This window comes from Podarcis erhardii, assembly GCF_964252035.2.
Source record: "Podarcis erhardii genome assembly, chromosome: 10".
Taxonomy (NCBI): Eukaryota; Metazoa; Chordata; class Lepidosauria; order Squamata; family Lacertidae; genus Podarcis; species Podarcis erhardii.
Window position 1 is genome coordinate 7325290 of NC_138500.1, and position 288358 is coordinate 7613647.

General features: G+C 45.3%; 1 protein-coding gene across 1 annotated transcript; it reads left to right on the forward strand.

Moving 5' to 3' along the window:
* Positions 1-18535: 18535 nt before the first annotated feature.
* CHCHD3 (coiled-coil-helix-coiled-coil-helix domain containing 3) lies at positions 18536-240969 on the forward strand. The gene is made up of 8 exons (XM_081880211.1): positions 18536-18693; positions 27229-27331; positions 59174-59255; positions 92884-93028; positions 146089-146172; positions 191523-191593; positions 229047-229182; positions 240283-240969. The coding sequence occupies exons 1-8, from the start codon at positions 18610-18612 to the stop codon at positions 240304-240306; spliced, it is 729 nt and encodes a 242-aa protein (XP_081736337.1). The 5' UTR covers positions 18536-18609; the 3' UTR covers positions 240307-240969.
* Positions 240970-288358: the final 47389 nt, after the last annotated feature.

Here is a 288358-nt window from a genome sequence, read left to right on the forward strand (position 1 = left end):
ATCTGACTTTTAGAAGACACCTGAAAGCAGCCCTGTTCAGGGAAGTTTTTAATGTATTTTTAATCTTTGTTGGAAGCTGCCCAGAGTGGCTGGGGAAATCTAGCCAGGTGGGCAGAGTACAACTAGTAAAATAATAATAATAATAAATAATAATAATACTAATAATAACACCAGTCCTGAAAGACCTACATCACCATCATTATTTATTGAACTTATATACCACCCTATACCCGGAGCTCTCAGGGCAGTTCACAGAACAAAATCAGAACATAAAACCAAAAAATTATAATCAAAATAAAAACAACCCAATAACACCCTCCCCCACCCAAACCCCCACATTTTAAAAGGGCATAGGATTTCAATCAAATCAACCAAAGGCCTGGTTAAAAAGGAACATTTTTGCCTGGTGCCTAAAGGTGTTTAATGAAGGCACCAGGCAAACTTCCCAGGGGAGGGCATTCCATAATTGGGGAGCCACTGCAGAGCCATATTGGCTCCCAGTACGTTTCCGAGCACAATTCAAAGTGCTTAAAACCCTTAAGTGGCCTCGGCCCTGTAGACCTGAAGGAATTGTAGAGTTGGGAGGGTCCATGCAGGTCATCTAGCCTGACCTCCTGCAACGTGGGAATCTTTTCCAACCCATGTAGGGCTCGAACCGCAAGCCCTGAGATTAAGAGTCTCATGCTCTACCGACTGAGCTATCTCTCATGGTAGGGGAGGCTGAGAGGCAATGACTGGCCCAAGGCCACCCAGTGAGCTTCATGGCTGAGTGGGCATTCGAACCCTGGTCTCTCCCAGGCCCAACTCTCTAACTGCTGCACTACACTGGCTCTCTGTGGGGGCGCTGCCTGTTAGGATTTCTTTCCCGTGTTGCAGTCATGGGATTGTTTATATCACATGACGCTGTATGTTTTCATTCCACATTGTGGGAAGTGATGGAGACAGGATGTTTTTATTACAGTGGTACTTCAGGTTACATACGCTTCAGGTTACAGACTCTGCTAACCCAGAAATAGTACCTCGGGTTAAGAACTTTGCTTCAGGTTGAGAACAGAAATCGTGCTCCGGCGGAGCGGTGGCAGCGGGAGGCCCCATTAGCTAAAGTGGTGCTTCAGGTTAAGAACAGTTTCAGGTTAAGAAAGGACCTCCGGAACAAATTAAGTACTTAACCCGAGGTACCACTGTACTGTGTTTCCAGGATGTAGGATTGAGTCTGAACGCTGACTGCCTATACTCTGCTGGTCCTGAAGAGTGCTGATGCCTCTCAGGTATCAGTCGCTGTGATGTTCGGGCTGGAGAAAGATTTTGAATCTCCTGACCAACCAGGAGGGAGAGAACATGCCAGTCGGGCATGTGTCTCTGCTGGACTCCTACTCGTGTGTAGGACCTCCTGACACCGCCTTGGGGCTTCCACCACTTGAGGTGGGATCCTCTCCCCACCTAATGGCTGGACCAGCCCATGTCCTCTTGATTCAGACCTTGGTAGCTGACAGGTCCTGACGGGTATCCGTTTGCAAGGAATAATCCCTGAAAGGCTTTTAGGCTGCAGGAAACCCAGAAAAAAAAGGAGTCTTTAAAATTGAGCAGGGTTCAGAAGAGTTAAAAATTAAATATTGCATACTTAGAAGGGCTGACAAACTCATGGTGCCATAAGAGTCAAGGGGAGACAATAGAGACGGAACAAAAATGACAAGATGGTGGCTTCTTAATATACAGTGGTACCTCGGGTTAAGTACTTACGGTAATTCGTTCCAGAGGTCCGTACTTCTGTTCTTAACCTGAAGCACCACTTTAGCTAATGGAGCCTCCCGCTGCCACTGCACCGCTGCCACGCAAATTCTGTTCTCATCCTGAAGCAAAGTTCTTAACCTGAAGCAGTATTTCTGGGTTAGCGGAGTCTGTAACCTGAAGCGTATGTAATCCGAGGTACCACTGTACATGGTAATTACAGAGCATTTGTCCCGAAAGCGAAACTGGTAAGATATGAAAAGCCCAGCATCATAAAGCTTAATGCAACATTTTTAATTTGAACATATACAGTAAGTGTTTGCTCCTTTTCCTGACGTATCATTCTTTAAATGTTTAATAGCGTGAATTTATCACTTTAATATGGAATTGTTGGGGCTCGTGGGTGGGGAGGGTGAGGTGATTTGCACAAGGCATGCGCGAGAAAACGGGAGACAGAAACAGTGAGGTGTTGGCAGACGTTTGACGGGGTTTCTGTAGAGACATAGCCTGAGCTGCAAGGACAATTGGATTAGCAGGGAAACCCACCTGTCAGGTAAAAGCTGTTAAAGGGCACAAGGACCCGAATTCATCCTATGCCATGTGCCAAGACCTTATTTTTTAAGTGTGTAGGGAAGGCCAGGCATAGCAACCACCTCTCAGGTGCATGGAGACACTGACAAGAAAGAAGGGAGGTTGTGAAAATTGCTCAAGGATGACTCTGTGATGCATGGTATTCCTTCAGATGAGATACGTCTGTGGCGCTGCACAAAGCTTCGGATTGGTTGTGAGTTCGCACAAATGTTTTGTGCCTCAAAAATAAAAAGAGCAAACTGAAGCTGCCTTGAATTTGGCTTAGCTGCTTAAAGATGAAAATAGGAATTGCATCACAGAAGTGAGCCGTAAATACCAGAAGGGACGAAGGTACACCCACCGTGCTGTAAATCTTGCATTCTCAGTAGGTACAGTGGTACCTCGGGTTACAGACGCTTCAGGTTACAGACTCCGCTAACCCAGAAATAGTACCTCGGGTTAAGAACTTAGCTTCAGGATGAGAACAGAAATCGTGCGGCGGTGGCAGCGGGAGGCCCCATTAGCTAAAGTGGTACCTCAGGTTAAGAACAGTTTCAGGTTAAGAACGGACCTCCAGAAAGAGGTACCTCTGTATGTTTTTGTAAGTCTGTGTAAGTCACTGTACAGTAAGTCCACAGAGCTGTATTGCTGATAGGCAGATACTGAGACCATAGACGTACAATTGGCAGAGAGGGCTCTGCGTGATGTCATTTCCCCTCCTCTCCTGAAAGGAAGCAGCCTATAGCACTTCCTGTTCTTCTTGCTCCAGCTTCAGGCACATTCCTGAAGCTTGTGTAATACTGTATATATAAGTATTTTGCCTGCATGGTTTTTACTGCTGCCTTTGCTGCGAACCAATTCACGATCATAAAGTAAGCAAATATTATTTCTGAACCTACTTCCCAAGTTGTTGCCCGATTCTTCGTTAAGTGAGCTGAGCTGGACTCCGTAGCTGGACTTGCTCAAAACAAAGGTTTTGCTTTTAATTTTGCTGCCAAGGATGGGATGTTGAAACTTCTGGAGAGATATATTGCAATTAATATATCCTCTTCCACCACTTAAAACCCATCCCACACTTTCCCCCCCTCTTTTGGGGTGTGTGTGTGCCAGACACTACTGAATGGTGTCAGTGTGGGCAGGGGTGTCATCCTCAAGGCAATGGCAGCCATTTTTGAATGGAAAGGAAATTTCAGCACCAGGCCTGCCGCCTGTGCTGATCCCGGGGGGAAGGTTACCGTAGGCGTAGTCAAAGTCCGGTCCTGGGTCACTAGCCTGGAATCAGCCCACAAGGAGCGGGGCGAGGTCCGAAACAGGAAGCCGGGCGGGGACAGGAGCACTGAAGAGTCAGGTCTGGGTCCGGGCATGAACAGGAACTCAACAACGACGTTGCTCCCACAACCTGGGACCGGGCTGACTGGCCTTTATCTTCTCTGAGGCCAGGGGCGGTCCCGGCCCCTAGGAGACCCGCCTCTCTTGGCCTTAAGGCGAGCACTCCTCCTGGGAGAAACCAGTTCCCTTCGCCTCTCTGCCCTGAGTCTCTGCAGTTCAGGAGAGGCTAAAGGGTTACTGGGCCCAGGGGGAGACTCACCTGCAGGCACTGAGTCCTCAACCACCTCTGGAGCCAGAGTGGATTCACCTGGTGCCTGCTCCTGAGGATCCGGCATAGGTGCAGGTGCTTCAGAATCCAGGCCCTGCCCCAATTCAGCTGGCCCTGGAGGCGGGGACTCCTGTGCAGGCTGGGATTCCTCTGGTTCAGCCTCTGAATCGGAATCCCAGGCCATCACACCGCCATTCACAGTGGTGGCGCAGAGAAGCCAAAGGATTTGGAGTGTGTGGGCTTCTCTGTTGTCTCACCCCAGTCCTGCTCCCTTTAGTCAATATACTGGCACACTGAGAGTGCTATGTTGGCGTTTTGCTCATGCTGCCATCGTAGCTGGTGTTGCCCCAAAGGAGCGGCACCGCTGCAGATTCCTAAAGCCTCCTTAGCCAGAATAAGTCCCATATAGGATTACTCCCACAGTTAAATAAATAATTGCATGCTGGAGAGGGAAGCAAAAATGCATGACTGTGTGTGTGTGTGTGTGTGTGTGTGTGTGTGTGTGTGTAATTTAAAAAAGAAACTTCTGTTCCCCTCCTTCCCCTTATGGGCACATGGAATTAAACACATGCCTGTCACTTAGATTTTAGCAGTGAGCAGCACAGAATAGCTGCTAGCCCTGGAGAACAATCATCTCTCGTGATAAAGACCCTGCAAATTATAATTTGGCTGCCAAAGTCATAATCAGGTGTTGGCTTAATTAAAACCCCTTGAAGTGATGTGTAGGAAAAGAGAGGGGGGGGAGGGCAGAAACACAAACATTTCTTTTTTAAAATAAAAATAAAAAGCACCTCCCATCTGCGATTACCTCCAACTCTCCACCGAGCGTTCCATGTGGAATACAAATCAGTTTGCCACAGTGACGCATGTTTGCTGCTTTCTCGCTGTCGGAAAACGCTGATCCAAAGGCGGCGGTTGCTGCTAAGAATCTGTGCGTAAGTCGAAGTCCTGGAGTTTGTGCCCCTGTTATATCTCTATGGGCCCCTTAGCTATTGTATCGATTGATTGATGTGGCATCAACCCCCCCGCCCAGCAGCTGAAAAGCTAGGTGGAACTCACTCTCCTTGCACTTACCAGCCTGGCTGGCATGCAAAGATAATGTGCTTGGAGGTGGCAGGTCTTGACAGCACCCTCTGATACCTCTCCATGCTCTTGCTTCCACGGGAGGAGACTGGACAGCTAAAACTGGGCTGTAATACCCCATAACTGATTTTCAAAGCGATATCCTACACCTGCAAGCTCTGCCTTCTACTACTTCTGCTATGAATGCAGAAGGTCTCCGGTTCAATCCCCAGCATCTCAGGTACGGCTTGGAGAACATCTGTCAGGAGTGCGTGCAGGAGCCAGGCCCTGTAACCAGTAGGACTTTGCAGGACTAGGGCCTTCCTAAGTTTGTTCTGAAGAGGCAAGGCGCGGCCACACAGGTGAGGCCGCTTGGTAACTCACTGCACCTGGTGGCAAGAGCCGGGAAGGGATATAAGGTCAGCATTTCCCTTCAGCTCTTTGGCACAGCAAAATGTTTCTTGCATTGCTGTGTTTGGCTCCTTGACCCCTTGCTTCTTGATCCTCGGACCCTTGACTTTGTGACCCCTTGCTTCCTGATCCTCGGACCCTTGACTTCATGACTGCTTGCTTCTTGATCCTCGGACCCCTGACTTCCTGACTCCTTGCTTCTGGATCCTCGGACCCTTGACTTCCTGACTCCTTGCTTCCTGATCCTCGGACTTCTAGCTTCTGGACTCTCATTCCTGCTCCCACCCCGCCATTTTCCCCACGGTCCTGACATCCTCAGCCGGGAGTTTGATCACCCGTGACAACATCCTGTCTGAAATCCTGAAGAGCAGCTGTCAGTTAGTGTAGACAATACTGAGCTACATGGATCAATGGTCTGACTCCATACAAGACAGCCTTCTGTGTTCCTAGGATCACACCACCTGGGAATTCTTTGCTGTCAAGGAGTTGCTCCATATTGTGGCCCTGGGGTCTTGCTTCCTGCTCGTTTATTACTCAGGAAGTGCTTTATAGAGTTTGGAAACCGTGTCGTTCAAAACCACCGACTCCTTGTCTCTTAGTTCTGGTGTGCTCAAAATATAGCTACGAAAGAAGCAGTTGATCCAGATACGTCCCCATTGCAGAGACTGTCATAAGCAAGTGTGGCACCAACATGGCAGTTTCTCTCTCCTGTTGGGAACAAGGGCTCCAGGCACCGGCCGTTGCGTTTCATTATTAGGGATTATTAATAGCAATATATCTAATCGTGGCACGCTAAAGAAGACAGTTGGTAATTGCAATTCCACTGGCTAAAATTATGAGCGTTTCAGCACACCATCTGCTGATGGCTACCTCAAAAGTATTAAAATAGAAGCAGAATTTACATAACGTCTGGCTGCGGAGTCTCTGCAGACCTGCGTGATGGAGGAGATCTCTCTGGGCATCCGTTACACAAAGGAGGATAAAATAATGGCATCTTACGGCACCTGTGAGCCTCCCCAATGTAGGCTCTTCCTGGTCATGAAATACTAGAATCCGCGTTGCTTCTAGCTGAGTCAACGTGAATCCATGAGCTTTAGCAGATGGGAACATTCCTCCCTGGACAGTTTGCAGGCTGAAGATGGTCAGGGCCACTTGAATAGGTGGACAATGGTGAAAATCAGGCAGGTAGGTGGAAGCAGGTAGGGAGGTAGTCTTCCCATAACTTGGGCCCATGGGAAAAGGCAAGTGGCCAGGTAAAAATCAGGGGCATGTTCCATTTGACTTAGTGTTCTGGGTCCAATGATTCCTCCTTTTGCTCAGTTGTCTTAGCAGCTATGTCCAGAAACTGATTTCTGCCTTCACTGTACTGTAGCAGTGGCTCCATGTTGCATAACAGAACACAGGAAGTTGAGTCAAATGCTGGGGTCCAACTAGCGGAGGCTAGATCTACACAGCTATAAAAAAAACACTCTAGAAACGCTCTGCAAAAAAAAAAAAAACCTGTTGTAAAGTTCACAATTGAAATATCATGGAGTTGCGATTTCAGCTCTGCAGCGCCACCTGGTGTCACAGTGTCATAACGCTTTTGTAACGCTGTATTCTGACTAATGTAGCTGAGTCCTTCGTGTTGCCTGCACTAACCAGCAGTGGCATTAGGGGATTCCTAATCCTGCCTGGGACCTTCTGCATGCAAAGGACCTTGGAAGCTCAGCAGAACAGCCTTAGTTTGCCATCACCAGTGGTGTAGCGTGGGTTGTCAGCACCTGGGGCAAGGCAAGTAATTTGCGCCCCCTAACCCGTGGATTTGCACCCCCTAACCCTAACCCCCAGATGTTGCGCCCGGTGCGGCCGGCCCCCCCTGCACCCCCCACGCTACGCCACTGGCCATCACTGTCGCGCTGCAACCTCTAAAGCTTTCCTCCTATTTTCCATTTTGCCTGCAAGCCGCATACAGTCGCTTCATTGTCCATTTGCTTGCTGTTTGTTTGTTTTTTCTGCTGGCAAGAGTGTGGAAGAAAAAGAGGTGCCATCTGCTCGCATTTTGCATGATCTGCTGTCACTGTCACGCAAGCTTCATATTCTGAAATCACATTAACCTGTTGTTTATTTACCAAAGTGCCGGATCAAAGAGACTTAACAATGCTTCTGCAGAAAAGAGATAGCGATCGCCATGCTAGCCCCTTACCGAGTAAATAACCTGTGCTAGTCACATGCAATTAATCAATTTGCTGTTTCGCAGGGGAATTGGCAAACCCTGAACTTCCCGTAGGCAAGGAGCAAGGAGCCAACCGGCTGGTTTCTGTTCACGCAAGCAGTTAACCGAACTCCTTGCTTTCCCTGGCAGTGGAAGCCGATGAAACTGCTGGAATTACACCTGGAGCAGCAGAGACTCCGTCAGCACAAACGTGAGAAGCCCAGTGGGTCAAAAAAGAGCCGTGCAGAGAAGTTTGCTCCTGGAATTGAGCAGAACTGTGCAGTGAACATAATATCCCATAATAGCTGCATGTCAGCATCTGGTCTGCTATTCTTCAGCACAAATCTACTGGCATAATTCAAGACTCTGGAATGAACCGATAATGTTCTTAAACAGCTCGGCTTACCTTTGAAACCTCCTCCCCTATGTTGGGGAACCGTTTTTGTTTTTTGTTTTGTTTTGGCAGCTCATGGAGACTTTATTCACTGGGAAACAGGATTGCCTTCAGAAGGCTCGGGGGTTGGATAACTCCATACCCTCCAACATTTCTCTGATGAGAATAGGGCGTCCTAAGGAAAAGCTAGACAGCATCTTAAAAAGCAGAGACATCACCTTGCCGACAAAGGTCCGTATAGTTAAAGCTATGGTTTTCCCAGTAGTGATGTATGGAAGTGAGAGCTGGACCATAATGAAGGCTGGTCTCCGAAGAATTGATGCTTTTGAATTCTGGTGCTCGAGGAGACCCTTGAGAGTCCCATGGACTGCAAGAAGATCAAACCTCTCCATTCTTAAGGAAATCAGCCCTGAGTGCTCACTGGAAGGACAGATCCTGAAGCTGAGGCTCCAAGACTTTGGCCACCTCCTGAGAAGAGAAGACTCCCTGGAAAAGACCCTCATGTTGGGAAAGATGGAGAGCACAAGGAGAAGGGGACGACAGAGGATGAGATGGTTGGACAGTGTTCTCGAAGAGACCAGCATGAGTTTGACCAAACTGCGGGAGGCAGTGGAAGACAGGAGTGCCTGGCGTGCTCTGCTCCAGGGGGTCACAAAGAGTCGGACACGACTAAACGACTAAACAACAACAAAGGAAAAGCAGGACATTCCGGGATCAAATGAGAAACTGGGACAGCTTCTCTAAATCAGGGGTGTCCCAGAAAAATAGGGACACTGAAAAACTCGCAGTAACACTCCTCTCTCTCTCTCTCCCCCCCCCCCCGCATTTGTGCAATAGGCTGTTGTGCGATATACTGTACACACCCATCTCTAAACTCCACCCAGGGAAGCAGCAGTTATCATGTGATTCCAGGGATGTCTATGAGGCAGAGCTATGGAGGAGTCTGGCGGGCGGCGGTGGAGGTTTGAGAGCTAGAGAGAGAGGCCTTGAAATATGCTCATGCTCTTTATTCAGCTCATAGCAGTGAGGAGGAATGGAAGTTCCCCCAGAATGTCTGCTTTATATACATTATTTACACAATGGGCCCCACGTGATTGGCTAGTTCCGGGATTTCCTGTAGGCAAATCAGTTTGCGGATTCACTTCCACCTGAAGCTGGATTGGGTGGCTCCTGCGGACCAATCCGACTGCTGCATTCTGAATCCTATTGTTCTAGGACCAATCAGACTGCTGCCTTTTGGATCCTATTCAACTCAGTACATAACAGGCCTGGAGGACTGTATTTGGCCCCCAGCAACGAGATTCCCCACCCCATCGCAAGACTTTGCAGAGTAAGTCTTGTGCACTGTTGCATTCAAGTGCAAGGGGAGACATGTAGCTTAAAAAAATAAAAATGGCCAAAGCAGTAGGCTGTCTCCCATGCCACCACCCCTCTTTAGGCCGGCATCGCCCTATCATTTTGTGAATTATTCCCCCTCTGTTTTGTGGGGTTTTCTTTTTCAAACGCCTCTCCCCTTTCCCTCTCCAGAAATCACATCTCAATTTCTGTGTGTGTGAGAGAGAGAGAACAAATTACCATTCCCAGCCCATTACGCAGAGGCAAGATATCACGCTACTTGGACCAGGGAGGGAGCGTTGTGCTGAAATCTGTTTTTTAATCACTGAGAAAGGCCCTTCTCTCTCTCTCTCTCTCTCTCTCACACACTCTCAGACAAGACTGAACGGCCTGATCAAAAGCATCTTTTTGGGGAGAGCATCCTTGCAGCTCCAGCTGGGGTGGAGAGACTAATCACGGCTGGTGCTGCCAGCCCTTGATGCTCTCTGCAGGAGGCCCTCAAATGTGTCTGAGATGATTCTACAGCTTGGTCATGTCCCCCCCCCCCCCCCCGATGAATAACTCTACGGGGAGCAGCAGGCCTGTTGAAGGTCATGAAACATTTCTGCTGACATTGATGTTAAATGCTAAATTCCCTCTTGCTTTGTACTCTGAAGTGGCAGGGCAGACTGGCCGCTCTCCTTTGCCAGGCATCTATTTACTAAACTGGCTGTGGTGCAGGGAGGGGCCTCGTCCACAGCTGGGCTGCCCCAGTCTCCAGTCTCCGCTGGGGAGATGAGTCCGGGGCGGTTTCTGGTCGCAAGCCGCCTCTGAGTTTCTGCTTGGCAATACTGGATCCTGCACTTAACTTCCCCAGAATTTGACTATTTATGAAAGTCAGCATTTCAAAAGCAGCAACAAGCTTTTAACTCTAAAAAACGCATAATTCAGAGCCAGGACAATGGTGTAGTAGTGCCTGGGTGAGCTAATGTGTTCTTTTCCAGATGTTGTTGGACTACAAAGCCCATCATCCTTGACCACTGGAGGGCACCATGCTACCTAACCCTGGACCACATTGTAATCTAATATCCATATACATGCCTAGCGGGGGCAGTGGGAAATTTCAAATAATTGTAGATATTCAAAATTCCAAGTTCAGGTTTTAGCTTCCGCATTGAATTTCAGCCTAAGCCTTTGAAATTTGAGTTCTTTGGATTCATCGCCTTTCCTTGCATCTTTTGATTTGTGGAAGGCATCAAATATTTGTAAAGTTTCGTATGTCAACTGTCAGATACAAAATAGCACTGCATGCCAGCTATCAAGTACTGTACGGCCGAATTCTAAATACCATTGCATGCCAACAGCCACATGCGGAATACCATTGCATGCCAAATATCAACAATTGTGAAATTCAAAATACCGCTGTATGCCAGCTATTAAATACTGTTGATAGAAAATACTGTTACGTGCCAATGATCAAATACTGTTTAAGTCTAACAATTTGCGGAGGAATAGCTTTTTTTTGCAGCAAAAACAACAGAATCCTGTAGCACCTCAAAGACTACAGAATTTATTATTGCATAAGTTTTCAATCAACACTTCACATACCTGACAAAATGGGCTATAGTCCAAGAAACCTCGTGCTACTGTACATTTCTTGGTGTTTAAGGGTGGTGGACTCGTAATCTGGTGAACTGGGTTCGCTTCCCTGCTCCTCCAAATGCAGCTGCTGGGTGACCTTGGGCCAGTCACACTTCTCTGAAGTCTCTCAGCCTCACTCACCTCACAGAGTGTTTGTTCGTGGGGGAGGAAGGGAAAGGAGAATATTAGCCGCTTTGAGACTCCTTCGGGTAGTGATAAAGCTGGGTATCAAATCCAAACTCCTCTTCTTCTTCTTCTAAGGTGCCACAATACTACGCCACTGAAAACCCAGCATAGTCTAGTATTTAAGGGTCAGACTACAACTGGGAAGACTTGAATTCAAATTCTCACTCAGCTATGAAGCAAACTGAGTCTTCTTCTTTCTTCTTTGGCGACCACTCATAGCCGAATAAGATTATCTTCCATAAACACAGTCTTAACAATGAGTCTGTAAGTGACTGTGGAGGCCAATTCTGGATCCAGACGTCCTTCCACAGTGGGGACACCTAGCTGTCAAGTGTCCCTTATTTGAAGGGACAGTCCCTTATTCCAGGGCCATGTCCCGCTGCTGTCCCTTATTGATGGATGTCCCTTAAATGTCCCTTAAATGATGTCCCTTAAATTTCAAAGGAAGCAGCTCCTCTCCCTCCCTCCCTGCCGGCCAGGGAGGAGGGAAGCTCCAACTGTGTTGCTTGGCTGTGTTACTCACCCAATAAGAAGTCTAAGAACGACTGGGAGGTGGAGCTTGCATGCCTTGTGTGTGGCTAGTTAATGCAAGTTGGGGGGGGTTTTTTTTGAATGTTGGACGCCATTTTGTTGCACGTGCTGCTGCAAACTTTTCCGTGCAAAGCCAGGCCGGAGAGCCATCTTAAGTTGAGGCTGCATAGGCCTTGTGGTGCATGTGATTCAGATTCTATTCAGTTGAACCTCTGGTTACAAAGTTGGTTGGACAGTGTGCTCGAAGCCACCAGCATGAGTTTGACCAGACTGCAGGAAGACAGGAAGACTGGAGTGCCTGGAACAGGTGAGGCTGCAGGTCCCTTATTTTGGCTGCTGGTCCCTTATTTTCAAGGCTGCTGGTCCCTTATTTTCAAATCTGTAAGCTGGTAGCTATGGGGTCATAGGTTTCCAGGCGGGAGTTGATCACGGTGTGGATTTGCCAAGCATGCCTTCCTCTTAGCATGTTTCTCCCTTGCGTCCTGAGTTCAAGTGTCTTCAAAGTCCATGACACCTTTGGTAATGGCTGCTCTCCAACTGGAGCGCTCGCAGGCCAGTGTTTCCCAGTTGTCAGTGTTTATACTACATTTTTTTTATTTGCCTTGAGAGAGTCTTCAAACCTCTTTTGTTGACCACCAGCATTGTGCTTTCCATTTTTTAATTCAGAATAGAGAAGTTGCTTTGGAAGACGATAATCAGGCATCTGCACAACATGACCAGTCCAACAAAGTTGATGTTGAAGAATCATCTCTTTGACATTGGTGATCTTTGCTTCTTCCAGTACACTGGCATGAGTTTGCCTGTCTACCCAAGTGATGTGTAAAAATTTTCAGAGACACCGTTGATGGAATCTTTTGAGGAGTTGGAGATGGCGTTTATAAGTGGCCCATGTTTCACAAGCATACAGTAAGGTTGGTAGTACAATAGCTTTGTAAACAAGCATTTTGGTTTCCCTGCGAATGTCCCAGTCCTCAAACAAGGGTGGTCTAGGGCAAACGGGTCCAGTGAATTCCCCCTGACTCAAAAGTTCCACAGGCCTTCGCTTTTGATTGCCAAACCACAGAACCAATCGGAACACACAGATATCTGCAGACAACCATTTAATTGTTAGAATTCAGGCTCGGTCAGAGGTATGTGCCTATCTCTCCAGGCACCGGCTGAATTCCTTTGACCTCCCTCCGGCGACTCCCGGCAGGAAAAACACACGAGGTCCGTTCCGGCGATTTTCCTCAGGCTGTGAGGAAAACACACCAACTGCTTCTCCTCCTCCCTGCTCTCCAGCATATCCCCAGGGAGGGGAATCAGACTCAGACAGAAATGTATCTACATTGCTTTTATTCCTGTCTTTAGCAGTCATACAGTAAAAGATGTCTGCTCTCTTCAACAAACAGAGAGAAACTCCAAACTCCACCCATGTACATCCTGTACAGGTCATATGACACACACTGAGCTCACATCCGGTGCTCAATACGGAGAATGGACTGCCCCTTTGTTTCCATGGCAACAGTCACATACTTCCTGTCTGGCTTTGCAGCCACAAGCAGCTGACTGAGCTGCTAGAGCCTTTGCTTGCTGCAGCATTGCTGCTTTAGAATAACATTAATTACAGTGTATATTACAGCAGAATTGCCTATTAGGCCGCCTGGGCTTTTTCATAATAGGGTCTGGGTGCTTCCTCATTAGAGCAATAAGCAAGGAAGTCAGACAGGCTATGCTCTGATGTTTGGGCAGTGCCCCTGCCACTTCTAGTCTGTCTTTCTCCGCTCAGCCTGGACTGGAAAACTTCCAAGTCGAAATGGGATTGAGGAAAGTAGGTCTTGGGGCTACCGCTGGAGATGGTGGAAGCTGTCCTGAAATTATGGAATGAAAGGTTAAAATTTACAGCGTGTACCGCATTGGAGGAAAATGTAATGAAAATGGTCTATAGATGGTACATAACGCCAGTAAAATTGGCTAAAATGTATAAAACAGATAACAAGTGTTGGAAATGTAAAGAAAAAGAAGGAACTTTCTATCATATGTGGTGGGAATGTAAAAAGGTGAAAGGCTTCTGGGAAATGATATATAATGAATTGAAAAAGATGTTGAGATATACATTTGTTAAAAAACCAGAGGCCTTCCTATTAGGATTGGTAGGTAATGAAATTAATAGAAAAGACTGTAAACTTTTCCAATACGCAGTAACAGCAGCAAGAATACTTCTGGCGCAAAGATGGAATCAGGAAGAAATTCCAACAGTGGAAGAATGGAGAATGAAACTGACTGAATATGCAGAATTGGATAAACTGACTGGGAAGATTCGTTATCAGAAAGACCAAAAGTTTATTGAGGACTGGGGGAGATTTACAGAGTATCTGAAAGGCATATGTGATGTTGGTTTTGAAGAGTCTCTGTGAAAAATTAAGAAATATTGTAAAAAAGAAGTAAGTGAAAGGTAGAGGAATGGCTAAAGGCAATAGTAACTTTAGAAATGCGTTAACAATAGAAACTTTAATGAAAGATTGGCAGAGAAATTGAGGGAAGTCAAAAATTGATGACTGTGTGATAAAGTATGAGTAGATTGTACAAAAATGTTTGAAAAATGAATAAAAATTATTTTTTTTAAAAAAGGAAGCTGTCCTGTGCAGTGGGATTTCTAGTCGATTTCTTCAATACCCACAGCATTGTGATGAATCAGGAAACTTAACTTGGTCATGGCAGCAGCCGCTGGGGAACCCACAAAAGGGTGCAATTAATTATTATTGTTTTGAATCTTATTGTGATGTTATATTCCTCAGTGGGTTGTGCAAATCACTATTCTTAGGTTACCAGATTTTTTTCAATGAATCCGGGGACACTTTAAATAAATAAATAAATAAATAAATACTACATGTTTGGGACATTGATGCTGCAGCGATGGCGGCGGCAGAGGGGCAGCCGCCACCTTGACCTCAACCGCCATGTTTCCCCTTCCTCCGAGGCTTCTATCTCCTTTCTCCATGAGCCTCGGCAGCCCCTGAGTTGTGGGTTCATCGGTGGTGGTGGTGGGGAAGCAGTGTGTAGGGGGTCAGGCATGGAAGGAGGGCTGAGAGCGGCGGCTGTGGCGAGGCTCGGGCAGTGCGATGCCTCCCTTCCCATCGGAGCAGCCCCAATCCCATTCCTACTTGCGTGCAAGCAGGAGGGGGCAGGGATCCCTCAGCTGGGAAGGAAGGCTTCCCCGTTGCCTAACTGAGAGGTCCCTGCCCCCTCCTGCTTGCACGCAAGCTCTGATAGGCAGTGTGAAGCCTCCCTTCATAGCTGAGAGATCTCCGCCCCGCTCCTGCTTGCACGCAAGTAGGAGTTGGGAGGCTGCTCTGATACGCAGCATGAAGCCTCCCTTCACAGCTTAGTTGCTGGGGTCAGGGAAGGTGGAGGCAGCCCGGAAGCTGCATCTTAGACCCCCTGCGCCAGCATCATATGGGGACTTCCGAGCAGCTCCTGAAGCCAGCCAGAGCCAACTGCTCCGGGCTGCTGAGAGACTGCTGCTGCTGCGTTTCCCGGGGACATTAGATGAAATCCAGGGACATTCCGGGGATGGAATTTGTCTGGGGACTTATTCGCAAATCTGGGGACTGTCCTGGGGAAACGGGGACATCTGGTAACCCTACACTATTCTGAATAATGCTTTTTGTAGGGCAAGGGCACCAGGGATGAGTTTATGGAGCCAGGTGGCCAGTGGCCCAAAAACAGTTTGGGAGCTACTCTGCTAATGGGACAATTGTGTTGGATGGTGCTCAGTGTGTTAGAATACTGTTTCAAGCCAACACTGCCACGTTCTAGAGGGGTAGCCATTTTAGGTGGTTGCAACAAAACACCAGAGAGTGCAGTAGCACCTTCATGAATAATAATGATAATAAAATGATGGCATGAAGATTTTGTGGACCATACGACATTTATTAGCGCAAGAAGAGCCTGTGTTCTCAGCTTCTAAACACAATTGGATACTAAAACGTCACTGCACACGACACGAGGTATTAAATACTTTTGGAAGTTCCACTCCATCGTCGTGGCAAGTGTACGTGTTTGTGTGTGTTCATATTCTTCCGGTGATTTTCTAGATTGCCAAGGAGCCCCCCAAAGTAATAAAGGATTGTGTTTTTACATTGTTGTAGCCTGCCCTGGGACTTTCCGGTGAATGGCAGGTAAGAACTCTAATAAAGGTCCAATTAGCCAAGGCCACTCAGCATTTAAACTGGCACCTGGAGAGAAATAACTTTCTACAATAGGTTCCTGATATTGTTTGGTGGGATGAGGCTTTGCGATCTCGAGGCACGGGATTATAATTGAAAAGCAAACTTGAGCTTACCTGAGGAAAACATCAAAATATAGGCACAGAGGAAGTTGCCTTATAGCAGGTGAGTCTAATTGTCCCATTTCACCCAGGAGTACCTGCCTTCAGAGGTAGACCCACCTCAGGGTCTCAGAAAAATGAGTCTTTCCCTTTAGCTGCTGCTTGGGTTTTTTATTTTAACTGGAGATTGAACCCTAAAAAAACCCAAACCAAAAAACCAACACTTTCCTAATGAGGTGAGCTGGAATTTCTCCAGAAACTGGTTGGTTGTTTAGATGGCTTTTGGTGTGTGTCTTTGCTCTTTGGCTATGACTTTTCTCTTCAAGAGGCTTAATTTGAACGTCAATTACGCTCCCCGCCTCCCGCAAGCCTTGGTGTTTTCAATACATAAACCAACTGCTCTTTTGACGAACTGTTTCCACATAGCCTTTAAATCCCAACGAGGTGCATCGCGGGGGGAATGGCCTCGTACTCAATCAAAAGTTGGTTTCTGTTTGTGGCAAATGAGGGAGACACAATGCCACAATCCACTGCTAATAGGTTTCCCCCCTCGAGCTCCTGTTGAACCTTATCTTCTCCACCTGGTGCCTCGGTGCTTAACATCATGGCATGCCTGCTTTTCTGCTTCGTGCATCAATTTTCCTCGGATGCCAAGAAGAGACTCCCTTGCGTTTATGCTGACGGCAGGGCTCTCTGTAATACTGGGGCTACGTGTGTGCAGGCTGGGTGGGAATTGTTTTGCAATTCAGTCGTGCCAAGGCTTCCTTCCTTCCTTCCTTCCTTCCTTCCTTCCTTCCTTGCAATGCGTGGTTGTTCGATGTGCTATCACTTCACACCCACACTTCCATTTTTTGCCCTTGTCAATATGCCGTCAGCCTTGTTCCTGCACAGAACAGGGAAGGCAGTTTACCTGCTGGGGTGGTAGCTTAGTGTAATGTGCTTTTGGCTGCCCAACCTTATCAGGATGCACCCAGATGCATCTGGCATGAGCTGAAGCTGCTAAGTTTCCGAGCACAATTCAAAGTGTTGGTGCTGACCTTTAAAGCCCCAACAGTGAATCCTGTTAAGTTCAGCTTATATAGGATTGCTATTTCAGAGCTTGTCAGTGTGGCCTAGTGGTTGGATTGCTGGACTGGGACCTAAGAGACTAGGGTTCAAATCCCCACTCCGCCACTAAGTGAACTAGGTGACCTTGGGTTTAGTCACTCTCTCTCTCTGCCTAACCTACCTCACAAGGTTGTTGGGAGGGTGGCATGAAGAGGAGGAGGGGCCATGTGGGCATCCTGAGATCCCTGGAGGAAGGATGGGATGTAAATGTAGTACAGTGGTACCTCAGGTTAAGTACTTAATTCATTCCAGAGGTCCGTTCTTAACCTGAAACTGTTCTTAACCTGAAGCACCACTTCAGCTAATGGGGCCTCCTGTTGCCCCCGCGCTGCCGGAGCATGATTTTTGTTCTCATCCTGAAGCAAAGTTCTTAACCCGAGGCACTATTTCTGGGTTAGTGGAGTATGTAACCTGAAGCATATGTAACCTGAAGCGTATGTAACCCGAGGTACCACTGTAATAAATAAAATTTGGACCGATATCTAAATAACAAGGCTCTGATCTCACATATTTTGGCAGGGGCCCTAATCACAATGGCAATTTGGGAAGACTTCTGATCTCAATTACCTGGACTTAGCAATTTGAGCTTTTGGCTCAGGGGAGCCAGGTATTATTATTATTATTATTATTATTATTATTATTATTATTATTATTATTTATATGCTGCCTCCTTCCCTGACATGTGCCTTACAGCTAAAATAGAAACAACTAAAAACCTAGGGAGGGGGGTGGGGTGGGGGAGAGTAATCCTTAAAAAACCAAAACCCAATTAATAAGGTACCACGAGTATTAGGATTAAGTACAGTCCAAGGGTATATTTTTTATATAAATTATTTTTTTTCGGGGGGGGGGGAATTGCGTGATTGTTTTGATTTAGATTGCAGAACCCATTGAAATTATAGACCACACATCCTTTCCCTCATTATATTCTTTACTATTGTATTGTATTATTATATACACAAAATTTTCACTAGTAAACTGCATTAGCTGTGCCATGCTTCCTTGTTGACAGTTTACTGACAGCTTCAAACCGTTTCCTATTTAATTCCTTCTCCCCCCGCAACCTGCTTTGCCGCTATCAAAATTCAGTTAAGAAAGTAGAATAAAAGAGCAAATAAAAGCAGCAGCTACATCTGAAGGCTTGAACTACACAGCCCACAATCCATTGCGGCTCCCGCGCGTGATTTGCGGCCTGACTCTCAGGCAGACTCCCTTTTACCCAGCCTGCCTTGCGAACAGGCCCCTTTGCCCCTGGGCATCCTGGGAAATGAAGTCTTCCCCCCCTTCTCAGCTCCCACAAGTTCTGTCAGGAACCCACGAGTCGGAAAAAACTTTCCACCCGGCCTGGTCAACACGCCGGGGCGGGCTGTTGCCCTGGGCAACCAGCTCCTGAGCCAACGGGAGCCCGGCGCGCTGTGGGCGGTGGGCGGGCCTGGAGGGGCGGCGGTCCAATCGCGCGTCGGTGGGCGTGGCGCGGGTCTCCTCGGGCACCTTGTCCCGTCTTCTGCTTCTCTGCGGCCTAGTCGGCGCTCGAGTGCGCGCCCCTCGCCGGCAGCCGGGTCGTGATGGGCGGCGGAGGCAGCGCCCCGCGGAGGGTCACCTTCGAGGCGGACGAGAATGACAACATCACGGTGGTGAAGGGCGTCCGGGTGAGAGAGAGAGAGGGAGGGAGGGAGGGAGGGAGGGAAGAGGACAGGCCGACCTTGCAGGGCTGTCGTGCTGCTGCCTTGACCTCCTCAGCTGCTGCTGCTGCTCATTTCCTACGTCTCTTAATTTTTTTGTGAATTTTTTTATTAGTTTTCAATTGCAATAATCCAATAATAGCCTCCTTATAACAATGCCATATTGCAATACAGTTACAGATAGGTAGCCGTGTTGGTCTGCCATGGTCAAAACAAAATAAAAAAATTCCTTCCAGTAGCACCTTAAAGACCAACTGAGTTAGTTCTAGGTATGAGCTTTCGTGTGCATGCACACTTCTTCAGATACACTGACTTCTGTTTCAGTGTATCTGAAGAAGTGTGCATGCACACGAAAGCTCATACCTAGAACTAACTCAGTTGGTCTTTAAGGTGCTACTGGAAGGAATTTTTTTATTTTATATTGCAATACAATTAGCAATACCCATCATTCAGTTGCAGGTAGCCTGGCCTGTTTGCAGTCTGCAGAATTTGGGCCATTCCTCTTTATCCTGGTGAACAAGCTGCTCCCCAATTGATCTTTGTATGAAAGGTAAAGGGGACCCCTGACCGTTAGGTCCAGTCGTGGCCGACTCTGGGGTTGCTACGCTCATCTCGCTTTACTGGCCGAGGGAGCCGGCATACAGCTTCCGGGTCAAGTGGCCAGCAGGACTAAGCCGCTTCTGGTGAACCAGAGCAGCGCACGGAAACGCCGTTTACCTTCCCACCTATTTATCTACTTGCGCTTTGACGTGCTTTCGAACTGCTAGGTTGGCAGGAGCAGGGACCGAGCAACGGGAGCTCACCCCATGGCTGGGATTCAAACCGCCAACCCTCTGATCAGCAAGTCCTAGGCTCTGTGGTTTAACCCACAGCGCCACCCGCATCCCGTCCTTCATTCAGTAAAGGTACCCCTGCGTGCTCATCTCGCTCTACAGGCCATGAGCCGGCGCCGTCCAAGGACACTTCCAGGTCACGTGGCCAGCGTGATGAAGCTGCAGCTGGCGAGCCTGCACCAGCGCAGCACACGGAAACGCCGTTTACCTTCCCGCTCTAAAGCGGGAACTTATTTATCTACAACCTATTTATCTAAAGCGGTACCTATTTATCTACTTGCACTTAAGGGTGCTTTCGAACTGCTAGGTGGGCAGGAGCTGGGACCGAACGACGGGAGCTCACCCCGCCGCGGGGATTCGAACCGCCGACCATACGATCGGCAAGTCCTAGGCACTGAGGTTTTACCCACAGCGCCACCCGCGTCCCTTCCATCATTCAGTATCCATCATCAAATTATATAATTTAGGTCCTGTCCCCCCGCCCCTGCATGCTAGAATTGATGGTGTGGTATTTTTGTTTATTTCCATGTTCCAATATATATATATATTTTTAAAATAATCTTTATTTCATATTGAAAAAATCGCAGCGAAAACAAACGTTAAACATTACACCCACATCTTCGAAAAAGTATTACAAAAAGAGCAAAAATATAAAAAGAAAACAAAATTCATAAAAAGACAAACAGAAAAAAATGATCATGTACACAAAGTTATTCAAAGGATACAAACAGTAGTTGGATTTTTCTATACTCCCAAGTTCCAAAATCTTACTAATTTCAGTTACATTCTAGTCAAGGTAACAAATCCCTTATACAACAACTGCAGTATTAACGACTTCCATTCGTATTGGCACATTAAATGATTTATAAAACTACAAGTGAGACACTCAAATTATATCCTTGTTCTTCCTGTGTGTGGCCGTTATTCTGTCCATGGTGTTTCTTCCTGTCCTTGTAAAATGTTATGTCTTATCTGTTCCCGGCTGCTGCTGTTCTCCATCATGCCTTGGGCGGAGCTAATATCCCATTGATGTTTCAAAAATTCTCCATTGCTCCGCCCTGTGCTTTGTGCGTCTCTTATCTTTTGGTCTTGCAAGGGTCTCTGGGGAAAGCATTCAAATCTGGCATTGTAGTTTCCCATCTGGCCCTGTACTTTCTCACGAGTTTTATTTAGTTATTGTAAGCCACCTCGAGCATGGTTTATGGCTATGGAAAGGTGGCGTGCAAATGAGACAGGATCCATCTGTTGCAGAGGCATGGTTACAGCTAATGACTCGTCTAGGGCTCCTGTTCTTCCACTGCTGAACAGCTCTTGCCACCCAAAGGTTCTTCCTAATGTTGAGTTGGAATCTCCTTTCTTGTCATCTTTCCGAGCACAATTCAAAGTGTTGGTGCTGACCTTTAAAGCCCCAAAAGGCCTCAGTCCAGTATATCTGAAGGAGCGTCTCCACCCCCATCGTTCTACCCGGACACTTAGGTCTAGCTCTGAGGGCCTTCTGACGGTTCCCTCACTGCAAGAAGCCAAGTTACAGGGAACCAGGCAGAGGGCCTTCTCGGTAGTGGCGCCCTCCCTGTGGAACGCCCTCCCAACAGATGTCAAAGAGAACAACAACTACCAGACTTTTAGAAGACAAGTGAAGGCAGCCCTGTTTAGGGAAGCCTTTAATGTTTGATGCATTACTGTATTTTAATATTTTGTTGGAAGCCGCCCAGAGTGGCTGGGGAAGCCCAACCAGATGGGCGGGTTATAAATAAGAAATTATTATTATTATTATTATTATCATCTGAATCCACTGGTCTGGGTCCTCGCTTCCATAGCAGCAGAAAACAAGCTTGCTCCATCTTCCATGTGGCAGCCCCTGAGATATTTGAAGATAACTATCATCTCTTCGTCTCCTCTTTTCCAGGCTCAGCATACCCAACTCCCTCAATTGTTCCTCATAAGACTGCGTTTCCAGACCCTTCATTATATTGCTCCTTCTCCTCTGCACAGGTCCCAGCTTGTCAGTATCCTTAAACTGTGGCACCCAGAACTGTACACAATACTTCAAGTGTGGTCTGACCAAGGCAGAATAGAGCAGTGCTATTACTTCCCTTGGTGAGGAAGAAGAGTGGCTGCAAACATCTCAGTCTGCTGGATGTGGGGTCCCTGTCCTTTGCAGTTTACACAACTGCTGTGGCTGGGAGGGCCACAGCAAGCTGCCCTATTGTTGTTATTATTATTAGGAATATATTTTATGAGGAAAGGTTGCAACATTTGAGGCTAATAATAATAATAATAATAATTTATTATTTATACCCCGCCCATCTGGCTGAGTTTCCCCAGCCACTCTGGGTGGCTTCCAATCAAGTGTTAAAAACAATACAGCATTAAATAGTAAAAACTTCCCTAAACAGGGCTGCCTTCAGATGTCTTAAATATAAGATAGCTTCTTATTTCCTTCACATCTGAAGGGAGGGTGTTCCACAGGGCGGGCACTACTACTGAGAAGGCCCTCTGTCTGGTTCCCTGTAACCTCACTTCTCGCAGGGAGGGAACCGCCAGAACGCCCTCGGCACTGGATCTCAGTGTCCGGGCTGAACGATGGGGGTGGAGACGCTCCTTCAGGGATACTGGACCAAGGCTGTTTAGGGCTTTAAAGGTCAGAACCAACACTTTGAATTGTGCTCGGAAACATACTGGGAGCCAATGCAGATCTCTTAGGACCGGTGTCATGTGGTCCCAGCGGCCATTCCCAATGACCAGTCTAACTACCACATTCTGGATTAATTGCAGTTTCCGGGTCACCTTCAAAGATAGCCCCATGTAGAGCGCATGGCAGTAGTCCAAGCAAGAGATAAGGACAAAAGGGTGGAGAGAAGGGCGTGGCAGAGGTGGCATCATGGAACGGAATGGAAAATGAAACCGCCAATATCCTGATAATGCCATAACACAAATCTGTGGCGCAACTGCATTTTGGGGTACTGTGCACGGTTCTGGTCTCTCCCACAACACCACACTGGCTCTTGGATGACTTTGAAAGAGGGTTGGACAGATTCACAGAGGATGAAAAAGCTTTCAGTGGCTACGTGCCGGGATGGATATTATCTGCCTCTATTGTTGGAGGCTGTATGCCTCTTCATGTGTGGCTCACGGGCTGGCTGTTCCTCACCTCTGCACTATGCCAATGAGAGGCCCAGGCGACAGTAGAAAGAAGCAATTCCTGCCGCTTCTAGCGCACTTCTTTACTTAAATTCTCTTTTTATTGGTGACACAGTGGTCTGAATTGGGCTAGCTGCATTGCTCAGAGACTGCAACCACAGTGCTGGAGAGTGAAAACCTTCAGTGAGTAATCTGAGGAAATGGTATCCTGCCACTCCCTCTGTTCACTCATTTGCCCTCTCTAGGCAGCCAGAATGGGACCAGCACCAACTGCTACAGTTTTAAGAGAGAAATCACAGATGTGAGCAAGTGGGTGGCACCTGCAGTGACTGCCTCTGCTTGCTCTCTCTTTTTGGATAGTGCAGAAGGAAACCACGGCCGCTGCCTGTAGATAGCACTCCCAATTGCTTCACCACCCATAGAGCTAGGTCACAGGTGAGTGAGTCGAGGTCCGAGCTTCTCCTTGCAGGAGGTGATAAGATTAATCTCCTGAAAAGTTTTGCATGCTGTTTTCTGCTGTTACAGTTCAAGCTGCTTTTCAAGGCACAAGAACAGGCCAGGCCAAATATTTTCCTCTGGACGTGGACCTTTTGCCTGAACCTTTATTTTAAGTTGAGCTCGTGCAGTCCAGGTGCATAGTGCTCATTGGTAAATCTTGCCGTTATGCACATGGATAATTTCAGTTTATGATGCCCAAGGAAACATTCACTTAGGCATGTGTACCTTGTTAGGTTCTTGCCTGCTCAGAGAGACTGGCCAGTTGTTCTAGGCTATGGTAAAATACTCTCAGAGTGGGCAGTTCTGCCCTACTGCCTTGAAGAAGCTATTTGTAAAACTGCTGCTTAAAAAAATAAAATAAAGCTAGATTCCTAGACTTGACCACCTGGTCTCCCATATTCAGGTGATCCAGTGGGTAGTGGTAGCAACTTAACTGCTTTAACCTCTGCATGGTAGTGATTTCCTTGTCCAATCTCAAATCTGGGAAGAAAATGTCTTGGTTACTCTAGTGGGAGACCTGTGAGCATAAGACCTGCTGTATCAGGCCATTGGCCAGTCTTGTCCAGCATCCTTTCCCCACTATGGCCAACTAGGTGTCTATGGGAAGCACGAAAGCAGCACCTGAGTGCAACATTTTACCTGCTTGTGACTCCCAGCAACAGATGTTCAGAGGCATGTTGCCTCTGACAGTTGAGGCAGAACAGATTCCATCATGACTAATAGCCATTGATACCTCCCATGCCAGGAGATTATTAAGATGGGCACCTTGCCTCTGCCTATTTTGCTTTCTACACCACTGACCCTGGTATCCATCAGAATAGCCTGGCAGGGTTGGATAGATGATATCACATTTCAGTATTTCTGCTCCTTTGCGTCAAATCTGCAGGGGGTTTCCGTCCTGCTCCTCTGACTTGCTGCTTTCTCTTCTTCTCCTTTAACCTTCTTGGTTTTTCTGTTTTAACCTTGCCCTTTCTGCTCTTTTCCAGGGTACACAACTCTCTCATTACTTAAATATTTTTAAAAGCATGTTCTATCATTGTCACGGCAGGGGAAAATTTTGACTGGCTTGCAGCGGGGAAATTTGTGGGCGTGAGATGAACTGAACAGGTGTCTGGCTGTTCTGGTGTGATCCTCTTCAATACAGTGCTGCTTATGATTCAGTCTGTGATGAAACACAGGTCTTAGTGAGGTCTCGCTGAGAAACATAGCATGAAGAAAACTTAAAGGTGTCTAGCTTGTGTTAATGTTACTGCAAGGAATGACGGAACCCATCTTCTAGTCTTGAACTGCATAAACTTTCAACAAAGGCTGTGATTCTGTACATACGTACCTAAGTGTAACGCCCACTCAGTGCAGTGGGAGAACTTCTGAGTAAACATGCATAGGATTGCAAGGTAAGCCTGCAGTCAGGCACATTGTGCCCTGGAGCTAGTTTATTTTCTAATTAAGCACAAGGGTTTGTGCAAGACTACACAGTTGCTTGATAGTAAGCTATACTGAACGCACCAGGTCTTCTCTTAGTGAGCTTGCAACAGACCAGGCTACATATGGTTTGAGGACGGCAGTTTTCAAAGCTAGGAAGTACAGTTATACCTTGGTTGTCGGAACGCCTTGATACTTGTACGTTTTGGCTCCCAAACAATCGAAACTCGGAAGTGAGTGTTTTGGTTTTCAAACTTTTTTTGGAAGCCAAACGTCAGGCAGGGCTTCTGTGGCTTCCGATTGGCTGCAGGAGCTTCCTGCAGCCAATCAGAAACTGTGCTTTGGTTTCCGAACGTTTTGAAAGTCGACTGGACTTTCAGAACGGATTCCGCTTGACTTCCAAGTTACGACTGTAATAGCTAAAGGTTCTTATGATAGAGCAGAATCCTTGTCAGTAGGGTAATTTTTACTCAGTTCCAAATGACTCCTTCCTGGCACCTAGCCAGAGTTTGAATTTGAGTTGTAAAGCACCATAGGTGATGGTTTGAGGAGGGTGCGATTTTGTGTGTGTGTGTGTGTGTGTGTGTGTGTGTGTGTGTGTGTTTTGTCCATTTGTCTCCTCCTGGCTGCTGGAGCAGTTTTAATCTACAGTGGTACCTCGGGTTAAGTACTTAATTCGTTCCAGAGGTCCGTTCTTAACATGAAACTGTTCTTAACCTGAAGCACCACTTTAGCTAATGGGGCCTCCTGCTGCCGCCGCACCGCTGGAGCACGATTTTTGTTCTTACCCTGAAGCAAAGTTCTTAACCTGAGGTAATATTTCTGGTTTGTTGTGAGGCCCCTTAGAGAACAATCTCGTGGAAGCATGGGATACAGATATTTTCAATAAACACAGACAATAATGAACCCTGGTATTAGAGCTTCTAATGCCCACCTTCCAGTGTTTGTTTCCTTACCTTGTCATGTCCCTGTACTCATATTTTCCTTTTGTCTCAACGACTCCTATCCTTTCCTCAAAGAAACCTAGTGAAGGGCCTCTCTGTGCCATGGAACCTGGGGGGTCATCGTTTCTGAAGCTTATGTAAAAGCTCTTACCAACAGCACTTCAAAAGAAAAATGAAAGGCGAATGATGAAACAGGGAAATATTGGGGTGGCACCCGAGGAAGAGTTTGTTCCTTCTGTCTCTTTGATTTCCTCACACTTCTCCTGGCCCCTGCTTTCCGTTAGTCTCTGCCAACTATTCTTTTATTCCTCCTCCTCCCTTTGTTCGTTCACCTGTAAACAGGCACGCTTGTGTCCCTGTGACACTAACGCAGCTTGAAGTCCTGTTTCCTCAGGAAACTGTAGAGTTGATACTGGATAGCACCCGGATACCCATTGCTGCAGCAGCGTGTTAATTTACCAAGTAGACAAGGAAGCCTTGCCTGGGGGATTGTGTGCATTAATGTTTGCCTTTGGGAATTTAACATTTACACATACATTTACTTTATTTATTTATTTACCTTTTGTTTGTGAAAATATTTGTATACCGCTATTCTACTTTTTTTTTTTTAATGCCAGAGTGGTTTGCAACAATAGAACATAAAACCATATATATATAAAAAAACATATAAAAAGTTAAAATCAGATGACGGTTATGGAAAGATGTATTCTTAATGGCCTGCATAGGCAAGCTAATATATCCTGTTAGTCCATGAAACTGATATTTCTGCAGCACAATGGAACTCTTTGCCTTAGTTTGGCACATGCATCCCAGTTCTAACCACACTTGTATAGCAGCCCCAATGATTTATAATGTATTTACTTATGCTGAAGTTTTTCTAGGATTGCAGCCTCTAGGTAGTAGCTGCAAAAGCATGCTGTAGTCAGAGGAGACCAGGGTTCAAATACCTACTCAGCCATGAAGCTCCCTGCGTGACCTTGGGCCAGTGATCTCGCACTCAGCCTAACCTACAACACAGAGTTGTTGTGATGATAAAATGGTGAGGAGGAGAAGAATCATGTATACAACCTTGAGCTTCCTTGGAAGAAAAGGTGGTATATAAATGTAATTGATGATGTTGATGAAGATGATGTATTTTTTGCATAGTGAAGATTCAAGGCAGAGGGCCTTCTCAGTAGTGGCACCTGCCCTGTGGAACACTCTCCCACCAGATGTCAAAGAGAAGAACAACTACCAGACTTTTAGAAGACATCTGAAGGCAGCCCTGTTTAGGGAAGCTTTTAATGTTTAATAGATTATTGTATTTTAATATTCTGTTGGAAGCCGCCCAGAGTGGCTGGGGAAACCCAGCCAGATGGGCGGGTTATAAATAATAAATAATAAATTATTATTATTATTATTAAGGGTGTTTTTAACTCAGATAGGCTGGGGCAAATGTATTTCTAGGACTGCCAAAGTGTTCTTGTTAGTTGCTTTAAAAAAGTGTTTATCAGATTTTGATACCTAAAAGAATGTGTTTTCTGCTGCTCAGAGCTAATACAAAATGGGGGGTGAGAAAGTACATTATACCTGGAGCTAGAACCAAAGACAGTGTGGGAAATACATATTTTGATAAGCCAACTTATGATGTTTTTGTGTGTTTCTTTGCTCCAATGTCGTCTCAGCTGTCTGAAAATGTCATAGAGCGTATGAAGGACCCTTCTTCAGCAAGTGGGAGGTCTCAGAAATCGGGCTCTGGTGGTCATGGCTTGATTGGAGGCACTTCAGGTATGTGCACACTTCTGGCTATAAGAGATAAGAATCAAAATGTAGCTCTGAAATTATTTTAGTAAACCCTGAAGTCTTTTTGCAGAGCTGGTTCCAATCATTCATTTGCCTTCTTTCGACTTTTTGCAAGAGCGGGATGGATTTTTTTTACGGTGCTTTTGTTTTTAAACACCCTACTGAGTTTCTCCCTTGTTGCTTTCCTTTTCAGTTGCACGCAAAGACGGTTTGCTCTCTGCTGTACTTTCACCTTAAGACATACTTTGGAGATCTGACTTTGCAACTTATGCATTAGTAGATGATATGTCTGCTTTAACTCTGGGAGCCGTGAGGTTCCTTAAAAGATACTCAGCAGAATGTGCACCTGGAAGTTAAGTTGCATGCGCATAGTTTGATCTGTGGGACTACCATGGAAGCAGACTTCCTGTGCCCTCAGTAGATGAAGATTTTCCCGTTAGAAATTGCCTAGATTTTCATAGTGCTAATTAGCTGACTCCCATAATATACCACCGTCTTCCTCATTTCCAGAGCTGTATTGAAACTTTTAAAAACGAGTTTCATCCCCACATCAGAAAAGAGGACAAATGTATGTTTGGAATCATAGAATTGTAGAGTTAGAAAGGAACATGAGGGTCTTCTAGACCAGAGATGTCCAACAGGTCGCTCGCGATCTACTGGTCGATCCCTGTGTGGTTTTGGTCCCTCCCAAAGCTAAGCAACTTATGCTTCCCGAACCCCCTAAAAACGGGCATTTCCCCCTCCCTAAAAAAGCTCAACAGCTTTGTCCTGAAGCCCAATAAAACGGGGCTTTCCCTCTCCCTAAAAAAAGTTGAAGAACTTTTACCTGAACCCCAATAAAACAGGGGTAGATCACTGCTAGCTTTTAATTCTGTGAGTAGATCGCAGTCTCTTGGAAGTTGGCCACCCCTGATCTAGTCCAACCCCCTTGCAATGCAGGAATCTTATGCCCAGTGTGGGGCTCAAACCCACGACCTTGAGATTAAGAGTGTCCTGCTCTACCGACTGAGCTATATCCACAAATGGTACTTAGGAAGGGCCAGTGATGCTGGCAGAATTGGGTTAGGGGTAACTGGTGGGTACATCTGTCTCTCACCCTGAAGTTTGATGCAAGCTAGTCTCATCTTGTAGTACAGAGAACAGCTGTATCCCATTTTTAAGAGATGTTCATAGGCGTCCTTAAACAAGGCCGTTGCAAGTTATCAAAATATTTGAAGGCCCCCTCCTCCCATACTCTAGAGTATTTCTATCCTACGATTGTGCTTGCCAATGTAAGATGCATCTATTGATCTCAAGTTGGGCAGAAATTAAGTTACAACCATAATAAAGAAATCTCTAGCCTGCTTCTTGCAAACATCGTCTTTCAGTTATTTGAGTAACTTTAAACATACTGAAATATTTAACAAGCACAAAATCTTTAAAGTACATCTGTCATTCTTTCCTAGGGCTGTGTGATGACAAGTAATTCGATCAGTCTAGTTTGAGTGCGTTTCTTGAATGCATGTGCTAAAAGCAGCGCTTAGTCATAATAGACAAATTTAATGGCTTAATTTGTTTTTTTTAACACTACTGGATTCCTGAAAAGTCAGTGTATTATTTAAGGAGGAAGGCACAAAAAGGTTATGAAAAAGGAAAAGCGTTAAGGTCGCTGTCTTTACAATGTGGTATCAGTTTTCAGTTACAGATAGGTAGCCGTGTTGGTCTGCCATGGTCAAAACAAAATAAAAAAATTCCTTCCAGTAGCACCTTAAAGAGCAACTGAGTTAGTTCTAGGTATGAGCTTTCGTGTGCATGCACACTTCTTCAGATACACTGAAACAGAAGTCACCGGACCTTTCTATATAGTGAGAAGGTGGGGAGGGGTATTACTCAGAAGGGTGGTGGGAATGGGTGATTGGCAGATAGCTGCGATGAGCCTGTTGACGACTCTTAACGACTGCAATAGGTCTAACAGGAAAAAGCAAGGGGTGAGAAGGTGAAAAATGGCTTTGTCATGTATAATGAGATAAGAATCCAATGTCTTTGTTCAAACCAGGCCTCTCCATAGTTTTAAGTTTGGTGATAAGTTGCAATTCAGCAGCTTCTCTTTCCAGTCTATTTCTGAAATTCCTTTGTAATAGAATAGCTACTTTGAGATCTTGTATAGAATGTCCTGGGAGATTGAAGTGTTCTCCTACTGGTTTTTCTGTCTTGTGGTTCCTGATGTTGGATTTATGTCCGTTTATTCTTTGGCGTAAGGTCTGGCCTGTTTGTCCAATATAGAGAGCTGAAGGACACTGTTGGCATTTTATGGCATACACAATGTTAGACGATGAGCAATTAAATAGTCCCGAGATGGTATGTGTGATGTTGTTGGGGCCAGTAATGGTGTTGTCCGGGTGTATGTGGCAGCAAAGTTGGCATCTGGGTTTATTGCAGGCTCTGGTGCCAGTGTCCGTGTTAAGTCTGGTTATAGTATTATTGTGGGTTAGGAGTTGTTTAAGATTGGGGGGCTGTCTGGAGGCAATGAAAGGTCTTCCTCCCAGAGCTTGAGAAAGAGAACTGTCATTGTCCAGGAGAGGTTGTAGATCTCTGATGATGCGTTGTACTGTTTTCAGTGTCTGCTTTCTCTGTTGTGGCTTTTCATTGAAGCATCAGCTGTTGCCATTTCCCTTTCTCCGTTGTGAAGAGCTTTCCGTTTGTGGCTCTTAAAGAGACCGGCAATTTTGAACATTTAGCTGGGTGGCACGCTTTCTATATGGGAAGTTAGGTTAGGCTGAGAGCTGTGACTGGCCCATTGGCATCCAGCAAGCTTCATGGGCGAGCCTGGATTTGAACACAGGTCTGGTTCCCCAGAAAGCTGTACGCCGGCTCCCTTGGCCAGTAAAGCGAGATGAGCGCCGCAACCCCAGAGTCGGCCACGACTGGACCTAATGGCCTTTACCTTTAACTATGGAGTCACGAAATTAAAAGACGCCTGCTTCTTGGGAGAAAAGTGATGACAAACCTAGACAGCATCTTAAAAAGCAGAGACATCATCTTGCCGACAAAGGTCCGTATAGTTCAAGCTATGGTTTTCCCAGTAGTGATGTATGGAAGTAAGAGCTGGACCATAAAAAAGGCTGATCGCTGAAGAATTGATGCTTTTGAATAAAGCGAGATGAGCGGCGCAACCCCAGAGTCGGTCACGACTGGACCAAATGGTCAGGGGTACCTTTACCTTTACCTTTACCTCCATGGATTGTACCACTACAGCACATTGACTGTCTCAATTGCACACATGCAAGTTCTCTTGGTAGGTGAGTTTTGCCTGCTCCCGAAATCTTGCAGCTGGCTGGACATAGGGTGTGAAAGTATAGTTGCCACCTACAATGAATGACTGGCTTTTGACATTTGGAGCTATTTGATCTTCATAGCGTGTATTTATAGCACACTGCATTCTAGATTGTGTGAGTGTATCTCAGGGTGGCTAATCCTGCCTGTGACTGTAGGGTAGACTGCATAGCTTTCGGTCTATCATAGTGCTGTGATCTTCTGTTCCTCATTGTTGGTCCTCCAATGCCACCTGTGACATTTCACACAATGTGCCGCAGGCTGGTGTGATTTCGAGAATAAGCCTCTCCATTCTCAAGGGGTACTTCTGTGATTTTTGCATATGAAGGTTTTTGGGTGGGGGCAAAGTGGGGAGGAGAAGTAAAAGGAATTTTGTAAGTACTTTTTAGTGAAATGTTCAGGAACTAATCGCAATAATGATAAATGTATATTAAGAAAGATAACAGCTGTTATTTCAGCCAGCTTGAAGTAAAAGGGGTGCCACACTTCAGTTGCATGTCACATTCTAATTACCTTGAGATTATTTTTTGAGATGAAGTTGCTATGTAATGATTCTGAGTAATAATTCACAGAGCCTAACTTGATGGCCAAGAAGGGCAGAACACATAAATGTATGAACATGTTGAATATCTGCTGCTGCTGCACAGTAATGTGGACTCATTTTGATATGAAAGCCATATTAGTTCTTGTGGTCCTTGAATGAGCAGATGAGGCGAAGGGACACGGATACCATCAAGAGAGATAAGTTTAATTTCGCCCGCAGCCACTTAGGTTTGCATATAATGGACTTGGCTCTGATAAATTGTGCAAAAGTTCTCCTTGTGATTGTGCATACAAATTGAGCAATACTGCACTCAGATGGCTTAATGGTGCCTCACTGGTGAGAAGGGAGATCACACATGAGCTTAGGCAGGTAGGTAACTGTTACTGGGAGAGGTCACAGCTTCTGCAAAGCTCACCTTTACTGGAAAAGAATATTTAACAAAGTACGAAGGCTGGAGAAGTCACAGTAGGTTTTTCAGCTGAAGGTAAAAGGAAGAACAGACTTGATTATTAAAAGGAAGAACAGACTTGATTATTAAAATCAGTGCATAGCAAAGTTTCCTTTTTTTTGTTCTCTCTGTGATGAGGACAAGTGCAGTGTGTGCATTTATTCATATATGTATGATTTATATATATGTACCATTTAATACCAAATCCTTCAAGTTGGCATGCCATAACTTGAATAAGAGAGTCCTTTCCCTCTCACTGTGAGACTGAGGGGTCAAAGGTTGTAGTTCATTGTTTTGCATTTGTGCCTGTTGCCCAAACCTCATAATGCATATGCTGTCCTCTTGATGCACCATCTTTCCCTTGGAGACATTGCCTGGTGAGCCGTCTCCTTCATACTCTCCAGCAGGCCGTGCCCCAGAGCTCTCCACAGGCTTGAAAGGGGCAACTCCTGGGCCTTGCACCTTGTCAGATCCTGAGGCATCTGGGAGGGCTTCTTCAGGCAGGCTCTGCTACATAATCTTGTCCTCCCTGTCTCCCCTTCCATGGCCTCATCCTCCCCATCTCCCCTTCTGAGTCCTCATCCTTACATGCCCCCTTGCTGCTGACCTGAATCCGAGGACTCAGAGAGAACCATGTCATTGGCAGAGTTTAGCAGGGCTGGCAGTGAAGGGCAGGGCTGTGCTGGCATTTAGGTGCTTTGTGCAACCGGAGCTTTGATCCTAGCCAAAGCCATGATTGCAGCTTTGCTATGGAAAGCTCACTTCTGTTTTCACGTCCCTTGGCTTTTGGTGTGATGGAATAAAGCACAGTTGATTCCAGTTGGATGAGGTCTTTGCGAGTTTGCTTTCCTGGGCTGTATTCCTGCATTACCCAACAAACCAGCCAGAGAAGAGGAACGGTGATCTGCTCTGGAACAGAAAATACTCTACGGAGCTCTACGTGATAAAACAGAAGATGGAAACAGATGAAGTTACAAAGGCAAATCTCAAAACTGTTTTGGTCACGTCAAGTCAAATAACTTTAAAATTGCACAAAGTGGTATCAAGACATCAAGTGTGACAAAAATGAGGAGACACAAAGTCAGCTGCCCTTATTGTATTAGAACTTCATCAATGTCCCTTTGATTTTCTGTGCTTTGACTTTCACTGCCTCCATATGAAAGGTCTTACGCTCCAGAGCTTGCTTCATGCTCCATGCTCCATGTGGCAACCCTTTAGAACAGTGGTTTTCAACTAGTGTGCCGTGGCACCCTGGGGTGCCTTGAATGAAGGTCAGGGGTGCCGTGAAACACACTAGACCCATTTCCTCGTCTAAAGCAGGTCCATCAATCAGATTTCAATTCCCCACTTCCTGTATTACAGAAACGTTTCTTCCATTTGACCTCTGTGTCTCACCCAAACCATTCGTGCCTCTAAACTCCTAGGTCAGTGGTTTTCAGCCAGTGTGCCGTGGCACCCTGGGGTGCCTTGAATGATGGTCAGGAGTGCTGCGGGCGACACTGGCCTCTCTCTCTTTCCTTCCCTCCCTCCTCTGATGCCCTTTCACGTCTCTGCCTCCCAAAGGCTTGCGTGCCTGTTTGTTGCAGCAGCCCTGGCTACAAGCTCTGCAGGCGAATGGTGCCTCTGGGGCCGGCCAGGGGGTGTTTGTTGCCAGGAGCTGAGGCGGCCTCGGAGTAAGCAAGCAAGTAGGCGAGGGAGCCCAGCCAGCCAGTCCACCAGCCCTTTCTGTTGGGAATGGACAGACTAGTGGGAGGCTGGGTAGGTAGGCAATGCGCTGGCGTTTCTTGTGCTTGCTGTGTGCAATGTCTGCCTGGTAACTGAGTGCCCGGCGCCAAAGGGGAGCCTTTCCGCCATGCAGGCCTGGAAGTGTCCGCTGCTGCCACTTCTTCCTCCCAAGGTGAGTAACATGGTGCCCTCACGTTCACCTTCAGCCCATTTCCATTGGGCTGCTAAGGCTGGGGTCATCCTCTTCATTGGGACACCTCTGTTTGGGGTGAGGGGTGCAGCTCAGAGGGAGGGGAGAGGAGAGGAGGCTGAGGGAACACTCTGCAAGGAACGGGGTTTGAAAAAGGGTGAGGGGCTGCCAGTTCTGCAGGCAAGGGGTGACCTACCAGGGCTCCTGAGCGCCACAGGGGTGCCGCAGAAAGAATATAGTTGGTTAAGGGAGCCGTGGACTCCAGAAGGTTGAAAGCCTCTGCTTCAGATAATTGAAGATGGCCAGTCTGAGGCATGTCTTCTATTGGAGGACCTAGGGTCACTGATACTGGAAATTGGTCCCTTTCTGTTCGTTCTAACACTTCAGAAGTGTCCACAAAAGTGGAGAAACTCATCTGGTTGATAGCACTTCCACTGTATTTGTGCAAATAAGTATACTGACCCTTGGAAATGTCTACGGGACTCTTCTGAAGGATTTATTAATTATGTCGGAATACAATATCCAACAACTTCAGAGCCTGCACATTATATTTATTTTCCAAAGAATAATGAGAGGTTAGGAAGACACCTTCCAAACCTAAGCCTAAAGGTAGCAAGAAACCCCCTGCTGCTGTTCCAATTTGGGCATTAAAATCCCCACAGAGAAGTATAAATGCTATGGGGAATTTATAACTGATCTGCAGTAGGGATGTTAAATCTGACCAAATCTTGGTTGTCAGTGGCAGACTAATAGTAGCGGGAAGGTAGATGTTTATACAGAAAAGAAAGATTTCTAATTCAGTTTTGATTTGTACTGGCAAAATGTAATTATTTTGAGTTCCAAAATCTGCTATCCAAACTTCTCCAGCCAAATCAAGTGATATAAAGGAAGTCAAGCCCCCTCTTCCTCAGCCCTGTATAAATTTATTAACAGCTGGCTGCTAGCTAAAAGATTTATAACATTGTAAGGTGTGCGTGTGTGTGTGTTAAATTCATGAGACCAAGTCTCTTGCAAACTTATTATATCAAATTGCTGGAGCATACGGATAAAATCCTTATCTGCCTTTTTATTATCCCAGTCCGCCAGGTTCCAGGGAAAAAATGTTAATACCTTTCTGGATGTTTTCTAGTCAGTTATGATATCCTAAAGGGGAGAGGTAAAAGTATTCTAATTTGCTTTACTATAATTACCCCTAGGCTGGGGCTTATTTTGAGCATTTGTTAATGGATAATCCCTTTGATTTCTGGAAAATAGATTGTTAGCAGCATACCTGGTCATATTTTTCTTGAAATTCTAAAGTGGTTTCTGACATGGCGTGGGGGTCTGCTGTTTAAAAACAGAACAAAACAAAACAAAAAATCTGTTTGGGCAGAATGAAGCTCTTGAGTGTGCTCCAAACAGATTTTAAGATCTTTGGCTTATGTGAGTAGCACAAACTTGGGACATCATGTAATTATAAGCTGGCAACAGCTTAAATCAGGGATGTCCAACTCCCAATAGACTGCGATCTATTTACAGTATTAAAAAAACTGGCAGTGATCTATGCATTGTCGTAAAAAGACTGGCAGTGATCTATCCAAAGTTGTGGAGCTTCAGCTTTTTTTTAGTAAAGTTTTAGTAAACTTGTTGAGCTTTTTTTAGTTTGGGTTGTTGTTTTTTGCTTTTTTGTAAGGAGATCGCTGAGGGGCCAGAGATCTACCAGGAACTCCCCACTATCTACCAGTAGATCATGATCTACCTGTTGGACATGCCTGGCTTAAAGCTATGTGTATGCCCTCCGTCACAGACTTTTTGCCTTCGTTTGGTGATTTGGAAGTCTACTAGTTTAAACAGAAAATATATATGCAGTAAGGCTAGGCTCTGACTTTGGAATTTCTTCGTGAAGCTAAATGTACATTTCCTTTCTTCCCTTGTGTGCACTTTTATTATTGCGTCCCCTTAGCTGGGTAATCCAAGCAGTAGGGTTAAAATTCTTGACCTTTGGAACGATAAATCTCCTTAATACCCTTTACAGCCCTGCTTAATCTAAGAGAAGAATGATAGGGGCTGATTTAACATTGTTCTGTTTCGTTCTGTTTCTGAATTGCATCTTTTTAGATATTTCTGCCCTTTATGGGGTGGGTATTTTTTTTTTTTTTAAGGATTTCCCCACTTTCTGACCCACCCTTTTACTTCAGTCTTTTGTGGATATGTAGGAAGGCAATACTAAAAGAACAGTCCAATAAAACTGGTAAATATTTGTTCCTCCAGAATGACCTTATACCATCTTTGTCCTGGTGTGTACTTTCGAAAGTGGCCTGGCTTTGGCTCCAGCCTCCAGGGAAATTGTATCACATGAAGAGAGCATCCTTTGCTTGACTTTGAGGTTGCTGTAGAACATCACGGAAGACATTATTCTCTCAAGTACCATGGTGCCCAAGACATTTTAACTCATTAGGACTTTTCAGGGTTCTGAATTGTGCTTGGAAACGTAGCCAATGCGAGCCAATGTAGGTATTTCAGGACTGGTGTTATATGGTCTCTGCGGCTGCTCCCAGTCACCAGTCTAGCTGTCGCATTCTGGATTAGTTGTAGTTTCTGGGTCACCTTCAAAGGTAGCCCCACGTAGAGCGCATTGCAGTAGTCCAAGCGGGAGATAACCAGAGCATGGTTTTAAAAGGTAAAGAGTCCTTATACTATCTTTGTCCTAGCCACTAGCCACCAACCCTAGTGTGTACTTATTATTTTAAATGGTTGCCCCACCCCAGAGTTTGTTCCACTGAGTTGAGGCTCTTCAGCCCTCGCAGGAGAGCAATGTCCCTCTGGCCTTCCAGGAGTCTCTTATGCTGAGCAGGGTGAGTTTGGGCCTCACCCCCTAGGCTAGGTGGAAAAGGCCTTTGCAGGACTCACAGCAGGCCATCTTGATGCTTTTGGCAGACCCTGAGTGCCCACACTCCATTGTAACTGTGTGTGTGTCTGTGTTGTGTGTCCTTGTGTGTCCATGCTGAGAACTGCATTGTTGTAATACTTCTGGTTATGCCAGAACTTGTAGCTATTACGCTCAGCTTCCCTCTCACCCCTTTCCCCACTCCAAGTCTGCCTGCATCTCGGGAAAATGTGAAGTCAAGCTGGAGATCAGCGTAGATATATAAAAAGGAGCAATTTGAAGCACGAGATCCATTTAAGTGCGGTGGTGCTGTGCCGCCAGCCAATACGAAACTGGAGTTTAACAAACTTTGAAGGATCTATAGAATGAGCCAAGTGAGGATGAATATGATAGATGTTTAATTTAGGGTACCTTGGCAATGGTGAAACTCAATTTACTCTCTTGAAAAGATCTGCTGAACGCGTCTGACCGATCAGATAGGGCTTAGCTCACCTCCCTGTGATAGCTTCTAAAGAAACTGCAGCAGTTTGATTGAGCAGTGGCTTGCCCCAATGTCCTTGACTCAAGTTCTTTGTTCTCCTCCTCCCCAGTTTCACAGAGGGCTGCTGTTGGTTAGTTGCGGGCTCTTTCAGAGGCCCGACATTCTTTTAGAGGAAAGGTTTCAGGGTCAACGTAAATGTATTGGAAGGTGAAATAGCTCCCCAGTAGGGTGCTTCTTTTAAAAACGGAAAGGGGGGGGGGAAGGAGAAGCAATGAACATTATTTTTCCAGTATAATTGTTAATCTCCAGCTCAACTGTGCACACGTGTTACTGGACAGTGCAAGACAAAAGCCTCTGCAGGGCAAACTCATAGTGAAAAAAACCAATTTTTTATTTGCTTTGGTATATCATAGGCTCTTCTGTTGGTCACACTTAAGGCATATCGCCACCCATATACCCATTGTGTCCGGTAGGCTAAAGCTGCAAATTGACGTTGCTCCTGGATCACTGGTGTGGCGAGATCGCTGCATCAGGAAACAGTCCTTGTAGGTGGCATGGAAGTAAAAAAGTAAAGGGACCCCTGACCATTAGGTCCAGTCGCAGACAACTCTGGGGTTGAGGTGCTCATCTCGCTTTATTGGCTGATGGAGCTGGCGTACAGCTTCCGGGTCATGTGGCCAGCGGGACTAAGCCGCTTCTGACGAATCAGAGCAGCGCATGGAAACGCCGTTTACCTTCCTGCCGGAGCGGTACCTATTTATCTACTTGCACTTTGACGTGACCCGCGGAGGTCGTTTGACTGGCCCACGAGTCACCCCTGGACCGAGCTTTCTGCTCACGTGCTGTGCTAAACCAGTGCGGTGCGGGCACTCGCTTCCGTGGCACTAGAAATTATGGCTGCGCTTGCACAGACGCTGAAAATCGCATCTGCGCAGACTCAAATGCCGAAAATCATGGGCTCATGGGTGCAATCCAGGCCATGGAAGGATCTCTGTAGGACTGATCTAGCCCAGGCAAGGTAAACCTTGCTGACCCCTGGCTTATAGCATGTCTCTTACTCTTTTGAAAATGGCAGCCTTGGAGGTGAGGCACATGATGGAAGGGAAAGCCCTCTTTCCATAAGTGCCCACCTCTCAGATGTCTTGGTAGTACTGTATGTAATTTCAGTGTGGGGATACCCAAGGTTTGTATCCCTGCTCAGTGGCCAGGAGTAAGTTGCTAACCTCTGGCACTCCATACATCACAGAACTGTTAACTTTATAACAATACATTTAAGGTCACATTACAATCTAATTTGAGTTCTTGGAATAGGGTGAGAAGTGGAAATAGGCAATTGACTGCAAAAAAGTACAGTACTCTAATTAACATTCTATACAGACGCTGGAAGAGCTTTGCCAAAAGCAAATGTTTTGGTAAAGTTTGTTTTTAAATTAGGCAATACAGGAACAATGAGCTAGTTTGCACATGATGTTAAACCAAATGGTGGTTTAGCATGTATGAAGAATTCCTGGAGAGGAGATTATGGCCGCTGTGCTCCTTCCCTAGTGGTGCTGCCACTGTGAGCTAAGCTGTGGTTTGGTTTAGTGCATTGTCTGAACCACGACTTTTGGTTTGTCTCACTCCAGACAAACCATGAGCTGTAGACCCAGGATCTATCCTCATCATTTGTTTGGAGCAAGACAAACCACCAGCCCAGATTCAGATGACAAGCTAAGCTGAACGATGGCTTGGCTCTCAGCCATGCAGGAAATAAGGTAGTAGGAGCAAAGTGTCCACAATCACCTTTCTGGGAGGCTACATGTTCACGGTAAACCGTAGCTTGGATTTGTGTACTATGTGAAGTAGTTCAGTGTTATATGGGAGGATGTGCTGGTTCTATCAACACCGCTAGTGGACTTTGTGTATGTGTATAATAATATTTTTAAGTCTAGCTAATAGAAGCTCTGATCAGGGTTATGGCTTTGCAGATAGTGTTGGCCGTTTTAGTATGCAGGCTAGTAGAATTTGTTCACTTAGAAGTGCCATTTTTGTTTCAATAGATGCTATAAAACAGGTAATTCTGGTACAGCATATTATGAGCTTCTTTGGTCTCAGGTGGATTATTCAAAATTAAATTTCACGCTCTTTGACCCAAGCCTAGAAGTGCTCTTTTTTTGGTTTCTACTAAATGCAGAGACACACTTTATAATGTGCCCACCCCCTCCGTAATTGCACAATTTACAGATAAAGCAAAAATATTAGGATCACAGCAGCTGGCATGTTTTGCCAAGTTGATACCGATGGGTTCTCTGGGCTGAAGAAACATACTCTTTGGTGTGTGTGCCCCTCCCCCTCTGGATTTTCTACTAAAAGCAAATCTACCTGCTGGAGCAATAAGAAGTGAAATGTAATATAAAGGCTTGATGGCATCTGGTTAATGTTTCTACTGCTGAATGCAATATTCAAGGTGCATTGTTTTGCACATTAAAGCTGCAGAAGAACAGTTCAGGCGGATGAAATATTTAGAGTTTTAGACCAAACTATTCTTTTCCAGAAAAATGAACATTTCAGAAGTATTTGCAGCTGGAGATAGACCAGAACCAGAAGTTGATATGTGTTCCTTATTATTGCTCATCTGCCTGGGAAGCTGCTGGATTTCATCTGGTTGTGTAGAGATCCCAATGCCTATGGGGGAAGCAGGTCAGCCAAGTTTAGTAGAAGTGGCCGAACTTTCAGAGGACCACCAGGAAGCACAGTGTTTTGATAATGAGTAGAGTTGACGCAGCACACAGAAGACTGAGCTTCATTGTGGGACACTTGGCTTTTAATTTCACCTGTCTTATATCAGGTAGGTCACTAACACTCAATGCCACTTTTGTATTCTACTACAAGCACAATGGGGGGGGTAGCAATCCAATAGCAATCGCTTTGAAGTCTCTCTCCCCCCCCCCCCAAATCAGGCTAATGGGTTGAGGTTGAATCCTGACAAGACAGAAGTACTGTTTTTGGGAGACAGGGGTTGGGCGGGTGTGGGGGACTCCCTGGTCCTGAATGAGGTAACTGTGCCCCTGAAGGACCAGGTGCACAGCCTGGGAGTCATTTTAGACTCACAGCTGTCCATGGAGGTGCAGGTCAGTTCTGTGTCCAGGGCAGCTGTTTACCAGCTCCATCTGGTACGCATGCTGAGACCCTATCTGCCTGTGGACTGTCTTGCCAGAGTGGTGCATGCTCTGGTTATCTCCCACTTGGACTACTGCAATGCACTCTACGTGGGGCTACCTTTAAAAGTGACCTGGAAACTACAACTAATCCAGAATGCCGCAGCTAGACTGGTGACTGGGAGCGGCTGCTGAGACCACATAGCAGCGGCCTTGAAAGACCTCCATTGGCTCTCAGTATGTTTTGGAGCACAATTCAGAGTGTTGGTGCTGACCTTTAAAGCCCTAAACGGCCTCAGCCCAGTAAACCTGAAGGAGTGTCTCCACCCCCCTAGCTCAGCCGAGACACTGAGGTCTAGCTCTGAGGGCCTTCTGGCGGTTCCCTCACTGCGAGAAGACAAGTTACAGGGAACCAGGCAGAGGGCCTTCTCGGTGGTGGCGCCCGCCCTGTGGAAAGCCCGCCCATCACATGTCAAAGTAATAAACAACTATATGACATTTAGAAGACATCTGAAGGCAGCCCTGTTTAGTGAAGTTTTTAATGACTGATTTTTAATGTATTTTTAACTTTCTGTTGGAAGCTGCCCAGAGTGGCTGGGGAAACCCAGCCAGATGGGCGGGGTACAAATAATAAATTATTATTATTCTTTTATTACTACTACTACTATATATAAATTTTATGAAGAAAACACCATTCTCCCTAGTAGTGGTCTAAGGTGGTAAGCGCTTGCAGGGCCATTGCTAAAACAAGATCATTGTGAAACAAGAGGGGAAATGTCAGCATGCTCAGATTAACAGCCCACCTGTTTAATAATAATATAATTTTATTATTTATACCCCACTCATCTGGCTGGGAGCTCTGTGTACACAGACACCCAAGGTGAAAGGAGCAGTGAGGGACCCACCATTCATCTTGGGGTCATCATGAGGCCTCTCAACTATTGCAGGAAATGCTTGCTTTCAGCTCTGAGCTCTCTGCTGCTCAGAAAATCTTTAATGTAATATTAAAAACAATTTAGAGCCATGGACCTGCTGTCTGCTTTATAATCTTCCACCTGCACCTGTGCGCTACTGAAAAGTCTTTTTCTTGTTGTTTAGTCATTTAGTCGTGTCCGACTCTTCATGACCCGCTGGACCAGAGCACGCCAGGCACTCCTGTCTTCCACTGCCTCCTGCAGCTTGGTCAAACTCATGTTTATAGCTTCGAGAACACTGTCCACCATCTCATCCTCTGTCGTCCCCTTCTCCTTGCGCCCTCCATCTTTCCCAACATCAGGGTCTTTTCCAGGGAGTCTTCTCTTCTCATGAGGTGGCCAAAGTATTGGAGCCTCAGCTTCAGGATCTGTCCTTCCAATGAGCACTCAGGGCTGATTTCCTTCAGAACGGATAGGTTTGATCTACTGAAGCTTTATGTTGGCTGTCAAATCAAACAGGCTAAGGGTCTGTTGTGGTGTTTCCTCTTAATCCACAAGTTTCCACAAGTGCTTCATCCAATAAAAGCGAACCGTCTTCTTGAAGCAAAAGCTCATTTTTGCCTGTGGACGAACAATAGGCACATGCTGCTACCGTACTTCCTTTGTTTTATTTATCATTCTGAGATTCCTGCATTGCAGGGGTTTGGACTTAGATGGCCTAATGGGGCCCTTACAACTCAACAATTCTGTGATTCTCCCTCACCTCCGAATGGTGTGCATGGGTTCAGCTCTTTAAAAAAAAGAAAGAAAAGTATCCCTTCTTACTAAAAGCTTCCTGAAATTTGAAAACGTGCAGCCAAGTTAAAAAAAAAAAAGCACGGTAGATCTTGAAAGCATTAATCAGTTTAATTGCTGTGGTTAATGGATTAATTAAAAACAGATTTAAAATGTGATTTTGCAATTTGGTTGTAACCTGAGCAGCTGCCTATTAAAAGGGCTTGATGTCTGGCGGTGAGTTATTTCTTGTGGCTACCTGCCACTCAAGATGGAGACAGTCTCCAAAAATTGGAGCTTTGAATGACTCCAGAGCCCCAACCACCACTGCCTATTGCTCTGAGAGCAGAGATAATCTAGGAGGTATTTGCTTTTATTCTTATCTATATATGTAAAAACCAGTTCCCAACTTTCTGTCACACTTACCAGTCTGTCACACTTTAGTGTGACCATGGAACAGTTTTTGTAATATACGTCTTAACTCTTTGTAAGCTAACCTGAGGATCTCTCTTTCTGGGCTATAAGGCAGCATATTAATTTTCAGAATAATATATAAAGATTCTCCTTCCTATGTTGACTGACAGATCGCTCATGCCTTCTTGACTTATGTGTGAGGGATATCCTGGAGGACAGAATTCCCTCTTGCTATTTATGGAAGTGGAATTTACAATTTTTACAGTGTGTTAGCAAGATGATGGTGGAAAAATGCTGCGGCTGTCTTTTAACAAGACCCTTAATCAGCATCTCCTGAATATTAATGTTTTTCCCCCACACCTTGCATTAGTACTTGGATGTTTTACCTGCTATGGCAGCATCTTGTTTCTTGAGGCTACTCTACACTTGTCAAATGGTGTCCTGAGAACTACTTTTGTAACATAGCAGTTTCTAGATTTGGACAGTGTGTATGTAAATGTGGATTCTCTGTTCCCAAAATAGAATTCCTGGCATCAAAATGAAGGGTGGCTTTACTTAAACTTACTACCTCAGAAGGTTTAAGTAAAAACAGGGCTGTAAAATGAGGCAGCGTGCCTTGTTCCATCAGAGGTGGCTTGGGGACCCGGCCTGGTGTTGCAACCTGATGTTATGGTCCTGGACCAGGAATCCTCAGATGTAGGTTAAGGTCAAGGTCAAGGACCCCTGGGTAGTTAAGTCCTGTCAAAGGTGACTATGGGGTTGTGACGCTTCTCTCGTTTTCAGGCCGAGGGAACCGGTGTTTGTCCACAGACAGATTTCCAGGTCATGTGGCCAGCATGACTAAACTGCTTTTGGCGCAACAGAACACCGTGATGGAAACCGGACCACACGGAAATGCTGTTTACCTTCCTGCCACAGCAGTACCTATTTATCTACTTGTACTGGCGTGCTTTCAAACTGCTAGGTTGGCAGGAGCAGGGACAGGGCAATGGGAGCTCAAGAGGCTCAGTAGTTTAGACCACAGCACCACCCATGTCCCTCAGATGAAGACTCCTTCAACAGCAGTTCCCAGGAGGAGTTAGAGCTGCTCCCCAGTCCCTCCAGTGTGAATCCATTCTTACCAGAGCCCCCTCACATCTCTTGGACTGAGGAGACACCGTTGCCACCCTAAATGACTAGTCCACAGACTCCTTTGAGGATCAGGAGAGCTCTGATGGGCTTTCCCAAAGCAGTTCCCACAGCTTGAAACCCCATTGCTAATGGCTGCGAAAAAAATGGACTGTGCTTTAACTGGCCTGATGCAGCTTTGCTGGGCCAGGGCTTCTATCTCAACTACCCAGCTTCTCAACTGCTTGAAGACACCATGGAGAGCTGGACACTTGTAAGGCATGATACGTCTATGTGGATTTTTGGTAAGGGCTTAAATAGGATTCAGATCAAGCTGCCGATATTTTCTTTGTGGGAGCGTAGGAATGAGCATCTGATGTAAAACAGTTCTCTTCTTCCAGAATGAAACACCTGCTGAGCTCATTTGAAACATTATGTAAGAAAAGTAATAGTGGTGTCTCCACCCCCGTCGTTCAGCCCAGACACTGAAGTCCAACTCCAAGGGCCTTCTGGCAGTTCCCTCACTGCAAGAAGCCACTGCAAGAGACCACATAGCAGCGGCCTTGAAAGACCTCCATTGGCTCTCAGTATGTTTTCGAGCACAATTCAGAGTGTTGGTGCTGACCTTTAAAGCCCTAAACGGCCTCGGTCCAGTAAACCTGAAGGAGCGTCTCCACCCCCCTAGCTCAGCCGAGACACTGAGGGTCTAGCTCTGAGGGCCTTCTGGCGGTTCCCTCACTGTGAGAAGACAAGTTACAGGGAACCAGGCAGAGGGCCTTCTCGGTGGTGGCGCCCGCCCTGTGGAACGCCCTCCCACCAGATATCAAGGAGATAAACGACTACCTGACTTTTGGAAGACATCGGAAGGTAGCCCTTTTTAGGGAAGTTGTTAATGTTTGGTGTTTCATTATGCTTTTATATCCTTCAGAAGCCGCCTAGAATGGCTGGGCAAAATAATATTTTTTTAAATCTTCAGAATGTTTACAACAACATGCATATCAAAATAAACTGAAGAAGAAGAAGAAGAAGAAGAAGAAAAAACCACCACCACACCACGGTATAAACTAGATGCATCTTTGCATAATGGCATTTAAAAATACAGTAGAAGAAGGCAGTGTAGACATGGCTCCTTATTATTGTTAGTGGTTGGGAGAAGAGCTGGAGGGATTTAGATGCAAAAGACAGGGAGAGGCTGCAGAGGGGCCTGCTGTTGATCTGTTAGATGAGGGATGTTTTACCTTGGTCAGGCCAGTGTAAAGAGAAGTGCAAATCTTGCTCCTGGTTTGCCTTGTGCCCTGAGATGCAACACTTAAAACTAGTTTACTCTTGGAGCGCTTCTGGCAATACATGCAAATGTTTGGCTCCAAATCCCTTTGGCGTTCTTAGAAACCTGTTCTCTAGGAGGCTTTTCAGTGCTGTGGTCTCCCTTGAAAACTTCACAAGCCTTAGATGTCAAACTGAGAAGATAGCTGAAACTTATGAAACCCTGTGATTTCCTCCCCTCTCCCTTGATGAAGATAACACTGAGCTTTTGAGGTGAAGCATCTTGTGAAAGATGTTTATGAAAAGGGCGGCAAAGCCTTTAGAAAAAATTAAGCTGCATTTTTGCAGATGGGAAGCTAGATTATATTTCAATAGAATAGCTTGACAGCTTGAAAGGAAATTAAGATGCCAAAATTAAGTTCAGGTTATATTAAATCTGTCAGACAGTTGTAATTAACTTCTCTTCTTGTACTTGGGTATTGTAGATAAACTGGTGCATACATGGGGTTGTGTTAGTCCACTGCCTGCAACTATATGTAGATACAGTAGGCTGATTTCATTATTTATAGCTCATTAAGCCTTTTACATTTTTAAGTGATTACACATGAAATTATCTTTTCATTTAGAATGACAAATAGGAAATCCTTTGTGTGTGTGTTTTACATTCTAGTCTGCTTTTAACATCCCGTCCACTCAAAAATGGTTGCTTATCAGTATCTGTCGAGCTCTTAAGAATGTGTGGCTACTCCTCTCCTTTTGTTATACCCTGGCTTTTAGTTGTTCTTCAGAACCCAATTAATGACTTGTTCAATTAATAAACCCACCTCAGTATTGATTTTAGTGTTGGTCTTTATTGAGTAATACATAGTCTATGCACAGGAAGGGAGATATATTCCTGTCTTAGTATGGGGCTCCCAGTATAACTCCAAAAGACCAAGTCCGCTGGTTTGGCCCTGTTCCCCGCCCCCTAAAATTCAACTAAGTGGCATGCAAAAATAAAATAGGGTCGTGCCAGAATGTCTGATAGATGGAAGAATGAACAGGAAGAGGAAAATAAGAAAATTCAGTTACATTAAAGTTGTGTAATTACCCGATGGGATGACCAGCAATTGGAATTGGCTACTCACTTTCAGGCCGTTTGGTCCCAATCTGGTTGATGGAGAAGTGCCTTTCTTGCATTTCAGAGAGTTGGAAAAGATGACTCGTTGGGTTCCTTCCAACCCTATAATTCTGTGATTCAGTGTCTTCAAGTTTCATGTGATTACTGCCAAGTGGAAATAGTTTTCAAAGGAGTCAGCTTTGGGTTCTAAGGGACTGATGGCTGGTGCCAACGACTCAGCTTCTAATGAGTTGGGTGAAATTTGATAGTTGAACGGTGGAACTTCCTCTGACAGGAGGCAGTGATGGCCACCAACTTGAATGGCATCAGGAGGATGGATAAATTAATGGTGGAAAAGGCTATGAATGGCTGTTAGTCGTGATGGCTAAGTTCTTTCTCCACAGAGACAGTATACCTCTTAATACCAGTTGCTTGCGAGTTTCCCGCAGGAATCTGGTTGGCCACTATGACAACAAGATGCTGGACTAGATGGCCCATTGACCTGATCCAGCAGGCTTTCCTTACGCTTTGTTGTTTAGTCGTGTCCGACTCTTCATGACCCCCTGGACCAGAGCACGCCAGGCACTCCTGTCTTCCACTGCCTCCTGCAGTTTTGTCAAACTCATGTTAGTAGCTTCGAGAACACTCTCCCACCATCTCGTCCTCTGTCGTCTCCTTTTCCGTGTGCCCTCCATCTTTCCCAACATCAGGGTCTTTTCCAGGGAGTCTTCTCTTCTCATGAGGTAGCCAAAGCCTTGGAGCCTCAGCTTCAGGATCTGTCCTTCCAGTGAGCACTCAGGGCTGATTTCCTTCAGAATGGATAGGTTTGATCTTTTTGCAGTCCAAGGGACTCTCAAGAGTCTCCTCCAGCACCATAATTCAAAAGCATCCATTCTTTGGCGATCAGCCTTCTTTATGGTCCAGCTCTCACTTCTATACATCACTACTGGAACTATACGGACCTTTGTTGGCAAGGTGATGCCTCTGCTTTTTAAGATGCTGTCTAGGTTTGTCACTGCTTTTCTCCCAAGAAGCAGGCGTCTTTTAATTTCGTGATTGGTGTCACCATCTGCAGTGATCATGGATCCCAAGAAAGTAAAATCTGCCTCCATTTCCCCCCCTTCTATTTGCCAGGAGGTAATGTGACCAGTGGCCATGATCTTAGTTCCTTATGCTTTATACTAGGCTAAATCTGTTGTCTACCATTGTGGCCACACCTAATAAGACAGTGGTATGAAGGTTGGGAGTTCTCAACTCCAGATCTGTGATCACTTCTTTCCACTAAACCTAGGTATGGAATGGGGAGAGGAAGGCTATGCTAGGAGACGCTGAAGTCTATCCCTGGTTTCCACTCCCTGGTGTCCATGTGGGAAGCTTGCATACTCTGCACTGCATACTTGCAAAATGGGATAAGTTCCTTACAGAGTAATTCAAATCTGTGCATGGTCTCCTCCCCTCCCCCCCAGCACTGATTTCTGGTTTGATTACAACAAAGCTGATTTCTGACCTGGGAGCCCCTGGGTCAGAAGTGCTGCAGTAATATGCAGCCTGTCTTTGTTAATGGTCAGTAGCCTCTTGCAAAGCAACTCCTGGAGGACACTTGCCTTATTAAACTTCCACCCAGCATTCATTAGAAGCACATCCAGACTGGAGTTTTCACTGTCTCCAAATCCTTCAAATCAGGTTGACTATAGGCTTCATGGACAACAGAAATGTTCTTTAAGCTAAGACGGGAGCAGTTTTAGTCATCCCTGACCACGTTGCCTGGAGCTGAGGAGAACTGTAGTCCAACAATATCTGGATGGAGACAGCTTCCACATCCCTGTTTTATTATTATTATTTATTGAATTTATATACTGCTTTATACCCAGAGGTCTCAGGGCGGTTCACAGCTTTAACCTGCTGTTGCCTTCCCATTTCCAAGGGATATTTTATTATTCCTATTCCTATTCTATCCCGCCTTTTCTCCAGTCTGGGACTCCCTGTTCATTAGAGTTATTATGACCTCTCCTGGATAGCTCAGTTGGTTAGAGTGTGGTGCTGTTATCACTGAGGTTGTAGGTTTGATCCCCATACAGGACAGCTTGGGGCTTGGTCTCCAACGTGGAGGGCCCTAACCCAGAGGATCTGAGCAACTGAAAGGAAGTTGGAGCAACCACGAGGGTGTGAGGAAACAGGCAGCAATCTGGTAGGTAGACTGTAGGGAGGGCAATGGAGCACCCTGATCTGTTTCATTCAGTGCTTGCCCTTGGGGAAACTTGTGGGCCCTACTTTCTCAACAGCAGCAATATCTTTTTCTGCCTGGTACCTTTGCATTGGGGACGCGGGTGGCGCTGTGGGTTAAACCACAGAGCCTAGGACTTGTCAATCAGAAGGTTGGTGGTTCGAATCCCCGTGACGGGGTGAGCTTCCGTTGCTCGGTCCCTGCTCCTGCCAACCTAGCAGTTCGAAAGCACGTCAAAGTGCAAGTAGATAAATAGGTACTGCTCCAGCGGGAAGGTAAACGGCATTTCTGTGCACTGCTCTGGTTCGCCAGAAGCGGCTTAGTCATGACCCGGAAGCTGTACGCCAGCTCCCTCGGCCAGTAAAGCGAGATGAGCGCCACAACCCCAGAGTCGGTCACAACTGGACCTAATGGTCAGGGGTCCCTTTACCTTTGCATTACGGAACTGAAATTATTTCACTGGATTGCAAATCTGGGGACTTTTAACACCATATTTGAACTTGAAAAATGTGCTAACCAAAAAACCTCCCAATTTACCTTAACTAGTAGTCAGTGCATAAAGGAGTTTACACCTGGCGTATTGAATTCTTAGGGCATGCTGTACTTATGCACTTATGCAAAGAATCAAGGCTGCAGTCCTAAACTCACTTCCTAGAAATTAAACCCCACCAAACTCAGCGGGGCTTGCTTTTTGCTCAAGCATGCCTTAGCTTAACTGTTGCCTGTTTGGGAATCAATACTTCAAGATACACTTTTTACAACAGAATAGCATTTCGTGAATTGCTGAAAATAAATATTAAGGAGTCCTGGCTCAGTTCTCCCCCCTTCCATTCATTTTTAGGTATGATTTCAGTGAGGTTGAAAGGAAATAAAATGGGTCACCCAATAAATTCCTTCTGTTGTTAGGCTGAATAGCTTCTTAAGGAATTTGTGAATTGCTCTGGTCAGAGCAGGGGGGCGGGGGGAAATAGCACAGTGCTGTGTTTATGTTATCTTACTGAAAGCAGCATTGTAAATCCTTCACATCACCACCCGTTGCATCGTTATTTAATATGAAAGTTTTAAAATTCCAATACTCCAGCCTATTGTTGTGTTAAAAGCCTTACAAACAGCTATACTAATGCACTTCCAGCTTTGTGTTTACGCAGGAGGGAATCGCTTGTACTATAATGGATTTAAGGGAATGAAAGTCACAGCAATTGGTGGTAAGGGAACATTTGCCTCCTTATTTGCAAAAGTTTTCCGAAAAGAGAAGGGCATTCTGACAGTAAATTGACATATGGTCAAGTAGCTATTGAAAAGAGATTTCGTGCCTCATGGGGGGAAGTGAATATATTACGAGGGCTCATCTTAAGGCATTTAGAAGTTTCTATAAAGACATTGTCCAATGTTAACAGCGCTATCAAGTTTCATGCTTTGAGACTACAGCTAGAAGGACATGGAGCGCCGTATATACACTAATCTATATTTTCATAAATTGGTCACTAACTGCAATGAGCAGGCATCCCTTATATATTCTATATGTACCATGCTCTTCAGCAGTGTTTCCCAACCTTGGGTCTCCAGCTGCTGTTGGACTACAATTCCCATCATCCCTGACCATTGGTCTTGCTAGCAAGGGATGATGGGAGTTGTAGTCCAAAAACAGCTGGAGACCCAAGGTTGGGAAACACTGCTCTACAGAGTAGCAAGACCCAATCCTGCCTCTAGGAGCATACAGTCTAAAATTCAGAGGAGGCAATGGGGAGATGGGAGGGAAAAAAAGGTGTCAGTGTGCGATGCGGGTGTTCAGAGGCACCAGAGGAATTTCTCATGTTGGCAACTCCAGATGTACTTGCTCTTAGCTTTATAAGGGGACAAGGGGATCAAAGGGTTGTGTGAAAGTCTCCATGGAAATGGTGATAGCTTGAAAAGCCCACACATGCATGCAAGGCATACATGGGTCCCGAGGGCCAGCTGGAGAGGCCTGGAGCTGCCACATTTGGCCCTGCGCCTGAGGTTCCCCACCTCCGCCATAACAGCCTTGTTGAAAAAGCACGAAGTAGCCTTTACTAAGTGAATTGCATTGCCTCCTTGATAATAACTGGACATTTAAAAAATGGTGGCCATCGTTCCCTTGGAGTGGTTGTGCTTGTCCTCTCCTTTTCCTGCCCAACCACCGCAGTCTGGGTCTGTTGTCAGTGGGCACAGCTAGAAGCAATGAAACTGAGTGACTATCCTTAATAGCAGCCCATAAGTAGCATTGGACATATCAAGGAACATCTGCCTCTGCATTTTCCAGTTACAGTGAGATTGCCAGGAGATTCCTCCCTCTCAGCTGCACATCATTATTTTAGTTCTCTCTCTCTCCCCACCCCCTTTTTTGAATCAAGATGCTCCTGTGTGATTCTGAGGGTAGGTTTTGCCTTTGTTTCCTTTGAAAAAGAATCCAGGAACAGCGTTTTTGACAACCGTCCTCTAGTGAGCTGACCTGTTGCTCAGAAATGCAGAAATCTAGAAAGCGTGTAACAAGGTCACTCTCAGAAGTGACTCAGGCATGCCTTCCCCACGGGCTGTTGCATTTCCTCCCCTGAAATTCTTACCTTGGTATACAAACTGTTAGGTTTCCTGAATGCCTCTGCGGGATTCCTTTTTTCTTAGAACAAGGAAAGGCTGTTTGATTCCTAAAACAGAGGCTTATTTCCAGTTGTGGCGACAGAGGCAGGCTTGTTAATCTTGCAGTGTCTGGGCGGGATGATTTTAAATATCATGCCTTTATTATTTGGTGACTCACGTATGTCTCCTTAAAAATTTAGGGGTTATTATTTTTCAGGACAGGCTGTATAGTGAGGAAGTCATTCTGCTCTTCTTGGCTAAACTGCAGAGTGCTTCGCATGCTGCAGTCCAGTTGTGCATAATGGACAGATTTCTAAAACCTTGCATTGTTGAATTGAGAACGATGAACGATTCTGGGTGGGAGTGGCATGGGATATGCAGCTACCAATTTTATTGAAGTGTGGCTTATGCAGAAGAGAATCATCTTAAGTTTAGGGCCACTTCACATTTTATAGTTTTTGGGTCAGGGCTGGGGAACCTGTGGCCTTCCAGATGTGGTTGGACTCCAACTGCCAGCAGCCCCAGGCAGCATAGCCAATGGATAGGGATGATGAGAGTTGTAGTCCAGCAACATCTGGGGGGTATGTAGGCTCCCCATCCTTCTTTAGGTGAACACTGAAAGAAAGTTACAGATAGGTAGCCGTGTTGGTCTGTCATGGTCAAAACAAAATAAAAAAATTCCTTCCAGTAGCACCTTAAAGACCAACTGAGTTAGTTCTAGGTATCTGAAGAAGTGTGCATGCACACGAAAGCTCATACCTAGAACTAACTCAGTTGGTCTTTAAGGTGCTACTGGAAGGAATTTTTTTATTTTGTTTTGACTGAAAGAAAGGAAAATGTCTGCCCTGAAGAGTGAAACACAAAAGACCCATTTCCTCGTCTAAAGCAGGTCCATCAGCCAGATTTCAATTCCCCACTTCCTGTATTACAGAAACGTTTCTTCCATTTGACCTCTGTTTCTCACCCAAACCATTCGCACCTCTAAACTCCTTGGTCAGTGGTTTTCAACCAGTGTGCCGTGGCACCCTGGGGTGCCTTGAATGATGGTCAGGAGTGCTGCGGGCGACACTGGCCTCTGTCCCTCTTTCCTTCCTTCCCTCCTCTGATGCCCTCTTGCATCTCTGCCTCCCAAAGGCTTGTGCACCTGTTTGTTGCAGCAGCCCTGGCTACAAGCTCAGGGGGCGAATGGTGCCTCTGGGGCTGGCCAGTGGGTGCTGGGCGCCAGGAGCTGAGGCGGCCTTGGAGTAAGCAAGCAAGCAGGTGAGGGAGCCCAGCCAGCCAGTCCACCAGCCCTTGCTGTTGGGAATGGACAGACTAGTGGGAGGTCGGGTAGGCAGGCATTGTGCTGGCGTTTCTTGTGCTTGCTGTGTGCAATGCCTGCCTGGGAGCTGAGTGCCCAGCGCCAAAGGGGAGCCTTTCCGCCATGCAGGCCTGGCAGTGTCCGCTGCTGCCACTGCTGCCTCCCAAGGTGAGTAAGATGGTGGCCTCATATTCACCTTCAGCCCATTTCCCTTGGGCTGCTAAGGCTCGGGTCATCCTCTTCATTGGTCCCTGTGGGTCAGGGTGAGGAGGCACCTCTTTTTGAAGAAGAGAAGAAGAAGAGTTTGGATTTGATATCCCGCTTTATCACTACCCTAAGGAGTCTCAAAGTGGCTAACATTCTCCTTTCCCTTCTTCCCCCACAACAAACACTCTGTGAGGTGAGTGGGGCTGAGAGACTTCAAAGAAAGGTGACTGGCCCAAGGTCACCCAGCAGCTGCATGTGGAGGAGCCGAGACACGAACCCGGTACACCAGATTACGAGTCCACAGCTCTTAACCACTACACCACACTAGCTCTGAGACCAGGAACAGTGGTGGCTACTGCCCGGTGGACTTCTAAGGAGAGGGGACAGGAGAGGAGGCTGAGGAAACACTCCACAATGGAGAGTGTTTCAAAAAGGGGTGGCAGAACTGAACTACTGAGCCCCACACGGTTAACGCAGAAAGATTGTACATAGTTGGTCAAGGGAGCCATGGACTCCAAAAGGTTGAAAACCTCTGTCCTAGGTTGTAGATCTGTCTGTGTGTGGTTCTGAGTGCTTCGCAGGTTGCTGGTGGCCCATTCTGTTTGGGTTCCAAGTTGGATAGGGTTAGGTAAAGTGGGTTGAATTATTGTTGCTGTAGCGAGCTGGTTTTAGACTAAGATTTTAGACACTTAAACAAGTGGCTCTAAAGTTCATGTTTGATCCAACGAAAGAAGAATGACAGCCGAAAATAATGGACTATGCAAAATTGCATAGGATTCAATCAATCAATTTCCTTTATTCGACCGATAGTCAGAGATAAAACACAATACAGAATTATAAACTAAAACATCATAGGGGTACATAAATAAGGTAGGGCCACAGTACTAAACCTCTCACAGATAACCCACATGGATAGGATTCAAAAACTGTGGGACCAGAAATTTACAGAAGATTGGAAGAAGTATGTGAATTATTTGAAGAGCAACTGTAAGCAACAAATTACGCTAGTAGGAATACAAAAAGTTTAGTAAGGAGGAATACATGAAGTGCTACAAGGTAGACAAAGAATAGAGATATTGGTTATGAGTTTTAAATGTAACAGGGAAAATAAGAAATGTGTACTAAGTGATTAGATTGGAAAATTTTCAAGACAGGACTGATGGAAGTCAAAAAATTGAATAAGATGTAAAAATATGTTTAATTATTGTTGAGAGTCTACCACTCTTAACCACTACACCACACTGGCTCCGAGATCAGGACCAGTGTTAAAAAAACTAATAAAAATTATATAAAAAATAAAGTTCATGTTTGAATTTTCCACATGCAAAAGAGCCACCACGGCTAGAGCATGCATTTAATTTTAAAACGGCTTTCCTCTCTTCCCCTAGACATTCCAAAGGGACACATTTGGAACTAAAAAGCCTTTTTCGTGTCCCTTGTGAAAGTGCCCTTTGATGATGAGCATTGCAAAGACCTTTTGCATCCTCCAGGCTCTGGTTTCCAGCTCTACTCTTGCTTCCCTGTCAGCTGCCTGTCTTGTCACGGCCAGCTTCCCTTCCCTTCTAGGTGTGTTTATGGAACTTAGCTATGGCCTGTGCTGGAGACCTTGTTAGGAAGCCCAATAATGAAGGGAAGATGACTTGCGTATTGTATAAACAGGAGGTGGAGGAAAGGTCAACTGCAAGGGAGCAGTAAAATATAATAAAATCTTTGCTTTGTGGTGTCAGTGTTTCAGGTCATCAAGCTGTAAGTCTGTCCTTTTCTCATTATTTATGACTATTAGCATGTTAAGTGTTTCCTTTCTGTCTCCCCCACTCACTGCATTGCCTCCAGTGCAGATGTTTGTCATTTCAGGTAGCAAGTCTGCAATGGGAGAGATATAAAACAAACTACGTTGATCTTTTTGAATTAAAGTTGGTCATTTGACCAGTCAAACAAAGGTTGATCAACTGACTAATAGTAATCGCCGCCCCCGCTGCTTTTATTTATTAGTGGGTCCATATCACGTTTAGTGGGACCAAAATGCCACGTTAATCAACTCATATGAAAGACATTCAGAACCATTGCAATCAATTATTATTTATAAGAGAGAATATTATGCAAATACAAATGTATGTCAGTGATATTCAGGTGATAGAATTGCTTTTGAGGGTTTGTTGTTCTTGTTGTTCCATGGGGATAGACCAAACAGCTGCAAATCCTGTTTAGAATGAACTAAAACACAAAAGTTGAAAAGATTGTCAGTGGCTGATTTCACTGAATGGAATTCTGATTATAATGCAGGGCAGCACATATTTTTGAATGGACGTGTGGAAGCAAATGTAGTTGATCTCCTGCAGGACTGGGGGGAAATGGAGTTTGCCCTCAGGTGATACCACGGGTTAATTTCTAAAGACTGCTTAGATCAAGCCAGCCTTTTCCACTGTTACAGCAGATGAATCTTGAGAGATCTCCAGAGCACTGTCTACTCCTATTATATTGGATGGGTTTCAGTTAGTAAGGCTTGAGGATGTGGACAAGGTGCTTGGATCGGTCAAGGACCTATGCTCTGGACCAGGGGTCAGCAAACTTTTTCAGCAGGGGGCCGGTTCACTGTCCCTCAGACCTTTAGGGGGGTCCGGACTATATTTTGAAAAAATAACAATGAATGAATTCCTATGCCCCACAAATCACCCAGAGATGCATATTAAATAAAAGCACACATTCTACTCATGTAAAAACATGCTGATTCCCGGACCATCCGCAGGTCGGATTGAGAAGGCGATTGGGCTGGATCCGGCCCCCGGGCCTTAGTTTGTCTACCCATGCTCTGGACCTTTGCTCCTCTTGGCTGATAAAAAATAACAGTGAGGGGACAGCTGGCTGGACCAGGGAGGTGATTAATGCCTTCTTGAGAGGGGGTGGTCCCTGCCAGCCTGCTCGAAGGAAGCAGTGATCCTGATACTGCCCAATCCGAATACCCATTATGATTCTTGACGTATTGCCAGGTCAAAAATTATGAAATCTATTAAAAAATAAATAAATAAGTTGTCCAGTAGCACCTTAGAGACCAACTAAGTTTGTTCTGGGTATAAGTGTTCATGTGCATGCACTGGACAATTTTTAAATTTATTTCAACTGTGTCAGACCAACATAGCTACCTACCTGAATATGAAATCACCATATGGACTTCAAACTTCACACCTATCCAAACCAACACTGAGTAGATCAGGGGTTGGCAAACTGAGGCCCATGGGCCACAAGTGGCCTATGGGGGTCGTTTAACCGGCCCATGGACCCCCGCCGCCCACTTGGACAGCTCCCTTGCGCCGCGCAGAGCGGGTACCGCCTTCCGCGACGCTGGCTGGCTTCCCATTGGCTGCAGGAAGATCCTGCAGCCAATGGGAAGCTGTGCACGCCTCCTCTGTTCCGGAAGGAGCGCCAGAAATAGCGTTTGCGCATGTGTGTGTGCACACACTGCGGCCCACCGCGACGTCTGCAGGACCGTGAACCGGCCCAAGCCACAAAAACTTTGCCAACCCCTGCTGTTGACGCTGCCAACAGAGGGACTCAGGAGATGTGTCAGTTTCTTCAGCGATATACTGTACCACTAAAAAGTGAAACGGACATCGCAGTCTGCTCCTCGTACTGCTCCCGGGCGATATATCAATATATCGTCCAGGCCTAGTATCTAGTTCAGGCATAGGCAAACTCCGGCCCTCCAGATGTTTCGGACTACAGTACCCATCATCCCTAGCTAATAGGACCAGTGGTCAGGGATGATGGGAATTGTAGTCCGAAACATCTATGCCTATGCCTGATCTAGTTGTAATTATTTTAAGAAGGTGCTTGTGTCTTCCCTAGCTTTGTGTCTGCCTTCTTTATGGAATCATTTTTCTCCATTGCTCTTTGCCTTTCAGTCTGGATTTGCATATGTCTCGCTTGTGACAATGCCCTGCCTCTCACCTTGAGACTACTGGTTTGCTTTAATAGCTGCTTGTGGGGGAATTTTTCTTAAAGTTGCCTTAAAAGACCAAACAAAATAATGTCAGCAGGTGTTCTTTCATCCCCTCTTTTGTTCACATGCTTGAAGAATTATTATGCACTAGATGTGACAAACTGTTCAGGTGTGTTGTAACTCTAGTATTTTAATGAACTTTCTCATCCAAATTACTTGGGACTGCAGTAAAGCTCTCTAGTCTGTGATAGATCAGAATCAAGTCCATTTTATACTTGAATTAAATGAGCAAATTAGCTGGCTATGTTAACCATATACATTCACTTCATTTCAGAAGGTCTTACAATAGTGTACAGTGGTGCCTCGCAAGACGAAATTAATTTGTTCTGCGAGCTGTTTCGTCTTGCGATTTTTTCGTCTTGTGGAGCGCGGATTCCCTGGGTATTAACGGTTGTAAGAAAAAGGAAACAAACTCGCAAGATGTTTTCGCCTTGCAAAGCAAGCCCATAGGGAAAATCGTCTTGCGAAGCAACTCAAAAAACGAAAAACCCTTTCGTCTTGCGCGTTTTTCGTCCTACGAGGCATTCGTTTTGCGAGGTACCACTGTACTTCCACAGAGAAATTGCCTTACGTGTACTTGTTGGTTCAGTCAGCTATTGGGGGTTTGAGTGCTGCGCTGGTTGTTGGGAAGTGTGGGGATCTGAAGCAGAACAACATGGGCAGAACGATGGGGGTGGAGGCGCTCTTTCAGGTATACAGTGCTGAGGCCATTTACGGCTTTAAAGGTCAGACCAACACTTTGAATTGTGCTCAGAAATGTGGTACAACTCCCATCAACCCCAGCCAGCATGTCAGATAGTTGGGCATGGTGGGAATTTTAGTTTGACAACAACTGGGAGCCCAAGGTTGGGAAATTATGTTCAAATGAATCTACTCACGTTTTAATGAACATACAAGGGAGGAATTGGATCATGTGTCTTCTGTCAAAAGGGAAGTCCATGTTGAGTTCTCTCTTCTCCTGCAATGTGTGGCATCATGTAACCTGTATTGTGGCAGCATCATTGTGTGCTTACCTCATGCCGCTTCATATTCTTGATGGAGGCTGGGAAATACTAAGTGTGATGAAACACAGGTAAATGGTGGGGAGGGAACACGATACAGAGATACCCATTTTGAATGCAGGCATGTGTCCCACATAGATGTGGTACTGCCTTTAGCTACTGCATATTTGTCTCCCCCCCCCCCATTCATAGAGCAGAGGTTCATTTGAACAAACAACCCATGTCAAGGTGGGTGTATTTCTTCAACTGGACACTCGTTTTGTGGCTCAAGTGCCCTTGGTGCTATCTAAAAGGCAAGCAACTCTGCTGTTCCTTGACACATAACTCTCAAATGCATCTCATGAGTGTCTGGTATAACCTCAGAATTTGCCCGGAGAAAAACTAGGTTCCCTGCCAACGTGTGTTCTCTAGGTGACCTTAACCTGACCAGACTTGGAGTAATTATACTGTGCTGTATTCTCCAGTGGTTTATTTGCACGCAATTTATTCGCCTCAAGTAAATAGGAATTGTCTGCCTACGTGTTTTAACACAGCAATTTGAGTCAAATTATTTGGTTTTTTTGAAAGCACTTGGGCAGATAAATAAAATTGCAGGAGTTATTTCTCAAACAGTGACCTCCTTCCAGGATTAGGTTTTACTCAGCTTGCTTCAATTTCTCATTTGGGAACCATCTTGCTTACAAGGGTTAATAGAATTTCTATTTAATGATCTACAGCTCCACTTTTATTCCCTGTTAGGATCAAGCTGATCAATGCATAACCTAATTGATTGTTAAGGTCAAAAGTGCCATGTCTTTATTGGCTGATACCCGAATCTTATTTATTGTTCCTCAGAAGTTGGTCCTACGCTCCATTAGCCTTTTTTATCCATTCTTACATGCAGGAGCAATAAAAAATTGTGATACATAGCTTGGTGGACACCTTAATTGTTATGCATTGTATGTCTGTTGTCGGGTGCCAAACCAGACACTTGAAGTATCTTTCCAGAGTTGAGATGACTCTAATGATCAATTGTGGCATAAAATGTTTTGCTGCCTTTGTAGTGCAGCTGTGAATGAGATCTGCTTGCAGGGGGTTTGAGATGGGCAGAGAAGAGATAAAACCAGACAAAGGGCACAATCCTCTGGGCGTGTTGGCTGTGCAAATCCCAATAGGACAGTTGTGTTTGAACAGAAGAAGATCCTTGTGGACTGCAGCCTAAATTATAAGCGGGTTAGTGGGGTTTTTTGGAATCTGCGTGCGGTTTGTGCCATTTATGTTCCCCCCAGTCTTTTAAAGCCATGTGATTTTGGCAAAGCTCTCTGATGAGTGACTTAAAAACAGACAGTGGTAGGTGCATTTCAGAAGCAGCATAAGTAAAAGTTGTTTTCTTAGTGGGAAGCTTGGAAGACACGTTTTCAACCTTTTCCGATTTCCGAAACAACCGAAATGACTCCAGTTGGTTGAGCATTGAGAGGGGTTGTCCAGCTTGGGCAAAGTAATGCCTTCTAGATGTTGTTGGGCTGCAAGCCTCATTATACCTAAAGGTTGTCCATGCTAGCTGGGGCTGATGGGAGCTGGAGGACAACATTGGGAGGGCAGCTCATCAGACAACGCTGTCCAACGTTCATCAAAGAAATGAAGAAGGTCATCTCTAGGCATTGTCTTTTGTCAGAGGCCCTGTTATGAGAAGCAGTTTGCAATAGCTCAGGAGTGGGGAACCTTTCTCAGCCTGAGGGTCCTCATTCCCTTCTGGGCAACCTTCTGGGGGCCACATAGACACATAGAAGTATAGAGTTGGAGGAGACCCCAAGGACCATCTGGTCCAACTCCCTGCAATGCAGGAATCGTAGCTACAGTACGAGACACACTAGAGATGCTCACAACATGCCAGAGTCAACGGTGGGCAGAGCAATGAATGTAAATTTTTACTTATATATGGTAGGCTAGTTTCTACACCCCATCCCATGTCCCTTTCTAGCCTCCATCCACCCAGGTGAGCTGTATGACCTGAGGAAGCTCCTGAGGCCCAGATAGGACTGGAGAGTCACGTTTGGCCCCCAGACTTGGGCTCGCCATCCCTGCAATAGCTGCTTTGGTGATTATGTTGGTATGAGTTGAAAATGTGATGGCAAAACCGAACAAACCCTCCTGGCTATTCTTTTATCGGGTCGTTCTGAATGTGTTGCATTCTGGCATCCCCTGTATCCCATCCATCTCACTTAATCCTTTCCCACTTCTTAATTCCAGTGAACGAGGAAGACCTGAAGAAAAGAATAGCTGAAGAATTGGCATTAGAACAAGCCAGGAGAGATGCTGAAGCCCATAAAAGGTTTGTTTTGTCAGGAATAGATCTTCAGTCCTCGCTGTTTGTGTTTTAAAGGCATGCTTCTTGCAATGTTGTGGTAAGTGGGGAAATCAGAGGTCTCTGGATGAATTAGGATGTTTTTTAAAGCAAGGTGTGACCAGACTTCTATTTGTTTGGCGTGTGTAATGGTGGTAAACAGAAAAATAAATTAGTAGAGAGTTGTTTTTCTCTGTGGCTTGCATTCTGTCTAAATCTCTCTGACCTCACATACTTGAAGTGCTATGCTATTATGCTCTTTTTTTTTTAAGGGGGGGGGAGGGTTTAAAGTTCTGCCTTTATGTTTTTGTATTTCCCACCCTCTCTGGAGCCTTAGTAAACTGTTTGCCTAGCAATGGGATTGCTCAGGAAAAAGCATGGAGGCTTGTGTTGCTGAACTCATCAGATTGATCAAGAGGTAAATTCTAACAGCAGGGGAACAGGTAGAACTGCTTTGAAGAAGAGTACGTACATTAGGCTTTGAAATACGTAAAGAGATGCTGTGTGTTTCTTTGTGTGTTGGGATGGAGATTGGGGAAAGGGAACTGCTGTTGCTTTTGCTATTGGACATGCTATGGGCATACTATAGTGTATCTTGGGTGAAAAACAGCAATATTTACTCTTCTACAAATTTGGGAGGTTTTTTTGCATTTGAAAGGCTGAAGTTGGGCTTTAGTCATAAATGTTTAGTAGGTCTTGAAGGCACAGGTCAGAAGAGTGCAGTGCTTTCAATTATACATTAATAAAATGAAATCCAAGCAGCTACGTTTAAAAATTAATCAGTGCCCGCGACAGGGTGAGCTCCCGTTGTTCAGTCCCTGCTCCTGCCAACCTAGCAGTTCGAAAGCACGTCAAAGTGCAAGTAGATAAATAGGTACCACTCCAGTGGGAAGGTAAACGGTGTTTCCATGCGCTGCTCTGGTTCGCCAGAAGCGGCTTTATCATGCTGGCCACATGATCCGGAAGCTGTCTGCAGACAAATGCTGGCTCCCTCAGCCACTAAAGCAAGATGAGCGCTGCAACCTCAGAGTCGTCTGCGACTGGACTTAACAGTCAGGGGTCCCTTTACCTTTACCTTTATGCTCAGTTTTTGCTTCTAGTAAGCTCAGTGTAGCTTTTTTTGGGGGGTGGTGGTGGTCCCAGTGTTCTCCCACCCAGGCACTGGTCTGGATCACCTTGCTTAGCTGGCTGAGCGGAACTCTCCCCAGCCTCCCCCCCTTTTGGAATTGGTCATCAAGGCAGGAGTGGAACCATTCGGCTCCCAACTGGAACAGCAAATATGCCATGGCTGATTGTTGTGAAAACTGCTGAATAGTATAGGGAGACCTACGGAGTTTGATCCCCCCCTCTCCCTTCCTGGCAAAGACCATTCCAATATTTTTTTAATGCATTTGATAGTTTTTAACCTTTCTGTAAGCCACTTAGAACACTTTGTTGTTGAATGGCCTGTAAATAAATAAATAAAAAGAATAAAACCAAAGCAGTTTCTGCGCCAAAGCCAGGCTTCAAAACCTATCAAAGTGGATTTAGAAATCCAGTTTCATTGAAGAGTGCTTGGAGTTGGCTAGCAACTGCTCACTCAAGGGCCTTGCCCAGGAGGGGATTGATAGGCCCATCACCCAGAGTCAAGACTGATTACTTCGGTCTTACTATTGCCTCCTTAAAGGTTGGTGGAAACCACCCTTCGCTCTGAGACAATGGTATTTATTCTGCCCTAGATCCTTCCAGATGCATTCTCTGTTCTAGATCTAATAAGCCTAGAGAGGCAGGAGTCAGGCCTTAGAACTGAGCATGTTGTTTGACTTAGGAAGGCAAACAAAAGTAAAAACTATGTCACGTTAATTTATGAACCATGTAAATATATAAAAAGTTTTCCCAATAGCCCAAAGTACCTGGACTGAAATTTGTCAAGGGAGGAGGGAATCAATGAAGTGTGTGGGGTGGTTTAGCTGGGCGTATGCCCCTTTGGGCTGTTTGGCACTTACTTTTGAGTAATATATTGGATTACACTGTAAATTATCTTAATGTTGTAAATAATTGGATGCTAGTGTGTAAATGGTTCTGAAAAAAACCCCAAAACCCAGCTGAAATATGCCTCTTTGAATTGAGTAGTAAAGCAAATCAATGTGTTATGGTGAAATCACTGCTCTTTGAAATATTGTGGCTTGTCTTAATTGATTTTTGATTTTTACAAGGAAATGTATTTAGTGTTTATGTGTTAGTGTTAATGTAATTAATGCTAGCATTTTAAATGGATCGATTTATTATGTGCTTTGATTCCCCTTCTCCCGGTTCCAGTAACATCAAGAGGTCTCTGCTTGTGGTGGTTCTGTTGCCCACCTCTCAGTGTTGCATTCTTCCCTTCCTATGGCATTATGAGAGAGGGGAATTTCCTTAGCATCGCTCAAACAGTCAGGGGCAGGTGTCCTTATACCAGTGAGCTAGTACTTGTTGAGATTTGTTACTAAGATGTTTCAGCATTAGGCACATTCAGTGTATTGGGCAAATGGAAGGTGCTGTCCTCATCTAGCCTGCTTGCCAGCCATGCACTACATCGGACAGGACAGGTACTCTCTTTCAGCTGACGCAACTCAAGAGTAGGTAACAGGTTTCAGACAACTGGCACCAAGGGCAGGTTCTAGAGAAACAGCCTCAGATGCTAGTTTTGTAGGACACTGTTGAACTCTCAGGAAAGGTACATGTTGACCCAGAGCTTCACGAAGTCCAGAGCTTCACCAAGTCCTTATATACCCACAGCAGTACCTAAGGATGACAAGACTTCTGTCCTGGAAGGACTCTAGGGAGAGAATTTGGCTTGAAGCCTGATCTCATGGTGCTATTGAATGAATTTGGATTATGTCCTCTGCCACCTCCAGTTGGGATCATATAGAAAAATAAGATGGGTGCCTCCTCTGCGAGAAGCCCAGAGAGTGGCAACACGAGAACGGGGCCTTCTCTGCAGTGGCTCCCCATTTGTGGAATGCTCTGCCCAGGCAGTTTCGGCTGGTGCCTTCATTATACACCTTTAGGCACCGGGCGAATACATTCCTCTTTAACCAGGCCTTGGCTGACTGACACCCAACACCTTTTAAAACGTGTTGTGGAAGTGCAGATTATTGGTTTGTTTTTGTTCTTATTTTTATTATGTGTTTTGTGGGTTTTATATTGTAATTTTATGTTATGATCTATGGGTATAGGGTGGTATAGAGGTTTAATAAATAACAAGAGCAGCAGCAGCAACAGCAACAGCAACACCATTTTTAGGACCTATTTTTTGTAATTGTAAGTTGTTTTAATGTTGTAACCCGCCCTGGGACCTTTGGGAGAAGGGCTAGCTTTCCGCATTCTTGTGTAACTCAACCACCTCAGGGAGCCCTGATTTCCTGGGCAGACAGTCCTTACTGGGCACCAGTGTGAGAAGTAACTTAAAAAGAGGGTGGGTGCCGACTCCTGGAGTCTGAATCTAAAGAGGCAGTTCAGCAGTAGGATGAGGAGTAAATAAAATAGCTGGAAGAGGCAAGTCAAGCCGCATTGCAATGAGGAAGCATTGGCTGCTAATACAGTGGTGCCTCCAGTTGCAGACGGGATCCATTTCGGAGGTCTAGTCGGATCCCAATGTTTCCACAACCTGAGGACTGCTTCTGCGCATGGTGAAGCCCAGTAAAATACTTCTGGGTTCGCCACACGTGCATCCCGAAGTTTACGTAACCAGAGGGTTACGTAAACGGAGGTACGACTGTACTACATAAGGATCTCTATTATCATAGTCTGAAGGAGTCTTGTTGGACTCTTAGCCAGACTGGTTTCTGCCTAATCTGTTGGGGCTTGGGATATGCAGAAGTTGTGTCGAATGACCACACTAAGTGTTAGAACATGGGATTTGCATACACAAGGTCTGATGTCCAGTGTTTGGCATCGCAGCCTAAAAAGTCGCTTGGCAGAAGAGCTGACAGGGAGCTTAACTTGCAACAATGGTGTTTGCTGCCCATCATCATTTATACTACTGCGCTAGATGGGCCAGAGATCTTATAACATAAGGTAAGTTCATATGCTTAGCTCTGCAGAAATTTGGGGAAACTGGAGCCATTGCAAGCTTTCATGGTTAAATAAACTTGATTCAGAAAGTAGGTTCTGGAAGCAATTAGAGTGTGGTCCTGTATGAAGACAGAAAAATGAAATGTGGGTGTTGTGGACAGTTGGTTGTCTACGTTATGTACAACATAAAATTTAACCTGGGGTTTTCTTTTTGTCACATTTTTAAGGCTCTGTGTGCAGCCAGCTCCCTTGGTCACAACAGAATATTCAGTCATTTCCCTGCTCTTTAGAATTTTTTTTATTTGTAAGATATTTGCATTCCAGCAATGGTTTCTGTGGGTGGTATTCATATAATTTAGATGTGTAATGTAATGATCGCTCTGCTGTCTTTTCCCCCTACTCTTACTTCTTCTAAGAAACCCCATCTGTTCATGAAACGTGCATAGTTGTTTTCTTGAAGAAACAAAAAAACCTTTTGAACAAATCATTTTTAATGTCTCTCCCCCCCACCCACTACCATAGAAAAACTGCATCCGTGTAATGGTAGAATTCTGTTCACATACGCACAGGGCAGAACTGCAGATGATGCCCAATATAGGAATAGGAACATAGGAAGCTGCCTTGTACCAAGTCAGAGTATTCATTGGTCCATCTACCTTACTGATGGACAGTGGCTCTGCCGGACTTAATGCAGGAACCTTTCCCAGCTACACCTGAAGATGTCATGGATTGAACCTGAGATCTTCCGCATGCAAAACAATGATAAGGGAATGGGAAATGCACATAGTGTAACTTTTAGTCTATGTCCACCTTCTTGACAGTCCCTGACACCCAGAGATGTGCTGCTGATTTCACCCATTTTCCCTTTATAACCCCATATTTACCATACCCCACCATAACGGAATGAAATACTTGCTCTCCCTTCTATCCATCCTTGATTTGCCTTGGGGTTTTTTTTTTGCAAAGCTTGTTCACTGACCTGCTGCAAGTCAGTGACACACAGAAGGTAGCCATCATTGACTGCGAGCTGAAAATGCTCAACAGTGACATTGCTGCTCTACAGGAGACGAAACTTGCTTCGAATGGCAGCCTTTGAGAAAAGAATGACACCTTTTTCTTGTAAGGAGAGCACCCAGAAGAACCACGTATTCATTACATAGGTTTCTCAGTGAAGAACTCTCTTTTGTCTGTGATAGAAATGCCAACCGAGGGCTCAGAAAGCTTACTTCTGAAGAAGCTGGACAGAGTCTCATCAGCTCTTTTGCCAAAGCCTGCATGGAGTTCAGCCCCACCATCAACCTGACGAAGACAAACATCTTGGGCCAGGATGTCACCAGCACTTCACGCATCAGCATTGCTGACCACATCCTTGAGGTGGTGGACGATTTTGTCTACTTGGGCTTCACCATAAGCAGTATCCTCTTCACTGACGTGGAGCTGGACCAGGATATTGTCAGGGCAGCTATGGGAATGACTCGCCTCTCCAAAGGTGTATGGGAGAATGTGATGCTAACAACCAATGCCAAGATGAAGGTCCACCAGGGTTGCATGTTGAACATGCTGCTTTGTGGTAGTGAGACGTGGGTATGTTACACCTGCCAGGAGCAATGCTTTCCACGTGCCCTGTGTCAGGAAGATGTTCAGTATCACACACATGGCAGGACAGAGTCCCAAACAAAGATGTGCTCTTCCAAGCTCACACTCCCAGCATATTCCCACTTCTGTCTCAGTGATGTGTACACTGGCTTGCTCATGTCCAAAGAATGGAAGAAGACAGAATCTCCAAGGACGTGGTTTATGGGGAGCTGGCTTCATACACCAGGCCTGTTGGCAGACCAACTCTGAGTTACAAAGATCCCTGCAAACATGACACGAAGGCTGGCAGCAGTTACCTCCGCTGTGTTCTGGTGAAGCCCAGGTAGACAAAATCGTGGTCACCCCCTTGCAGACCATTGCAGTGCCTGGAGACAATTACTCAAGTCGAGGTTGTGTATCCACAACAACTTTGCAGGCCTCGGGGGTAACCCGAATAATGCGGTCCAGGTCCGGTCCCGAATCCAAGGCTTCCGCGAGGAGTCAGTCCGACAGGGCCAAGGCAGGAACCAGGCAGGAAGCCAGGCAAGGTCAGGCACAGGATCACAGGCAGGTTCTGGCAAACAGCAACATTGCTCCCACAACCTGGGGCGGGGTCCAGCAGCCTTTTATCTCTGACGGGGCAACGGCCGGTTCTGATCCCCCGGTGACTCACCTCCCTGTCTCGTCCGAAGGCAAGCACTCCTCCTGCGAGTACTCAGGTCTCTCCTTCTCTCAGACCTGAGTCTCTGCAGCTCGGGAGACATTGGTGGGTTACTAGACCCCGAGGCTGCCTCAGCCTCTCCTGACCCAACTGGTAGTGGAACAGCTGTAAGTGATGGCCCAGCTGAAGGCAACGAGGTAATCCCTGCATCTGGAGCCAAGGCAGGCTCAGGCCCCTGACTCGCCCCAGCTGGTGTTTGTTGCAGGGGAACCTGTGCAGACTGGGGCTCTTCAGGATCAGGCCAGACTTGGTTCAGATGCCCCCTGAGGCAAAGGATCCGGTGCGGACTGAGTCTCCTCTGGCTCCGAGTCCGAGCCCGAGTCCCAGGTCATCACACCAGTGACCAGAGGAGGAATGTCGGCTGGGAGGAGCACAGAAAGAAGAAAAGCCATCCTATACCTGCATCAGCACAACCAGATGCCTTCATCTGCCACAGCTCTAACAAAACATGTCTCTCCCGTATCGTTCTCTACAGCTACAGTAGGTGCTGTAACTTTCCAGCAGTTTGACTTAACCCTCGAAGGCTCACTTCTCTACTGTCTCTTTCTGACAACAGTCATTTTGCAAACCACTGTGCAGAATTCTGCGGCTGCTGCTCCTACTATAAGAATGCTATTTTAATGGAGCTTTTTGTAATGTTGTTCTTCCCGCACACAGAGAAGATAAAAATTATATATGTTGCTGCATATATAATTTTTGTTAGATGCTTCTTTTGCTGAACATGTGCACTGTTGTGTGTGGGCAGTAGCTCCTTAGCTGTTAAAGTGGGACCTGCGCTTGTGCTGAAAGCTGTAAAGATCGCCAAGTTCTAATTGGTTTACTCTCTGCTCCCTTAAGCTTTCTTTGGTGTTTTTGTGGTGGGTCCATTATGAAACCCCACTTCTCTAGGCGGAGAATATTTATCTTCCGAGTGCCATGATGGGCTGATAGAATTGCATAGAAAGAATTGCAGCTGGGTCGAAACACTCATGTGTCCCTGTGGTCTTGTGTTCAAAATGTCTATTTCTTTCCCTGATTGAAAGAATACTCTGTGGGGTTATATACCATGGCTGCTGTCCTAAGACAATATGGCAGGCTTCTAATGGGACACATGCGAATTGCAGGCGCTCTGCTGCTGTGATTAACTCCTCCATTGGCTCCCTCAGTCCATATGTCAAGCTCTCTGACAGGGAGAAAAATGCCACTCATTCTGACCCCCTAGCCTTTGACATTAGAGTTCCACCTTCTACCTGGTGGCGCAAATAGGAGCCTTGCTCGTCTAATTCCTTTTATCAGAGATGTGCAGTCACAGTGTGCTCATGTCAGAAATCTCATGCATCAAAAACACTCTTTTGTGTGAGGTTCACCCGGGCACTTTACATTAGCAGATGTAAAAAGCTAGCAAGCTCTTAAGGCTATAAAATGGAGCTGCGCTGTGGATTTTTTATGTCTAATGTTGGCAGTTTAATTTTGGACTGTTCTACTTTGTCACTGTTAGCTCTTCTTTGCCAAAGTACTTAAGGTGACATTCAGAATCCACCGCGAGTTGATGACTTCATGTCTTTAAAATGAGCTTCATATCTTTTTTTACACAGAGTGACATGTATTGCATAGCTGTATTTTCATTCCTTTTTATACATTTTTTATTTGCCTTCTCCTAATAAAATCCTCATCAAATGTAGATGCTTTCAAGATGCGTTAAAGCCATAATTCTTCATGCTGAGATTTGCTAGGGAAAAACAAAATGAAAGCAGGCTAAATATCTCTTGTTTCCCCCTGCTCTTATTTCTGTGCTGTGTGCTTTTCCGAGAGCAAAATAAAATGAGCCATCGAAATATGTGGAATGGCTTTCAGTATGTGCTTAAAATGTCTAAGAGCTGTTGGAGGCGTTAGGTTTAGTTTCAGGGTGCGGGCACCTCTCAGTACCCAACCCAATACGGTTGGGATGTTGGTGAACTGACCACTGTCAAATTGTGTAAGAATCAACTTATCTTTTAAAATTTCATCCTGGAGTCACCTGACAGCTTTAGCAAGAGTAGCCCCCCCCCCCCCAGCCCTGCTGGAGTCAGGGCCACATAGCTCCCATTTGGGAGCAACACCTTTGCTTGCAATTTTCTCTCCAGACAACTTAAGGCATCTTCCCTTCCAGCTGAGCCTTTGGGTCTAGCTTTCTGTAATCGCAGGTATCTCAGAAAAGGAACACAAGGAGTGATTTTCAGGTGGACACATGGCACACTGAAGTGAAACCCATCCCAAAAGGAGGCAGGAGGAGTCTCCAATCTGTTATGGGGCTTAGTTATACTTCTGAGAGGGACTGGACAAGGGTCACTCCTAAAAGACGCTTCCTTCACATTTGGAAACTTATGATAAGGAGAGTGCAAAATGTGTGCTTGCTGATGTGTGGGTCCTGGAAGAGGGCAGAACAGAGGTGGAATGGGGGGGGGACGTAATGGTGTGGGGTGGGCTTGTATGCGTGTAGGGGCTGGGAATGGGACCCCCGCACAAAATGGTTGCTGCCCGTACTGGATTGTGGTTCCAGATAGGTGTAGGTGTGTGCATTTGGTTGTGGGTGGTTTTGGGGCCATTTATTCATATTTTATTTGCTGTTAATAGCCTGTGGACTCCTGGCTGTGTGTGACTCAAAAGCTAGCATAAGTCTGACAGACGATATGCAGAATGCTGTATTTGGAGTTTTTGGCAGGTAAACAATATTTGATTGTGTAACCAACGTTTACTTCAGCTGAAGATACTGTTCGCTAAAGAGAGTTGTTCTTGTAGAAAAAGATGCAAACAGAAATTTTCAATAGGTCATGTGCTGGTTAAAGGTATATTTGAGGAAAAACAGTGTGAAACTGGGCTATTCCCTGAAGCTAGGATTTCAGCTACTTAGAGTTGAGGACTTGTTTGCTACATCCTTGAGTTAATACAAAAAGACGCTGGTCAACATGTCTTGTGTGTTTCTTGCTCAGGGGCATGTTAATCAATCGAGAATATTTCCTAGCTTGATTTTTTCCTGCAAGATCTCACATGTAACTTTAGTATATCACCTAAAAGCTGATGTGTGATTTTGTGAGATCATGAGACCCTGGATGCCTGTAACTTAGAAATCGATAGTAGTTGCTCATCTGTATACTCCGTGATGAAGTCCTCAGAATAAACCAACCAAGTCACACCTGAACTCTCTCTATGCGTGTGTGCTTGCCACCTTCCCAACAGTAGGTAGTGTCTAGATAGGGGCAAATTAATGTTTCTTTAGGGTTGAAATACCTTCCATTTCAATTCCTGTCTTTGTGAGCCTGCTGGTTTATGTCCCCTTGATTCAGATGAGCACTGTATATCTAGAACATTCATTGACTGACTCATCTGTTAAATCATGCGTTCTTGCTCATGGCTGTGACGAGGTGACCATCTGAACTTGCTGTTGACGTGCCAGTGAAGAACGTTCCTGTAGTTGGAAGCATTTTTCTTGGTGGCATGCAGGTGGCGTGCGCTGTGCCAGATGGGTGCCATGGCTCATGAACTTTGGAGATGAGAAATCTGCTTGTGGTCAACGCGATGCACCTGCTCTGTCAACTCCTGTGGAGAAGCCTGCTGAGAAATCTGCACAACTCAGTGGAGCAGCGTGTGCCTTGCCTTAGGGACACGGTGACAAATTGCAGCAAGTTGCCAGAGATAGCTGAATAACAATCCACAATATATATTAAAAAATCTCTGCGTAGTGAAGCTAGGGCTCCTTGCCAAGAAAGTAACTTATCCAGAACATTATTTCATATCGCCCCCCACCCCGGCACTTTGTTACCATAGTCCCCTGCTGTGTCCTTGGCCAAATCTCCCTTTTGCTAATGCTCTCCTGCCTATGAGCTAATTTCTCCTTATTTTTTTGGCAGTGCTGGGTTATCATAAATCTTATGGATGAATGCATGGAGCTGTGAACTACAGTGGCTATATGAAACTTAAAGGTTCAGAGGCAGCATGATGCTAGTTATGAGTTGCTAGGGAGCAAAAGCAGGGCTTGGCTATATGTGCCGCTTCTGGGCTTCCAGGAGACACGTTCTTGGCCACGGTGGGAGACAGGATGCTGGAGTAGAAGGAACCTTGGTGTGATCCAGCAGGGGTCTTGCTATGTTCTTGACACTTCTGCCAGCAAGCCAGCGATGAGTGGTGACTTGAGACCTTGGAGACAGTGTGCAACTGCTCTGACTTGGAACTTGGAAACGTCTGAGGGATCGATCAGCAGATGTGGAGTTGGCAGTCCGCGATTGTTGTTGCATCCAACCTCATCACTCCCTCTGTTTGGAGAATGTGAAAAACTGCTGTGCTAATTTAGATTTGTGTGTGTTCTGTAGATCATGGAATCATAGAGTTGGAAGGGGCCTTGAGGACCATCTAGTCCAAACCCTTTTAGTGCAGGGATGAATATGCAGATGTCCCATATGGGGACCGAACCTTCAACCTTGGCGTTACCAGCACCACGTTCTAACCAGCTGAGCTATCCAGGCTAAAGTACCTTCACTTTCTTCTTTTAATTCTACCAACTTCTGTATAGGGTGATTATGACAGCACTTTCATCACTGAGAAGCATAATCCCCACCCCCACCCCAGTGCTTGACTTGGGTGCTTTGCAAGATGGAGATCCAATTACCTCTGTGAATTTACAGTCTAAATGACAGGCAGAGAGGATTGGGATGCCCTGGGAAATCAAAAGTGGGAGGATAACTTAGCGGTTTTATTATAGTGATTATGCTATTGATGAACTCACTACTAAGGTTTGTGTTGTCATCCTCAATGGAATATTGGATTTCCACTGCTGAAATATGTACTGAAGATGCTTGAACAAGGAGGATGTGTGGTGGTAGTGAAGATGAAAATCCATGAAGCAATTTTTCCCTAGTATTTAATTATTTTTTTTGCACTTTTACACAGCCTGCACTTAGTTTCGATCATGGTTAGATGGACATAAGGCGATACTGGATAAATACTCCCTTCCATGCTTATGACATGTACCTCTGGGACAAGTTGGTATTTAGGCCCAGCCTGTCTCACAAAGTGGTTGTAAGGATAAAGTGTGCAAGAACACACAGATACTGTTGTGAGCTTGGAGGAGAGGTGGGGTGTATACTGGAGATTCATGGACAGAGGTGCACAAGCATAACTGAATCGTACCACATAACCCTTAACTTTAATCAGATGGCCCCTTCTTCCCTTCCTGCTCTCTGTCCACTTTGGAGAATTTTCAGAATGGCTGGGATAGCCTATTCCATCCATTCAAATCTTTTACGTTGGCACCCTGAACTTTGGTTGTACAGTGATACCTCTGGTTGTGAACTGGATCTGTTCCGGAGGCCCATTCACAACCTGAAAAGAACGCAACTTGTGTCTTTGCATGCACAGGTTGTGATTCGCCGCTTCTGCGCATGTGCACTCATCATTTCGTGCATCTGCGCATGCGCGAGCGGCAAAACCCGGAAGTAACCCTGTTAGTAACCCGGCAAAACCCGGAAGTAACCCGGAAGTACTTCTGCGTCACAACCTGAAAATGCGCAGCCTGAAGCAAACATAACATGAGGTATGAATGTATGTGCTTTGAATGTCCTGTTCCTTAACTGAGGAACAGCACCAACGTCCTGTCTCTCCATTTCCCTTTATTTCTTATTCCAAAATGCACATATTCAGTATGACTCTTAGTGTGGAATAGGTACCCGACAGCACCCTTTTACATTGTGTGCTGTTGGTATTAAATGTCGAGTTGATGTTTGAAACTGTCTGCATCTTGTGGCTCCCAATAAATGATAATAAAATGAGTGATAATTAAATAAAATAATAGAATAAAATAAATGATAATTAAAACTTTCTTACTCCTTCTTCCCTATCTCCTCTCCCCTATTCTGCCCTGGCATTGACTAATAAACAGTGTTTTGCTTAACATTTCTCTTTTGCTTATAATCTGTTTTGCTCACACTTACCAAGGAAGTTCTCGCCTTTTTATTAAACTGCGGGGGAAGGAAGTCACAGTGATGTTTCATGTTATTGCCCAACTATATTCCCCATGTAGAATGCTTGACATGGTGAATAGTGAGCCCTGCCATGCTTGGTTCGTGTCTTCAGATATGGCTGCCCGCATGTTCTTGTCTTGGCACCTGGTTGTAAAGGAGGCTTGGTTGTTACAGTGGTACCTCAGGTTAAGTACTTAATTCGTTCTGGAGGTCCAGAACCTGAAACTGTTCTAAAGCACCACTTTAGCTAAAGGGGCCTCCCGCTGCTGCTGTGCCGCCACCACGTGGTTTCTGTTCTCATTCTGAAGCAAAGTTCTTAACCCAAGGTACTATTTCTGGGTTAGTGGAGTCTGTAACCTGAAGCGTATGTAACCCGAGGTACCACTCTACTCCCTCCCTGCCCCCTGGATCCTGGACTTTGAGATCCTTTAAGACAGCCTTTGCCAACCTGCTGCCCTCCAGATGTTCTGACTTTGGCCATTGGGAGTTGTAGCTCCAAAGGCCAGGTGGGCACCCGGTTGCCAATGGCTGCTATAGGGAAAAGCCACACTCTAGGGTAGTCTGTCCCACAGTCTAATTTCCATGCATTTTCTGGCAGGGCATCCAGTTGTGCGATTTCCTACCCCCGCAAGCCATTGTTTTCTGCCAAACAGATGGCAACAACTTAGCAAGAGCGAACATTCTCATTTTTAGCCTTCCATTTGGAAGCGGTGGCTTCTCGAAATGTGGCTTTGAAGCTTCCAGCAAATGTATTTCCCCTCCCTTCTTCTGTGCAGTGCTCCAAATAGCTCTTCAGACGGTCCCAAATAATGAGTGTGTTCTGCAAGGGGCAGCTGGACTCCATATGGTGTGGCATTTTTATCTGTCATTTGCTAGATAACATACTGCAACCTTTGCCCGCCATATTTCTAAATCTTCACATCCATTTGTTGAGGAAAATTCCTGTAAACACTAAATCAACTTTAAAAATGTGTACGTGGCAGTGCCTGGATGTAGCACTCAGTGGAAGAGTGTTAGAAAGAAATAATTAATTTCTCTTGCTCTGTGTATGTGTGTGTGTGTGTGTGTGTGTGTGTGTGTGTAGAAGAAGTATCATGGTAAATTAATAGAGATTCCATCCTGTGTGAACCTCTCCCCCTGTACCCAGTCTTGTTTTGGTTGTTCCTCAACAGTACATCATAGATATAGCAAACTGTGTCATATCATCCCCGTCGTCATTATTGACTTACGTAGCACCTAATATTTTTCTAAAAACTAAACAGGTAGTAAAAAAATAACACAACTTGTACCAGGATACTGATGAGCTGAATGAATGAATCTTTGCGCCAGCCATCGGCCATAGCAATAAAATAACAATATAATACAGAAAGAATAGAAATACAGTGGTACCTCAGGTTACAGACGCTTCAGGTTACAGACTCCACTAACCCAGAAATAGTATTTTGGGTTAAGAACTTTGCTTCAGAATGAGAACAGAAATCATGCGGTGGCAGCACGGCGGCAGTGGGAGGCCCCATTAGCTAAAGTGGTGTCTCAGTTTAAGAACAGTTTCAGGTTAAGAACGGACCTCCAGAACGAATTAAGTTATTAAACTGTGTTATTTACCACTGTAAAAAGTCAATTATATAAAATACATTTTAGGGTTTTGAATCAATAGTCAAATAGTGGATCTTATTTTGATTGCCCCAGCTAAAAACCTTTCAACCTTTGCTGTCACCTGCTTATCTTGATCTGCCAAGAGAAAGGAGTGGTTAGGCTTCCCGAATGGACAATAAAAGCAGGGTGATAAGCTGACCAGCTGATGGACATGGTGCATGCAAGAGGAGGGAAGAGGAAAGCAAGTCTAGGAGTAGCTGCTCCTTCAGTGACTGATAGATGGCACTAGGCTGTTCGCTCCCTTGCCATGATGTCCTTGCCATGACATTATGGGGCTCAAGGTTTTCAGTGGCTACTAGACAATGGTAGATATGGAGTATGAGACTCTTGATCTCATGGTTGTGAGTTCGAGCCCCACATTGGGCAAAAAGATTCCTGCATCCAAGGGGGTTGCTCTAGATCAGTGTTTCCCAGCTGTTTTTGGACTACAACTCCCATCATCCCTAGCTAGCAAGACCAGTGGTCAGAGATGATGGGAACTGTAGTCCAAAAAAAGCTGGAGACCCAAGGTTGGGAAACACTGCTCTAGATGATCCTCGTGGTCCCTTCCAAGTCTACAATTCTATGATTCTGCTTTCAGAAACAGTATGCTTCTGAATACCAGTTGCTGGGAATCACAATCCACTCATGGGTTTCTCAGTGAGGCATCTAGTTGGCCTTTGTGAGAAGAGGATGCTGGAGAAGAGTCACATCCACTCCATATGTTTAAAACACAAGGCTTCCCCAAGGGATCCTGAGAAATGCAGATTGTTAAGGGTGCTGGGTGCTAGAATTCCTGCTCCATGACTGCAGTCATGGGATTTTTGTCTATCACATCACGGTGTATATTTTGACTCTACAGAGTGGGAAGTGACGAAGACAGGATGTTTGTGTTACTGTGTTCCATGAAATGGGACTATTGTCCTTTGTTCTTTTTTCTCTTTGCTGTCTGATGCTAGAGAGAGAGGGAGTCATGTTGCAGTGCTCTGTGTGTGTTTATATGTAAATAAAGTAGATTAGCCAAAATGCTGAGTTGCTGAGGTCTGTCACGCAAGGTGCGCAAACTCTGCGGATCCCTAAGTATACCGGTGTCGGTTGGCATTGCTGTGGTGTTCGGGCAGAAGAAAGCTGTGATGTTCGGGCATCGCTGTGATGTTCGGGCAGAAGAAAGCTTATGAAGCTCCCGAACGATCGACCAGGAGGGAGAGAACATGCCAGTCGGGCATGTGTCTCTGCCAGGGTCCTACTCGAGTGCAGGCTGAACTCCTGACACTGGGAACTGTAGCTCTGTGAGGGCTAAATTGCAGTTCCCATGATGGGCTTTTGGCCTAACCTAACGGGGCTCTTCTTCCATTTCTTGGGACGCAGGGAGCTCAGCCTCCCAGTGACCCAGGGTCTTCTAGCTTGCGGCCGTTGCCAGAATGTGCCTGTCTTCAGCTTTTCGGTCTCTGAGCAACCTTGCTGCGAGATGCTGTCTTGCTTTCTTCATCTTCAGAATGAACAAAAAGAGAGCGAAAGGAAGAGGAGCATTAGAAAGAACCCATCGGGAAACTGCCCCAGAAAATGTGGTATTAAAATCGATGATAGGCCTTGACCTTTTATGATACTGTACATTTTAAAGCTTTCTATTGATTTTTCTTTTAATAGCATGTTTATTTTAGAGGACTGGCAAAGATCTGAGGAAATATGAAAACATTTTTTTCTTCTGTACCTTGCTTTGAACAAAACACTTGATAAATTATTTTGTGTGTGTGCCTTGCGTTTGCTCAGCGTGGTGAGTGGTAATGTAACGGGTTTCAGAACTGTTTTGATATTTGCTATATGTCATGATGAAATCTAGGCACACTGTGCAGTCTTTCAGATTTTGATGGCTGTTCTGTCTCTCAAAACGAGTTCAATATTGATGCAGAAGAATATTTATAATACCTTTTGCTGAGTGGTTTTTTTGACAGTTGTGCATTTTTTATTTCATTTCTGACAATGTGGGTGGGGCCCAATGCAGGACCCATCCCATCCCAGTACTCTATTGATCATTTCTGGCCTCTATTCAAAGTGTTAGGTTTTTACCTGTAATGGGGTTTGGGGTTGCTTGTGCGTAAGGGACAAACTGCTCCAAGCTGAGTAGTTTGGTTAAAACTTTCCCCTGGTTGGACAGTCAGTACTCCGTGACTGTCTCAATCACTGGCAGAATCCGTCAGTGGGCGTTTCCTGAATTTCCTCCAACATAAGAGTTCTTTGACACCAACTCGCCTCCTAGCTTCCCTGCGCGGAAGCTTTCTGCGCAGAGTGGGCGTCCCAAGGGGAGGTCCTGTGCTCTCCCCGCTGGTCTCGCTGGAACCGTCCCTGAGCCTTCCCTCCGAAGTTCCCTCCGCCCCCCTTTCCTCTCTGGTGTCACGTCTATTTCCTTCCCCATCAGAAGCTCTCCCTCTCTCCTTGCTGGTTCCCTCTCCTTGCTGGTTCCCTCTCCAGCGTCATCGGGGAGCCTTACCACCCCCCTTGGCTCCGATGGCAGTTCCCTGACATTACCTATAAAACATTATAGAGCTCAGGACTCCCAATATCTCAAGGACTGTTTAGCGTTATATGAATGAACCTGTGAATTGCACACGACCCTCCTTTCCTTGCTGTAAGTATGGGATTGGAAACTTTTTGCTTCAGTTTTTAATTAGCCACAGTTAGGCATGATGCCAAATTCCAAACTGTGGTTAATCTTTATTATATTTTGTTGAAACAGGCCAGTTTCATAAGCCACAATTTGAATCTGGCTTGTTTCAATAAACCATAGTTCAGACTAACCACAGTTTAGTTAAAGTGGAAGCAAAATTTTCTCACCTCTTTCTTGTGACTACACTAGAGGGGAGCAGAGTGTGCATTGGCCGAGGGTCACGCAGGCTTATTCACAAAATGCCACCATAACTAGCTTAGTGTTATATCCAGACAAGGCTAATATGAGCTCATTTCATATTTCCCAGTCTGCAAACTATGGTTTGTTGAATTGTCCAAGCTGAGCTAATAATGGGGAGGAATTCAGTGGTAAATAGGTAAACTCCTGTGCTCTGCCAGCTCTCTCCTGGATCTAAATTCTTCCCAGGAGCTTCTTATTCGGACTCATTTTAAAAACATGGACACGTCTGGAGAAGATAAGTGCTAAAGTCACATGAGAAAATAGAATTCAAAGCATGGGGATGGGAATTAGAGAGATAGTTCTCATAAAACCCCAATTTCTAGGTGAGTTTCACCCCTCTTCAGCCTTAAAATGTGGTATTTCAACAGACAGATTGTATATAGAGGTTCAGCTTGATAAATGTTGTGTTTTACCGGAGAAATGAGACATTGGAAGCTACTTTGCTATGTTTGGTGATGGCGCATTAGGTAAATACTGTACCACTGTAGATTACTGGCTGGAGAAGTAATTTTCTCCTCATCATCTTCACCAGTGGGAATTCAGAAGGAATGTTTGCTTCTAGATGGGAGATTTTTCATTTTGTAAAATAGCAAATGGAATAAGCATCGAAGAGCCATTCAGATTATTGTTTCGTGTTAATCTGTCATTTACCGTATTTTTTGTCCCATAGGACGCTCCGTCCCATAGGACGCACCGAGTTTTTTTGGGGGGAAATAAAGGAATTTTTTTTTCCCTTTATTTCCCCCCCATAAGCAGGACGGGGAAACCGAACCAGGTCGAGGAACGGCGCTGCGCCTCCCTGCTGTCCCCCGAGCTTGTGGGGCTGGCCGATGTCTGCCTCAGGCGGCAGGCTGCTATCCGCAGCGTGGGGAGCCCTGCGGGGAACTCCTGCAGGGCTCCCCACGCTGCGGATGTCTGCCTGGCGCACGGGGCGCTTTGCTTCAGGACTAATGGGCATCTAGAGTGCTGGGAAGTTGCTTGGCAGGACCTGCCGAAATGCTGGGGAGCTGCTCAGCAGACCTTCTGTGGCCCTGCTCAGTTCTCATTGATTTTTGTTAAGGCGTGGAGATACTGTACATTACATGATTGACTTTCTTACTATTTAACTTGTGTTCTACTCTTCCCCCAAAAGGAGCCTGTCTTTGGAATCATTCCCTCTGACCTTTCAATTGATGTGTAGTAGTAGATTATAGAATCAAAGAATTGTAGGATTTGAAGGGATCCCAAAAGTCAACTAGTCCAGCCCTCTGCAATGCAGGAATCTCAACTAAATCATACATGACAGATGGCCACCCAACCTGCTCAAAAACCTTTAGTGAAGGAGAGTCCACCACCTTCTGAGATGGTCTGTTCTACTATTGAACAGCTCTTACTGTTGGACATTTCTTCCTGATGTTTATCTGGAATCTCCTTTCTTGTAACTTGAAGCCATTGGTTTGAGTCCTCCCCTGCAGAGCAGGAGAAAACTACCGTAGCTTGCTCCATTTTCCATGGGGCATCCCTTGAAATATTTGAAGATGGCTATCCTATCTGCTGGATATGCTGGATATGGAATATCTGGATATGGAACAACTGATTGGTTCAAAATTGGGAAAGGAGTACGACAAGGCTGTATATTGTCTCCCTGCTTATTTAACTTATATGCAGAATTCATCATGCGAAAGGCTGGGCTGGATGAATCCCAAGCCGGAATTAAGATCGCCGGAAGAAATATCAACAACCTCAGATATGCAGATGATACAACCTTGATGGCAGAAAGTGAAGAGGAATTAAAGAACCTTTTAATGAGGATGAAAGAGGAGAGCGCAAAATATGGTCTGAAGCTCAACATCAAAAAAACAAAGATCATGGCCACTGGTCCCATCACCTCCTGGCAAATAGAAGGGGAAGAAATGGAAGCAGTGAGAGATTTTACTTTCTTGGGCTCCATGATCACTGCAGATGGTAACAGCAGTCACGAAATTAAAAGACGCTTGCTCCTTGGGAGAAAGGCAATGGCAAACCTAGACAGCATCTTAAAAAGCAGAGACATCACCTTGCCAACAAAGGTCCGTATAGTTAAAGCTATGGTTTTCCCAGTAGTGATGTATGGAAGTGAGAGCTGGACCATAAAGAAGGCTGATCGCCGAAGAATTGATGCTTTTGGATTCTGGTGCTGGAGGAGACTCTTGAGAGTCCCATGGACTGCAAGAAGATCAAACGCATCCATTCTTAAGGAAATCAGCCCTGAGTGGTCACTGGAAGGACAGATCGTGAAGCTGAGGCTCCAATACTTTGGCCACCTCATGAGAAGAGAAGACTCCCTGGAAAAGACCCTGATGTTGGGAAAGATGGAGGGCACAAGGAGAAGGGGACGACAGAGGACGAAATGGTTGGACAGTGTTCTCGAAGCCACAAACATGAGTCTGACCAAACTGCGGGAGGCAGTGGAAGACAGGAGTGCCTGGCGTGCTCTGGTCCATGGGGTCACGAAGAGTCGGACACGACTAAACGACTAAACAACAACAACAATCCTATCTGCTCTCAGTCTCCTCTTTTCCAGGATTGTTGCCTCCAGTAACCCTACCCCTCACATTTTGCACCTTCCTTATTTCCCAGTTCAAGCTCTGGGTTGAAGGCTTCCTTAGAGTTGGTAGCCCTTTCCTCGGGTCCCTGACAACTGCAGTGATTTCCAGCTTCCATCTCTTTCTGCAGCACTCAGGCTCATTAAATATTGAGGTCGGCATTCAGGAACATTATTCGTTCATCAATATTGCATTGTGACCTAAACTGCATTGTTCAAAACATTTTAGGATGTTACACAAGTCTGTCAAACGACATTAACAAACCTGCTCACGTTGAAAGTAAGCACAAAGTGACAAATGGCCTTGCACCGTAAATGTGTCCCGCGCTGTGCGTCTGGCTTGGTACAAATGCTCTCAGGCTGGAGCTGTTGCGCACACACACACACACACACACAGCCGTGTTCTGTGACAAGACCTTTTGAAAGTTGAAGGCAACCAGATGGGATGGGTATTTTGATTCACCAAAACATCTGCTGTACATCATCGCTAAACATAAAGGGACCCTGGTATTCAGACAACAGCAAAGAGATTCACACCTTGTTACATAAGGCACAGTAAAGTGCTAATCACTTTCTTGACCCCTGGAGACCACAAGATAGCAAGAGCTGCAATTGTGCAGGTGCACGTTGACCCGTTTAAAATTGCAACTCTCGTGGGATGTGTCCTCCCACCAGTAGGGTTCTTTACTTCCCTGTGATAATTCCGTGGGCGTTTAATGTGGTGAACCTATTGAAATACTAACCAGGTTTGAGTAGAGACTAAAAAGGTAAAGGTAAAGGTACCCCTGACCGTTAGATCCAGTCGCGGACGACTCTGGGGTTGCGGCGCTCATCTCACTTTACTGGCCGAGGGAGCCAGCTTCCGGGTCATGTGGCCAGCATGACTAAGCCGCTTCTGGCGAACCAGAGCAGCGCACGGAAATGCCGTTTACCTTCCTGCCGGAGCGGTACCTATTTATCTACTTGCACTTTGACATGCTTTTGAACTGCTAGGTGGGCAGGAGCTGGGACTGAACAACGGGAGCTCACCCCATCGCGGGGATTCGAACCACTGACCTTCTGATCGGCAAGCCGTAGGCTCTGTGGTTTAGACCACAGCACCACCCACGTAGAGACTAGGTAGCTATTTATAGCTATTTCAGGATGCGTTGGTAGTGTGTCTTAATCTGCAGGAGTCTCCCCAACAGTAAGTGTTCTCTTTCAGGTTGCAAGGGCTCTTGGGAATCGTGGGGCATCAGGAGCACATTAAGATGAAGCTGGACTCTCCTTCGTTGGAGGTTTCTAGGCAGAGGTTGGCTGGCCACCTGCCACAGATGCAACAGTTGAGATTTCTGTATTGCAGGGGGTTGGACCAGATGTTCCTTGTTCCTTAGGGTCCCTTCCAACTTTATAATCCTATGAGTCTATGACAAGCATAGGGGCACCTGTGTAGGCATTGGGAACCTATGTAGGCAGTACATTCAGATACACATACCTTTACTGGCAAGTGTTTCTGACTGTCTCCGAGTTACTCTTTTGGTCTTTTTTTAGCAATTAGACATAGAAGCACGACCGACTTTATTAGCCTTCCAGTACCTTTGGCTGTGCTATTGAGTATTGGAAAACCAATATGTCCGGGTAAGTGGCGTAGTTGGCGGAGTGAATCCTCTCTTGCTAAGTTAAATTATTCATTTTGTCAAGCTAACGTTCATACTGTGTGGGATGACTTTTAGCATGGTATCTTAGACTAATTACAGCATCATTATTGTCAGTTCAATATGGAAGTGGGGCCTAGGAAACAATGTGCTTCAGAAAATATTATGAATCCTGCCTGGAAGAATATATATATATATGGCTCCCCCCCCCCCACCTCCACAAAAAATCTTAAGTAGAAGTACAAGATCATATCCCCAATACATTATTTAATATCAATTACAGTGGTGCCCCGCAAGACGAACGCCTCGCAGGACGGAAAACCCGCTAGACGAAAGGGTTTTCCGTTTTGGAGGTGCTTCGCAAAACGAATTTCCTATGGGCTTGCTTCGCAAGACGAAAATGTCTTGCGAGTTTCTGCGGTTTTTTCCCCCCTTTCCCCCCTTTTTCTAAGCCGCTAAGCCGCTAAGCCGCTAAAAGCCGCTAATAGCGCTAATCCGCTAAGCCATCAATAGGCTTGCTTCGCAAGATGAAAAAACCGTTAGACGAAGAGACTCGCGGAACGGATTAATTTCGTCTTGCGAGGCACCACTGTATTACTGTAAGCAGCTTAAGACTTAAAGCAGTAGTCTCCAGCCCTTTTAAACTTTGGATCCACCATTAACACAAATGTGCATTTGGACACCCATTTTTTCACATCTCAAGGAAGTCAGATCAGTGATGCTAACACAGCAGTTTTACCCCCTAGAGCAGGGGTCTGCAACCCGCGGCTCCGGAGCCGCATGTGGCTCTTTTACACCTTTGCTGCGGCTCCGGGGCGGATACTAGCGAGGGGAGGAGGCGCATTGTGCGCCCCGACACTCCCCACTGTGGCGGGCGCTGTACTGGCTGTGACGTCGCATGGGGGCGGTGCATGCGTTAGTCACGCACCGTCCCGACGTCACCTTCCCGCCCGCTGTCAGATCGGAGGGCAGCGGCGTGCATGCTTTAAATGTCGCAATGGTTTTGCAGCTCCCAGTTGTTTTTTCTTCAGAAACGGGTCCAAGTGGCTCTTTTTGTCTTAAAGGTTGCAGACCCCTGCCCTAGAGCATGGGTAGGCAAACTAAGGAATCAGTGTGTTTTTACATGAGTAGAATGTGCCTTTTTATTTAAAATGCATCTCTGGGTTATTTGTGGGGCATAGGAATTTGTTCATTATTTTTTTTTTTCAAAATATAGTCCAGCCCCCCCCCCCAAGGTCTGAGGGACAGTGGACTGGCCCCCTGCTAAAAAAGTTTGCTGACCCTTGCCCTAGAGGCACACTCCACTGTCTCTCGAGACAGACAGATGCCAACCACATTTGCATGGCGGTAGTGCTGTACCCACTTTAGATTAGGCTGTGACCCGGTAGAGGGGCCCTGATACGCCAGCTGAAGATTGATGATTTAGAACAGTGGTTCCCAACTTTTTTAAGGACCCCTTTTAATTTCAAAAATGCTTACAGATGAGAAAGGAGAGAGAGAGAGAATGAGCATGGCAGGGGGAGACAGAGAAGGGAGGAATGTGTGGATGGAGAGGTGTGAACAATACCATTTTTCAAGGAAGAATGAAAGGGGGGGGGCAAAGAAGAAACTGGGGCTGCTAGCAGAGAGCCACCCATAGCTGTCAACTTTCAGATTTGAAAATAAGGGATCAGCAGCCTCGAAAATAAGGGATCCGCAGCCTCACCTGTCCGGGGAAAGACTACGGGATATATAACAATCTGGGATAGCAGTGGGAAGCAGTGGGAAACAGTGCTGGAATAAGGGAATTTCCCGCAAAAAAAAGGGAAGGTTGGCAGCTGTGGAGCCACCATCCCCTCCCCTACCCCATACTGTGCAGCCATCCCCTCCACTGCCAAACAGGCAATGAATCGGGGACTGTACGATGGCAGTCCAAGCCTGCGCCATATCAAAGCCTCAGTCGCTGAACACCTTCCCCAAGAGAGGCCTGCCTAACCACTTACAGTGGTACCTCGAGTTACAAATGCCTCAGGTTACAAACACTTCAGGTTACAAACTCTGCTAACCTGGAAGCGTTACCTCGAGTTGAGAACTTTGCCGCAGGATGAGAATGGAAATCGTGTACCGGTGGCGGCGCAGCAGCAGCAAGAAGCCCCATTAACAAAAGCATGCCTCTGGTTAAGAACAGTTTCAGGTTAAGAACGGACCTCCGGAACGAATTAAGTTTGTAACTAGAGGTACCACTGTATTTGCTTGCTGCTCGGTGAGCAGTGAAGTTGTGGTTTTAAAACAGATGCTTAAACTGTGGTTATCAAAGTCACGCATTACTGATTTAGTTATGCTCTTTGCCGTTGCTTGTTTGGTTGGTATTTTGTATCTTCATTATGTTTGTAGCTTATTGGCCAAAGTACATGTTTTGTCCTGGATTGTTGTTGTTTTTTTAAAGTGAGTATTTCAATAAGTTAGGAAACCAATATTTTGGTATTCGGGTGGCGCTGTGGTCTAAACCACAGAGCCTAGGGCTTGCCGATCAGAAGGTCGGCGGTTTGAATCCCCACAACAGGGTGAGCTGCCGTTGTTCGGTACCAGCTCCTGCCAACCTAGCAGTTCGAAAGCACGTCAAAGTGCAGGTAGATAAATAGGTACCGCTCCGGCGGGAAGGTAAACGGCGTTTCCGTGCGCTGCTCTGGTTCGCCAGAAGCGGCTTAGTCATGCTGGCCACATGACCCGGAAGTTGTACGCCGGCTCCCTCGGCCAATAAAGCGAGATGAGCGCCACAACCCCAGAGTCGTCCGCAACTGGCCCTAATGGTCAGGGCTACCTTTACCTTTAAGCATAGCTGAGTAAAAAAAGTAGGGTGTAAAGCAGCCCCTCTGACTCTTCTCCTTTCTCATAGCTTTCTTAGAAAAGACCCACAACAGTTACTATGCAATATGCAGTAAGTCTATACAAATGCGTACAGGTATCCCTCCTACATAGCAGTGTCCGATTTTGCCCATTGATTCCAGCTTCATTACAGTGGTGCCCTGCAAGACGAACTCCTCGCAAGACGGAAAACCCGCTAGACGAAAGGATTTTCCGTTTTGGAGGCACTTCGCAAAATGAATTTCCCTATGGGCTTGCTTCGCAAGACGAAAATGTCTTGCGAGTTCCTGCGGGGTTTTTTCCCTCCCCCCCCTTTTCCTAAGCCCTAAGCCGCTTATCAGCTGATCCGCTAAAAGCCGCTAAACCGCTAATAGCGCTAATCCGCTAAAAGCCACTAAACCGCTAATAGTGCTAATCCGCTAAGCTGTCAATGGGCTTGCTTCACAAGACGAAAAAACTGCTATACGAAGAGCCTCACGGAACGGATTAATTTCGTCTTGCGAGGCACCACTGTATTTATTTGCTCAAGAGCAAAGCTGACCGGCTTCCTTTCCTATATGTTCAAAGGCCTCAATGTTTCAACACCATCCTTGAAGAAGCCACTCTTTTCGCTGGTGCAAAGAACCTTGTGCGCCAGGTTTTTGTTGCCCTCCCACAAGAACATGCTCAGATTGATTGCAGGACAGAGCACAGCCTTTTCCCACGTAAATCTGGGGCAGATGCCAAAGGTCAAGGTGATGTGCTTTTATAATCAGCTGATTGCTCTGGGATTCTCATTCTCTTGTCCCACACTGGAAGTTTATTTATTGGTACCGTGTCCATGACCCTCTGCATGATTGTTTGGTATGGGAGAAACATTTTGTTGAAATCCAGGCGTGGCTCTATATCTAGCCAAGTTCCCCCCTGAGTTCCTCCATGAATGTCATGATGACAACAAATGCAAGATAATAAGAGCCGTGGTGGTTCCGATAGAGGCTCATGTGCTCCAGCATCCTGTATCCCATTGTTGCCAAACTTCCCTTCCAATCTGTAGAACAGCTAGAATGGCAAGGAAAATAATCAAGGGGCCAAGTGGCTAATTTTTTTTAAAGGGGGGGGGGGGTTTGCTTTTGATTGTAGAAAAAGGTGAGTAAGGGAGAGGGGATGTGACAGAGCAGTATGACATTATGCATGTGGGGAGAAAGTAGATAAGAGCAGGATCCCATCCCTCGAATACAAGAACCAAAGGGCATCCAAGGAAGCTGAATGTTCAGTATAGACCAGAAAATAAACGACTTATTCACACAATACATACTGTATTTTTCACCCCATACGACGCACCTGACCATAAGACGCCCCTAGTTTTTAGAGGAGGAAAACAAGAAAAAAAATATTCTGAACGGAACAGTGGATGTATGATTTTTGTGGTTCATGCTGTGGCCACAGACATGTGATTTGACGGTGAGTTTGGGGTGACCCAATGCAAAAATCCTGAGAATCCATGTGGATCCGTGCTTTGTAACCACGTTTTTGTGCCGTTGCGGCCCCACGAAACAGTGGGTGCATGATTTTTTTGGTGCAGGCTGTAGCCATGGACATGCTATGTGATCTGATAGTGATTTGGGGGTTAATTTGGGGTGACGCAATGTAAAAATCCTGAGGATCCATGGACTTTTACCTCCCCCCTCCCAGGCAGCCTCCTTTATTGCTAGTGTCCCTTATCTCCCTCCCGATCCCACCGATCAGCTGCTTCCTTTCAACACTCCCTTCCCTCTTGTTTGCCTTAGTGTCTTTTCCTTAGCTGGAGCAGTTTTTTGCTCCTCCTTTTCTTTTAATTTATCTCCTCATTTATTAGTTTTCCTGTCTCATCTCCTTGCAAGTTTGCTGTCTTTACCTCCCCACTCCCAGGCAGCCTCCTTTATTGCTAGCGTCCCTTATCTCGCTTCCGATAGCTTGCCATCAGCGGCTTTGTTTCAACACCCACTTCCCTCTTTCCAAAAAAAAAAAAAAAAAAAAAAAAAGCATGATCTGCTTTTTGCCCCTGGGCAATTCGGTTCCAGGGACCACGCATTCGCGCCATAAGACACACAGACATTTCCCCTTACTGTTTAGGAGGAAAAAAGTGTGTCTTATAGAGCGAAAAATATGGTAGTTAAACTGTGGGACTGGCTTCTACAAGATGCAGTTATCTGCTGTCCAGGGTTTCCCAAACGTGGGTCTCCAGCTGTTTTGGACTACAATTCCCATTATCCCCCTGTCCACTGGTCCTGCTAGCTAGAATAGCTCAGTTGGTAGAACATGAGACTCTTAATCTTAGGGTCGTAGGTTCGAGCCCTGTGTTGGGCAAAAATATTCCTGCATTGCAGGGGGTTGAACTAGATAGCCCTTGTAGTCCATTCCAGCACTATGATTCTGTGATATTATATTGTAGCATAAGACTTTTGATTGTTGAATGCGGTATTCTATGTTTATGATGGCTAGGTCCCATTAATTTATTAAATCAGGTTGTCTGTGTTGAACAAGCTGGATCAGTATATATGTTGCAAATTTCCAAGCGTGATACCTTCCTGGTACATTTGTTGGTGCATGGCCACCAATAAAATATGTCATTTCCCATCTTTCGTAATTTCCCTTTGATTTGGTGTTTCATATTGAACTGCAGGAGCTGCTCGACTCGATTGCAGTGCAGAGAAAATCATTTTGATACTTTTTTTGTGTATTTGAATAGTTCTTGAAGTCATTAAACTCAAATGATAGGGCATGGTGTGCATCTGTGTGCTTGCATATAAATTTTAGGTCTCAGGTTTTCTTTTAACATTAAGGTAGTTAGTGCTGTTCATTGTTGGAGATTTAGCTGGTGTGTGTTTTCTTTCAGTTCTGGTGCATACTGAATGCCAATCAAATGTGCTGGGAGAGAAAACTACAATAAGTTGATGCACGCAAGTGTTTGAGATCTTAGGACAGCGCTGACTTGTGTTTGTTTCATTAAGCTCCTTCAAGCCAGGCAATTACATAATGCAAATAAGTCAGGTTGCATTCAAAACGGCCCTGCTTTGCACTGAAACGGTGGTGAATCTAAAATGAGTTTGGGATATTTGTCCATAAACTTTGGTCAATAATACTTGGCTGGCTTCGTTGCAGTGGTGATGTGTGATGTCAGAAAAGGCACAAAAAGTCAAAGTTCACTTGAAATAGTTTTTGTTCTGAGAAAACTCCAAGAGAAAAAAGGCTTCCTTATTATGAAGAGCCTGTCATGAGGTCCGGAATGAGTCTTATTTACTAAGATGGCTTTCTCATATCCTTGTCCCCATTTTAACATTGAAAAGCCTGGGCTTTTAACTTCCTATATTGTATGAAGTTGAAAGGCCCATGTCCCCATTTCTTGTCTCCTTTCATTTCATCTGGATAATTGTGCCTTTTATGCCTGTTTATATAATGGTCCTTTGCAGGCATAATGTCCAACCATGAGCTGCTTGACTTCAGTGTGATTAAGTGCTTCATCAGAATACCTCAACATGGCTGTCAACTGGGATTGTGTTAGCACCCAACTATTTTGGAATCCCCTACGTCAGGATAGGGATGTGGGCGGTGCTGTGGGTTAAACCACAGAGCCTAGGACTTGCCAATCAAAAGGTTGGCGGTTCGAATCCCCGCGATGGGGTGAGCTCCCGTTGCTCGGTCCCTGCTCCTGCCAACCTAGCAGTTCGAAAGCATGTCAAAGTGAAAGTAGATAAATAGGTACTGCTCCGGTGGAAAGGTAAACGGCGTTTCCGTGCGCTGCTCTGGTTCGCCAGAAGCGGGTAGTCATGCTGGCCACGTGACCCGGAAACTGTACGCCAGCTCCTCGGCCAGTAAAGTGAGATGAGCGCCACAACCCCAGTCGGCATGACTGGACCTAATTTTCAGGGGTCCCTTTACCTTTACCTTACTTCAGGATATTTATTTGGCGCTTTACTGCTGACATTTTGTTCTTGACTAAATATCATTTTCCTGGTAGGTGTCTGGCCTGTCAGATCTTTGTAATGCTTTAGTTCTGACTTTTACCTGCTCCTTCATTATTAGAAGGTGGCAAGGTGGGAGTCGGGAGCAAGTCAACAATAACTCACAAGGTGTCAGTGAAGTTAACGCTTTATTCAAAAAAAATAAAACAGCTCAGGCTCAGTGATCTTGTCCCAGTGCAGTTCTGAGGACTGATTGTCCCCACCTTCCTATCATTCTCTAAGGCTTCTCCCTCGGCTCCTACCCCAGCAACCTGAGGCTCTTTCATCCTCTCTCTCTTTGTTCTTCTTTGTATTCTGGGAGAGCAAGAGAAGGGGAGCTGGCCACAACAGGAAAGGGAGACTTCCTGGCTTCTTCAGCAGCCTGCCTCCACTCTGCCTCTTGGCCCCCTTCCTCACCAGCCTCCGCTTCTGCCTCTGATTCTGGACTGCTCTCTGCCACAGAATCTTCCTGCTCGCTAAGCCCTGTTGCCTCTTCAGTTTCCAACACCATCTTCTTCTAGTCTGTCCCCTCTTCTCTATCTGACCATGCATCGTCGTCCCACCACCAATCCCCTGGCTCTGTGCCTCCTTCCCCTGGGGGTTCCCTTGGGGGGTTTCCCAGCTGGTGCTTCCCACCACTCTTCTGCATCCAGCCAGTCCATGACAGCAGGCTTATCTCATCTACTGCTTTGCATTTTTATTTTTATTTATTTTATTGATACTTGTTTTTGTATTGGTTTGAATTAGATCTGCATGGCTCGTATTGAGGGAGAAAGGCATGGCTTTAATGAATATGGTTTGCATGAGCTGTGGTTAAGCGTTACATGTGATCAAGTGAAATCATGGTCAAGGTGTCTTCCACCTATTCAGCTTAGGTCTCCATGTATCTTCTTCTTCCTTGGTGTTCACTCATAGCCGAGTAAGATTGTCTTCCACAAACACGGTTTTAACAATGAGTCCGTAAGTGACTGTGGAGGCCAATTCTGGATCCACACGTCCTTCCACAGTGGGGACATTGGTTTCTGGGCGGGAGCTGATCACGGTGTGGATTTGCCAAGCGTGCCTTCCTCTTAGCACGTTTCTCCCTTGCGTCCTGAGTTTGAGTGTCTTCAAAGTCTATGACAGCCTTTGGTAAAGGCTGTTCTTCAATTGGAGCGCTCTTAGGCCAGTGTTTCCCAGTTGTCGGTGTTTATACTACATTTTTTTAGATTTGCCTTGAGAGTCTTTAAACCTCTTTTGTTGACCCACCAGCACTACGCTTTCCATTTTTAAGTTTGGAACAGAGTATTTGCTTTGGAACTTTACCTTTATCTCTCCATGTCAGTGGACAGGGTTTAGCTGAGGAGGTTAAATAAGGGGTTCACCTTGTGTTGGATCCAGACCAGCCGTTCCACAAACAGAAGGACTCCTTTTTGTTTCTGGAAGTGAGTTGGACCCAGTGGGAGGTTTCTTGCCCATGAACTGGATGCTTCTGCGGTGGGAAGGAAAGGCAGTTTTTGCTGATTCTCCATCCGTCCTGCAGCCCATAATTCTACCTCCCATACTATTCTGGAGGGTTCACCAACCTTCCAGTACAGATTGGAGGGGTGTGGTTTTTTTGGGGGGGGGGATTTTAAGGTGATGGGGAATTGGCAGAAATTGTTTTCTGTCTTCCATCCATGGGAGTATTCAGTTGGAAGAGTTTCACTTTGCTCCACTCTGGATACGATCCCGTGTATTTTGGCTCTTAAACAGAGTTAGTTCTAATGATGGTTAAATGGTATTATGAAGCGAGGAATGAGAACAATGACATTGCAAGAATGCAGCACAAGAAATTGCTTGGCTCCCCCCAAAAGAGGCTGAGATGTTTGCCTTCATCTAGGCTGTTCCAGGTGATATTTCTTGGTTTCTTTTCATGCCTTGTGGGAACATTTGCAATTGAAAAAGCAAACTTGGTGTTCCCTAACTGTAGCCCCTCCCCCCGCCCAAATAATAATGCCATGAGACCCTTGTGGGAAAATAGTAATTGAAGTTTATGCTGAAAAGGAGGTGTGTGTGTGTGTGTTTTTTAAAAAAGTGGTATATCTTAATGAATGCTTCAGAGTTCTTTACACGAAAACAGCTAAGTACCTGACAACTGGCCCTAATTCTGAGAATTTCAGCACTAAATGGTTAAGCGTGGAAAAGTTTCAGGAGGATGAGAGAGACTGAGGGTGTTCTCTGTGAACCCCAAACAGGAGCTACGAGATTTCAGTTTTCTAACAGGCATTCTGCCATAAGAGACCTGCGGGTGACTACAGATGGTTACTGCACCCTCTCCTTGTAGACAACCAAGCCTATCATAACACCCTGCAAATATTATGGCACTTTGGAGTTCTCCTGTGTGTGTCAAAATTTCCATCAGTTTAGCCCTTTGTTGTAGAACTTACCCTGAATGATGATCACAAATTAGTTACTGCACCAAATTTAACACTCATAAAGCAGTGAAGAAAAGCTGTTTCTTTTAAACTCCTCTGTTTGGGATTACATTCGGCTTCCCTAAACTCAGATTTGTGTGTGTTGATTTGGCCTTCCTGTTTTCCGCATCATTGATTGTGCGGTAGATTCGATTTGGTTGGAATAATTTGGAGGATCTTGGGAAATCACTTGATGGAATTTGGTCCGTGTCTGCATAATCTAGCTTTCTGCTCGAGTAATTGAAGACGTTGCTTAATAAACTTGATAAAAACTCCCATTTGGTTCACATTCCAGAGGGTTGTATCTGGAGCACAAAGGCAATTCAAATCGTTATTGTCTGCTTTCACCACCCCCAACCTCTAACCATTTCCTTGGGGAAGAATATAAAGCCTTGTAATGTTGTGTGTGTGTGTGTGTGTGTACCTTTCACAAAGTGACCCTAGACATGATGATTTGTTCTCAGAAGCTCCCTTGGTAATGCACAAAAGTGGCAAGAACTGCGAAACCTCATCTCTGCTGCAATTTCCAAAGCCCGTTTGAAGAGCCGTATTTGATATTCTGTCACCAGCGGCAAACTTTCAGATGTTGACTTTGTGCTCAGCATGAGAACACACATGAAGCAGGTGTATTTTATTAGCTACATTATTTAATACATATTTTAGTCTCCATATAAAAATGTGCAGCGTTAGAACGGCAGGTACTTCGTTAATGATTTCATTAGCTTTGGCGGCTTTAGAGGTTGCCCGCTCGGAACGTCAAATTCCCCACGACAGACAGACAGACAGACTTGGATGAAGTTTTCTTCTTGCATCACGCAGTCCAAAGAACACTGCCAACATGGTCAAGATCCCAGATCGTAATGCAAAATACAGGCTTAAAATCCTCATCGGTCTCTAGGGTGGTGTCACAAGGCGGTGTCACTCGCAGAAGAGCTTGAGTCTTTTGAGCCCAGGGAGAACTTGAGCAGGAAAAGAAGAAACATTTTAGCCCATCCTGGAAGCAATGGAACCTTCCAGCATAGTTTTATTAATATAACTACACCATAATGGTATCAAATGCCATTGGTGTTGTAATTTAAATTGTCTCATAACCGAGTTGATACTGATTTTAGTGGTTTTTTTAACCCACAAATTATTCCAGCCCACCTCCACAATCTCTATCCCTAGATCAGATTCCTACTTCTGTTTTCACAGAGTTGCACCCTCCAATTGTTAACTTATAAATTATTTGATATAGTATAGAGAAAAAGTTTTTTTAAAAAATATATCCATTTGTATGTGAAATCAAATTTCTGAAGGATCTTAAAGGTCTTGTGGCATGCGCTTTAACTTCAGAATTTGATGTGAAATATATTTGACGGAGATAAAGCCAATTTGCACCCCCCATTCCACCCCCCCATTATTTGTTCAGCTGATATAGGTGAACCAACACAGGTGTTGAAGGCAGCACCGCCAGCCATGAGCTGCTACTGGGCTGGGGTCCTCCAAAATTTATGTTTCCGACAGGCTCTTGGTATGTTGCTAGTGACCTCCTGCTTGTAATTCAGGGATCATAGAATCATAGAATCATAGAGTTGGAAGAGACCACAAGGGCCATTGAGTCCAACCCCCTGCCAAGCAGGAAACACCATCAGAGCACTCCTGACATATGGTTGTCAAGCCTCTGCTTAAAGACCTCCAAAGAAGGAGACTCCACCACACTCCTTGGCAGCAAATTCCACTGTCGAACAGCTCTTACTGTCAGGAAGTTCTTCCTAATGTTTAGGTGGAATCTTTTTTCTTGTAGTTTGGAACCATTGCTCCGTGTCCGCTTCTCTGGAGCAGCAGAAAACAACCTTTCTCCCTCCTCTATGTGACATCCTTTTATATATTTGAACATGGCTATCATATCACCCCTTAGGCTAAACATGCCCAGCTCCCTTAGCCGTTCCTCATAAGGCATCGTTTCCAGGCCTTTGACCATTTTGGTTGCCCTCCTCTGGATCCGTTGACCCAAGCTGTTGGGTCATCTTAGTTTTTCTTCCACTCCAGTTCTCATAATCTCTTACCTGTTCTGCTTCTCTAGTCTACAGAATGGCTCTTGGGGTGGATACCTTCACCCATGTGCAGTTCTCCCTCTCTGGGCAAGCTCCTGATAGTGAACAGTTAACAACTCTGCGTGGGGCTGCCCTTGAAACTGACCCAGAAACTCCAGCGGATGCAGAATGCCACGGCGAGGCTCCTTACACGGTCCTCGCCATGGGATCACATTCACCCAGTGCTATACCAGCTGCCCTGGCCCCCGGTGGAGTACAGGATCAGGTTTAAGGTGCTGATTTTAACCTTTAAAGCCCTATACGGCTTAGGACCCTCGTACCTACGGGACCGCCTCTCCTGGTATGTCCCACGGAGGACCTTACTATCTTTAGACAAAAACATCTTGGAGGTCCTGGGACACATGGAGGTTAGTCTGGCCTCAACCAGAGCCAGTGCTTTTTCGGCCGTGGCCCGGATCTGGTGGAACGCTCTGTCACAAGAGACTAGGGCCCTGCGGGACTTGACATCTTTCCGCAGGGCTTGCAAGACAGAGCTGTTCCACCAGGCCTTTGGCCAAGGCATAGTCTGACCCTCTCCTTTGGTAATCCTCACAGAACTCTAGCCCAATGGTTGCCATTAATTTGATTTGAACTGATTTTATAATGAATTGATTTTAGAATGCTCTATTTTTTATTGTTGTTAGCCGCTCTGAGCCCAGCTCTGGCTGGGAAGGGCGGGATATAAATAAAAATATATTATTGTTGTTGTTGTTATTATTATTATTATTAAGTCGTTTTAGTGGCAACAAACAGGTGGTGAAGGATAAACAACTTTACTTTAAACAAGAATGGCTTGGAATAAGGATAACTCTCTGCCCGGGTTATACTCCATGTTCAGATGAAGAGATATTAATATTGTATTTAATCTTTCTGGGAAATGGGATCTTTACAGTCATAATGATTTTATATCTGGGTGTAGCACTGATAAGTTGAAACCGTGTTGGTTGCAATACTTCAAGCTTTATGCATGTTGTAAAATTTGGCATTCACGTTTATATGCTCCTTGTGCTTTTTAAAAATCAGTAATTATGTCTCGCTGCCAGAGCTACTGGATACCTTGTGGTATTATCAATGGGCACAAACTGTGGGAAATGCTTCCTTGTGCCTCACTGCATTGCTTCTGTTGACGTGAAATGATAGTAGAAACGGGATATCTGTGGAACAGGTCCAAGAAATGTGCGTCGTATTGCTTTGACCCAACCAGGTGTTAAGTTTTGAGTACACAATTCAGTTCCGTGCCTTTCTTTCTTTACTCTCTTGTAGACTGAAGCAGAATCAAATGCATGTACGAGATGAAATCAGCAAAGTTCTTGAGCGAGAGCGGGCTGCCTCAAACGAGCACTTGTCCAGAGCCATCCTTAGAGAGAGAGCAGCCACCGAAGATGAGCGCCTCAAGGCACAGCTCTTGGTAAGTGTAGAGTCGTCATCTTCCCCCCAATTATCAAGCAGTGAGAAGGCGCTGCAGAAGAACCAGTTCAAGGCAGGCTGGAATCCATCTAGGTGCTGAGTGATAGGTAGTGACAGGGAAACAGTATTTTGGTATATGATGATGAGATAATTGGAGAGGTTGTCATACTGAGTGCTCTCATGAAGATGCTAAGTCACAAATCTGGCATTCGGTGCTTCCTCTTTGCATCCGTGCAGCTGATGTGGTTGGTAAGATTCTCCATGGAACTATTTTCTAAAAGGACTAAAAAAAAATAAAAATGTTGAAAGGCTTGTTCCACTGAACAAATGGAATCGTTTCAGATTAAATGTGCTTTTCAAGATCTTTGCTTCAGCTTTCATGGCTTTGATCCGATGATAAATAATGTAAGGAAGTTCATGAAAGGATCTATTTCTATCCTTTCCTCACCTCTGCACCCCACGCCACCATGTTCTGGTGGGTTCCCCTGATGCAGAGCATAGGTAGTAGGCAAACTAAGGCTCGGGGGCTGGATCTGGCCCAATCGCCTTCTAAATCTGGCCCGCAGACCGTCCGGGAATCAATGTTTCTTTACATGAGTAGAATGTGTGCTTTTATTTAAAATGCATCTCTGGGTTATTTGTGGGGCATAGGAATTCGTTCATCCCCCCCTCCCAATATAGTCCAACCACCCTCCAAGGTCTGAGGGACAGTGGACCAACCCCCTGCTGAAAAAGTTTGCTGACCCCTGTTCTAGAGAGGGTTTCGGGGAGCTGAGGTTGGCTTCAGGAAAGTGAAGGGGACCACAAACTTCCCACCTGTGACCTTCCTTAAATTCACCTCAGGTTCTATGCCACTGTGTGGCTAAAAGATGCCCCAGTGGTCTCCTTGTGCAAGAAGCCCTGGCTTGTTTTCCTCACCCCAAACCAAACTTTAAAAATATACCTTCCCCCCTTGTGTTGCTCTTATGCTGAAGATTTTTCAATGTCAGAATATAATTCGTCAAGGGGCAAAATATATATGCACGCAAGGCTCTTTACTTTGGCCTTCAAGTTCTTTTCTGTATTAAAAACCAACAATAATAATCTTCCATGGACCTGAGCTTATGAAATAGAAGGCAAACTTTCAGCGTTTAAAAGCTGCTCCTAAGGAGGCATTGGAAATTGGATGAAGCGCTGCAAGTAAATTGAGTTGCTTGAAGCAGACCTATCATGGCAATGAGGTGTTCACAGGAGCGTCATTTTGCTTCAGAAGACTCCACAGGTCATTTTAGTGACCAGCCTTTTAAGTATACAACAATTCTGCATCCAGAACTCCACATGAAGTGTTCTGTGTTGCAAAAACTGCTTGGGAACCAGCTGAATTCATTCATCGTGGAATAATTTTCAATGTGGTGACAACGCCACAAATATCTTATTGACATTCCATCAGTGGAGCCGTACCGAGTGTCAAGGTGAGCTGTGGAGAACACGGAGTTAAATAAATAAATAAATCTATAGATTTATTTATGGTGCCCAAAGGCAGTTATATTTCCCTCTCCTTATAACGACCTGGCATTTGCTGCTAACATATTTGCCTTACTGCTTGGACTGAAATGAGCTGTCATTTAAAACCTTGCAATTTGGAAAGCAGGTCTGTTTGGGTTGCCAGCGACATTAAAGTCTCATTTCCTATTGAAGAGCCAAAGAAATGTAGTTCTGTGCACTTGGAGCTGACAATTGTTTGGAAGAATGAGCCATAGTGCTGAAACATTTGTGTACTGTCTTTTGCATTTTATCCTGGGCTCAAGCTTCTGATTCATTGTCTCTGTTAATTAAAACAAAGCAGTCCTTTCATCTTGACAACTACAAACTCAGCATAATAAAGAGCCGTATTTATCCATGTTTGATAACCTCAAGGACCAGCTATTGTAATGTACTGTATGTGGAGCTACAGTGGTGCCTCGCAAGACGAAATTAATCAGTTCCGCGAGTCTCTTCGTCTAGCGGATTTTTCCGTCTTGCGAAGCAAGCCCATTGACGGCTTAGCGGATTAGCGCTATTAGCAGCTTAGCGGCTTTTAGCGGCTTTTAGTGGCTTAGCGGATCAGCTGATAAGCGGCTTAGCGGCTTAGAAAAAGGGGGGGGGGGAGGAAAAAAACCCCCGCAGGAACTCGCAAGACATTTTCGTCTTGCGAAGCAAGCCCATAGGGAAATTCGTTTTGCGAAGCGCCTCCAAAACGGAAAACCCTTTCGTCTAGCGGGTTTTCCGTCTTGCGAGGCGTTCGTCTTGCGGGGCACCACTGTATATTTTTGAAGAGTGCCCAGGAATTGCAGTTAGTTGAAATCGCAACCGGTTTCTGTGCCAAAACAGGCAGGGACCTCCCCTTTTCCCGGGGAGGCATTAATCATCTCCCTGGCTCAGCCAGCTGTACCCTCGCTCCTGGCTTTTAGCAGCCTAGAGAAGTGAGTGTCCAGAGTGTGTGGTCATCCTTACCACTTCAAGAACATTAGAAGAAACCTCAGGACAGTAATAGCAGTTTTCAGGGCCGTCTTAAGCACATCCAGTGCCATGGTGCAAAGATCCCTCTTCCCCCCCTTTCCCAGAGTTGTCGACCTTTTTCAGGGAGGATGACGCTGCCGGCGACATGCCCAGCTTTGTGGGGCTGGAGGAGACAGGCAGCGGCTGGAGGGCAGCTCCTCCAGCGGGGAAGAGGCGGAGGCTGGACGCAGCAGATCCCGGCTCAGTTGGCTGCTTCGTGCCATGGTGGCCACGGCAGGTGGAGGCTCCGGGCGTGGTGCTGCTTTGGCGTGGCATGGTGGAGGCGGGCGAAGGTGGCGAGCTGATGCCTCCGCCTCTTTCCTGGTGCCCTCCAGAACTTGGCGCCCTGTGCCACTAGCCTCTATGGGTAAGAAGCCCCTGGCAGTGTGACAGTGAAACTAATGACCTAGAAGGGTGGTGGTAGGGATTTAAGGAAGGGCTGGGCAAGCATTTATGGGGGCTGCTCTAGCTCTGAGCATGTCCACTGAGCAAGGACATAGATGTTATAAAAGCTGCCCCCCTCCCCATTTTTCTATAGTTTTGCCATGAATGCAGTTTCATTCAAAAGCTGAGAGCGCTGACATCAACAGCCAGTTTCTCTTCACCTTTTCACTCTGCTTGATAAGTTCCCCCAATGCATATGATATTGGGTAAGCCAGATAATCCCCCCCCCAATGTTGCTTGGATCCATCTCCTTCAGACTACACAGATTGGGTTTTCACTAACAGCCCCATTTGTCTCCATTGTTTTTTCCCCCACTTGCTCACCTTTGACTGCAGGAAGGTTTCTGATTTTCTTCTGAAGCAGATTACACTTGACCTTTCTTGCTGCCGGCCAAATAATCCTTCCTCTCCTAACTACGTTTTCAGGATGGCTTGGCTAGAAAATACTGCAGGGCAGAATTTGCTAAACGAGGTAAAGCGCTTTGCCGTAAGAAAACACTAGTTTGTTTACCAGCCTGCAGTATTTTATTACATACCTCATTTAGCCCATTCATCATTTTAATAGAAAAACAAGTTCTTTTATATGATTCTGAAATTATTCGAGGGAAGCTACATAGCCTAAAACTGAATGCAATTAGTTATTCTAGGTCCATCCAAGCAGAAAAACCAAAATGGCAAGACTAGAAAGTTCAATAATGACTATTTGCTGTGTGGTGAAAATGTTCAAAAGATGAGTGTTTATACTTAAAAATTAGGGCCGGCCCCAGAACAGAATTTAAACCCAATGGCCCCATGTTTTTGCTGTTCTGATTTATTTATTTTTAAAAAGATAAACGTGTGACTAATGCTTGAGGTACTAATGTACAGATATGACTGGCCTGCACATATATAAATGAAATAGTAAAACTGCTCCTGGCCTCTACCACTTCAGCCCGCAGGTGGGGACTCACCTACGTAAATAGCTTCTCCATGCAAAACACACACAAAGCAAAGCAAGTCTAGCTACTCGCCATGATGGTTGGGCTGTACCTCTACAGTTTGAGGCAGCAGTGTTTCTGAATACCTGTGGCTGGGAAACACAGGAGGGGAGAATTTTGCTCTTGTGCTCATGTTCTGCCCCTTGGTGTTACTGTCATAACCTGTTGGTGTTTCGCAACTTTCTGACCAGTTGCAGGACCTTAGCCAGACCTAGCAGAGTAAACGCAGAGTTGACGAAAGCAATTGGCAACTTGGCTGCAGACAGGATGGACGAAGCAGGAACCAGTAACTTGTAGTTATAGGTGTTTATTATATACAGTGGACTATTTACAGGAACAGAACAGAACATGGATCTTTGACTAGCTCTCTCTTACACAACTCTCAACTCCTACACTCAACACTGAACCACTCACTAACACATTCCAGTTAGTAGGCCATAAATCATCATTCCCGTGAGAGAGCTTGACCAATCATGGAGCTGTCTCCATGCCTCTGTATCACCAGGCAGACTTACTCCTTCATATTGCCTTGGCTGTTGGCCAAGCCCTAATTGACTCTGTGTGTGAAGCTGCACGTATTCAGATTCCCAATAGGTGTGTCAGAGGCATCTGGTTGGCCACTGTGAGAGCAGGATGCTGGCATAATTGGGCCACTGGGCTGATCCAGCAGGCCCTTCTTGCGTTGCTAAATTATTACACATAGAAAACGAGCTTGTTAGAAGAAGAAGAAGAAGCAGCAGCAGCAGCAGCAGCAGCAGCAGCAGCAGCAGCAGCGTTTGGATTTGATACCCACTTTATCACTACCCGAAGGAGTCTCAAAGCAGCTAACAATCTCCTTTCCCTTCCTCCCCCACAACAAACACTCTGTGAGCTGAGTGAGGCTGAGAGACTTCAAAGAAGTGTGCCTACCCCAAGGTCACCCAGCAGCTGCATGTGGAGGAGCAGGGAAGCGAACCCGGTTCACCAGATTACGAGTCCACCGCTCTTAACCACTACACCACACTGGAGAACCATTCTAGCTCGACATTCTCGCTGATGTGCTAGTTTTCAATGTGAACTTCTGTTTTGGTGCCAGAAGTGTTCAGGCATCCATCTTAAAGTCTGAACTGGCAGAGGTCAATACTAGTTTTAATAGCTGCTGAAATAGTTTGCTTTAGAATATAATCGAGAGGCATCAAGCAAGTTGGCTACTGATTGCGGAAGACCTTTTGTTCATTTTTCATAGGCAGGAGCACCGCCTATCGCATACCACAATTTCTTCATTCAGCACATCGTCTGTTTCCTATAATGCAGTTACTGGGCAGCTTTGCTTTGAACCTTGAGTAAAAGGAAAACAATTTATTTGCCTGCTGCAGTACTGTCCAGGGCCTCGAGCAAACGTCTGCAAAATCCACAAAATTCAGAATTAATTCCTCCTGATAGTTAAACAGCGCAGCTAACTGAAATGCCCTGTAAGTGATGCAGCATTTTCTATTGTTGCATGGCGTAACCCCAGGATGACGTGTGCCCTGTGAGCTCCTGTAATAAAATTATTGTTCAACCACTAAATGCTAAATCCTGCATAGATTGCTGAATGCACTTTTGTTTTGATGCCTGTCGCAGACAGTCCAATGAAGAAATAAGTGGGGATTTCCCCCATTTGGATTGCGTGCAGCCAAGCTGTGAATTGGCTGAGAAAATAGCAAGAAGGCTGTGAGAAATAAATTCATTCATTAGTTAGGCTCACGTGAGCCTAGAGAACCAACTCATTGCAGAGGTTGCCTGATTCATTGTTTTTGGCCTGAGTAAGAACATACAAAGAGCACTGCTGGATTGGACCAGAGGCCCTTCTAGGGCAACATGCTTCTTTTCCACAGAAATCTCTTAGGAAGCACAAAGCAGGACATAAGCTCAGTTGTCTCCTGCCATCTCTTTGCTGTAATTCTGCCACATCTTCGCATCAAGTGTGCCTGGATCATTCAGTCATTTCCAGTGTGGAGAAGAATCACCCTTCGGGGAGGTTGCCCATTGAATCACCGGGCACTGGGCTGTCCTCTTTTCAGCGAGGCGGCATGGCAATAAAAGGGGTTGACTCTGCTGAGGATGTGTGATTATTTAGCCTTTCACTCTCTAAAAGTAAACCTCTGTGAGTTTGTGTGAAGTATTTTAGCTTTCAGAAACTTGAATTCTATCCCAACATGTTTCCTAAAGTTTAATGGTGTACGCACAGAAAGTTAATGAAAAATAGTTTTAAGAGTAGAGGCTCCATTCCTGCTAACATTTTGCAGAGGAAAACAGGGGCCTGCTTGTATCATTTCAATGGTAGGAAAGACTCATGACCTCAGGCTCCCTCCTTTCTGCTACTAATTGTTGCTGAGGTCTCTGTCTGCAGGGTTAGTTTACTCTGCAATAGCCTGTTTCTGCCAGCTTAAAAGCCAGAAGTGAAATGATAATCTGCAGTGCCTAGTATCTTAATATTTATGTGCATCCTCTCCCCTCTTTGAGATCTAAACTGGAGAGACCCTGGAGAGAACGCTCCCAAGGCATGGTCCATCATTCAGCCAACTTTCTGATGCTAAAGAGATTTGGGTCTGATCCAGTGCCTGAATTGGAAGTGCCTGCATGAAGGGCATGACTGGCCAGTCATTGGGGACAGAGGAAGAAACAGACGGTTGCTGGTCTGTTCTTCTCTAAGTGTTAGGAGACTGAAACCAGACTGATGTTTGAAAACTCAAATGTTTAATATAATATAATAGGTTCCCCTCACCCTTTCCTGTTGTTCGTTATACAGTTGTACCTAGGAAGTCAAATGGAATCTGTTCCAGAAGTCCATTTGACTTCCAAAACATTCAGAAACCAAAGCTCGGCTTCTGATTGGCTGCAGGAAGCTCCTGCAATCGGAAGCCCCATCAGATGTTCAGATTCCAAAGAACATTTGCAAACCGGAACACTCACTTCCGGGCTTGTGGCGTTCGGGAACCAAAACGTCTGAGTACCAAGGCATTCGACAACCAAGGTACAACTGTAATTGATAAGAATTGAGTTCATATTTTCTAGTCCTTTCCCTATATTTCCCTTGTAGCAGTTCCTGCATGAACTCATTGCCTTCATAATTGAACGAGATGCACATGCCACCTGATGAAAAGAGCTCCGCCATCTTTTGTCATGTCCAGGAAAGGGAGAAGCATGTTGACCTCACATTCACACAACTTTGCATTCTCTCAAGGGATCTTGCTTCCCCAAGATACAAAGCTGAGGACGTGCTTCCTAAACAGCATTTGATATGCTGTATATGTGTCTCTTACTTTCCCTTCCCCAAAACTTTGATAACTTCTGGGCCTTTGGCATGTATCTCTCCCCTTCCTCCACAAGCTGAGTTGGCAGAGCAAAAGCTGAATCTAAAAGATGCCAGAGTTTGACCTTCTATATGCTATGATGCAAGTGTGTGCCACAGAATACAGCCAAGTCCCCGATGGCACTTTGGCTGCATTTAAAGATTTCTGACGATGTAGCTTGACAAGTCTGTCCTAATACATTTTTGCTTATTTAAGCATAAATATTTTTTAACCTGGAGCTGAAGAATTTGCTTGTTAGTTTATTCTATTGTTTGGTTTTTTCGTATTGCCAAAAAAGAAAAAAAGATAAAAGTGGGATGGGGAAGAGAGAGAGATTACATTCTGTTAAAGCATAATTGTAAAGGGACTTTCCTTGTCTAGCATGTTCAGATTCCAAAGAACATTTGCAAACCGGAACACTCACTTCCGGGCTTGTGGCGTTCGGGAACCAAAACGTCTGAGTACCAAGGCATTCGACAACCAAGGTACAACTGTAATTGATAAGAATTGAGTTCATATTTTCTAGTCCTTTCCCTATATTTCCCTTGTAGCAGTTCCTGCATGAACTCATTGCCTTCATAATTGAACGAGATGCACATGCCACCTGATGAAAAGAGCTCCGCCATCTTTTGTCATGTCCAGGAAAGGGAGAAGCATGTTGACCTCACATTCACACAACTTTGCATTCTCTCAAGGGATCTTGCTTCCCCAAGATACAAAGCTGAGGACGTGCTTCCTAAACAGCATTTGATATGCTGTATATGTGTCTCTTACTTTCCCTTCCCCAAAACTTTGATAACTTCTGGGCCTTTGGCATGTATCTCTCCCCTTCCTCCACAAGCTGAGTTGGCAGAGCAAAAGCTGAATCTAAAAGATGCCAGAGTTTGACCTTCTATATGCTATGATGCAAGTGTGTGCCACAGAATACAGCCAAGTCCCCGATGGCACTTTGGCTGCATTTAAAGATTTCTGACGATGTAGCTTGACAAGTCTGTCCTAATACATTTTTGCTTATTTAAGCATAAATATTTTTTAACCTGGAGCTGAAGAATTTGCTTGTTAGTTTATTCTATTGTTTGGTTTTTTCGTATTGCCAAAAAAGAAAAAAAGATAAAAGTGGGATGGGGAAGAGAGAGAGATTACATTCTGTTAAAGCAGAATTGTAAAGGGACTTTCCTTGTCTAGCATATTCTCTTTGATTGGTAGCAAAACTAGAGGGAAATTGCCTGTATTATTAAAGGGTGGGGGGAATAGCCAGGTTTTCTAGACATTTGTACAATATAAAAGTTATGTGCAGCTATATAAGTGCCTGCAATCATGGTAGATTTCTGTAATTTATGTAATGTGCCTTTTGAAGAATGAATTGCAGTATACTCTATATATCTGCATGCAGGAGCTAAAATCCCTGACAAAAAGTACCAATTTCCAGGGGGAAGAGAGACAGGGGGGAGATAAAATAAACTTCCAGCCCAATCCTTACTGTGTTTACTTGGAAGCAAGTTCTGTTTATTTTTAATGGGATTTGATTTTTAGTGAGTATGCTTATAACTAAGTATGCTTGGTTAAAAAGGTAGATTCCGACTAATAGTTTATTTGGTTCAATGTTTCTGGTTATACCACTAAAACACAGTAGAACAGACTCCCTAGGAAGCTGATGGACTCTCCTTCATTGGAAGTTCTTTGTAGGCTTCGAGAACAGATGAGGAGGAAGGGGTAAGAGAAGGGAAGCAAGGACAAAGGGATAACTTGAGTGGCTTCCTTTAGTGGGATTCATGTTGTTGTTTAGTCGTGTCCGACTCTTCATGACCCCATGGACCAGAGCACACCAGGCACTCCTGTCTTCCACTGCCTCCCACAGTTTGGTCAAACTCATGTTAGTAGCTTCGCGAACACTGTCCAACATCTCGTCCTCTGTCGTCCCCTTCTCCTTGTGCCCTCCATCTTTCCCAACATCAGGGTCTTTTCCAGGGAGTCTTCTCTTCTCATGAGGTGACTCCTTCATGGATCACTGCCTTGTTGTGGCGAAGGGGCTTGAAAAACTCAGAGAAGCTATGAGCTATGCCACGCAGGGCCACCCAAGACGGACAGGTCATAGTGGAGAGTTTTGACTAAATGTGATCCACCTGGAGCAGGAACCGGCAAGCCACTCCAGTATCCCTGCCAAGAAAACTCCATATAAAAGTGGTATTCATAGAATCATAGAATTGTAGTGTTGGAAGGGACCATGAGGCTTGTCCTGATTACAATGCAAGAATCTCAACTAAAGCATCCGTGACAGATAGCCATCCAACCTCTGGTTAAAAACCTCCAATGAAGGAGAGTCCACTGTCCAACATCTCCCACCATCACAGAGTTCTTCCTGATGTTTGGTTGGAATCTTCTTTCTTGTAACTTGAATCCCTTGGTTTGGTTTCCAGCCTCCAGAGCAGGAAAATAACAAGTTTGCTCCATCTTCCATGTGACATCCCTTTACATAGTTGAAGGTGGCCAGCCTGAGGGAGGGAGACCTTGTAGCTGCATATAGTTTAAATCAGTAAAATGCTGATAGTAGCAATCTGTTGGATTGCTGGACTCTTCAGTGTCTGTTTTCCAGCTTAAAAAGGTCTGTAGTACCCACTGAGGGTTAGCCTAGGTAGAACTGGGAATTGGTGTCTGGTATAAGCGGTATGATCACAGCACTGGATCCTGCCCAGTTTTCTCTTGTGTGATTGATAGTGTCCGGCTTTTGAATGAATGGTATTATCAGTTATTCCAAAAACCAAAGACCAAAGTGGTTTGCCGAGTAAAGCATCCAGCCTGCTTTCTTCCCCAATATTGGTGGTCATTTATGTGGTGTGGTCTTGGAAGCACTCTCTGTTTTGGTTCCTTAGCTGTGCAATGAGAATAGCAATGCGTTACGTCAAGAGTTGTATTGTAGACAGAGGATTCATAGCAAGCAGTCTGCACCATTTAAATGCTGTGCAAATGGTTCATAGGAATAGTTTTCACTTGGTGCAGTCAAGATTGGGAAAGTAGCTTCAATGAGCAAATAAGCATTTCTGCTAATTTTGTTTTTGGCTTGATAGAAATTTGCTTTTTATATCCCCCTTCTTCCCCTCTCCTTCTCCAGCCATCCACAGCAAAGGTTAGCAACCTTTTCCTCTCTGCTAACATAGAAGATGCAGCATCTAATTAAGTTCCCCGCTTTGGAAATCCAGCGGCCTGCTAAGATGGTGTGCTGCCCCCCTGCCCTGTTTCACAGGGCCGTGTGATTCCAGTCACGATTTTAAAAACAATATTTCAGTCCTTCTCATTTTCCTAATTATCATGCAGATAAACAGTAGGGATCATGACATTAGGATAAGTAAGTGGATTATGAATTTGCCTTGGAGAAACTCTCTTGCTGCTTGCCTCCCCCCCCTTGGGCGGCACAGTAGTAATAAATGAGGAAGTTCAGAGTACTTTATGATAGATAGTTAATGGTGCTGTGACTGAGCCAACAGCCCTGTTTCTATAGCATCTGTCACAATTCATAGTCATTAGCATACCTTTAATGGTTTCTTTTCGTAATAATTTCTGCCAGGGCATTTAGAATACATCAGGAAGAAGAGAATTCTGAATGCAAGAAAATGTTCTTGTCCGTGTGTGTGTGTATATATTGCAGTGAGAGAACATTTCTTCTGCACAGTCACATGGCATTTGAATGCACTTCGGGCTACTAGTTTATGCTCAACACTTCTTGAAAGTTCCTCCCCTTCCCCACAAACACCCAGAGCCAGCATTTCCCCTCCAGCAAGCCGCTGACAGCCCTGGTCTCAGCCTCATCCAGTGTCTGTACTGCTTATATTAGTATGTCGAGCATAGTGCTACTTGAAGCATCTCAACCAAGGGGACAGGAATATATAGAACGCAGCAGCAGCCAAGACATTTTGCATTACGTGAGCGAAAGCCAAAAGGCCGCCAGCCAGCTTTGCAAAATGAAGTCAAGGTAGTACACATCACAGGGAGAGCCAAGCACTATTGCTTTTTCAGCCCAAGAGAGGAACTACATGAGCAGAATATGAATTGGGGTTTAGCACTTGCAATGGGAGCTGGGGTCATAGAAATGGTTTTGAAGAGGAACGTCGTTCTGGTTAAGCATGAGGACCCAGGGCTGTGGAAGGGGAAGCTCGGGTTGACCTTGATCACGGGTAGCCAATGTAGTGTCTGCAGAGATGTTAGCCCTCACCTGCATGACTGATAGTCAGGGATGGTGCGAATCTCGAAATACGTCCTGAAACACTGTATAGACTCTAGCTTCAACTATGGAAATTTGGCTGAACTGTCCAGAAGGAATAAAAGTAATGTTAGGATGGAGTTCTCTCGAGATTTGCTCTCTAGCATTAAAGCATATGAAGAAGATCTGCAGAAGAGACTTGGAAAAGAGTTAAGAGCCTCGGACATAAGATCTCCAGGTTGATGGACTATATGGAATTGACGGAAAGACTGGCAGAATCCGAAACCAGGGAGAGGAGTTGATGGAAGAAGATTGGAAAATTTAAAGTTTATATATAGAAATATCGCAAAATAAATGAGTGATAGAAAAATGGTGGATTGATATTTTATGGATTTAGCAGAAATGTTATAAGGAGTTAAGCACACATAAGTATTTTAGTTTTAATGTTAAAATAAGGTTAAAAAAAATTGGTGAAAGGAGGGAAAGTAAAGTTACATTATATTGAGATAAATCATAGAACAAAAACTGGAAAAGATGGAAAGGATTTGCTGAAATAGTTAATCGAATTAGAATACAAAGAAGGGAGGTGTGAGGAGGTCAAGGAAACAAGCAAATGAAAGATAAGTTGGGAAGATTAGTTGTGTTTTTTGTTTTTGTTTTGTTTTTTCCTTATTGTGATGTGTTGTTTTGTTTTTGTTTAACCCTTTGCTTTTTGTAACCCTTAAAATTTTTAATATATATATTTTTTTTAAAAAAAAAAGATAGTCAGGGATGGTGCAAGTTGTCATCTGGCAAACATCCGCAGGGAGACCTCTGGCCTAGAACAGTGCACCTGCATTTTGTGCACAAGATGCATTTTTAAAAATCCCCTAATATGTCAAGTTCCTCGAAGCTGGGACCCATCCATTTTTGCCTCCAAAACTCTTTTGTTCAGGCTCCGTGTACATGGGTAATAAATAGCCCCCAATACTACCTTATCTGAAGGGACGCGGGTGGTGCTGTGGGTTAAACCACAGAGCCTAGGACTTGCCGGTCAGAAGGTCGGCGGTTCGAATCCCCGTGACGGGGTGAGCTCCCATTGCTCAGTCCCTGCTCCTGCCAACCCAGCAGTTCGAAAGCATGTCAAAGTGCAAGTAGATAAATAGGTACCGCTCCGGCGGGAAGGTAAACGGCGTTTCCGTGCTCTGCTCTGGTTTGCCAGAAGCGGCTTAGTCATGCTGGCCACATGACCTGGAAGCTGTATGTTGGCTCCCTCAGCCAATAAAGTGCCAGAGTCGGCCACGACTGGACCTAATGGTAAGGGGTCTCTTTACCTTTACCTATTACCTTATCTGAAGTTTGTAACTTTAAGAACTTTACGAATATGTGCTTGAGCTTGCTTTCCCCTCCTTCCTCTGAGAGCTTTTTTGGCTAAAGGGTGCGGTATAAATGGCAATCAATAAGTCTACAAATAAATAAATACTGCACCATTCCTCGTTTATTCCTCCAGGAATGCAAATAGTCACTGCACTGTTGCTTTCTATCTCAAGCGTGGTCATTTTACCATTAACCCAAAAAGTTTAATCATAGTATGCCTAATTGCATATTTGCATTCACAGTGATAAGCAAGCGTATATGGCCTGTTGATTATATATAGTGCTCTTTTTCCTGAAATTATCTTTACTTAGTCCAGTTCCTCTTCCTCCTTCCTCCCCCCCTTTCAAAAATGTTCCCCATTTTTCATGGCTTACCAGAAGATGGACACAATGCATGGCCAGAATACTGTATGTGGCTGCTCCTTCCTTGTGGCTGCTGTTTGCTTCATTACCTTAAGCAGTGCATCACCTTTGCTGCAGTGAATTATATCAGCAAGCACACTCCAGCCATCGCAAAATGATAGCTTTTGCTGTTGCTGCCATTCTCCGCTGGTGTGCTGCTCTGCTGATGGAAGCTCCCCAAATTTTAGAAGGTTTTGTCAAAAGTTATGCATTTGCTGAAAGACTCCATAAAGCAGCTATGAGAGATCTCTGCAGGGTACCAGTGTGGTACCTTAGAAAACAGCAGTTACAGCCTACTGCAAGCAATTTTCTCTTAACTTGCAGTTGATATAGAACAATTTAGAAAATTGATGCATCTGTCATAATTCTAAATGGGTAAGGTACACTGCCAAGTTTGGAACTAACACACAGAAAACCCACAACTTTTGCTAATAGTGAGGAAAAGAAAATCCATTTTATGCTCCATTAAACTGTTACACATCATAAATAATTTATGCTCAGCCCTGTTCTATTCTGCAACGTAGATGATAAACTAGTCATTTTCGGAGCATTTTAATGAACGTAATAGTTTTCTTTATTCTCACTTTCTTAAAACGGAGCTGTGCAATTCTTGAATTCCCATGGTCATTGTATAATTGTAACAGGATTAAATGATCAGAAAGTGGATTTTAATATGTAGAAAGCAGCTGGCTGACTCTATGCAGGGTGTGTGTGTGTGTGTGTGTGTGTGTGTGTGTGTGTTAGGTGCCTTTGTAAATAATGTGATGGTAACTTTTTGGGGGATTTTCACAGGGAGAAAGCAGCTATTACTCAATGAGCATTGGGCAACTGAACTATTGAATAGGGATGAATGTGCATGATTACAAGTGACCCTACACATGATGGCTTTCTAGTGAGTGCTAACTTCTTTGACATGGTACTAGTGTAAGGCACACTGGCCACTCTCCAGGAAAGAGAAATATATTGAAAACATCCCACCCACTTCTTAAAGACCACAGGTAGTTAAAGGCCAAAGGCCTGATTGAAGGGGAACATTTTTGCCTGGCACTTAAAGATGTATAATGAAGGAGCCAGGCAAACCTCCCCGGGGAGAGCATTCCACAAACGGAGAGCCACTGTAGAAAAGGCCCCGTTCTTGTGTTGCCACCCTCTGAACCTCTTATGGAGGAGGCACACGAAGAAGGGCCTCACATGATGGTATCAGGGTCCAGGTAGGTTCCCAGAGGACAGGATCACACTTCAAAACGACCTTGACAGATTAGAGAACTGGGCCAAAACAAACAGGATAAATTTTAACAGGGAGAAATGTAAAGTATTGCACTTGGGCAAAAAAAAATGAGAGGCACAAATACAAGATGGGTGACACCTGGCTTGAGAGCAGTACATGTGAAAAGGATCTAGGAGTCTTGGTTGACCACAAACTTGACATGAGCCAACAGTGTGACGCGGCAGCTAAAAAAGCCAATGCAATTCTGGGCTGCATCAATAGGAGTATAGCATCTAGATCAAGGGAAGTAATAGTGCCACTGTATTCTGCTCTGGTCAGACCTCACCTGGAGTACTGTGTCCAGTTCTGGGCACCACAGTTCAAGAAGGACACTGACAAACTGGAACATGTCCAGAGGAGGGCAACCAAAATGGTCAAAGGCCTGGAAACGATGCCTTATGAGGAACGGCTAAGGGAGCTGGGCATGTTTAGCCTGGAGAAGAGGAGGTTAAGGGGTGATATGATAGCCATGTTCAAATATATAAAAGGATGTCACATAGAGGAGGGAGAAAGGTTGTTTTCTGCTGCTCCAGAGAAGCGGACACGGAGCAATGGTTCCAAACTACAAGAAAGAAGATTCCACCTAAACATTAGGAAGAACTTCCTGACAGTAAGAGCTGTTCAACAGTGGAATTTGCTGCCAAGGAGTGTGGTGGAGTCTCCTTCTTTGGAGGTCTTTAAGCAGAGGCTTGACAACCATATGTCAGGAGTGCTCTGATGGTGTTTCCTGCTTGGCAGGGGGTTGGACTCGATAGCCCTTGTGGTCTCTTCCAACTCTATGATTCTATGATTCTATATGGAAAGTGGTGATCCTTGAGATATTGCAGTCCTGAGCCATTTCAGGCTTCATAAGTCCAAACCAACATGAATTGGTAGCCAGTGCAGGCGGACCAGGATTGGTGTGATAGGCTCAAACCATCTTGCTCCTTTGAGTAACCTGGCCACCGAATTTTGCACTAGCTGAGGTTTCTGAACCGTCTTCAGAGGCAGCCCTGTGTAGAACATGTTGCAGTAATCTAACCTAGAGGTTAGCAGAGCATAGACAACCGTAGTTCGGCTATCCCTGTCTAGATAAGGACAGGACATATTGAGGGAATGGTGGCAGTGGGAAAGGTTTATTACGCTGAGGTGCTCTGAGGTATTGTATCAGGGAGTTTCATAGACCATGAAATGAAAATAAAGAAGCATAAACGCCTAAACTTGTTTGTATTAATGGTTAAGCCAAGGGATGTGTTTTGCTTTTGGTGGTGTTAGAGGGAACAGTTTCCCCTCACGGGGTGGTCGATTACTCATATTCTGTTCATAAAACAGATAGACATAAGCCTTGACCTAAGACAGTGAGGTAATTATATGGTGGTTGGAAAAGCATATAATGGTTGAATCATCTTTTAAACAGTAAAACGAGTGCCTGTTGGTCATAAAGATAAATAGAAGAATTCTGGCGCTTCCTCCTCATTCTAAATTATGCTGTAGGAAGGTGTTGAAGTGATTTGGAAGTCTAATTAAATACCTGATACTGCTCTTCCTACAACTGTTAGCATTTTTATGAAAAGCAAACAATGTGTTTGTAAGCGTTGAAATAATGGGATATGGCTAACGGGTAGCTGACTACACCAGATCTGTGACTGGGAGATAAGGGATATAGTTGCCAGCAAATTCTTATGTGTCAGTTCCATTAATGCTATTATGCTTGTGCATATATCAAGGAGCGAATATACTTCGAGTTAATTTCTTTGAGCATTGGAAGAGTGCTCCCCCCCCCTTGCCACAATATTCCCTTTCACGTTCGTGAAAAGAGTCTAAGTGTTCTGCTGTGACTATCAAAGAGAATTTTTCATTAACGGGCACCTTGGCCCGTCATTCCTCTCTTCTGTGATTGTCGGGGACATTGGGCAACTGAACCAAAGTAATCATAGAATCATAGAATCCTAGAGTTGGAAGAGACCACAAGGGCCATTGAGTCCAACCCCCTGCCAAGCAGGAAACACCATCAGAGCACTCCTGACATATGGTTGTCAAGCCTCTGCTTAAAGACCTCCAAAGAAGGAGACTCCACCACACTCCTTGGCAGCAAATTCCACTGTCGAACAGCTCTTACTGTCAGGAAGTTCTTCCTAATGTTTAGGTGGGTCTGGGAAGCCAGAGCAGATGGACTGCTTGATATTTCCTTGTGAGAAAAAGCTGTGTGTAGGTCTTGCTGCATGCAGACATTGAGGGAATCCTGTGTGACTTCCTGCAGAACAGATTTCTCCATGGTTATGGTGCAAAGAGGCACAAAGGTAATGCAATGCAGGCAGGCAGCATAAGTTCTCAGGCGAGCTTTCTGTACCTTAATTCCTATCTGTAGAGGAATTCATCCATTCATTTGTTTTACAGTGGTACCTCGGGTTAAGTACTTAATTCGTTCTGGAGGTCCGTTCTTAACCTGAAACTGTTCTTAACCTGAAGCACCACTTTAGCTAATGGGGCCTCCTGCTGCCGCTGTGCTGCCAGAGCACAATTTCTGTTCTCACCCTGAAGCAAAGTTCTTAATCAGAGGTACTATTTCTGGGTTAGCGGAGTCTGTAACCTGAAGGGTATGTAACCCGAGGTACCACTGTATTTGTATGCCGGTTTTTCTCACACAGGCAAAAAAATCACGCTCAAAGCAGCTCACAAACAAAGAAAACAGGAATACATTTAGAACAAACACTACAGACATAGTTTCATAATACAGTGGCACCTTGGTTCTCAAACTTAATCCGTTCCGGAAGTCCGTACCAAAACCAAAGCGTTCCAAAACCAAGACGCGCTTTCCCATAGAAAGTAATGCAAAATGGATTAATCCGTTCCAGACTTTTAAAAACAACCTCTGAAACAGCAATCTAACATGAATTTTACTATGTAACGAGACCATTGATCCATAAAATGAAAGCAATAAACAATGTACTCCAGTCACACAGTTGATCAATCCATCAGTAGCTGAACTGGGTTCCACACAGTCACAAAAACAAAACAAAAAGAGCCACAAAAATGCAAAATAAATAGCAAAAACAGACAGACCTCAGCGTAACACTCAAATTGGAAGTGTGGCACTCAAATCGGAAGCATAACACTCAAAATGAAGCACGTTCGACTTCTGAAAAAAGTTCGCAAACCGGAACACTTACTTCCAGGTTTGCAGTGTTTGGGTTCCAAGTTGTTTGAGTACCAAGGCGTTTGAGAACCAAGGTACCACTGTATAGCAAAACAACAGCACTGTAACACTTTCGTAATAACATAATGTAACAGTAGCAAATATAACATACAAAAATCCCCACATTTCAATATTATAAATAGAACAAGATTACTTAAACAAACATGCAGCATCAAATAGCCAAAAATGACAAGGGAGCTTCACAGTTTCACCTTAGTCCTAGGAACCCTCCCAGTGATGTTGCTCAGGGTCCCTCTTCTGCAGCCACTTGCATGGCTTCTGAGAGCAAAGTGTGGGGTAGCTGCAAACTGCCCCCCAAATGATATGTGTGTGAGTGTGTGTGTGAGAGAGAGAGAGAAGGAGAGAGAGAGAGATTGAGCTCCAGTGGTTCAAGAAGCCTGGAATGTTCTCTTACAAGAAGTGTTTTGTTGTTGTTTAGTCGTTTAGTCGTGTCCGACTCTTCGTGACCCCATGGACCAGAGCATGCCAGGCCCTCCTGTCTTCCACTGCCTCCCACAGTTTCGTCAAACTCATGCTGGTAGCTTCAAGAACACTGTCCCACCATCTCGTCCTCTGTCGTCCCCTTCTCCTTGTGCCCTCCATCTTTCCCAACATCAGGGTCTTTTCCAGGGAGTCTTCTCTTCTCATGAGGTGGCCAAAGTATTGGAGCCTCAGCTTCAGGATCTGTCCTTCCAGTGAGCACTCAGGGCTAATTTCCTTCAGAATGGATGCGTTTGATCTTCTTGCAGTCCATGAGACTCTCAAGAGTCTCCTCCAGGACCATAATTCAAAAGCATCAATTCTTCGGCAATCAGCCTTCTTTATGGTCCAGCTCTCCCTTCCATAAGATGTGTTTACAGAGGCATTTGACTACCACTTTGAAGGTGCCCTTTAGTCAGGCAGCTCTCATCCCAGGATATAGAGGGGGCGGCGGGTTATTGGGTTGTTGCATTTATTTTAATTATGTATCTTGTGGTTTTGTATTTTGATTTTATTCTGTGAACTGCCCTGAAACCTCCAGGTATAGGGCAGTGTATAAATTCGATATATAAATAAATAAAGTAAAATACTAACATGGAAACGTAGGAATGTATATTGATGTAAGTTTCCCTTAAATCAGTGCAGGCATCCCCAAACTCAGTCCTCCAGATGTTTTGGACTACAATTCCCATCATCCCTGACCACTGGTCCTGTTAGCTAGGGATGATGGGAGTTGTATTCCCAAAACATCTGGAGGGCCGAGTGTGGCGATCACACAGGGTCCCCGGACGTTTCACCATCTATTGATCCCTGTGCCACCACTTTATTTCTCGCTGCCACCACCCAGGCCCTACCTGGTACAATACTGAGTCCAATCAGGGTTAAATTGGAACATAAACTTCTGTTTATTTATTGCAGTTTAACAAGCGTGTGGTTTCATAAACGGTATCGGTCAATTACAATCATGGGGTGCCTATCCAGACCTATAACTTCCGCTACCTGCTCTCACTCACTAAACCACCTCTCAGATGTTTACTTGTCTTCCTAGCTCCTAACTGTTCCTGACTCAGCTTATTTCTCTACGCTAACTCAACCTACCCACAAACTCTATCCCAATTCACTCCCACTCCAACCAACCACCCAACTCCCAATGAACTCCTCCCTTCGCCCCTCCCAGAGCTGGTTTTATACTCCCTCTGACTCCACCCCCTGGGTTCTGATTGGGTAACCTGTTTAACTATTTCACCTCCAGCACTCTCGTATGTTAACGCCACACCGAATCTGGGGATGCCTGAATCCGTGAGACTCACTGCCTATTAAGTGTGCACAGGATTGAAGCCTTAGATGGCGAATGGAGGGATTGGTCATCTCGAGTGGATTTTAGTTGCTGTTCCTCTGCAAACCTCTCTAGGAAGAGCCCGAAGTGGCTCATTTTTCTGAATAAGCCTTCTTCCTGCTCTGCAACAACACCGAGCATAGAGAACCACACACTTGCCTGATTTGTAGGCATCATTTCTGCTGCGTAAGAATTTGAAGCCCGGTGCAGAGAAGACTTGAGAGGCGATGTGATAGCCCTCTTTAAATATCTAAAGGGCTGTCAAGTGGCAGAGGGAGCAAGCTTGTTCCCTGCTGCTCCAGAGGGCAAGACCTGAACCAATGGGGTCAAATGGCAAAGGAGATGCCGATTAAACATTAGGAAGAACTTTCTGATGGTAAGAGCTGTTTTACAGTGGAACTGACTACCTCCGAACCTTCGTGGGAGGTTTTGGAGCAGAGATGGGATAACCACCTGCCAGGGATTCTTTAGTTGTGATTCCAGCATTGCAGGGGGTTGGGCTAGATGACATTTGGGTCCCTTCCAACTCCACAATTCTATGATTCTACACTATGGTTAAGGTTATGGCAAAAGAGGAATACCCTGAGTAGGAGTGGAACACCTCAGGCAGTGGTATGAGGAGCCAGCATTCATAGCATCTAATAATAATAATAATAATAATAATAATTATAATAATAATAATATATTTATTTATACCCCACCCATCTGGCTGAGTTTCCCCAGCCACTCTGGGCGGCTCCTAATCAAGTGTTAAAACAATACAGCATTAAATATTAAAAACTTCCCTAAACAGGGTTGCCTTCAGATTTCTTTTAAAATAAGATAGTTGCTTATTTCCATCACATCTGAAGGGAGGGCGTTCCACAGGGCGGGTGCCACTACCGAGAAGGCCCTCTGCCTGGTTCCCTGTAACCTCACTTCTCGCGGCGAGGGAACCACCAGAAGGCCCTCGGAGCTGGACCTCAGTGTCCCGGCTGAACGATGGGGGTGGAGACGCTCCTACAGGTATACTGGACCGAGGCCGTTTAGGGCTTTCAGGTTCAGCACCAATACTTTGAATTGTGCTCGGAAACGTACTGGGAGCCAATGCAGGTCTCTCAGGACCAGTGTTATATGGTCCCGGTGGCCGCTCCCAGTCACCAGTCTAGCTGCCACATTCTGCATTAGTGCCTGGAGCCACGAAACAATCTATGCACAGTGTTTGAAAATTTAGCATGCTGTTCTTTATAGTAACTGTCCTAGAATTAAAAAAAACTCCAGTATACCTTTTAATTAAGGACAAAGTATTATGTACTCAACCTGTTGCTCTTTCCCACCTGGGTATTAGAAGCTGTTTTTTTAGGACTAGAAGAAGATGTGATTCAAAGGCTTTGTCTGCCAGTGAAGTACTTTTGACAATAAAATATCCTCTGACAAATGGGGATCATTTTTGTTATGTGGTGCTTTGCAGAACCAGTAACTGCTGTATTAAATCTTAATCAATAACAATGCTTTGTTAATTGCTGGAGCGGGTTTATATATTGGGTAAATTGCTGTTTGTAAATGTTGGATTACATTAACCAAAGCAGCTAATTACCAGCAACAGAATAAACATAAGGTTTGCTAAAAGCTCCCATCCATAGCTAGAAGCAGTTGCTTGCTGCTTGATATTACAGTCGGCGCTGAAAATAAGGTAATGACATTATACATACATCTATAATGCAGGCCAATTTCTTCCAAAACGCATGTAAGTATTATTACTTTACTGGGAGTCTGTGCCATATGATTTATTTAATGCATTCCAGTCCCCATAATGTTAAGATATAATTGAGCCAGGGGGGTAGGGAGAAGAGGGAACAGCACAGAGTCTGCGGCACACGAATCATGACCTAAAGTGCTTGTAATTTTAAAGACACTTAGGGAACCGTGAAATGTATATAATGCAGGTTGAGGAGTAGGGAAAGTTAAAAGAGCTTTGAAAGATTTAATGAAGTAAATAAAATATTTAAAAGGTAAAGGGGATGATCCAGTCAGTGTTAATTATCATAGAATTCCCATTGATGTCAATGGGAGGGTTGAGTGTTATCCCAGACCTCACCTGGAGTACTGTGTCCAGTTCTGGGCACCACAGTTCAAGAAGGACACTGACAAACTGGAACATGTCCAGAGGAGGGCAACCAAAATGGTCAAAGGCCTGGAAACGATGCCTTATGAGGAACGGCTAAGGGAGCTGGGCATGTTTAGCCTGGAGAAGAGGAGGTTAAGGGGTGATATGATAGCCATGTTCAAATATATAAAAGGATGTCACATAGAGGAGGGAGAAAGGTTGTTTTCTGCTGCTCCAGAGAAGCGAACACGGAGCAATGGATCCAAACTACAAGAAAGAAGATTCCACCTAAACATTAGGGAGAACTTCCTGACAGTAAGAGCTGTTCAACAGTGGAATTTGCTGCCAAGGAGTGTGGTGGAGTCTCCTTCTTTGGAGGTCTTTAAGCAGAGGCTTGACAACCATATGTCAGGGGTGCTCTGATGGTGTTTCCTGCTTGGCAGGGGGTTGGACTCGATGGCCCTTGTGGTCTCTTCCAACTCTATGATTCTATGATTCTATGACTTCTCTTTACTTTGGGACCAATAGGCATTCACAGTTCTCAACTTTGGCTGGAGCACGTTCAATATAAGTGAAGGTTTGCAGAGCTTTATAGCAGGTTTTATTATTTGTTCATTTAAAACACCTCCCCAGGTTCCATGTCTAAAAATTGTCCCAGAGCAGGTCGCATTTAAAAAATAGGGAACACCATAAAACAACAAAAGAAGTAAAAACACAGCACAACAAGCATTCAGGTCCGATAAATAACAAAACGTGGCAAGCTGCTCTGCTTCTCTAAAGTCCTAGATAAATAGATATATGCCTGCAGCTGGTGCTGGAAATTCCGTAAGAGTCAGCACCAGCCATATTTGGAAAGAGAAGACGAAGAGTAGTTTGGATTTGATATCCCGCTTTATTGCTACCCTAAGGAGTCTCAAGGGACGCGGGTGGCGCTGTGGGTAAAATCTCAGTGCCTAGGACTTGCTGATCGTAAGGTCGGCGGTTCAAATCCCCGCGGCGGGGTGAGCTCCCATCGTTCGGTCCCAGCTCGTGCCCACCTAGCAGTTCGAAAGCACCCCTAAGTGCAAGTAGATAAATAGGTACCGCTTTATAGCGGGAAGGTAAACGGCGTTTCCGTGTGCAGCGCTGGTGCTGGCTCGCCAGCTGCAGCTTCGTCACGCTGGCCACGTGACCCGGAAGTGTCTTCGGACGGCGCCGGCTCCCGGCCTCTTGAGCGAGATGAGCGCACAACCCTAGAGTTGGTCATGACTGGCCCGTACGGGCAGGGGTACCTTTACCTTTAAGGAATCTCAAAGCGGCTAACATTCTCCTTTCCCTTCTTTCCCCAAAACAAACACTCTGTGAGGTGACAGATAGGTAGCCGTGTTGGTCTGCCATAGTCAAAACAAAATAAAAAAATTCCTTCCAGTAGCACCTTAAAGACCAACTAAGTTAGTTAGTTCTTGGTATGAGCTTTCATGTGCATGGTATCTGAAGAAGTGTGCATGCACACGAAAGCTCATACCAAGAACTAACTTAGTTGGTCTTTAAGGTGCTACTGGAAGGAATTTTTTTTTTTTTTGTCTGTGAGGTGAGTGAGGCTGAGAGACTTCAGAGAAGTGTGACTAGCCCAAGGTCACCTAGCAGCTGCATGTGGAGGAGCGGAGACGCGAACCCGGTTCCCCAGATTACGAGTCCACCACTCTTAACCACTACACCATGCTGGCTCTCACGAATAACTTATAGGCAGGCCTGTTGTGAATCTGGATCCTAAGTGGTTTAGAGATTTGTATGTGAATGGAAGCCTCTTGAACTTGGCTCAGCAGCGTATATGCAGCCAGTACGCTTCCTCCAACAGGTGTAAAGTGCCCTCAGTAGGCTGTCCCTCATAATGGCCTAGACCAGTGTTTCCCAAGCTTGGGATTCCAGCTGTTTTTGGACTACAACTCCCATCATCCCTAGCTAGCAGGACCAGGGGTCAGGGATGATGGGAACTGTAGTCCAAAAACAGCTGGAGAGCCAAGTACGGGGAACACTGGCCTAGAATTGTGTGCGGACTGCAGTTTCTAGACCAACTTTGAAGGCAGTAGTCCGACCTTCAGGTTCCTGGTAGGTGGATCGCTGTGGCCAGGCTACCTCTTCCAGGCGTGGCTATACCACCGAAACTGGCAGAAGGTACTCGTCATGGATGCTACTTGTGCCTCCAGCCTCAGTGCTGAATCGAGGAGCACCTTCAAACTGTATGGCCGTGCCTTCAAAGGGAATACAGCCTCGCTCAGAACAGGCAGCTTGTTGGAATCTGAGAGTTGAATTTGGTCTTCCCAGCTGCTTAGAGCAATCCCAGTCCCAAGTGCTATTGGATGGATGATACAGTCAGCAGGTTCTGAGAGGAAATCCTTAAAAATGGGACTTAGAAAGCTGGCTATTACTGGCTCAAAAGCACTGAAACGACAGGATTCCCCTTGGTTTAATTATTTGGTTAAATAATTGCTGGTGATTGAGTGAAAGGCATGTGGCTTTCAAACAAAGGAGCCCTTCAACTATGGTCAAAATAGCAAACCTTTTTTTGACAATACCCGCCAAATTTTGTGGCCAATTCAACTGGTCAACTCTCTTCTTTCAAGGCTGGGATTTCATTTTCCCTTGGTCTCATTTTTCTTTGCCCATATGAAAAAACTTTGATTCAGCTTGAAAGCAGCCTGTTTGAACGATACCTGTTGAGATTTTCTGCTGCCCCCATTTCTTCTGCATCTCTGTGCTGCCCCACACGCTGCCCCAGCTTCCTTATTGTCAAGGTGCTTTTCTTCTCTCAGCTGACCTGGGGTGCCACAACTCCCCCCGTGCTGAGCACCCAATAAGTGCTCTAATTGGCAACAGTACAAACGAGCAGCAGCAGGTTCTCTCTTCAGTTTCCTAATTGGAATCAAAGGCTGTTTTGAAAGTGTTGTCTGCATCTGATGGATGGAAGCTCTTTGCAGATAAACAGAGGCTGCATTTGACCTGCAGGTTTATATAGACACCTACGACAAGCCCACAGAATATAGCAAAATGAGCCGATTCAGTTATTAAGCCGATAATATTTGTAACTGTATGTGAATGTTCCTTCTGTTCCTCGTGTTTTTCTAAAACCCAGGCAGTGTTTTCATTCTGTGATGCCATGAAAAGCTGCCTTAACACCTACTGCAAAGTCGGAGTCATATTGCAGAAATAAGCAGAACCCTTTTTTTAAAAAAAAATCTGTTTGAGTCACTCTCTTTAAGTATGCCTTTCCAAGAGCTGAAAATATGGATATACAGTCTGGTTTTACGCTATGTGGGGGGAGAGAAAATAACTCACCATGTGAATCTGTTCTAATTCATTTGTTAGGGATGGGTTGGAGGGAAAAGGATTAGCTTTGGAAAAAGGAACACGACAGGGATGCCCTATCTCTCCATTGTTATTTATTTCGGTCCTGGAGGTGCTTTTGAACATGATTAGAAGGGACCAGATGATCCAAGGAATTAAGGTCGGAGCCAAACAATATAAACTTAAGGCATTTGCAGATTACTTGGTGTTGACATTACAGGAGCCAGAATCTAGTACGAAAAGGATGTTAGAATTGGTTCAAGAATTTGGTCATGTGGCAGGTTTTTAACTGAACAAACAAAAAACTAAGGTTTTAGAGAAAAATTTGACAATAATGGAAAAAGAAAGGTTTCAGAAGGAGACAGATTTAACTGTGGTTAAGAAAGTGAAATACCTAGGGATTAACATGACGGCTAAAAATTTGAATTTGTTTAAAGATAATTATGAGAAATGTTGGATAGAAGTTAAGAAAGATCTAGAAATTTGGTCAAAATTGAAGCTTTCCTTGTTAGGCCGGATCGCTGCTGTAAAGATGAATGTATTGCCAAAGATGTTGTTTTTGTTCCAAACTTTACAGATTGTGGACAAGATGGATTGTTTCAGGAAGTGGCAAAGAGATATTTCTAAATTTGTCTGGCAGGGCAAAAAGCCCAGAATAAAATTCAAAATATTGACTGATGCTAAAAAAAGAGGGGGGTTTGCCCTGCCAGACATGAAGTTGTACTATGAATCAGCAGCATTCTGCTGGTTGAAAGACTGGCTACTTCTTGAGAACACTGATATCTTGGATTTGGAAGGGTTTAATAATGCTTTTGGGTGGCATGCATATTTGTGGTACGACAAGGTAAAAGCTAATCGAGCATTCAAAAACCATATTGTCAGGAAAGCTGTGTTTAATGTCTGGATAAGATATAAAGACTTACTGGAAAATAAGACCCCAAGGTGGTTATCACCTATGGAGGCTAAGGCTTTGAAAAAACTCAATATGGAGGCCAAATGGCCAAAATATTGGGAGATACTAGAACAAGACTGAGACACATTGAAATTGCAGAGTTTTGAGAAACTAAAAGATAAAGTGCGAGATTGGTTACACTATTATCAAATTAGAGAGGCCTTTAACGTGGATAAAAAAATAGGCTTCCAGGTGGAAAAATCGAAATTAGAAACAGAATTGTTAGAACCTAAAACTAAGATACTTTCGAGAATGTACAACTTGCTGTTGAAATGGAATACTCAGGATGAAACAGTTAAATCAGCTATGATTAAATGGGCACAGGACATTGGTCATAACATTATGTTTGCAGACTGGGAAAAGTTGTGGACCACCGACATGAAGTTTACGGCATGTAATGCCTTAAGAGAAAATATTATGAAAATGATCTATAGGTGGTACATGACCCCAGTCAAGCTTGCAAAAATTTATCACCTGCCTGATAACAAGTGTTGGAAATGTAAGGAAACTGAAGGAACATTCTTTCACCTTTGGTGGACATGCCCAAAGGTTAAGGGTTTCTGGGAAATGATTTATAATGAACTAAAAAAGGTATTTAAATATACCTTTCCTAAGAAACCAGAGGCCTTCCTTCTGGGCATTGTCGGCCAAATGGTGCCAAAGAAAGATAGAACACTTTTAATGTATGTAACAACCGCAGCAAGAATACTTATCGCAAAGTATTGGAAGACACAAGATTTGCCCACTCTGGAAGAATGGCAGATGCAAGTGATAGACTATATGGAATTGGCAGAAATGACTGGCAGAATTCGAGACCTGGGAGAAGAGTCGGTGGAAGAGGACTGGAAGAAGTTCAAAGAATATCTCCAAAAACATTGCAAAATGTTTGAATGTTAAAATGATGTTGGATATAAAGATAATATGGCATCAGTGACATAGTAAAAAGAAATATGTAAAAATGTTTTAAGAAAAAAAAGGGTAAGACCAGAGTAATATTATGTCGAAACTAAACAAAGGATATAAGGGATTAAGTTACAAAGAATATGCAAGATTGTATTTAAAAAGAAAGGGGAAATAGAAGACATAATAGGTTGGAATGTATAATATTGATTAAGATTTGAAAAAGGGTAAGGAGCTGCTAAATTTGATTGAGTAAAGGGGAACGCAGGAAAGGGAGATGTGAGGAAGTCAGGAAAGAGGGTTATAAAGATAAGAATTAAAAAACTAATTTTTCTTTAATCTTTGTTCGTTTTTACTTTTTCTGTTATATGTTTTTATGCTGTGTCTGTTATGTTGTTTTTTACTGTACCTTTTTTGTTGTTTTGTTTGATTGTAATATTAGTTTTACTACATAAAACCAAAATAAATATTTATATATATATAAAAAAGGATTAGCTTTGGAGCTATGTAACTAAGCCACAGGGACATGGGTGGCGCTATGGTCTAAACCACTGAGCCTAGAGCTTGCCGATCGGAAGGTTGGCGGTTCAAATCCCCACGACGGGGTGAGCTCCCATTGCTCGGTCCCATGCCCCTGCCAACCTAGCAGTTCGAAAGCACGTCAGAGTGCAAGTAGATAAATAGGTACCACTCCGGCGGGAAAGTAAACGACGTTTCCGTGCGCTGCTCTGGTTTTGCCAGAAGTGGCTTAGTCATGCTGGCCACATGACCCGGAAAAACTGTCTGTGGACAAACGTCGGCTCCCTCGGCCAGTAAAGCGAGATGAGCGCCGCAACCCCAGAGTCGATTGCGACTGAACCTAACTGTCAGGGGTCCTTTACCTTTACCTTTAACTAAGCCACACCTTTGACTCAACTTCCTTATATTGAGCACCAGTTCCTTATATCCCACCAGTTCCTCAAGGTTGGCTTCTACTATGACTGGCATCTTCAGCAGAGCAGAAATGCTTTCTCCGTCTTGCCCCATGCAATCCTTTTCAATGGTCTTGCAGGGGGCTGGACCTGATGCAGTCCACACGCAAAGCAGGGATTTTGACACTGAACCATGAACACCTCCTGCCCTTGGATGGGAAGTTTTTGATGTTGAGCCTTTAAGGAATGTGCTTATGTGATTGGCGAGATATTTCATATTTTTCTTAGATGCCATAGCTTTCTTATAGGCATTGAGTACATCATGAGAGATTGTTCAAGGCAAAATGAGTGTGTGTATATAATTGCGATATAAATATCCATTCTAATACAATATTAATACATTTCTTAACAGAATAAAGATTTCACTGTCTTTTAAACTGTTTCTTCTGAAGCAGGATCACCTCAGGACCCTCAAATCAAAAAAAATATTTCTTGGTTACTGATCCTGGGGTTATATGGGGGGTTGGGAAGTGCTATCAACTATCTCATTCTGCTCTAGGCGGGCAGTTCCCTGGTCTTCCACACAGCAGACAATCCTATCATAATCTTCCATAATTTTATTATTTGTACCCTGTCCCATCTGACTGGGTTTCCCCAGCCACTCTGGGCAGCTTCCAGCACATATAAAAGCATAATAAAACATCAAACATTAAAAACTTCATGATACATGGCTTCCTTCAGATGTCTTCTAAAAGTTGTGTAGTTCCTGACATCTGAAGGGAGGGTGTTCCACAGGGAGGGCGCCACTACTGAAAAGGCCCTCTGCCTGGTTCCCTGTAACCTCACTTCTCGCAGTGAGGAAACTGCCAGCAGGCCCTCGGAGCTGGACCTCAGTGTCTGGGCTGAAGCAATGATTGGGAGGGGAGATAGATTGACACTCTAGTTACTGTTTATGGATCAGCATAGGAGAAGGCTTAAAGCTTCGGTTGAACTGTGCCACATCAGATTGGATGGGAGACCATTCAGACATGCCAAAAACCTTCCTAGGGTTGAACCCTTCTTCCTGATGTGCTACTCTTCTATTTGCAAGGAGTCTCTTCTCCTCACAGAGCAGCATTCAAGCATTCACCCCCCACCTGCAGTCTGAAGTGTTCCAGCTACACCACTTAGTTCTGCTGTACAAATTGGCCTTCGGTCAGGGCACACGGAAGGTGGAGCTGAGGGGGAACAGGAGAATGCTCCTGCTACCTTCATGGAAGCCCATGACGCACTTTTGAGAATCATGGCTTTAAATTACCTGAATGAGCCCCAAGTGTCATATTTTATTTAAAAGCATCTGTAAGTGCAAATATAAGAGCTAAGTGTAGCAAAAAGCCTAGTACTTCTCTGGTCATTCATTTAACTATCCATCTGATGAAAGCACTTGAGTATAAAGTGTGCTCTTCAAGGTTGCTATAAAAGGAGGCTATCGGGTCTGGCCAGGAATTGCACCTGGCATTTCTGTGTACTTGTTCAAAGAAGATTTCAAAGCTTTTTCTTGGATAAGGTTGACAATTTAGGATTTCTTTATTTTTTTAAAAAAATCAAGGTCTTGGGAGTGGCTGCCTGGTGGCTAGTCACTACTGATTATGTTTGGTGGGTTCCAGCATTTTGGGCAAGACCACATAGTCCAGTTCAGTGGTAGAGGATCTGCATTACATATCAAATCAATAATATATAATATTCCCCACAAGGATTGTGACTGAAGCAGTCCCAAGTCTCACCTCTTCAGTGATGAGTGGCCTGGGGTCTAGATCATCTAGTCCAATCCCCTGCAGTGCAGGAAGCATCCATGACAGACTGCCACCCAACCTCTGCTTAAAAACCTCCAAGGAAGGAGAGTCCAGCAGCTCCCAAGGGAATCCATTCCCCTGTCAGAACAGCTCTTACTCTCAGAAGTTTCTTTCTAAAGCTTGAATAGACATGCTCTGGTCATCGGGGATGCTTTTTGACAGTTCAGAAAGGACAGGGAGAGTGTCAGCATTGCCCTTGAGCCAGTGTCACCAACTGGACTCATGCACTTCAACCCCGACTGGGCTAGGCGAGCTGGGTAGCACTTCCAGAGACCACCTTTCTCACAGGAACAGGTCAAAGTGCTGTGGACTCACAGCTTAGAGTTGTGAGCACCGGATTCACTTCCACAATACAGTCGTCGCACAGCAGAGTATGGCAGAGTCTAGCAGTGTATACACGACTTGGAGAGCAGCTCTGTAGAATATCTTCTTTTATTCTATAACTATAACTATAATACAAAACTATATACAGAGCTAAATAGGTCTAAGCATAAATGAATGCTGCACTGAGTGTCTGCAGCTGCTCTTAGCAGCAACCTTATCTCTACACACGATCTCTAACACTTAGTCTCTCTCTCTCCGACACACTGACTGACTGACTGACTGACTGACTTGGTGCTGGAGCTGAATAAGTAGAAAGCAGTACACTGCTCCTCGTCTCTGGAGAATCAGCAGACTCGTCAGGAGATTCTTGGATATGGGAGGGGTGAAATCTCCTCACCTGCACTGAAGGGCATTGTGTGCTCGTCCCCAGACAGGGAATCATGACATCTCTGACCACACGTCTTCCTGACCACAGCCTACAGCCAGGAATGTGACATCTCTTTCTGGGTCAGCATTGTGAGCTGGTGGGTTTTTGGCTGGGCCCACGAGGAGGATAACTTTCATATTCCACCCTATTGCTTCCCACACCCCTTTCAGTGTTGTCTCATTGGCCCTTGGTCTCATCAGCCCTTCTGCCAGCTCCTGCCAGCATGGCCAATGGTCAGAGATTATGTGTGTTCAGAAAACGTATATGGGAGTATATTGTATTTAAAAATGGGGTATCAGAGTTTTTAGGGGTCTAACCAGGTTGGGATAGCTGGGATAGCAGGCTTGTTGGTTTTTAAATGTCTTATGTAGATTTTTCAATTTTGCTGTTCTGTATGGGACAATGACAATAAAGATTATCGTATCGTATCGTATCGTATCGTATCGTATCGTATCGTATCGTATCGTATCGTATCGTATCGTATCGTAAGGTTTGTACAAAATCCTTATGGCTCAAAAAGGGTTTCCATCTTTTGCAGGTTGTGGGGAGGTACATTGCAGGGCAGATAGTGCAGAAATCCACAAATTCGGTTGCAGAAATGAGTTCAGTGTCCCCAGCAACTAAATGAGATGCAAAGTTCCAAAAAGCACATCCTAATAATTCCATTTTTAATGTCACCTCCCTCGGAGCACGCTGTTCTGATGATAGCCGTCCCCTGCTTTCTTGAACACACACCACTCCCTTTTTGGCCTCCCTCTAGACGTATCTGTTTCAGAGAAAGTGCAGCCTTGCTTTCATCCATTATAAATGATTTTCATTTGAACATGTCATTTTGCTTTTCTGTTACAATGGAGATCAAAGTGACACCGGTTCACCGCCGGTGTTCAGCAGCTCTTTGTGGTCCTGGACCTTCAAGTAATAGGATCCAGTTTAATTTGTTGCTGTCTTAGATCTCTCTGAAGGCGTGCAGAGTGCTTGCTTTTGTGATGGATTTCGGTTATTTATAAATAAAAAATAGATAGGAGTTTTATGTTTTCAGGCTCCGTGACAATGGTCTATTGATACAGACCTCGCTGTAGAATGGTGACATTGAAAGAGTTTTGAATCTATTTAAAATGGGACCATGCATTTGAAAAGCCATTCGTGAAGGTAAAATGAAAATTCCAAGACATCCATTTGCAGGGTAAGCTGTGGCATTTTTCTCAAGGAGTGTGCCGGTGTAATTTCTTTACCAGGAAAAAGGATGAAACAAGATTTTAGCAAGTAGTAATACATGCTGCCTGAAAGCATGGCAAATAGTTTTCAGTCGGGACCGGCTCTTCCCCAAAGTTTGCTTTGGGAAAACTGCACCCCGTACCTCTGTGGTTCAACAGAATGTCAAAACAAGATATATTACGACCTGATTTCATTAACAATCCATTAACAATCACGTATTCGTATGACTTTTCCAGTTACATTCCATTATGGGTCTCTTCTGGGACTGATTTTGTCCTTTATATGGACCTTCCCCAATTCGATATTAGCATAGGCAGTTGAGTTCTGCTTTGTCAGCCCAGTAGCTTCCATTCCGATGGGCATCATGTCTCCCAGGCTTAGGTCAGTGAGAGGTCTTTGACAGCACAGCTTACCTTCATTTGTTTAAATGGAGATGACAGAACTTGAACATGTAGAAGTCCCCCCTCTTCTATCTTATTGCATCTAGTAGGTTTAGACAACTGGTGGTTGTATACTCTGGATTATTCGGATGAAGCAAAACCATATTAAGTAACTGGAATAAAAAAAAAAACTGCATAGAAAATCTGCCCTTTTAAGGGACAGACACAAAGAACTCTGTTGTTTTTTCCTTCACTGGGCAGAGAGAGTCATTCTTAGTAAAGTAGTGTGTATGTATGCATGTGTAAGTATGGCACCATCTACATGTAATAAAGCAAATTGGTTTTGTGACCAAATTGGGGGTGTTGTAAAACATGGAGATGATACAGTCCTAATTCCCCCCCATTGTTGAATACAGACAACCCCCGATTTGCACGGGGTCATCATGTGCAACAGTGGAGTGCGTATAAGCCCGCTTTTCCCTGTCACTTCTGGGCTTGCAGTTATGCCGTGTGCATGGTCGTGTGTGCTTTGAACGTGCGCAAAATGATCGCCGTCTGTACTTTTTGCTATTTCAAAACCCTTATCCTGCTCTTCCTTTGCAAACCTCAGGAACATCAATTGAGAGAACGTGTGAGCCTCTCCCAAACAGAAAGAAAGCCTTTCATGCAATGCCAGGCTAGCCCATTTCTGCAATTTTAAGTGTGCCCTTTTGCTTAATTTGGATATGACCAACACATTCCCTCTCTCTTTCTCTCCTGGCTTAGCCCAGACCTCTCAGAGTCCTCTCCATTTGGACTGGAAACAGGTTCCTGGGGGAACCATTGTGTTGGAAGGTGGGCAGTGCATTCCAGTAACGGGCAAGGGCCGCTGAAAATGCTTAAGTGCTTCCAATTATAGCCAAACTCTCGTGAGGGACCCCCAACATTTCCTGGAATGGCTTCCTAGACATGGGCAGAGGGGTGAGTTACGTATGCGGGCACTGCAATCATGTGGGAAGGAGCATTGCCTGCCAGGAAAGCCATGAAGGCAGCAGACCCTGTTGTTGAAGGGGAGGGGGCAAGGACCCTCCTGAGAGAGCCTGGAGGCTTGGATTAAGCTCACAGGCGGGCCTTCCCTGTTTCTGCAATTTAAAAACACAGCCACGAGAATGCTGGAATTGGAATAGCTGCGTTTGATAGCTTAGAATGTGGCAAAATGGGTTTTCAGTCAAACAGCAGGCTATGAAAGCCCCAAAAACAAGCTTCTATGGTTGAGAATAGCAAGGCTTTTATGGTTACATGACCCCTTTTAATTTCTTGCCATCAGTCTCAAGTGGTTTGTGTAATTAAAGGGTAATTCTTACACATTGCTTATTCTTTTAATTGAAACTTGCAAGATATGCTGATATTGCATCTATGAAATCTCTTGCATCCTTTAAATGAGGAAGCGTTCCTGACAGTTATAGTTGGCATTAAACAAATAAAGAGTAATTAGATGCCTATTCAGTGATTGCTTCTGTTGATGATTCTGAAGTCATATTTGCTGTTGATTGTTGGCTAATGTTGCCAGAGGTTTGCGTATTTTTGTTTTCGTTTTTAACCCGGTTGGAATTTCTAGGCATAGTTTTGCAGCTGCATGATGAGAATATGCTGTCTGTACATCTGGCTCTGCCATAGACATGTGAACTCTGAACACACAGAGGTGGCTTTGAGTTCATGCCTATAGGCAAAGCAGGTGCGTGTGCAATCAGTGGCGGCTGTGCAGGTGATTTACTGTTACATAACAGGCTGCCATCACTGAGCCAAACCTGGGGAGAGACTGAACATTTTTGCTGGCGGGTGTTTCAAGGTGAGGCATGGCACCTGCAAAGTCAGCAATGGGCAGACATGCGGATACTGACTGACTGGCAATGTCGATGTCATGACCTGGCTCAGTGGCAGTGTGCTGACCCAGCAGCAACCATGCCTCTGCCTCTCAACAGTCCCCTGTGAGATCTATCATCTCAGAGTCCTCAGAAGCTGGTTACTCATGGCAAACTACATCACTGGGTGATGTAAAACATTTGTTTCCATGTTTCCATACTTATGTGTGCTTCAGTTTGACTGCATATCATAGAACGGGGTGGCCAACTCCCAAGAGACTACGATCTGCTCACAGAGTTAAAAGCTGGCGGTAATATACCCCTTTTTGAGGGGGTTCAGGTCAAAGTTGTTGAGCTTTTCTTAGGATGGAAAGCCCTGTTTTGGGGGGGTTCGGTCCTGTATACCTGAAGGAGCGTCTCCACCCCCATCGTTCAGCCCGGACACTGAGGTCCAGTTCCGAGGGCCTTCTGGCGGTTCCCTCATTGCGAGAAGTGAGGTTACAGGGAACCAGACAGAGGGTCTTCTCGGTAGTGGCACCCGCCCTGTGGAACGCCCTCCCATCAGATGTCAAGGAAATATGCAGCTATCTTATTTTTAAAAGACATCTGAAGTCAGCCCTGTTTAGGGAAGTTTTTAATATTTAATGCTGTATTGTTTTTAACACTCGATTGGGAGCCGCCCAGAGTGGCTGGGGAAACTCAGCCAGATGGGCGGGGTATAAATTATTATTATTATTATTATTATTATTATTATTATATTCAGGTCAAGGTTTTTTAGGAAGGAAAAGCCTGTTTTTTGGGGGGAGGGTTTCATATTTTTTTTAGAGAGGAGGGAAGCCCTGTTTTAGGGGGTGCAGGGCAAAGGTGTTGAGCTTCTTTGGGGGGAGCCAGTGATCTGCCACAGACATTCAGTGATCTACCGGAATATCACAATCTACCTGTTGGACGTGCCTAGCATAGAACATCAGACGAAGTTCTGAGTTGCAAATATAAATGTGTGATACTAGCATATTAGGCATGCCTGAAGCACCACCTCTTTCAAGGAAGCAGGGACACCCCCCCCCCTTATGCAGAGAAGCATTAGCCATGCTCTAGACTCAACCAGCAACTCCCCTCTGCTGGATTTAATAAGCCAGGAGGGACAGGGGCTGTTAGAGTGCAGCACCTTGTCCACAGCAGCTCAGTGCATAAGCTGAAATTGATCCCAGAAGACATTGCTGACTCTGGCATTGAGTACTTCATCCATAGTCAAACAACTTTATCTTCGAAGTGTGTAGCCAGTTGATCACAATGGGTGCTCAGATAGGAGTTCCTCCTTCAATGTAGGATTCAGGAACCTCCAGGACCATCCGATTTAACTCCACTGGCCAGACGCTGGAAACTGCAGTGCAGCTATGATATGAACCTTATTTGCAGCTGCGCTGCACTGCAATGTTGTACACGCAGTTATGTACAGTGTTCAACCGGCTTCAGAGAGAGAATTGGCCAGTTTGCAATTCAGTTTTCCTCCGGCTTGCTGCAAAGCCTGAAGCTCCAGAGAAAACACAAGTGAACAAACCAAAAACACTTGTTTTTAATAAAAGCACACAACCCTTCACCTGAAATGGTGCCTTGCAGATTTTAAAGTTTGTAAAGAAGTGAGAAATTTAGAATCCTTTTGGAACTAGGTTATTTTCTTCTTTTAGTAGCTCTGTACTAACACATCAATATTTCAACCAGTCTAAATGAAATAGTAATCTCTCAACAGCCAGTGGTTCAGGTATTTCGGAGATTAGATAGGGTGGCCGTTTCACTCTGCAGCTGCTGTCAACCCCAGGTGTACAGCTTCTTCGCTGTTAAGCCTGCCAATGGCTATAAACAGAGAAAAAGAGACATAAAATATTTGTCAGAAGGAATCCTCCCATAAATTGTAGTGAGCGATGTGTATAAGCTACTTCCTGGGCAGTACTAAAATTTTTGATGCCTGAACACTGCATGATTCTTCAGCTTGTTTTGTACTTTTATGTAACCTGTATGTTTTTTACAACCTGTATCTGCTTTGTAGCTGAAGGTGTGTGCTGTGAAGGTAATGGAAGTTTGTGCGCTCGTTTCAGAGGTCATTGCCAAGAAGGTTTTGCCCCCATTGCATATGTTCTGACACCATGAACTTGTTGTCTGAACTTTTTTCTTAATGGTTTGAAGGGCAATCTGAAAATTGGATGTAAACCAGGAAATCTTGGGTTCAACTTCCTCTTCACCCATAAAAGCTCCTTTGCAAACCCCAGCCAGGATGCCATCTCTCGGTATACTGTACCTGAGTTTTGTTGGGAAGATGAAATGCAAATAATAGTTGTCTCGGAGACAGAGGGGTTGACCAGCTTCATTTAAGTTCCTTGTTTCAGGTGCAGAATCATAGAACTGTCGGAAGGGACCCCATGTCCAATGCAGAAAATTCTAGTCCAATGCAGAAAATTCTCAGAAATTATACAGGCCAGCATAATTTTTCCTAGCTGTGGACCACTGTACCAGGTGATAAACAGAATTACTCATTTGCCCCTTTGAGAACAGCAGAGATGCTTCCTGTTAGTTAATATTTGTAGGCAGGACATAAGTATTATGCAAGAGTTGGGTTTTAATTATTGTAGATTGTATCCAGCTAAATTTTAGACAGAGTAGACTCATTGAAACTATGGACCAAAGTTGCAGTGGGTTTACAAAGAGTAGGATTAAGATTAGTTGCAATCCTAAATAGTTAAGGGATTTGGGTGTTTTTGGTTGTTGTTCCAATGTCTTCCTGCTCCATGGTCCATGAATCTGTGAAACATGGGGTAGATGCAGGTGATCAACCTCTGTATGATAGAGACAATCAAGCCATCCATGGATGAAAGAGCTCCCTTCCAGTGTAGTTTGGCCAACTGTGTGGACTCCCATGCCATCTTTTAGAAGTCTCCCTGATAGAGGAAAGTGTTAATTTGTGCACATTTTGGAGAAATTAATATCTAGAAAGAATCTACATAACACACTAGGAATTAGATCTGCTTGCTGTTCACTCTGCATGTGAGGCACTTTTAATACTCCTTCTTTAGTAATTTAAAAAAACTATATATAAAGCACTACCAAAGAATTGCTATTTAAAAGAGAATTGACTTTCTATGGTCAGGTGGAGTACCCCCCCCCCTTTTAACCTAAACTTTGTTGTTCCTTGTGGCCATGAGTTCTTCAGGTTAACTGTGCATTTAATCTGTTTCAGATATTGTTGCTTTTCAATTTCACTGTTCACTGGTCACCCCCCTTTTCTTACTGTGGCAAACATAAAGCGAAGCATGGAAATGCCTGATCTGCTTTCTTGTCATCCTTACTCTAAACTAAAGAAAGTCTCCTTTTCTTTTTGCCTTTTTAATATGAGACTTGTGCTACAGGATTTTAGTATTTTTGCTGTCTCATTTTGAGCAGAGGGCAGGCATTGTTTACTTCTAGGAGTACAGTACTGGGACACTCTTAAGTTAAAGTGAAGCAGAGTAGCCGGCAGAAAAACACATGGGTATTCTTTCAGATTTGGTTTCAGAAATGCTAAACGCAAAGGAAAATCAGCAAAGAGTTGAAAAACTCACTCTAGTGCTCTTGTGGATAACCTCCATACGATTTTCTCTGCGCTGGCACGCAAACATCCTAGATATGTTTGCCATGATAATGATCTTTGTCACTTATGGAAAAAGCACTGATGAAATCAGCACAGCAGATATTCCCATTGTGATACAAAGGTCAAGGATAATGCCTCCCAAAGATGTCTGTCTGCAGGGTTAGATTGCATTAAACAATTTGAACAGTGATCTCCAGCACTCTAAAACATATAGTTTAAAATTTAAAATATATTTAATATTTATAGATCATCAGGCATTTTCTTTTGCAGAACTGAGAGCACTCTTATTGGCATGAAACTTGGCAACACATGGCAATTCTCTCTGGATATGTGTGTGACTCAGGGCTTTTTTTAGACTTGGAGACGTATTAAGATAGAGTTCACTTTGCAATGAACACTGGACGCTGCCTCATTCGGAGTTGTCCCATTGGTCTGTCTAGCTCAGTATTGCCTACAATGGCTGGCAGTGGCTCTCCAATATATCAGGCAGGGGCCTTTCCCAGCCCCACCTGAACTTGTGGCATTTGCATGTGACATGAGCTTTACTGCTGATCTGGGACTCTTCCCTTTGAAGCCCAGACTCCTTCCAGATTTGCAACTGGCAGATACACCCGCCAGCACATCAGAAGTTGGTTCTGCCATCAGTGTTGCCCTAGCTGGGTCAGATGGGCGAGGTACAATAATAAACTGTATGAACATTTGTCTGTTCATTTATTGCTATAATTAAGACTCCAAAAACATTTTATGAAAAGTGAAATGCTTCTCGGGGCATTTTTTCATCTCCGGCAAGCTAAGCAGTTGGCTCCTTACCTCTCTCGTCCTGACCTAGCCACTGTGATCCATGCGATGGTCACCTCGAGACTGGATTATTGTAACTCGATCTACATGGGGCTGCCCTTGAGACTGACCCAGAAACTCCAGCGGGTGCAGAATGCCGCGGTAAGGCTCCTTATGGGGTCCTTGCCGCGGGATCACATATACCAGCTGCACTGGCTCCTGGTGGAGTACAGGATCAGGTTCAAGCTTCTGGTTTTAACCTTTAAAGCCCTATACGGCCTAGGACCCTCGTACCTACGGGACCGCCTCTCCTGGTATGTCCCACGGAGGACCTTACGGGCTTCAAACAAAAACATCTTGGAGGTCCCGGGCCACAGGGAGGTTAGGCTGGCCTCAACCAGAGCCAGGGCTTTTTCGGCCGTGGCCCCGATCTGGTGGAATACTCTCTCACAAGAGACTAGGGCCCTGCGGGACTTGACATCTTTCCACAGGGCCTGCAAGACAGAGCTGTTCCACCAGGCCTTTGGCCAAGCCACAGCCTGACCCCCTCCTTTGGTAATTCTTCACAGAACTCTAGTCCAATGGTTGCCATCAATTTGATTTGAACTGATTTTATAATGAATTGATTTTAGAATGCTGTATTATTTTACTGTTTTTAGCCACTCTAAGCCTGGCTTCGGCTGGGGAGGGTGGGATATAAATAAATTATTATTCCAGTTACAGATAGGTAGCCGTGTTGGTCTGCCATAGTCAAAACAAAATAAAAAAATTCCTTCCAGTAGCACCTTAAAGACCAACTAAGTCTTTAAAGACCAACTAAGTCTTGTGGGACGCAGGTGGCGCTGTGGGTAAAAGCCTCAGCGCCTAGGGCTTGCCGATCGAAAGGTCGGCGGTTTGAATCCCCACGGCGGGGTGCGCTCCCGTTGCTCGGTCCCAGCGCCTGCCAACCTAGCAGTTCGAAAGCATCCCCGGGTGCAAGTAGATAAATAGGGACCGCTTACTAGCGGGAAGGTAAACGGCGTTTCCGTGTGCGGCTCTGGCTCGCCAGAGCAGCAATGTCACGCTGGCCACGTGACCCGGAAGTGTCTCCGGACAGCGCTGGCCCTCGGCCTCTTGAGTGAGATGGGCGCACAACCCCAGAGTCTGTCAAGACTGGCCCGTACGGGCAGGGGTACCTTTACCTTTACCTTTAAGTTAGTTCTTGGTATGAGCTTTCGTGTGCATGCACACTTCTTCAGATACCTGAAGTAGCACCTTAAAGACCAACTAAGTTAGTTCTTGGTATGAGCTTTTGTGTGCATGCACACTTCTTCAGATACCTGAAGAAGTGTGCATGCACACGAAAGCTCATACCAAGAACTAACTTAGTTGGTCTTTAAGGTGCTACTGGAAGGAATTTTGTTTAAATTATTATTATTATTATTATTATTATTATTATTATTATTATTATTGATTAAAGCATGGGCACCATCCAGTGAGAAATATACATAGTTGGAGTCTGCTGCAAACTTTCAGAATCAAGTTTGACTCTGAAGATTATCAGTATATTTCACTTGGAATGCCCGTTGTTGTTCCAATGTCTTCTGCTCTATGGTTCATATCTTCAGCCCGAAGGTGGCTTCACCTGCTGCTTTAACTGCTGGTGATAACATCTGATTTGGGGAAAGCAGGTAGGTATTCATGTCATGTGGGAATGGCTGTACAAATGACTCTCTTGATTTACTTACCAGGATCCTTCTTTTCTGAGCTTTATTTATTTATGTATTTATTTTGAAACAGTCAGAAGAAGAGGGGGTTTTTCACCCAGTGCTTTGAGGATAAAAATGAAGTAGATTTAAAATACAGGAAGGCAGAATTAAGAAGACCTTATTAACCTTGAGAGTAGTTCGAAATCCCACTCACTCCGTACCCACACAAATTCCACATCCACTAACACACACATACCACACTTGGCCTGCTCCTGCACACATTCATTTTCTCTCTTTCTCTCCCCATTCTTATCAATTACTGGGCCAAACGACCCCCTGGGTACAGATGCAGAGAGACCACACTGCAACACTGGTATTCCCACCAACCCCAATTTAAAAACCCACCCGCAGTGCATGTCATTCACTAAACGATGCTCATTTGTGTTAGGGTTTGGTTCTGAGGTTGAGCCGTCTTCCTCATCATCAGCTACCATTTCTCAGCTCCCACCTGAACAGTGCTCAGTCTCCAGCCCCCTCTCCCAGCGACCCCACACTCTTTCCCTAGCGCCAGCAGAAAGATTTGCTGCTGTGTTTCATGCTCTTGAAACTCTTCCTATATGCCACCAGTGGCAATCCTTTGGCTGAGAGGCCCTGTGCTGTTTCGCCAAATACATGCTCCCTTAGCCAAGAAGCAAACCTCATACTACCTGGCAAGGAGGGAGATGAAAGAGCCTTATTTAGGAATCCCAGGTGAATGTACTTCAGCCAAGATCCTTGTTAGAAGGGTAGCTAGGCAGTGGAAGATCATCACCTGAGACTTTGGAGAGATGCTGCTGCTGCTGCTGCTGTTCTTGAAAATAATAATGATAATAATTGATAATAATGATGATGATGATGATATAGCCTGCTTTTCCCCCTGACAGAGACTCAGTGGGGCTTAAAATAGAACTGGCTAAAAACATTGGGGGTGGGGGAAGAGAATATTTTAAAAATTAATTAATAAAGGCAGCTTCATATGCAAATTTCAGAAAGGCTGTGTGGCACTGGACACATTCCGTTTCCTACCATTACACTGTATTACTACTGTATTCCACCTGAGCAGCTCATTCCATATAAACTTTTTAAAAGAGCATATTACAAGCAATTAGGCGGTCCATTAGTAGTGACAAAGCCAGCAGAAACCCAAAGCTGAAGGGCACTGGAGGAATCAGGAGTAAAACAGTGTGTTAGATTCGTTTCTTACCTCAGGGTGGTTCCCAAGCCACAGAGAGGGAGGGGTGAGGGTTGGCAACGCCTTGGAAATTATGGAAGCTTAAAAAATTCTGTTTTGAAGCTATATATATATATATATATATATATATATATATATATATATATATATATATATAAAGGTTTAGCAACTCCTTTTCCCAGGTAAAGTGTTTCGTGTCTTCCATTTCTTTTATGACTTACCATAAAAGTCAGAGTGTGTTGGTTTTGGGCCAGAGCTTATGGAAATCATTAGTGCCATTTTAGAAAGAGAGAGTGGTGTGCTTGAAACCAGAAGTCCTTGATGAAACTGGGACGTGCACACCTAAGGTCAGCATACAAGGGTGGACCTGGTTTGCACGTCATGGTAAGCTTGAGTATAGTTCAGCATTGTGTACAAACCAAGATGCCTCCTGAGATTGTTCACCCCACTCCCCACAGCCCCAGACCCTCCTCTGGTGCTACCATAAGGGGTTGGGAAGCCTTTGTATGCTAGGTCCAGCAGTAACCCAAGTAACGTGGTCCAGGTCTGGTTCTGAATCCAAGGGTTCTGCGAGGAGTCAGTGCAACAGGGCCAAGGCAGGAAACCAGGCACAGGATCACAGGCAGGTTCTGGCAAACAGCAATGTTGCTCCCACAACCTGGGGCGAGGTCCAGCAGCCTTTTATCTCTGTCAGGGTAACGGCTGGTCCTGATCCCCCGATGACTCACCTCCCTGTCTCGCCCGAAGTTGAGCACTCCTACTGTGAGTTCTCAGGTCTCTCGTTCTCTCAGACCTCACTTTCTGCAGCTTGGGAGATGTCGGTGGGTTACTAGACCCAGAGGCTGCCTCAGCCTCTCCTGACCTAACTGGTAGTGGAGCAGCTGTAAGTGATGGCCTAGCTGGAGGCAACGAGGTCATCCCTGCATCTGGAGCCAAGGGAGGCTCAGGCCCCTGACTCGGCTCAGCTGGTGTTTGTTGCAGGGGAACCTGTGCAGACTGGGGCTCTTCAGAATCAGGCCCCAGACTTGGTTCAGATGCCGCCTGAGGCAAAGAATCCGGTGCGGACTGAGACTCCTCTAGCTCCCGAGTCCGAGCCCGAGTCCCAGGCCATCACACTTTGCTTCTCTTTTTGATAAACCGAAGCTTGTTGATCCGTTCAAACTAGGAACTCTGGTTAACGCTCACGGTTGCCGGTTTAAACAAGCGCGCTTCATGCCGTGTGAAGTTGGCTTGCGGAGCAGCAAGGAAAGGCCTAAGAAGAGAGATTAATCGAGTGTCAGGCTGCAAGGCACATTGGGATGCAGTGGATGATAAACAGATGGCAGTGTTGCATGGGCAAGAACAGACGCACTCCATGGAGCTCGTAGATTTAACAAATGGGAGGTGGAAGGCTGGCAGTCTTGCTACCCTTTGCTTTCCTTCAACTCCTCCCTCCCAGCCCGTCAGCCTGCCTTACAACCTCCATGCTCCTAAAATGAGATCATCATGTAAGATAACTTTATGGCATTTACTGGCCCTGTTGCTTTGAGAGACCTCGCCAGCAGATTTCTGGGCAGAACTTTGCATTCCCTGCCCCGCACAAGCCCTGTGCTTAAACAACTGCTCTCTTTTAACATTAACCTTCCCTTTGAAGCTCTCTGTACTGCGCCTCAAGGCCCATAGACACTTTTTTTTACAACCTCCTGCTTTATTCAGTGCAAAAAGCCCTTGTTTCTTCACTTAACATTTCACCGGGCAGCCCTGTCAAGTCAGCCTTGATGGACAGATCTTTATTCCCTTCACAAACATGAGGCATGTCAGTTGTCGGCCGTTCAGGCAGAGAGATTGTTTCATCCTTCATCTGACCCATCCCTCTGTTTGTCTCTCCTCCTGGGATCGAGGAGGAAGTGGCTTAAGCAGCTTAGGTGGAATGGCTGCAACTCTTCCAGGCTGATAATGTGGCATGGTAAATATAGTGATGGATTTTTGTCAGATGAATGGCAATCAGTTCGATCTCAAAACCTCTTTTCTAAGAACCTGGTAAATATTTAACAATCATTACATCCTTACATTTTAAGGGTGGCATTCAGCCAAGTTTTACTCAAGAGTAGCTGTGTTGAAATGAATCAACTTAACTTAGACATGTTCACTAATTTCAGTGAGTCTACTCTGAGTAAAAGTTGATTGAATATCACCCTAAATATGTGTGTGTGTACGTGTGTGTGTGTACCCATTTATATGGATCAAAACTGGCCTGTAAGGAGTATATAAACTACGTACAACTTTCCACATTAATCTGTATCTCTTCATAGTCTCTGTTTTCTTATAATGAGGATTGATTAGTTTTATGGTATTTCAGCCCCATGAGAAAAAAAAAGAATGTGTTGACCTCAGTGAGAGTGAATGGGGAAAACTGAAATGCTGCATAGTCTGGGGTCCTGGGAATCTAAATTACCCTATGCTATCAGAATCCGAATCCATAGGACTTTCCTAACTCACTATCCTCCAGATATTTTGGACTAGAATTCACACCATCCCTAACTATTGACCATGCTGGTTTAAGCTCTTGAGAGCATAGTCCAGCAACCTCTGAAGGTTGGGGCAGCAGGTTGCGGGTGGCTGCCATAGAAAGTAACATCGGTATGTTTAGGCGAGTCATTACAGAACTCCACTATATCCCTTTAATGTACAACTTTTCACGTGTACTTGGCTTAATGTCTATTCAAGCAGGGAGTTGGCATTCAGTTCTCTTCTTTTAAGTGCTGATCCTTTTGCTATCATCTTTCCCAGGTCTTGCTGCTCCCCACCCCTCCCTCCTTTGGACTTCTTCCGACTAAGACTTCTTGCTAACATCTTGATCTCTCAGATACCTTCCTTGAGATGAAGTCATTGATTACCACTAGTGTATTATTGCACAGAGGGAATAAAGGATCAAGCTGCTGTCTGCAACTTGATGGCTCACATGCAGGAAAAGAGAGTAGTTTTCAATGTGGGATGTAATCTACTGGGAGCAGTCAAATACAACATTCCTTGTTTTCCTAGAGGGAACATGCAGGGGGATGCTTGGTCCAGCCAGTTGAAACTTCCTGTTCTTTCTGGGCTGGAGCATCCTTCCTTGCATGTGACTAGTGGGTGGGCGTGACCTTTCTAGACCTGGTAAAAGGCCAAGGCATGCTGCCACACTCTCTCTTTTCCATCTTCCTTTCGTCCTGTGAACTGCTGGACTGCTTGCCTGCAGTCACTAGGTAAATCTCCCTTATGGGGTAAACCTCTTTGTATATGTTTGAAATTTTAAGCCTTAAGCCTTCCTTCAGGGATCACACTGTGCGCTGCCTAACACCGGTCTTGAAAGACCTACACTGGCTCCCAGTACGTTTCCGAGTACAATTCAAAGTGTTGGTGCTGACCTTTAAAGCCCTAAACGGCCTCAGTCCTGTATACCTGAATGAGTGTCTCCACCTCCATCGTTCTGCCTGGACACTGAGGTCCAGCGCCGAGGGCCTTCTGGCAGTTCCCTCGCTGCAAGAAGCCAAGTTACAGAGAACCAGGCAGAGGGCCTTCTCGGTAGTGGCACCCGCCCTGTGGAACACCCCCCCACCAGATGCCAAAGAGAAAAATAACTACCAAACCTTTAGAAGACATCTGAAGGCAGCCCTGTTTAGGGAAGCTTTTAATGTTTAATAGGTTATTGTATTTTAGTGGGTGGGTGGAAGCCACCCAGAGTGGCTGGGGAAGCCCAGCGAGATGTGCGGGGTATAATAAATAAATAAATAAATAAATAAATAAACAAACAAATAAATAAATAAATAAATAAATAAAACTGCCTGATTGTGAGTAAACTTTTTTGTTACTTATGAATAAGACTGTGGTGTCTTTATTCTTTTAGGAGGGATTCAAGGGGTCTTACCAGGAAAATATCAGATTGAATTGCGTATTGTCTTAAGAAACACACCAGTTTGCAACTAGTTTTCTGCTGTGTAAAGGGGAATGGACTCTGCTAAGTAAAGGAACTTGCTAGCACAAGTTAGGAAGGGTATTAATAAACAATATACCCTCTCCTGCCTCCCCGAACATCCCCACATTCTACTTCCAGGGGAGGGAACCCCACATTCAATATAGTTCTAAGTGTACAAACACATTTCCTAGGGAAGCTGAAGATTAAGGAGATGCAGCCCCAGCATTGGCCCACAGAGTCAATGCCCTGCAAACTCACCAGTATATTGCTTTTTAAAATTACGTTTTATAGCTATTGATTGATTTTATTATGTTTTATGTTGTAAGCCGCCTTGATATATTTCATGAAAGTGCGGATCAGAAGTATTCAAATGAATGAATGAATGTTTATTGCCACATGTGATTTGACATTGGCTTAGCCTGAGGTATTGGAGTGTTTAAGGCTACAGTTTCAGAGGTGGACTCCTACTTTAAAGTCTTCCTAAGCTCAGCATTATGTGTGTTTGAACCACTCTGCAAAAGAATCAGTGAACCTTGTACAATTTCTCATTTACAACTAAAGTGCAACATTCAGCTAATTGAATACATGACCACTGTTAATTATTTTTGTTACGGCTAATTGATATTCACTGAGATCATGTTCTGTAGCCCCATAAATATAATATTACCTTGCCAAGTGTATATATCAGCAGTGAATTCTCTGCCACTGGCATGTTTATGCTGTCCCCTGTATAAAAGTTGCCACGGCTTCCTTTTTTATATATTTAGATTATTATTTTTTGCTTGCTCTGCATTATTTGGAAAATACAAATGTCATTGGCCACTTGGTGGATACTGTTCCCGTGAATTATTTATGTACTTGGCAATTCTTGCAATTCCTCTTAGAGAACAGAAAAACCATACTTCTTGGTTGTCAGTGAATCGGTTTTGTTGCAGCAAGGAGTAATTTCTTTATGCCACTGACACACATAGTGTAGCATAGCAGCTAAAAGCCTGTGTTGAGAAACATAGAATCATAGCACTTTAGAGTTGGAAGAGACCCCAAGGGTCATCTAGTCCAATCCCTTGCAATGCAGGAATCTCAGCGAGATGATACTTGACAGATGGCCATCCAACCAGGAAGTTATGGTGTGGGAGGTGGGGCAGGCTGGGTAAGCTTGTCCTTTGAAAGGCAGGTTTCTGTTCACTAACCCACAATAGTCCTGTCAGTTGGTCCAGATTACAGTGGCCCTAGAATTCCCAAATGCATAAAGCTTGTTGGGTGCACATTAATATTCAGCACCAATATTTTAGTGGGCACCTCAACATTTTGTTGTTGTTGTTGTTGTTGTTGTTGTTGTTTAGTCGTTTAGTCGTGTCCGACTCTTCGTGACCCCCTGGAACAGAGCACAGCAGGCACTCCTGTCTTCCACTGCCTCCCGCAGTTTGGTCAAACTCATGCTGGTAGCTTCAAGAACACTGTCCCACCATCTCGTCCTCTGTCGTCCCCTTCTCCTTGTGCCCTCCATCTTTCCCAACATCAGGGTCTTTTCCAGGGAGTCTTCTCTTCTCATGAGGTGGCCAAAGTATTGGAGCCTCAACTTCACGATCTCTCCTTCCAGTGAGCACTCAGGGCTGATTTCCTTAAGAATGGATAGGTTTGATCTTCTTGCAGTCCATGGGACTCTCAAGAGTCTCCTCCAGCACCATAATTCAAAAGCATCAATTCTTTGGCGATCAGCCTTCTTTATGGTCCAGCTCTCACTTCCATACATAACTACTGGGAAAACCATAGCTTGAACTATACAGACCTTTGTCGGCAAGACGATGTCTCTTTTTTAAGATGCTGTCTAGGTTTGTCATTGCCCTCAACATTTTAGTATTCCATATATCCCCCCCCGCCGCCGCCCAAATATTCAGTGGCACCATACCCTCATCTGAAGCAGCCTGTGTGTGGAACAAGAGAGGGCATCACACATCCATTTTCACCACTGGATTACTGCAACATCCAGGGTTGACTTGCTTGTGTGAATGAGGCAACCGCAGATCAAACACCAGCGACTAATGCGACTCACATCCCCTTTCATTAATGCTTTTCAGGAGACTCAGTTTGCCCATTTCACAAAAGTGTTGAATGAGGGATCCACTGATGAAAAACATTTGGAAAAACCAGGCTTTGTCTAGACCTGGGTAAACCGTGGCTTACAAAATGCTATTTGTGTTTGTTCGCTTCCTATTTAAAGTTTAGAATCCCTTTAATTTTCTTTCTCTTTCTCCTCGTTCCACAGCAGCGAGTCTGTTAATTTGCTGCTTTTGTTTTCCTTCGGAGAGGTCCAGGCAATTGCTTTTAATTGATCTGTTGAAGTAGGTGAAGAGAAGTTATTTGTGATTAGGTAGCTTGAAGCCTCCCCTACTTGCTTACTATGCATACGTGACCTTTTCTTCTTCTCCCTTTTTTTTAATACCCTTAAATTTCCTAGAATAGTAAATTGTCGGAAATTCAAATTGCCTTGTGACTTTTTTCTTTCCACTCTATTGACTTTTTAAACTCGCTCTCTGTAAAGGAGTGGAAAGAGACTGAGGCTTCATATGGATAGGAATTTCTTAGAACTAAAATCTGCATGCTCCAAGGATCCCTATCTACCAGAGATGGTCCTAATGTTCTCATACTGGAGAGCCAGTGTGGTGTAGTGGTTAAGAGCGGTGGACTCGTAATCTGGTGAACTGGGTTCGCTTCCCCGCTCCTCCACATGCAGCTGCTGGGTGACCTTGGGCCAGTCACACTTCTCTGAAGTCTCTCAGCCCCACTCACCTCACAGAGTGTTTGTTGTGGGGGAGGAAGGGAAAGGAGATTGTTAGCCGCTTTGAGATACCTTAGGGTAGTGATAAAGTGGGATATCAAATCCAAACTACTCCTCCTCTTCCTCTTCCTCCTCCTCCTCCTCTTCTTCTTCTTCTTCTTCATACTTGTCCATGGTAAACCACCATCCTTGTTGGTCTTAAAGTGGAAGTTAAGGGCTGACTTGTGAAAAGGTTGCTCTTCTTTTTATATATATATAAAATTTATTGGTGTTTCAAAAAGTTACAAGAATAAAAAAGAAAGAAAAAGAAAAACAGAAAATACAAAATACAAAAAATTAAAAACAATTAAAAACAAATCCATCTTTCCATATCTTATCTATCATTTGCTTGTTTCCTTGACCTCATCGCACCTCCCTTTTTTGTATTCTAGTTCATTAGTTGTTTCAGCAAATCCTTTCCTTCTTTGTTTTTATCTTACTAATTTATCTTAATATATTGTAACTTTACATTCTGACTTGTTAACAACCCATTTTTACTTAATCCTTTATAACATTACTGCTAAAACCACATAGCTTCATTCCAGCATCCTTCTAACATTCCTTAATTTTACAATGTTTCTGTAGATAGACTTTAAATTTCTTCCAGTCTTCTTCTACCGACTCTTCTCCCTGGTCTCGGATTCTGCCAGTCATTTCCGCCAGTTCCATGTAATCCATCACCTTCATCTGCCATTCTTCCCGGGTGGGTAAATCTTGTGTCTTCCAATACTTTGCAATAAGTATCCTTGCTGCTGTTGTAGCATACATAAAAAAATTTCTATCCTTCTTTGGCACCAATTGGCCGACCATGCCCAGGAGAAAGGCCTCTGGTTTCTAAGGTTGCTCTTCTTCAGATTTCAATTGCCTCTCCCATATCTTAGTTGGCTATTTGATGCATCCTGACTGTTGTGCACATGTGTGCATGCCAATGTGTAGTGTTTAGTCTACCGTTTCACATACTGCATATTAGAAGACTACTGTGTATGTCTTGGCCAGGGATGGGAAACATGTGGACCTCCTAATGTTGGAGGACTACAGCTCTATCATCTCTTACCTTTAGCCATGATGACTAAGGCTGATGGAAGTTGTAGTCCAACAGGTAAAGGTAAAGGACCCTTGGATGGTAAAGTCCAGTCAAATTCGACTGTGGGGTGCGGCGCTCATCTCCGCTTTCATGTCAAGGGAGTCGGTGTTTGTGCGCAGACAGCTTTCTGGGTCTTGCTGCCAGCAGCTTCTGGCACAACGGAGGACTGTGACGAGTGCCAGAGTGCATGGAAGTGGCATTTTCCTTCCCGCCACAGCGGTACCTATTTATCTACTTGCACTGGCGTGCTTTCGAACTACTAGGTTGGCAGGAGCTGGGACAGAGCAATGGGAGCTCACCCCATGGCAGGGATTCGAACTGCCGACCTTCCAATTGGCAAGCCCAAGAGGCTGATTGGTTTAGACCATAGTACCGCCCGTGTTCTGTAGTTGCAACAACTTCGGTAGGACTCCAGCTCTCGTTTATGTTGCACCAAAAGAATGTGCTTGTGGGACGGGTTGTGTGTGTTATTGGTTTATTTTGTTCTTGTTTTTCTTACGTATTTCATGCTTTTCTTTTGTATTTTTATGCTCTGAACCCTTCTGAGATGTAGGGTGGTATACAAATTTAAATAGCAGCAACAACATTGATGGGGTTTAGATGCCAGGTTATTCATCCAAGGAATGCCTCTTGCTTGGTTGATGCAGTTATGTTGTTAGTATACGGTCTTTCTTTACATAAAATTGTATTCAAATAAAATATTGTTGCATTATATTGTTGTTTCTTGTTATGGGATCATGCAAAGAATGTATAGTGGGTTATAAATAAGTTAATAAATAATAATGCTAATTAGGCAATAACCTCTCCCCCATTGTTTGTTTGGAAGACCCGGAATTCAGAGAGATATTCCCTCTCCTTTCTGAGACGTTAGACTTTCTACCTCTTTATCAGTGTTTTGTTCTTTTCTGAAGGCATCTTTTTCAACAGATGTTTGAGTCCACTGCCGCTTAGATCATTATATGTTCTTTCTATTCTTGTTTAAAAAGTCTTGCTCCAGTTTTGGTTTTATATTTTAAGGTCTGCTACTTTGTGGTTTTACTGCATTTGAATTGCTTGGTCTGTTTTTGTTAGACACATTGATTGTCCCTGTTTGAAGATAAAATTGCTTGGTGAAGATTTTATTATAAATAAATTAAATACTGTTGATAGACCTATCCATTTTTTTCAAGCATGAAATTTTGGAGGGCATGAAAATCATTTTAAGAAGTAATTGTAAACAGAAACAAATGAAGAGAACTGATGGCTAAACTTTGATCCAATTTCATTTTGCCATACTGTTAATTTATCTTATGCTCCAACATCTTCAGATACTGGGACTATCTAGTTTGACCTTCTATATATTTGAAAAGTCAAGAAACTTGCCCATGTTTTTGTATCAAATTGATTAATGTTGTTTTGTTTCCAAAACAAAACGGAAAAAGTAATCTAGGTGTCCAGAACTGTGAGAGTTTCATTATTGTCTCTTGCACATTTGTTGGTTCTATTTATATTCTGTTTGTTTCATAAATTGATGGCTTTGTTTTCTGGATTTACATGCTTTCAGGAGATGGAAATTAAGGTAAGCAGTAAAGTCAGAGTTTCAGTAAGGAGTACAGAATATACACCATAAGTTGTGTGTGGTTATAGGGTTTCTACTTCTTCAGGAACGATAGCTATGTGGATGGGGGGACAAAGCCAGGTGGGAACAAACAGAAAACATTAAAAAGGGACAAGTTCTCTCCAAAGGAGTTATTTTGTTGATATCCCTTCCTGTACGGAGTCCTCACTCTTCCTTTTTATAGGAAAGCCTCCTTTGCATGGAGTTGTTTCTTACTAGGAAATTAAAGTTGCAAATGGTTCAGGTTAAATTCTGCAAAATACATCAAAATCCCAGTGTGTGTCAGGCTCAGAAGGTCTTCACTATGGATACGAAACTGGCTCTTTGACTGGGACTATAGGGGGCAATAGGGAGAGAGGAGGGTATCTTTCACCTCTTAACAGCATCCCAGACTTTCCTAAGGAGGGCTCTCTCAACACTGTGCAGATCAAATGAGTCTCTCAGCCTGTTTTATGTGTTCAAATCAGGTACTCCATTAGCGTTTTGGTATGCTCCTTCCTGTATCTTTGACAGTAAGAACTAACAAAGCAACCTTGAGGAGTAAAGCATCAATTTGCAAAGTTTCCTGCAGATTTTGCCAGGATTAATTAATTTTGACACAAGTGATTAGTTTTGATATGAGAACCGACTGGCTGAAACGGGCCCAGTGAAAGTTGCTTTATGAAAGTCACCAATAGGCCAAGGTTTTTGTTAATGGCAGGTTCATTATTGTCAGTTTGGGATGAAATTTCACAGAGTTGAAATATCCCACGTCCTCCTGATCTCTTGATAATCATTACACTCTTAAGGACCGTTCTTCACAAGGCTCACTTTTTCTACGCAGCCTGCTCTGGTCAGGGAGGGATTAAAATGATCTCTTTGATCAGCAGCTGGGAAAATCATTTGTAAGCAAAAATATTATTTGAAGATGAAAGACGTATACTTTCGCTGAAAATGTGTGCGGATGTATCAGTGTCATCACAAACATTAAAGTTTCACAAAATTACTTGATAACGAGTGGTAATTTTCTTGGAGCTAGGTTGTGTTTAAAAGGGTAATGTTCTCACCAAACCTATAGCCCTTTGTGTAGTTGAAAGGATTTGAGTAATCTTGCCATCTTGGCTCGGATATCTGTGGTAAAACCCTAATCTCTTTTGACTAATGTGACGTTTTGTTGCCTCTGCGAATGCTGAAAAATAATTGTAGAGGGTGCTGCTGAGATCAGTGTAGTAGAGATCATGTGATATAAGGAACCAACGTGTTTATATTAGATACAGTAAAACTGCTGGCTTCCTCAGCGTAGTAAGTTCAAGCGGATGCGCTGCTGCAATGCCTATTCCTGCTAAAACATCTCCCTATTTCTAGGCCACTGCCTCGGACAACCCAGAACGAACAAACAAACAAATAATAGAATTACTTTCATGTAAGAATCACTTCTTATGAAGCATCTTGAAGCAATTCTGCAATACAAGAAACAAAAGCCTATAAAACAGTTGCCTGCATAAAAACAGTTAAAACAACCACATACAGTGGTACCTCGGGTTACATATGCTTCAGGTTACATACGTTTCAGGTTACAGACTCCGCTAACCCAGAAATAGTACCTTGGGTTAAGAACTTTGCTTCAGGATGAGAACAGAAATCGTGCTCCGGCGGTGCGGCGGCAGCAGGAGGCCCCATTAGCTAAAGTTTTGCTTCAGGTTAAGAACAGTTTCAGGTTAAGTACGGACCACCGGAAGGAATTAAGTACCGTATTTTTCGCTCTATAAGATGCGCCAGACCACAAGACGCACCTAGTTTTTGGAGGAGGAAAACAAGAAAAAAAAAATTCTGCATCTCAGAAGCCAGAACAGCAAGAGGGATCGCTGCGCAGTGAAAGCAGCGATCCCTCTTGCTGTTCTGGCTTCTGGGATAGCTGCGCAGCCTGCATTCGCTCCATAAGACGCACACACATTTCCCCTTACTTTTTAGGAGGGAAAAAGTGAGTCCTATAGAGCAAAAAATACGGTACTTAACCCGAGGTACTACTGTATATGAAAACAATTTTGAATCCAGTGCAGATGCTAACTGGGATAAAAATCTCCACTTCGAATAGCTACAGTAACCAGAATATACCACCAACCCTGATAAGCCACTCATAATGCACACTTAGTTACTAGGTTTCATTGAGGGGTGTCCCTGACAATTTAAAACAGTTTTACTTGAGTGGCTGCTGGATCTAATAATCCAATCAGACACTTTTGAAACATTTCACCTTGTGCTCCAAGCGTTCTTTTCAAAACACGTATTCTAGGAATGTCACTGCAGGTTAGCTACCTCATCATTGATCTTCAAATTTCTTTTGATTCCTGGTACCAATTTTTCACTAAACATTCACCCCGACGCTGTTTTCTTGGCACTGCCTTCTGACTCTTCCCAGCTCCGTTTGGATGAACTGTGGCACAGCTGTTGAGCAAACAGGGAAATACAATGGGCAAGCACTTAACTTCCTCAATACGCTAATCATGATCTTATTAATATACTGCCTTGGCAAAAGTGTGCCGACTGCAGGCTTCAGTCTCTATGCAAGAGTTAACGGGCACAATTTGCACTAGACTTTTGGCTTGCCAGTGTTCCTTTTTTTCTGATCCAGTTTTCTCTTTTGTGTATATGTGTGTGTGTGTGTGTGTTGCTTTTTTTAGGCTAAGCAGCTGGAAGAGAAAGACAGAGAGCTGAAGAAGCATGATGCTTACTACAAAGAGCAGCTGGCTCGACTGGAAGAGAGGGTGAGAAAGTTTATTCTCTTTTAATGAAGGGGTTTGCTGCTAATTCCCGTTCTGCACTTGCTTTTTGGCTAACTTTTAAATAGGGTGTGGAGCTCAGGGAGGAGGGGTAAGAACTTTGTCATAAAGCTCTTTTCCCTCTTGGGGAAAAAAAATTGGCATTCTGTATGTTCTGGGATCTTGTAAAACTGTTTCACGCTGTGGATAGATGTGTCACATCAATGATGTTAACCTGTTTCAGTGGCTGAACCAGAGCTATTGGAAGGCAGTTCAATTTCATAAGACTTTCAACTTTTTCAGGAAATGCTGAGGCTTTGATTTTGACACATCCCAGGAGGAAAGCAGTTCCACAGTTGAAGCCTAGCCTGGCCAGGGTGTGTGGGGGTCATTTTGGCTTCTCAGGCCCAGAGGTTCCCCATTCCTGGTCTAGCCACTAAGGTCATCTCCATGTGGTCAGAGAGCAGTCCAAACGTCTGTGTTCTCATGTTGTTTATTTGTGCTGATGACTTACATAATATTTGCTATACTTTGGCTTTTTGGCTTTAAAATACAGTGGTACCTCGAGTTACATACGCTTCGGGTTACAGACTCCACTACCCCAGAAAGAGTACCTCAGGTTAAGAACTTTGCTTCAGGGTGAGAACAGAAATCGTGCTCCGGCGGCGCGGCAGCAGCAGGAGGCCCCATTAGCTAAAGTGGTGCTTCAGGTTAAGAACAGTTTCAGGTTAAGAACGGACCTCCGGAACGAATTAAGTACTTAACCCGAGGTACCTCTATATGCATGAAGTGGCTGTTACAGTGAAACAGCTGCCCTTCCCTTTATCCCTGCCAAAGTTGGTAATAGGGGAAAATAACATAAGGCCTTTGTTAGGATTCTTCCTCTGGTTCAGTGTCAAAACAAAACTTGAAAAAGGGAGGCAGGCGAGGAAGAAGGGGAAAAAAAAGGTAATATATTGGGGACTTCCGGGATAGCGCGAACGGGTAATGGCGGACTCCCTCTGAGCTCCGGAGGGAGTCGGCTCCGCTAAGGACGGGTCTTGCCGTGCCGGCGACACGGGGACCCTTAGAAACCGCAGGCGCGGAAGCCTGCGGACATGGTGACTCGGTGGGCACCTTAAGCGCCCTCCCTGACCCGCGAAGAGCCTTTTTAAAGGCTACGGAGTGGACCGGAGAGTGGCGTGGTGCTGAGAGTCGATCGCTGCCTTGGCGGAGCGAAGCCGCGAGCCATGACCGGAGAGCGCTGTCTTTCTTCTTAAAATTTGGACTGAAAATGTAACCCGTGAGTAAAAGGAAATTTCGGCACTAAAAGTTTCTTATTTACGAATTCGAGTATGATCGGGGGGACGTGTTAAAAAGGAAGTCCGCACTCCCCCTCCCCACCAAAAGATTTAAAGCAAAGAGATAGCACCAGGTCGGAAAGACTTTGGTGCTTAAACGGAGAACTTTCACAAACTGAATTAAGAAGTAATTTGAGCAGGAGTGGAAGAAAGAGGAATTCCGGGGGTTTTGCTTTTTAAGTTGACCCCCCCAGACCCGGGTAGCGCCCAGTGTGGGAGCCCGAGAAACAGAATAAGGAGTTTGACAGCTGTCAAAAAGAGCTGTCAAACGACTAGCCGAAACGTGGAACTGTGTTATAACTGCTTTTCTGGATTAAATGCTACATTGAAACTGAATTGATTGAACTGATTGGAAACAAAATAATCCTTAACAACAAAGTAACTGACTGTTGGGTGAGATTCATGATGGAGATCCCTCTGGAGGGAACTGATGACATTGCAATGGCTGCTGAAGGAAAATTACTGGCAGAGATACAAAAAATGTTTTGTCTGGTGGGAACCTTGCAAAAACAGAACACAATTATGACTGAACAGTTGATGACCTTCAGTCTTAAACTTAACGACTCTGTCAATGGAACTAAACAAGTGGAAAAAAAATTTGCAGCTGCAGAAGGAGAGATAACCCTATGGGGGGAAGGAGAAAAAGAAAGAGTTCAACAAGAATGCAAACAGAAACCTGTAACTTTTGGGAATCAAAGAAACAAGGAGGATGACTATGGGATTGCAGATCTGCAGGGCCAGAGGAAGAGAGAAGCCCCTGGAATAATCAGAATATTGAATCAACAAAGAATGAACAAGTTCAATGGGGACTTCTTTCTGGGGCTGGACTTTGGGAGATTTGTTGTCTTTGGTCAAAAACTGCCTTTGTTTGATTTGGAAGAAAGAAAATATGAGGAGCTGCTGACAGAACTTCATGGAGAAGGGAAGACCAACAAAGAGGACTATAAACAAAATCGGCGGAGAGAGGCTAACTGGGGCCTGAAGGCCTCGGATGTCAGAAATCCGGGCTAAAACTGTTGTTTATCTATTTGGGTAGGGGCAAAGCGGGGGCAGGGGGGAGGGGAATTTGGGGTGGTAAAAACCTGGGATTTGGAACTGAAATATTATGATTTTAGATTTAATATTAAAAAAAAAAAAAAGGATGAGTTTGTGGGAGAGAAATTACGCCGACCTTGGAGAATAGATCCAATATGGGAAAGGGAACATGTAAAATTATGATAAGTTAAAAAGGGGGAAAAGATAAATTGGAAGGAAAGAATTGAATAATTTTTAAGAGACCTAATAAATAATTTGCTGAGCTATGTAGTGAAAATGGAAGGTGGGCAGGGGAGTGCGGGGAAGTCATTGAAAGAAGGAGATGAAAATTTGGTTGTGTTTTGTTTTGTTTTGTGTTTGTTTTACCTTTGTTTTGATTTTTTTTTATGTAAGTTTGTTTTGTCTTTAAAATTGAAAATTGAATAAAAATTATTTAAAAAAAAAAAAAAAAGGTAATATATTGGGAGCATGGTAGATTTTCTGTATTCTTGCAATACGTTACAGAGATGTTAACACATGTTCCATCCCCTTTCAGACTAATCAGATGAGATCATGTTCAGTGCAAAAGATTGTAGGTTGCAGCAAGTTGTACTGGGACAAAGAAGCAATGGCTCTTCTTTCTATATTAATAAAAAAGTTGGCAATTTTGTTTTTATGGACTGTATGTCGCTTGCTGTGTAGTGAGTGTGTCCAGTTCATTGGTATATTTAGTTCAATACTTCGGCAACGACTTTCCAATGTTTTACATAGAGGGTATTTTTTTAGACCTACTGATGGAGATCTTTTTAACTGGGGATGCCAGTTACTGAACTTGGGTCTTACGTTATTCAAAATATGTGCTTTGCTACTGTGATGTGGCTTCTCCCCAGCACTGTTATTTATTTATTTTTTTTAAAAAATATTAATTAAATTTATACTGTACCTGTTCTCCCAAAGGAGTCCAGGGTGGCAGTGGAATTGTACTGACCAGTTTGTAATCAAATATGTAAAGGTAAAAGTAAAAGTACCCCTGACCGTTAGGTCCAGTTGCAGACGACTCGGCGGTTGCGCGCTTATCTCGCTCTATAGGCCGAGGGCGCTGGCATTTGTCCGCAGACAGCTTCTGGGTCATGTGGCCAGCATGACTAAGCTGCTTCTGACGAACCAGAGCAGTGCACAGAAACGCCGTTTACCTTCCTGCCGGAGTGGTACCTATTTATCTACTTGCACTTTGACATGCTTTCGAACTGCTAGGTTGGCAGGAGCAGGGACTGAGCAACAGGAGCTCACCCTGTCACAGGGATTAGAACTGCCGACCTTTTGATCGGCAAGCCCTAGGCTCTGTGGTTTAGAACACAGCTCCACCTGCGCCCCCCAATTAAATATATACCACCTCTGACTGCAGAGGTTTTGTTTTACTTTTCGGTGGCTGTTGATAGGTGTATGAATATGAATATGAATATTTCTATAATCCTCTAAGAAGGCTAAAGCAAAGAATATGTGAATTGATAAAGAGTCGATTGTGCAATGACGAGCGTGAATCCCCGGTACTAGTGGGCAGAAGCTGTGTGTTTAAGGAAGGCCTGAGCTAGTGTACCTCTCAAAACCAAAAGAGAGAAAGCAAGCAATCACTGACAGTCTTGGCAAAGAATGCTCATTAATTCCTAGACCAATTCTCAGATAAAGTACCTTGGTTCCTGTTAAGGTGGCATTTGAGCATATTGCATCTCTGAGTGTCAGAGCTCCTCCATATAATTAACTGGCCATTTTTATTAGTTTTTTTTTCTTTTTCAATTAGCAATTTCATATTCATGTTTCTCTCTGCAGCAGAAACACCACCGCAGTCATTGATAATAAAGGGAGATGACAACAGAGCAGATTAGTGTCAGCCCCGTGTGCTCCTTCTAGAGCTGAGTTATTATACATATTCACTTTCAGATGACGCCTGTCACTTTGAAAATATTTCAGAGGCAGGAGTGAAGATGCGCCAACCTTTTGGTGAGGATTAATACAGGACAAAGTGACACGGCATCCATGACAGCTGGGATGCTGAAACATAAACAATTCTGTTCCCCGGGGGCAATAGCCATCCATAAATTTCATTTATGTGCAAAAAAAGAAAAAGGCATTGATACTTAAAAAGAAAAAAAAGAAAAGGAAGTAAGTGATTCCCCAAACAGCTGACAGTATTTGTAGGTCAGCAATGGCACACAGGTTGTGAGTTACTGCCTGCTTCACGGCGGCTAAGCAAGATGGAATAGTTTAACAAAGGAGTTAAAGAATAACCTTCCTATGCAGTATATCTGCTCAGGCTATAAACTCGTTATTTAAGAGTTCCCCACATTAGATTTCAAGAGAGAGATTCATTCATCAGTACTAAAGGGACATTTTCCTCTTCAGACCCTGGGAAAATATGAGCCAATTCTCTGGATTCACATTGATATCAGAGCAGCCCTCTTGAGCTTTCAGCAGGAGACACAATAGAAGAGGATGTAAGGGTATAGGCTTGGTTCTCTCCCCCCTTTTCCACCCCCTGCCTTAATTTTGAATGAAAACGTCCTAGCTGACACTCCTAGCCGAAAACCCACTAGCTGCATCTAATGCACACGGAGCCCATAGTGGGCTAATTGCCATTCTTGTATGGGAAATGGCAAATCAATGGGAAAATAGATTGAAATAATGAAGCCGCTTAGAAGGGAAACGCTCACTTTTCCTCCAGCAGGAGACATCAGCAAAACGCCCTGAGATACTCCATCATTATACTGCGTCATTACTTCATTTCCAAAGTGCAGATGTTAAAAATTGAAGAGAATCCACAATCTATCATTACCAGACTCCCCCAGCCCCAGCTTGGCATGTTTCAAAATTGTGCACAAGTAGTTGAGACAAAACACATCATCTTGTTTCAAATGCGCATGGCAGGACGTGCATAATTACAGCCAGTGTCGCTCAGCACATTATCTGCTGGATTTAGACCTGGGAGACCTGGGTTTTTAATCAGACCTGCAATTTGCTATTCAACCGGTTGCTAGTTGTGACTAGTGATTGCTCCCTTGGTGACTAGAACTGCCATACCTAGAAATGCAAAAGGCTGCCTGCTGTGTCACGATCCTGAGAGTGTCAGACTCCAAACCAAAATATGGATATAATGAAGACCCTCAACATACAGTTCAAACACTCATCATGAGGGTAAGCATCCCAAAATCAGCCTTAATTTCATATGGAAAAGGCATAATGCGCTGAGCGGTTTATGTGTGCAACTTCCTAGAGCAAAATGCATGTATTCTTAGCCCATAGAGGATGAAAGGTGAAGTCATTAAATGTAAGGATGCAGTTGTGTTAGCAGTCTTCTACCCTCAAATCCATTGGGGTGAGGGCAGCTGCTCTCTGAACCAGTTGCAGCCTCTGTGCCTGAAAAAGAGGGCACAACTTTCACTTGAACTTGTGCCTGACCCTAACTGAGAATAATAGAAACTCTCGCAGCTCTTAGACTTTAATCCATAAATCCTGTGATGGGAGATAGATAACATAAAGGCACTATTGCCTTTAATACTGAGGAAACACCCACCAAATAGTGACAGTGTGATGATGGAAGAGTTGGTGTAGAGATGATAATAGTGATGATGATGATGATGATAATTTATTTATTTATACCCCGCCCATCTGGCTGGGTTTCCCCAGCTACTCTGGGCGGCTTCCAACCGAATATTAAAAAGAATACAGCACCAGATATTAAAAACTTCCCCAAAAGTAAAATAGTTGTTTATTTCCTTGACATCTGACGGGAGGGTGTTCCACAGGGCAGGCGCCACTACTGAAAAGGCCCTCTGCCTGGTTCCCTGTAACCTCACTTCTCGCAGTGAGGGAACCGCCAGAAGGCCCTCGGAGCTGGACCTCAGTGTCTGGGCTGAATGATGTGGGTGGAGATGCTCCTTTAGGTATACTGGGCTGAGGCCGTTTAGGGCTTTAAAGGTCAGCACCAACACCTTGAATTGTGTTTGGAAACATACTGGGAGCCAATGAAGATCTTTCAGGACCGGTGTTATATGGTCTCGGCAGCCACTCCCAGTTACCAGTCTAGCTGGATTAATTGCAGTTTCTGAGTCACCTTCAAAGATACCCCGTGTAGAGTGCATTGCAGTAGTCCAAGCGGGAGATAACGAAATAACTCTAGTATCATAAGAGTGGAAAGGGTTCTGACGGTCATCCAGTCCAACCCCACTCCAATGCAGGAATCTAATTCTATGACAGATGGCCATCCAACCTCTGCTTAAAAACCTCCAAGGAAGGCGAGTCCACCACCTTCTGATGGAGTCCGTTCCACTGTCAAACAGCTCTTGTCATCAGAAAGTTCTTCCTGATGTTGAGTCGGAATCTCCTTTCTTGTAACTTGAATGCATTGGTTTGGAGCAGGAGAAAACAAGCTTGATCCATCCTCCATGTGACAGCCCTTTAGATATTTGAAGATGGCTCTCATATCTCCTCTCAAGCCTCCTCAAGGGTAGTTGAGAGATGAGTGAGTGGCGTCCCCAGTGTTCCTTAGCAGTGGGCTTTACCCACCCAACTCCTACCCAGAAATCTGTTGTTGTTGTTGTTGTTGTTGTTGTTTTTTTTTTTAAAGGAAGATACCACCCACTGCCATTGTAAACCACCTCTCTATTTCAGAATTTGCCTAAAATCTCCCCTCCAAAATTAGATAAGTCCCCAAATATGGTAGAGGATATTACCCATGGATGTAGGCATGCAAATAGGTCTGAGATTGGTCTAATGAGTGCATATGCCATTTAGGGCTGGTCAAGGAGAGTAATGCAATATTATTCCCCAATGCATTTTGGGGGGAAGGTTGGGTGTTCACCCAGACAGTCAAAAGGTTGCAGGTTTCCCAAGCAGCTTTCAAATGCTATTCTCCACAAAGCGGTTTGGGAGTGGAATGTGATAGTGTTCTGATATCACACCTGTATTAGTGTGACCCGAAGAGTAGTCCAGCAAAGCTTCAGAGTCCTCTCTCTTTTCCATTGTCATCCTTTCCAGAGCTGACGGTGAAGAAAACTCCTTGCCCGCACAGTTCAGTGTAAAGAGTTTTATCAACTCGAAGGCACAAGACAATTCAGACACACTCTGTAACTAAAGTTAAGAGATGCTGATGCATCAAATGCTGTACTACTAAATGCAGTAACCTGGTCTTAGAGGTTAAACCGAAAAGGTTCAAATATACAGAGAGGTCCAAGTTTGAAGAAAGAAGAAGAGTTTGGATTTGATATCCCGCTTTATCACTACCCTAAGGAGTCTCATAGCGGCTAACAATCTCCTTTCCCTTCCTCCCCCACAACAAATACTCTTGTGAGGCTGAGAGACTTCAGAGAAGTGTGACTGGCCCAAGGTCATCCAGCAGCTGCATGTGGAGGAGCGGGGAAGCGAACCTGGTTCACCAGATTATGAGTCCACTGCTCTTAACCACTACACCACACTGGCTCTCCACCAGTCATTGCCAACACAGTCACAGTCACTGCCAATACACACCTGACTGCAGAATGCAGGGTTGGAGCCTGTGGCCTTCAGCTCTTTCGAAAGGCAGACCACAGCTGGTATCCTGACCTTGAGCAAAAATCACATGCAGGATAAGGGCCACTTGAGGCACAGACCAAGCAGTTAGTGCAGTTTCGCACATATCCCCAAATTACAGTAGCAGGATGTGGATAGACAGACCAGTGAAGTTCTACTCAGAGTAAACCCACTGAAATTAATGGGCCTAAAATAGCCATTAATGTCAGTGAGTCTGTTCTGACTAGCACTGAATACAACTCAGTGTTAGGGAAGCTTGCCAATTTCTTTTCTTTTTTTAGCTTTTTTTTTCTAAAATACAAGTAATTTAAGCATACTAAGTTAGATCATTCTTTAGGGCAGCGGTTCCCAAACTGTGATCTGTGGAGCCTTGGTGTTGCCCCGAAGCATTTCTAAGTGCTCCGCGAAGAGATTGGAAAGAAAAAGTTGGTTAGAGACTGGTGCTGATAACATCAAGGTTGCAGTTTTGATCCCCGTATGGGACAGCTGCAAATTTGTGCATTGCAGAGGGTTGCAATGAGGTCCCTTCCAACTCCTGAGGGTCTCTTCCAGCTTTACAATCCCATGATTCTGTGAAATATGTACCCTTAGCATAAGGGCGACAATAGTGCTCCCTGACGAATTTCTGTCATGGAAAGTGCTCTGCAACTCAAAAAGTTTGGGAGCCACTGCTCTAGGGCATCAGAAAATATTCTGATGCATACTGGAAAATTCCCAGTTCAAAATTTTATGGGAAATCAGGGTGGTTATGATATATGTGGAAGGAAATCTTGTTTACTCCCGAACAACACTGTGATGTAGGGTTGGCAGAGTTTGACTGGCCTGAGTGCTTCATGGAGGTTTTAATTTAATAATTATTCAATAATTATTCAATAATTATTTATAATTATATTATTATTATTATTATTATTATTATTATTATTATTATTATTATTATTAATTTATTTATTTCTCCAGCACAAGTTGAACTCTTGCCTCCATTTGCTCTTTCAGCTCCTCTGCTGTTATAGAACAGAAGTGATCCACACAGAAATGCCAGCACCGTATCATGGCAAAGCTTTAATAAAATCTTATGGAAAAAGGAAATAAATAAGTACCAGCATTGAGACTGACCCCTGCTCTCGTGGCAAGCTCTCTATATGTTCGTAATGCTGCATATGCTACAGTGTAAAGTGTGGCTTTTTAAAGGACAATGATAGAACACCTGGCATTTATATAATGCTGTGTAGTGTTTAAAAGCACTTTGCATACATTTCCTGGTTGCAGTCTCCTTGCAGCTACTCTGCACTGTAGGTCCTGGCTGTTCTTTCCATATTTCTTTCCTTAAAGACGAAGAATACATTTATTATGGCGTACATTTTCCAGGATCAGAGCCCATGTCAGCAAATGCATCGCATGTAAGCCTGAAATGGCAGGCCCAAAAGACACATGAATGTATAGAGGGTAGGGGGTGTCAGCAGCGAGTTTAGAGGGAAATGGAAGTGCAAAAGCGCAGGTAGTGATAATTACACGCACACAGAGAGAGAAATAGAGGCTTGCCTGAGGCCACCTAGTGATTTTTGTAGCAGAGGGAAGACATGAATTTATTTGCAGCTTTGACAAGGATATAGGCAACATTGGGCAAAAGATTCCAGCATTGCGGGGTGTGGGGGTGTGGAATAGATGACCCTGATGTAGTGTCCAACTCAGGATTCTATGAGCTATGCAGAAGCTGTATGCTAATTCACAACTTGCACATCTCCAAATTCAACCATCAATTGACTTTGATACTAGATTTGGCTGCATTTGGGCAGGTACATTTCAGAAAAGCTATGGTTTTCCCAGTAGTGATGTATGGAAGTGAAAACTGGACCATGAAGAAGGCTGATGGCTGAAGAATTGATGCTTTTGAATTATGGTGCTGGAGGAGACTCTAGAGAGTCCCATGGACTGTAAGAAGATCAAACCTCTCCATTCTTAAGGAAATCAGCCCTGAGTGCTCACTGGAAGGACAGATCCTGAAGCTGAGGCTCCAATACTTTGGCCACCTCATGAGAAGAGAAGACTCCCTGGAAAAGACCCTGATGTTGGGAAAGATGGAGGGCACAAGGACAAGGGGACAACAGAGGACGAGATGGCTGGACAGTGTTCTCGAAGCTACCAGCACGAGTTTGACCAAACTGCAGGAGGCAGTGGAAGACAGGAGTGCCTGGCGTGCTCTGGTCCATGGGGTCGCAAAGAGTCGGACACGACTAAACGACTAAACAACAACATTTTGCACAGGCAAATGGGATCTGTCTTCACAAATCATGCTTGGGTTCAAATTCCTGAAAATGCAGACATGAGTTACAATCCTCTCTTTTTTATATAACTTCTGTTTTTCCTCTGTGGCTTATGTCTGCAGGTAGGATTTTTAGCTCGTAGGATCGGCGCTTCATTTGCAGCATCAGTTTACTGCACAGGCTGTCAAGGAGTATTAAACTTCAAATAAGATGAGCACACAGACAGTAAAGCTGCGAGTTGATGGCACACACTATACCTGGTATTAACCAGTATTATCCATCCCGCTTGCTGCAGTAAATAGGATTTTGCTATTATGATGTGTCAGGGTTTTCAGAGCAATCAAATTTACTAGACACTAAACTGCTCTCCTCTCCGCTGAGCGGCTTTAGTCTGGATTTTTGTGCTCGCATTAATCCTGTTGGTAGGAAATCCTCATCCCAATAGCGTAGAGAAATTATAATTTAATGATCTCTTCACTACCCCCCACCCCCTGCTCCATTCAAGGCTCAGAAAGGAATGCTGGGCTTTTGCAGTGATAGCTCTAGGGCTTTGACAAAGGAGATAATGCACAATTCAGCTTCTAAGCCAAGTATCATCTCTGTGCATGTGTGTGTACATTTGCCGTGAACAAAAGTATTACAATGCAAGCCACGCGGGTTTCAGATTTCCCTGCGCGCACGGCTGTATTCATCTTCTCAGAGGTTCAACAGGTGAATGATCTAGCAATTGGATAGTTTGTTTGGTGAACTCCGGCTTGCAAATGTTGGCTGTAGCTGTGCAAACATTTCTGACCTATATGTTAGGCTTAACTATAGCAAAGGGACCGTGTTGCCCTCTGAGCCACATAATAACTTCAGAGGCAGAAAGCACATTCTTTGGAATTTAGGCATCACATTCCTTCCACAGCAATGTTGTGCAGAGGTTTTTATTGCATGTCTTACAGCTGCAGATTATGTGAGAGGTCGTTTCTCATTCAACCTGAGCTTTTTCATGCAGTTCGCTATCCACAGGGAATGTAAATAAGTGGGACCTGCAACAAAACGTTGCAGCGTAGAGTGTTTCTGTTCACTTTTCCAAGTCAGCCTGCCATGCCATGCCATTGCAACCCTCCCCCTAATTTTCCATTGACCCGCCCCCCAACAGACACTTTGCATTCTGTACCCACCAGTCATGCTCAGCTACCAATGGGCTGTTTCGGTTGCCCTCCCCCAAGATGTTTTTATTCATATCAGCTTTTCACAGCTGGGGTAAGAGGGGGTTCAAGAAGGAGAATTAGAATAAAGTTACCCACTCCAAACACTTGGGAAGAGGATAAGCTTTGTGCTCAGAGAAAGATATTATGGAAAAGTTTTAAAATCTCTGTTTTAGGTTTGCTTTAGGGTTAACTGGAAAAAGACTAGGATATTAGTGCAGGTTTTTAGCTGTTAATCTTAACTTTCAGCAGGGTTTTAGTACATTATCCCCAGCCTATCCCAAAGGCACACATTTAAATGAGTAGATGGCTAAATACAAGCAAAGATATTTGGCTTTCAAAAAGTAGGTTGGCATTCGCTACCCCCAAATAATGACTTCCAGGAATGACAGAAAGCCAGTGGTAACATTACCAGGTCAGGCCCTATTACTGACTTTAGATTTCACCGATATCTGTTCCTCCCTGGTGCTAAAAAATTCTTTCTATCAGCTTTGAATCTGGGAATGCTGTACTTCTGGTAAGAACAGCCCATGATTATATATTGTAATGAAGTAAAGCTGTTCAGACCTCTTTATTCCCTGCAGTTTCCGTGAATAGTTGAAGCATGTGTTTGGCACCGTAAACACATCACTCCCTTGGGTACAGAAGGCAACTGTATAGTTAAAAAACACTCAGCTCCTTAAGAGAGGCCGTCTTGTGTAGTCTTTGTGCGAGTCTTGACTGCATGCTTTTGGATTTCAGAGGCAATATTCTGAAACGAGGAGCTTGATTAATTTCAGCAGAAAGTGCTGTTATATGATAATGGGACCTCCCCACTCCCACAAACCCCCCTTTGAGGGACTGAAGTACCTGTTTACCTTCAAGGGACTGCACAAGACTTATTGAAACAATTGTGAGATGGGACTTGCAGTCCATTTCCTTTCTTGCCAACCGTTGTCCTGGAACTCATTATTGTGGCATTTGGGGGCAAGTACCCCGGGGCTGCTTTGCAAATGTACTGCAAGCTGGAGGGCAGCCACTAAGCAGCATCTACTCTTGTCACATTCATGAATTTAATTTGCATCAGTGTGGTGGACACTAGAACTTTTGATAGTTTGAAGTCTGTCTTACCTGCTGGGCTTTCTGGAAAGTTGTGTCGGCTATTCACTTTTTTTTTGTTCTGAACGTCTTAACACAGAGATGGTAAGCCTATAGCCCTCCAGATGCTCTTTGAGTCCAACTCCTATCAGCCCAGCCAGCAGAACCAGCAATCAGAAATGGTGGGAATTGGAGTCCAGCAACAACTGAAAGGCCATAGGGTAGGCATTCCTGCTCCATCGTGTGTAAACACTGAGCTTTCAAAAATCGTAAATGTCAGAAATTATAGACTGGGAAGGGAGCAGAAGGTCATCTCGCCCAACATTGGCTCCTCACTTTATTTGTACTGAATCATTCCAATTCCCGGATTTTTTTCGCTCCATAAGACGCACCTGACCATAAGACGCACCTAGTTTTTAGAGGGGGAATGCAAGGAAAAAAAATATTATTTACAGGGAGCGTTGAGCAGAGCCTGTATGCATCCCAGGCTCTGCTCAGCGCTCCCATTCACGAGCCGCATGGAGCGTGTGTGTGGTGCTTGCAGGCTTTTCCCCGAGGAGGGAGAAGGGCAGCCCGCACACTCGCTCCGTGCGGCTCTTGGGGGCTTTTCCGGGAGGCGGGGGAAGGGACTGAGGGGCTATCCCAGAAGCTAGAACAGCAAGAGGGAGCACTGCACAGTGATCCCTCTCGCCGTTCTGGCTTCTGGGATAGCTGCGCAGTCTGCATTCGCTCCATAAGATGCACACACATTTCCCCTTACTTTTTAGGAGGGAAAAAGTCCGTCTTATAGAGCAAAAAATACGGTTCGCCACAGGACTCAGACCACTCCCTTTAGAGAGAGGTGATTTGCTTAGCAAATGAAGAAACCCACAGGCTCTTAGAAAAGGCCAAGACTACCCATGCTTACTGTAATGGTTGTAAGGGGGTTACTTGTGCGTAAATTGCCTTCAGTTTAGTTAGATTGCTTGGCCAACCATGCTTAGGCTGACAGCTCGCCCTCCGTGACCTGTTAGTCACTTGCAGAATCCGTCAGTGGGCATTTCTTGAACCTCTTCCAGCATAAGAGCTGTTTGACGCCAAGTCTCCTCCTACTTTGCCAGCGCGGAACTCGTCTGCGCAAGTAAGGGGAAGGCAGGGGCGTGTCAGCGCTCTCTCCACTAGTCTCTGGTGAAGGGTCTTGGAGACCTGTCTCCAATTCCTCCATCTCCCTCTCTTCTCTACTGGTGTTACGCTGAATTCCTTCCCCCCTGCTGGTCCCCTCCGGCATTGCTCTGGAGCCCTGCCTCCGCCTCTCGCTCTGATGTCAGTTCCCTGACACTAACCAAGCTGTGTTTCCAAAATTGCAATAGATTCTGCATATATGAGACAAAGGACGCCGTAGTGCTACCACCCTTGAAAAGAAAATGCTCAGGACCAGGAAGTCCTTAACATAAAAGACCCATTCCTGGGCAATGTGCTTGAATGAGTGTTAGCTCATCAGTATCAAGCACTCTCTGATGTTCATCAACTTCAGTTAGGGTTTAGGCCTTGTTTTGACACGGAAACAGCCTTGTGGGATGACCTTTGCTGGGCGAGAGAAATGTGGGATATTTTCCTGGACTTTTCAGTACCATCAGCCACAACATCCTTCTGCAAAGGCTATCCAAACTGGGCGTGGGTGGTGCTTATCTACAGTGATTCCACTTATACCTGGAGGAGCATTTTCTGAAGATTTTGGTGGGGGGACTTCAGATCAACCCTATTGAATTACCACTTCAGGTTCCCCGCAGTGTTCCATTTTATTCAAGCAGCCACAACTCTGCTTGGATACCAGGAACCTGGCTTCAGTGACAGGACAAGACTGTACTGATGAGCAAACAGACTAATTAAATAGAGGGCGGACAATATAGATAGGGGAGGAAAATGGAGGCAGAGATAAGCAGAGGGAAAAATACATGGTTTTATTTCAGTTGCCCATAACTTGTAGGGGATGTTCTTGATATCCTAGCACAAGTCCTGGCTTGCATCTTCTCGTTCCTCACTGTCACATTGGTTGCAAGCATTCTGGAGCTTTTCAGGCACACTGGCCTGCTGCTTTCAATCTTATCACCACAACTATGAGGCCTTGTAATTTACTGAACACTGTGATTCTCGGGATTCTAATAAACCCACTGACTTCACAAAAGTGCTTTAGGGTCATGTGCGCAGACATCATTGGATTGCAGCTTGAGGTGATCATTCTTGTCACCTAAATGGCATTACCCTCCGCTTCCGAGGATCTGAACGACAGGTTGCTTTGGCGTGCGGGCGATATCCCAGGACCAAATATTGCTTAAGACTCGGGTGAGTCTTGGCTCCAATGCTGTCCGCAGTGGCCATTTTTCAACTCTCTGAATCTCTGGGCTCTGCACTGGAAAGATTAAAAACAGAGAGTTCATCACAGCTTCACAACAATGCATTGATTAACACAATACCTTCTGTATTGTGGGTCAGAGTTTAATACTTCACACAATTGAGATGTCAGTTTGGTCTAAAACATGACACTCTGTCATCAGAGCTCCTGCCTTCCTTTCTGTAGATTGCCCTGCATTTGGAGAGGGTATTGTAATGGGAGAACTCTGTGCCAGTTAGACCAAGACTAGCAAGTTTGTCAATGACAATTACAGTATCTCAGAACTCAGCTTGTCTGGTGCAGGTGGAAAATGAAGTATCATTTTTAAACGATGAGTTGGATCTGAAGAAGTGCAAGTGGAAGGAAGCTAACCACTAGTTGCTGTGCAGACACTTGCAATATCCATAGCAGAAGAGTGGGTGCAGACACTTTGTGTTTGTTACAGTAGTGTAGCTCTTCTCTTGTTTATGCAAGCAGAAGAACCTGATTGGATTTACTTCCACTTTCTTCGCACAATGCTCTACTTTTTCAGCAGGGGGCCGGTCCACTGTCCCTCAGACCTTGTGGGGGGCTGGGCTATATTTTGAAAAAAAGAAGAAGAACGAATTCCTATGCCCCACAAATAACCCAGCAATGCATTTTAAATAAAAGGACACATCCTACTCATGTAAAAACACACTGATTCCCGGACCGTCTGTGGGCCGGATCCGGCCCCCAGGCCTTAGTTTGCTTACCCATGGTCTACCAAAATGTGTGCAAAGCAGCAAAAACTACCTTTCTTCTTGTTTTGGACGGGTGCCTCTGGATCCAACCTATTTCAACTATATTAGCATTCCAAACTCCATATCCCAGTTCCCGACTGTCTAAGTTGTGCAGTCTTCCCCTGATCATTGCTATGTGCTCATTTTCATTTACTTCTCCCCCTCCCCACATTTCTTCTCCTTTGGCGATCACTCATAGCTGACTAAGATTGTCTTCCATAAACATAGTTTTAATAATGAGTCCGTAAGTGACTGTGGAGTCCAATTCTGGATCCACACATCCTTCCACAGTGGGGACATTAGTTTCCTGGCGGGAGTTGATCACGGTGTGGATTTGCCAAGCGTGCCTTCCTCTTAGCTCGTTTCTCCCTTGCGTCCCAGTTTGAGTGTCTTCAAAGCCCATGACACCTTTGGTAAAGGCTGTTCTCCAACTGGAGCGCTCACAGGCCAGTGTTTCCGAGTTGTCAGTGTTTTTACTACTTTTTTTTTTAGATTTGCCTTGAGACAGTCTTTAAACTTCTTTTGTTGACCACCATATTATGCTTTCCATTTTTAAGTTCGGAATAGAGTAGTTGCTGTGGAAGACAATCATCAGGCATCCGCACAACATGACCAGTCCAACGAAGTTTATGTTGAAGAATCAGGGCTTCAAAACTGGTGATCTTTGCTTCTTCTAGTACACTGATATCAGTTCACCTGTCTTCCCACATGATGTGTAAATTTTTTCGGAGACACTGTTGATGGAATCTTTCGAGGAGTTGGAGATGGTGTTTATAAGTGGTCCATGTTTCACAAGCATATAGTAAGGTGGGCAGTACAATAGCTTTGTAAACAAGCATTTTGGTTTCCCTCTGAATGTCCGGGTGCTCAAACACTCTGCACCTTCAATCGGGAGAAAGCCGCACTCGCAGAGCTCAGGCAATGCTGGATTTTGGCATCAATGTTGGCCCTTGTGGAAAGATAACCGCCTAAGTAGAAGTGATCGACATTCAAGCCCTTCAACATCCCATTAAGCGGGATTGCTTCCAAATGACTCCTAAGGACCGTCTGCTTTCAGAATTCCGTGATAACATCGAGGAACACTGGACCAAGCTAAAAACATCCATTATTGCAGCCTGGATACCAAACCAAAAAACACCAGGCCTGGTTTGATGAGAATGACAGTGAGGTTGAACGCATGATTGACAAGAAAAGGAAGGCCTTTCATATTTGGCAAAGAGATAGAAACTGTGCCACTAAGAAAAAAACCTATGCCATCACTAAGGCTGAGGGTCAAAGAAGAACCAGAGAACTAAAAACCACCTGGTGGATAAAAAAAGCTCAAGAGATCCAGCACTCAGCCGACACTCATGATGCACAGAGTTTCTTTAAAGCCACAAAGACCATCTATGGGCCAATAAATCATGGCATATGCCCCCCTATGCTCAGCAGACGGTATCACACTTCTAAAAGATAAAGAAGCTATTACATTGCTCTGGAAAGAACATTACCAACATCTCCTTAACTGCAACTCCCCCGTAGCTGCTGAGGTCCTCTCGCAAATTCTGCAAAAACAAGTTAGAGATGTGCTTGCAGTATCTCCAAATCTGGGAGAGTTGTGTACAGCTATTAACCAAATGAAAAACAAAGCCAGTGTACCTGATGGGATACCTGCCGAAATCTTGAAAGTGGGCAGAATTGAACTTACACAACAACCTCACAAGCTCTGCAAATAAATCTGGGAAAGAGAAGAAATCCCAGCAGACTTTAGGGATGCCAAAAGTATCAATCTCTTAAAAAAAAAAAAAGGTGACAGAACTGATTGTGGAAACTATTGAGGCATCTCTCTACAGTGGTACCTCAGGTTAAGAACTTAATTCGTTCTGGAGGTCTGTTCTTAACCTGAAACTGTTCTTAACCTGAGATACCACTTTAGCTTGTGGGGCCTCCCGCTGTCACTGCACGATTTCTGTTCTCATCCTGAAGCAAAGTTCTTAACCCGAGGTAATATTTCTGAGTTAGCGGAGTCTGCAACCTGAAGCATATGTAACCTGAAGCATCTGTAACCCGAGGTATCACTGTATTAGCTGCGGCCGGCAAAATTCTTGTAAGGATCTTAGCAAACCGTCTCTTAACAATATCCGAGGTGACCCTTCCTGAATCCCAAAATGGTTTTTGGCCTTCTAGGGGGACAGTGGACATGATTTTCACCGCTCGACACCTTCAAGAAAAATGCAGAGAGCAAAACCAACTCCTGTATATGGCATTTATTGACCTGACTAAGGCTTTCGACACTGTAAATCGTAATGGCCTGTAGACTGTCCTTCTGAAAATTGGCTGCCCAGATAAATTTGTAAACATCATTCGGCTCCTCCATGATAATATGACAGCAACAATCGCAGATAACAATGGCTCTCAAATGTGAACCATTCACATTCACAATGGGATCGGGTGTTAAACAGGGTTGTGTTATTGCCCCAACTCTATTCATTATTTTCACTGCCATGTGAAAACAGATTGTCTTTTACAATCATTGATCCATTTTGGGGTGCCACTGCAGATCCCCTGCTTCCCGCAATCTGTTCAACGTATATGAAGGTGAAACTGTCGGAAACTTTCAATTTGGTTTGTCTGTATCCTGTGCTGAAGCACTTTAGCCATTGAATGCAGACATTCCTTGTTTATCAGGGGAGAAAGAGATGCACTATCTTTTATTGTGTGCACACAAAATTTCAGCTTTTTAGTTGGTATGGAAGTACTCTCATGATACCTCTGTCAGCGAGACCTAAGCATTTTTATATATGACAGCAGGGACAAATCCTTACATGCATTTAATCATTGCAAAGATATGCTACCCAACCGCGGTTACAACTTGAAGAGCCTCTATGTTTGATGACACTTTCCTTTGTTAAAAAGAAATTATTCTTCTCATTCATTACTGTCCTTATGATAGATAGCAACACTGAAGTATCACTTAATTTTTTATATAAAAAACTCCCAAGTTGTTTTTCACATTGAATAATAAGCATTAATCTTATATTTCTTGCAAGATTTTTTTTTTCCAGGCAGACATATCGTATGTTATAGTTAAACGTGGCCATTTAAGTTTTAGACTGGTTCTCCCTGGTGCCATGATTTGTGTTAAGCATTAAAACATCAGCAGTAGTAGCTGTGCTTTGGAAAGAGACAGCACCTTTAGTTGGAAGACCGGCCTGTTTCCATTTTCCTGGGCAAAACAGCTACATGTATGACTTATATGGAAACAAGGTCTGAGGCTTATTTATCACTGTGCATTTGATAAGTAAAATACCCCCTCTCCCACTTTGTTTTGTTACGTTTCAGTACTTACTTCCTTACTATAACATTCATTTTTCAAAGCATATACAGGCGAAGACAAGGAACACACAGGATTAGACAGAAATAAATAAAGAGCACTCTTCAGAGTGCCAATCATTACATAATCAAAATGGCAACATCCGCACGCAGACTTGAGTGACCCCAGGATTTGCAGAAACACAAAAGAAAATCTTCTAAGAACAAATCGTAAAAGAAAGGGGGGGGGGGAATGGACCATTGCGATTTTAACATGTTCATTGTCCACACAGTGCTGAGTGTCTTTTGGAGTCGGCACTGGAAAATTGAGGAGGATCCAGGATAGAATGGAGTATTCTGAAAAAGGGCTTTTAGCATGAGCACCCAGCACATTTTGTTGCAGGACCTACTTGTAATTTATAAAAGGTAACAAGGGAAGTATTGAAAGATGGTGCTCACCATTTGAAAATTATTGTAAACATTCTCAGGTTTTTTTTTTAAAAAAAACCCTACTCGGAAGCTACTTATAAAAAAATCAAAACATAGTTAGAAACAATATTATCCATCAGCTGCTAAAGCAGTGTGTTTAGGGAAACAGCAGTGGTAAAGAATTTTGCTTACAAAAGTGTGTTGGTTACTGCACGCCTCGTTTTTTGATGCAGATTGCTTCTGGGTTGCCTCTCATTTTTGAACTTTTAAGACAAGACTTGGGAGCTGCAGCATGCAGCTTTGCCTTGCCGGTTTCCCTTTTCCCCCAATCTACCGTATTTTCTGCCCTATAGGGCACACCGGCCCACAGGGTGCACCTAGGTTTTTTTTTGGGGGGGGAATAAAGAAAATCCCCCCCAGGCGCGGGGCTGGGGCAGGGGAAGCCCGAGCTTCCCCTGACCCCAGCCCCCAGAACAGGCTGCTATCTGCAAGCCTTGGGAGCGCCCCAGACTTCGGGATGCAGGCTGCTATCCGCAAGCCTGGAGAGCCTGGCGGGAACTCCCGCTGGGCTCCCCAGGCTTGCAGATAGCTTCCTGAAGCCTGGAGAGCGAGAGGGGTCAGTGCGCACCGACCCCTCTCATTCTCCAGGCTTCAGCGAAAGCCTGCATTCGCCCCACAGGACGCACACACATTTCCCCTTCATTTTTGGAGAGGAAAAAGTGCGTCCTATAGGGCGAAAAATATGGTACGTTAACCCCTTTATTCAACAAAGTGAAGCTAGAAGGGATGAAATATCATTGGCTGAAGGAAAAAACTGAAAAGTTGCTTGAAGATACTTCTTGAATTCTCTGGGGCACACTGGTGCAAAAGAAGGCAAATATGGCATTTATCTGGGCAAATGGAGACTTAGGGCTTGCCCAGATTCTCCAGTCACTTTCTCTTGGGGACACCCGATCTTTACTACTGAATTGGAGCGAACGTCAGTCGGGTTTTCTGCAGATTGATGCCTGTTTTATTCAGCACTAAAAATTGGGTTTTCCTGGGGAAAGGGGTGGGGCAGACAGAAAACTTCACAGACAAGTGGGAAACCGCTTAGACCCCTTGCTTTCTAGGCATGCGGCAAGCAGAAGTGTGGACAAGCCCTTGATGGATACTTAGGAAGGTAACCTCGGCATCATTGATTAAAGAGTAGGCTACCATGGACAGCTCCGCTGAAATTCATTTTTCCTCTTGATTCTCTGCTGGGAGCCAGTGAAGAGCTGAGTCCGCTCACTTTCTTTCTCCCTCTCTGTCTTCTATATCTCACACTTCATTGACCACAGCTGAAAATAACTTCCTGTGTGCTCACACATGTGCAGGGCCAGCGCTCTTTGATTGAAGAGCCTTCTCGAACCTTGATTGCCTAAATGATTTGGGCATCTAGAACAGTTCATTGTCATTAATGGAAATTAATGCCTGCGTTTAAACCCAGACATTCCTGTTCTGTGCTTTTTGAAGTGCTTGTGGCATTTTTTCTTCTTCTCCATTCCCCCCCTTTTTAATAATATTTATTAAGATTTAACAAAGTCATAAATACAAAAATACATAATGAAGCAAAAAGAAGACTCTCAAACAAAAATACAAAATACAGAAAATGAGAGAAATACAAAATACAGAAAAAAATTAAAAAGAAAAAATTAAAAAATAAATCCATTTTTTTATAACTTTGGACTCATTAGCTTGTTTCTTTGACCTCCTCACACCTCCCCTTTTTGTATTCCCATTAATATAATCAAATCAGCAAATCCTTACCCTCTCTCATTTATCTTAACTCTATATCTTAACATATTATAGCCCTATATTTTCATCCATTGTCAATTCATTTTTACATACTTTTTAACTTTGTTGCTAATGCCACTTATTTTCAGTCCAACATCATTTTAACATTCATTGATTTTACAGTGTTTCTGCAAATAGTCTTTAAATTTCTTCCAATCTTCTTCCACCAACTCTTCTCCCAGGTCTCGGATTCTGCCAGTCATTTCCGCTAATTCCATATAGTCCTCTTCTTCTCCATTCCCTGCCTGAGATGTCTCGGAATAAGTTTGTAGCTCCTTTGCAATTTCAGACAGCCTATGTAAAAGTTGAGCTTGACAAGCCGCATTGTAATACAGGAAATAGTTCTTTTTTGAAGAAGCAGCTCATCCCAGCCTGTATTCACTTATTGGTTCCTTCATGTACCTGCCCTTGGCTGAGATGGCCAACTTATTAGTATTGTGCTTTAAAAGTATCCTGTACGGTTTGGGTGGCCAAGGGGCTCCTGTCTAGAAATTGCTTGAGTCCTCAAAGGCTGAAGTAAAACACTATAAAGAGACGTCCAGAATTGCTCATCTGTTAAGGGACGTTTCAGAGCGTGGTGCAGTACCTTTTATTCAGCAGCCGCATTGGGATCCTGTGCTGGCTTGTACTTTGCCGCTCATGTGTTCTGCAGTCTTGTGATAAAAAGCAGTGGGAACTACCTCATCTTGCTCCATCCATTTTGCTGAATTGCTGTGATGTCATGGAATGTCCATGACCTATCTGAGTATCTGGAGGGGACCCGTTAACTGGGATTTTAAAAATTGCTGTTGTGATGAAGGGATCGGAAGGTTGGTTTGGCTAAACAAAAACCTTTCAGGCAGCAGCTGGGGAGAAGAAGGTACAGTTCTACCTCCGCTAATGAATCCCTCCAGTTACATAAACTTTGGGATACATAAGCGGCAAAGCCGGAAGTATATTTCTGGGTTTTTTGCTGCATGCGCATGTGCAGAAGCGTCTCTCCGGTTGCGAAAACCTTGGGATCCGGCCGGACCTCCAGAGAGGATCCCGTCCGCAACTGGAGGTACCACTGTATTATGTGCCCTTGGGAAGTGTGAGGGAAAGAGCTAGGAGTAGATTCTTTTTTTAAGACTTAGGAAATGGCCTGTAGATTAACTTTAACCAGCCATATCTTTGTAGAGAGATTTCTGTTTTGAACGGATGTGTGGTGCTTTTTGACTTACAAAGCTGAGATGGAGTGACAGTGAGAGGAAGCATGTAAAATATTTGTGGCCTTGGGCAGTTAGTTGTGCACAAATGTGACACGAAAAGGGTAGGTTTTCCAAACACATTCCCCGGTCCTGCTGCTGATTTTTGCAAAACATGCATTAGTGGAAGCGGCCAGGCCCTTTCATTTATCAGTGTGAGGATATTATGCAAGGAGTGTTATCCCTGTGCAATTTTCGAACCCTCTTTAGTCAATAGCCTTGTAAACTGAAAGCTCAAACATCCTTCTCATCCGCATATAGACCTTCATTTCCCCTCCTGTCAGCCTGAGTGATATTTTAATTTTTCTGCCCCTTAGAAAACTTCAGTCTCTTATTCAGTAAATAAATGAGTCAGCCCTCAGGAAATGCTGCTGCCAGAGTGTTTCCGTTTGCTAGTGCAATAAATGTGGGAGCTAATAAATGTCCTCTCCCATCAGGAGGAGGCGTATAATGAGTAAATGATGGGAAAAGGAATTCGGGAAACAAATGATCAATCCAATCTAAGACGACAAACCATTTCTTAATAACTTGGTCTTCAGCTGAATAGAGGTCTTTTCACTGGCCACGGGGAACTGCTGAGGCAAAGCCCTGAGAGAGGGCCGTACATCTGTGGCAGCTGATGGATTTTGTAAGTCTGCTTTCTAGGTTCACTGAGCAGTAAGCTCTGGTTCAGAGACAACCCGTCTCACGTGATGCATTGCTCGTTCGCTGCTCCTGTAAGTGCATCTGTATGCTGGAAAGTGAAATCCCCAAACTTAACTCTGAGTGAATAAATAGTGGTGGAAAAAACCCACACTCTTCCGTCTTGCACCTGGGAGGAACTAAACATTCGTCCAAAGTAGCACACATGTTACATCTCGTCAGGTAGAGCTTTCAGTTGCAGTCATTTGTGTGCACACGGTCACTTGTACATGCAAACAAACTAAAATAGACTTTGTTTGCCTCCAGCCAGAAATTCAGCATGCAGAGACTGTGTACACACACTGTGGGCTGTATTCAACTAAGTCCTACTCAGAGTAAACCCGTTGAAATTAATGAACCTAGGTTAGTCATCTCCGTTAACTTCAGCAGTAGGACTAGCAGCGAATGCTGTCCCAACCCTTTAAACCACGCTGGAAGCTCGTTCTTTCCCTCCAAAGAATTCTGTGCACTGCAGTTGTCCCTCAAAGATCCCAGCAACCCTTGACAAACTACAGTGCTCCAGATTCTTTTTGGGGAAGAATTTACTTCAGAAGGTAGTGTGCACAAAGCTAGAGTGTTGACTTCTCCATTGACTCAGCAGACTGAAGACTGTGACACATCATCCGTTTTTGCTTAATATCTAATACCGGGGACTTGCTTTTGAAAACGTGTTTTCTAATCCCAGATATAGTCAGTTCTGCTCCAACTGGCGTCTGATGGGTAGCAAGTTTAAAAATGTAAGGGGGTTGTGGCCATGGAAGAGGAAAGTGCAGTGGTTCTAAGGGTGGTAGCTGGAGGCATAGTCAGAGGCAGTGCCAGGAAGGCGTGTGAGCCAGGTAAACTGTCTAAACATAATGAGGTGGAGAGGAGACCAGGGCAGCTAGCAAATTAATTAGCTAGGTGAGTCTAGTAGGTTCTAAAGACCCATAGTGCTGCATCACTGGTCCTTCAGAACATCTGCCAAATGGCTACATTGGTAGGCTTGAGTCCTGCTCTTCTTCTTTGGTGATGACTTGTAGCCAAGTAAGATTGTCTTCCATGAACACTGTCTTAACGGTGAGTCCATAAATGGATGTGGAGTCCAATTCTGGATGCACACGTCCTTCCACAGTGGGGACGTAGGTTTCCGGTCCCCTCCGCCCCTGAAGCTCTCTTTTCTAGCCAGTTGCTTTGGCAGTGCGTGAGAGAGCCACGGCTATTTGGCACACTGGGTCTGTGGCTCCTGGCAAGCTTCTGGCAAGCTGCCTGGGTGGCACAGGAAGTGAAGAGCTAGAACTGCGCTTCTCAAAGGGTGTGGCAGAAGGAGGACGGCAGGTTGGCGTGAAGATCTGAGGACAATCAGTATTATTTTTTGGAAAAGATTCTTGTTCTTATGTAGCTGCATTGTTTTATATTTTCTGGGTGTCCCATGATCATATTATAAAGTAGTTGGGGAGTGTTATAAATCAAGCACTGCTAAGGGTTGTTTATCTCCCCCCTCCCCATGTATTTCTTATCAATTAAAAAGTTGGTGTGGTGCGAGCAATTTTTTATACCCCAAATAAAAAAGTTTGAGAAGCATTGAACTATAATCTGGCTGCCAGTTCCTAATTTGAGACCACCTTTCCCCATGAAATTCAGGAAACCAATACAACTGAAATACAAACTAATTTTTCACTAGAAAATGAAAACTTTGTTAAAGAAGTACCTTTTAAAATGTACAAAATTACTCAAAAAGTATTTTGTTCAGGTAGTAATCTGTATCACCCTTAATGAATGCGGGTAATAACAACAGCAATGGTAATAATCATTTGTGCATTACATAGATGACCTTGCTGTCATCCATAAATAAAGGTAATGGGCTCAGAGCTTCACCATCAAGCCACTCTACCAGCTCCTTGCGCCTCTCCTGTTGGTGGCTCCCCCACAAATTCATACTTCCTCACATGTAGCCCTGCATCCGTGCAGATCCTTGCCTTCAAAATACAGACTGCAGAAAAAAATAAGTCTGAAGTTTGCTTCAAAACTAACCATGTGTACTGATCAAGCTTATATGACAAAAATAAACATACTGCCTTTCACAATATGAGTTCCATCATCACCTCCGGTACCTCTGATAGACCTCCCAGTTCCTCAGTGTGGTGCATTGTCACCTCCTACACCAAGAATTTGAAAGAGCTGAGGCACGGATGCATAGCAGCAAATGGCCAAACCACTAGATGTTGGGATATTGCAGCCTCTCCCCCAACCCTGCTCCCCTTGACTCTTCTGTTTTACCTCCACTAAAGAACTGGTTCCCAGGTCAGCCTTGAATGCCTTTCTCAGACACACAGTTTGGGGAGAAGAGGAATATGGGGGTGCATTGCAGTATTCTTGACCCTCGGAGGTGGGAAATGACAAGTCTAGTTCTTACCTAAGCAGAAGCTTGAGTGAATGTGTTTGTTGAGTTTGTAACTGCGGAAGATCAGGTGGGGATATCTGAATATATGGTGCCAGTTGAAACCTGCAGGTTGTGGACCCCAGCGTAATGTCCTTTGTGCACATGAATATGTTTATGAGTACCCTCTAGAGCAGCTGTTCTCAACCTGTGGGTCTCCAGATGATGTTGGACTACAACTCCCATCATCCCTGAGCTCTGGCCTTGCTAGCTAGGGGTGATGGGAGTTGTAGTTCAACAACATCTGGGGACCCACAGCTTGAGAAAGGCTGCTCTAGAGGCAGTGAAATGGGTTTTGATGCAAGAAGAGTGCTCCATATTGGCATGGAGATTTTAGGATAGACAAAATTAACACAGCATCTGGAATCAATGAAGAAGTCAATCCTGAACCTCTTTGGCATATCCCTGTGATGGCTTTCAGTTTTTAAGAAAGAAAATCCATTGACTAGCTTTAACTTAGAATTTTTCTACCTGGATTTCTTCTGCAGGGGAAGGACAGGGTTTATGTGTGTGTGTGGGGGGGGAAATGATTTGTGTTTCCACACACAGCTCAGGCGAGTGTTATACTAATATTTTAACAACCTGCATGACTCGTATTAACCGCCTTCCTTGCTTTATTCTTCTTTGATGAAATTAAACATTTCAGGCTCTTTTTTATTTTCTTGGTTTTTAATGTCTGCTTCAGATAAGATTATCTGCACTAAAGGAATAAAGCTTCTCCAGAAATTTTATGGGGAGCTTGCGGTAGCTATGAGAGGGCTGTGAGACGGGGGGGGGGTGCGGGGAAGGGAGGAAATTTAATGAACCATCAGTTTTTGTAGCTGGGCAGGGGTGATAATGCAGGTCTGATGGCTCTGCTCCACTGTGTTAAAATGTGCCACAGGGAATCAAGTCCTGTAGCACATCCAGCGCTCTGACTGAGAACCATTATACCTGAAAGCTCCCGGCTTTTCAATATGCCTCTATTCAGATGCATATTTCCATGCCAGATCTTTCAAAAGGCCTTTCCTTTGAAATATAGGAAGATAATCACGCCTTTTGAAATGAATAGTGACTCCCCTGCCACTTTTGAAATCTTCATTCACACTCCCCCCCCCCAAAAAAAACTGGATTTAACCCTTTCTTATTGTGTACCATATATTCCCATGGTATTGCTTCTTTGTGCGTACCTAGATGCACAAACTGCAGCAAAGTGATGCTCCAGATGGCTCCGAATTCCTTAGTTTTTGATAGCCATCACGGCCCTCTGTCCTCACCTGTTCTGCCATTGTGCTGGGGTCATCGTTCGTCTACCTGCTGTTGGAAATCTTTCTGCTGCCTTTTAGCCGAAGCCCAGTAAGCTGTCTAAGCCCTGCTTTCCTGAAAGTCTGTTGCCACAACAGTGATGTCAAGGAACTACTTGGAGGGCACTGTTCTTAAAAAGAGATGGGCTTCTTGAAGGACATTTTGTTGTTGTTTAGTCGTTTAGTCGTGTCCGACTCTTCGTGACCCCATGGACCAGAGCACGCCAGGCACTCCTGTCTTTCACTGCCTCCTGCAGTTTGGTCAAACTCATGCTGGTAGCTTCAAGAACACTGTCCAGCCATCTCGTCCTCTGTTGTCCCCTTCTCCTTCTGCCCTCCATCTTTCTCAACATCAGGGTCTTTTCCAGGGAGTCTTCTCTTCTCATGAGGTGGCCAAAGTCTTGGAGCCTCAGCTTCAGGATCTGTCCTTCCAGTGAGCACTCAGGGCTAATTTCCTTCAGAATGGAGAGGTTGGATCTTCTTGCAGTCCATGGGACTCTCTAGAGTCTCCTCCAGCACCATAATTCAAAAGCATCAATTCTTCGGCGATCATAAAGAAGGCTGATCGCCGAAGAATTGAAGGACATATCCTCTACCATAAAGGAGCCAGTGTTGTGCAATGGATAGAGTGCTGGACCACAACCCACATTCAACCCCCTCACTTGTCTCCATCCACTAAAGCAGGGGTGGATGCTAAATTTCTTGTTGGGCTACAACTTGCATCATCCCAGACTGGAGGGCATGCTGGCTGGAGTTGATGGGCACTGGAGTACCACATGGTATGTAGGACCTAATGTTCCTGACCCTGTGCACTTAATCGTCAAGTTCACCGGATGACCCTGTGCTAGTAAGTGTCCTATCAGCCTCACCTGCTTTTCTACTGAAGTCCTTAAAGTGGCTCACAAAATAAAACCACCTCAATTGAAACAGGTGCCTCTGGAATCCTCACCATCTCTGGAGATAACCCCTTAGTGCAGCGATTCTCAACCTGTGGTTCCCCAGATGTTGTTGGACTGCAACTCCCATCATCCTTGAGCTCTGGCCTTGCTAGCTAGGGGTGATGGGAGTTGTAGTTCAACAACATCTGGGGACCCACAGGTTGAGAAAGGCTCCCTTGGTGGATATCCACTATAATCTTAACACATTAAACTGGTAAACCTCTCTAGCAACTGAATATCAAAACCAGGCTGAATTGTAAACCTGTTTATCCAAACAACTAGTTTTAATCCAGGTAACTGTTTGTTCATCTTGGTTTTACTTTCATGCAAGGCTGGAATGCCTGGCAGCTGAAGTACTCAGTGCTTTGTTTTGAAGATAGTAATCTCTGCTTCTGCTTTCTGCAGCATAAATTGTTATGGGGTTCCGTTCATTTTCATTCTCCCTGGAACGCTAGCATTGCCATATCCAGGTGACAAAAATAGATGTGCAAGCTCCCTCTCTTGTGAACAGCTCCATATGTAGAGGTGTTTCTTGCTGAATTCAGATGCGTGCAAGTTGGACAGGTTAGTGCTGTGAATTTTAACAAGAAAATTTAAATGCCAATTTTTTTTTTCTATATAAAAAAACCCTTCGGTTGGTAATAGATAGCATATGTGTTGGGCTTTTATTATATTCAGATTAGCTAAATACCACTTCTCTTGCATAGTATCTCCCTAATAAGTCATCCTCAGGCTCCCAGAACTCCTCAGTTACAAAGTAATGACCGTACTTTCAAGTGCGACATACACTAAATATATAGAGTTTTCTCTTCTTTTTTCCCCTGGACTCCGTGCACACTAAAGGAAATTATAGTACTGAAAATAGAAAATGAAATGACACAAAGAAACTGCTAGAGCCACAACAAGAGCCGTTTTTTTATTTATATAGCACTTATATAGCACACTGATAGAGCTCTGGGAGAATCCCATAATACGATAAAAATCACTTACTGCAATTAAAATGGATTTGAAACAAAGGGAGAGGAAGGCAAACAATAAAAAAAGTCTTCATACAGCTTTTATAAGTGATGCACGGGGTGCTGAGATGAATATCTGGCAGGAGAGCTTCCTGAGAAAGCAACATTGAAAGGACTCATCACAGTCAAGGCTCAGTTGTTCACTGATTTTGAGATGAATTCGCCTTGTGCTAATTCGGATCACTGATTCATGTGAACTACACCTGTCTTCTGTGCCTCCCTGGCAGCAGCTCTCCACCTTAGCTTGCCATGCGAGGTGGTCTAACTGTAGATGCTAAAGGTTAACCCTCGATCCTTCAGCAGTGGCAACCTTTCTGCTCTGCCACTAAACCGTAGTCCTTCCTGCAGAAACAAATGGCAGGATCTGGAAAAGGTTTCAGATACTGCATTTGCACCTTAAAAGGGGGCAAGCAATGTGGGTGGCGCTGTGGGTTAAACCACAGAGCCTAGGACTTGCCGATCAGAAGGTCGGCGGTTCGAATCCCCGCGACGGGGTGAGCTCCCGCTGCTCAGTCCCTGCTCCTGCCAACCTAGCAGTTCAAAAGCACGTCAAAGTGCAAGTAGATAAATAGGTACCACTCCAGCGGGAAGGTAAACGGCGTTTCTGTGCGCTGCTCTGGTTTGCCATAAGCGGCTTATTTATGCTGGCCACATGAACCGGAAGCTGTACGCTGGCTCCTTCGGCCAATAAAGCGAGATGAGCGCTGCAACCCCAGAGTCGGCCACGACTGGACGTAATGGTCAGGGGTCCCTTTACCTTTACTTTAATGTGGCAACCAGTGAGCATTTGGGTTTAAGGTGAGGTCAGGGAGCTGTGCAGTTCTTGTAATCCCCTCCCTGTACTTAGAAAGCATTCAGAGCATATCTACTAACTTTCCTTGGAAACGGTTGGCATCCGTCTGTCTTGGGAGACAATGGAGGAGTGCGCCTTTGGGAGCGAGGTCAAACTGTTGGCAGATTGCAGTTGCTATGTGGGTTGGTTTTGGGAAAAGGTGAACTGAATGCTAAGCAAGAGACAAGTTTTACTTTTGACTTGGCAGCAAGCGCTTGCTTGCAGACAGCCACCCCTCACCTAGGAGCCACATACACACACAGCATGCCCATGCTTCTACGTGAGTTTAGGGTTTGCTTTTGGTGCTCAGAAAAGGGACAGAAATGGAAATACTATCTTCACATGAATATGGGGCAGGGGGAGCTTGAGGAAGAGATTTGGGCAGATGAGAGCGGAGAGGGATTATGCATGCATTACAGTAAGTTGCGTGTGAAAGTTATTGGGGTGGATAAAATGACAGTGGAAACTGATGGGGGCAGGCAGGGCAGGGAGAAGGCGGATAATTGCAAAGCTGAGTGAGGAAATCATGTTGAATAGGAAGCTGCCATAAAGATTGTGGTGTTTTCTGTTCTTAAAGAAAGAATGCCAATAATGAAATGAATGAGCTGGTAGTTTGGTAGTAAAGGAAGGGGCCGTGAGAACTCTGAAACAGAGAACAGTCAGCGAGTTTTCATACCGAGTTGGTAGGTAGATGTGAACCAGGTGGGAATTTAAGCCGTGTAGGCCTGACATTGATTCTCAGAGACAAATGTCGAATTGAGGAAGGAAGAGATGGAGAATACTGGCACAGCATTTGCAGAGGCTGACCGTGAAACAGTGCGCTGCTGCCCATGTGAGGGGGAGTCACAGAGTGACTCAGTGCTTCTGGTCTGCAACTGGAGAATGTGCCATTGTGAGTTTAAATGCTGAGCAGGTGGTACATTCTTTGCCACCTCCACCAACAGCATTTGGGATTCATTCATGCCATGGATTGAAGACTTATGCCTATGAGTGGGCAAAAGTAACATACTAGTTCTTTGTGGTCCTCAACAAGGAACTAATTTGGGAGCATGTTCCTTTTGCCCATTCATAAGTTGAGGGAACGCCATACATGAATGAATGTAAAGAACAGGAATGATTTGCAAACTCCTTCAACCTTTTCAGGGGGCCTCCAACTGACCAGAGCTATAGATGGAGTACTGAAAGGCATGTGGCCTTTGATTTGGCTGAGCAGGGCTTTCTTAGAATAAAATACAAATAGAAAATATCCTGGTTAAATGTAATCTATAATTCTTAAAAGGCCCAAAGTCTTACAAGTAATTATCCATCATTGTTAATTCTGTTTCTGCCTCACCCTCTTTCTAAGTTGCTCAGGTCATTGTGCATGGGATTTTATCAACCCTGCCATCCTTAAAAAATACTGGAAGCAGAGATATCATGCAATAACTCCAGAGATTATTGAGGCATGGTTGCTGGATTGAGCAATATTAATTGGGGAAATAACATAGCTCAGTGGCAGAACATCTGATGTGCATGCAGAAGACCCAAGCATCTCCAGAAAGGGCTAGGGAGACCTTGGTCTGAAATCCTGGAGACCCCTGCCAGACATTGTGGACAGTACTGACTTAGACACATCAATGGTCTTGCTCAGTATAAAGACATATGTTTATCTTTTTGTCTTTCTTGGTTTGTAAGTTGCCAAGACAGAGATCCATAATTTTGTGGCAGCCACAGACAACTAACTTTATGGCTTGTCTGTCTTGTTCTGCTACTTGAATGGCACCTCAAGAGGGTATGCTCTTTTGACCCTGGAATCCCATTGAAAGATGCAAAGCAGGTGGTGTCTTCTTTTGGCCTTGATGCCAAAGCCAAGGTGGAATAACAGTCATCAGCAGGTATTTTAATCCCCAGAGACGGCTTTATTTCATTGAGAAACTAAATTATCCCTCCCCCCTTTTGCATATTTTTGAATGTGAAGAAATCAGCTAGCGTCCTGCGCTACAGAATTCAGTAGATGCTCAGCAATATTATAGATGTGCCATTTCTGCTAATGCGTGTTCACAGTCTGAAATGCCGGTATTATCAGAGTGGGAACAATGGTAAGTTCTTGCTTGCCAATTAAGCCTCCGGAGCCTTCTCAAAGCAGCGCGAGATGACAGAGGGCCTTCAGAGTACAGAAGAATCACAAACAGTGGCTTAGCGAGGATGAGATTTGTAATATGTAGTATCACAGATACAAGGCGCCAAGGAACAAAAAGTTGTAAACACGAATGGCTTTGATTAGGCATCCTGTCAATAGAATGTGTAGATATCATTGAGCATCTAAGAATGTGCCAGGGATCGAGAACATTTGTATTAGCAGAATGTGCTTCAATTACATGCAGATTAGATGGTTGAGTGAATAGCTACAAGGCTTGTGAAATAGGTACGTCCTTTGATGAGAGGTTTCCATTTTCTTTCGCATCTCTCAAAATTAGCTGGTGAATGTTTTAGTAGTGAAGTGATGCATCCGTACCTTTTGAAAAGGGGGTCCAGTTAGTTAGCTTTACCTGAGTGGTGGGTTTGGACAGTCTACTTAGAATGCTTTGACACCATAGAAGCAAAAGATGCTTGAAGCTAGGTAGCTGATCACATGCGCCCTCAACTCCTGTCCATATTGGCTTACAAAAAGCTAGGTTGGAGAAATTGATGTGGTGGGGGTCAAGTGGCAGGGAATGCCTCTCTTCATGATGGGGCAGTGCCACTCACCTTAAAAGAGGTGGTGGTGCACTCTCAAGAGGTTCTTCCTTGAACCCTGAGGTTAACAGCTACTGCTCAGTGGCATATATCTTCTTTTGGGGCAAGGTAGTGTCATAGTCCCATCCAGGTCCTGTTGCCGAGCATGCAGGGGCTAGGAGTCTCCTATGAACACTTGTCTGAGAGCAGAATCCACATACGAAGTCAGACGGTCCAGAGGTCAGGGACTCCAGATGGAGAGCAGGAAGCATCAAAGTAGGGCCAGGAACCACAGGTGTTGTTTCTGGCATCTGACTGCTGCTGAGAGCTCTGTTTCAGAAGTCCAGAGCCAGCTGGTTCTCACCAGTGCCTTCTGTTCTGTGTCCTTGAAGGCTGATCAGCTGCAGGTGGAGTCACCCTGCTCTCCTCCCTTCAGCTGGTAAAGCTGACTCCTGGCCCTGGCCCATGACAGATAGGAGGTGCTTGCTAGGCAATCTCTGCATACCATCTCTATTAAGTCCACTGGAAGCCCAGGTGGGCGCAGTGGCTGAGTGCCTATTTCCACACCCTGCAGTCATTCCAAATCCAGGATAGTCTTGCCACAGCAACCTGGCATGTAGACTGCTGTAATGCTCTCCATGTGGGACTAGACTAGAAGACAATCATGAAGCTGCCACTAGTGCAAAATGTCACTGCTTGAATGCTGAGTGGTGTATCAAGTTCAGTCGTATAACACCAGTTCTCTGGGTTCTACACTGGTTGCCCTTACACTGCTTGGCAAATTCAAGGTATTAATGTTGACGTATAAAACCCTGGACAACTTGGGGCCCAAATACTTGAAGGTACACCACCCCCCATATCAGTTGGCCCAGGCATTATAGACTGCAGTTGAGACCCATCTTGCGGTCCCACCAGTTGGCATGGTCCCTCATGTGGTCTCTCAAGTTAGGGCATTCTTTGTGATGGGGCCCTGCCTATGGGGGCAAAAGGGCAATAGCGCAGTGGTAGAGTATGAGCTTTGCATAGGAAAGGTCCCAGGTTCAATGACCAACATCTCCAAGTAGGGAAGGGAAAGAACCCTACAAGAAACCCCAAGGAGCTGCTGCCAGCCAGTGTTGATATTACTGAGATTGATGACCAGTGGTCTGACTCAATATTCATAAGTTGCTAAATCTGTCCCTCATTCTTGGGTTTTGAGGGCACTCTTATTCACCCAGGCCTTGTGGTGATATTAATGTTTTAACTGGGTTGTTAGTACAGTGGTACCTCAGGTTACATACGCTTCAGGTTACATACGCTTCAGGTTACAAACTCCGCTAACCCAGAAATAGTGCTTCAGGTTAAGAACTATGCTTCAGGATAAGAACAGAAATCGTGCTCTGGTGGCGCAGCGGCCCCATTAGCTAAAGGGGCCGGCGGCCCCATTAGCTAAAGTGCTTCAGGTTAAGAACAGCTTCAGGTTAAGTATGGACCTCCGGAATGAATTAAGTACTTAACCTGAGGTACTACTGTACTGTATTTTTTTATCTGCTGGATTGATATGAAGAGTTGGTTTTATTAAACAGTTTCTGGATAGTATTTTTATTGTTTCGTTCATATACTGTGAGTTGCCCTGTGATCCTAATTGGATGAAGGGCAGTGGGTAAGTGTGTAACTGAAATATGTGATGGGAAGAATGTGTTCCCTCCCTTTATCATGGCTTAGGTTTCTTGTTTGATTTTTCTTTTAACATGAATATTGTTCATGTGCTCTTGGAGTTGTAGCCATTTGTTTTGAATTATGTAAGGGAACACATGTTTTCCAGTGAACAGACATAATCTCAAAGATCAACATGGCTTGCTTTCTATTCTTGTCAAGGAATGGAGCAACACTTCCAGGCGTCAGTGTCTTCAAAGGGGAAATCCCTATCTTGGACTTCCGGGTTGGCGCCTCCGGCAATGGTGGAGCCCCTCCGATCGGGAGGAACATGCTCCGTGGAAAGTAGGGTCTGAACCGCCACGGCGAAGGCGAAGACCCACTGAAATCACAGGCGGAAGAAGCTTGTGAACCTGGGATTTGGCTGGCACCTTTTGCGCCTCCCCTACTCGCGGGGAAACCCTGTTTTGGGGATCTGGAGCGACGTGGGGTGAGCGGCGCGGTGCTTTGAATCGACTGCTTCTTTCACAGAGTGAAGCCGCATTGCTGTTGCCGGAGAGCGCTAACTTGTTCCTGTGGACAATTGGACTTTAAACAAAAACCCATGCATAGAACGGAAAATTGGATCTTTAAATATCTTAATTTGGCATCAAAACGGGAAGGTTTTAAACAGGAAGTCCGCCTTCCTCTTTTGTAAATAGATTGGAGCAAAGACGTTACAAGCTAAAGTCTCGGAAAGCCTTTGGCAAAGGATTAAATTTCCATCGGTTAAAATTATCAAACCCCCCTTGGAAGCAGGAGAAGAGGGGAAAAATTTTGGACCTAGCGAGCCTGCAGGAGAGAGTGAAAAATCAAATTACCACTGCTCTGAACCTGGAAACGGGCTGCCCCCCCCCAAAAGGGGACGTTTTGGGAGAGTTCATTGACTGTGAACAGAACGTATTTGACAGCTAGCTGAAAGGATTGATACAGTTGTGCTTGAAAGGATTGATACAAGTGGAGACTGTTTTCCTCTAGAGGGAGCTTTTGAAACAGTTACAGGAGTGTAACTGAGGAATCTCCAGCTGCAGGATAAGAAATTGTGGGAACCAGGGATTGACCTTGGACCATTTAAAAATGTTGACAGGAGAAGCCATAGTGACCGCATTATGTAAGATAAGCTATTCGCTGGAACAGCTTCATAAGAAGATAAATGATTCGACCACTAAAACTGACAACTTGGGACAAAAAGCGATTAATTTGAGTCAAAAAGTGAGCACCAACACAGAAATTACTCAGGACTTGGTACAGGAATCTACTCTGGCAGGACAAACTGTGGAGGAGAAGGAGAAAGCTGTTGTTGTCGAACCTAAAGTAATACAAGTGGGATCCTTAGCCCTACAGAAGCAAATTGAGGACTATAAGTTGAGGCCTTTTATGTTTGAATCTAGAAAAAGTCAGATTTTGAGGATCGGAGACTGGCTTGGACTGGAGAAGGAAAGTTGGAAAGATCCCTCTATGCAGGACTTTGGGGATATGGACTTGGGTCAGGAGGAGATTGAAGTTCTGGGGGTCTTTGGATTTGGAGGAAGCTTGAAACATGTTTTGAAATGCTTTATGGATCTTAACTTTAATTATGGAAATTTGGATGACCCGTTGAGAAGGAACCAAAGCATTGTTAGGTTGGAGTCTCCCCGAGACCTGCTCTTTAGCATTAAAGAATATGAAGAAGACCTGCAGAAGGGACTTGGAAAAGAGTTAAGAGCCTCGGACATAAGATCTCCAGGTTGATGGACTATATGGAATTGATGGAAAGGACTGGCAGAATCCGAGACCAGGGAGAAGAGATAGTGGAAGAAGATTGGAAAAAGTTTATTTATAGAAACACTGTAAAATTAATGAGTGATAGAAAAATGTTGGAATGAAATTTTATGGCCTTAGCAGAAATGTTATAAGGAGTTAAGCATATATAAGTATTCTAGTCTTAATGGAAAATAAAGTTAAAATATGTTAAGATATTTATAGTATGACAGAAAATAGAGAAAGATGAAAAGGACTTGCTGAAATAATTAATAGAAGTGGAACACAAAAAGGGAGGTGAGAGGAGGTTGATGAAACAAGGGAATGAAAAATAGAGTATGGGAAAGGTGTGATGTATGTTTTTAAATTGTTTTTGTTTTTATTTTGTTTAGGGTTAGGGTTAGGGTTAGGGATAGGGTTTTGTTTAGTTTAATGTGTTCAGTTAGGTTGTGTATTGTATTGTTTTTTTCCCCTTTGTTTTTTTCTTCCTTGTTTTTTCCCCTATCTTTTTTCCCCTATTTTGTATGCTTTAAAAGTAATAAATATCTTTTTTTAAAAAAAAATCCCTATCTTGATGAGAGACTAAGGATTACTTCACATGTGGCAATCTCCCGAATGGATGTCCTCTTTTAGGAGAAAAAACATATGTTCCCCCGGTGTGAAAGTGTGAGCATACGTAAAAGACTCACAGGCTTAACTATATCCTCTAGGGATAAATGGAGTTCACTGTTAGGACTGATGGAGTTCTCCAAAGATCTTCACGGGAGGTTTTTAAGCAGAGGTTGGGTGGCCATCTGTCATGAATGCTTTAGCTGAAATTCCTGCATTGCAGGGAGTTGGATTTGATGGCACTTGGGATCCCTTCCAAGTCTATGGTAGTATGATTATTGCCAAGGCTTTCTGGACATGCACAAGGTTCCTACATGAACATCTGTACTGTTAAGTCAAGAGTACGGAACATGTGGCCTTCCAGATACTGGAATTCCCAGTATTCCTGACAATTTGTCATGCTGGCTAGGGCTGATGGGATTTTTAGAGTCCAACAGCATCTGGAAGGCCAGAGATTCTCCATTCATGGTGTAGGCAAACATCTCATACACCACTAGCATGAGAGACATCCATCTATGTGTTTCACTAGGTAGACAGGTGTGTCTCTGTCACATGGGATGGTGCACAAGATGTTTCCCTGTACAGAACAGTAAACCTGCAAGTTCAGTGACCTTTTGTAGGTTCTGATGTCAATCTGTTGACCCTAAAGGTCCCCTGCCCACCCTAATGGTGATTCCCATTTGTCATTAAGAGTTGTATTTGGTAAAGTGGGTTTTTGCCAGTCCCCAACTCAGAGCCTTCACACAGAGTAACTCACTCTGTGTGAAGGCTCTGAGTTGAACATAAACATAAAGTGTGAACATAAACTTCATCTGAATTTGTTGTAATATGAGGCATCAGAGTTCAAACTAACACAACAGAAAGGAGATACACTCTGTTTCTGAAGTACAGTGGTGCCTCGCAAGACGAAATTAATTCGTTCCACGAGTTGTTTCGTCTTGCGATTTTTTTCGTCTTGCGAAGCACGGATGCACCCTGGTACTGTATTACTGTATGAACATTATTACAGTACTGTACTCCTTTTATAATGGGATAGCGGGCAAAGCAAAAAGCGGGTCACTCCCCAGCAGGAGGAGTTTCCCCAGCCTGGAGGATCTGTTGCCGGGAAGAGGCAAAGACACCCCCTCCCACCTCCCCATGAAAACAGCCCCCCTTCCTCTGTCGCCAAGCCTTGCCGCGTCTTCGCTCCGTCAAACCGCGTCCCACATCAAAGCTCCAGCCCGCTCCTCTCCCTCTCTCTCCACGAGCTGCCAAAGGAAGTTCAAGCCCAGGAACCAAGGGTGGATGCACGAAGCGCCCGGCGCGGACTCTCCCTTGCTCCCTCCGCTACCTTGCGCCACGCCGCCGGGCTCCCCACAGTCTCGGCAGCTGCTCCCGGCTTCTTCCCACCCCCGCAAAGGCGCCTTCGCGGCGGCCCAAGCGCAGTGGATGCCTTCTCCTCCTCGGTCCCCCTCCTCCTGCCTTCGCGCAGTTAGGGCAAAATGGAGCAGCCACGTGGGGAGGGGGAGAGAGAGAGAGAGAGAGAGGCGGCGGCGCAGAGACCCAGCCAGATCCGCTGCCTCCTCTGTGCCCTCTCCAGAAGAGGATCCCTCTGCGTCGTTCTGCTAGATCCTGCTTCTGTTGCGCCGAAGTCTGTTATTTGTTCTTTGGCTCCTTCTGCAGTCTTTCTTTCGTGTGCTTTTACGCACACGCTCTGTCTCTGGAGTCTCTCTCTCTCTCTCTTTCTCTCTCTCTCTCGTATCGGGTTACTCGCTTCCCGCTTCAAACTTGGTACAGTACTGTATTACAGTAACGGTTTTAAGAAAAAGGAAACAAACTCGCAAACTCCATAGGGAAATCGTCTTGCAAAGCGACTCCAAAACGGAAAACCCTTTCGTCTAGCGGGTTTTCCGTCTTGCGAGGCGTTCGTCTTGCGGGGCACCACTGTAAAGGTGGTTCCAGCAGATTTGCAAGTGGGAAGGCACATGGAAGAGCTGGCTGTTTCTGTGAAGTGCAAGCGAGGACTCAGATGCATTTCAATGGTGATAACCTTTCGTCTGCTCGGATGACATGAGATCTTTTAGCACCTTTTCTAATGAAGCACCCTGAGATGATTTTCAATCTAGGTTAAAGGCACACATACTTGCTGAGTTTCCATACACTGAGAAAACAGCTGACCTTGTAACATTCTGCAGGGACCTTTTTTTATTATTGAGGATGTAGAGCATGTCCCATTGAAGGTGTGATTCATACATTAGTTTTTAAATGGAAGCCAGTGAGCTTCATTCCACATCAGAAGTTGGTTGGGTGAAGTAGCTCCTCAGTTGTTTTTAATTTAACTCTTTCCACAGCTTTATCGAAAAAGAGGCCTGTTTTCAATAAATCACAGTGTCTGAGAAAGGCATTCAAGAACCACCTGCACTCACATAACTTGCCCAGGCTTTAAGAGTGGATTCCAAGGCCTTTCTTCTGGGTCTGCCACTGCCAGTGAATAGATTTAGAATGATGGACACACAATAGAGGGTATTTTCAGTGGTTACCGTATTTTCTGCTCTATAGGACTCACTTTTTTCCTCCTAAAAAGTAAGGGGAAATGTGTGTGCGTCTTATGGAGCGAATGCAGGCTGGGCAGCTATCCCAGAAGCCAGAACAGCAAGAGGGATTGCTGCTTTCACTGCGCAGCGATCCCTCTTGCTGTTCTGGCTTCTGGGATTCAGAATTCCCCCCCCCTTTGTTTTCCTCCTCCACAAACTAGGTGCATCTTGTGGTCTGGTGCGTCTTATAGAGCGAAAAATACGGTATTTATTTATTTCCAGTATTTTAACACCCACGGGCCACTGTGTGTTATGGCAATCTCTTCCATGAGAGTTGTGTTTGGCTCCTGCCTTTCTTTCTGGTGAGCCCAGAGACTTTTCTTTCCCAGTTGGCTTTCAGATGGGATGAGCTGAGGTTGCTGGTATCATGGGCTGGGAATGCAGACGCTGACTTTGGAATTCGTAGAAGGTTTTATTCTTCCCCGCTCCTCTGATTTATATTTAATGAGCTAAATTATGTGCTTCCTTTAAACTATTTTTGTGCCACTTTTCAGGGGCACAGATCTTCCCAAAGGAGCTGGCAATGAAAGAATCACAACAAAACAATAAAACAACAGTAATTAATAATTACTTATTACTAAGCTGCTTTGGGAGGATCTGTTATCTGAATGAATGATGAATAAGTAAATGAACGAATGTAAGTCACTTGAGTATAACTTGCGGACAGTGTACTGTAACAGAGGACACAACAATACTGAAATCAGGAGGAAAGAAAAATGTGGGAAGAACATAAGCAGAGCCCTTGTGAATCAGGCCAGTGGCCCATCTAGTCCAATATCCTCTTCTCATAGTGGCCAACCAGATGCCTATGGGAAGCCCCAAACCAAGACCCGGGAACAAGAGCACTTTCCCTCCTTGGGGTTCCCAGCAGCTGGCATTTAAAAGCACACTAAATCCAACAGTGTAGGTGGCTCATAGCCACTTTGGGAAGTTGCCATTGATAGCCTTATCCTCCATGAATTTCTCTTTTAGAATTACAGCGTTGGAAGGGGCCCCAAGGATCATCTAGTCCTACCTCCTGCAATGCAAGAATACACAGTTGTCTCATACGGGGATCAAACCTGCAGCCTTGGCATTATCAGCACCATGATCTAACCAACTGAGCTATCCAACTAAAGCCATCCAAGTTGGTGTCCATCACTGCTTATTGCGAGAGCGTATTCTGTAGCTGAACCAAGCATATTGCGAAGAAGCACTTTCTGAAAGTCCAAACATGCAACGCCAAGTGGATCACTTTTATCTACCAGTGTTGGACCTTGCTGAGCTATGGGGCACAGGAGGAGGGGAATGGGACAGCAAAGAAAAGGTGGTCTAGCATGGGAGCAGTAGAGCTTTTGTTGTTGTTTAGTCGTTTAGTCGTGTCCGACTCTTTGTGACCCCATGGACCAGAGCATGCCGGGCACTCCTGTCTTCCACTGTCTCCCGCAGTTTGGTCAAACTCATGCTGGTAGCTTTGAGAACACTGTCCAACCATCTCATCCTCTGTCGTCCCCTTCTCCTTGCACCCTCCATCTTTCCCAACACCAGGGTCTTTTCCAGGGAGTCTTCTCTTATCATGAGGTGGCCAAAGTATTGGAGCCTCAGCTTCAGGGTCTGTCCTTCCAGTGAGCACTCAGCTACACTTAATCACAGAGGGAGCTTGATCTGAAAACCTTTACAGAGGCTTAAGCAGTGCAATAGGTCTATCGCTGCTCATATGCTTCCTGGCTGATCTAGTTGGTTCCCCCCAGTGTTCCTTGCCAGAGCTTCGTGTTGGTGCGCAGGCTGTTTCCTTGCTTGTTATCCCTCCAGTCCCACCTTCAGGTTCTGTTACAATCTCAAGTCCCATCAGAATTGAAAGAGTAGAAGATTTGCCTGTTTCTCTGTTACAGCATACCCCTCAAGCTCCTGAGAAGAAACACAGAGTTGATATTCTGGTGTAAAGGCATTTGTAGTAGCTGCATGCCACCACATTTCTTTCTCATTAGTTTTGCTCTGATTGTGTCAACATGCAATTTTGTAATGTACTATAAGATGAAAATTGCTATAAAATTGGCTTTTCTGTTGTATTTACGAGACAAAAATAAAATGGCAGCAACCTCTCGAAGTGCTGCTTCACACACACTGTTCTCCTAAGAGAAGAGGACCCATGCGGCTCAGTTATCTGGCGGCTGTCATGCTGCAAAGGTGTGCTAGTAAACTGACTCATGGATACTCCTTCTGTTCCGCTGAAATATATTCCACCCGGAAACGCCTGCCATTTTGGCCAACAATTCTTTAAACCTAGTTTGCCCTGCAAGTTGCATCTAAAATGCAGGAAAAATTTTTAACTGTAGGGCTCAGTATGTGATTGCGCATCCTAAAAGACAGTCTGCGAACAGTTTTTGTCTCTTGCATGCTTGGAATTCGTTGCACATTAGGTTCTGTATTTAAAAGTCTGTCTCTCATTCGTATGCCACAAGTGGAAAATGTGAAGACCTTGCTTGTTTCCACCCTGCTGTTTTGCGGAAGGGTTCCAGAGCCCCACTTTACCTGATCTAAAGCTAATACAGCCCCACAATTTATCGTCCTATTAAGTGACAATTTCAATTAACCATCTGAGAAGTGAAAAGCCATTTCTCTGGCAGTACATTAGAACCTGTACAGTAATGTAGTTTCTAATTGACAGTCCATTAAAGCAACCACGATCATTTCTAGCTAATGTTTGCATAGTTCTAGAGTTTCTCTTTAAAATAAAGAATTTCGTTAGACAATGAAAGCCTATTTGCTCATTTCAGCACACCACTCTGCATATGTGGTGTGTGTGCGTGCGTGCGCGTACATACTTTTACACAACTTCAAGCGAAAGCTGTGTCATTTGAAAGCCACGCTAAACTGCATCTAAGTTGATAAACGGCTGCTTGATAGTCTGCAGTCAGATTAAAGCTTCTCAACGTGTCGCGACTCAGCTGTTCCCTCAAATGGCAGATTTAAAAAGAAAGAAAGAAAAAGCTGAACAACTACACTATGAATATTGCCTTTGTGTCAGAAATGTGCCTTCATGCTTTAAAATGATAAAAAATTGCAATCGATCCTTACAACTGTTGTGTTCATCTTTATTGATCAGGCACAAGAAAGATAAATCGCTGCCCAAATAAGATTATAGTAAATGTTAGCATCAGAGGGGACTGTTGGTTGATAGAGGACTATTCATCATCTCAAATGGTGACCTGTCCGTATGTGCATTGTCGTCCGTCTGCTTGTCTAATCACATCCCTATTGATTTTATCTGTATCTGAGGAACCTGGATGTGACTGTCATTGGGTGAGCAAGATTGCTAAATGCAATGGGGGTCAGCAGTGTGAAGAGGATTTCATTTTCATTTTCTTAGCAGCCAACAATGATTTATTAAAAAATAAACTACCCCCAAAATCACATGCTTGGAACTTGGGTCTGCAGACAAATGAATTATTAGGTCTGGATCACAGGAGCAAGCTCCGAGTTGAGAGACCACCATGTTCTGTCTAATATTTGTGTGCCCTTTTGACTGTGGTATCTGTTACACAATTTATTATAATTTGCGTAAAAAGTGTGAGGCTCAAAACACAATCTTGCCCTTCTTCTCAGCTTAATGATTTTCCCAATGATTTTTGTAGATCCCCAGCGAATTCAGAGCTGCCTGGTAAAGCATAAGACACAGGCTCAGATGATTAAATATCTGTCCTTTTACCTTTCCAGATGGAGTAGTTTCTTTCACTCATCAACATAGTAAAGGAGTAAAGGAGCCTTGTTTCCTGTTGCCTGTCTTCTGCTCTTAATGTGGCACAAGTAGAAAGAAAATGTCTTGTGATGTTTTCTTCTTCTGACTTCGCATAACCATGGTTTGGATCTGATAGTCAGGAGCGTGTCTGAGGTTAAAAGCTTCTACCTGCTGATTAAAAAACTCTTGGGGATTTTCAGCTTAAGAAAGTTGGTGCCCGAGGGACAGATTACCCATTTTGCAAGCCATAGAGATGTCTCCAAAAATGATGTCCCCATAAGTAAGCTCTCCCCAAGCCAAATGTTTGATAGTATTTACCACATGGAGATTGTGAGTTTCTTTACCTGCATGGCAGCCAGTGATGTGAGGTGGGGATACTTGCAGCATGATAATGTTTAGTGCTAGATTATTACTGTAGCTGGTGGGAGGACTTACCATGCAACCATCTCTGAAGCATAGGACAGAATTAAACTGGAAGTTCCCACCATAGATCTAGGTTTAGCCAAGAACTTGCTGGATGACTTTGAGCAAACTGCTCTCTTTTGTCTTCAGCCCCCAATCCATAATAGGATCATAGCAATACTGGTCTCCTTTACAGGTTTGTTATCAGGTTTGCTTAATGGAAGTGATGCTCTACTACATAAAAAGGGTCTCTTAACAGCGAGGATTATGTTTGCTATGGCTTGGTCCAAGAGGACATTCTTGGTTGACCATGAAGATTGTGGCAGGGCACAGAGAAGAATTGCATATGCAGATCCCAATCAAAAAATTAGCTAGTCTCATTTAAAGAGTGCTGAGAGCAGGGTCCTAGCATGTTGTCCCGTTTATATGTGTGAAGTGTAGTCTATATAAATATGAAATGCATAAGGCATCAATGGTGTAATATAGAGGCACCATTTTAATCACCATGTTGGTACAGGCCAGCTATTGCAACTTGCCTTCTGAACCTTTAATCATCTCGTACATGGCCCCTGCATCTAGGCAGTATGAAGCGGCTGTTGATGGGTCAGGTTCTGCTTCCATTTTTTATGCCCGGCATTATGGATAAGCAATCCAGCTGTTGTTTGTATTAAACTAGCAACCAGTTTCTAGGCCTCGTTACAATTAGCGTCATGGTTTTTAATTTGCCTTGAATACCTACGGGACCGCCTCTCCCGGTATGCCCCACGGAGAGCCTCAAGGTCCATAAATAGCAACACCCTAGTGGTCCCGGGCCCTAAGGAAGTTAGATTGGCTTCAACCAGAGCCAGGGCCTTTTCAGTATTGGCCCCGACCTGGTGGAACGCTCTGTCTCATGAGACCAGGGCCCTGCGGGATCTGATTTCTTTCTGCAGGGCCTGTAAGACAGAGTTGTTCCACCTGGCCTTTGGCTTGGAGCCAATTTGATTCCCTCTCTCTCTCTCCCTTTTTCTTTTCCTTCTCCTCCTGCGATGAGGCTACATTTTAATATTTTAATGTTCCATTATTTTAATGTTGTATTTTATTTTTGTTTTTAAGTTGCAATCATTCTTCTTGTTTTTATTATTGTTTGTAAGCCGCTCTGAGCCCGGCCTTGGCTGGGGAGGGCGGGGTATAAATAAAAAATTATTATTATTATTATTGAAGTTTTGCCCTCCTGCTGTTTCCCCAGCCACCAGCTAGAATTCCACATCTGGGTTGGAAAGATGGGTTTGGGGTCTTTTTGTTACAGGAGGTGGCAGATTCTGAGCAGTGAGGTGGTTGTAGAACCTTCATCAGACCACTTTTCCCACTAAAAATTGCCTCCCCCAGCCTCACTTTGCAAACAGCATTTCAAGACATATGTAGAGATAGAATGTGTGGTTCTGCCACTCAGTAATTCTGATTTTGCAAAGCATGTCCCCTTTCAGAGGCACAAGGAATTGGGAGGTTCTGCAAAAGCCCTTCCCACCTCTTCCCAGATTTATATGTGGGTGCCATTTCAGGGTCCAATTATGTAGATAGATTATTTTAACTATAAAACTAAAGCAAGGGTCCATTCTCTCTCTCTCTTTCCCTCTCATGGTTCTATCAGTTTATCAGAAACGGCAAGCTCTAGCAATGGGCAATAGAGAAAGCAGTAGAAGCTGCTGTGGGCATTTGATATTTCCATTGGCTGAACTGTTACGATGTCACAAAGCTCAGAACAAGGCTGGGGAGCAGAGTCAAAATGGAAGGCAAGGAGACATGAGCTGTGAATGCCATGGATGTTAAGGCTAGAGGGGAGCCCAGTGACAGAGGGAGAAAGAAGCAGAAAATAGATGAAAGTGGGGAGCCTAGGAAACAAGAAGCAGAGGGAAAAGAGGGCCAAGGAAAACAGGTAGGTAGGTAGGATGGGAGAAAAGCAGGTCTGAAGAAGCTGAATGGCGGAATGATTAGGAATAAATTGGTTATCTACTTTCCAGTCAATAGGCTGAATTCAACTAGTGCAATGAGCCCTCCTAGCGCAACAGGGCTTTCTCGCCTCTCCTTCTGCCCCTTCCTGTGCCTCCCACCAGATTAGGAGAACACTCCCCCCCCCCCCCGAACAGCGCACAGGGGCAGGAGAGGGAAGATTGTTTCATCTGGCAAGCAGAAATACTTGCACTAATGGAACAGTCATAATAAGGTGACACTGAATTCTACCCAGTAAGTTTTTCGCCACTTAGAATAACCACAGCGGCAAATTTAACAAGGTTCTCTTAGTAAACGTTGGACTTGGAGTGAGAGCAGCTGTGGATGTCTCGTTAGGGCCTCATGAATTACTAAACTCTCCCCCCCCCCGAAAAAAATGCTTTTCTCATTTGGCATGCACTTCTTTGATTTCTTACCCTTATTTCCCTCACTCTCTCTGTATTTCTAGAGCTCGCAGTTCTATAAAGTCACCACGGAGCAGTACCAAAAAGCTGTTGAGGAAGTAGATGCCAGATTCAAGTAAGTTCCTCTCTTTTTTTCTTTTTACCCTTGTACTGTTTTTGAAGGAAGACCATGAATCTGATTTCTTTCCCTCCCACCCCCACCCCCACCCCGGCCTTTGCTGGGAAAGCGAAAATGAAAATGAAATGAGTTGTGGGTATTGGCATTGCAGGAAAAGCCTTGTGATCAGGGCTCCAAATCAGCTGAACTGTGTCCTGGTTGCACCATAGAAATTCAAAGCAGACACATGTCCTTAACTTTTGCATGATGCATATTGGGAAGAATGGGACGGAATCTTCAAAGAAGGATGCGTCTCCTGGATCAGGCCCACTAAGATGCAGGGGATGACTGCAAACACTGTTATTTCTTTTAAAGCATGCACTTGCCATCATAGGAATCCCAAAGATTACATTAGGTTGCAGACCAATGGATGGGGGCCCTTCTTTAATTTTATTAATCATATAGTGTTTTCTGTTTTTTAAAGCGCCTTAGATTATATTGCTACCTCTGTGATTAGATTTCAGCCATTTTGGTAAAATCTCTCTCTTCCCCCGCCCCCAATGGCTTGAAAGGTATTTAAATCAGTAATTTAACTTTGCCCTTGTGTTGAAGGTTGGGTTGAATTCTCTTTATTTCTCCGGAGGGCTTAATGAAGATCCAGTAATTGCCAGGACCAAAGCGACTCTGACCTTTTGCCCTGGTCTTTCCTCCTTCTTCTGCTAATTCTTGCAGGAAGGCATCATCCATCATATTTCATGGCTTTCATTTCAGAAATGTTAACCCCCCCCCTCCCATTTTCCTGCTGTTTTCTGATGAATGCTGTCAGTAGAAGACAGAGACCAGTACTCTGTTGTTATCTGGAAGTCTGTTGTTGCTGAAAGGCTCTCAGCCCCCATGACAACATATCATTATAGCTACTTAATAACTTGATAAAGATCATAAAGGAGCCTTATGGCAACTCACGGCTTTAGTCAGCCGTTTCCCATAGGAAAACATCCAAAGGACGAGATATTTTCTGCCTTTTCAGTATATCCCGGCTGGGGCAGGCAGGAGTTACACTCCAAAACATCTGAAGGGTGCCAGTTGCATGCAGTTTTTCCAGTGCACTGTGAATATTGGTAGCTCTGTATCAGAGCTTTCCAAACTGAGTGTCACAACACATTAGTGTGTAGGTGTGTTGTGCAAATGCTCCCCATTCTCCTCCCGGGGCTGGAAAGGAGTTAGTTTAATCTCCAGTTTGCTAGTAAAAAAAAAAAAAGCAACCCCTGAATTTCTGTGTCATGAAATGGTGCATGTCTAAAAAGTGTGTCACCAACATGAAAAGTTTGGAAAGCTCTGCTCTATATTAATAATTGTGGGGATCTGGCATGTTTCCACATCATAAAGTGCCGACCCGATTCCTGTTTCTGTTAAACCCACAGAAAGCAGCATTTAAAAAACATTTAAACATTAAAAACATTTTTTTAAAAAAATAAACTTTAGCACATAATACAGACTACACAATTTAACCAAAGGCAGTTTAAAATATAGTAGTACCTCGGATTAAGAACAGCCCTGTTTACGAACTATTCGGTTTATGAACTCCGCAAAACCGTAAGTAGTGTCCGGGTTTGCGAACTTTACCTTGGTCTAAAACGGAATCTGAACAGTGGAAGGGCATTGTCGGCGGGAGGCCTCATTAGGGTTTAGGAATGGATCCGGTTTAAGAACAGACTTCCGGAATGGATTAAGTTCGTAAACCAAGGTACCACTGTAGTAGTTTAATTGAAATGCAGGAACCATCCTATAGTAAACTAAAATGGAAAACACTAAAAGCACACTGAAATAAGAGGGTCTTTAGCAAACACTCTAAAATTGAGTCATTGCACAGTCCTGTCAATATGGAGCCTTTCAAGGAGTCTCCTCTATGGTTTTCCCTTTGGACTGCAAAATAAGTCACTAGATAATTTCTTCAGGCCCAGAAACTCTCAGACCCAATTTACAGGGATTTCTGAGGAGGCTTCCCTTCTCTTCCCACACCCCATTTGTAATGAATGTATGGGGGTTGCTCGTGCGTAAGTTGCTACCATGCCTGGCTAGTTAGCCTGGTTAAACCTTTCCTGACTGGACAGCCCTTCACTTCGTGGCTGTTCAGTCGCTAGCAGAATCCGTCAGTGGGCGTTTCTTAAACTTCTTCCAGCACAAAAGCTCTTTGACACCAAGTCTACGCCTACTTTCCCTGTGCGGAAGTCTTCTGCGCAGGGTGGGTGTGGGCAGAGGAGGACCAGTGCTCTCCCCGCTGGTCTCCAGCGAAGAGTCCTGGAGACCCCTCTCCGATTCCCCCAACCGCCCCCCTTTGTCCCTGGTGTTACGCTGATTTCCTTCCCCAGCCGATGAGTTCCCTCTCTCCCTGCTTGCCCCTTCTCCGGCATCGCTTGGGAGCTCTGCCTCCACTCCTGGCTCCGATGTCAGTTCCCTGACACCATTCAATAGTTGCACTGTATAATGGTCTTGAAAAGCAATTAGAGTGGTAAAATCACAACTTTCCATATACAGTGGAACTTTGGTTCTTGAACGGCTTAGTTGGCAAACAAAGCAGCTCCCAAAGGCCAAAAACCTGGAAGTAAGTATTCTGGTTTTTGAACTTTTTCGGAAGCTGAATTTCCGACATGGCTTCTGCTTGAGTTCAGGAAGATCCTGCAGCCAATCAGAAGCTGTGCCTTGGTTTTTGAACGGTTTCAGGAGGCGAACGCCCAGAACAGATGAAGTTTGAGAACCAAGGTTCCACTGTACTAAACAAATTTCTTACAGTACAGATGTATAGGAGAAAAGTCACCTTATGGTGACTCAAGACTAAGCCTTATGAAAATCAATAAAAAGAATGGGGGGGGGGGCCGGAATAAGAGTAAGCCTTCTATACTTTTCATTCTCAAAGTTGTCACATGCATGAGTTTGAGTCCTCTCAGACATTCAAAAGGGCCATGACAGCACATGATAAGAAGTAGTTCCTGGGCTTATTTATAATAATGAATTACGTAAAGGTAAAGAACCCCTGACAGTTAAGTTCAGTCGCAGACAACTCTGGGGTTGCAGTGCTCATCTCGTTCTACAGGCCGGCATTTGTCTGCAGACAGTTTTTCCGGGTCATGTGGCCAGCATGACTAAGCCATTTCTGGCGCAATGGAACACCGAAACCAATGCAGCACATGGAAACGCCATTTACCTTCCTGCCAGAACGGTACCTGTTTATCTACTTGCACTTTGATGTGCTTTCGAGCTGCTAGGTTGGCAGGAGCTGGGGCTGAGCAATGGGAGCTCACCCCGTTGCGGGGATTCGAACCACCGACCTTCTGATCAACAAGCCCAAGAGGCTCAGTGGTTTAGACCACAGCGCCACCCGCGTCCCCATGAATTACTTAAACAGGCTTATTCACCCCCATTTAAGAAGACTAGGCAAGTTCATGGCGGTTGGGTCACCCCAAATTTCCAGCCATGACAACTATAGGCTCTCATGGCTGGAAATTTGGCGCTTTGATTGGGCGCTTTGATCTTATCCCGCAAGACCATTCTTCACTTTCTCTTTTAGTTTAAGGTTTTCCTTACTTGAGAGCTTGAAACGACTAGAAATTAAGACAGCCCGGGAAGAACAATGGATTGCATTATTTTCCCAAGCTAAACGTTCCCAGTGCAAAATGTTTTATGCATAACCTGACACAAAGCACTTCTGGCAAACTTATGGAAATAGGCATGCCTTTTCATACAAATAATATCGACAAATAATACCTGCAAGCTTTGGACATGCAATTAAGGTACAGCACTCAGGAGTTATCTGTTTGCCTTTATAGAGAAAAAAGATAGAAAACACAGAGGTGTATTTCATTGGGAGGCAGGGTATCAGTCCTGCCCATTCTGTGAAGTAGAAGCTCACATTTTTCTAGTAGTTGTTCAGCCAGAGGACCTACTTTCTCCTTTCCTGCTTGCATGATTTCAACTTCCAGGGCAGAAGTGGCAAGAGGAAGGAAGTGGGTGAGACGTCTCTTAAGCAGAGATACCAGCATATTCTCTGGAACCTGAAAATATTGCTTTAAATGTATACATAGCTTAAGTTATTGAGTACAAGCTTATTATTCACTAGAACAGTGCTTCCCAAACTTGGGTCTCTAGCTGTTTTTGGACTACAGTTCCCATCATCCCTGACCACACTCGTCCTCCCTAGGAATGATGGGAGTTGTAGTCCAAAAACAACTGCAGGCCAAAGTTTGGGAAACAGTGGGCTAGATGCAAACTTGTTGTCTCTGTGGCCACAGAAGCAATTGACATGTAGTGTTTGATACGACCATAATTCACTGTTTTGGGTTAATTTATGAGTAAAACTTATAACTAGTATAATAAAACATGATATTTAAAACATTACGGGGCATCTTATTTTACTGTTAATTCAAGACCCAATATTGCATATGATTTTCTTACAGCCTATTAACATCTTTTTATTTCCCTTTTTCGGCCCGTAGAAATATTAGGAGGGGTGGGGGAAGATGTCTTCCTGTCTGCCTTGATACATAAATGCATATTAAAAAAAAAATAGTCACAGTTTTATTTTCATGCTCCCAAGAGTTTAATTTAAACAGATGTTCTTTTAACTGTCTTCTGGAGTATAGCTTGATAAGTAAATTATGAAAGATTCAGTAGAAAACTAAACATCGATGCTCTTCTGATGCCTCGTGTTCAGTTTAATTGAACGTGAGGATTGAGGACAGATTTTTCCAGCTAAAAGTGCTTTAAAGAGCTTGTTTAATTGTCTGTAAAAGGAGAATTAAATAAGGTTGAACTGCTAAATTTATAATTCTGTTAAATGCATAAACCAATGTGCTGTGTGTCAGTGTGACTTCAAGTTGGGAGTGTGAGATTAATAGAGCTAATTGTGGTATTGTTGCAAAGCAGCTCCACTTCAGAATGGCAAACATGCCTAGAATTTTCAGCAAGTTTTCCACTAAAATATTCACTTCCTGCTTTGTTTTTGAAGCGAAAGTTTCACATACTGGGCCTAATTTGGATAGTAGTTGTGCTGCAGAAGGTAGGCTGCCAGTATTAATTCCTATTGGAATAGAGAGGCTAAATGTAATAATAATAATAATAATAATAATAATAATAATAATAATAATACCCTGCCCATCTGACTGGGTTTCCGCAGCCACTCTGGGCAGTTCACAACAGAATGTTGAAAACACATTAAAACATCAAACATTAAAAATTTCCCTAAGCAGGGCTGCCTTCAGGTGTCTTCTAAAAGTCAGATAGTTGTTTATTTCTTTGACATCTGATGGGAGGGCATTCCACAGGGCGGGTGCCGGTACCGAGAAGGCCCTCTACCTGGTAATCAAGAATGGACACAGGGCTTGTGCTGGAGTGTATGGGGTGTTAGGGGGTGGGACCGCTGATGGGGAACATCTTGTAGCTTGTCTGGGGTAGTTTGTCCACCTTTGGTCCCCACCCTGCTCTCACCTCTGACTCCTCGAAGCTGTCAGCATGAGACAGTGGGCACAGCTCAAGAAATGGCCTCCAGGTATAATAAGAGCCCATACGATATGTATGTGTGATGGGATAGTGAGCTGCTTGTGCGTAAAAGCTTGATCCCTCTGGGGTTTGGCTGGTCATCCAAACCGATGCACTAACGGAGCCCCCAAAGCATGACTCCGTCAGTCGCTGGTAGTATCTGACAGTGGGCGTCTACGGAATTTACGCCAACATAAAAGCTCTTTGACAGACATGCGCTTTCGAGACTCTCTGCGTGACAGTTTCCGGCGAAGGGTGGGCGTTCCCAACGGGGGTCCCGTTACCTCTCCACTACTCTCACTGGAAGCATCCCAGAGCCTCCCCTCCGCTGTGACTCCTGCACTCCCCCTGCTGGTTCCCTCTTCTACTGCAGATTCTCTCCTATTCTCCTGTAGCCTGTCCACCACCTGTCTCTCCGATGGCAGTTCCCTGACATCCACCTCCCCCCCAGGGCCCCCTTCACCCCCTCCCGCCTCCTCTCCCACTGGCGGTGAGGGCGGAAAGCCCCTGAAGGAACTCTCCTCGTCGTCCGAGGATTCTAACACTTCCAGCCACGGCGTACCGTCTCTCTCCCCGTCTTCCTCTTCTTCGTCGGAGTCGGCTTCTTCACCCACCCCTGACTCTGGGAACCCTTCAAACTCTCCTTCCTCATCGGTGGTCCCAAAGTGTTCCCTTCTAAATCGAGCCACGGGTTGCGGTTTTCTTGGGAAACGCTGATGAAATGTTTCTATTAAAACCTCGTCATTGACTACCTCTGCTGGTACCCAAGTGTTTTCCGACTCTGCTTCCCCCTCCCATTCTACCAGATATTCCACCTGATTCCCCTTCCACCTGGAATCAATGATTCCTGCCACGTTCATGTCGCGCTCTCTCTCTTCTATCACGGGCGTTTGGGTGGCCTCTCTCTCACGCTCCCCCCACTCGCGTCCCTCTCGGTACGGCGACAGTAATGACCTGTGAAATACTGGGTGTAATTTCATGTGACTGGGCAGCCTGAGTTTGAATGCCACTGGGTTGACCTGCTGTATGACCTCAAAGGGTCCCAATCTTTTGGGCCTCAATTTCTTACTCCCGCCCTTGAACGGTAGCCCTTGGGTGGACAACCACACCCGGTCCCCCACCCTTATAGTTTCACCTTCCCTCCTATTTCTGTCTGCTTGCTTCTTATATTCTTCCTTGGCTTTCTCTAAGTTAAGTTGAAGCTGACGGTGGATCGCCTCCATCTCTTCAAAAAAATATTCCGCCGCCGGCACGCTCCACCTCTCCCCTCCCTCTCCTGGGAATGCCCGGGGGTGACACCCATAATTTGCCAGGAAGGGACTCATCCCTGTGGACACGTTCTCCGCGTTGTTGTAGGCAAATTCTGCTAGAGGTAACTTATCCACCCAATCATTTTCTCTGTCTTTTACATAACACCTCAGGTATTGTTGTAAAACCCCATTTGCCCTTTCCGCTTGCCCATTGGTTTCTGGGTGCCGGGCAGTTGAGAAATTGAGTTCTACGTGCAGTAAGCTCATAAGTTTCCTCCAGAACCTGGAAGTAAATTGTTTCCCTCTGTCGCTGACCACCCTCAAGGGGGCGCCATGCAACTTGAAAATATGTTCTACAAACAACTTGGCGGTTTCCTCCGCTGTGACTGCATGTGAACAAGCTATAAAATGACACATCTTGGTTAATTGATCTACCACCACCATGACAGCTGTTTTGCCTTTGGATTTTGGCAGGTCCGTCATAAAATCTATGGATACTGCCTCCCATGGCCTTTCGGGCGTGGGTAAGGGTTGTAATAGCCCCGCTGGCGCCACCCTCTCTCCTTTCGCTCGCTGGCACCTGTCGCAACCCCTGACATATTCCCGTACGTCCTCCCTCACCTTGGGCCACCAAAACTCCCTGGTAACCAACCACATGGTTTTGTGCTGTCCAAAATGTCCCGCTGTGGGGCTGTCATGCAACTGCTTGAGTACTCTGCCCCTCAGTTCCCCGTCGGGTATGTACAGTGCCCCTTTGTAATACAACGCCCCGTTCTTTTCTTCGAACCCCCCTGTGTTCTCCTCTGTCCTCCGGAGCTCTCTGAGTTTCTCTTGGGCGTATTCATCTTTCTCCGTACCCTCTATCAGTTCCCTCTGCCCCACCAATGCCGCCCCACACACCCAGCGGTCTTCAGAGATTACATGCCTTGCCTCAGGCGCTCCCTCCCCCTCTAAGTACTCAGGTTTCCTGGAAAGAGCGTCCGCCCTCACGTTCTCGGAGCCGGGCACGTAACGAATCTCAAAGTGGAATTTGGAGAACTCCTGGGCCCATCTCACTTGTCTCTGGTTCAGCACTCGGGCTGTTCTCCAGTATTCCAGATTTTTGTGGTCAGTTCGGACTTGAACCTTGTGCTGCGCCCCAATCAGCAAGTGCCGCCATTTCCGGAATGCTTCATGAATGGCGAGCAGTTCTCGGTCGTACACTGTGTAGTTCCTCTCTGATTTGTTCAACTTCCGCGAGAAGAATGCACACGGTCTCCATTCAGACGTATCTTTTCCCGGCTGGAGAAGAACGGCCCCCACCGCTCGGTCTGACGCGTCAGTCTCCACTCTCATTGGTTGTTGTAGATCCACGTGCAAGAGTTGCTCTTCCGACGCAAACGCCTGCTTTAAGCGTTCGAACGCTTGTTGCGCTTCTCCCGTCCAAACAAATTTCTTTTTGCTACTAAGACAATCCGTGATGGGCGCTGTTAAATGGGCAAAGTTTTTGATGAACTTCCTATAGAAGTTTCCGAAGCCCAGGAACCTTTGCACGTCCTTCTTGGTCTTTGGTGTTTTCCATTCCAGTACCGCTTGAACCTTGCTGGGATCCATGGCCAATCCCTTGTCAGACAACCGGTACCCCAGGAATTCCACCTCCTTGGTATGAAACTGACACTTCTCCAGTTTCACCCACAGCCGGTTTTCTCGCAGCTTGCTCAGTACCTCTCTTACATCTCGCACATGCTGCTCCTCATTGTCTGAGTACACCAGAACGTCATCTAAGAACGCTACGCAGTTCTTGTAGAGCAGTGGCCCCAGGACGTGATTCATGAATGATTGAAAACAGGCGGAGCCCCCTTGTAATCCGAAAGGCATAACGGTGTACTCAAAGGCCCCCAAGGGGGTGAACATAGTGGTCTTCCACTCATCCCCCTTTCTCACACGTATCAAGTTATATGCCCCCCTAAGGTCCAGCTTGGTAAAAATTTTCCCTTTTCTCACCCGTGTTAGAATGTCATCAATTCTGGGCATAGGGAAAGTCACTGGTTCTGACACTGCATTTAGAGCCCTGAAATCACATACAAGCCTGGGCTTGCCCGTGTTGTTTTTGTCCACAAAGAACACTGGGCTGCCCCCCACCGCTCGTGACTCTCTGATGAAACCTCGCTTGAGATTCTTGTCAATGAACTCCCTTAACTCCTGCATCTCACTGTCTGACATTGCATACAGCTTGCCCACTGGCAATTGTGCTCCTGGGAGTAAGGTAATTTGACAATCAAAGGGTCTGTGCGGGGGCAGTTTATCTGCTTCTTTTTCGCTGAATACGTCAAGCAAGTCAGCGTATTGTGGTGGCACCCTCCCTTTGTCCATCACTTCCATCCCTGCTAGAGTGCCCCTGGCGCCTGCCTGAGCCTCTCCCTCCTTGCAGTGTTCTAGGCAATGTGCTGATCCAAAGGAAACCACTCTCTGATGCCAGCCTACTAGCGGATCGTGTAGCGCCAGCCAGCTCATACCCAAGACAATAGGAGCTCCTCCCAAGGTGGCTACGTTAAACGCTATCAGTTCGGTGTGTCGTGCCACCCTCATTATCATTGGTACAGTCTGTTGGCTCACTTCTCCTCCCAACAGCTCCCTCCCATCAATCGTGGTAACCTGCAAAGGCTTACTCAATGGGATAGTCTGTATTTGGTGTGCAGCTGCAAACTCTTTGCTCATGAAATTACATGAGCTACCTGAATCCAATAGCGCCTTTATCTTCAGTGGGTGTCCGTTTGCCAGTTCCAGCAACACCTCTATCACAAGCGCTGGTCTTGGAGGTTCCGGCGTGGGCACATTCATTACTCCCTGGCCTGGCTGCTGTGCCCTGATGTTGGCAACCAGGCGTTGGCTTTTACTGGCTCCGTGATTTCTTCTTCCTCCTTCCCCCCAACAGTTCCCGCCATCCCTTGCCATTCCTTCCTTTGCGGACAGACTCTGGCAAAGTGACCTGGCTGTTGGCAGAGGTAGCATCTCTTGCCGCTCTTTCCCTCCTTCTTCCGCCCTTCACTGGTGTTTGAAACTGCGCGCGCGCGCGCTGTTCCAAGTTCCATCGGCTCTGCTGGCGGGAAAGGCTGCTCCGGAATCTCTGGAATGCGGAAGTCCTTCCAACGTTCCCCCTTTCCTTCCCGCTTTTCCATAGCTCTAGCTTCCTGGCGTGCCCCAATGGACAGCGCTGATTTAGTCAGCTGATCCATAGACTCCGCCCTAGGCGCCCGGGAAAGTTCATCTTTCACTGCCGGAGAGAGACCTTCTTCAAACAGCATTTGAATAGGTTCACTAGCAAGGTCCCACCCAAGTCTATGAATCAGCATGGTGAACTCAGTCCAGTACTCACGTACAGATCGGCTCCCCTGTTTACACGCCATTAACTGCCTGCGCACCACTCCCTGCTCGATCTCGCTGGAAAACATCAAGTCCATGGCGCGGAAAAACTTCATTGTGTCCTTTAAGATTTCATTATTGGCTGCCATCAGGGGCCGAACCCAGTCCCTCGCCCCTCCCTCTAGATGGCCAATCACGTACGCCACTCTAGAGTTCTCGTCGGGGAAGTCATCAAACAGTAGATTGAGAGCATATTGCATCTCTGTCCTAAAGGCTTGATAGTTCCGGGGATCCCCCCCAAATTTCTGCACCAGTCCAGGCACCCGTCTGGCAAGTGGGGTGGTCTTCCCCTTATCTGCATCTTGAGCCCTCCTCTCCTCGAGCCTCGCCGTTTGCAGTGCCAGCTGGACCTCCAACGCCCTGTACCTTTGTTCCAGGCTTGGATCTGCGCCAGCTCCCGCTCCTGCTCCTCCGGTTCCGGATGGTTCGCTCATGATGCCTTCTGCTTGCACAAGCTGCTTTCAAAGACTGTCAGATTGCTGTGATGGGATAGTGAGCTGCTTGTGCGTAAAAGCTTGATCCCTCTGGGGTTTGGCTGGTCATCCAAACCGATGCACTAACGGAGCCCCCAAAGCATGACTCCGTCAGTCGCTGGTAGTATCTGACAGTGGGCGTCTACGGAATTTACGCCAACATAAAAGCTCTTTGACAGACATGCGCTTTCGAGACTCTCTGCGTGACAGTTTCCGGCGAAGGGTGGGCGTTCCCAACGGGGGTCCCGTTACCTCTCCACTACTCTCACTGGAAGCATCCCAGAGCCTCCCCTCCGCTGTGACTCCTGCACTCCCCCTGCTGGTTCCCTCTTCTACTGCAGATTCTCTCCTATTCTCCTGTAGCCTGTCCACCACCTGTCTCTCCGATGGCAGTTCCCTGACAGTATGACTACTGCTGCGGTTTACCTCCCTTTAAGACATAACATTTGCATTGATCAGGTTCTAACTGGTCAGGTTGAACTAGTTCCTGCACTGCTCAGATGAATCCGTTACGATGACTGTAGTCAATTAAAAGGTATTTTTCATAATCAGTGGTGATCAGTACAGGCATGTGGGCACAAAATGCAAGACGAGCCCTGCTGGGTCAGATGAAAGGCCTATCTTGTCCCACAGTGGCCAACCAGATGCATTTGGGGGAAGCCTATGCGCAGCCCATGAAGGCGATGTTGCTGCCCACCAGCTGATGTTCACAGGCAAGGTGCCTCTCATCCTGCAGGTTGCGTATCGCCATTTAGACTAGTAGCCATCGATAGTTGTTGTTGTTTAGTCGTGTCCGACTCCTTGTGACCCCCATGGACCAGAGCACGCCAGGCACTCCTGTCTTCCACTGCCTCCCGCAGTTTGGTCAAACTCATGCTGGTAGCTTCGAGAACACTGTCCCACCATCTCGTCCTCTGTCGTCCCCTTCTCCTTGTGCCCTCCATCTTTCCCAACACCAGGGTCTTTTCCAGGGAGTCTTCTCTTCTCATGAGGTGGCCAAAGTCTTGGAGCCTCAGCTTAAGGATCTGTCCTTCCAGTGAGCACTCAGGGCTGATTTCCTTCAGAATGGAGAGGTTTGATCTTCTTGCAGTCCATGGGACTCTCAAGAGTCTCCTCCAGCACCAGAATTCAAAAGCATCCATTCTTTGGCGATCAGCCTTCTTTATGGTCCAGCTCTTACTTCCATACATCACTACTGGGAAAACCATAGCTTTAACTATACGGACCTTTGTCGGCAAGGTGATGTCTCTGCTTTTTAGCAATCGATAACCTGGAAATTTCCCCAGAATGGATGGTTCTTAATTCAGGGTATGATAGGCTTTCTTTTAATTTATTTTTATACTTTTCAGCTCTACCTTCTTTGAAGGCAGCCTTTGTGATTATTTTCTGTCTTGACACAAAAGTACTTCCAATAGTGAAATGAACAAGCAACTCATCTCTTCCCTTGAGCTTCCCTTCCCTTCCTGTTTTACTTTTAGTCCTTTTGAATTACATGAGATGTGGTTTGAGTAGTCTTAATGGCTAATTTGCCAAGTTTAAGAGGAATGGAGGGCACACTGCATAACCTATCTAGAATTTATTGGAAAGCTGGCAGGCTCACTGTACATTGTCTGCGGTACTTACCTGGATGCCTGCTTATTGCCTGTTCCAGTGCTGCATTAATTTGCTTTAATATTCCAAAACATACCTGATGATTTAAAAAAAAAAAAAATCTTTATGGGGCTCAAATTGCATTGATCAAATCCTAAATTGTCAAATGGTTTATCTCCCTTTAAGACACTAATTCGCATTGATCGAATTCTAAATGATCAGGTTGAGCCAGTTCCTGCAGTACACAAATGATATTAAAACAACATTACCAGGCCCTGCTGCTTTTTCCTAATGCAGGCGTTATGTTATTCACAGTTGCATTATAACCAGAATGATTATGTTACAAAGATGTCTTGTTCCTAATGAAAAGTTTACATAAGGAAGAAGAAGGTGGGGGAGAGGAAAGTGCAGTATTACAGGAAAAGCTTGGCTTTGGGCAAAAGGCTTTGGGCTTTCACTGAGTAATTGCATTTTGCATTTCTCTTGGATTCCTTTCTTACACTTCACTTTCGAGGGCTGAAGGCAGGAAACTTGGCGTCTCTGGGGATGGCATCTTATTTTCCCATGACCATCAGGGCCAAGTAACATTCTGATCATTCAGTTAGGGGTTCAGAATGGGGAATAGCCAAGCCTCTGCCCTGCAAGAGAATATATGTAAAGGGTAAAGGGACCCCTGACCACTAGGTCCAGTCGTGGCCGACTCTGGGGTTGCGGCGCTCATCTCACTTTATTGACCGAGGGAGCCGGCATACAGCTTCCGGGTCATGTGGCCAGCATGACTAAGCTGCTTCTGGCAAACCAGAGCAGCGCACAGAAATGCTGTTTACCTTCCCACCGGAGCAGGACCAATTTATCTACTTGCACTTTGATGTGCTTTCAAACTGCTAGGTTGGCAGGAGCTGGGACTGAGCTTACCCTGTTGCGGGGATTCGAACCACCGACCTTCTGATCGGCAGGTCCTAGGCTCTGTGGTTTAACCCACAGTGCTACCCACATCCCTTAGATATATAGTGGTGCCCCGCAAGACGAACGCCTCGCAAGACGGAAAACCCGCTAGACGAAAGGGTTTTCCGTTTTGGAGGCGCTTCGCTAAACGAATTTCTCTATGGGGTTGCTTCGCAAGACGAAAAAATCTTGCGAGTTCCCGCGGGTTTTTTCCGCTCCCCCCCCTTTCCTAAGCCGCTAAGCCGCTTATCAGCTGTTCCGCTGATAAGCCGCTTAACAGCTGATCGATAAAAGCCGCTAGACCGCTAATAGCGCTAATCCGCTAAGCTGTCAATGGGCTTGCTTCGCCAGACGAAAAAACCGCTAGACGAAGAGAATCGCGGAACGGATTCTTTTCGTCTTGCGAGGCACCACTGTATGTAGAGTTATCTTAACTGCAAGAGAAGAGTTATCCTGCTTTGTCTGGTTGACTTTTTGGCAGGCAGCTTAAGCCTGATTTGATATTCCAGGTCTCTGGTGGACCCACTTGATTGTCCTTTCATTGACTGCACAACGTCTTGGAGTCTGAGATAGTTATTTCCCCACACACCTTGATGTGCAGTGAGATCAGGAATGGACCTCAAGCTCTTGCACTTATTTCCCCAAGACACAGAATTGTGGTGGCCAACTGTTGTGGCAACCGTGCAACAATATAAGATGCTTTGTAGTATATTTATCCTGCTTTGCCTTAATATGGTTTAGCTTCTGGCTTGCTGGCCAGTTGACCCATGCAGATGTGAAGGCCTGTCTGCATGTCACAAGTGGCCCCTCGGGTCATTGTTTTTGCTCTTATTTTAAAGATTTTGTCAGGGAACTGGCATCGGAACAGGGGCGGGAAACAGAGGGGCAGCCGTGTTACAGGGAGCCTCCGAAAATCTTGCGAAGCCGTTCCTCTTCCGGTGATGAGGAAAGCCCCATCTCCAGTGGGGAAGAGGGGAAAGGACCAGAGGATGCTGCGGGGAACCTCAGCACCGCTCCTGGTCAAGGCGGCCAGGAGGGAAGCACGCCCCTTCCATCGCCCACCCTGCGCAGAGGTCTAAAGTGCAAAGAGGGAAGGAAAAGCCTGGGAGTAACGAGACTTTTTATGTTGGGGGAGGTCCAGGAAACAACCACTCCCGGATTCTGCTAGCAATTGAGGCAGACATGAACTTGTGGCTCTGCACTGTAAATAGTTAGCACCAAAATAAAACCTGTAAAAGACAGGTCGGAGTCCTGCCTGGTTACTCATGAGCAACCACCATTGCCATCTGACAGATTTGTACCCTGCCCTTGATCAAATGTCTTCAAGGCAGTTTGCAACACATTACAACAATGCAAAGTACTCCCTGGAGACTTTGGCTGGCATCAGAGTCCAGAGTAATGTTCCCATTGTTTCTGCAGTCCCAGAGTAGAGTGTGTTTTTTTCTGCTAGGGAGGTGGGAACAAACCCTGGCAGATGTCCTTTCTCTGGCCAGTGGCTGAGGCTAGGCTGCTCTCCAGGTTGCAAACTCCCAGTTTGTCTGGCTGGTAGCAGAGCTTAGAGTCTCTTTCTCCTCATTTCTGGAGGTGTGCCACTAACACAACATTTGCAGCACCCACACCACGGATTTGGCCATGTGTATGAATTACATACATAGAAAGTAAAAAATTGTACTGGGAGACCAACAATGGTCTAGGATCTCTGGTCTTCAACAAGTGGGTCTCAGCAGAGATGTCACCACCATTTTCTCTTCTGTTGTTTTGTTTTCTGTGCGATAAGTTGCCAGAGAAGTCAGAAGTGGTATAGTTCAGACATAGGTTCAGCACCTCACCTTGCTCTTTGAGACAACTAAGCCAGACAGATAAAAGATAGCATGCCAAAAATAAATGAAATGAATTAAAGCAGATCAGTTGTTGAAAGCTAACCCAGCAATTGTTACATCTGATTCCTCTATCTGGAAAGTTAAGACCATTGATTTATTTTACCCACATCTTCTCTCACATCAGCCTCAGTTCCTCATTTATGATCTGGGAAGAATTCATGTTTGTTTAGCCTGGTGATTGTGAGGATAAAGGAAACCAGGTCTTGAGAGCACTTTGCATTTTCAAAACATGGTACAAATAGGAAGGAAGAAGAGTGCACTTGGAAGAAGGGCGAACCCTAGGAACAGCAAACCATATACCCTGTAGTGAATTAAGCCATTCTTTAGGCACTTGCCTGGAACTACTCAGAAAGCTAATAGCCCAGCTGAGATGAAGGCATGACTTTGATGTGGTTCTTGTGTTAAGGTACAAGGTGTATTAGAATGGTGCTAATGGAAAACGTGATCAAAACCAGAAAAATAAAAGTGGAAGTTGCTCTTATTTTAAATCTTCTTACTTGTGCCTTTCTACAAACTGAAGGCAGCTTACAGCAACCTTATTACCAACTAGTTTAAAACTTCTGCAAACATATTCCTGGCCTTAGGCAGTTCAGAGAGAAGATCAGGGTTAGTGGAATTCCTAAAGAAGGCAGCCTTGCATACCTGTAATCATGGGTCTAGCACTATCTGCTGCTATTACAGACTGCTTTGCTTTGTGGGGATAGTCTCTTCAGTTGGTTCCCAGATCGTTGTCTTAAATATTGTAGTTTCCTTTGCAGGTTGAGGAGGAGTTGCCTAGATTTTACAGAAGCTCTGCTTCAAGTCTTAAACCTTTGAACAGTGATCGCTTTATAACTGACAGCTTTAGTTTTCCCTACAGCAACACAGACGTTTTCCTTTCTTCCTTTGATCAATACAATCCATTAGGAATGTAGAGTATCCAACACTGCTATATGAAATATTAATTAAGCACATTTTAGCTATATAAATGTGTACTCTGCATCCAGTGAAAGCGGGAGGTGATGAAGGAGTGCATGTATTTCCATTTCACCAAATCACAGTTCTATAAAGACATGTTCATACATTTGCATGATAATGATGTGCACTCTTTCCATGCGCCATGTTGTTGTGCCCCAGCATCTGCAAGAGGCCTTCTGGATCATACCAAGGGGTGCATCTAAATCAGGGTTTCCCAAACTTGGGTCTCTAGCTGTTTTGGGGCTACAGTTCCCATCACTCCTGATGACCGCTGGTCCTCCTGGCTAGGGATGAAGGGAGTTGTAGTCCAAAAACGGTTGGAGACACAAGTTTGGGAAACCCTGATCTAAATGAACACCTTGTTTCCAAAGGTGACGAGTTCACTGGGTCCAAGAAGCCAGCCAGCCAGCAACCCTTTCACTTTGGTTTGCCCCCAAGAGCTGACATTCAAAGGCATGCTGAAGATGGAGAGTCCATATGGCTTTCATGGCCAGTACTTATTGGTTGACATTCTCCATGAATTTGTCCAAACTCCTTTTAATGGCATTGCAGCCAGTGTCCATTACCACATCTTGTGATGGTGAATTCCATAAATCTACATATGTGCTGTGGGAAGAAGTATTTGCTTTTCGTCCGCCGTGAATCTCCTGCCCATCAACTTCACGGGTATATTCTAGCATAATGAGAAAGGGAGTAAAATCCTCTTCCTCTCCACTTTCTGCAAATCATGCGTACTTTTATATAGACTTCTGAAATAAAAGTTTCATCAGGCAATTTGCGAGCATGTCCTTTGTGGCAATTTGTGAGCATGTGTTAGATTGTGGAGCCTGGTTAGAGCACACTTTCTTATCCCAGTAAAACTACTTTAAAGGGATCATAATAGGTATAGCAGCGCAATTCCCTTGTGCCTGAGGGTACATTTATTCCAGGTGGGAGTCTATGCCAACATAGTTATACCGGAACAAAGAGGGAAAGCAGACAAGCTGACAAACCCTAAGATATGTGTTCATTAGGAAGGTCAAGACTGCTGTCAGCCAATTAAGGACTCCCCCTTTTTTATAATAATATTTTATTCTTTTTTCCATATAGAAAATTACATTTGTTACTCAACAATTATATTCCAGTTCAACGACAGTAGTGGCTTCCTGCTCACCCAACATGGATGTTTGTAACCCAAATTACATACAATTGTGTTTTAAGGTTCCGTCTTATCTAATTTCATCCTCTCTACCATGTTTCATAATATAATCTGCTGTTTTCTTACACTTCAAACCATGCTGTGGTCTTCACATATGGGAAATGACTTTTTTTTTATAGACTAGAAAAGGCTCCCAGTCTTCTTTAAAGGCTTCTGAATGAGCTATAATACTTGTGTTGGTCACATTCACAGCTGAACACTTGAAGCATCTTCCTAATATATATATTTTTAAAGGAAAAAATGCATTCCTAAAAGATGTATAAGCTTGGTCTCTGATAACTTTAAGAAAAGAAGAAAAGCACCCAGTCGGATGTCCATTCTTGATAACTGGGACTTGCCCCATCACACAGTAAAAATGGGTGGACAGTGGTCCATGTGGAAAAATTCCAGCGGCTTCCCATGCATGCTCACAAAGATAGATGGCGTAATTTTCAATAGACCTTTTATGAAATCAAGTGAGTGAGTGAAACTCTCTCTTCTCCCTCTCTCTTTCTCTTTACACATCAGTGCCCAACAGTTAAATTGGCACGTTTCTTATTTTTGTGTATCCGTAATCAACCAAGTCCTCTGAAAATTGATAGATGTGCTCATTAAGGGCAGTTCTTGCTGCCGGCTGCAGTTTCACAAGCCTCCGCCTCCAATGGGAAGGAGCGCTTCACGCTCAGCGCTGGCAAGTGATACTCGGCCGTGATACATCTGGCTTCCAGCTCCCTTTCAGAGATTCTAAAGCCTCTTGTTTTCATGTATTGAACATGCTTTGTTGGGAATTTACATGAGTACAAGTCACCCATTTCCCAATTACAGTATGGAAACAAGGTGGGAGGCTAAAAGCTGCAATCTATCTCGTGTGCCTTCTCCTCCTGTATGGATGAGTTTTGCAAGCGCTCTCCTCCCCGCCCACTCCCATTTTGCAGTGAGAGCCATTTTGCCAATTTTTGAACATCTGTGTGCATTTAAACATATCCCAGTGACTTCACCAGTTTGCATGAAAAGGAATGTACGTCTGCACGGCTGATTATATGGGGGCTTTTTGTTTCGTGTAAAGTAGCGGGCCACCTGTTTCTGGTTATAGGAAGAAGGATAGGCTGTTGGTTACCTTTTTTACATGTTAAAACGTGGAATGGCTTATGCTGTTTCCGTACCTCCTGCCCTTCTCACACCTGTTAAGCTGCCAGGATTCTGAATGGGGGTAACGGTGGAGGGCAGATGGAGTTGCAACTCAAATACCCGTAAATTGTGTCTCATGTTGGTGCCTGGGCAAAGCTGCAGGAGGGAGGAGGTCAGCGCCACTAACCTCTCTTATCCCTGCAGAGCTCTTGAACAAGATGAAGTGATCAAAGCAGGATGCCAGGACATCGTCACAGCCTCATTACTTTGCAAGCTGCATGCACAGATGCTGCCTTAGCTGCATCGTGGGCATGGTCTGATTTACATTCCTAACACCTCCATTACAGCTCATTTGGTGCTGATGCTGCTTGTAATTAACCGGCTCCTTTCTCCTTCTTGAAGTTGTGCTGATCTGAAAGCTCAGCAGAGAGGATAGTCAGCAGGTGACTGTGCCATCTTCTTCAGGTGTCCTGGGCACAGTTCAAGGTGAGGACTCCAAACCAGTAGAGCCATAAATGGCTTGAGTCATAACTTCAAGATGGTGGTGTAGTGGTTAGGAGCAGTAGTCTCGTAATCTGGGGAACCGGGTTCGCTTCCCCGCTCCTCCACATGCAGCTGCTGGGTGACCTTGGGCCAGTCCCACTTCTCTGAAGTCTCTCAGCCCCACTCACCTCACAGAGTGTTTGTTGTGGGGGAGGAAGGGAAAGGAGAATGTTAGCTACTTTGAGACTCCTTTGGGTAGTAATAAAGCGGGATATCAAATCGAAACTCTTCTTCTTCTTCTTCTTCTTCTTCTTCTTCTTCTTCTTCTTCTTCTTCTTCTTCTCCTCCTTCTCCTCCTCCTTCTCCTTCTCCTCCTTCTCCTTCTCCTTCTTCTTCTCTTTTTCTCTCGTTCCACTGCTTAGCTTGTTCTGTTTGGCTAGCTTGGTTTATTTATTTACTAATTACGTTCAGATACTTCCTTTCTCCCAAAGCAATCAAGGTAGTTTACATTTAAAATAATGGCTTACAGTCTAAGAGGCATGGCATAGAAGGAATGGAAGAGGAAGAGGAAAACAAGCAAATTAAAGTAATGATTCTTTCGTACTGTTGCGCAGTAAAGTCCCATAATGACTAGGTGGGAGGGCTGGTGATGAGGGCATTTCTGGCAAAGGTCAAGCCAAATTGCAGTTGCTCTGTTGACTTGTGCTAAGCTTGTGGTCCACCAAGAACCCTAGATCCTTTTCAGATGTACTCCTAGTAAGCCAGCTGTCCCCCATCCTATATTTGTGCATCTGTTTCTTCCTGCCTAAGTGCAGAACCTTCACATTTGTCCCTGTTGAAATTCAATTTGTTAGCTTTTGCCCAGTTCGCCGATCTTTTGTGGTCATTTTGAATTCTAATTCTGTCGCCAGATCTTGATCTAGGGCCAGGCTGGGTGTGACAAGAAATATTCCCATCTTCTTGAACTTAAAATAACAAATGAACAAAATGAGCATGCAGCGGTTCCTGATTCAGTTCACCATTTCTGGGACAGACCCACATGCAGCCAATATTTTCTCTGTGCTGAAAAATAATTTCGTTTAGCACTATGTGTAGTTCACCGGCTGATGCAGAGGTTAGAGCAAACCAGAAAACGGAGGCGATATGGATGATGTGGGTTGGGGAGAGCTCCTGAGAACCTGCGGGGCACTCCTGACTGCCAAACCACAGTTTGGTGCTTGGCTGCCATGACATCTAAAGCACTGAGCCTACCTATTTCTGACCTGCCTGCCAGCTGAGCTGTATTTATTGAGCAGGCTGGAGAACGAGAAATGTGTCTTTGTGGAGAGCTACATCTGGCCGTGGATCAAGCCTCGTGGGGCAACAACACGGCTAAGGGTGACCAGACCGGTGCCAACCCTGGAGGCCCCCTGTCCTCGTTGGCAAGACGGAGTCGATTCTGCAGCAAGGTCATTGTGTTTTGCATTGCCGTGCTGCAGCAGATTGGGAATTCTGTGCAAATTGAGGTTTTTAATTATTTATGGAAATGACTAATGCAATCAGTACAGTAGCTCTGGTGTTATTAATTTTGAAAATGAAATTCAGTTTATTTTGTGCTGTACCAACAACTTTCCCCTTCAATATGCCGCAGCTATTTTGACTGGCAAAGATTTAACTGCCTCGTAGGTGTCGCTGGGTGCCAAACCAGGTGGGGGGAGCCTGGCAGAAGAGGACCTTCACTTTTGGCACTGCAGGGAGGTACTTAGGAGAGCTGGGTTTGCCATCTTTTCATACAGCCAGGTGAAAGGAGACAACCAGTTCCTTTTTAAGAGACTATGAATGAAATACCTTCATGGTCAGAAGGCGCGTGCTCAAATCACATAGCCACACTACTTCCAGTTGGCAATTCAGAAACTAAAAACCGAGTTCAGTTCTGAATGATGAACATCATTATCATGGGCATAAGTTTCAGTTCTGACTATTACTTTCATAACCATAACAAAAAATTCCTTCCAGTAGCACCTTAAAGACCAACTAAGTTAGTTCTAGGTATGAGCTTTCGTGTGCATGCACACTTCTTCAGATACACTGAAACAGAAGTCACCAGACCCTTCTATATAGTGAGAAGGTGGGGAGGGGTATTACTCAGAAGGGTGGTGGGAATGGGTGATTGGCAGATCGCTGTGATGAACCTGTTGATGACTCTTAACGACTGCAATAGGTCTTACAGGAAAAAGCAAGGGGTGAGAAGGTGAAAGATGGCTTTGTCATGTATAATGAGATAAGAATCCAATGTCTTTGTTCAGACCAGGTCTCTCCATGGTTTTAAGTTTGGTAATAAGTTGCAATTCAGCAGCTTCTCTTTCCAGTCTATTTCTGAAATTCCTTTGTAATAGAACAGCTACTTTGAGATCTTGTATAGAATGTCCTGGGAGATTGAAGTGTTCTCCTACTGGTTTCTCTGTCTTGTGATTCCTGATGTCAGATTTATGTCCGTTTATCCTTTGGCGTAAGGTTTGGCCTGTTTGGCACTGACTGGCATCTTCTTCCTCAGTCTCAGTATTGACCTTGCAGAACCCAGCAGCGAGGAGGATGGGGACAAAGCTAGAATTAATCTGAAGACGAAACCTTTTGAGCAGTGGAAGAGCTCTTTGAACAAGGTGGTTTCTATCAATGCTGCTTTGAGCAAGTGAACATTGTTGATACCACTTGCACCTTGATATAACCTTCACTTGCTGCCTCGTGTAAGTCAAGGAATTTTTGCCCTTTGCTTATGCACCCAGGTTTGTACTCAATAGATTGGTTTTCTATACGGAAAACCCATCATACCTTTTAGAATCCAAGTCACTGTAACCCCTACTAACGAAGTCACTGTTTAAAAATAATTCCCTGCAAAACACAGCTTTGATTTAAAAAAATGATTCTTTGCAGGTTGAATTTGACAACATGTTCCTCTTGTAAGCATCCTTCATAACCACCTTTTTTTACTAGTCAGTGGATCAATAACGCATTTCAGGCTGCCAAACGCTGGCAACAAAATCCAGTTAAGTTTGTGTCTCAGTTAATATGCACACGCATGCACAACAACAATACGTTTGCCTTATTGTAGCAGATTGGATCAATGATCCATCGAGTCCAAAGTCCCACTTCCATCAAAGACTAATGTCTAATGCTTCAGTGGAAATGAATCCCATGTAACGATTCTGTAATTCACCCAGCCAATTGTCCAAAGCTTTAAATTTTGTGGGAATTGGCACTCTTTAGTTGGTGTGGGAAAGATCCATTAGTAATGTCGTACCAAATATTTTCTGATTGCAATATTCACTTGGACAGGAGCACAATCTCTCTAACCAAATTCCTTGGGCTGGGACACACACACACACAGAGAGAGAGATTTCACTGAAATGTTGTCAGTAAATAACCAAGTGTTCATGACATTTCACAACTGTTCAGGACCCTTTTGTTTTGCAACTGCTGCTTGACACCATTGTCCCTATAGTTTTTTGCCCCTATAGTCCTTGTCATAGCTTGCCCATGCTGCTGTTAATCTAGCCATGGCAACCCATATGATTTCATTCACAAGGAATGGTAGCACCATTGTGTTACATCATCATGAAGCACATGTGATGTCAGCCACATCGCATGGCTCATCTCAGCTAATGGGATTACATGTGAGGAAATGAGGCCAGTCCAGAGTGCAAAGACTTAAGGAAGATGGTGCCAGGAAGAAAAAGCAAATCAAATCCGTTTATTGTGAGGACCATGCCTGTGCACAAAAATCAACACTACAATAGTTAAAAATATTAAAATTCATTACATACTATGCCAACAAAACCTTCTTTCCACAGAATAGAAAAGGAGGGAAAACGAGCAGCGAGTTAAACAGATGATGAAGGGGTCTTTACATTGTCTTTACATTGTCGACCATTGTCGACCATAAATCTTTCCCTGGCTTTCATGGCCTTCATCACAAAGACCGCTACCACATGGGTAATGCGTGGGTTTGCATCAACTAACAAAAATTTCACTCTATCTTCAGGACTGGTTATAGAGTTGGGTATAATTTGCAGCAATGCGTCTCTAAAGCCCGAGTAAATGGGGCAATAGAGGAAATAATGTGTAAGATCCTCTTTAATTTTCATAAGGCAAGGACATAAACAATGTTCTACTGGGGTTTTTGTGTATCTCCCGGTCAGGTAGGCAGTTGGCAATGTTTGAAACCGTGCCATGGTGAAAGCTCTCCGAAGGGTGGGATCAGTGATCTCCACAAAGTAGTTGGCACAGGAAGAAAAAGCATTTAAACAGCACATGCGTTGTTTGCAACACGTGCCAGAAACTGCTGCTACTAGGAGGTACTTTCCAGCTTTCATGAAAGAGAATGCAACATGAAGTAAGTTCAGACTTGGCTCTCATTATTAGTTTTTAGCAGTACATAGTATGTGCATCCCCTTTCTGTTGGCTTTGCATTCATGGGATAGCATGGAGAGCTTAGGGTGGCTTATAACATTTTCATCAGCATTAGTTGCCTGGACTCACAGCTTTATCATTCTTCCTTTTCTAGTTTTGTGACTGGTGCAGAGATAACTCGCCCTGCACCTTAACAATGGTTAGGAGGCTGCAAGGAGGTCTGGAGGTGGCAGAATCCTTCCCTTCTGCACAATTTCTCCCCAGCCTTCCCTGGGCAATCATAGCCACAGGTTAGTCATTAAATCTGTGTATCTGCCAGCCATGTTTAATATACACTAGGGGCTTGCCAGGATTTCTAAATTTAAGAAAAGGGCAGCTCTGCCTCTGGAGCAGCCCAAAGCTTTGGAAGTACCAGTTCTGCTTTATTTCTCTTTAGCAACTTCAGTGTCAGGTTTCCTTGCTGTATCAAATTCCCACTTCATTCTGAGTCCCAGGTCTCCCATTATTTCATTATCGCTCAGCTGGTTTGGAACCTGGTCATCCTTTTACCTAATCTTTGGTGATCACTCATAGCTGAGTAAGTTTGTCTTCCATAAACACGGTCTTAACAGTGAGTCGGTAAGTGACTGTGGAGGCTGATTCTGGATCCACACGTCCTTCCACAGTGGGGACATAGGTTTCCGGGCAGGAGTTGATCACGGTGAGGGTTTGCCAAGAGTACCTTCCTCTTAGCTCATTTTTCCCTTTCGTCCTGAGTTTGAGTGTCTTCAAAGTCCATGACACCTTTGGTAAAGGCTGTTCTTCAACTGGAGCGGTCGCAGGCCAGTGTTTCCCAGTTGTCAGTGTTTACACTACATTTTTTTTAGATTTACCTAATATTAGATACTACTCTGAGGGCATGGGGCATGAGTTCCAGCAATCCCCTCTTTACTTTATTTCTTTATTACCAGGGTGTGGGTGGTTGTAGATAATGCCTCATCCAAGCAGTCTTGAGATGGTGTACAAAATTAATCTACCACAAAGAATGTTGTTCTCTCAAAAAATATCGCTTCAGTGCATGGCAAACTCTGATTTCTAAAAGGCATGTTTCATTTCATAAGAAACTGGATCCATCTCATTAATTTTTCAGAGGGGGTGGTCCATGAAAACTAAGATACTTCCTATTGAACCTGATGCTAACTAGCTGTAGTTACTGTCTGAACATCTATTTTGTGGTGGTGGATGGGAAAGGTTAACCGAATCTTGTTCTCCTCGTGCTGAAAGCAAAGCGAGAGAACGTGCAGAAGCGATGAGTGTCAGAAATCTGACCCATCTTTGTGTGCCGTAGCAGTTAGCTTCCCTGTGTTTGTGATCACAATTGCTGTCTTGCAAAGGATCTGTAACTGAAGCCACAGAAACCTTTCATTATGGCAGCGTAAACTCTTCCTCTTTTGCCCCTTTGTCTGTTTCTCTGGATTCCCCTCCCCATCTGGCTGCCATCTTGAATGAAAGCGTCCACTAAAGAGCGAAAGGCGTAAACTTAGATGGAGGAGGCTATTTCAGATGAAATGCAGGAATTTAGAGAGAGCATCCTCGCGAGGATCATATCACTGCTTAGTTCTTATACCTAAATGACGACTCTCGTAGTTCCTTCCAACTCTGAATTTCTGTGGTTCTAATGGGCAACTTCTTCCATAAAAAAACACCTGTGTTGATGAGGCTTAAATATGTACTTAATTCTCCCACTGATGCAAAGGGAACTCACAGTGCTTAATTTAAGCTGACAAAGCAACACGCTCTTGCAATTGGTCCTTTTTTTTGGTAATCTGGTTGTTGAAGGACAGTTGCTTTGGGGGTTTGGTTCACATTTACAATTTTGTAACATCTGAGTTAGCCCTGGCCTCCAGCCTATGTTTAGCATATCTGGGAGTTACCAAGTGATGAGACTTGAGAATGTGGAGGTGGTTTTACGATGATATCGGCTGTTTCTAGGTGACATTAAAAAAAATAATAATCGAACGGCCGTGAAAGTTTTCATTCATACAATGCATAGACAAGCAAGATGTGTTCTTGCCCTTAGACCTTGTAGAGTTTAAATACAAAAGCTGTCAAGGCCCCTCCTGACCCTGGAGCCGCAGGTTGCGCCGCACTGTGAAAACCTCCATATAAATCAGCCTCCTCTTCTGTAATGATTAAGCAAGATTTATGGGCCTTCTCAGGCTTGATGTATGACATCTGAGTCAGATGTGGTTTATTTGTTCTTTTGTTGGAGACCAAACCTCTTTCGTGTAGATACATGCTAAAAAGGAGTGAATCAAACAGAAGTGACAGGCTCCTTATCAATAGCTTAGCTTATCAATTCTTTTTATATTTGGTGTTAGCCGCCCTGAGCCCAGTCTTGACTGGGGAGGATGGGGTATAAATAAATTTTATTATTATTATTATTATTATTATTATTATTATTATTATTATCTGACCATGGCTGCCACATCTCCTCCCTCCCACCCATTTTTATTTTTATTTTTAATTTTTACAACTGCATATTTTATTTGTTTTGAGTGGGAGAAGGGGAGGATTTTCAGTCTCTTAAGATTCGGGGCAGGTGACATTCCGAAAGACATGACCAAAACAAGGGCTAAGCAGATTGTTTGGGGTGGGAATTCTTTGCAGAAAAGTTTGCCTCATGGTGCAGATATCTGTTTGGCTGTTTGGGGGTGGTTTCACAGGAAAAATTGAAAACGCCCATTCAGAGCAAGGGCAGGGAATTTTACCTCACCTTATTTGGCTTGCTGATGTCACCACATAAAGCCAAATCTGATTGTCTTCACTTTGATTTGGCTTCCTGGCAACACTATTCAAGCAAAGTTTCCTGCCCTCATGATGTCATCATCAAACCAAATAGAGCTGTGTGATGTCATCACCCTGCCTCCGCCTGACTGAGGTGGGATTGGATGGGATACTGCAGGAAATGGCTCCTATCTTCCTTTTCACTTTTTTCTTTTTCTTTTTTTGGAAGAGAACTTGCTGAAGCAGTAGATCAGGGTTTCCCAAACTTGTGTCTCTAGCTGTTTTTGGACTACAACTCCCTCGCTGTAGATAAAGGAATGACGCAGCTTGAATGACGCTGTAGATCAATCCTCGCTGTAGATAAAGGAATGACGCAGCTTGTGAGCAAGATAACACTTTTCACAACGCTGAATTCCTTCCTTTGACTCAAAAGTTTTTGGAGGGAATATTTCCACAGCCATAGACAAAAAAAAAACAACTTTAAAAATCAGCCACAAAAGAAACCATTGCTCATTCCTTACCATAACTTGCTTTCCTGTACATAAAAGGCTTACTTTGCGAACTGCACACATAGAATTAGACTTTTTAAATCCCGGAATAAACGAAATTCCAAATTTGAGGGTAGCCACCTGGCAACTTTGCTCTGTGGACTAGGACGGAGGGAAACCAATCTGTGAATTCCATTGCAGTTGAATACAATGAAAGAAAAAGAAGCATGGGTGTCTTTCCCTTCAGATGTTGAAAGAAGGGAGGATGCAGGCATTTGTTATGGCTAAAACCCCCGAAGACACCTAAATCCCCAACTAAAATGCACACACACATGTAATTTTGAAGGCCCATTAAAGCCCCAGGCTCACTCTTCTGCTTGCATTATTAGCAAAGGGCTCGTGAACTGTGACAGGAGCTTTTTCCATAGCGGGGGCGCATTTATGAAGATTGATAACAGGCAAGGCTCCATGTTAACTTCTATTGTCAAACAGGCTGCAGGAGAAACTGCCGGCTATTGGCTTTTGCTTTGATTTATGAAAAGATTGCCACGTGAAAAAGGCATTGCATAAAAAAGCTCTGCTGGCAGAAGTGTTACGAAATGGGTCTGTAAGGGGACCAAACAATAACTAACTATAATTATGTTCATTATCTTCTCCTTGAGCTTTTCGCTTCTCGATGGGTTGTTCTCAGCCCCTGCTGAGCAGGGGCTGCAATGGAACTGCCTTTACATCGGTGTGGGTAAGAGTCCTGTGCTGTGTGCATGACCCCTCCTCCCTTAAAAACAAAACCTTCCCAATAATGACTAAGATACTGTGCCCTTTAAGAGGAGGTGGTTTCACCTGAAGGGTAAACCAGGGTAAACCAGAACTCATAAACAGGATGTGACTTTATAGGGCTGAACGAAAACCTGGCCCAACCCTGGTTTCATGTCTCCAAGGAAAGGGGTCATTTCAGTGGTTTTTGAGAAAGGAAAAGGAAGAGGGCAAAAACTGGCCAGTGGTGGTGGCATTGTTGGTGCTGACCTTTAAAGCCCTAAACGGCCTCGGTCCTGTATACCTGAAGGAGCGTCTCCACCCCCATTGTTCTGCCCGGATGCTGAGATCCAGCGCCAAGGGCCTTCTGGCGGTTCCCTCATTGCGAGAAGTGAGGTTACAGGGAACCAGGCAGAGGGCCTTCTCGGTAGTGGCGCCATCCCTGTGGAACGCCCTCCCTTCAGATATGAAGGAAATAAGCAGCTATCTTATCTTTAAAAGACATCTGAAGGCAGCCCTGTTTAGGGAAGTTTTTAATATTTAATGCTGTATTGTTTTTAACACTCGATTGGGAGCCGCCCAGAGTGGCTGGGGAAATTCAGCCAGATGGGCAGGGTATAAATAATAAATTATTATAATATTATTATTGCATGCAGTTTTGCCAGCCGGTGGCTTTCATGTTTTTGTCTTTACCTGGAAGTCCTCTAGAGCCGGGGTGGGCAAGGTTTTACCTGCCTGGGCTGGTCAAGTCCCACGGCGATCTTTTCGTGGGCTGGATCATGTGCGCGATTTCTGGCGTCTGGGCATGTGCAGCTGCAATTTCCAGTGTCTGGGCATGCGCAGATGCAATTTCCAGCATCGCGGAAGCAAGTCCCCACATTGTTCCTGTTTAGGGACTCACCGAGCAGGCTGCTCGGTTTGGGAGCGGCTCGTGGGCCGGTTAAACTGCCCCCATGGGCTGCTTCTGGCTCATGGGCCGCAGGTTGCCGACCCCCGCTCTAGAGTAGCGTTCTTCCTCCTTAACTCCCCAGGTGGCCAGCTTAAGCCCAGTGTTCAGGGATGATGAGGAGTCACAGTCCATGGAGAACATTGTAGGGGATGGCTTAACCTACGGCTAGATGTTGTTGAATTAAAATTCCCATCACCCCCGACCATTGGCCATGCTGGCTGGGGCTGATGAGACTGGAGCCCAACATCTGGATAGATATCCATGCCTTCCCTTGAGTGAGCTAGGATAGTTCAGTCGGTAGAGCATGAGACTCATAGTCTCAAGGTCGTGGCTTTGAGCCCCAAGCTGGTCAAAAGATTCCTGCATTGCAGGGGGTTGGGCTAGTTGACCTTTGCGGACCCTTCCAACTTCACAATTTGACGAATTGTCTGCTGGAAGGTGGGCAGTGCTTCCAGCCTTGGCTCAAGGGACCCCTGGGTAAAAACAATGGAAGCCACCAGTGGCTAGGAGCCTCTTTGAGTAGGGCAGTTGTCTTAACAGGTGGTGGTGAGAAAGAGGAGACAGTGCAGGTGATTTCAGAGCATCCTTCTTTCCCCATAGGCACCCCATTTCGCTTTGACAGTTCTCTGCTGAGAACTTGAGCTCAGTCTTAAATTCATTCTGCAATGATGAGGATAGGGGTTTTCGGGGGGCGGGGATAACTTAAGACTGGTAAGAGCAGACAAGTAATACTTTGCTTTCCCGCTCTAGTTCTGCAGAACTAAATATTCAGAGTGAAATAGAGGGGGCTAAAGCCACGACCCACAGAAGCCCAACTACATGACAGTCCAGCAGCACTGTAAATTTTTTATTGGCACTCTTTTAGGAAGAGCTGCATAACTCACTCCTGGCTCAGTAGACCTGGGAGCAATACAGCCACCTCAAACTTACAGTAATAAAATCTTTATAGTGCCTCACACTACCACAGAAACTGTGCTTTCCTTTTATATCAGTAATATATACTGTACTCTCTCCTTAAGTGGAAGCAGCTTCTCTCTCTTTCTCTCTAAGGTCAACTGCAATGCTCAGCATCAAACACCTTTAAAGGTGCACAACACTAAATTTCAGCATCATTATCCCCAGAGCGTCATTCTGTTGTGAAAAGAAGAGGTAGAACTTTTCCCCCTTTTGCCATGGAGACCAACAAGAATTAGTGTATTTGCTCCAAAGCATTTGATCATCTGCTGAAAAAAGAATTTTTTTACATGGAACATGTACAGAACAGAACAAAGCAACCTGAGACTTAACCATTTAAAAATTGCTGCAAAGTGAGGGGAAAGAGAGAGCGAGATTCTTGTGAATCCAAGTCCTGTGTAAATTCATAGTGATGAGCTCTGCCACCGTATCTGCGTCTGTATCTGTTTTAGTGGCATATGTCAAGCTGTAAAGGTGATGAATACCGCCCTATGGATGGGAACAACTACTTTGCTTTGACCATCCTAGATTATTCCATCGCCTAATATTACATAAGAGGGAGAAAAAATAAATCTGCTTTCTCTCCATATTGTGCATAATTTTAAACATTTTGTGGGGAGTTGCTCCAGCCCCCTGATAATTTTTGGGTGCCTGTTACATTACTTGTTATCTTCTGCATGTTAAATAGCTATACATGTTGTTGTACTGTCTTTCTTTCTACTTACCGTACATAAAGTTGTGAGTGTTTATTCAAAACCTGCCAGTGAGTCCATCTCTTTTTGTTGTTTCTGTAGGTAAGTTGGGAAAGGTTCCCATTCTTTTTTAAAGTCACTATTGTCCTTTTCATGTAATTTGTCTGTTAACTTTGCTAATTCAGCGTAGTTCATCATTTTTTCTTGCCATTCTTCTTTCGTTGGTACTTCTCCTGTCTTCCAGCCTTGGGCTAGCAAAACTCTTGCTGCTGTTGTAGCATACATAAATATTTTCCGTTTTTTCTTTTGGCAATTCTTGACCTGAAATACCCAGCAAAAAGGCTTCTGGCAAAAATATGGAACGCTTCACGAATTTGCGCGTCATCCTTGCACAGAGGCCATGCTAATCTTCTCTGGATCGTTCCAGTTTTAATATATGTGCTGCCAAAGCGAGCACACAAAATAGAATATTTTCAAACCTTTCCTAAACGATCCCCAACATGAAATTCGCATTTTTCGCAGTAGCTGCCCACTGGCACCGTTCAATGTTTCATTGAACTTTCCACCGAGAGCCCATTCCTGGCCATTTGCCACTGGTTTATAACCTATCAGTGTATACTGTGCATCAGTTAAGATTTTTTTGGAATCAGTGTGCATCACTTTACACTTATTTATATTGAACTGCATCTGCCCATTCGCCCAGTTTGGGGCGTTCATTTTGGAGCTCTTTGCCATCTCCTTCTCTCACCCGAAATAATTTGGTGTCATAATTCAAACTTAGCCAGTTCACTGCTTGCTCCAAGCTCCAGAACATTTATAAACAAGTTAAAAGGCACATGCTAAGAAAGGCTAGGGGACGCAGGTGGTGCTGTGGGTTAAACAACAGAGCCTAGGACTTGCTGATCAGAAGGTCGGCAGTTCGAATCCCTGAGACGGGGTGAGCTCCTGTTGCTCTGTCCCAGCTCCTGCCAACCTAGCAGTTCGAAAGCACCTCAAAGTGCAAGTATATAAATAGGTACCGCTCCAGCGGGAAGGTAAACGGCATTTCCATGTGCTGCTCTGGTTCGCCAGAAGTGGCTTAGTCATGCTGGCCACATGACCCGGAAGCTGTACACCGGCTCCCTCGGCCAGTAAAGCGAGATGAGCGCCGCAACCCCAGAGTCGGCCACGACTGGACCTAATGGTCAGGGGTCCCTTTACCTTTACCTAAGAAAAGCTAAGGAATGCCAGAAGGTAAATAAGAAGGTTGCACGCGAGGTTCAATGTACGAGGGGCAGGAATTGCGAATGAAGAAGACTTCACTGGATATATTTTGGATGGTTAGTCAGTCAAGAGCTGGTCACACTGAAGGACAGTGGGTGTTCTCAATGGCATGGGAAAAAGGAAGGGTGGAGTTGATTTTGTTAAAAGAACAAGAGCACCTAAACGAGTAGTAAATCATCCTATTTGCAGCCTTGTTGCAAAGTGCCTAGCAGCCCTACAAAAATAAATTAATGAACAGATTTTAAATTAGATTTATGTAAACCTGCAAAGAAAGGCTATGCCTTCCATTTGGCACAGTCTCTCTGCCCCAGGAGAGCTGTTTTTGCTCAAAATGGGAGTGGTGTGTGCAGTAATACAATCAGGTTATACATTTTTTAAGACCACCTTCAGAGTTTGATAGGGGTGGGGGAATGGCTTGGTCAATCAGAATTTAATTTTCAGTTCACCAAATCATATTGCTCGTGCATTAGAAGACTGCTTTCGATTGACAAGCCAGTTATTAAAGCAATGTAGCCGGTGTGCTATGATCACACATTGCAGCTCTTTCCGTGTCTCTTAGGAAACCGGGGTTGTTGGGTTTTTTGCAAAGTATATGTGAAGGTGCTTCTCCACTTTGATGGAACTAGTAGAGCATTTCAGTTAAAGGCCCAAAAGTTTCATCATCATCCAATTTTGAAATGCTTGCTTGAAAGGTCAAAGAGGAATCATAACATTGTTCTCCATATTGCTTGTTACTACTGTTAAACTGGGAAGTAGAAGCAGACCGATCCCTTTTGCCAGTTTGCAAACAGTAGCCTAGTTGCAACTAGACTGTGTTTTGCGGAATCCTGACCTATTTTGGGAAACAGCTTTGACATTATTTTATCGATACGGCTGGGTGTAAATAAATACTAGAACTTCCTCATCTAGAAGATCACTATGAGGCCGGCATATAATACAGCATATTCATTGCAGTGAACGGGCAGCTACCTGGATATGTTGTTGTGTTGTATTGTACAGGTATAGGCAAAATCTCTGGATTGGAAGATACCTTACTGCACATTTTGTAGCTAGCTCATGCTAGGCAGTTAATGCTGCTTGGCCTTTTTCCAAATGGGTAAACGGCGCATTAGGGGAGCACAACAAATGGAATTGTTCAATATGCAGCCAGGGCTTCTTTCTAGTAGGCTAATATAGTGCATTGTCATTTACACAGCCAGACATATTGATGCTTGGTCATCTCAGGGTTTCCTTTGGAGGATAGGAGAACCCACATGCAAAAAGTGCCTACGCTACGTACTTCTGGAGTGCTCCGAAGCTCTGTAAAACCTTTCTTCCACTCGACTGTGCTAAGGCGTACATTGCCTCGGCCATAACAACTATGATTCGAACTACTCTCTGAATTATTAGATTCCACCCCTAACTGTGGAACAAATCTCCCTTGCCCTTTTGCTTCTAAAGCAGACACATGGTTGAATGGCTCCTGTCATGGAACTGCCACCGGAACAGCAGAGGGAGGCAGTGGGATAGAGAGAGCCTCCGACACTTCTGAGGAACAGTTCCTCGTCCAATGGTGGGGCAAGCCACACCTCCAGTGGAGCAGAGGGAGAAGGGGGAAGCCGAGCGAGGGGAGGGCTTGAAGTTGCTACAGAGAGCCCAAGCACCTCACCTAGCCTGGCCAGCCAGGAAACAGGCACACCATTTCCGTTGCCCAGTTTGTGCAGAGGGGTGAAACGTAAGGAGGGGAGGTGGAGATTTGGGGTGTCTAAGTTCTTATGCTGAGGGAGAAACCAGAAAGGGCCACTCCCAGAATCTGCAAGTGACTAAGATGGACATGAACTTTGTGGTTCTTCACTGTAAATAGTTTGCACAAATAAAAACCTGCAAAAGACAGGTCGGAGTCCTGCCTGGTTCCTCATGAGCAACCGCTTCACCACCTGACAGCTCCTGTCATGGATGCTTTGGTTAAATTCCTTCATTTCTGGTGTTTGGACTAGATGACTCTCGGGGTCTCTTCTAACCCCACAATTCCATGATTCTGTTTGTCAAGGAAGATCCTAAGATCAGAACATCTTGACTCGGTTTAAGGCAGCTGCCTATGCAGCACTTGCTGTGGCAGCAAAAACAGAAAAAAAGGGAATGGAGCAGCCCTACTTTTTCTACGAATGGTGAGCCCCCCTCCTACAAGAAGCTGCTGGGAGAATTTCTCCTCCCTCCTGATAAACTGGATGATAGGGTGGAGAATTTTGAGAGGCCGTGTGTCTGCCACTCTCAATTTGAACTGTCCTGCACATTGAGGATGCTTTTGCTAAGGAAGCAAAGCCTTGCCATCGGAATTACCTCATCTGAACAGTTCAGGAGCTGTTCTAAGTTTAGGTTAATTGCTTTGCTTGCAGTGACTCTCCAAACAAACCCTATTAGCAGTCCGCAGCTGGGCTTCCATTAGGTTTCATTAGAAGTGGTGAATCATGAGAGTGGTGAGTCATAAGTCATACGAAGCATGTGCATGCTGCGTCCCTCCGAGCTTTTTCGGGGGGATGGATGCAGCTGTAGCCTTCACGGTTATCAGTCACAGAAGCCGCAGCATCACTTCTCATATTGTGACACAGTCGACTTCTGAGGACACAATTAAGGAGGGTGGTGCTCAGCTCAGGCCCATTTCTGCTCACTCAGAAGAAGAGCCATGGGGGCAAGTGGGTCCTTTCAGTGACTCATGTCCCGAGGTTCCCTAAAGAGGCTCTCTGAGGAAGCACACATGGGAGGCCTTTGTCCTAAAAGGTGGGTGTCAGGTGCTGTTGTGGTTGCTCGAGAGTAACCAGGCAGGACTTTTACAGGCTTTATTTTTGTGCAAACTATTTACAGTGAAGAGCTCATGAGTTCATGTCTGGCTCAGTCGCTAGCAGAATCCGGGAGTGGTCTGTTATTGTACCTCCCCCAACATAAAAGTTTCGTCACCCCCAGCCTTTTCTGCCCCTCCCTGCGCCTCTAGCTACTGCGCATGATGGGCGAAGGCAGGGGTGTGCCTCCCTCCTCTCTAGTTTGCTCAGGCGCTGTGTTAAGGCTCTTTCTAGCATCCTCTGGTTCTTGCACCTCTTCTCCACTGGAGATGGGGGTTTCCTCCTCGCCGGAAGAGGAACTGCTTCGCAAGATTTTCTGAGGCTCCCTGTAACAAAACTGCCCTTCTGTCGCTGGCCTCTGAGCTGATGGCAGTTCCCTGACAGTGGGTTATAACTACCTGTCACAAGTAAACCAACTCTGGACACCACTCTGGCTCCTGGCCTTGACAGTCCACAAAAGTCTGCATCCAGCAGCATCACACATTGTGCTACCCAGTCTTTGGATCATCCTTGTGAGTTTGCTCTTGCTCCCCCCAACCCTTGCAAGCATAGTAGATGAATGTGCTAATACGGGGAGAATTCCTTTCTTTAGCTCAAATCCTGAAGGTCGCAAGTTGGTGAGGAAGCAGTTGGCATAGCAGTGTCACACACCACACCCTGTCTCTCCAGACAGAAAGACCAACTTTTTGACTAGGAAATGCAATGTGCAGATCAGTTCTGCAGTTGACATAGGGGTGCATTTTGGATTGTGCCTCCTGACTCGGTCACATCCTGTATCCAAAGTGGTGGAGTATAGCATCTAGATCAAGGGAAGTAATAGTGCCACTGTATTCTGCTCTGGTCAGACCTCACCTGGAGTATTGTGTCCAGTTCTGGGCACCACAGTTCAAGAAGGACACTGACAAACTGGAACGTTTCCAGAGGAGGGCAACCAAAATGGTCAAAGGCCTGGAAACGATGCCTTACGAGGAACGGCTAAGGGAGCTGCGCATGTTTAGCCTGGAGAAGAGGAGGTTAAGGGGTGATATGATAGCCATGTTCAAATATATAAAAGGATGTCACATAGAGGAGGGAGAAAGGTTGTTTGCTGCTGCTCCAGAGAAGCGGACACGGAGCAATGGTTCCAAACTACAAGAAAAAAGATTTCACCTAAACATTAGGAAGAACTTCCTGACAGTAAGAGCTGTTTGACAGTGGAATTTGCTGCCAAGGAGTGTGGTGGAGTCTCCTTTTTTGGAGGTCTTTAAGCAGAGGCTTGACAACCATATGTCAGGAGTGCTCTGATGGTGTTTCCTGCTTGGCAGGGGGTTGGACTCAATGGCCCTTGTGGTCTCTTCCAACTCTATGATTCTATGATTCTATTCAGGCAGACGTTTGCCTCTCCATTGGCAGAGGCCTGCACCTCCTCAGGGAAGCCCCTCTCTCAATATGAGGTCTTTGGATCTTGAACATTTAGGGGTGGCACACGTTGATGTGATGTGGAATGCAGGAAGCTGCCTTTATCCTGGCTTGTCCATCAGCAGCTCTTTGGGGTTTCAGGGAGGGAGGGGTATTTCCTATCATCTGCTGCTACATGAATCTTTTTTTTTAAAAAAAGGAAATTAAACCCAGGATCTTCCACATTCAGAGCATTAGCTTTACCAGGGTCCCCCTGTAAAAATACTTGTTGATAGCAGGAGCAGTTGGTAGAGCATGACTCTTAAATCTTGTGGGTTCGAGCTCCTTGTTGGACAAAAAAGATTCCCGCTTTGCAGGGGGTTGGACTAGATGACCGTTGTGGTCCCTTCCAACTCGATGAGTCTATGAAAGCCTCTTGGCCTCAAGTATCCACAGAAGTCTCAACTTTTGGAGCCTACAGAGCAAGGCCACTAGGCTGGATTTTTAATTTGGCTTCCCAACATTTTGCAGTGAAACAGCATAATGATCAAGAGCGCCAGAGAGATGGGTTGTTGTTTTTTTAATCTGGCGTGTGCTGTAAAATGAAGGAGATTTAGCAGTCACCCTCTGGTTTCTTTTTTGCTTCTACATCTTGCAAGGCTGCCAAGAACCGAGCCCTCCTAAGGAGCAGTTGACTGATTTGCATCTCACTTTCATCCTTTTTGTTAAAATATGGTTATTCCCAAACCAATCCGAAACAAGGTGCATAAAAATATTCATTGCAGGACACACTCACAGATGAGCGTCTCTCTCTCTCTCACACCATGTTCTACTTAAAATGATACTATGTGGAAGATATGATTGAGCTGCATATTGGATTTATGGGGGAAACATGTGTGTTCACATATTGATTTTCAAAAGAGAGGAATGAGGTGTATTTTGAATGCTATGTGGTTTTCATTTACCAAACAGCAGAAACAACGACTTCTCAAGTCTGGTGGTGGGTGCTGGAGAGTGATGATGGCAGAGGGACCGTGTGTGTGTGCGTGCGCATGTGCGCACACACGCATGTGCCTGGCTTGTAGTTGCTTCTGTTATTCAATGCCCCTCTGAACAGGTGGGTGGCCTGCAAGGGGGGGGGGGGACTGAGGATCTGTGCCATGGGGCACTTTCAGTTCCCACTTCTGCTATAGTGAGAACAACAGGAAGAAAGGTTGATGCCTAATTTCATAGGATTGCATAGCATTTATGCAGCTGGACGGTGCAGATGTCGGCTGGTAAAAAGCCAGCTATTTCTATGTAAATCTGCACCAGCGTAATTTCTAAAAGATGATGATGATGGGAGACCTTTGGAGAGAGGCAATCCAGGTAACCCAAACCACGAGTGACTACATAAGTCCTGCGAATCTAGTAAATGTCGAGGTAGGTTCCTAAGATGGATTGTAAGGCGGAGGGAGCGTACTGAGTTAATCTTGGACCTGTCAACATTGGAAATGCTGGTTGTAAATCTGTTGTAGAAAGACTGGCTGGGCTAACTGTGGAAACCAGTTGAACTGCCAAAACGTATTGTGTTTGCATGGATTAGGGAAGTCTGGCAATATACACTGAGTACTTGAGAAATCTTGGTTCCCGTTCATTAATTCTTGGGAGAACAAATGCTCTGCGATTGCGCTGTGTCTACTGTTTTCTTTTAATGTTACATGTGTTACTTCCTTGGGCTATACCTGTCTTGGGATCTTGGGGTGAAGGGAATGAATGAATGAATGTTTCTTTTGGATATTGTATGAAACTAGCTTTGGAAATAAGTCCATATATGTTTCTACCCCACCCCAAAAATGTACTAGCCCACATGAAGCCACGGTAGTCATTTCTGGTACATTGATAAGCTGGCAGGCGGGGGGGAGCTAACAGTCTCATCTGATTTCCAAAAGTACGCCTACGATATCTTCTGATGTCAAGCAACAGGGAAGGGTTCAGGGCATGAGGGTGGCAATTATTGAAACAGAGTGCTGGACTGGATGGACCTTTAGTCTGTATGAATCTTGATCATATAATTAAGAAAACAAAGAACCTACTTTCTGCCAGCGAAATATTCTGTATAATAATACATTGTTTCATATAAATTAGTATGAAAGTAGCCATTCAATACCTATCATCATCTTCTTCTTTCTCCTCCTCCATCTTATCTCCCCTCCCTCCCCTCGTTGCAGGCGATACGAGTCTCGCCCTGTGTGTGCTGACTTGCAGAGCAAAATCTTCCAGTGCTACCAGGAAAACTCCCAGCAGACGCTGAGCTGCTCAGTTCTGGCCAGCGAGTACTTGAAGTGTGTCAACCATGCCAAGCAGGTGAGTCCCAAAAAGCAGGTAGAGGGAGCAGGGAAACGGCGAGACATCCGTGGAGCTCCCTCTGGGCCTTCTGGGCAGTTTCCTGACTTAGACCATTTTGCAAGGTCGTTTCCATTCTCTGCACTTCTTTTTCATTATTTCATGGTGTGGTCTAGGGATCCGGCCGATCCTGTTCCATTTATTTCTACGGTATTGTTTAACACTTAGCATTGTGAACAATCTAATATTGGTTACAGATAGGTAGCCATGTTGGTCTGCTGTAGTCGAAACAAAATTTTAAAAAATCCTTCCAGTAGCACCTAAAAGGTAAAGGTAAAGGTACCCCTGCCCGTACGGGCCAGTCTTGACAGACTCTAGGGTTGTGCGCTCATCTCACTCTATAGGCCGGGAGCCAGCGCTGTCCGCAGACACTTCCGGGTCACGTGGCCAGCATGACAAGCTGCATCTGGCGAGCCAGCGCAGCACACGGAAACGCTGTTTACCTTCCCGCTGGTAAGCAGTCCCTATTTATCTACTTGCACCCGGGGGTGCTTTCGAACTGCTAGGTTGGCAGGCGCTGGGACCGAACAATGGGAGCGCACCCCGCCACGAGGATTCGAACCGCCGATCATGCGATCGGCAAGTCCTAGGCACTGAGGTTTTACCCACAGAGCCACCCGCGTCCCAAGTAGCACCTTAGAGACCAACTAAGTTTGTTATTGGTATGAACTTTCGTGTGCATGCACACTTCTTCAGATACACTGAAAAAGAAGTCACCAGACCCTTATAAATAGTGAGAGGGTAGGAGGGGTATTGGGACACGGGTGGTGCTGTGGGTTAAACCACAGAGCCTAGGGCTTGCCGATCAGAAGGTTGGCCATTTGAATCCCTGCGATGGGGTGAGCTCCTGTTGCTCGGTCCCTGCTCCTGCCAACCTAGCAGTTCGAAACATGTCAAAGTGCAAGTAGATAAATAGGTACCACTCTGACGGGAAGGTAAATGGCGTCTCCGTGTGCTGCTCTGGTTCGCCAGAAGCAGCTTAGTCATGCTGGCCACCGGAAGCTGTACGCTGGCTCCCTTGGCCAGTAAAGCGAGATGAGCGCCGCAACCCCAGAGTCGGCCATGACTGGACCTAATGGTTAGGGGTCCCTTTACCTTTTACTAGGAGGGGTATTACTCAGAAGGGGTGGTGGGAATGGGTGATTGGCTGTCGTCAACAGGTTTACCACACCTATCAGCCAATCACCCATTCCCACCACCCTTCTGAGTAATACCCCTCTCCACCCTCTCACTATATATAAGGGTCTGGTGACTTCTGTTTCAGTGTATCTGAAGAAGTCTGCACGCACACGAAAGCTCATACCAATAACAAACTTAGTTGGTCTCTAAGGTGCTACTGGAAGGAATCCCCCCCCCCCCCGCCCATCTAATATTGGATTTCTCTTCTTCCGATTTGCTTTCAATTCAGAGTTTCTTTGTCGTTCTCTCCATATACCTTGCTTAAACTGACGGCGGGTGAGCTTAGTTGCAGTTGCTGGGGGTTTGGATCCATGTCTGCATTTGAAATGCATTTAAATCCTCCCCCGCCTTTCGCTGCTTCTAGCCGGCCTTGAATCACGCTGTTGCAAGTAGAGATTCTTCACATTTTGTCAAATCTGTACAGCATCGCCTGGCACCCTCCTTGCTAGATATAACCTCCTTCCTTGCCCCAGTAATACCACTCTACCTATTTTTGGATGTTCTTCGGCTTTTCAAGCATTGTGTCTGCTTTGCCTGTTCCAGCTAAGCTAAGGGCAAACCCTTCAGTTTGTAGTCAACAACATCTGGGGACCCACAGGTTGAGAACCGCCGAATTAGAGGAAAGTGTCTTGTCTTGTCTTTTCTTTTGGTAGCATTGCTCTTATTCAGTTCCCATTTATTTCAGCAAAGCTCTGAACTTTTTGCTGGAATGCATCCAGCGGCTCCGCGGCGAACGTTGCCAGCAAAGGCAGTTGCACACATCCTCTTGGCTTGCTTCTGGTGGTGCTTTATAAATTATCCTCTTCTGCTCCTGTTATAATTCCATTTCCACCAAGTTGGCCCGCTCTCTTTCAGAGAGCGTCCCCGGTGGACCGGCAGGGCCAGAAGCCACGCTCTAGCTTGTATGGCTATCGTTTGCTTGCTTTGCATGTCTGCAAATCCAGGGACACGCCAGTTTATAATGGTTGTCAAGGCAGCTTGCCAAGTTTACTTTGTGGAGTCTCTCAAGAGAACACAGTAATCTGGCGTAGACCGTATGCATGGAACTGAGAGATGGAAAGGGCCAATTACGGCATCTTTATAGATACATGATTGTTGCCTGCCCTGTGTCCTGCTTGCTCCCTCGCTGTCGTCTCCGAGTTTCACGCTTGTTCTTCCAGTATTGTAGCCCCTCACGGCACTCCTGCTATTCTGATTCAGCTGGTGGCAGAGAGAGGAAGCAGAACCAAGGCCTCCTCTGTTCTCTTATCTCCACTCAAGCCTACAAAGTCTGAGGTTTGCTGGGGAAGAACAGAGGAAGCTATATAATCCTGATACTCAAATCACCAACAACCGTTGCCCTGCTCAAAATCAGATCTTGTCTGTCCGGGTTCCATCAGTCCTCACTGTTCAAAATGACCTCAGTTTCCACTTCCACCATCAAATTATATGGGATACTTCAGCGTCTGTGGTGTGCAACTCAGATAAGAACCTAGAATTTTGGCTATGCTTAATTCTCTCCACCACTCGGACAATAATCATTTCACTATCCTGAAAAAACAAAACAAATTCCTTCCAGTAGCACCTTAAAGACCAACTAAGTCAGTTCTTGGTATGAGCTTTCGTGTGCATGCACACTTCTTCAGATACACTGAAACAGAAGTTTCCAGACCCTTCTATATAGTGAGAAGGTGGGGAGGGGTATTACTCAGAAGGGTGGTGGGAATGGGTGATTGGCAGATAGCTGTGATGAGCCTGTTGACGACTCTTAACGACTGCAATAGGTCTTACAGGACCTATAAGACCTATTGCAAGGTCCTGTAAGACCTATTGCAATCGTTAAGAGTCGTCAACAGGCTCATCACAGCTATCTGCCAATCACCCATTCCCACCACCCTTCTGAGTAATACCCCTCCCCACCTTCTCACTATATAGAAGGGTCTGGAAACTTCTGTTTCAGTGTATCTGAAGAAGTGTGCATGCACACGAAAGCTCATACCAAGAACTGACTTAGTTGGTCTTTAAGGTGCTACTGGAAGGAATTTGTTTTGTTTTGACTATGGCAGACCAACACGGCTACCTATCTGTAACTTCACTATCCTGAGTTAACTTTCACCCCTGGGTCCAGCATGCTGGCTTTCACGATGTACAGTGGTACCTCTGGATGCGAACGGGATCTGTTCCGGGGCCCCATTCGCATCCTGAAGCGACCGCAACCAGCGTCTACGCATGCGCGGGTCGTGATTCGCTGCTTCCACGCATGTGCATTATGTCATTTTGAGCATCTGCGCATGCACAAGCGGCGAAACCCGGAAGTAACGCGCTCCGTTACTTCCGGGTCGCCACGGAGCGCAACCCTATGGGCGAAGCAAGCCCATAGGGAAATTCGTCTTGCGAAGCGCCTCGAAAAACGGAAAACCCTTTCGTCTAGCGGGTTTTTCGTCTTGCGAGGCATTTGTCTTGCGGGGCACCACTGTATGAGCCATTCAGGTTTTTTGAGAAATGGCCACATAACTCTTCTGTTGCAGAGGATTTAGATATCTTCCCTGTAAATTGCACCTCTGTTTTCCCCCACCCCACAGAAACCAATCAGCAATTTGGTTTTGCTATAAAAATTCAAGTCTTTCCCCCACACCAAGGTTTGTGACATCTATGTAACTATTGAGGCTGACATGTGGCCTGCACTGTCTCCTTACACATCAAGAACTGCATCTGTTTGGTGGGCCAGATGGTTAGGTCTCCTACTGTTTGCAGTTCAAGTTTGACAGGTGGGTGGGCCAAGTCACCTGACACCTCAGTGATACCTTTTTTGCCCTGCACTTTCAGGGCTTCTTTCAAAGCATTCCACAGGACAACCGTTCGAAAGAAGCTTAGGAAAACCCAGACAGTCAGCTGACGGTTCGGTCTTAGGGAACCCCTTTCAGATTGGCTTGCATACGGTGTTGCAGGCACTGCCGATCACCCGGTCGGCAGTGCCTGCAAACCCCCTTTTGGCTGAGCCAGGTTTTCACCTGCCCCCACACCTGGTGCCATATATACGATGCCAAGCATAAGGCACATGGCTGTGGCTTGGCTGAAATAGCATTGCAGGCTAAATGGGGAGACCTCGCAGGTCCAACTAGGCTTATATTTTTAAAAATGTTTTATTAATAAACAACATAAACCAATGGAGAGAAAGCATAAAGAAATATCATTATTGCAGCATGTTGAAAGCAGCATAAAGTTAGACATTATCGTCAAACTTTCCGAAATGGCAGGAATAGAAGGTGGAGTCATGGCTGTCATCTGCATATTTGCTGAGCGTCCAGAGTAGCATCACATACTATCGCTGCTGTGCCTTCTGGAAGAACATCAGCACCCCAATACCACACTTCCTCCCTGATGCAGACAGTTGTTAAGTTTTGATGGCCCTCTAACTGTCAGTGGGATTTCACTCCACTCTCATGAACCTGTTCTAGGATATGGATATACAGAACACAGCTTACGGTGCATGTTAAAACAGGTGGTCTGGAATCCTGGTCAGGTTAGGAGGAGTCTGGGGGTCCCTAACACCAAAATGGTGTTTCCTAGAGTCCTTTGAGAGCAGCGATAGCAGTTAAACCATGCTCATGTATGTTTGGATGTGCCCATATGGGAACAGAAAGCGCTTTTATCATGCTATTGAAAAGGCTTAGAGGGAGCTATATTTTTACTCCTACATCCCAAGGGAGGATGTTTTTGTAGTCCTCGTGGGCCGTAGGTAGGGGTGCAGTCCCCCCCCCCCTTATGCTGCCGGTGACTGAAGAGTCTAAACAAATAGACTCTGGCTCTGAAGCTGCTCTGAAAAGGGCTGTATGAAAACCAGACTGTGATTAACACAGACAGATGTACGCGAGGGGATGAATAAGCCGAGGAGAGGGAAATCAGGAGACGAAGAAGCCAATCCGAAATCGGCTACCGAAGAAGAAGAACAGCAGCAGCAACAAAAATTGCGTTTGGAAACCGGCTCAATAACGCCGAGAAGCAGACACAGGAGGGAATCTGAAATCCAGGTAGCGATGGCTCCCACCAGCACGGCAGCCGAAGACTCTTTTTGTGCTGCTCATAAATTGAATTTATTGACTCCTCTTTCCTTCCTGCCTCGATTGCAATCGGCTCGTCTTGTCATCTGCACACTCCGTATTTCGCACTCGGTAATCTCCTGACTCCATCTCTCCCTTAGAAAAACCTCGTGGAGCTGCTAATATTGAGGGCTTTGACACTTGGCTGTATCTCGAGTTAAATCTTTATCTGAAGTTCTCTCAAGGCAGTTTGATAAAGCGAAGCATATTATTGATATATTCCTCCCCTCCACCGGAGCAGGGCTCCGATGACGACAGTTGTTTATCATGACCATGTTTATCAAGGCAAGGCAGTGGCAGCCGGCGGCAATCAGCGTTTATGCGCACTTACAGCAAGTATGGGATCTTGAAGGGGTGGAAACATAACAGTAAGCTTTTCTCCCTCTGTCATAACACTGGAACTTGTGGACATTCAATGAAGCTGACTGTTGGATCAGAACAGATAACAGAAAGTGCTTCTCCATGCAGTGCTTGGTTAAACTGTGGAACTCACTGCCACATGTCTTTCTTCTGTGTTTCCCCATAAGCATCCGGTTGGCCACTGTGAGAACAGGCTGCTGGACTAGATAGGCCTCTGGTCTGACAGCTAGCTTGGTTGCATTGAGCAGGGATGTAGCCAGTTGGTCTTGCCACATGTACCATGCCAATATCTTAAGCAACCAGATGCGCTCTTGCTCCTAGTGCAGGGGTTGGCAACCTAAGGCCCATGGGCCACAAGCGGCCCATGGAGGTCATTTAACGGGCCCGTGAGCTGCCCACAAACCAAGCCATCCGCTCAGGGAGTCCCCATGCGCTGCGCTAAACCAGCGCGGCACGGGGACTCGCTTTCGCGATGCCGGAAATTGCACCTGCACAGATGCAGACTCCGGAAATCTTGGGCAGGTGCGTGCCCATGGAGGGGTCTCCGCTGGAATAAACCGGCCCAGGCAAGGTAAGCCTTGCCGACCCCTGTCCTAGTGCCTCTCCTCACCATGACCACCTCCCACCCAAAATATGGTGTGTGTGTGTGTGTGTGTATATATATTTCCCAGCTCAGGTTCATCAGCTTCATTCTTGGAATATATTGAGAGCTATTGGTGGTGGGAGGGAATATATTCCCCTCCCTCAGCCAAACCCCTTGTGCTCAGAATTGTTTGCCTTGATTGCTGCTATAATATTGTCCTTTATCTAAGCAGCTAAAAGTATGCCGAGGAGGCACAGACGATTCTGCTTTTCTGCCTGAAAGTCCTGCGCCTGCTGTTCTGATTGAAGTCATTGCAGTTCATAATTTGGCGCACATGCGAGAGAGATTGTTTTTAACCAAGGGAAATGTCCAACAATTAGCAAGTTTTCTGAGCAATTAATCCAAAATGTTGCAGGTGTAGCTGCTGCTGCTTCAAAAACACAGAATGGAACCCCCTGCGTACCCAACTCAATCTTCTCTGTGTCATACAGGGCATCTCTTGCAGTGGAAATGTGGGTGGTTGTTTTCCCCCCCCCTCTCCTTACAGTGGAAATGGTGTTTTGTGTTTTTTTAATCTGTCAGCAATCTGTGTGATGGGCAGCCACCTGTATTTTCCTGCCTCACCTGGCAGATTCCTAGAGGGAAGTAGCGGGGTTCTGCTTTTCAAGTTGTGGCATTCCTCACCCCACCCCCCACTTTGCCCCTGAAAGATATTATGTTAATTTATGCAGTGTTTAAATTTATGCAGTGTTGAATGTTAAGAGCCTGGCTATGTGTTGCATTCATCACACGGAAAGTATCCAAGCATAGGCTTTAGCTGCTGAGATTTCCGAAGGTTCCCTAGAGGCAGGCGGAGAAAACTATAGAGAAGGTTCTGGCCCTCTTTCTCCCTGCATAGCTCCTTGAGGGGCTAGCTGTCTTTGGGGAGAGGAGTGGAGACCTAGACAAGGAGGAAGACAAGAGGGAGAAAGATTACCAAGGGCTCCTGTTTTGCTGCAAGACCCTATAGGTTACCCTGCCTGTCTCCAGGGAACTTCAGGTTATTTAATAGTCAGAGCCCAGTTCACGTTCTTCACACCATGAGAGTAACGTGTAGCCAGGCTTTTCATAATAAGATTCTCTTGCAGAAGATGCCTTCCTCTTGCAAGGAAGAAGCCATCAAGGTTATATGAATGGGTGAAACAAGCTAGCGTGGAATGAAATGCACACAAACATGCACTCTGTATAAACCCAGGACCCTGCAGCACTGTGCCATCATCACAGGTGGGAAGAAAATGCCTTGCAAGAACATTGGGAGGGAAAATATGCTGGGGCAAACTTTTCCCCCTTGTACCCCACTTCAGGAGCCTCCGCACCACAATGGCAATGTGAAGAGGAGCCCTTGTTGTTGACATCCGTCTGTCTTGAGAGGCAAAGGAGGATGCCGCCATGGGCTGAGGTCAAACCGCTGTGTTAGCAGCACCAAAGTGACCTCCCTGGGGCGCAAGCCAGGGCAGTGTGTCTGGAGGTCTTGGGCTGCCCAGATGACAAGATCCTCCTCTTGGCCTTGATGATGTGATGCAAAGGAAAGGAGAGCAAAATGTTTGGCACCAGCTTGGCTGCAGGAGTTGCTGGAAAGAGGCGTACAAGGCTCCATCCAACCATCTTGGGCACACTCCTCTGGATATTTGTAGGGTTAACTCCTTAGCCTTTTCTTCTCCCAAAGATATCCTGCAAGGAAGAAGAAGAAGAAGAGTTTGGATTTGATATCCCGCCTTTCACTCCCTTTAAGGAGTCTCAAAGCGGCTAACATTCTCCTTTCCCTTCCTCCCCCACAACAAACACTCTGTGAGGCGAGGCTGAGAGACTTCAGAGAAGTGTGACTGGCCCAAGGTCACCCAGCAGCTGCATGTGGAGGAGCAGGGAAGCGAACCCGGTTCACCAGATTACGAGTCCACTGCCCTTAACCACTACACCACACTGGCTCTCTGGCAGTGGAGGTTTAGGATCAGAGTTTCCTTCTCCTAGATGGGCTGCCTTCCCGGGTTGCCTGCATATCAATGCCAGAGGGACGCTGGTACCATTTATCAATGCCAAGTGTGATCAGAAGATTAAGCCTAAAATGGGTGTCCAAACTTTTTTCAAAGAGGGCCAGATTTGATGAAGTGAAGGGCCGTGGGGGTCGACCAAAGGGCCAGCCAAAGTGTTGTTGACCTTTTTAGGACTGAAGTTGTTGAGCCTTTTTTCAAAATGATTTTACCCCAAAGTTATTGAACTTTTTTTAGGATTGAAGTTGGTGAGTTTTTTTAGGATTTTACCCCAGGAAATAAACTGCCACAGGGACCTGATTATGCCCTTGAAACGGACTTTGGACGTGCCTACTCTACAGCATGTTTGGTCTCATCTGCTCAGTCTTCACGCAGGGGCAGTTGGGAACTTATCAAGCCCTTAGTAATAGGCTAAAAGATTGGGAAATGTGGCGCGGCTGCCGATTTTCATCACAGGTGCAAGCTGCTTTCGCGCAAAGTGTGTTTGCAGAGGGGATGTGTCTGGTCTCCGCACGTCGACACTCCCCCCTGTTCTGCTGGCAGTGCTGTTTCTCAAGATTGAGTGGCAGGTGTTGATTTTCATATAGATCGCAAAAAAAAAAGGTTGTTGGGATCGTTGCAATATTGCTGCTGTTTGTTATTTGAAATAGCACCCTTAAGGCACATTGAGCTTTGCAGAGTAAGCAGCAGCAACAACAACAAAGGGAGGGAGGAAGAAAAGGTTCCTGCCCCAGGGAGCATACAGTCTACATTTCAGCAAAAGGAGGGGAGCACCAAGTGTACCAAAAGGAGGGGTGGAAGAAGGGGGGTAACAAGGGATGAATCTTGACATTTTAGACTTCATTGCAGTCAAGTATCAGTTTTGGGGGTGTCAGTTCAGCCAACAGCTTCACTGCAATAGTGGCTTTGTGGAGGGTTTGGAAGCGGGTAAGAATTAGGAGGCAACAGAAAGAGAAGAAGAAGAGTTTGGATTTGATATCCCGCTTTATCACTACCTGAAGGAGTCTCAAAGCGGCTAACAATCTCCTTTCCCTCCCCCCCCCCCCACAACAAACACTCTGTGAGGCGAGTGAGGCTGAGAGACTTCAGAGAAGTGTGACTGGCCCAAGGTCACACTGCAGCTGCATGTGGAGGAGCGGAGACGCGAACCCGGTTCACCAGATTATGAGACTACCGCTCTTAACCACTACACCACACTGGCTCTCTAGGAGGTGGAGGGAGCAACACTTGCCCAGACCTTTCCTACCAGACAGAGCCCAGTTGTGTTGCATATGGCTGGAGCCCCAAGCAGTGGTCACCTGCCTTCCCTCACTTAAAGAGAGGCAAAAAGTATGTTGCCTGCCTCTCCACCTGCAAGGTGACACATAGGCAGTTTGGTCTCCCAACCTTCTCACTCTGCATTCACTCTGCATTGTAGGATACTTGAAAAGGGTGATGCTGGTGAGGGCTCTCTGAATGGGACCATGAGTTGCCTTCCTTTGCAGTTCTGTGGGGAGGGTGCCTTCCAGCTCACTTGTTTGAGCCACCTACAGCTCTTTTGGTCTGCAGCCATCTCACCTGCTGTCAGGTGTGCGTGCAGGAGCCAGGCCCTGTGACCAATAGGACTTCGCAGGACTGGGGCCTTCCTAAGTTTGTTCTGGAGAGGCAAGGCGCAGTCACACAGGTGAGGCCGATTGGTAACTCACAGCACCTGATGGCAAGAGCCAGGAAGGGATATAAGGTCAGCATTTCCCTTCAGCTCTTTGCCACAGCAACACGCTTTCTGCCTTGATGTGTTTGGCTTCTTGCTTCCTGATCCTTGAACCTCAGTTACTTGACTCCCAGCTTCTTGATCCTCGTACCCCTGACTTTGTGCCTCCTTGCTTCCTGACCCTTGGCTTCTTGACTCCTGGCTCTCTGACCCTCGGACTCTTGGCTTCCTGACTCCTGGCTTCTGGACTCCCATTCCTACTCCCACCCCGCCATCTTGCCCCCGGTCCTGACGTCCCCTGCTGGGACTTTGATCGCCCCTGAACCAGACCGTGACCCCTGCAGCCTCCTGGTGGCATGCAGCTGGGCTCAGATTCTGTCGTGGGGGCAGGTGGAGTGGGGCTGCTGCTGTTGGGAGAATAATCACCCTGCCTTTTGGGTGTGTCATTGGGTCAGATGGTGTCATGGCCCCTTTTGGGGGGAGTTGGGGGGGGTGTAAAGTTTTTTTTATTTCATTTTATAATGTATATAAAACAGAGAGAACAGTTTTAAAAACAGATGGAAATTACCTGTGTCAGAGGCAGGGAAGGGAGGATATCCCAGAAAAAAAGGGAACCTCGCAGGTGAGAGCTAGAAAGGTTCACCTCTCTCTCTCTCTCTCTCTCTCTCTCTCTGGGACAAGTTGAGATTTACGTGTGAATGAGGACTTTGTTTTCTTCTTTCCTTCTTCTTCTTCTTGGTTTTTGTTTAGATTAGTTTTTTATTGTAATACATTATGAAATGTCTTAATAAAATCATAAACACACAACAAAAAAAGGATGAAACTTGAGAGATGAAAAACCAAGCTATAAAGTAGGCACTTTGAATGAGTACAGCTACAGATGGGTTAAAACAACTAAAATAAAGCACATTAGTGTTATCTGATTATCAAATCTGCCAGGTTTGTGATGAGGGTCGTCTTCAAAGGATGGTTCCGTTGCACATGTAACAATAAAGGAATGCCAAATCATATTAAAAGTGTCTGGAGGTTCTAGCCCTTGTCGAAATCTCAAATTAGCCCCCCTTAACCCTTCTGTTTTCAGGCACACTGTTTCCCTTCGCGGTGGGTTGAAACTTCACCTTGCTCCTTTTCGTTCCCTTGCAGAGCCTGGCTGGCAGAGGAGGATAGAAGCCCCTCCACGTCAAGTGTCAACCCATCAATTCCAGTTCCAGCAGCAGAACGGGGCGTTTTATTCGAGAGCCATCCAGCAGCCCATTTGCAGGGCAGGCGGAAGAGAGAGAGAGGGAGAATCCAGAAGGGCCAAATCAAGACCGTAGGATGTGGCAGCTCAATCAGTGTGGCCAAGACCCGAATCTCATTATGCTAGATATCATACATTGGAGGGAAGCTTGTGAAACCCACTTGCCGGTGATTGCAGGAAGGCAAGGCAGAAACCTTCCCCTGACCTTAGGAGGAGGCAGAATATCTCGTCCCAACACTGCCATTTTCTCTGCAGAATCTGCTTTTGCCTCCAGCCTTTCCCTGGGCCTGCGTTGGCCGCCTCCTGCTGCGTTCCTCAAAGAATTGTGTTTTTCCTTTGCATAATCATGAGAATGTTGGTTTAATTTATTGCCAAAATTATGTCACTGGGAGGGTCATCTGTCTTCCCCCCTCTGCTGGAATCATGTTTCTAAAACCTCCATTGCATGAGAGTTCATTGATTGCAAATTATAATTGTAATAAGGCATTTGATTACACGGTAACCGTAGCCTGTGATTGTGCTGTGCTGTCACCAAGTACTGACAATTATGTTCTCTCGGCATCGATAATAAAACGCGCTTCGTGAAACAAGAGGGTTGTCTCTCCCTGGCCTGTTCTTATTGTGGGGAGGGAAGCCTGGGTAGGTCACAGAACCCATGGAAAGGAAAGGGACACATTTCACGGGGGCTCATGTGTCCCATGCGGGGAGTCAGACTCAGGTCAGCAAGGAAGGAAGAAAATATCTCATGCTGGTGAAGTTAGCTGGAAATGAAATACAACTCAGCCTCGTCACAGCAACAATTCCTAGTAGGACTTGCCCCTTTGGAGCAGTTGCCAGGACTGAAGGTCGTAAGGCTTCTCCTCTCCCAGATGTTTCCCAAGCAACTCTGGCCTCTGTTCTGCTCCCCTCATTACTCTGTGGGTTCTTGGAGACTAGCAGGAAGGGAGTTTGTCACAGTAGGATAGGGAGACTCCCTGGCTGCTCCTCCCCCCCCTTTTTGAATTAATTTATTTTTATTACTTATAAACACGTAAATACAGTGGTACCTCGGGTTACATATGCTTCGGGTTACAGACTCCGCTAACCCAGGAATAGTACCTCGGGTTAAGAACTTTGCTTCAGGATGAGAACAGAAATCGCGCAGCGGCAGCAGGAGGCCCCATGAGCTAAAGCGGTGCTTCAGGTTAAGAACAGTTTCAGGTTAAGAACGGACCTCCAGAACTAATTAAGTAGGTAACCAGAGCTACCACTGTATATCAAATATACATAAATAAAACTAAAAAGAAAAATAGAGAATATAAAAAGAAAAAAGAAACAGAACAAAGAATGAAAAATAGAAAGATAAATATTTTCAAATCAGCTTCTACATAGGGAGTTCAAGCCTTTTTTAAACAACTTCAGCTTGGCTCCTTATTTCATATCTCTTAACTTCCTGCTATCAATGGACATACTTGTAAATCAATATTTTTTCCAGATACCGTATTTTTCGCACCATAGGATGCACTGGACAATAGGACGCACCTTGTTTTAGAGGGGGGAGAACAAGAAAAAAAATTCTCCCCCTCTCTGCCCAGCGCCCCTTCAGCGAAGCGGCAGGATGCGCTGCGCAGAGAGGGGGAGAATTTTCCCCCTCTTGTTTTCCCGCTCTAAAACAAGGTGCCGTTCAGGCGGCTACCTTGGAAGCCTGGAGAGCGAGAGGGGTCGGTGCGCACCGACCCCTCTCTCTCTCCAGGCTTCAGGTTCCTTTCGACCTGCTCTTTGGGGCTGGCGGGGGAAGCCCACCACCAGCCCCAAAGAGCAGGTCAGGGAGCAGCGGAAAGGTGCAGCGGAGAGGCTGCTGCCATAGTTGCACGTCACCTCTCCAGCCGGGAGAGGGTCGCGGGGCTATGGCGTCTTCGCTCCATAGGACGCACACACATTTCCCCTTCATTTTTGAAGGGGAAAAAGTGCGTCCTATAGAGCGAAAAATACGGTAACTGTATTCAAATGGTAAATCTTGGAGAGACAGTCTGACTGTCAGTGAGATTTAATCTATGCTAAGCCAGGTGGTGTTCTGGAAGCCTTCTTTCTCCATGTTTATTAGGGACTCCCTGGCTTCTTCAGCTATCTCTTGAGCCTGCCCCTCTGCTTCAGCCTCAGAGCCCGAACTGCTCCCTTTCACAGGTTCCTCCTGCTCACTAAACCCTGTTGCCCCTTCAGCATTCAGCCTCTACTCTCAATCTTCTCCCTCTGACCTCTCCTGTGTCCCACCACCAATTCCCAGGCTTGGAGCCTTCTTCCTCTGAGGTTTCCCTGGGGGTTCACCGATTGGTGCCTCCCACTGCTCCTCTTCGTACACCCAGTCCCTGGCATCATGCTCAACAGCTGCTCTCCTCCTATTTCTCATCAGGCTCATCTCCAAATTGCGAAATTTCATTCTTTCAGCATTTCTACACCCTAATGATGAATGTGTTTTCTTTGGAGTTTTGTGGGTTCGGGAAGGGCCTCGTTTCAGATTCCCATGCCCATGCGTCTGCGCACAGAGCTGCCAGCTCAAATAATGTACCTAAGGAGTCGCCAACATGGTGCCCTTAACAAAACAGGTAACGTATCTCCACTTAGAACCACTAACAGGGAGTGTGGGGGTCCTGCTGCAGTGTTTTAAAATTGCACTCAGTTCATAGAGCAGGTCAATTCTGTATCCAGGGCAGCTGTCTACCAGCTCCATCTGGTACGCAGGATGAGACCCTCCCTGCCCGCAGACTGTCTCGCCAGAGTGGTGTATGCTCTGGTTATCTCCCGCTTGGACTACTGCAATGCGCTCTATGTGGGGCTACCTTTGAAGGTGACCCGGAAACTACAACTAATCCAGAATGCGGCAGCTAGACTGGTGACTGGGGGCGGCTGCCAAGACCACATAACAGTGGTCTTGAAAGACCTACATTGGCTCCCGGTATGCTTCAGAGCACAATTCAAAGTGTTGGTGCTGACCTTTAAAGCCCTAAACAGCCTCGGTCCAGTATACCTGAAGGAGTGTCTCCACTTCCATCGTTCTGCCCGGACACTGAGGTCCAGCTCCGAGGGCCTTCTGGCGGTTCACTCATTGTGAGAAGCAAAGCTACAGGGAACCAGGCAGAGGGCCTTCATGGTAGTGGCACCCGCCCTGTGGAACGCCCTCCCACCAGATGTCAAAGAGAACAACAACTATCTGACTCTCAGAAGACATCTAAAGGGCAGCCCTGTTTAGGGAAGCTTTTAATGTTTAATAGGTTCTTGTATTGTTCTGTTGGAAGCCACCCAGAGTGGCTGGGGAATGGGGAAACCCAGCCAGATGGGTGGGGTATAAATATTTAATTATTATTATTATTATTATTATTATTATTATTAACATGCAACTACTGCATATAAACATCATCATCATCATCATCAACAACAACAACAACAATAATAATCTCTTCATCTCCTTGGTCCAATTCTTTTCAGGTGTAAATGAAGATAGCCTTCTAAATAAGGTCCCCTGTTTTGCAATCTTAAGATGCTGCAACGTTCCAGGTTTAACCAGTGCAAACTGTTTTGACTTGGGTCCCTGCTGCCAGCCAGTTGTTTGTTAAGGGACTGGTGTGGGATATGGCCAGTGAGCTGCTGCTGCGGCAGCAGCAGGAGGCTCCTATTCTTTCCACTTGGACTGAGCATGGACCTACTGGTGCAGAGCTAAAGAGAAGCCCTGGCATCCCAGGCTTGGAGTTCAGGGAGCCACTGAACTCCAAGACGATGGAGTTTAAATGCACCTTTCCTCAAATGATGAGAAGTTGAAAGTGCAAGTCCTCCGAGGATGGATTCTGGGGCCTGTGCTTTCCTGCTTCTTCATGAACAGTCTGTAGATTTAGAAGTGAGCGGTGAGGGGGCCAAGCTTGCTGATGACACTAAATTGTTCAGGGTCCTTGGAAACAAAAAGATTGCGAAGAGCTCCCAAAGGACCTCTCCAAACTGAGTGAATGGGTGGCAGACTGGCAGATGTGTTTGAATGGAGACAAGTGATGCATTTTGGCCACCGATGGCCATGCCCAAGACGTTTTGGCACCTGAAGCGTACCACAAAATGCTGCCCCTCTGTCACGGTCCAGTTCACGGGGACGTCAGGACCGGGGACGTCAGGACCGGGGGCAAGATGGCGGGGTGGAAGCAGGAACGGGGGTCCAGAAGCCAGGAGTCTGGAAGCCAACAGTCTGAGGGTCAGAGAGCCAGGAGTCAAAATGCCAAGGGTCCGAGGGTCAGGAAGCAAGGAGTCACAAAGTCAGGGGTCGGAGGATCAAGAAGCAGGGAGTCAAGAAGCTGAGGTTCAAGGACCAGCAAGCAAGAAGCCAAACGCAGCAAGGCAGGAAGCGTGTTGCTGTGGCAAAGAGCCGAAGGGAAATGCTGACCTTATATCCCTTCCAGGCTCTTGCCACCAGGTGCTGTGAGTTACCAATCGGCCTCACCTGTGGGGCTGCGCCTTGCCTCTTCAGAACAAACTTAGGAAGGCCCCAGTCCTGCAAAGTCCTATTGGCCACAGGGCCTGGCTCCTGCACACACACCTGATACCTTCTCTCCACCAGGGAAGAAGGGGTGAGAGAAGACACACATCAGTAACAAGGAGTAATAAATATCTGCATTGGGATCTGCCGCCTGAGGCGGTCATCTCACCTTGCCTCACAGGTGGGCAGTTACTAGCCAGGATGGCTATGCTCTGCTTGCACAGTTGGGCGCAGTGATACTTCTGAATACCTTTCACAGGTATTGATATGTCCTCGTCTTTTAAAGCATGCCGCTCTCTCTCCCATTCTATGTCCAGGAAAGGCACAATGGTCTCCCCCCCCCCCCCAGTCTTCATGGGTAAGAAGTCAGTGTTGGATTTCTACTGAAACCCTGTATATCCCCCCTCCCTATTCCCCCAATTTGTTTTATACTGTCTTGGCACTGTGAATTGAAGAGGCTTCCGTTCAGGTTGGTTTTCCTTACATTGCTATTTCCGCGGACAGCTTTTTAAAGTGTGCATCTCCTTACAAGCAACAAGAAGAGGGTAAACTCGGCTAAATACCTGCAACCTTCTCTTATTTATTTACCTGTTCTAATTCCCTAATTGGCAACATTTGAACTGCATTGTAGTGTGGAATTGCAGCACACCTGCATATCTCATTGGTATTCAGCAGAGCTTCCAGTTGCTCTCCTGCATTAATTACTGAGGGGTGTTGTGATTACAGTTTAATTGATGGTATTTCGTGTGTGTGTGTGTGTTTTAAACGGTGCAAAAACGGGAGATGGGTTGTGAAGAGCGGAAGGAGCCAGGATGATTCCAGAGGGGAATAATCTCGCCCCCGGGTATGCTAACTTGGCACACGGGGTGGAAAAAAACAGGCACATGAACGACTTGTTTATATGGGCACTCTATGGAGTGTTTATACAAATCAGTTAACTTGCAAATGATGGTGTGTGTTTTTTAAGCCAAGACATTGGCAGAGCTGTTCTGTGGGTTACCTGCAGAAGATGTTGCTGAAAGAAAGAAAAATATTTGAGGGCCAGATCATACAACAAAACCAGGGAATGGTTTATTATTATTACTTAAGAATCTATAGGGATGCGGGTGGCACTGTGGGTTAAATCACAGAGCCTAGGACTTGCCGATCAGGTCGGCGGTTCGAATCCCCGCAACGGGGTGAGCTCCCTTTGCTCGGTCCCTGCTCCTGCCAACCTAGCAGTTCGAAAGCACGTCAAAGTGCAAGTAGATAAATAGATACCACTCCGGCAGGAAGGTAAACGGCGTTTCTGTGTGCTGCTCTGGTTCGCCAGAAGCGGCTTAGTCATGCTGGCCACATGACCCGGAAGCTGTACACCGGCTCCCTCGGCCAATAAAGCGAGATGAGCACTTCAACCGCAGAGTTGTCCGTGACTGGACCTAATGGTCAGGGGTCCCTTTACCTTTTCAAGAATCTATAACCCACTTGTGTTACACACACACACACACACACACACACACACACACTGAACAAAAGGTTCATTAAAAATATTAAAAATATCAACATAACACCCATAAATACTGATTGATGAAAAGGGGGGAAATCATGTTGTAAAGACCTGTCAAAACTTTTTTTAGGTTTTCAAAAGACTTTAGAAGGAAAGGAAGGAAAGGAAAGGTGGTCCGGTAGCAAAAGGGCAACCAGTGCAGTTTTCTCAACAGCCAAGTAAGATGTCAGTCAGTCAGTTTATCATTCAACAATTAAAAGAAAATATACTGGATTGATACAAAAAACTTAAAACATTTATATTATCAAGACATTACCTGCTCTAAACAGCTATAAAAGTACCTTAATATACAAGTTAAGACATTAAACAATAAAATTTATAAGCTAAAATTATCACATGGCCACTAATATATTTAAGTAAGATGTTGCTGTTCTCATGAGCAGTCTGGCTGCTGCATTCTGCACCAGTTGCACATTCCAGACCAGGTGCAAGGGCAGCAAGTTATATCAAGGAAGAAGAGTTCTCTGACCAAACAAGGGCACCAGGTTGCTCCCATGATTGAGGGGGCCTGGCATGCATCGTGCGTGCGACATTGTGTTGTCTGGAGGAGGCTGAGTGGCTAGTGCTCTTTTTTTCTAGAAAAACAGGTGCCAGAGCTTGCCATGAACACCTCCCTCGTTCTCTTAGAATGGCAATGGTGCCCACCTGAGAGCTGCTGGAACTGAGTTCCTGTGAGTTCCCCCTATAAAAAAGCCCTGAAGAGACTGGCCGCTGACGCTGCAATGCACAACGTGGCCCCCTTTCCAACAAATATTGAGGGGGCTAGAGACCCCTCAACCCCCCAGAGTTGGTGCGCCTGTGAATAAATGTTTAAATTAGTGATGACCCCGACATTTTTCAAGCTTTCGTCTTTGAAAGTGGCAGAAACAGGAAGCAGATTCCCACCTCACCCAAAGCTCTCAATCCTACCACTGTTTTACCCTTTTGACAACTGTTTTGGAAGCCATTTTTCATTCCTCCTCAAATGATCCCAACCGATACGAAATCTGAGGTAAACACAAATCAGCCAACACTCTTGGAGATGATATTTGCCACATGGTGGACAAACTTGGGTACATGACGCCAGCACTAAGAGAATGAATTCTACTGGAACAAGGGCAATATTTTCTGTCATGGTCACATGGGAAACCCTAGCCCTTCAGAATCAAACAACTTGTGAAGTCTTTTGTGACATTCTCTGGGGGAAAAAATCACCTAAAGAAACTCTGGATTCTGAGGAAGAGATATTTGAAATTACGCCTCTCCACCGTCCTTGGACTCAGCACAAATCCCGACAACCCAGAACAAGAAAAAAAGCACATTTCCCCTCCCTCACCTTGTTCCACTTGTCGGGAGACCTTCGGGGCTTCTTCGTAAGAGATCTAAAAATGAAAGAGCCGTTCCAAATATAGAAAGTGTATTTCAAAGTACAGCCATAACGTTCAGTAGGTGCCAGGAGCCATCCCAAGGCCTCGATAGACAGGGTAATGTGTGAATTGTTAAAACACAGTTATCTGCCTTGTTAACAGGCCCATGAAAGCTGGGGTCTCCGAATAGGTTTCCGTCAGCCATTGCGCTGCAACAGGTCTCCATCCTTTGGTCTAGGACACAAAACTGGCCAAAGCAAATGTACCAGGGATGAGCAAGGGCCAGGGGCAAAACTAACCAAAGCAACAGGTGGGCATTTTACCTTTCTGTAGTATTCTAGCCTCTGCGCGCACTCACACACCTCTCTCGAACCTCCACCCAGGCATGTTCAGAGTCTAAGGACATGTTCCAAACAGGCAAAAATGTTCAAGGATATTTTGAAGCAGGGCCAGCGAAGGGGGTGGTCTGGTTTCGAGGGCCACATTTGGCCCTCAGGCCTGAGATTCCTGCCTCTTACCCCTCTTTGTTTGATGAAACACAATTAACATTTTTGTGTACCATTTGTTGGAGGTGGTTGATTATTTTCTCTGTCTGGGAACCACCATAACAAGCAACCTCTCCATCAACACTGAGCTTAGGGAGGTTTTAAATGTTTTATGTTTTATTGCATTATTATTATTATTATTATTATTATTATTATTATTATTATTATTATTATTACAGTGGTGCCTCGGATTACATACGCTTCAGGTTACACACTCCACTAACCCAGAAATAGTGCTTCAGGTTAAGAACTTTGCTTCAGGATAAGAACAGAAATTGTGCTCCAGCGGTGCGGCAACAGCAGGAGGCCCCCATTAACTAAAGTGGTGCTTCAGGTTAAGAACAGTTTCAGGTTAAGAACAGACCTCCGGAACGAATTAAGTACTTAACCCGAGGTACCACTATATTATTTTATTGCATTATTATTATTATTATTATTATTATTATTATTATTATTATTATTATTATTATTGGGACACGGGTGGTGCTTTGGGTTAAACCACAGAGCCTAGGGCTTGCCGATCAGAAGGTCGGCGGTTTGAATCACCGCGACGGGGTGAGCTCCCCTTGCTCGGTCCCTGCTCCTGCCAACCTAGCAGTTCAAAAGCACCTCAAAGTGCAAGTAGATAAATAGGTACTGCTCCGGCGGGAAGGTAAACGGCGTTTCTGTGCGCTGCTCTGGTTTGTCATGCTGGCCACATGACCCGGAAGCTGTACGCTGGCTCCCTCGGCCAATAAAGTGAGATGAGCGCCGCAACCTCAGAGTCGTCCGCGACTGGACCTAATGGTCAGGGATCCCTTTACCTTTACCTATCATCATCATCATCATCAATAATATTTTGTTGGGAGCCACCCAGAGTGGCTGGGGAACAACAGCTCACCTCTCCAAATAGCTTTGGGAGATTGTGATGCCAGGAACCAATACCAAGATGACCCTACCATATGGGAATCCCTTGCAGATGACTGCAGTGCCTGGAGACAGACAGACGGGTTGTGCATCCACTGCAGTGATCAGAGGAGCGCAGAGAGAAGAAACGCCCTGGTGCATCTGCAGCAGCGCAATCAGACGTTACTTTCTGCCCCAGCTGCAGCAGAACATGTCTCTCCTCTATCTGTCTCTGCAGCCACAGCAGGCAGTGTAACTCTCCAATGGATTGAATTTGACTTCACCCCCAAAGGCTCATTCCTCCATTGTCTCCCGAGACAGACGGACCCAGGTTAATGACCTTCCGGGTTTCACTGATAAAACCACGGCTCAAAGGTCTACTACCACTCGAGGAAGATGTTTTTGCCCCTTATTGCCACCCCCAATGGCACCTCACAGGGGATGCAGGGTCAGTCCCTTGACCCCTCCACCATCCCCAGCGCAATGAGATTTCAGGGATGAGAAGGGCAGCTTTGCCTTGTTTCCTCCAACGATCACTCCTGGCATTAAAATTCTTTTCAATATTAGCTTTACATTTCGACAGCCTCTTCTTGGCCTCGTCTCTCTGGAGAATCGTGTGATTTTTATAACCTTGCGAAGATAGCACTTCTTCCTTAAAAAAAAAAAAAAACATTTGAAGGTAACCTCTGATTCAAATTAAAAAAATAAAAAAGGTATTTGCATACTATCTTTAATATTTGAGCGGAGTTGCTGACAAGGTAGATTCCGTGGCTCAAAGGTCCGTCGCTTTACCCCTGCGAAGGGGGTCTTTGGTTCTGGGGAGGGCAGGGGAATTTCTTCTGAACGGAGCAGGGATGCCCCCCCAACTGGGATAACATCTGCTGGAATAAAATGTCACCTCTGGAAAGGAGAAGCTCTTTACGTCTGAGGTGCCAGATGTAGAAGAGTACTGCATCTCCCCCTCCCGCTCCTTTCCCCGGTGTAATGCAAGAAGAAAATTCTGTCACCATCTCTGCAAAAACCCTCATTAGTATCAAAATGGAGAGAATCAAGTGGCAGTAAGGACTGCTTTAGTGGACGACTGTAGTTCGCAGGAACCTGCTTCACTTCCATTGCTTCCCGTCCAGAGTAACCGACCACGTCACAAGCTGCTGCCCCAAGGCGTCCTCTTGGGGACACAGAGATTAGAGTCCTATAGTCAGCCAGATGATCCTACTGATATGTTAAAAAACCCCTGCTCCTTTTCCCTTATGGGGCACCCAAGAGCCCATATAGAGTCCTTTTGTAGGTTCTCTATCGGTAGGAGAAAATAACAGAGACCAACCAGAGAATATTGAGAAGCAAAGCAGCTAGTAAGCCTGATCTTTATTAACTGTTGCAACAGGGTGTTCCCCCACACGCAGGAGAGAGGAGGACCCCAAGCCATGTGCGCAAGCCCTTATATAGATGTTTTAAATTGCCCATCCTGGAGTCCAAGACCACCCCCAGAAACATCATACATACATCACAGAAGGGGTGTAGCCCAAGATCACCCCCAGATACGTCATACCTATATCACAGAAAAGGCGGTTTACAACAGAAATCTGAGTGCCTTGTTTATCTCCTGTCTGGCAAGTTACCTGATTGCATTATTTGGGTTTTGGACACTCTTTTGTTATTATAACTACTTAATTCTTGAATCTAGGTGACAGGTCACAGGCTCACACCCTGTTCATATCTTGAATGTGCCCTTAAGACAGGATTTGTGAGGAAAGAGACAGTGGGTAGGTTTCCCACTTTGACCCTAAAATTCTTATAACACCACTCATGGAAAAGAAATCCATCAATGGCTACTGGCCTTATCCCCTTCAGAGAGCTAGACTTCCCAGCATGGCTTCACCCTCAATTCCACTTCACAAGGAAATCGTCAGGAGCTGGTGTCAGGAGTGGGTCAGCAATAAATCACACCAAGAAGTGAAGTTAACTCTTTATCAGAAGAAACAAGGGCTGCTCAGGAATGCCAGGCCTAGTGAGCACTGCAACTTGTCTTGGTAGATCTTGCCCCTATGAGGCAGTTGTGGGGGCTGAAGGTCATAGAATCATAGAATCATAGAGTTGGAAAAGACCACAAGGGCCATCGAGTCCAACCCCCTGCCAAGCAGGAAACACCACCTTCCCACAGCTGCCTAAGCCTCCTCTCTTGGGTTATTCCCAAGAAATCTGAGATTCCGCCAACATGCCTCTTCTTCTCCCTCTTCAGACCTCTTCTGGTTCCGGGAGACCAGCAGGGAGGGGAGCTGGTTGCAGCAGGAGGGGGAGACACCCTTGCTTCTTCGCCAACCTGACTCATCTCTGCCTTTTGGCCTCCCACCCCCCTACTTCTGCCTCTAATTCTGGGCTGCTCTCTGCCACAGCCTCTTTCTGCTCACTAAGCCCTGTTGCCCTTCAATACTGACACCTCCTTCCAGTCTTCTCCCTCTTCTCCCTCTGACCACTCAGCATCATCCCACCACCAGTTTCCAGGCTCCAGGCCATCTTCCCCTGGGGGCTCCCCAGCTGGTTCCTGCCACCATTCCTCTGTGTCCAGCCAGTCCATAACACCTAGGGACTCGGTCAGAGAAAAGAGAGGCTTATAGTCACCCAGATGACCCTTCTCATGGAAGAGAAGTCCACCAGTAGCTACTGGTTCTATCCCCTTTAGATATCTAGACTTTCCAGCATGGCTTGAGCATCACAAGGAAACTTGGAGATCCTAGTTCTGTGAGGAGAATGAGGCAGGGTTCTCCTAACAATTCTCAGCACCCTTAGCAAAGGACAGGCCATGGAATTTCTTGGAGGAAGCCATGACTGTTTAAAGTGGTGTCATGGTGGTTTAAATGCATGGTGTGAATGTGCCCCTAGGCAGCAGAGCCATTGCAAGGTGGGCCGGGTGAGGAGAAGGCACAGCATTGTGTGGTGAATTCAAGGGACTGTAAAGGAAGGCCGCCCCTACTTTCCTAACACTCCTAATATCCCCATTTTACAGAACTGAAAAGCCATACAGCTTTCCATCCTAGCCAAGCAGGGGCTGGATATCTGAGACACAGGCCTAGGGCTTTAGCCACGGTGTCTCATAGTTTGCAAGAAACATGAAGTTTGCACTGAGAGAGATAAAAGGTAAAGGTAAAGGTACCCTTGACCATTAGGTTCAGTCGTGGACGACTCCGGGGTTGCGCGCTGATCTCTGTCTGCAGACAGCTTCCAGGGCATGTGGCCAGCATGACTAAGCTGCTTCTGGCGAACCAGAGCAGCGCATGGAAATGGTACCTGTTTATCTACTTGCACCTTGACGTGCTTTCAAAATGCTAGGTGGGCAGGAGCAGGGACCGAGCAACGGGAGCCCACCCCATCGCGGGGATTCAAACCGCTGACCTTCTGATCGGCAAGTCCTAGGCTCTGTGTTTTAGACCACAGAGCCACCCGCGTCCCTCTGAGAGAGATACCCTTTGGTAAAACTAGGGTCTCTCTGTCCGTCTTGTCTGTCTCACCCTCTCTCTCTCTTGCTTAGCCTCAGCCTAATCAAGGCCTCTAGGAAAGATTTGCTCTTCTGCAAAAGGGAAGAAGAAATCCCATTAGCAGCATTATGTGCTGAATGTGCTGGAGGTGATAATTAAAGGCAAATATATTCCACTCTCAGAAGAAGCTAAATCGGAGAAGGAGACCTAAGATGGCCACCTCAGAATCAACCCAGGACTCCATCCTAATAGGGAAAAGCTCAGAAAGTATCCATTTCCTGACAGGGTCAGGCGATGGTTGTTTCATCCCTTGACGGTCGCGAGAACCTCTTCCTGCACCTGGGATGGCTGAGGGAGCCATCTTGGATTGGGCGAGTGGATGGCAATGAGGAAAAACAAGGCAAGGTTATCTGTTGCTGGGGAGACACGAGGTACCTCTCATCTAGCTACAAAGAGGCTCAATAACCCTCGCTGGTGGAACATTTGCAGGAAATAATGCCTGCTCCAAAGATCCTTGGCAATTAGCGAGACAATTAGTTTTGGTAATTATGGAGGTAATTAGTTGGATTCTCAAGCCAGTGACTGCTGTGCAAAGGCTCTGAACACTCCAGTGCAGAAGGGCGCCTGTTGCCTTACTAAGGAGATGCTGGAATTAACTCTTTTCTCCCCAGTCTAAGGTCTCCACGCAACTGGTGATCAAGGAATCTACACTGACGCAGCCGGGGAGCTCCCTGAAGAATTCTGCAATGTAATTCAAGTTGTTAGTCCTCATGGTAGCACCTTTCTGAAAACACATGCACAGCCTCTGCTTGGTTAGAGTAACAGAGGAGGAAATGGATGGGAATGGATGCCATTTGGTGATCGATTCACATGTAGTGGCAAGAAGAGCTTTAAAAATCAAACAAACCCCAGTTTCTACTCTGCAGAATCAACAGTTACTGGTCATTAAGGCCTTCCTTCCTTCCTTCCTTCCTTCCTTCCTTCCTTCCTTCCTTCCTTCCTTCCTATAAAGACCTGCTTAGATATATATTATTAAATCACCAAAACTTTCACATAAACATTCCAATGCCTAATAGGTTATCCTTTCGTTATATCAACTTCCCATACAGTAATCTCTAATTCCTTATGTTGCTCATGGTTCAAATCCTGCTCACGAATTCATCATACTATAATCTTTCTTTAAACAATACGAAAAAGGCTTCCGTTCTTCCGGTAAACACTCATAATTAAGTTCTCTTACTTTAGCTGGTAGCTTTGCTGATTCAGCATAGTCCCTTCACTGTTATCCATTCTTTGCTGCGAACTTCTTCGTCTTTCCATTTTTGTGCCTAAAGAATCCTAGCTGCTGTAGTTACATACGTAAACAACCGTCTTTTTATTTTTGGAACTTCTGCCCCCATAATCCCTAGAACCATGAAGTCTGTTTTCCACCTCCACTGTCAAAATACCAGCTGCTGGGACTCCCAAGTGAGAAGAGTGCTATTGTGGTTTCATCCTGTGGGTCCTTGTTGTGTTTTTCCCACAGGCAACTGGTTGTTCCCTGTGAGAGGAGGGTGCTAGACTAGATGGACTACAGGCCGGATCCAGCAGGCTCTTCTCATTTCCTTAATAATGCCAATGTACATGGAAACTTCAGGGGCGCAGGTGGCACTGTGGGTTAAACCACAGAGCCTAGGGCTTGCCAGTCAGAAGGTCGGCGGTTCGAATCCCCGTGACGGGGTGAGCTCCCGTTACTCGGTCCCTGCTCCTGCCAACCTAGCAGTTCGAAAGCATGTCAAAGTGCAAGTAGACAAATAGGTGGGAAGCTAAACGGCATTTCCGTGCGCTGCTCTGGTTTGCCAGAAACGGCTTAGTCATGCTGGCCACATGACCCAGAAGCTATACGCTGGCTCCCTTGGCCAGTAAAGCGAGATGAGTGCCACAACCCCAGAGTCAGCCACGACTGGACCTAATGGTCAGGGGTCCCTTTACCTTTACCTTACATGTCAACTTCAGGTCATTTCGAGCAACATTATGAAGCATGAAAGTAGCAGGGGTTCTTTCCCTGAATACTGGCTGCCAAAACCTGCAAATGCAGAATCAGTTCTGAATGAGACGGAGAAGATGCTTACTCTTCACTTAGCCAGGACTTCTCAGAAACAGCTGTCAGTGAAAGAATAGGGAATGTTACAAGTTGCTGCTTTCTTCTTTGGCAATCACTCATAGCCAAGTAAGGTTGTCTTCCATAAACATGGTTTTAACATCATCCAGCCCGGACACTGAGGTCCAGCGCCGAGGGCCTTCTGGCAGTTCCCTCACAGTGAGAAGCAAAGTTACAGGGAACCAGGCAGAGGGCCTTCTAGGTAGTGGCACCCGCCCTGTGGAACGCCCTCCCACCAGATGTCAAAGAAATAAACAACTATCTGACTTTTAGAAGACATCTGAAGGCAGCCCTGTTTAGGGAAGCTTTTAACATTTGAGGAATCATTGTATTTTAATATTCTGCTGGAAGCTGTCCAGAGTGGTTGGGGAAACCCGGCCAGATGGGTGGGGTAGAAATAATAACTTATATTATCATTATTATTAACAACAGTGAGTCCATAAGTAACTGTGGAGGCCAATTCTGGATCCACACGTCCTTCCACAGTGGGGACATTGGTTTCCAGGCGGGAGCTGATCACGGTGAGGGTTTGCCAAACGTGGCTTCCTCTTAGCACGCTTCTCCCTTGTGTCCTGAGTTTGAGCATCTTCAAAGTCCATGACACCTTTGGTGAAGGCTGTTCTCCAGTTGGAGCGCTTGCAGGCCAGTGTTTCCCAGTTGTCAGTGTTCGTACTACATTTTTTATAGATTTGCCGCACCATTACATGGAAGGGTGAGTGGGCTCTTTCGTTTATTTATGCCAGGTCCAGTGGTGAAGAAGGCCTTCTGTGAGTAACTCTGCCTATGCTTGAGAGACTCTATGCTCAGACTGAGGCGGTGAGCTTGGTACAGGAACAGCTCCAACTCTATTGGCCATTTGTCTCACCTGGTCTGCTTTGGATCACGACCTGCAATACCACCCTCTGGCCACCTAGAGTGGTGGCGCTGTAGCACCGCATAGAGCAGCCCAGCATCTCTGCCATTCAGCAAGTGTCCATGGTAATGCAGAATGGAAGGTTTCTTGCTCTTGCTATGGAGGTTTCCCCATTCAAGACCTTTGTTGCATTGCAGATCATTCTGCAAAATGACAAGTTGAGGCACAGGGCAACCCCAACCTTTAGGCAGATTGAGGTGCCTGTCTCCATTGGCAGAGTTAGCTGTCATGAAAGGGCAGCAAATTGTTAGTTATTTAATTTGTAAATATTGCATTTCTCTTCCAGGGAAGGGAAGAGGTGCTTGCAGGATTTAAGGAGAGCCAGAATCACTTGGCTAGTCTTGGTTGGCTACTATGCCTGTTGGGCTTCCCAAACAGAAGGTCGGCGGTTCGAATCCCCGCGATGGGGTGAGCTCCCATTGCTCTGTCCCAGCTCTTGCCAACCTAGCAATTCAAAAGCACGCCAGTCCAAGTAGATTAATAGATACCACTGTGTCGGGAAGGTAAACAGCATTTCCATGCGCTCTGGTTTCCATCAAGGTGTCCCGTTGCACCAGAAGCGGTTTAGTCCTGCTGGCCACATGACTCAGAAAGCTGTCTGTGGACAAACGCTGGCTCCCTCGGCCTGAAAGCAAGATGAGCGCTGCAACCCCATAGTTGCCTTTGACTGGACTTAACCATTCAGGGGTCCTTTGCCTTTACCTGTGCCTTTACCTTACCTTACTATGCATCTTGATTTAGTGGCGGTCGGGAGTCATTCTCCCCTCCCCGCTGCCACCTGGTGTCTCAGGTTGTAAAATGTCTTGGGACAGACCTGTTGTCAGGCAGGTTACAAAAGGAAATAACCATTGCAACGGAAACTTGTAGAAGTCATAGTAGCGAGGATGCTATTGTTATTCGGTTGGTATTTTTTTGGCAGGGGATCATTCTGGATGATGTCTGGGGACTCCTTCCAGGCCTGTGATTCTGTAATCCACCGCTCAAGTGATGCATTTGCCAGTGTAAAATCAGTGTAAAAAGATTTTTCAAGTCTGGAACAACATGACAAACTGGCTGTCATCAACCAGTTGCAACAGCGAGTGAACCCGCCCACATTTTACAATACAGAAAAGAAGACAATTAGACGCTGCAATCCTGTGCACATTTATTTGAGAGCAAATCCTCTTAACTCAATTAGATTTATTTGGAGTCTGCGTGCATAGGAATTAACAGTTGTTTTGCAGCAAAAAATAAAAATCTAGAATTTGAATGGTGTTTCTGATGTGATCTTTTCTCCAAAAAAGCTCTGGAAATTAATTGCCTCCCCAAACTCTGCACATGAAAACGCTCCTGTACAAGCCATGTAGTTTCCTTCGCGCGTCTGCAGAAGAGAGAACTTTACGTAACCCATATTCCTTTCAAAGGATCGGCTGGCTGTGAGCACAAGCGAGAAAGCCCTGTTCACATATAAAAATATATTCAAGGGTATTTTGTTCCCCGGTTCCTAGAGAGACAAAAGTCTTCAGAGCAGAGTAATTGTTGGCTTCAGACTTCAGCTTCTGTTCTGCTGCAATTCATCATTCCCTCTGTGTGTGTGTGTGTGTTTTAAGATGGGGCGGTGTTCAATATTTGAGCTTCAGAGGCTCTGTGGGAAAAGAACTTGCATGTGAAAGGAAATATTGGCAGTAAACTCCCCCATAACCCACCTTTGTGTTGCATTGTTCTCTGTGCCAGCGGAGGAGGAAATGGGTAGGAATCAATCTCTCTTCTTGCCCCACAGCTTCAGAAGCCCCCAGGAAGTCTGGCAGCCAGGGGTTATTTTGGATTCAGCGACTTTCTCTTTTGCCCATCGCGTTTGCTAAACCGCAGCTCCTCTAAACTGGGCTGAAGCGACATTAGGAGGAAAGGCAATGCTATCTTGCCTGCCTGCAAAGGCGCTGTAAGAAGTCAGCCTAATTTTTAATTGGGCTGCCAGCCACCAGTATGTGAGCTTTCTGGTCACACAGAATTCCTCTTCAGACAGAATGGAACGGCAGCTGCGGCTGGGCTGTACCTTGTGGCTGCCACAGGGTGCAATTTGCTGAAAATACAACACAGAAGAGTCTCTCTCTCCCACCCTGCTCCCATTATTTTTTAAAAAATCTGCACTTTGGGATGTGTTTTTCATCTACGACTCCAGGTGAACTTTAAATGTGCCAAGCTTCATTCTTGTGGCTTAAATAAGAAATAGCATCTGATATTGTTAGCAGTGCTGATAGCTTGAGTGCCTTCCAAGAGTTGTCAGATGAAAAATGTTACACTTGTTTTGCATTCCGTGGGTGTCTGACTCATCAAATGGAGGGAACGAGAAATGGTTTTCTATGAGGTCTGATAGCTGCCATACTCCACTTACCTGCACGGGCAAGTGCCTGCCTTGAACCAAAGTGCAGCATTTTAAAACAGAATGAAGCAATTCCTGCAGAACCTGAGTATAGCTACGTAAATGCTCTTTATACATGTAGATTTAGAGATCGCGCTGCATCATGGGTTGGGCAGTAAGATATCTTATCCTGGCTCGGAATTGCATGTATTACAGAAACTAGGACACAAATGTGCATTAGGAAAACTGTTTTGCAGATGTGTGCGTATTACGCAAAATTGCATAGCCAAATGTGCGTCTTAGGTATTTTCATGAGAACTTTTTTGTATTAAAAAAAATGGTAATTTGCATACACTGGTGTGGAAATTTTGAGAACCAAATATTGGGGGGGGGGGGGATGAGAAATGGAAAGAATAAAAAACTTAAACATTCATCTCTACCCCCACTCCCCAGAGGCATTCTGGGAAAAGGTGGTAAGAGGACTAAGCACTTTGCTTTCAGGCTAGCTCAGCACCACAAGAAATTAAGATTGGCAGGTGGCCGTGGCAGGAAGTATTTGAGGGTGCTATGGAATCCTGACTCTAGACTCCAGGCTTTTGAATTTAGAATCTTTGGTCAATGTGGGTCCAATGACAGCAGTTTGGACAAACCCACTGTGATGTTAACATATGAGAGTGCTGGAGGTGAAATAGTTAAACAAGTTACCCAATCAGAACCCAGGGGGGTGGAGTCAGAGGGACTATAAAACCAGCTCTGGGAGGGGCAAAAGGAGGAGTTCATTCGGAGTTGGGTGGTTGGTTGGAGTGGGAGTGAATTGGGATAGAGTTTGTGGGTAGGTTGAGTTAGTGTAGTGAAATAAGCTGAGTCAGGAACAATTAGGGAATAGGAAGACAAGTAAACATCTGAGATGTGGTTTAGTGAGTGAGAGCAGGTAGCGGAAGTTATAGGTCTGGGTAGGCACCCCATGATTGTAATGGACCGATACCGTTTATGAAACCACACACTTCTTGTTGTTGTTTAGTCGTTTAGTCGTCTCCGACTCTTCGTGACCCCCTGGACCAGAGCACGCCAGGCACTCCTGTCTTCCACTGCCTCCTGCAGTTGGGTCAAACTCATGCTGGTAGCTTCGAGAACATTGTCCAACCATCTCATCCTCTGTCTGAATCTACTTGTACTTGTCCTCCGTTCTTCCTCAGTAGCATGTTGGACGCCTTCCGACCTGAGGGGCTCATCTTCCAGTGTCATAACTTTTATATGCCTGTTGTCTTTGTCCATGGAGTTTTCTTGGCAGGGATACTGGAGTGGCTTGCCGGTTCCTGCTCCAGGTGGATCACGTTTGGTCAAAATTCTCCACTATGACCTGTCCGTCTTGGGTGGCCCTGCACGGCATAGCCCATAGCTTTTCTGAGTTATTCAAGCCCCTTCGCCGCGGCAAGGCAGTGATCCATGAAGGGGCACACGCTTGTTAAACTGCAATAAACAAACAAAAGTTTATGTTCCAACTTAACCCTCACTGGACTCATTATTGTACCAGGTAGGGCCTGGGTGGTGGCAGCGAGAAATAAAGTGGTGGCACACAGGGATCAATAGATGGTGAAACGTCCGGAGACCCTGTGTGATCGCCACACCCACCCTCCCCAACTTTTTCAGCTATTGCTGTTTTACTTCCCTTTTCACATACAGTGGTACCTCGGGTTAAGTACTTAATTCGTTCCGGAGGTCCGTTCTTAACCTGAAACTGTTCTTAACCTGAAGCACCACTTTAGCTAATGGAGCCTCCCGCTGCCGCCGTGCCACCAGAGCACGATTTCTGTTCTCATCCTGAAGCAAAGTTCTTAACCTGAAGCACAATTTCTAGGTTAGCGGAGTCTGTAACCTGAAGCGTATGTAACCTGAAGCGTATGTAACCTGAGCTACTACTGTAGTAAGGAAGAGAGGCTAGTTATTTCAATGTGACATTTCAAAAGCACTTGCTAACTCTTGAATATTTGTTTGTGTGTGTGTGTAATTTGTCAAGCTCCCCTTCCCCTAGACGAGGGGCTGCAAGGAGGCATAGGATCATAGAATCACAGAGTTGGAAGCATCGTAGATTTGTAGTCAGAAGAGACCCCCCTGGGACATCTAGTCCAACCCCCTGCAATGCAGGAATCTCAACTAAAGCATCCGTGGCAGATGGCATAAACTTGATTTCCTTCCTCTCCTCCTGTGTGGGGTTAATTTTGCCCTTAGACATCACCAAAGGGAATAGTGACAAGAAAAAGCCATTTCCCCAACCTGGTCGGATGTCGTTCCCTGATCCGTTCCATATGCTGCCCTCAGGGCGGACATCTTAGTAGCCCTGATTGTGCCACCTGGCCTAAGCAAACAAAGATCACAGCATGAAAACAGCCGGCAGAGTAAAACAGAGAAATTGTCAGAAATTTCAATGCCTAGGTGAATTCTTCCTATTTTTAATGTTTGGTCTGCGAGTGCCATCGCTTTTGTGGTCAAAAGGGCAGCACTTGTGCACGAGAGGGGAGAATCAGGCAGGCTTTGGGGAAGCCCGAGGTCTGCAAAATCTGGGTCGTGGGTTCAAGCCCCGCATTGGGGAAAAGATTTCTGCACTGCAAGGGGTTTGACTAGATGACCCTCGTGGTCCCTAGCAACTCTACAATTCTATGATTTATGGAAAAAACAGCCCTGTGAGGAGGACTTTGATTATTTAAATGGCAAGGAGAAGGCTGAAACAGGGGAGGGGAAAAACAGAAGAGAAAACAGGTTGGGAGGGAATATGGGATGGAGTGCCATGAAGTGGTGCATGATGCGCTGCAACATTTTGTTGCAGACCCCACTTCTGCTTTTAAACCCCTGTTCACACAGTCAAATTGTTTCTGCCTCACACCACTTCTGAACGCTGGTAGGGTAAATACATAATGAAATACTATATCTTTCAAAAAGTTTCACACGCAAAACCCCCAATATGTATTTTAAATCGTTGGAATCTGCCCTGGGACCTCATGGTGAAGGTAAGTGATAAATCCAATTATTATTATTTATAGAATCATGGAATTGTAGAGTTCGAAGGGACTTGAGGGGTCATCCAGTCCAACCCTTGCAATGCAGGTATCACAGCTAATCTATCTTAAAAGGTAAAGGTAAAGGGACCCCTGACCATTAGGTCCAGTCGTGACCAACTCTGGGGTTGTGGTGCTCATCTCACTTTACTGGCCGAGGGAGCCGGCGTACAGCTTCCAGGTTATGTGGCCAGCAGGACTAAGCCACTTCTGGTGAACCAGAGCAGCGCACAGAAACGGCGTTTACCTTCCCGCCGGAGCAGTACCTATTTATCTACTTGCACTTTGACGTGCTTTCGAACTGCTAGGTTGGCAGGAGCAGGGACCGAGCAACGGGAGCTCACCCTGTCGCAGGGATTCAAACCGCCGACCGTCTGATTGGCAAGTCCTAGGCTCTGTGGTTTAACCCACAGCGCCACCCCCGTCCCTTCTTTCATTTACTAGCACGGAGTAGTTTTTGCTTTATTTATTTTTTGCACACTACTTATTTATCGGCATTGCTTGATTTACTTCCCTTCTAAATTGAGCCAAAAGCATTATAAATGGCAAACAATTGAAGCAATGTGTCTTTTTCTCTTCTAAGCTCACAGTGGCCAGATGGGGACAATTAGGAGCCCCGCTTAGCCAGGCTTATCCTTGTTTAAGCACTTTGAACAACAAGATTGTGTTGGGGCGCATCAATAGCAGAGGGAGGGAGCCGTTTGCTGCAAGGGAAATGAGAAATTCTATGGTTCACCCGCATCCTTGACAAAGGGAGCGAATGAGAAGCTTGTCGTGAATGAATCTGGTGGTTAAAAACCTGTTATGAACAGAGGAACTTCCTCAGCAAAACAATGAAGGGCACTTTCAGACTGTGACTGTTTTAGGGCGGAGTGGGAGATTCAGTCACATACTGGCAAATTCAGGTTGCACATTTAAAGTTGGTTTGGCGCTCTAGCTGTCGACAAGAATGCTGTCTTGAAAAGAAGAAGAAGAAGAGTTTGGATTTGATATCCCGCTTTATCACGACCCGAAGGAGTCTCGAAGCGGCTAACATTCTCCTTTCCCTTCCTCCCCCACAACAAACACTCTGTGAGGTGAGTGAGGCTGAGAGACTTCAGAGAAGTGTGACTGGCCCAAGGTCACCCAGCAGCTGCATGTGGAGGAGCGGGGAAGCGAACCCGGTTCACCAGATTACGAGTCCACCGCTCTTAACCACTACACCAAAGGGAATAAAGCAGATTCATGGAGAAATCTGTGAAGCCGTGTTGGATAAATGGCACTTCCAGCAAGGATCTCTCTTTGTGGGATCGTTTATAACCAGCTCTCAGGAAAGACCAGCTCCAATGGTCCTTTCCAAAAGAGGTTTAAAGACTGTCTCAAGGCATTTTTTTAAAAAAGTAGTATAAACACCAACAATTGGGAAACATTTGCCTGCGAGCGCTCTAGTTGGAGAACAGCCTTTACTAAAGGTGTCATGGGCTTTTTAAAAAAATATATATATTATTGGAATTTTATTTACAACATAACACAACCCCCCAATACACATTAAATGCGAAGATAACATATAGTGAGCATAACATACATCAATACAAACAACCAAATAAAAGACTTCCTTCATCCTGTATCTGGCCTCCGTATTTACTTCTTATAAACTGTTTCCTTTATGAATAATTATTAAGATTTTTCTAATTATAACTTAAATATCCACAAAGTTTCCTACAGATATTAATCGAAACAAGTCCAGGTATGTATTTTAGGGCACTGTTTTGTGAAGTATTCTCTGCATTTCCCCCCTGCTTTTTGAAACTCTTATCTAATGTAATCTCTAATTGCCTCTGTTAGATAGATAGCCAGTTCAATATACTCTTAACAGTTTGTCTTGCCATTCCTTTTTTGCTGGCACAGTTTCTTTTTTCCATTTTTTAGCAATTAGGATCCTTGCCGCTCCTGTGGCATAGAAGAATATTTTCTGAACTTCTCTTGCTATACCTCTGTCCGTTATCCCTAGTAGAAAAGCTGCTGTATTTTTCATAAAGTTATACTTAAACATTTTTTTAAGCTTGTCATACACTGTGTTCCAGAAGCTTTTGATTTTCCACAGGTCCACCAAACATGTATTAATGTCCCCTCTGTTTTACCGCACAAAGGTGTCTTGGGCTTTGAAGACACTCGAACTCAGGACGCAAGGGAGAAACGTGCTAAGAGGAAGGCATGCTTGGCAAATCCACACCATGATCAGCTCCTGCCCAGAAACCAATGTCCCCACTGTGGAAGGACGTGTGGATCCAGAATTGGCCTCCACAGTCACTTATGGACTCATTGTTAAAACTATGTTTATGGAAGACAATCTTACTCAGCTACGAGTGATCGCCAAAGAAGAAGATTGGTCCTTTCCATCACAGTAAGAAGAAGAAGAGTTTGGATTTGATATCCCGCTTTATCACTACCTGAAGGAGTCTCAAAGTGGTTAACATTCTCCTTTCCCTTCCTCCCCCACAACAAACACTCTGCGAGGTGAGTGGGGCTGAGAGACTTCAAAGAAAGGTGACTGGCCCAAGGTCACCCAGCAGCTGCATGTGGAGGAGCGGGGAAGCGAACCCGGTTCACCAGATTACGAGTCCACCGCTCTTAACCACTACACCACACTGGCTCTCCACAGGGAAGAGGTGCGCTAACTTTCTGATCAGGAAATCTAAAGTCAACCCAAATAATCAAGTGGGTGAAAAGGTTGCATCCTTTGCAGCTTTTGAGTTTAGAGAAAGGTGAGCAAGAGGTGAAATGATGGAATTTTATGACCTTATGCACGGCATGGAGACCAATTGGCAAACCAACTCTGCATTACAAAGAGGTTTGCAGATGTGACATGAAGGCTGGCAATATTCACCCTGCCATATGGGAATCCCTTGCAGATGACCACAGTGTCTGGAGACAGACAGTCAGTGACCAGAGGAGGAATGACCACTGGTAAGAGCACAGAGAGAAGAAACGCCCTGATGCATCTGCAGTAGCACAACTGGACGCCTTCATCTGCCCCAGCTGCAACAAAATATGTCTCTCCCGCATTGACTTTAAAAGAGGATTTGATCCATTCATGGAGGGCTATCAATGGCTATTAGCCACAATGGTTATGCTATGCTATGCCTATACGGTGAGAAGCAGCAATGCTTCTGAATACTACCGTATTTTTTACTCCTAAAAAGTAAGGGAAAATGTCTGTGCTTCTTATGGAGCGAATGTGTGGTCCCTGGAGCCGAATTGCCCAGGGGCAAAGAGCAGATCATGCTTTTTTTTTTTTTTTTAGAAAGAGGGAAAGGGGTGTTGAAACGAAGCTGCTGAGCAGCTGATCAGCAAGTGATCGGGAGGGAGATAAGGAACTCTAGCGATAAAGGAGGCTGCCTGAAAGGGGGGAGGTAAAAGCTCATGGATCCTCAGGATTTTTGCATTGAGTCACCCCAAATTCACCATCAGATCACATAGCATGTCCATGGCTACAGCCTGCACCAAAAAAACCACGCATCCACTGTTTCGTGGGGCCACAATGGCGCAGAAACGTTGTTACAAAGCATGGATCCACATGGATTTTTGCATTGGGTCACCCCAAATTCACCATCAGATCACATATCATGTCTGTGGCCACAGCATGAACCACAAAAATCATACATCCACTGTTTCGTTCAGAATGGTTTTTTCCCCCTTGTTTTCCTCCTCTAAAAACTAGGTGTGTCTTAAGATCAGGTGTGTCTTATGGAGTGAAAAATACGGTAATTACTGGAAAACACAGAGGGGGAGAATGTTCTTGCACTTGAATCCTGCTTGCAGATTTTCCACAGGCATCTAGTTGGCCACTGTGAAAACAGATGGCTGGGCTGGACAGACCATTGGCCTGATCCTGCAGGATCTTCTAATGTTCTTTTGTTCTTAAATGTAACAAAGGGATTGTAGAATCATAGAATTGTAGAGTTAGAAGAGTCTTCTAGTCCAGCCCTCTGCTGCAATGCAGGAATCTCAGCTGAAGCATTCATGACCGATGGCCATCCAACCTCTGCTTAAAAACCTCCAAGGAAGGAGAGTCCACCACCTTCTGAAGGAGTCTTGCTCCACTATTGACCAGCTCTTACCATCACAAAGTTATTCCTGATGTTTATTCAGAATCTCCTTTCTTGTAACTCGAAGCTGTTGGTTCAGGTCCCATCTTCTGGAGCAGAAGAAAACAAGTTTGCTCCACCCTCTACGTCACAGCCCTTCAGATACTTGAAAAGGGCTGTCATATCTTCTCTCAGTCTCCCCTTCTCCAGGCTAAACATCCAGGTCTGGCTTGCATCATGCGCCAGGACAGACCTTTCCTTCAGCGCCGTCCCATCCCAGCTTTCACCACTGGCAGATACCATCTCAGCAGATGAAATCATCACTCCATCAGATGATGCCATCACTCCAGTAGGAGTAGTAGTAGTAATAATAATAATAATAATAATAATAATTGTACCCCACCCATCTGACTGGGTTGCCCCAGCCACTCTGGGTGGCTGCCAACATACGGTACATAAAAACTTAACAAAACATTAAAAACTTTCCTATACAGAGTTGCCTTCAGATGTCTTCTAAAGGTTATATAGCAACCTTTCTCAACCTGTGGGTCCCCAGATGTTGCTGAACTACAACTCCCATCACCCCTAGCTAGCAAGGCCAGCGCTCAGGGATGATGGGAGTTGTAGTCCAACAACATCTGGGGACCCACAGGTTGAGAACCGCTGTTATATTAGTAACTCATCTCCTTGACATCTGAAGTGAGGGTGTTCTATAGGGCGGGTGCCACTACCAAGAAGGCCCTCTGCCTGGCTCCCTGTAGCTTCACTTCTTGCAGGGAGGGAACTTCCAGAAGGTCCTCAGTGCTGGATCTCAGTGTCTGGGTTGAGCGATGGGGGTGGAGACGCTCCGTCAGGCGACATCACCACTCCTGCTGTGGGGAAATTTCCAGACCTGTGCTGCCCCATATTTCCGCTCCGCTACAACTCTGTGCAACCCACAGACTGCATGGCTGTCCAGCCATCTCTCTCTCTTTGCCTTTGGACACTGGTTCGAAAGCAAGCAGGCAATGTCTCTGCTGATAGATTGCAAGAGACATCGATGCAAGGCAAGAGTGACTGCCAAAGACAGTCATTAAATACAGTTTGCGGATTTAACATGAAGTGGTTTGTTTTGCTGGCTTGCGAGCAAAGTGTTGGCAAACAGATCCCTTCCACCCCATGCTTAAAAAATAAATAAATCCCTGCACACAAACACACACACAACACAACATTTCCCCCTCTTTCCCAATGTCATCGGCATCATAAATGCAACATTTTCCAAGTGAGCCTAATTACTATTTACTCTGTGGCTCCTCTTGTTCTGCTGACCTCTGCAGTCTCCCCTTTGCCTCGACTTTGCACGATAAAAGCATTTCCAGATCGGCCGTGCCATTTCCCCATTTGATCTGACCCGCTTGGGTCATTAGCAGAGGCCAAGTTTCCAAGGACCCCATTAGAATGATTAAGATCAGCATGGAGAGCCCCCGGTTCCCAGTTACAAATAGCTTGGCACGGGGAGCCTTTGGAATGAGCAAACAGGCTCTCTGCTTGAAAGCAGAAAACAAGGAATCCTGACTCCGCAGCCAAGCAAGCCACACGGCTGTCGCCAGGAAGAGCTTTGGAAGTTACAATAAAATCTGCAGATTCCATTGTCTCACAAAATGAAATTGATTTTGCATTGCCTTATCACTAGGAGGAGCAGGACACTACTTGGGACATGGACATGGAGTGGCCGCCGAGACCGTATAACACCGGACTTGAAAGACCTACATTGGCTCCCAGTACGTTTCCGAGCACAATTCAAAGTGTTGGTGCTGACCTTAAAAGCCCTAAACGGCCTTGGTCCAGTATATTTGAAGGAGCGTCTCCACCCCCATCATTCTACTCAGACACTGAGGTCCAGCTCTGAGGGCCTTCTGGCGGTTCCCTCACTGCGAGAAGCCAAGTTACAGGGAACCAGGCAGAGGGCCTTCTCGGTAGTGGCGCCCGCCCTGTGGAACGCCCTCCCACCAGATGTCAAAGAGAACAACAACTACCAGACTTTTAGAAGACATCTGAAGGCAGCCCTGTTTAGGGAAGCTTTTAATGTTTGATGTATTACAGTATTTTGATATTTTTTTTGGAAGCCGCCCAGAGTGGCTGGGGAAGCCCAGCCAGATGGGCGGGGTATAATTAATAAATTATTATTATTATTATTATTATTATTATTATTATTATTATTATTATTATTATTGCTCCTGGCCACAGAAAATCTCTTCAGCCCATACAAAGATGGAACTCATTCACTGCTTAAAGGCAAGAAGAGGAATTTAAGGCTCAGGGCCATACTGGACCTTCATGTGTTCCTATTTGGCTCTTGGAATTCAGTAAGGAAAGAGAGAGAGAGTGTGTGTTTTCTCTTTCCCTGAGATCTGGCTTGCAAAGTGAAAGGAGAAACACCTATTGCTGATATAAATATTGCAGTTTGAAGCGACTGGATGCATAAAAACTGAGTCCTTTTGGAATGAAGCGTGGCCCAGACCCGTTAAATTGTTCAAAAATTCACCTGCAGAACTTTCTTCGTAACAGAACAAAAACGTCAAAGATAATCCAAATAATTCTACAAGACCTCTTGTGCCACCCAGCACAGGCACAGCATCTTATAAAATATGAAATACTCCAAACTGATCTATAAGCAAAGGTCTTTACAGCCTCCATTAGCCTGAAGCTGTTTACCTGGAGAGCCTCATTTACATCCTTACTCTCGCAGAGCTTGGGAACAAAGAACTAAAGGCAACTCCCTTTCAAAATGGAGATTTGACAGCAAATACATTTGCCACCTGATCTAAGGTTAAACACTCGTGTGTTAGCTAGCAGAAAACAACAGTTAACTATCAACAGATTAAGGAGTTCAGAAACCACTTCATTGGAATTTTCCAGTGTTAAACCTTTCGGCAATACACAGAGCCATTCCCATTTCAGTGACAATTACATCATTATACTTAACAATACTTGGGAAGGAAAGCGGAGGGGATAGAAAGAGAAGGCACAAATCAGGTCTCCTAGGCCAGGGGTAGAGAGTCTGCCCCGTGTTGTTTCTGGACTCCATTTCCCATCAGTCCCAGCTGGCACAGCCATTGCTCAGGGAATGATGGGTGTTGGAGTCCAGTAACATATCTAGAGGGCTGCTAGTGACCTATCCCTGTTGTTAGGAAAAGGGCAGTGTGAGCTGCTTGGGGGAAATTATCATTGTCTTGAAAGCAGGCTAGACACGTGGTCAATAAACCAACAGGCAATGTCCCCGTCCCACCCGTTCAGTATAATCACATAAAAGTTCTGACCCCTTGGGGAAATGTGGACATTTCTTCCTGTCCAAATCCAGTTATGGACTCCCTGGTCCAGGGAACCAAATATTTCCAAACAGCTTTATTTACATCCAGATGCATCGTGGGGACACACAAACACACACATGCAATCTCTCTCTCTCTCTCTCTCTCTCTTGTTTGCTACATAACACTGCTAAATACACACACACCCCATTTGAACGCAGCCTGCCTCAAATCCAAGAGGAACCTGTGCCGCTTAATAGGCAGCCACCGAAAAACGTGCCCAGGAAACCAAAGCCTTTGCAGTTGTCACACCCTCTCCAAGCACTTTCTGTTCCTGCTCCCCTACACAGCCCGCTTGATAAAGTGAGGCAGACACATTGCTGGCTGGCCTGGGATGCTGAGAGAGAGAGAGAGAGAGAGAGAGAGAAAGGGGTTTCCATGGCAACCAGCAGAACACCAGAAAGCTCTTGGAACTTTCTTGGCTGGTCCACGTGACTGGACAGCTTGGATGGCAAGGGGAGAGCCAGCCCGAATATGCTCCCAGGCACACCTCCGCCACACACCAGGCATGTTCCTGCAACGAAGCAAATGTTCCCTCGTCTCCGCCTCTAATGCATGCATGCACTGTCTCACTCCACAAGCATGCAGCCCTGTATAATCCCAGAGCCCTGCCTATTAGCACCCAGATGAGAGGGAACATATTATATGCACAACAGTGTTTATGGAATGCGGAAGCGTCAAAATGTTTTTCATGGAACACACCCCTGCAAGGCATGTCCTGTATTAGTAGCCCCATATTGCAGATGGGAAGGAGGAGGAGGAGGAGGAGTTTGGATTTGATATCCCACTTTATCACTACCCAAAGGAGTCTCAAAGCGGCTAACATTCTCCTTTTCCCTTCCTCCCCCACAACAAACACTCTGTGAGGTGAGTGGGGCTGAGAGACTTCAGAGAAGTATGACTGGCCCAAGGTCACCCAGCAGCTGCATGTGGAGGAGCGGGGAAGCGAACCCAGTCCACCAGATTACGAGTCCACCGCTCTTAACCACTACACCACACTGGCTCTCCAGTGTGGAGAGAAGGGTGAAGAGGCAGGCCACTTCCTGAATTCATGGCAACAAGGGACTCCTTGGTTTGCTTATAGCAACTCCCCCAGGACTACCACCACCACTGGACAGTGGGAACCGCAACAATGGTGGCAGCAGTAGTCATTTTCCATGGATCTGCCCCACTTACCGTATGTTTTGGGAAGATGCTAGTCTGTCCTCTGTGCATTTGGGTGCCATTTTGAATCAAGATGGTGGACTCCAGCTTTTAAAACCGCACTGATTTTGCATCATGGTCCCTGTTTGGATACAGCTGGGCGCCATTGCTTTGTTGGCCTGATGCAACAGGCTTCTCTTACGTTCTTAAGAGGTGCCTTGTATTTCTTTTGAAATCCTATACATATTTTCTGCAGTTGCACCTGCCCACATAAATTAGCACATGCAAATTTTATGCAACTACGTGTCTCCCTCCTTCCCTCTTTCTGGTGTCGCCTTTTGGGAACCCTACATAGAGCTGCAGACTCGGAGGCAGAAGAAGGGTCACAGTCCCAGAGTTGATTCACAGGCGACTTTCTTCAAACATGTCAGGATTTCTCTCTCCACCATAATGGGAGATGTGTTTGACAAATGGGCAGGGAGGTCTGGCCCACAGACCCTGTTGCTGCAGCTGTTGATCTGCTCTCAATGACAGCCACAAGCCCTCCCAGCTGATGCTTTGACAATTGGGGCGAGGGATTCTTTATTTGTGATTCCTGCATTGCAGTGGGGGGTTGGACTAGATGATACTGAGCTCCCGTCCCACTCTACGATTCTATGATGCTTTGCAGCAATTTGCGCAAGTGAACTGATGAACTGTGCTCTGAAACAGGTCATGTGTCCTTGTGGCAGCAGGTAAGCAGCAGATTTCTCTGCAATGTGAGGTAGCCCAGCCAGCACAGCTCTCTTTCTATTCCCAGAACCTCTTTTTCACACATCACAACCTGTTCAAAAGGCGAAAATGATGCCAGCTCTGATACTGCGTAGTTCCTAAAGGATCCAGACTTTGCATCTGTATTGGGTTTGTGTCAGGGATCATGCTACAGAGGGCTGCACTGAGGAGGAATGGTGGGAGCTGGCCCCTCCCCCAACACGGAATCTTCCCAGGAGCAGAAGGACAGTATAGATTTGGAACAGTGGTTTGCAGAGGGACATAGTTCAGAAGGCAGAAGCTGGGAAATACTGGATGGGGAACAACAAGCAGAAGAATCACCGGAAGAGAGAGAGTTAACAGACTCACTGTCTCTAAAAAGTGTCCATCTGCTCAGCCCAAGGTCAAGAAGAGCAGACAAGGTGGCAGAACAGAAAGCACAGTGGTTGATCAGGGTCCAAGACGCAGTAGTGATGTGGGTGACTAGGGAGGAAGTGGGTGGTACCCTTAATTGGGAGCATCTTCATTCCTAGGAATGGATTCTTTGTTGTCTCGCTGTGATCATTAAAATTCAAACTGGCAAGAAGACTCCTTTCCCTTTGTTCTGCTTAAGGGTAAAGGACCCCTGACAGTTAAGTCCAGTTGTGAACGACTCTTGGGTTGCGGCGCTCATCTTGCTTTACTGGCCGAGGGAGCCGACATTTGTCTGCAGACAGTTTTTCCGGGTCATGTGGCCGGCATGACAAAGCTGCTTCTGGCAAAACCAGAGCAGTGCATGGAGACACCGTTTACCTTCCCACCGGAGTGGTACCTATTTATCTACTTGCACTTCGATGTGCTTTTGAACTGCTAGGTTGGCAGGAGCAGGGACCGAACAACGGGAGCTCACCCTGTCGCAGGGATTCAAACCACCGACCTTCCGATCGGCAAGCCCAAGGCTCAGTGGTTTACACCACAGTGCCACCCGCGTCCCTTTGTTCTGCTTATCTGCTGCCAAAGTGGGGAAGAAGCTGATTCTCTGAAGCCTGACAGTTTGGAAGGTATATATCTAAGAACCCTTTCCCAGCATTCTCTCCCAAACAGCCTTCTGGGGCCCACATGCACTGATGGGCAGGTTCAGAGACACAAGCAGTTGGAGCGGAAGATGTGACTCTGGAGGCATCCCATCTATGCAGATGTCGGGGGCCTAAACCCACCATTTCTCTGCCCAAGCAAGGAAGGGGCATTATCACCACTCAGTAACACGATGTTGCTATGAATGCTTGGCCACCACAGGCAAAAGCATTTGATGAGAGCTTGGAGCAGGACCAAGGAGGAGGTTCGAGAGAGACCGAAGGGCCAGATAAGCAGAGGTTTCCAACCCCCACGATATATTAGTGCTGCAGCGCCAAGAGAGCTGGAAAAGAAGATAAAATTGCAAACCCAGACCAGGTCAGCGCAGAGCAGATTTAAGCTGCAGCGATGAAACTTTGACTCAGGCACTGTAATGAAACTTGACTCGCACCACCCAACGTTTGTCAAACCTAGAATGCTTTGTTTTACACTTAACGCGGGATTCGCAGTGCAATAGTAAGCAAGTCAAACAAAGGATGCTTAAAATGCCTGTTACCCTCTCTCCACAGCCCTTGTGGGCACTAAGGAATGACGAAGAGGTCGTTTATGGTTTGCAAGGGGCTCGTTTTAATTTAATGGGAATCAGGCTGGGAGGCGGATTTACAGCCTTATTTAAACTAGAGGCAAACAAAGCTTGCTCCCCAAAATTTTCCCCTTCAGGTGATGAAATGGGCCATTCTCCCTATATTCCCTGATATTATTTCCCATGGGTAATTGATATCCCATTTGATATCTGACAGTGTTCGATGGCATACTTGAATGTTGACACGTAGTCACTGACAACCTTTCATAATATTTGGTACCTGACAATATGCAATGGTATTTAGCATCTTGACAGCGTTGGACAGCTGTCAGTGACAGACGACAGCCATTCATGTTCGACTGGCTGCCGAAATAGTCGGGAGAAACTGGCAGGTTCAAAGCACTCAGATTTCACTGCTGAGATGTGATTTCTCCTTTTGAAGCCTCAGAAGTTAGCATTCAAAACCTGAGTGGTGAAAGTGGGGGAGGGGGAAAAACTGGGCAGGGGCTGAATCTTTGCAGATATTTGTTTCAGTTTATTTATATCTCATCTTTCCCCTCTCTCCCCAAGAATCAAAATGTTGTACACGTGGTTCTGCCCCTCCTCATTTAATCTCAACAACAGCCCTGCGAGGTAGCTTAGGCTGAGAGGCAGTGGGCCCAAGATCACCCAATGAGCTTCATGGCCAAGTGGAGATTTGAACCCGGGTCTCTTAGGTCCTAGCTCGGCACACAAGCCACTGCCCCACACTGGCTCTCTGATTTAGGACACCAATGCAATGTTCAGGATGCACTCTGATTGAAACCAGAGCTCCCATAGGAGGACAATGTGTTCCTTGCCACAGGGCATTATTAGATGGTGCAGAGCTTCATGTTAACCAGTCACCGGGCGTGCTGTGTCGTCTGTCCGCTCCTGGTGAAAAATGGTTGCTAGGAAGACAATGTTCCATGGATAGTCGCTGCTAGAGCCCATAGTGTTCTATACAAAGTGGTTGCTAGGGGGACATTGTTTCTGCAATGCTTCTACTCTTATCGCTTCTCTCTTTCTTTCCTTCAGAGATGTCGCAGAAGACTGAACAGCTCCCCCAGGAAACAGTAGTCTCATGCAAGCAAGCCCCTCTGTGTCAGCTCTGAAAGTAAGGGCTGAGGGTATTGCACAAGCTCAGAATGGTTAGATCTGGCACTTGTTACGCTGCAAGGATGGAGAACCTTTTCCAGTTCAAGGGCCACCTTCCCTTCCCGGGGGCCACATGCCAGCTGTGGGTGGGGCCAGCGGCAAAAGTGGCAGAACCGCAAATGTATATTTTGCTGTTGTACAGTAGGCTACTTTCCACAAACACCCACGCTCTAGCCCTCCATCCAAGCCAGTTGAAAACATTCAACCGCCTTCCAGCCAGATGAAACTTTCAAGGAGGGAGTGCACCTTTGGGGGTGAAGTCAAACTGCTGTGTTAGCAGCACTGAAGTGCAAGCCTGGGCAGTGTGTCTGGAGGTCCTGGGGTGCCCAGACAACAACGACACCCCCCCTCTCAACCCCGCTGGTGTGGTCCAAAGGAAAGCAGAACAATACATTTGGCAGCAGCTTGGATTTGTCAGAAGGAGGTGTATAAGGCATCATCCAAACACCTTAGGGACTCCGGATTTGCGTAGGGTTTACGCCTTAGCCTTTACTTCTCCTGAAGATATCCAGCAAGGCAGCAGAGGCCGAGGACCAGAACTTTCCTTCTTCCAGATGGGCCAGCCAGTCAGAACTTCCTGCTAGGACAGACTTCCTCTGCATGTGACTAGAGGTGGGTGTGGCCTCACCTGCCCAGGTAACAAAAGAGCAGGACTGGTCAGCCACCTCGCTCTCTCTGACTACATTCGTTGAAGAAGCAACTCCTGCTTAGCCTAAGATGTTCTCAGCCAAGAGAGGACAAAGGGACTGTCTCTTTATGGGATAGATTCCAGGTATATTAGTTTTCCAACTTAAGTGTGCCTTCTGGGATCCATTTGTGAACAGAATGATATGTGAGTAAACTCTTTTTATACTTTTATAGAAGACTGTGTCGTGTCTATCGTTTTATGAGGGACTAATGGGGAAATTACCAAGGAAACTTATTTTAGAGGCTTTAGCAAATGCATCCACTGTGCAAGTTTAAAAAGAGGAATGTTACCCTGCTAAATTGTAGAACTTGTTAACACAAGGTGGAAAGTATATAATCAAACAATATATCCTCTCCTGCATCCCTGAACATTCCCACACTACTTTCCCAAGTTGACAAGCCCCATTTGCGCCTCACTTCCCTCTACAGCACTTGAAGAAACTGCCTTCTTGACTGCTGGAGCCACAAATGGTCTCATCTGCTCAATCTCCCGGAGGCTGTCTTTGCATGCAAGTCCAACAACAGCTGTGGGACCTCAAGCATGAATACGGTAGACTCCAATTTCTGTAATTGCTGACCGCTTGCCATGCTGGCTGAAGTTGATGGGAGTCCAATGGCACCAGGAGGGTAAATGGTCCTTCATCTCTGCTATATGATGATCTTGCATTAGGCTTAAGTATAGTATAACAGTCGTACCTTGTTTGTCAAACTTAATCGTTCTGAGAGTCCGTCTGACTCCCGAAACGGTTCAAAAACCAAGCCGCAGCTTCCGATTAGCTGCAGGGACTTCCTACACTCAATTGGAAGCCAACAGAAGCTGCGTTGGATGTTTGGCTTCCAAAAAAATTCGCAAACTGGAACACTCCTGGGTTTGTGGCATTTGGAAGCCAAAACGTCCAAATACCAAGGCATTCGAGAACCAAGGTACGACTGTATATATTAGAGCTTAAATGTATATTTGTGAGGCAGTTAAGTGTCTTCTAACTTCCTTCCTTCCTTCCTTCCTTCCTTGTTGTTGTTGTTGTTTAGTCGTTTAGTTGTGTCCGACTCTTCGTGACCCCATGGACCAGAGCACGTTTGCCTACTGCAGTTTGGTCAAACTCATGCTGGTAGCTTCGAGAACACTGTCCAACCATCTCGTCCTGTGTTGTCCCCTTCTCCTTGTGCCCTCCATCTTTCCCAACATCAGGGTCTTTTCCAGGGAGTCTTCTCTTCTCATGAGGTGGCCAAAGTCTTGGAGCCTCAGCTTTAGGATCTGTCCTTCCAGTGAGCACTCAGGGCTGATGTCCTTCAGAATGGAGAGGTTTGATCTTCTTGCAGTCCATGGGACTCTCAAGAGTCTCCTTCAGCACCAGAATTCAAAAGCATCCATTCTTCGCCGATCAGCCTTCTTTATGGTCCAGCTCTCACTTCCATACATCACTACTGGGAAAACCATAGCTGCTTTAACTAAGCTTTAACTTCATTCCTTAAAAAGGTCAAATGTGTATATTTTCCTAAGCTTTTTTTTTTTTTTGCCTCCAGTAGTTCTCAGCCAAGGGTGCTGTTTGGTTCAAGGACTTTTGAAATGCAAAGTGCAAAATATTGAATGTGCCAAGTTAATACTTAACCATATTGCCTTACTCCTTTTTTTTTGTTTTTCAATCAAAATTGCCTTACCGGTTTTTTAATTAATCTTTTTAAGTCATAAGGAAAACCACATTGCACCCAGAAAACATATTCCAGTCAGTGAACACGTAGGGAATGTTATTATGTTGGAAATAAATGAGTATATATGCTAAAGGAAAGTCATCGCAATCCGTCTTGCATCCAAATTATATTGTTGTTTACGGATCATTATAAAAAGCAAACTATTCATTTGCAATACAAAAATGTTGGCATTACTTTCTGCCTTCCCTAAGCTGTGCAAGTTCAGCTCAGCTTTGACCTTTCTCCACCATAACATGTTTATAGTTGCTGTTTAGTCGTGTCCGCCTCTTTGTGACCCCCTGGACCAGAGCACGCCAGGCACTCCTGTCTTCCACTGCCTCCCGCAGTTTGGTCAAACTCATGTTCGTAGCTTCAAGAACACTATCCCACCATCTCGTCCTCTGTCGTCCCCTCCTCCTTGTGCCATCCATCTTTCCCAACATCAGGGTCTTTTCCAGGGAGTCTTCTCTTCTCATGAGGTGGCCAAATCTTTGAGCCTCAGCTTCAGGATCTGTCCTTCCAGTGAGCACTCAGGGCTGATTTCCTTCAGAATGGAGAGGTTTGATCTTCTTGCAGTCCATGGGACTCTCAAGAGTCTCCTCCAGCACCAGAATTCAAAAGCATCCATTCTTCGCCGATCAGCCTTCTTTATGATCCAGCTCTCACTTCCATACATCACTACTGGGAAAACCATAGCTTTAACTATATGGACCCATAACATGTTAAGACTGGGTTTTAAAATCCAGCTTTAGAAATAGAGAAATTCTGGATTCCATTTTTTAAAATTCTCTACCTTTCAAATGTGGGTGAAATATGACAGCAGCACACGGGGGATTTGATCTTTTGAACTGAAGGAATATCAGGGCCGTAGAATGTATCTTCATAGGAAGCTGAAAGACCTTTGCATCCTAGTCAGGGGAGCTTCAGATGGACTGGTGTCTTATCTGTGGGACCCCTCACATCTGTGGGGAGATGCTGAGACTGTCCTTGACTCCTTTGGTCTTAAATGACTTCTTGGGTGTGACTCCTGAGTGCTCTGATCTGCCCCAGGCTGGCCAACCTGTTGTTGTGGCACTCCAAATCACATCAACCCCAACCACGTGAACGAGTCTATCAGGGCAGATGGGAGTTGGAGTCCAACAACATCTAGGGCAGTGGTTCTCAACCTGTGGGTCCCCAGATGTTGTTGGACTACAACTCCCATCATCCCTGAATTCTGGCCTTGCTAGCTAGAGGTGATGGGAGTTGTAGTCCAACAACATCTGGGGACCCACAGGTTGAGAAAGGCTGATCTAGAGGATCACATGCTACCCACCGCTGGTCTACTGGGATAGCTCAGTTGGTAGAGAAGGCTATGGGGTCTGAGCCCCATGTTGGGCAAAAGAGTCCTGTTCTGGAAACAGCTCCCAAAGCTAAGGCATATTTATTTACTTAATATAAATATTTATATACTGCTGCTCATAAAAAAAACATCAGAACCATTTACAACAGTCAAAAATAAAACAACACAAAAAAACATATAAAAATGAGAGATCTGCCAACTATTAACAGAAGGGTGTTTTCTTAATTGCCAGCGTAAGGTTGGCGGCAAAGAAAAGTTTGTCGAAAGGTGCTTAAAGGTTAGAACAGAAGCTGCCTGTGAAATGTGTTAAGCATTGAAGGAGAGTATCTCTTAAGATGTGTACATATTATAAACCACCCTGTGAACATTGGATGAAGGACGGTGTAGAAATTTAATAAATAATAATAATAATAATGTGTGATGGTCTTTCCTTCCCAATGCAGAAACTTCCATATACTGGGAGCAGCTTTGCCTCCTGAATCCACGTTCGGAGGTTTCTTAGTTTGCAACGGGCTCATCAATGAGTAAATTAAGCTTGCACAGACGGCACTTTCAGACTGTCACTATTTTGCGGTGGGATTCAATCACATACCAGCAAATGGACTGGAAAGTGTGGGACAGCACTGCCTTCTATGCATCCCCATCGAAAAGGCAAGGATCCCTGGACAGTTAAGTCCAGTCAAAGGCAACTATGGGGTTGCAACACTTATCTTACTTCAGGCCGAGGGAGCCAGCGTTTGTCCACAGACAGCTTTCTGGGTCACATGGCCAGCATGACTAAACCGCTTCTGGTGCAACGGACACTGTGACGGAAGCAGGGTGCAAGGAAACACAGTTTACCTTCCCGCTGCAGTGGTACCTATTTATCTACTTGCACTGGCATGCTTTCGAACTGCTAGGTTGGCAGGAGCTGGGACCAAGCAACGGGAGCTCACCCTGTTGCGTAGATTTGAACCACCAACCTTCCGATCGACAAGCCCAAGAGGCTCAGTGGTTTAGACCACAGTGCCACCCGCAACCCTTCCCCACAAACAAAACAGAATGAAAGCTCATGAAGCAGGTCATCTGGAAGCGCCTAGAGTCTTGTACCATTTCCAAACACTTCAAGAGGAGCACAGAAAAGCCCAAACTGCCCCTGAAACCGAACCTGCTTTTCAGATCTTAGAGCTGCAGCAAGCAGATTCCTCTGGAGCAGCTGCTTTCTGCACAGATAAAAACTTAATGGCAGCAGTGAACCGCGTTGCTTTCCCCAGTCCCTTTCAGATACAGGAAAACGACATGTCGTTCCTCCCCACCCTATGGAAACAGAGCAACCGTTGGGTTTGATGCATGCTTATTCTAAAGCAATTGAGTCCAGTGGGGACAAGGTCTCGTTCACACACAATGCCTCTATATCATTGCATTGTGGCACAATTGAAGGGAATGTATGAAAACAGGTGCCCTGAAAGAGGGAGAGACAGACAGACAAATACACTCACAGCCCTCATTGTGTGATTTACAGGATGAACTCAGGAAGCTGCCTTATATTGAGTCTGACCAACTGGTCCATCCAGGTCAGTGTTATCTTCATGGACTGGCAGTGGCTCTCCCATGTTTTCAGAAGGGATATTCCCAGTCCTACCTGGAGATGCCAGGAACTGAACCTGGGACCTTTTGCACACAGTGCAGATGTCCTGCCACTGAGCTACATGACCATAGGATTTTAAACTGAGTCATGCAATTGGTCCACCTAGCTCAGTACTGTCAACCCTGGCTGGCAGAATCCGACAGGGAGTCTGAACTCCTGACAACAAAATCAGTTTGGTATGAGGCATGTACAGAGTACTAAAACCTCATACCAAACCGATTTTGTTGTCAGGAGTTCAGTCTACACTCGAGTAGGACCCTGGCAGAGACACATGCCCAACTGGCATGTTCTCTCCCTCCTGGTCGATCATTCGGGAGCTTCAGAAGCTATCTTCAGCCCGAACATCACAGCGACCGATGCCAACCGACACTGGCACACTTAGGGATCCGCAGAGTTTGCGCACCTTGCGTGACAGACCTCAGCAACTCAGCATTTTGGCTAATCTACTTTATTTACATATAAACACACTCAGAGCACTGCAGCATGGCTCCCTCTCTCTCTAGCATCAGACAGCAAAGAGAAAAAGAACAAAGGGCAATAGTCCCACTTCAAGGAACACAGTAACACAAACATCCTGTCTCCGTCACTTCCCACTCTGTGGAGTCAAAACATATACCGTCATGTGATAGACAACAATCCCATGACTTCAATCACGGAGCAGGAATGCTAACATCATCTAGCCCAGTACTGTCAGCAATGAGCAGCTGTGCTTTCTGGGGTTTCAGAGAGAAGCTCAAACAAGCTTGATTTAACTGTAATGCAGGATGCTTTAAGGAAGACTGGATTTCCCTGGCATTACCCCTCTCCCTGCCCACTTAGAAACAACAATTACACGTACATTGTTTTGTGAAGAAATAAAAGTAGCATTTACTTACATAACCTAGGTCTTGAAGCAGCAATTACGGTAGCAAAATGAAGATAGTTTTAAAACTGCTAAGTTACAAAAGCACAAAATGTAAGTCTCAGCTGCAAAACCCAGACATGCATGTGTGGGAACCAAGAAGCAGGATGAAGAAAAAGTAGGCTGCTCAGGCAGACAGCTTCCTGCCAAGGCAGACAAAGGAAGTAATCTCACAGAGTTCTCTCTATAAATTTTTACAGGAAAGCTCTGTGAGGCCCAGCTCCTTCCAGTGTCTATCTGGCAAAAGATGAATTGTTGGTTTGACTGCAATAATGTCCCATACAAAAGCAGTCTGAGCCACACCCTTTGCAGTAGAGGAAGGTAGGAAGATGCCCTATACTGAGTAAGACCATTGGTTTATCCATCTGCAGTGATTAGCAGTGGTTTTCCAGGGTTTCAGATGTCTCCATGCCAATGAACCCGGAACCTCCTGGCAGAATTATCAGCGCCATCTCAATTCAGAGACAGAAGGATTCTGATTTCCACATGCAAGAACGTCTCTGACTTCCAAGGCCCGTCTCAGTGGATGCTCGCTTCCACCTTGGCTGCTCTTGGAGATGTCGTACTGGACTGTGTCTGATCCAGCCCTGACATTCTTATTTTTCCCGCCTCCTCCAGTTCTGTAATTCCTGCCTGGTATATAATGGCATCTGAACTGCCATTATACTGGCACGGTTCAAGCACAGCTGCACCCGACCCGCAGAGAGAGCTCAGCAATTTGCCTTGGGTCATCCAGGAAGCCTGTAAGAGAGCCAGGAATAAACCTCGGATGCTCCAGTGATGGTCTGCTGCCTCGCTTGCCAGCCCCCTCCCCGTCTGTCCTGCGGGCAAACATCAAGGCTAACAACCAAACAAATGGATGTCTGTTGGGAGCCAGGGCAGAGCCAAAGGTCACCACATCGGCACAAAAACGCTTGTATTGACAGAGGGCTAATCCAGGATGGCTGCTGAGTGCGAGCTGGCTTCTCTGGGTGGGCAAGGTTAGGGGGGTCTTGGCAGTGGCAGATTAGGCTTTGTTGCTGTAAGGGGCGGGGGGAGCAGGGGGCGGCGGAAGCAGCCAAGAGAAAGAGGAGTGTTTACCACCGTCGGAGGACTGGAAGAGATTAGCTGAGTCATGGGCCCCAACTTACATCTGCAAAGCACCCTCTAAAAGTATGTTTGGCTCAATGTTTGTACACAACATTGCCTGCTTCAGACAAGAGTGTCCCTATTTCCAGAGACAGCCCTGGATTTACAGAAGATTTCCTGGTTTCTGATTTGATCCAGGAATGTCCCGTTTTTTGTTAGGACGTCCCTATTTTCATTTTAGTGATGTATGGAAGTGAGAGCTGGACCATAAAGAAGGCTGATCGGCAAAGAATGGATGCTTCTGAATTCTGGTGCTGGAGGAGACTCTTGAGAGTCCCATGGACTGCAAGAAGATCAAACCTCTCCATTCTGAAGGAAATCAGCCCTGAGTGCTCACTGGAAGGACAGATCCTGAAGCTGAGGCTCCAAGACTTTGGCCACCTCATGAGAAGAGAAGACTCCCTGGAAAAGACCCTGATGTTGGGAAAGATGGAGGGCACAAGAGAAAGGGATGACAGAGGACGAGATGGTTGGACAGTGTTCTCGAAGCTACCAGCATGAGTTTGACCAAACTGCGGGAGGCAGTGGAAGACAGGAGTGCCTGGCGTGCTCTGGTCCATGGGGTGACAAAGAGTCAGACATGACTAAACGACTAAACAACAACAACAATTTTCATTGGAGAAATGTTGGAGGGTATGAAGTTATCCCACCCCCCAAGCCAAGGAGCTATGTAACTATACAACCTTTAGAAGACATCTGAAGGCAGCCCTCTATAGGGAAGTTTTTATGTTTAATGTTTTATTCTGTTTTTATGTATGTTGGAAGCTGCCCAGAGTGGCTGGGCAACCCAGTCAAATGGCCAGGGTACAAATCAACAACAATAGGATGGCCCTATTAATTAAATTTCTATCTCACCCTTCCTCTCAAAGGAACCCAGATTGGCAATCCATAACCCACTAAAACAAAACATTCTGAACACCTGAAAACATTTGCAGTGGTCACATATGGTCACAACTCGTAATATCACTGATGCTTGAAAGCAGTCTGTTTCAGCTGTCAAATGTCTGTGTGAACAGGAATGTTTTTAGGTTCCCCCAGAATGTTAATAACAAGGGAGGGAGATGTGCCTCGCCAGGGAGGGCATTCCACAAATAGGAACCACCACCTAGAAGGCCCTGTCATAGGTTAGGGCCAAGTGGGCAGCAACCACCAACAAAATAGTAGCATATTTCTGGAAGAGCTTTGAAAGTATGGGTTGCAAAAGCCCAAGCTATCGCAAATGTAACATGAGCTTTCCGTTATTAACTGTTAACCATCTGAGCCCCAATATTAGGAATCAGTGTTCCCTCCAAGAAGCAAATTGCTCTCTTCTGCTTTAACCCCAAGGAGTATTATCCATGATTGAAGTTAACCAGAGAGTTGCCAGTTAATGCCAGAGGTCAATTTAGAGCTTAGACTGGCAGTGTCAGTTGATGCCTCCTGACCCAGTTCATAGACTGCTGCGTCAGGATTGCTTGCTGGTCTAAGCAACAATCAGACCTACTTTTGCTCCCTACCGGCTGAGTCTTCCTTTGTTTCCTCTTTGCCTTGCTGGAACTGATGACGCCTTGTTAATCATCCCTGTAAATGCTCATGTTGGGTCTGTGCTCAGGTGCTAAAACTTCTACCAGTCAAAATGACGAGGCTCAGCTTGTGAAAACATTATCCAGCAGGGAACAGCTTGTTTCCCATCCGACTAGAGAGGGAGTAAGAGATGTGTTTTCCCGCAGTTTATCAGGTCTGCAGCCCAGATTGGCTGTTATCTGGACTTTACCTGCATTTCTTGTATGTCACCTGGATGAGCAGTTATCTCCAGCCAACCCACTTGCTCTGGCAAGTTATCTCCAAGTGACTGGATTTCCTTTCCCCTTATTATAGATAAGTAACTGTAAAACAAGGGGAACAAGCAGGGCATCGGATAAACGGTAATCCTGCAGGGCGCAGAGTTGTAGCGATGGGAGCCGGTGCAGTTAAGGAGTGTTAACATCTCCCTGGAAAATGTTTGGCATACTTCAGAGAGAGATTGAAAGCCACGACGTCGCAGTTAGAAGTTTGTTCTGCAAAACCGAAGACCGACAGGAGGGCAGGGAAACACAAGGTGCAAATTCAAAGAGAGGAACTTGAAATTTCCGTCTTCCTTCTGGGGACTTTGCAGTTTAGAGCAAAAGAGAGCAAGGGTTTGATAGAAGTTAAAAAAATTATGTGTAGCAGGGAGAAAGTGGGTAGAATTACTTTTTCTCTCCTGGTCTCCTAACACCAGAACGTGTGGACATTAAGTGAAACTGACTGTTGAAAGATTCAGAGCGCACAGCACATAGCTAAACTATGATGGCCACCAAGTTGGCCATCTTTAAAAGACTTTAAAAGACGATTAGACCAGTTCATGGAAAAGGCTGTTGATGGCAATGCTTCTGAATACAGTTGTTGGAACCTGCAGGAGGAGAGAGGGCTGTTGTGTTTGAATCCTGATTGCGGGTTGTGGCGATCACACAGTTGTTAACATAACAAATAATCAAGTTTATTTTTATAAGCATGAACACGTTTAAGGTTTCAGTTAATTTTTCTTGTCAGTTTCTTAATCGTAGTTTCTTTACTGACCTATACGTTCCTAACAACTTCAAACTGATTACCCCAACTATCTATCTGACTCCACCCAACAGTTCCTCTCACTCTCCCACAACACAACTCGACCAACCCAAAGACTTACCCTCCCTCTTCCCTCTCCAACTCCCAGCTGACTTTTCAACAACTCCAACTCTAACTCCTCCCCTCGGGTTCCCACTGGCCAATCACATCACACTCATTTAACCCTTTCCTTATGACCCACCTAGAAGGGCAAATGCCACACGGGTTCCAACAGGCATCTGTCTGGACACTGTGAGAACAGGATGACGGACATGTGAAAAAGATTTAGGGGTCTTAGTAGACCATGAGTCAACAGTGTGATGCAGCAGCAACAAAAAACAACACAAATAACGCTATTTGAGGCTGCGTCAGCAGAGGTATAGTGTCCAGATCAAGGGACGTCATAGTACCACTCTATTCTGCCTTGGTCTGACCCCACTTGGAATACTGTGTCCAATTATGGGCCCCATGATTTAAGAAGGATGTTGACAAGCTGGAAGAGAGCAACCAAGATAATCAAGGGTCTGGAAACCAAGCCTTTTGAGGAACGGTTGAAGGAGTTGTGTACGTTTAGCCTGGAAAAGAGGAGACTGAGAGGAGATACGAGGGCCATCTTCAAATATCTGAAGGGCCGTCACATGAAAGATGGAGCTGTTTTGTTTTTCCGGAGGCTAGGACCCAAGCCAATAGCTTCAAGTTACAAGAAAGGAGGTTCTGACGGGACGTCAGGAGCTTTTTTGATGGTAAAAGCTGTTCAACAATGGAACAAGAAGACTCCTTTGGGAGGTTGTGGACTCTCCTTCCATGGAGGTTTTAAAGCAGAGGTTGGGGGCCATCTGTCAGGGAGGCTTTAGCTGAGATTCCTGCAGTGTGGGGGTTTGGATGACCTTTGGGGTTCCCTCCAACTTTACACTTCTATGATTAGATGGGCCATTGGCTTGATCCAGGAGGCTCTTCTTATCTTTATGCCTGTCCTTGGGATGAATATGTTTTGGCTTCTAATATGCTAGGATTCTGAGCTTTGTGGTTTTATTCAAACGTGTGATTTATTTTTTTTAAAAAATATTTTTTTTACCCCCAAACAGCTAAGAATAGTAAAAGAGCAAGAAAATCATCAAATTCATGGCTCAGGGGAAAATCATCTTCTGTGAATGCAGAAGGCCTCAAGTTCTGCCTCTGGCAATGCCAGCTAAAAGGATCACGTCGTGGGTGAAATTTTGTTTTCATGTACACCACTTAGAAATTCAGGTAATTAAGTGCCATATGAACATCTTAAATAAAGAAACATTTTAGCAGGCTGCACCCAACCAAACTGGACTCTGAGTAGACCAACTGAAATGAATAGACCTAAGCTAGTTGCCCATTCATTTCAACAGGTCTACTCTGCGTATTACTAACGTCGGATAAATTATTTACATCATTGACAGGCCGCCCTGAAGCAAAAAGCTCCCTGGGCAGCTCAACAGATAAAAATGAGAAATTACAGCTTGATAAAAACACAGGGCGTTTCCAAACTGTTGCTGTATGTATTTCCAGTGCAAATTCAAGTTGCCAGAGCATGGAGTTCGGTGGCCAAATCATCTCAGAATCATTATGAAAACTTGCAGGACCACAGCCTGTTTTGAGATTATTTTGGGGGGGAATGGAGTAAATTTATATTCAGTGTGGAGACTGGGAGGAAGAAAAGTACATTTGTACAGTGGTACCTTGGTTTGCAACCGTTTTGAATTACAACCATTTTGGATTACAACCACGTCAAACCCTGAAGTGTGTGTCCCTTTTTTTTGGATTGCAACCCATTTGTTTTAAATACAACCCATTTTTGGGGGGGAGGCCCCATTGGCGAAAGCGTGCCTTGGGTTACAACCTGTTTTGGTTTACAACCGGACCTCCGGAACAGATTATGGTTGTAAACCAAGGTATCACTGTATTCAGTTAATGAAGGACAATTTCAACCGGCCTGACCGCTTTAAATTAAAAGTTTACTTCTGCCTTTACCCAACCCCTTCCTGTTTGAACTGAACTGAATTTTATTATTACGGTCACAGACCAGTTCAGGCTTACTTACAATATCAGGAAAATCATAAAACACAACAGGAATACATTGAACTGCAATTGGGTATAACAGAGACAATACAGATATAGCAGCAGTTAAAAATATATATTAAATCTCGATCAGTAAAATATAACCTAAAGTTATTTAAAACCTTAATCATTTTGGTAGCACAGCTTGTTCCCTAAGTTTTATGGCAGTCGCTCTTCGTTTTTGAATTTGCCACAGATTCCCTCTTTTCCATGGTCTTCTCTCCCACTGTAGGGTCAATGCCACTCCCAAATTCTGAAATCCCACTGCCTTCACCCACCCGTCCGAGCTCTAACTTTGATTGATATACCCAGCTGTCGCAGGGGGATTTCTCTGATTGATTGATGCCTGCCTAAGCAGATGTGGGGTGGGGAGAGAGAATATTTACCGCCCTGCGAAACAGGCTTTCAGGAGAATGTTTTATGAGGGCTGCTTACAATACAGAAAGTGCAGTAAAAGGACCGAAAAGACAAACTTAATGTGAGGTAAATAGACCAGGCTTCCCGCCGGGCACCTGTCAAGAGTCGTGCGTACCTGCAGCTCCCAGGTCAGCCTTTGACCATCATCTCAAGAATGGAATAGCATCTGTTTTCTAAACTGATATATTGACCCAATAAAAAGTATTATTACATTGCCTATCACTGCTCACAACGGGGGAACCTTTATAAAAAGAGTGATTGCTCCATTCGGAGAGTTAGAAGAGAAAGAGGTTTGTGTGTGTGAAAGTGAAAGGTAAGTTCTTTGTGATGGAGAAAGTGCAGGTTTTCAAAATCCTTTGATTGACTGACTAATTGGCTGATTGCCAGATGTGATAGGCGGCCCTATAAGATTTTTTAAATGGCACTCTTATGTTGTTCTGGCTGTCAAAGGAGGTGATGACCTTTCTCTGGGTCTTTTGTTTAAGGCTGGGGCATCGGGCAGCTGTTTTGTCAATGGCTTCTGATTGTGGGTGGCTTCTAGCAGGCAGGGTGGACCTGAGACTAATGTTCTTCCTGTTTATATGTGACTAGGGAGAAAGAAACAACCTCAGATATGCAGATGACACAACCTTGATGGCAGAAAGTGAGGAGGAATTAAAGAACCTTTTATTGAGGGTGAAAGAGGAAAGCGCAAAATATGGTCTGAAGCTCAACATCAAAAAAACGCAGATCATGGCCACTGGTCCCATCACCTCCTGGCAAATAGAAGGGGAAGAAATGGAGGCAGTGAGAGATTTTAGTTTCTTGGGCTCCATGATCACTGCAGATGGTGAAAGCAGTCACGAAATTAAAAGACGTCTGCTCCTTGGGAGAAAGGCGATGGCAAACCTAGACAGCATCTTAAAAAGCAGAGACATCACCTTACCAACAAAGGTGCATATAGTTAAAGCTATGGTTTTCCCAGGAGTGATGTATGGAAGTGAGAGCTGGACCATAAAGAAGGCTGATCGCCGAAGAATTGATGCTTTTGAATTATGGTGCTGGAGGAGACTCTTGAGAGTTCCATGGACTGCAAGAAGATCAAACCTCCGCTAACCCAGAAATATTACCTCGGGTTAAGAACTTTGCTTCAGGATGAACAGAAATTGTGTGGTGGCAGCGCGGCAGCAGCGGGAGGCCCCATTAGCTAAAGTAGTGCTTCAGGTTAAGAACAGTTTCAGGTTAAGAATGGACCTCCAGAACAAATTAAGTTCTTAACCTGAGGTACCACTGTATTTGCTTTCACAAGGGGGGTGACTTGAGGCTTGTCCGCATGGGTTTCCGCTTGACCCACACTTTCTAGGCATGGGTCTGGCTGGTTTTGTCTCTTGCCCCACTGCTTTCCCCTGGAAAACCTGTTCTTTAGTGCTAAATTAGAACAAGCAGCAGGCTGGGCGGGGGCAGGGATGCAGGAGGGGAGGAGACGTTTCATTGTGGAAGTGGAAATCCTTGCACTGACAGAACGAGTTAGTTGCACATTTCATAGAATCATAGAACTGTAGAGTTGGAAGGGACCCCGAGGGTCATCTAGTCCAACCCCCTGCAATGAAGGAATCTCAGCTAAAGCATCCATGACAGATGGACATCCAACCTCTGCTTAAAAACCTCTGCCCACAACTTCCAGAGGGAGACCATTCCACTGTTGACCAGCTCTTACCGCCAGAAAGTCCTTCCTGATATTTAACTGGAATCTCCTTTCTTGTGACTTGAAGCCATGGGTTCGAGTCCTACCCTCTGGAGCACCGGGATTGCCTAGCAGCAGATGCTGAGAGGCAATGGGAGGCAGTGAGGTGTTGGAGGTGTAAATGACTATCAGACTGCCACTAGATCAAGTTCATCAGTTTCACTGAATTAATTAAACTGAACAGTTTTAATTGGATTTTGAATAAATGTGCAAGTAATTGTTACTGCTTTGAATTTTATGGTGTTACTATCTTCCTTAGTGGGGCCTGCAAACCTCTGTTATGAATAATGCTTTTTATGGGGTAGGGTAATGAGTTCATGGAATCAAAGGAGCAGTGGGTCAAAAAGGTTTGGGGAAAAGAAGAAGACCCCTGGACGGTTAAGTTCAGTCAAAGGTGACTATGGGGTGCAGCTCTCATCTCATTTTTCAGGCCAAGGGAGCCGGTGTTTGCCCACAGACAGCTTTCCGGGTCACGTGGCCAGCTTCTGGCATAGCGGGATACTGTGACAAGTGCCAGAGCACACGGAAACACCGTTTACCTTCCCGCTGCAGTGGTACCTATTTATCTACTTGCATTGGTGTGCTTTAGAGCTGCTATGAGGTGCTGGTTTTGACCTTTAAAGCCCTTCACGGCCTAGGACTCTCGTACTTATGGGAATGCCTCTCCCGGTATGCCCCGCGGAAGACCTTAAGGTCCATAAATAGCAACACCCTAGAGGTCCCAGGCCCTAAGGAAGTCAGATTAGCCTCAACCAGAGCCAGGGCCTTTTCAACACTGGCCCCGGCCTGGTGGAACGCTCTGCCTCATGAGACCAGGGCCCTGCAGGATCTGATTTCTTTCCGCAGGGCCTGTAAGACAGAGTTGTTCCGCCTGGCCTTTGGCTTGGAATCAACTCGATCCCCTCCCCCTCTTTCCTCTTTCCTTT

What these genes read in the sequence shown, in the direction of transcription:
- CHCHD3 (XM_081880211.1), top strand. Translation starts at nt 18,610, where the DNA reads ATGGGCGGCGGAGGCAGCGCCCCGCGGAGGGTCACCTTCGAGGCGGAC. An exon ending in CTTGATTGGAGGCACTTCAG is followed by an intron (nt 27,332 to 59,173) that starts GTATGTGCACAC and finishes TCTTAATTCCAG; the next exon opens with TGAACGAGGAAGACCTGAAG. An exon ending in GCCTCAAGGCACAGCTCTTG is followed by an intron (nt 93,029 to 146,088) that starts GTAAGTGTAGAG and finishes TGCTTTTTTTAG; the next exon opens with GCTAAGCAGCTGGAAGAGAA.